At 38.9% G+C, this 288,358-nt stretch overlaps 3 protein-coding genes and 2 long non-coding RNA genes across 5 annotated transcripts; 3 read left to right on the forward strand and 2 right to left on the reverse strand.

Moving 5' to 3' along the window:
- The first annotated feature begins 59,924 nt into the window (after positions 1–59,924).
- On the forward strand, positions 59,925–60,901 carry LOC127654636 (uncharacterized). The gene is made up of 4 exons (XR_007971955.1): positions 59,925–60,281; positions 60,413–60,489; positions 60,589–60,643; positions 60,778–60,901. It is a non-coding gene; the product is annotated as an uncharacterized LOC127654636 (long non-coding RNA).
- A 12,080-nt stretch (positions 60,902–72,981) lies between these two features.
- Positions 72,982–91,901, forward strand: LOC127654880 (insulin-like growth factor-binding protein 5). The gene is made up of 4 exons (XM_052142413.1): positions 72,982–73,650; positions 83,378–83,589; positions 83,682–83,801; positions 84,998–91,901. The coding sequence occupies exons 1-4, from the start codon at positions 73,323–73,325 to the stop codon at positions 85,130–85,132; spliced, it is 795 nt and encodes a 264-aa protein (XP_051998373.1). The 5' UTR covers positions 72,982–73,322; the 3' UTR covers positions 85,133–91,901.
- Positions 91,902–99,360: 7,459 nt separating this feature from the next.
- Positions 99,361–138,569, reverse strand: LOC127654722 (insulin-like growth factor-binding protein 2-B). Its single transcript, XM_052142020.1, has 4 exons — positions 138,067–138,569; positions 116,280–116,437; positions 107,304–107,444; positions 99,361–104,684 (listed from the first exon to the last, which is right to left on the reverse strand). The coding sequence occupies exons 1-4, from the start codon at positions 138,413–138,415 to the stop codon at positions 104,526–104,528; spliced, it is 807 nt and encodes a 268-aa protein (XP_051997980.1). The 5' UTR covers positions 138,416–138,569; the 3' UTR covers positions 99,361–104,525.
- A 34,732-nt stretch (positions 138,570–173,301) lies between these two features.
- LOC127654720 (anion exchange protein 3-like) lies at positions 173,302–222,997 on the reverse strand. The gene is made up of 21 exons (XM_052142019.1): positions 222,871–222,997; positions 221,356–221,603; positions 220,962–221,140; positions 216,753–216,973; positions 202,715–202,857; positions 200,810–200,990; positions 198,626–198,761; positions 195,422–195,587; positions 191,435–191,537; positions 190,468–190,652; positions 189,493–189,715; positions 188,834–189,052; positions 188,596–188,744; positions 187,590–187,784; positions 185,853–186,068; positions 184,974–185,063; positions 183,854–184,020; positions 179,868–180,121; positions 178,322–178,491; positions 177,531–177,704; positions 173,302–175,879 (listed from the first exon to the last, which is right to left on the reverse strand). Exons 1-21 carry the CDS (start codon positions 222,932–222,934, stop codon positions 175,802–175,804), a joined length of 3,561 nt encoding a protein of 1,186 aa, XP_051997979.1. The 5' UTR covers positions 222,935–222,997; the 3' UTR covers positions 173,302–175,801.
- Positions 222,998–266,466: 43,469 nt separating this feature from the next.
- LOC127654788 (uncharacterized) lies at positions 266,467–266,895 on the forward strand. The gene is made up of 3 exons (XR_007971969.1): positions 266,467–266,537; positions 266,659–266,775; positions 266,870–266,895. It is a non-coding gene; the product is annotated as an uncharacterized LOC127654788 (long non-coding RNA).
- Positions 266,896–288,358: the final 21,463 nt, after the last annotated feature.

Genomic DNA, 288,358 nt, shown 5'->3' on the forward strand with positions numbered 1-288,358 from the left:
AGGGAGAGAGAGAGAGAGAGGGAGAAAGAGGAGAGAGAGAGAGAGAGAGAGAGAGAGAGAGATCTAGTAATACGTATAATATGGAGAATCAAACACAGATGAAGAATGGAAAGCAATAAATTTATCTATGTGCCTCTGTCAAAGAAAAAGGCCAACAATAAAGGCCCACTGTTTAAACAACAAATCCAAATTAAATTAATATTTGCAGCAGTTCATACTCCAAGTTGGGTTGTCTGTCGAAATGACTCCGGTTTGTCTTTCCTAATGGTTTCTATGAGTGAATATACTAATGCAGTATTGAAATAACATAAGGTAATTACATATACAGTATGTTGTTGTTTTTTTGTTTTTTTTTCAGTCAAGAAATGCCAAATACTCATGTTAATGTATACGCTAATCATTTCTTTAATATTTAAATTAATTAATATTTTAAATGTGCTTATATAGGTGTTTAAATCCTCACCCCATATTTTTAAGTACATTTTTCTGTAAATTCAAGCACAGTTTAACTCCTTTTAAAACAGACATGCAGTCCTGTTTCCCACAACACAGTGCTCAAGATAAACACTGTAAATGTCAAGTTTAATGGGGTGACAATGCTAAAAACACACATTAACGGTTAAAACAGACAACACAATTACATTGGTGTACTCATTCATGCATTGTATTCCTTTTTATTGGGAAAATTAAGTTTCAGATTCAGATGCTCCACATTGCACATGGGCATATTCTTAAATTTTATACTAGCCAATTACATAACACTCAAACTAAAGCAGTTGCAGTGCTATATTGTAAGTCAGTGAGGAAATCTCAATTAATATATTGTCTGTTATTTGCATCTATCCATCTACAAAAGGTACTACAAAGTTTGCAGTACAAATACGGACCGTTTTCGTTGTTGCTCTTGGTGTTTGATGGGGTGAAACAATAATTAATGAAGTAGGCTTACTTTGATTCATCGATGTACTTTAACACAACAAACAAACAGAATTTTCTAGTCTTAAACTGAGGAGCTTTGAATCAATTTTTGTGTATGTCTGCGCTATTTTATAATTGTTTTTCAATGTAAATGTTCACTAGACGGATGTATTTGATGGCTTGTTCGTGCTTTTAGACATCATGCCAAGTTAAAAAGAACCTAAACTATTAAAAATGTTTCTCTTTACATGGACCTGCACAAACATTGGAGTGGTTGACATGGGGTGTAGCCTGCACGAACTCATGCCTCACAAAAGCGATCTTGTTAAATACAAAGGAAAGTGGTGTGAGTGGTGGTGGCGTAGTGGCTAAAGCACAGGGCTGGTGGTTCGAACCCCACAGCCACCACCATTATGCCCTTGAGCAAGGCACTTAACTCCAGGTTGTTCCGGGGAGATTGTCCCTGTAATAATTGCACTGTAAGTCGCTTTGGATAAAAGCGTCTGCCAAATGCATAAATGTAAATGTAAATGTAAAACGGTATGATGTTTCTTTCAGCGGAACACACTAGCACAAAGAAAAACATCGGTTTCGAGCGATTTGGACGACATGGGGTGCAAAGTGACATCACACAGCCAAAAAATAAATGTCTAATATCTCAAACACCAAACCAGAACAAACGTTCATTTTTGCTGCAAAAATCAGAACAAACGAATGGCAGCTTATAGTTTTCGTAATGATTTATAGGGGTCAGAAACCTGTAGCAGCTCTGTGATTGGCCAAAATGCTCCACCCTCTACTTTTCCCTGTGGAACCCGGAAGCTTGACCACTGGCCTACTTTCTGCAAGATCTGAATTTCTGTGTTTTGAATTTTAGAATATTGAATTCTACATTGAATTTTGACTACTGAATATCATCTTCAGCTGCAATTTTATAATCTGAATATTTACAGCTAATTTCACATCTAAAAAATTGTAGCTTCATACGAAAAGGGCATAAAAGTATCTGAAATGTAGTCTATAATTTGTATGCGCTATAAGTGTTTTTAAGCCATATGACAGCTTTCTACAAGGAACAGGCCGAAATATAAGTCATTGATAATCTTGCTGCTGTAACTCATTTAATTTGTAGTCATCTTTTTTAACGTATCATGTCACTGTCGGTCACATGAGACACCAACCACTGCCGTTTATCTATAAAGACGTCATATCTGCCATAATTTATCCAAAAGTGCACACATATGATTTGTGCACTCCAGTATAAAGAGGAAAAGTATCAGTGAATAACAACTAAGATTTCGGTCTGTTCCTCAAACAAAGCTATCCATCCATTTAGATTCAGAAGACTTGAAATATAGCACATGAGACTTATGGACTATTTTTAAAGACATTTTATGGTACTTTTCTGATCTTAGCCGTATAAATCACCAACCACTTTCGTTGTATAGTCCTTTTGTGTTTCACGAAAGAAATAAAGAAAATAATATGGATTCGGAATGATATGAGGGTGAGTAAATGATGACAACATGTTCACTTATTCCTTTAACCCAGCCAGCATGGATTTTCATCCTTGAAAATGTATTTTTCAGTTCAGCTTTGCAAGACTGTATTAAATTAAAATTGTGTGTCTATGAGAATTGACTTGAAGCATTCTTGTGTACTGTAATCAATGAATAAATAAAACTGACCTTGACCGCACAGATGGAGGAAAAAACAACCACTGTGATGTTGTAAATCAACTACAGATTACTCAATACATAAATTTGTTGCAAGCCATAAAGTGGTTCACTTTTACAGTACCTGCAGATGGATTAGAGAGTGAAATTCATGGCCACTCCAGGCCCAGCTCTATAAACTCAACTCATAAAACAGACAGCAGACTAAAAATAGAGGTATGAGTGGGGTTTGCCCTCTGCTCTGCACCATTTAAGTCATGTACAACATGTCAAGCATGGACTTAAATCACATCATGTGGAAAGAAAGAGAAAAACGAACTCTCTCTAAAAGCCAGTGGAGTTGACCAATGTTCATTGCTCAACACTCCCATTGTTGTTTTATAATGTAATCCGAATATTGTAATCTAGCAACATATACAGTGGGATCCAGTCTGAGGCCACATTGAAAATCAGGGATTTTTTTTATTTATTTATTTTTATTCTTAACCTGAGAACAAACAAAGTTGCAGGATTTTTAAAACAAAGAAATACACAAACAAATAAATAAAATGTTAAGTCATGATGTAAAACGAAAAATAAATATGTAAAATGTCTGTTCTATTTCTAGGTCACTAATCAAATGTATGCAAATGTGTTACACTTGACCATGTCAACTCCTTTGTACAAAAGCTCAGATTTGCTTGCTTCTACTGAAGCAAACCAGATGAACTTTGGAAAATTCTCAAATCATGCTGGATTACATGGATCATCAGGTTTTGCACAAACTTATGGAATGCATGCCAGCTCAGAACACATACAAATATTTGTAGAAAAATATCTCCGCTCTGTTGGTCATTACAATGCAAGTGAATGGTGACCAGACCTTTGGAACTCCAAAGTTCACATAAAGGCCACGTAAAAGTAATCCATAACAGTCCAGTAGTTAAATCCATACCTTCAGAAGTGATATGACAGGTGTGGGTGAGTTATGATAGGTGTGGGTGAGAAACAGATCAATATTGAAATAGTCTTTTTAAGACTTTTGCACTATGAGAGTGAAAATTATAAGGATTTTGTTAGAACCAACATAGCTAAGATATTCTTCTAAAAATACGTGTTTGTGTTCTGCAGAAGAAAGAAAGTCATACATATCTGGGATGACATGAGGGTGAGTAAATGATGAGATAATTTTCATTTTTAGATGAACTATTCCTTTAAGAAATGCATTGTATGCAGAGCAGCCTAACTCAACCCATAAGATATGAGGAATTGCATTTGTTATAAAATAATAAAATAATTTAAAAGCAATTAATATAAAATTTTAAGACTATACTTGCTTTATGAAAGGGCAGACAGACAGAATAACTTGTTCACATGACTTGTGATGACATATTTTTGATTTTGGGTAAACTGTTCCTTGAGTGTGCCTTCACACTTGCACTTCAGGTGCACACCCGGGTTCGAATGACGTCAAAGTTCAGCTCATTTGGTTCAGTGAATTCTGTTTTCCAAAATTGGGTGCACATCCAGAACTGCACACGGGTACTCTTTAAAAGGGGGACTGGGGTACATTTAATGTGAAATCCAATATGTTTTGCTGCTAAAATAACGCAATTGTACCAAATCACGGAAGTGGACCACTTGTGATGACATAATTAGCGTCTTTGCAGGCTCCCGATCGCAATTATTATGGTATAATGCATTTCGCATACCTGTTTGTCTCTAAATAAATCGCCTTTAGAGAGCAGCTCACATTCTTCACTCTTGCAACACATAATCGGGCTCGCGGCAGACAAACGCTAAAATCTATCACATAATTTTACATTCTATGCATCTGTAGCAGACAAACACATGTGTCGTTTTGCTCATGTAAAACATAGCACAGCATTTTAATAACACAGCAAAGCTGATGTATTCTCGAGCTGTTAGTTACAGTGGTAAACGGTTGGCGCTTGTACTCACGTTGATGATGCAATCAGACCGTGTTTAGGACCCAAATAATATGAACTGAAAAGAGACCAGCGGGAGCAGGGGAGGAAGAGGAAATGAACTTGGGTTCAGACCAAGCAATCGAACCAAGTGTGAAAGCACCTTGAAATGTATTTATAGGCGCATATAATATAAAAATATTCAAAAGCCCTGGTTTTTAGTGAGAGCCCTTGTGTTTCACTGGAAGTATTTGCATTTGGAATTAAGGGAAGAAAAGGACAGGGCTAGGTTAATGCATGCAAACTATGTTGTGGAGAAAAACTCTTGACTACAGCCAAAAATACCACTTTGAATAAATACAAAAAAATACAAAAAACACCTGTAAGCTGTTCCAGCATTACTATTCAAAAAGAAAGAGAGCACAATTTTTTGCAAAATTTACTTTCTATAAAAAGAAACAGTGTAGCATAATTATTCACTTTACAGCAATAATCTATGGTGCTAAAAGAAATGTTCCCCGCCATCATGTGTGAGCCACATGGTTTCAATGGGTCATCAGAAATCAACAGGTCATGCCACTGTGCATATGACGATCAGTGAGTATTGATCTAATCCCTGCAGCTGTGTGGTTTAATCAATAAACTGCATCTGCGATACATCAAATTCAATACAACCCTCTGTCATATTAACACAACCCAATGCTGTATTACAGCTTTGAAGCCATGCAAATCAGTGGTGTGCTTCATTTGGGAAATCTGTTTGAGAACAGTCATTATTTTCACAATCCCATTAGGTGTCACTAATGGTACAGAAATTGCATGCTTTATCTGATCAACCTTGTCAATCATATGTACACTGAAGCCCTGTCAATAAAATCCTTCAGGCTTTATTCTTGACTTTTTATGCTGCACCTATTCAGTCTACAAGTGGTGCCATTTCCCAGTGGCCAATTTGTGAAAGGAAAAAGTGACTGCATTCAAATTATAAAACAAAGATCTAATCGACATTACCTCACGAAAATGATATTGGGGGAAATGGCTGGTGAAATAAAGCCCCACCAACACATCGAAGAGGGACAGGGTGTCGTTTATGAGAAATCAAAGCGACCCATTAAAATTCCATTCTAGTGATGTATTCTATGTATAAATTGTTTGTTATCTGCCAATTCAAGCGAGAGAGAAAAACTGGTGAGAAAAATATAATACTTCATAGATCAAACATGCAAAATATGGAAAAAGATAACATCTTTCTTACCAATAGTTGACCAAGGAAAACAAACCTTAAGTTGCTGTGGAACAAGTTAAAGTCAACTTTTCAAGTGTAAAAGTGATTGGAACATGTTTTAACATGTTTAGATATTCATGGCTCTATTCAATGGTGTGAGTTTCTACTTTGTCTCTGATGTTTCTCTAAAAAATTTTGAATAAAATAACAATAGATACAAATTAAACAATATTGCCTTACATTAAGAATCTAGAGCTTTAAAATTAATGTGAATAGCATAGATCTGGTCATTTGTTCTTGGAAGATCTTTGGTATCTTCACAATTATCTTAGCAAATCCGACAAAGTCTTGCAGAGAAATCATATGAACTCGTACGAGTTGGATCATACAAATTTTACAACAGCCAGTTCAGGTGATTCTCTCTCATCTCCTTCTAAAATGTGACAATTTCTTCTGTCTTGCATAACATAATCTTTTCTGCTTCAACTCATGCTTTGGGACTCTCCTCTATGGTTTGGTTTAAATATGGGGTTTGGGTGAGGGTGTAAAATTAAGACGCATGTACACGTCTGACACGAGGTGAACTTTTACTTAATTCCACATTGCATATATGGGGATTACACGACTACTATTGTACAATTTCATACTGATTAGCCATCTTGTATGAATTTTTACTATTTCTCAGTTTTGCCATGTGGGGCATTTTACTATTTCTCAGATTGGGTTGGCATATCCATGCACAGTTTGAGACATTATTGAGATCTCTTCTGAAATTAGAGGAGACACATGAGATAAAGGGGTCTTTATCGACAGATAGATCTTAAAAGCAGGAAATTTAAGCAAAAGTCTCCATTCGCTCTCCATGTAATCTCAGAGAAAAAAAACTGAGATATTACATAATCTCATTTGTGATTTTCTGTCTTTTTGTTGTGTGTATTTTTTCAAAAACAGGCCTATTCATTACTGTATGAATATGGACGCCTTCAAGCAATATCTGCTTATAGAACAAATAAGTGCCTCAGATAAGACTCACAAAAGTTATTGAGCTGGTGTGTTTTTAGCTGTTTGTATTCCCAAGGATTCCTTATTCAGAATGCACTGTCTGGTATTTGTTTTGACTCGCCTCTCAGAGACGCTACATATTCTCTCCCAATATCTAAAGTCTACATGATAATAACTGAGGTGCACTGGTGGTGTAGAGCCTTGAGTCAAGGACAGTTCTGATTAACGCTGTGTCAGATAGGTGTTACGCACTTTTAAACAATGTACTGCTTTTCCTTCACTGTCTAGTCAAGTTATCAATTTAAAATGTACATTTTGTAAAAGAAAAAAAAATCATACATACAGTAGGGATGATTTATGTGTGTTAACAAAACTAATTTTGAGCATTCAAGCATAAGCCTTTAGAGCAATGTGTTTTTAAGATAATAAGAAACATACATTTCATTGATCGGTATTGTGCTTTCAAACAATAATCTTTAAGAAAGTGTTTAGCTAAGACAGACTACTTAAAAATGTATTTTAATTAATGGGAGGAATTGGAACGCCCAACATAGCGGGTGTAGAAAAGGAAGTCCCACCTTTCAGGTAAGAGAGGCAGTTAACTTGAGAATGTGCATGCATTTTAGTTGGACCAGTCTGATGTGTTATTTTATTTTTGGCATGATCTGAGCTAAAGAATCATAATGATACCATTGTCAGATTTTAAAGCTGATTTGAAATATTTGAAAAAAAAAAAAGAAAAAATTATCACAATCTTGACAGACCATTTAAGATTTCTGTCTTTCCCCATTCAAGGAAGGTATACATGTATGCAGCTTGTATCCATAGAAAATAGGGGCATGGGAGTGTTCCAAAGATGGCCGCCGTGTCGACTAGCTTGCCTTGAAAGGGAGTTTGAATCTTTGCAAACCCTCCAACCGTCTACCATTGGTTGCTCAAACAGGTAGTCTCGCCCCAATTCAAGCCACTGAGTCATATGTTTCTATTTGGAACCACTAAGCAAACGCTGAAAGATGCTGAAGGTGCTGGAATGATTTATGGCTTAATAAAAATGGTCTCGGCAGAATAACATGGGATTGGAGAATAATTACTTTAAGTAACCCGAACCCAAACATTTTTTTTTACTTTTGGAAGATGCTGGTTGTGATAAAACCTACAAGGTTGGCAAGTTGATTTAAACACTTGAAACAGGGAATAAATAAGCTACAGTACATAAGGAAGTAATCAACAGTTATTTTGTATAATGACTTGACCTGACTTTGACCTACAATACGTAATTCTATTTAGAAATAGTGCATGCTCAGTCCACCAATCTAACTATAAATAGTAAAAACAAATAAAACCGGTATTGTTACAATTTTTTCCTCTTCAGAACATTCTACAATAATTCCCTCACAGGGACTTTCCGTTGTTGTTCACTTCCTGCAGTTAACCGGCAGAGTCTGCATTACAGTACAGCTCACCTTTTCACAAATTAAGAAACTGGTTAGACTTATAGTCAATTTAAGGAAAGTTGATGGCCTGCAGCAATTATCTGATTCTTCATTCATCACATTGGAGAATTCCCCTCCTGGTCAGTGGTTTTTCCTTTTCAAGTTTTGGCTAGGCAGCAGTGATTCAGACGACACCCGGGAAGGATGGGGAATTTTCCAGCTCAGTGCACCCTTATGAAAAGAGCAGCCACCCTGAGCTTATCAGACAAACACCCAACCTGAAGGACATGGTACAATAACATGGAACTTGGCAGAAAAACCAAACCAAGCACTGAGAATCGTATTCCATACTCTTTCTCTTAGCACTGGCATGAACTTTGTATTTCATTTTATTCCATGTTGTTTCATTCTTATTCATAAAGATGCATTAAAGCTATACACAAGCATAAGTATCATACGTGGTTACAGATGGGGCCAATCACAGTCTACATTTCGTTAAGGATAATTCAATGGGGCAAAGGTAAACAGAGAGACAATTTTAAAACCACCCCAGGTAGGGTTCAAGAACAAAACTCAAGAAGTACAAGCTTCATCCGCTGTGATACACAACCTAAAAATAAGACAGAGATAGCAATCAGGTTCAGAGTAAGTACACAAAAGCATTGCTAAGAGGGTATTTACACTTGGTCACTTCATGCGCGTTTTCTGATCGGATTACTATCCGATTGAATAAGCACAATCCATTTGCACTTGGCCACATCAATGTGTCTCCACTGTAACTTTGTGATGGGAACTGAACAAAATTAGTTGGAGTTGCACAAAAAACCCAAAAATGGGATCTTCTGTGGTTGCGCAATGTTGAATATTGTATGTGGCCAGAACACATTCACGCAACAGATCGATAAATGCACACAGGAATCCACAGGTAACCAATCCACACATGGATGCAACAGATCCACAATCGCTCAATTCACAAATTCATGCACCAGAAGGATCCACATATATACAGGCTCCTTTTCTCAGTATACTATCCACAAGTACATAAGTGTATGTGTAATTTAATGCACAAATAAATGCCGAGCCGCTCCATGATAGCAAAGCCCCATTTTCAGCTGCCATTACTCCAATCTACTAAGAAAATAAAGTGTCACATAATCCTTATGAAATCATGTATTGTTAATTTAGTACTAAAATAACAATTCTTTTTGTTAGAGTGGTTAAAATGGTTGTGCTACTTAATGAAGTGTGGACATCGTAATAGTGTCTTTTTCCAGCTGAGGTATTGCATTTTTTTGTTACTTTATAGTAAAATTTCAGTTTTAAAAATAACCAAAAAGAGACATATTTATCCTCAAATTCACCAATCTATTGTTCTTTTGAGAGATGAAGTCTATTCCATGCAATTCTAACCGAGACAGAGAGAGAAGTGGACAAACCAGATGCACAACAAAAAGAATAAAAGTACATCAGTGTCGCATTTGAGAAATAAACTCTTAAACTATGTTCTAAACTAGCATCTTTAATTAACAGTATATGCAGAACAGTTGCATTTCTGCAAGTAGAGGATTCTTGGATGAACAAAAAATTTGAAGAATTCATGATTTATTTTAAAAGAAATTGTCAATTGTTACATTATAAATGCTGTTACTGTAATATTTCAATTATTTTCAATCAATTTAATGCATCCTCGGTGAACGTGCATCATCTATGTTTCTTAAACTTTGGAAAGGCTTTAACATATATAGTAGTTTACATTAATTAATTATGGCAATAGGCCAATTAAGATTTGTTAGGGCAAATTTCAATCACAGTTGTGGGAATCAAAAATCCATCCAATATTTTTTGTGAGGAGTGGTATGATGATCGTGTGAGCACATTGCTGTGAAAAGTGAACAAGATTTGTAGGAGTAGCAAAAAAAAAAAAATTTTTACAATTTTGTATAGTCAAGTATGTAGAAAAAAATGCGATCGCAGGATGAGGACAGAAAGCAGAAAAGGAAAGATTTAATAAGTGCAATTAAATTGCAATCTACATTGCTCATGTAAACGCCTTAAACGTTCAGGGAATGTCATTAACGGTTTAAGCAAAAATCGATCAGTACATGTATAATTTGCCTATTAACCCAATTTCTCATTGAATGTAAACACCTTTACTGGCATTATACCGGCGTATTCAATGTTTGTAAATGTTGTGCCCATTGCATTTTATGTTATGAAGTCGAATAATCCGCAGATTTCAAATCACATGTAAAAGTTGGTTTCTTAAGTTTATTTTATTTTTTTCTCGAGTTGTCCGACAATATCTAAGTAGAAGAAAAGTCACATTTTGAGGTGATGGTTCATCACATTTTGAGGAGACTTCCGAATGGGACATTGGACTATTCAGACCAACCCTAATTAGTGAGCCAAATTTCAATATTTTCTCCAAACAGTTGCTCCAAACAGTTTTGTTTCAAAGTTTCTTCAAACAGGCACTGCCATTGACTCATGCCATATAAGACTAAGCAGGAAAAATCTACCCTGCACAATAGCGGCTTTGCACCTTCAAAGCTTTCCCACTAAAGAACCTTTCTGTTTCCAGGAACCAAATAAACATTTTTGAGTACAGAATCAGCGTTGTTTTTCCCAAATTCCACAAATCAACGGACAACAATTAATATTCAAGGCGTTACCAGACCTGTTACACATGGCCACACCATTACACTGGTACAATAGAGAGAAACATTCCTCACTCTGGGTCAAAGTGTTGACAAGCGCAGTGTGGGAAGTCTAACTGGATCACCCATGGCTTCTTTAAATGAATTTGCTCATTCCATGTGTCATTACCCCATTCTTCTGACCCCCTTGGATAAAGAGACACCAGAGACGGTTGCATTCATTGCTTTGTCTTAGACAATTGGGCTTGCATTTAGTTACTGTTTGTCCTTCGCTTTATTCAGGGCTGCGCCTTTACACTACACTAGGTCAACTGTAAATGAGCAATCCTAAAACTGCCAAAACGTTCCCTTGATTTGTTACATTCACTTGTGCAAATACCAGACTAAAGCCATGTCAGCTTAGAGAGGTTCGAGAGAATTCCATATCCTATACTGCATCTTTAAATTGAGCTATTTTCTATAATGCATTATTGTGCACAATTCTTCAGTAATCACTGGAAGCTGTCCGGATGACATAAAAGATTAACTCCTGCATGACGTGGTCTGATCTAAGTGACTTATTTTGACTCTGTGTGGTTTGGCCCTGAGTGACTAAGACCTTTAAAATTCCATTACTGATCGCAGTTGGACCGTAGCTCTACTCCTCCTTGTAAAAATCTATTTTGTATACTTCTCTCATCCAGGAACAAAGAGTGATGTCACAGGCCTGGTCAGAATGAGGCTTCTCTGTCTAAGGAGCATCATTAGCAATACTGCCAGATACAGAGACACATGGAAGCCCACCATGGTCATCCCATCATCCCTTCCATACATTTGTTGATCGTATGTCATCAACAACTGAAAGCTTAAAATGACTGAGCACTTCTCCTAGACCTGCTAATTTGTTCCACACATTATTTTGTTGACAGGAAGGTTTCTCTTTATTACAAAACTGTGGCTATGTTCAGAATATCATTCTACTCTTACCATTGCTGCGGAATGTAGTATTTAGACGTTGCATAGCATGCATATTTTCTGGGGCATGGGTTTTGTTCATAATAGCATACTACCATACTAATCTTACTATTGCAGAAGTATACTGTACATAGTATGAACATTTTCTGTGGCATGGGCTGTGTTCGGAATAGCATATTAGCTTAGCACTCTTACTATTGTTTAAGTATAAAGTTTACATTCTGTGCACAGTATGCACATTTTATGTTGCATGGGCTGTTCAGAATAGCATACTACTCATCCTGTTTCTGCAGTACATAGTATGCATACTGTTCATAGTATGTCAATTTTCTGTGGCATGGGCTATGTTCAGGACAACATACTGCCATTTTACTTACTATTTCTGCAGTATACACTATATATACTGTGCATAGTATGCATATTGAGGCAGGGCTATGTTTGGAATAGCATACTAGCTTAGTACTCATAATATTTCTGCAGTACATAGTATGTATACTGTGCAAATTTGTTATGGCATTGGGCTATTTTAGAACAGCATACTAGCTTAGTAATCTTACTATTGTTGCAGTATAAAGTATACACTACATACCCTTACCACACAGTACATACACCCTTCTGTGGCATGGGCTTTGTTCGGAAAATCATACTAGCATACTTCTATTGATATTGCTGCTGGATATAGTGTGTGCTTAATACACATTTCTGCTTCCATCCATGCTGTTTTTCAGTTGTTATCCTAAGTAAACATGCCGTGTCTCACTGTTTTTAAGCATCTTGAGCATGAGTGCCATGTTTTTAGACACTGACATGTTCAGTGTGAACAGCACCTTATGCGTTCAATTAACAATATTAATAACATTTTTTTTTTATTTGGTAGTATACATACAACACAGCATTCAGTAGTAAGCTAGAATTCTGTCCCAAGCATAGCCAAGCCAGTCTCTTTTTGCATGAAAGAGTGCATCATGCAGGTGGTTTTTTTAGGTTGTTGGACTTGTTGTATCATCTTTTGTAACCCTAGGGTGAGAACATTTCTAAATACTGTTGTTATACCCTTAGGCTCTGAACTTACAGTAACTAACAACGGTGGATAGTCACTAACCAAACTAAAAGTGTGAACATGGGGAATTTCATGGTTGGAAACAAATAAACTGACTTCCAAATAAGGAGTTCCTATCTGTGGAGGTAGTACACCACACCCAATTACAAATTCTTGTTCTGACGAAAGCTAGCTGTATTTGTTGTATACAGGCACCTTGAAATAGTATCAAGGTGTTGTATAGGAATGATCTCAGAGGAATGTACATCCAAATAAGGAGATCCTGTCTGTAGGTGGGTAATATATCATAAGTGATTCCAATCTCACACCCTGACCAAGACAAGGCTATAGAAACATAAAAAAAAAAAAAAACATGTATAGGGATGCAGGCAGGCTCAACAGTTATGAGGATAACTTCGAATAAGATACACTATCAACACATCTGAAGTTGAATGGCTGCTGATTATTTCAAAACTTTTTTTATGATTGGAAACCATCATACTGCCTTTTGAGAAAATGTTTACGGTCCTGAAGTCAATGTGTAGCTCAACATAGCACAAGCAACTACAAGGTCATAGGTTTGATTCCAAGCGATTACACGTACTGATAAAACGCATACGTACATTGTGTAGAAAAACATCGCATGTCTTCTTTAATTAAAGTGTCTGTCAGATGCTTAAATACAAGGTAAATATTCCAAAGGAGAACCGTACTATGAAAAAAAGGCATTCAGAAATGGCATATTTCATGGGAATGTATAAATAGGTAACCGGAATATGCTAAATTCATATGTTCATTTCACATGAATTTATGAATATGCAAATTGAATACTCAGCTGTTTGACAGAATGATACCATTAGAGATGCTGTAAACAACTTCAGATATTTTGCCAAGTTCTGTTATTTTGTAAAGTTCTGCCATTTTGCTAACTACAACCAAACCCACTTTCTCCAAAACCCCTCCCTACAATGCCGATCTGATGTCAGCAAATCTGAATATGCTAAATGTTTCACAGGGTAAGAGTGCTGCTGATCCGCTAATGTTGTTATTAGCTAAATACAAAAAAATTAGGCCATTCTCCTGACCTTTTTTCTGCCATTTTGGAATGCCCAATTTCCAATTTAGAAGTCCTTAATCTGGGTGGCGGAGGACAAATCTCAGTTGCCTCCACATCTGAGACTGTCAATCTGCGCATCTTATCACATGGCTTGTTGAGCGCGTTACCGCGGAGACATAGCGCGTGTGGAGGCTTCACTCTATTCTCCGCGGCATCCACGCACAACTCGCCACATGCCCCACTAAGAGCGAGAACCACATTATAGTGACCATGAGGAGGTTACCCCATGTGACTCTATGCTCCCTAGCAACCAGGCTAATTTGGTCTGTCACTCAGCACACCCTGAATTCGAACTCGCGACTCCAGGTGTGGTAGTCAGCATCTTTACTCGCTGAGCTACCCAGGCCCCAATCTTATAATATCTTAATATATTAAATATATTATATAAACTCTTAATATATAAATCTAAATCTATTCAATATTTATATTTCCCTGTGAAGCATGCTTTAATTTGGAGCGAGAAAGGAGAGTGACTTCATTGCGTCTGAGATGTAATTGTACTCACAGCTGATTGGTTCAGCGTCCATTTTAGTTTCCCAGAGTACAAACTGCTCCCGGGGAGTCGGATGGCACCATGCAAGGGTTGGGTGTCTGAGTTTTTTTAATTTTTTTTGCTTTTTGTGTCATAAAACGGTGAGATTCTATGGTGGGGGTCATTGCAGACTCAGAGGATCTTCCTGTGGTGCATCGGTCAGTCGCTGCCATGGAGACGGAAGTCTCTGAGTTGGTTGCAGGAGTGTCAGACCTCAAGAGATGGATCAATTGTCTGGAGTCATTTGGGGGACAGAATTGGCTGCTGACACGCTGGTGACCAGGATGGACGTGGAGCGCATTTGGGGGGAGTTGGGGGACTTAAAATCATGGCTGGCGAAACAGTGTCTGAGTTGTTGGAGTTCCTGGGGGCGGGGAGTGCCAGAATGTGGTGGGGTTCCTTGACGGGCTCTTCCCAGGTCTGCTTGATATGGTAGGGCATGGGCGGGCTCACGGGGTCCCAGTTCGGGAATCCGCTGAGGGGGACGGGCCCCGATTGGTTCTGGCCAGGTTTCTGGGATCATCCGGTGGGGATCTTGTGTTGCGGAGGGTGGGGGAGGGCTTTCTTGGAGGAGTCAAAGCATTTTCTTGTTCCCAGACTTTGCGAGTTTGACGGGAGAGGGGTGTGGTCGATTCGGGGAGTGTGGGAGGCTCTTGCATTGGGTGGGGGTCGCTTTTCCACTGGTGTTACCAGCCGGGTTGGGAATGGATACTAGGGATGGCTGCGGGGTATTTGCATGCTCACAGCGGCGGTGTCCTTCGTGGAATCGGTGGAGTGAATAGGTTGTTGTGTGATGATGCCTGTGCAGCCAAGTGGACCTAACTCACTGAACATTCACTTGACTGTCCGAGGAAACTCCGCCTAGTGGCTGGAGTTTGTTTTGTGTAGCAGCACTCCTTCGGAACATTTTGTGGATGAATCTGCACTTTTTTTGTGCTTACGCCTCCTATTTGTTGGAGTTTGTTCTGTGGAATATTTATTGCAAAACATTGGAGTGATTATGGCATTTTTTTGCACTCATGTAACAGCTTGCTGAACTTGGCTGTCCGAGAAAGCTGGGCACCTTTTTGTTTCTTTTTGGTTCCCCCTAGCAGCTGGAGTTTGTTTTGTGGAAGAACACACCTTCGGAAACAGTTATGTGTAAGAATCTACATGTCTTTGAGTACATCCCGCCGCTTGGCTGGAGTTTGTTTTACAGATTATTTTCTGTTGTGAAATTCTCTCTCACAAAATGTGTATAGAAGCACCGGACTTGAGCAATCTGATGGCAAAGTTGTCACGGGGGCTCTCAAAGGTGTACATGAACTGTTTGAGTTTAGAGGGATGGACACCAGTTGGCGCTGCTGCGCACAGGGTTAATGCGCATGCTTTTCTTTTTCTGTTTGTTTGGTTTGGGGGGAAGTATTTATAATCAGTTTTTGACACACAATATATTTTTTCTAATATGTCAAAATGTCAAATGTTAATATGAGTGGATTGTCTCTTTCCATGTGGAATGTGAAAGGGTTGGGGCACCCCATAAAAAGAACGAAGGTTCTTGCTCTGCTCTGTACTGTTTTTGGGAGTAGTTTACACCTACCTTAAAGCAGCTCCCCTTCGATACTCTGGGAGTGGTGATTACTGCTTTTAGAAAAGGTCAAGAGGCATCAGTGCATTACTCGCTGCTAATTCAGATTCTGGGGGATGAAGCTTTAACTTCTATCAAGAGAAATATTTAAACTTGGTATTGGAAGAGGGAGTGTGGGCTAAGATTAATAGATGACTCAATAAAACATTTTAATCAAAGAAAACTGCCTCTTTCTTTTGCAGAACACAAACCAATTTTTTTTAAGAATATCTCAGCTCTGTAGATCTATACAATGTAAGTGAATGGTGGCCAGACATTTGAAGCTCCAAAAAGCATATAAAGGCAGAAAAAAGTAATCCATTCAACTCCAGTATTTTAATCAATATCTTCTGAAGTGATCCACTTGGTTTTGGGTGAGAACACACCAAAATGTAACTACTGTACAGCTTGCCATTGTAGTCTCTATGCACAATAATTATTTGTAACTCAATTACACTTAATAGTGCTTGATGCATGCACAGAGCGCTAGATGGTGCTAGGAAGTGTAATCGGACTTGAAATCATGATTGCATATGAGGCTGCTGATATCATGATTTATAATGAAAAATGTGTTATATTTTGGTCTGTTCTCACCCAAAACCGATTGGATTGCTTCAGAGGACACTGATTAAACCACTCTAGTCTTATGGATTAATATTATGCTACTATTAAGTGCTTTTTGGAGCTTAAAAATGTTGGTCACTTGCATTGTATGGACCTACAGAGCTGAGATATTCTTCTAAAAATCTTTGTTTGTGTTCTGCAGATGAAAGAAGGTCATACACATCTGGAATGGCATGAGGGTGAGTAAATGATCAGAGAATAAAAAAATTTTTGGTGAACTATCCAGGTCAAATAAAAATTTCGATATTATTGTAAGCATATTGTAACTAAGGGTTGGCATGCTATTGGGAATAATCTCACATTTTTCTCTCAGTTTAGACATCCAGGTTAAGAACACAAATGGACCATTGTGAGTAAACAAACATACAAATACAGATCTAAATCAAAACCAATGAAGTTTCTGTACAGCGTTCCTCCTACTCAGTTGTAAACCGCGCTGCTCTTCCGAGTGTACAGTGCTGCTCTTCCGCGTGTCACGCGTGCATCTGTTTTCGCATGAACACGCCAACGTGATTACGTTACATGTGCATAGTGATGCTTTATAGTTAAAAAGTATTTAAATATTGATCTTTTTCGCACCAAAAGGGAACGTGTTGCTTCAGAAGACATCCATTTAACCGCTGGAGTCGTGTGGATGACGTTTATGCAGACTGTCTATTCTTTTTGGAGCTTCAAAAGTCGAATGGCCATCCACTTGCATTTTAAGGACCTACTTAGCTAAGATTTTTTTCTATTTCTCTTCAAATGTGTTCTGCTGAAGAAAGAAATTAAAACACATCTGGGGTGCTTGAGGGTGAGAAAATGAGGAATTTTCATTTTTGGGTGAACTTACCCTTTATTATTGCTCCCTCGCAATAAATTATCCATGGTTTAGTAAAAGTTGAGAAAACATGACTTTAATAACCATGTTAAATGTTGTAGTAATGATTTAAATACCATGGTTAAACAATGGTTTCTATAGTAAAACAAGGTTACATTTTCATAATGTTTTTTTCTAACAATAGATTAATCACGGTAGTAAAATCAGAGGAACCACAAAATTCCACCACAATATCACCATAATTTTCATTGTCCTGTGTTATTATACAATGGTTTCACTACAAGTCTCATGGTTAAAATATGGTTAATACTAAAACCATGTTAAGTTTTGTGGTTATGTTTTTACTACAAATACCATTGTTCAACTATGGTTACTGTACTAAAACCACTGTAATTTTTTGCAAGGAATGCAAAACTATTTCAAAGGAATCTCTCTCTGTCCTCTTATGGGGCTCCATAGGTTCCAAACCATATGTTATTTTTTGTGAAACACAAAATATATTCCAACGTTGAATTTGAGTCAACAACTCACTTTTATAGAAAAGAAAGGTGCAATGAAAGAAAATGGTGACTGTTAATGTCAGTCCCTAATATTCTACCTTAGCTACTTTTGTGTTCCAAAGAATAAAAACGTCAAAGGTTCAGAACAGCATTAGGGTGAGTATATGATGACAGAATAAACATTTTATGAATGAATTCTTAAAATCTGTCAAATTTAAACTACCTTTAAATTATGCTAAAAAAAAAAAAGATGGCTGCTTCAGTATGGAGTAGTGTTGGGATTGAGGTCACCTTAGTCGAGTCCGAGTCCATTCCAAGTCTTTAAACAATCGAGTTCGAGTCAAGTCAGAGTCCAAAATAGGCCAAGTTAGACTCAAGGCCGTGTCCATAAAAGGCCAAGTCCGAGTCCGAATCTGTTCATGAACCTGAATTAAAAAATGTAACCATAAACTCAACATCAATATTTTAAGCTTATTTTAACCATCACAACTATGAAAAATATTTTGTCAAAATAGATGACACTTTCTAAAAATGCCAAATGTAAACATAACGTACTATGAAATAGTGTTCTATGGACATAGCAGTTATTGATGTAGCAGCCAGGTATAAAGTGACAAAGAATTAAAGTGCAACTCTGGACATGCCCAAAAGTTGGATGGTGTACTCGGATTGAGGCAAGCCATTATGCTACCTTGAGGACTTGGTTGGGTATTCCAAATTTGTGGAGAAAAAGGTGAGAAAACAAAAAAGAGGAAAATCCCAAGTCTGAAAGGCTTGAGTCCCAAAGTAGTCAGAGTAAAAATGCATCCGAGTCTGTGACAAGTCAAGTCCATTCAGATTGGACTTGTGACTCAGCTTGAGTCCGAGTCCGAACTCGAGTGCCCCAACTCTAATGTGGAGCTCTCTAGCTTTTTTGTTACTTTTGTTTGTTTGTCGTGTTTTTGTCACTCTTTCCTGATCAGTTTCACCAGGTTTTTATTACCAGTGTTTGATTATTTTGACGTTTTATTAGCATCTTTGTTGGAGGTACAGCGGTGCTCTACAAGTGATCAAAAACAGCGGTGTGGTGGCGTAGTGGCTAAAGCACAGGGCTGTTAATCAGAAGGTCACAGGTTCTAACCCAGCCACCACCAATGTGTCCTTGAGCAAGGCACTTAACTCCAGGTTGTTCCGGGGGGATTGTCCCTGAAATAATTGCACTGTAAGTTGCTTTGTATAAAAGCGTCTGCCAAATGCATAAATGTAAATGTAGATGCATGTGAGGGAAGCGAGCTGGCACACTTGTGAAGCTTCATCTACATGGCTTTAGGACTCCACTTCCAAGTATTCATCAGCTGAATGTCCGCTCCCTCACCAACAAAACGTACAAGCGTCTTCTGCTCACTCAAACAAATAAGCACTTTTCATCCCTACTAGGACATTTGTATCATTCAATAACGATAAACCATGGTTTTCAGAAGTGGGAAAGATAAAACATTATACAACCAGGCCAGGAACACACTTACTAAGGAAATCAGGATGCTTAAAGACGCTATTCTGAAAAGCTGAATAAAAAATTTTCAGCCAATGGCCCTGCATCTGTGTGAAAAGGCCAAGAGACCTCCCCCTTGCTCTGTAGAGGGTCAACTAATGGCTGATGAACTGAATGTGTTTTATTACAGTTTTTAAAAGCCCAGTCTCACATCCCTCCCCATCTCTAACCTTTATTTCACACATGCACTAACACCTCTTGGAACCCCCTCCTCCTGCCTCCATGCTACTCAGTCTGCACTTATGATCTGTGAAGAGGATGTGTGCCGGTATTTTGGAAACAAAATTCTAGAAAACCTTCAGACCCAGACTGTGTTTCACCAGCCTGTCTGAAAGTCTGCTCTGACCAACTGGCCCCCATCTTCACACACATCTTCAGTAGATAACTGGAGCTTCCCTGCTGCTTCAAACCCTCCACCATCATTCCGGTCCCCAGAAAACCCAAAATCTCATGTCTGTTATATTTACATTTACATTTATGCATTTGGCAGACGCTTTTATCCAAAGCGACTTACAGTGCACTTATTACAGGGACAATCCCCCCGGAACAACCAGGAGTTAAGTGCCTTGCTCACGGACACAATGGTGGTGGCTGTGGGGCTTGAACCAGCATCCTTCTGATTACCAGATTACCAGTTATGTGCTTAGACCACTACACCACCACCACTCCACTGTTATCATGAAGTCATTTGAGAGACTGGTTTTGGCCTACTTGAAGGACATCACTGGACCCCGGCTGGAACCTCTTCAGTTTGCTTACCGAACAATCAGATTTGTGGATATTGCTGTCAACATGGGACTGCATTATATCCTGCAACACCTCGACAAACCTGGGACTTATGCAAGGATCCTATTTGTGGACTTCATTTCAGCCTACAATACCATCATGCCCAATCTCCTCTCAACCAAATATAAATATAAGTTAACAGTGTTTTAATGATTTGACTTGACTTTTTACCCTCAGGCCATTTTCCTCATGATTAAATAAACTGCCTCAGGACTCCCCCATAGTGCAATAATGCAAATAATGCAATAATGCAAATACATATCTCATGTAAATTCAAATATTTAATTAAATAACTGTACATACTCTTACCTTGCACATACATAACCACTTGCACATGTGTCCTATTATTTGTGTATCTATTTATTCTCTTACCTTGTTATATTCTGTGCTCACTGTAATGTTCTGTGAAGAAGAAAATATGTTGACATCGTTTCACCTAACTGAAATCAGCATAATTTCAATGTCAGGTAAGCAAACCAATTAGATCAAGTTTATGTTAGTTTTCAATGGTGTGAACGACGTGGATTCAACATGACATCGATGAGCAAAAAGATGTGGAATCAATGTCGGAGATCAGTGTTGTTTCGATGCCGTGAGAGATATCGATTCTACGTTAATTCTAGTTTGCTATCTGGGCCACTAGTAGTGAACCTCCAGCAAACTTTTGGCATCAATTGACAATTTGCCACAAGTTTACTTCAAAGCTCATTTGCACATGAAAATTATCTGTAGCGAATTTGTGGCAAGTTTGCCATGAACTCTCGATTTTTGTAAGGTTACCCTGCTACCCTTACAAAAAATTTAAACTAGCCGCAAACTTGTCGCAAATTTGCCACTCACTATTTTCACATGCAAATTAGCTTTTGATTCACCACAAATGTTTGCCAGACGTTTGCAGCTCTTCGCCGGTAGTGGTAATCCTTCGGCAAACCTTTGGCTACAATGGAGAAGTTTGCGGCAAAGCTTATTTGCATGTGAATATTTTCAGTGGCGAATTTGCGGCACATTTGCCACAAACTCTCGATTTCCGTAAAGGTAAATAGAAAACAAATGGCTAGTTTGATAGCTTCATGACTGAAAAGACCAGCTTGGACCAGCAATTCCTCTGAACTCCTCTGCTGGTCCAAGCTGGTTTATGCTGTTATGATGCTGACCTAGTTGTTGTGCCAACATATCTATTTACTATTCGAAATACCCTGGAAATGTTGGCCGATTTCTTTTCTTTTTATGCTGGTTGACCAAGGATGTCTTGCTTCTTGTCTGAATCACTCAATATCTGCTGAGAGCAATGTCAGTAAAGGCAAACATTGTTTTTAAATGAATAATTTGTGATTACAAATTGCTAAACATTTACCGATTGATATGAACAAGAGTTGGCTTACTGTTTGGAATCAGATTGAAACCCTTTTGAAAAAGACTGGCATAACTAGGGCATGCTTGTAGAAAGCAAACGATGCAGCGGTTAGTAAAGTATTTGAAATCTGCGTGTAACATTTTTATTTTCTTTAACAGTAACCCAGTCAACTTATTGCCTCTAATTAGTTAAAAGATCTGACCCACAAGACTAAAAGGTTAGTCTGTCTGTATCATTCAAGGTTAGCTCGAGATTGAAGAGTACAATGTTTTGAAGCTGTTTTGATGCTAGGCAAATTTTTAAATGCTGGCCCCTAGACTCCAATTCTCATTTGTCATATTTGGGGAGGCGATGAGTGGACCCTTGATATGATCATGTTTAAACAACACCATTAAAAGCTTTGAATCATCACTGTGAACACACTCCCTCTTCTTAAACATTAACAATGAAGAGACATCATTTACACACTGAAAAAATATTTTTCTTAATTAGTATTTTTGTCTTGTTTTCTAGTAAAAATATCTAAACATGATAACTTACTTGACAAGCAAAATGGTGTAAGATTGTGTCTTAATTTTCAAAGAAATCTAACTAAATTTAGTGAGGTTTATGCGTAAAAGAAGAAAAAAAGGAATAAACTCAATTCAAAAGGGAGAACAAGTTTATTTTTTCTTACCCCATTGGCAAATTTTAAGAATTTTAAGTTTGTTTTAAGCATCAATTTTACTCAATTTCTATGCCATTTTGCTTGTCAATGAAATATATCTTGTTTTAAGTATATTTCAGTATTTTACTGGAAAACAAGACAAAAATACAAATATATTATATATAATATTTATTTTTCAGCACATTTAAAGACTAAAATATTGAGTTCTCTTACGAGAGGTTCTCTCGTATTGCGTAAGCTAGCTTACGCTACGGGAAAGATTCATCTTTTCTGAGATATTGAAGCCAAAAAATTATCCTTAATTTTGTATCCATTGTCAATGCAGTGCGGCAGCTGCAGACCTTGAGCGGGCTAGCTAGCGAGCTCATTGGTTGCTCTGCGGCAACTGCTGCAGCCTATAGACGAGCTTGGGCGAACTCGCGATCCAATGAGAGGCGTCCGCGCTCACTGCATCAAAGCCCGCCAAAAGGGCATGACTAGAGTGCATATAAGCGTAGTTCGTAGGCTGGAACCCTGATTTTCATCTCTTCAGCGAAGCTCTTCGCATCACTGAACCGGAAGCTGCGTCGCCGTTCGAGGGGCATCAAGCAAGCGTGGACAGCGTTCGAAGAAGCCGGCCATCTTCGCCACCTTCAGCCGTCCTGCGAGCTACGCCATCCGGCGACGTATCCTTTTTAAAAGCAAGCTAGTTCTTAAAGAACTTCACAAAAGAGTACGCCGTCTTTTTAAGATGCCTCGCTCCACCTGCGCCTCATGCCACGCTCCTCTCAGCACCGGAGACCGCCACATCATCTGCGCTCTCTGCCTGGGACTGGGGCATGCAGAGCTCGCCCTCGCCAAAGGCGGATGCGATCTCTGCGAGGAGCTGCCGATGTCGATCCTGCAGGCTCGACTCGAAGCGCTCAGGACCGAAGCCGCCGCGCCGCCTTCCGTTCAGCCGCGCAGAAAAAAGCGCCGCTCTCAAAGGCTGCCGGAAACAGTGGTAGAAGCGATTGCCTCGCCGGAGCCCATCCCTCGAGCATCGCTTTCACCCTCCCCGCCCACCCGGGACGCGCAGTTGCCGCCGAGCGGCTGCTCTGCTGCCATCTCCGACGAAGAAGCAGAGGATAAGGGCTGTTCCATCATGGCTTCGGACAGCGAGGAGTGGTCAGGCTCACACGCCTCCTCCTCGCCCAGGAATCCAGCAGGACCCGCGCCGAGTCGAAGGGGAACTAACACGCCTCCTCACACAGGCTGTCGACCGCCTCGGGCTCGAGTGGTCACCGCCCTTGAGCAGGCACCCAACAGACTTGACGGCTGCTTTCTACAGAGCCGCCGCCACGCAGCACCCGCTACCGGGCCGCTCCCTTCCTGCTGGAACTCCACGCCGAGCTTTCCAAATCATGGAGCAGCGCCTTTCTCGGCCAGAGTCCGATCCCACGTCTCCACCTCTCTTGCTTCGGTGGACGGCGCCACTGAGAAGGGCTACGCTTCCATCCCTCCGGTCGAGGATGTGGTAGCAGCACACCTTTGCCCGCCCTCCGCGAGATGGCGGTCTAAACCAGTGCTCCCGTCTAAGGCCTGCAGAACAACTTCCGCCTGTGTTGGCAGCGCCTATTCCGCCGCCGGCCAAGCTGCATCTGCTCTGCACTCTATGGCCGTCCTACAGATCCTCCAAGCGGACCTTCTGCGGGAGTGGGATGAGGAAAGCAGGCATCCAGAGGCGGTTGCAGACATACGGAGTGCTACGGACCTCGCCCTCCGGCTACCAAAGCTGCAGCCCAAGCTATAGGGAAGTGCATGGCGCGCTGACTGTGACCGAGAGACATCTGTGGCTAACGCTAGCCGACATGGGAGAAGCAGAGCGCTCTACGTTCCTCAACGCACCGCTCTCTCCATCCGGTCTCTTCGGCTCCGCGGTGAGTGGTATCATTGACCGGTTTTCAGAGGTCCAAAAAGCCAAACAAGCCATGAATCTCTTTCTGCCTCGTTGCGCTAGCTCCTCTGCAGGCCGCCCACGTGAGCCTCCTGCACGAGCCTCTTCACAGCGCCCAGCTCAACAAAGCCAGACTTCTCAGCGTCGACAGGGCCGCAGACCGCCGCCCCCCCGCAGGCCTCGGACTAGAATTGCGCTGAAACCTGAACAACCGAAGTCCTCCTAGCTTTGTTGACAAAACGACGGATCAGTCCCGCTGTGGCCGGACCACCGTCAAAGCTTCACCCCCTGTCAGTCCCCTTCCTTCAGGCTACTACAGTGGTAGATTCAGCAGCCAACAAGCCGGTGTTAACGCCCGCTTGCCTGCGCTCAAACGCCGTTTTCACGGCGACCCAAATAAATCTGGTAAAGAGCAAGCATGCCATATGTGTAGAAAATGTGCCCACAACCCAGTGTTCACCTCTACACACAAGCATTACACATCCCGTGTCCATACCAGAGAGCAAACATGTCTTATGTGTAGAAAATGTGCCCACAATCCAGTGTTCACCCCTACACACAAGCATTACACATCCCGTGGCCCTATCACGGCACACTCACATAAAGCGGTTATGAACCGCTCGAGTTTTAGGGTTAATAAACGCACCCACGAATCCGTCGCGACGCCCATTCTCTGGCCGCTCTGTCACACGACCAGCCTTATGTGTAGAAAATGTGCCCACAATCCAGTGTTCACCTCTACACACAAGCATTACACGTTCCGTGTCCCCATCAGAGCACACTCAAAAGCGGTTACTGAACCACTCGAGTGTTAGAGTCAATAAATGCGCTCACGAATACGTCGCGTGCCCATTCTCTGCCCGCTCTGTCACACGGCCAGCAAACACTTCTCTGTATGTAAGTCCCGTGCCCGTGACTATGCTTGCGTATCACTTAACAGACGTGACTCTTTCCCCATTCACCTCAATCGGAAGTCACTCACAGAATAGCCTGTCCATGCTGTCTGCGAGCAGTCCAGCATAAGCACAGTAAGCGCTCACACATTCTGTTCAGCTGCTGTGCGGCAATCAGAGTGATTTGGCCACTCACCCTCTAACATTACGCTTCAAAGCGTGGGAAGATATTCCAGGGATATCCGAATGGGTGTTAAGCACAATAAAACAGGGCTATTTGCTACAGTTCGATCGCTGTCCTCCTCGCTTCAGAGCGGCTCGAAACTACTGTGAACACGGAAGCAGCATGCATGCTTCGTTCAGAAATAGCAAACCTTCTGTGCAAAAGGGCCATAGAGAGAGCGCCTCCCTGAGCTGAGTCGGGGTTTTACAGCCGTTATTTTCTTGTCCCCAAGAAAGACGGCGGCCTCAGACCAATATTAGATCTCAGGGTTCTGAACAAAGCGCTTGCAAAAAGACCATTCAAAATGCTTACAACCAGCAAACTCCTCGCGCATGTGTGCCAGGGGGACTGGTTTATTTCTCTCGATCTGAAAGATGCATACTTTCAGATTCAGATAAATCCCCGTCACAGGCCATTCTTGAGATTCGCCTTCGACGGCCAGGTTTATCAATACACCGTCCTTCCGTTCGGCCTGTCCTTAGCACCCCGTACTTTCACGAAGCTATCTGTCAGCGCTGCGTGTCTTGAGTTTGGACCAAGTGACTCCAAGGTCATTTTAAAGCCTAGACACGGCTACGTCCCCAAGGTGGTCGGTACTCCTTTCAGAGCACAGATAATTTCCTTGTCGGCGCTACCAGCATCTGATAGCGAACGCGACGCCAATCTCCTTTGCCCAGTCAGAGCACTGAGATTGTATACTGCGCGCTCCGCATCTTTCAGAAGCTCAGAGCAGCTTTTCGTTTCGTTCGGAGGGCGCACCAAAGGTCTCGCCGCCTCGAAACAGACACTGTCCAGATGGATAGTGGACGCTATTGCTGCCGCGTATGCGTCAAAAGACCTACCATGCCCGCTAGGCATTAAGGCTCACTCCACTAGAGGCATGGCCTCCTCGTGGGCATGGTCCAGCGGGATTTCCATTCACGACATATGTGTGGCAGCGGGCTGGGCTTCCCCCTCCACCTTTGTCAGATTTTACAATCTGGAAGTACCCGTTCTGCAGGCTAAACTGCTAGTGGTTTAATACGCTACAGCTTCCCTGGTGAGCTGCATTAATGGGACACAGTCCACACAGACTGGCACCGCCGCTCTGTCTATGTGCTTATGTACTACACACACACTGGCCCGCACTCTTGCCGGCCAAATATTAATTCCCCACTCACAAGGGCTCCCCGGGTCCCCTTAATTCCCTGGGGCTCATGCAGTGGATGCTTGGCGCGACGGCGTTGACAAAGGGTTCCCGTAGCGTAAGCTAGCTTACGCAATACGAGAGAACCTCTCGTAAGAGAACGAATCGGTTACTAACGTAACCTCGGTTCTCTCTAGATGAGGGAACGAGTATTGCGTAACCGGCCATGCTCGCGCCACGAGCGATTTTTAGCTTCATTCAATGAAAACCAGGGTTCCAGCCTATGAACTACGCTTATATGCCCTTTTTGGCGGGCTTTGATGCAGTGAGTGCGCGGACGCCTCTCATTGGATGCAAGTTCACCCAAGCTCGTCTATAGGCTGCAGCAGTTGCCGCAGAGCAACCAATGAGCTCGCTAGCTAGCCCGCTCAAGGTCTGCAGCTGCCGCACTGCGTTGACAATGGATACAAAATTAAGGATGATTTTTTGGCTTCAATATCTCAGAAAAGATTAATCTTTCCCGTAGCGTAAGCTAGCTTACGCAATACTCGTTCCCTCATCTAGAGAGAACCGAGGTTACGTTAGTAACCGATTCGTTTTTTTACAAGACAAGTTACACGATCAAGACATGCCAACTCTGTCATCATGACCCTGGCATTGGTACTAATAACTAAAATGACTATCATGGTCATGCTTTTTTAGCTTGCATTAATTTACTTTATAGGGCATAGTGAATGAGTAAACAAGTTAAACTCTTTTAATAAGAAATAAATTGTTTGGTGGAATTCAAGCCATTTATTTCTAATTTTGTTAGTTTAGCTATTGCTTACATGCAACAAGAAAAGAAATGCTTTCAGTAATTGTATCATTCAAAGATTTACGTTTTCACGCTCTAGCATCATGCTGAACATTGTCACGGACATTGTCGTGCTTGTGCTGGGGTGTATGGAAAATACACATGAAATTACTGTATACACTGTGTACAAACATACTATTGTACCATGTAAAACAGCCTCTGCTCAAAAAGTGATGCAACAGACTACATTTTAAATGTTTGCAATCAGATTACAGTTACACCCTGTCTGCACCAGACCCAAGTCCAGCAACACATCAGAAAAAATCAATCCCAAAAGAATCAATGATGCTATCTACACTGGATGCAACCATCGCACCTCATCGACAGTTTAGGGACACACCATTCTATTTCTGTTGTGCTGCACATGCTTGCTGCTACAGCTTACAGCTGATTGTTAATGCACATTAACTTTATAGACTGTTCTCTTCTATGCATCCATTGAAGACACCTGAAGCCATTGCAATGCGACATGGGTCACGTCCGGTGTAGACAGTGTGTAACTGACTTCATTACTTGAAATACATATTTTTCTAATGGGTTACACATAAAGGGGCCACATCTCGCCATTGGGTCAAGCAGAGCTGGTAACTGAATCTGCACTTTGGCAGAGTACATAACAGGTTTAACATCACTAGGTCTGGCTTACTGATCAAAAGTAGTCCCATATCCATTACTCTAAAATGGACCAAACTGGAGCTCTTCAGTCTGCAGTCATAAACAATAGCTTGTCAAACATCTTTAGTATTTACTCAACTTTCTCCAGAGGTTTCAGATTGGAGGAGTTGATCAAAAATTGCTTATTAGTATATTTCTAAAAAAAGAATTATATTTGAGGTTCTTCGGTTTCAAGCGCAACAGTGTACAAAGATAAATATAGATGTAAATCGGCACCTCTCAACTATCACCTCGAAACCTCCTCTGACACAAAAGGATTTATGTTCTCTGCATTCATAGTGTGTTTGTGATCAATCATTGACAACGATCTGTCGGTTTGGCCATCTCTGCAGTAATACCTGGAAACCGAATACTGAGGCTTCCAAGTTCAGGAAGAAAGAAAATAACTGAAAAATATCCCATTGCATGTCAAAGCAGCATTTGCCAAGAACAACATATAAATGCTCAGATGATTTCACTGACTGACATATACATCCAGATGCCAAAATAAACTGAATTGCAGCTCCTATCACTTTAGGATTGCCAACTCTGCTGAATTTATATGCTGGTCCAGGTTATACTAGTTAGTTGGCTTGATGCTAGTCTAGCTGGTGGACTAGCATATCCAGAGAAAAAGCTGGTCAGCCAGCAAAAAATAGCTCACAGACAGAATGATGCATTAATAAGACTAAAGGGTGCATATCCTGTCACTCTCCTACACCCTTTCTAGCTAGTGGCATGTCTGAACCCAACAAGCTTATCTAAAACATGATTGCAATCCTATCAGCGTTCAAGTTTCACGTGCTGTAGGCCCAACATACGGAAATCGCCAACCGTGATGGAGGTGGAAAAAAGTACACTTGGACAGTGTTGTAACTGACGTATCTGTTTATCTTTATGGTTTCTCGCGATGTCCTGCCAATGGAAGAGATTATATCCCAACAGGTTTTAACTTGCAGCTTGCCTAGATTGAGGAGAGTGCACACACATACCCAGCGCTTTCAATGAAGGCCTTGGTGCAGGCCTGTCCACCTCTGTCTCTCTTTTTATTTATTTGCTTACCCCAAAGTGTATGGATGTTTCTACCCACAAAGTGTATCAGATAACCACTCTGTACAATTGTGGTGAGAAGAATAGCATCTCAGCAATATTAGGCAGGTGGTTTTAATGTTGTGGCTGATCGATGTATAATATATATATATATATATATATATATATATATATATAAAACTGTATATACACTCACCTAAAGGATTATTAGGAACACCTGTTCAATTTCTCATTAATGCAATTATCTAATCAACCAATCACATGGCAGTTGCTTCAATGCATTTAGGAGTGTGGTCCTGGTCAAGACAATCTCCTGAACTCCAAACTGAATGTCAGAATGGGAAAGAAAGGTGATTTAAGCAATTTTGAGCGTGGCATGGTTGTTGGTGCCAGACGGGCCGGTCTGAGTATTTCACAATCTGCTCAGTTACTGGGATTTTCGCGCACAACCATTTCTAGGGTTTACAAAGAATGGTGTGAAAAGGGAAAAACATCCAGAATGCGGCAGTCCTGTGGGCTGAAAATGCCTTGTTGATGCTAGAGGTCAGAGGAGAATGGGCTGACTGATTCAAGCTGATAGAAGAGCAACTTTGCCTGAAATAACCACTCGTTACAACCGAGGTATGCAGCAAAGCATTTGTGAAGCCACAACACGCACAACCTTGAGGCGGATGGGCTACAACAGCAGAAGACCCCACCGGGTACCACTCATCTCCACTACAAATAGGAAAAAGAGGCTACAATTTGCAAGAGCTCACCAAAATTGGACAGTTGAAGACTGGAAAAATGTTGCCTGGTCTGATGAGTCTCGATTTCTGTTGAGACATTCAGATGGTAGAGTCAGAATTTGGTGTAAACAGAATGAGAACATGGATCCATCATGCCTTGTTACCACTGTGCAGGCTGGTGGTGGTGGTGTAATGGTGTGGGGATGTTTTCTTGGCACACTTTAGGCCCCTTAGTGCCAATTGGGCATCGTTTAAATGCCACGGCCTACCTGAGCATTGTTTCTGACCATGTCCGTCCCTTTATGGCCACCATGTACCCATCCTCTGATGGCTACTTCCAGCAGGATAATGCACCATGTCACAAAGCTCGAATCATTTCAAATTGGTTTCTTGAACATGACAATGAGTTCACTGTACTAAAATGGCCCCCACAGTCACCAGATCTCAACCCAGTAGAGCATCTTTTGGATGTGGTGGAACAGGAGCTTCATGCCCTGGATGTGCATCCCACAAATCTCCATCAACTGCAAGATGCTATCCTATCAATATGGGCCAACATTTCTAAAGAATGCTTTCAGCACCTTGTTGAATCAATGCCACGTAGAATTAAGGCAGTTCTGAAGGCGAAAGGGGGTCAAACACAGTATTAGTATGGTGTTCCTAATAATCCTTTAGGTGAGTGTATATAAACTTTTAGTTCTGTATTTCTTCTGCTCTAACTTCTAAACTACTCCAGCTGCAAATAGAACTTAGCAGTGCAATACTGCGGATATCGTTGGCTTTTGTATGACGAATTGCTTATGAAAGACGCTTTGGAAAATAGCATCTACTACATGACTAATGTAAATGTAAATATTTCATAATACTTATGGCATAACTTTGTTTTACATAAAAAAAATAAATACAACTTTTGGGAGTAGGTTATGCTAGCTTATAAAGGGCTTTAAATCTAGTAAACATGGACTAATACCCACAAAACAGAAATTGTGTTTTATGGGGTCTTGGAGGCATCTGAGGGCTGCATCTAAGAATTTCACAGTTATTCAATTAAATACCGTTCCCTTATTAGGAGGATTCACCTGATGAGAAGCATATGACATGCCACTGTTACAAACAATGTTAGATATTTATTTTAAAATATCACCCCAGAATCATTAACCACCAATTATTTTCCTCACATCAAAACACGAATGGTCAGATACAGCACTGAGGTGGCCAAACAAACTTCCCCCTTTGCTCTTAGTCATTATGGCCGAGATGTTTAAGAGCTGTCAGAAACTGAATATGCTTTTTTTCTCTTTCCAATACTCAGAGCCAAGCTTTGCCTTATCTCTATGGGCAACAGGTACTTGATATTGTATTGGCCACTGTGTTTATTTCCATGGACACTTTCTGTATTCATAAGGAAGAAGCTAAGCAATTCATGGCATGGAAACCCTCTGTTATAGAGAGCCTGTACAAGTAAGTACCTTTTTATTTATGCACAGTTCATTTCATTCAAGTTCTGCTCACAAATTTACCTAAGCTACTTTGAAACAATGCATTTTAAAGGAACAGTTCACCAAAAAAGAACAGAACATTCTGTCATACACACCCTCATGTTGTTCCAAACACATATTACTTTCCCACGCAGAACACAAATGGAGTGTGAGTGTGTTAATGTACGTGACGTGTAATTAAAATTGAAGTCAATGTGACGTGCATTATATTCCAAGTCTTTTGAAAGCATGCTATAGGTTTAGTTCCCCTTCTGTTACTCACTCGACGTTGTGCCGATGTAGTGACACTAGGGGTCTCTCTTGAGAGCCTCACCTCTTATCTTTGAGAAAAGGCCAATGAAAATTGGTGGACAGAATTTGCATGCCCCTCCCCAGGCGATTTCGGGAGATTAACAGGCATGGTTTTGTCGGGTAAATCCCCATGGACCACCCGTTCCACCCGTCCGGTTCCGAGATGAGACAGGCACACCTTACGTCCAGTCTGATGTCTCTTATCTTTGAGAAAAGGCCAATGAAAATTGGTGGACAGAATTTGCATGCCCCTCCCCAGATATACGGGTACAAAAGGAGGGAAGAGTGCATCTGTTCAGACAGATTTTTTCTTCGGAGCTGAGTGGTTGTGTTTCAGCGGGCTGAGTAAACCCACTACTATTCCACTTACCTCTATAGAGCATACGATGTTGTAGATAAGGCGCATTTTCAGCGGCTTTTCTCTTCTTCTACATGCTAGTGCAGACTATGCCCCTGGGCGCTTCGATAGCCCTTCTAAAAGAGTATATAGTATATAAGTATATAAGAGTATATTTCTCTAAAAGAGTACACAAATTGACGTTGAAGGTCTTTTTAAAGATGCATCTTTCTCCCTGTCTTTGTGTCATTCCTGGATACGGCCGTTACCTCTCCGCTTCTGACCGCCATGAGCGCTGCCTCACATGTCTGGGTAGCGATCATATTGAGGCAGCGTTTGTGGATGGTTCATGTTCTCACTGCGAGAACATGACCATGGCAAAGTTATGGTCATGGCTTTCCTTCTTCCCGTTCCACCCGTCCGGTTCCGAGATGAGACAGGCACGCCTTACGTCCAGTCTGATGTCTCGTTCGGAGTCCCCGAGCTGGATGAGAGTTGGCATTGAGTTGAAGAGCGTCTCAGCAGACTCCGACGCTGAGGACTCGACTGGGCTAGCGCCTTCGGGTGTGCCGGCCCAGTCTGAGGCGACAGCCGAAAGAATAGGATAGGAAAAGAACACCTTCCCCGAGGCATGTTATAGCGTTAGATGGCCCCAGCCACATCTAACACTCTATGGAGAGAAAACATATAGAGAGAAAAGGCTGCGGCTGGCGTGGCCTGCTCCCATGCTAGTTACGTTGCCCCCAGGGATGTGGGGAACATACTGTCTGATGCACCTGCTGTTTTGCACGCAGCAGCTTGCTTGCACCTGCATCAGAAGTCCACGTAACATGGTTTAGTGTTGTGGAGTTTTTAGATAGGGACCCCTAGTGTCACTACATCGAAACAACATTGAGTGAGTGAGAGAAGGGGAACATCTTGGTTACTGTCGTAAACTCCGTTCCCTGATGGAGGGAACGAGTTGTTGTGTCTCTTACCACATCACTGTACTAGCTGCTGAAATGGCCAGGAACACCTCAGCTCAAAACCTGTCTGAACAGACGCACGCTTCTCTCCTTTTACACCCGTATGACCGGGGAGAGGTATGCAAATTCTGTTCTCCAATTCTCATTGGCCTTTTCTCAAATATAAGAGGTAACAGAGGCTCTCATGAGAGACCCCTAGTGTCACTACATCAACAGAATGTCTCATTCCCTCCATCAGGGAACGGAGGTTACAACAGTAACCAAGACGTTAAGAAACAACCCAAAATGTGTAATTGTTTGGGTGTTCCCCCCTTTTTGTGCATCTAGTTAAACTGTATAACTCGTTTTGGGGACACAATTGTACCCTAAGGACATGTTGTGTACCTTTTAAGGTAAATTTATATGTTTTGTTCCTCCAGGAAAAAAATAAACGTACCTTTTGTCTCCTGAAAGAGGCGCAACACTAGCAGACTCGTAATTACTCGATTTGGATGGGGGGTGTAACACTTAGCGATTGTCCTCAGTCGGTGGGCCTGTTGCACTAAACAGCTGCCTTAGACTGCGTATTAATGAGAGGGTGGAGTTCACATGGTCTTGTGTGATATATTCACGTTGGCATGATATGGATGTAATCTCAGGTTTTTCTCTTTTGGTTGAGACATCCAGGATGAGCACACAAATGCCACATTGTGAGTAAATAAACAGATACAAATACAGATCTGTACAGAGTTCCACCAATTCAGTTGTGCTACTCTTCTAGGTGTGTGGCACATACTGCTGTTGACCAGAAGCAATGATTATACTGTAGTTAAAAAGTACTTAAATATTTTTCTTTTTCACAGCAAAGTGATATTTTCACATTAGAAGACATCAATTTAAACAGTGGAGTCGTATGGATGACGTTTATGCTGACTGTCGGTTATTTTTTAAGCTTCAAAGATTGGATCACCATCCACTTGCATTTTAAGGACCTTCTGAGCAAGATATTTTTCTATTTGTCTTCAAATGTGTTCAGTAGAAGAAAGAAATTAATATACACCTGAGATGGCATGAGGGTGAGTAAATGATGAGAGAATTTTCATTTGTGGTTGAACTAACACTTTCAACAGTTGCTTTTTGTGTCACACAGTGGCACCCGTGTTCACGATAGAACTTGCATTTTTTTTAATCAATTAAACAACGCAAGCTCTTGTATGAAAATGCGAGCCACATCCAGCTGGAAGTTGAGTAAATTATCATTTTTGGGTGAACTATTCCTTTAAGCTCAGATAGGTGAAAGTATTTTAACATGGATTTAGATTACAGCAGTACAGCAGCTTTTATATAAATATTTTGATACCCAAAAGGAGGCCAATTATGTAGTGCAAAGACTGCTGTGAACTATTTATTTACATAAACTTCCAAACAAACTGACTCTGTGATTACAATGCATGTTGCTTCCCAACTCAGCATATAACACAGCATAATAAAGTGCATTTGATTATTGCCTCAATTCACTTGGTTGTAAAGCTGCATGGGAAATAGAGCACAACAGTCTGGTTCCAGAATTTTTTCCATAGAAAAATGTATTTTCAATGATGAATTACAAACCTATAAAGACAGACCTACCTTGAGCTCCGAGGTTGTTCATCGATGGTATATGCTTCTGTTGAAGCCATCAGTCTGCATTATTTCAACATCATCATTTAAAATGTGTGTTTGATAGCAGAATTCATGGTAAACAACTACATTTGCCATGATCCAGCAGAGAAAGCTTCACCACTCAGAGAACTGTGGTCAACCAAGACCCCGAAACGTGCATCGATGCGAACGCCCTCTCCCATGACGCACTTTGAATGGCATAATTGAGTCAAAGTCTCTTCACCCTTAAACTACTTAACAATTTGTACATATTTTGCAAAAGAATATATATAATAAAATATATTCTTTCTATACTTAAAATCAACTACCTGAAATCAATAGTATATATTCCCCTCATTTTTTTTATTCAATTACATAATTCGCAATGCTTCGTGAGATTGCAGTACGTGCCCTCATGAAAGATAGTAAGTACAACGAGGATACAACCGAGAGCATCAATGAGCTGCGTCTATGTATGGCATGCAAAGTCACTGGAAGCAATGCTCAGAAGGACCTGGGAGGTATTTCTACTACCGATGACATCATGGTTGAGGGGCGTTCTGTTGAGCGCCTCATCCAATAGGAGTGGAGAGTTCGACCCTTTGGAATTTCACACAGTTGTAAAATGAGCAAGGCTTCTTGGGATTTGTAGTCTGTTTTGTACTCCCTTTGTTTGATTTTGGCACAGTTTTTATCAGTAAGATTTATGACTTTGTGTTTGTGGTCCTCAGTCAGGTTTTATGACTTTGTTAGGCCTGCCTTTGTCTTGTATCTGAATACATGAGGCCCAACACCAGACAGGCAGCGGCATAAGCAGATTGTGGTTTGAGGACTCGGTCCATAAGGCACTGAAATGTAGCCGGGTCCCCGAACAAAATGAACAGAAGTGTCACGAATTGGCCAAACGGTGTGGAGAATACTGTTTTTTAATGGGACACCGGCATTAAGGGGATCTGCCAATAACCCTTTGTCAAACCCAGTGTAGAGTAAAAGCGAGCTGTGCCCAACCGATCAAGCAACTCATTGATATGACGTATTGGATATGCATCAAATTAAGACACCGCATTAACTTTTCTATAATCTACACAGAATCATACTGACCCTTAGGGACTAGAATGACCGGGCTGGACCAATCACTTAGGGATTCTTCTATTACTCCCATATCAAGCATTGTGTCTAATTGTTCCCAAACCACTTTTTTCTTGTGTTCAGAAAGTCGGTAGGGTACCACTACCCCAGGTGTCATCTTGATGTGGTGTTATATGAGATTTGTGCGCCCAGGCAGAGGTGAGAACATGTCTGCAAATCACCTCCCTATCCGGAACCACCATTGCCAATGTCACAGAGAACGCCTCAGTCCATACGTTCAGGAGGTTGAGATTGTACATTTGACGTGCGTTTGTATACTGTATGTCGTGTGACCTCGAAGGGCCCTTGCCACTTGGCGAGCAATTTAGAGCTCGATGTTGGGATTAATACAAGCTTTTGTTGTAGTAATACAAGCACGTTGGTTATGAAAGCATCTTGTAAAACTGAACTGTTTTCTTTATATACCTGTCTGAAAAATGTCAGAGCCTACTGTGGTCAAATTTGCATTTGAAAACTTTAAAGAAGATTTTTCAAATATAAATTCATCATCTTGGTTCATTACAATTTACTGCCTGGTTCTTGAACCATCAGGTCTTGGTCTGGGTCTTGGGAATAGGGCTTGATCTGGATCTGAGTCTTGGATGGTCTAGTCTTGACTACACCTCTGTAACTGTCACACTACTGCAAAAATGTAAGTTAATAATCTAACTACATTTAGTCAGTTATTCCCCAACACTACTCCTCACAATGCACAATCAATGCATTTAGATATGTTAATGAATTCCAACAGCCTCTTAAAATCTACAATACTCAAACAATCAGCAAACTTTAGAAGTTACCAGCTGCACGGGCCCTACTGTTTATTACAAGACTGAGCAAGTGTCTTGCAAGGTGTGGGGTCAGGAGTGGCAAATGGCATTAGGGGCCCCCTGTCATGACCTTTTAAATAACTGAAAGGTTATGTGACTTAGGGGTTAATGGTCACATGTTGAGGTCAGGCATAAGGCTTCACCACTGCTGTCTGATGAGTGCTGACATGTGGGTACACTGACAGCAATTTAATACAAAAAGACAAATGGCTGGTACACGGACCAAGATAATAAGGAGAACTTGGGCAAGAGCCTGGAATAGCAAAGCACACTGGTAATATTAGAGTGGCTTTATGAAAGCCAGATCTTTGCGTAATGTTTGTGATAGACAAATTCCCTTCTCTGGGCCAAAATGTATTTGTCAATTCAAAGTGCCCTGGGAGAGCTCAGGCAACTGCAACTAGGTTTTTCTCTAAACAAATTAGGAGAGACTGTTCAGAAAGAATATACTGTTGGTCAATAGAAATATTTTGCTGGTTAGCTTCAGGGGTGTGCATAGTGAATTAGTTACAAAGCTCTAACAAATCCCTAACCCTAATTATTCAACTTGTCCTATACCGTTTGTGTTACTGAATGAATGATACCTCAAATCATGCAGCTTGTTGAGGAGAGGGGTGCTGTTACTTTTATAAGCAATCAAACGAACAAATTTTTTTACCTGGTAAAAAAAAAAAACACAGGCGGAAAAATTAAATACTGTAGACCAATATTAAAGGATTGACTTGAGCTATATTATGGCTTTGTTCATACAGCACACAGTTCATATGTTTTTCAAATCCGATATTTAGGACTGACTGTCATTTTGTTAGTAATGAAATCTGATTTGCTCAGGCAGTGTAGTCAGTTTCTAGTGTATCTACATCGGTTACAATATTAATGATTTGTGTATTAGTTATGTCTAAAACCATTCACCCATTCACTCATTTACAATTTACCACATACTGTTTGTCACATAGTTCGCTACATGACCAAAGAGTGATTAAAATGAGCAGAAAACCGGACTAGAAATTCAAACTAATTATTCATTCCAAAAGATATCTGATTTTAAAGGAAAAGTTCATCCAAAAATGATAATTCTCTTTAATTTACATTTACATTTATGCATTTGGCAGATGCTTTTATCCAAAGCAAATTCCAGAGCCCTTATTACAGGGACAATCCCCCTGGAGCAACCTGGAGTTAAGTGCCTTGCTCAAGGACACAATGGTGGTGGCTGTGTTTCAAACTCATATTACTTTCTTTCTTCGGCAAAACACAAACACAACTTTTTTGATATGATGTGTTTATTTTCATACGATGGGTGGGCAATATGACCAAAATGTAATTTCATGATACGAGTAATTTTATATCCGGATAACGATATATGCAGTGTATAAACGAGATGCTTCATCTCAAGGGTTAATCCTCGTAATAAAGATATGTTTATAAATAAATAAATATATACGTATATCTCATGATATAGTTTTTTGTTTGTTTTTAAATAATACAAATTGGTTTAGGTATATATATATATATATATATATATATATATATATATATATATATATATATATATATATTAAATAACCATATTGTAAAACATAGTCATGGTAAAAAAATGAAAATAAAACTCAGTTTGGTTTTAAATCAAGTTTACCATTATCATCTCTAGCGAATATACAGCTGTGGCCAAAAGTATTGGCAGTGACATACATTTTGTGTTTTGCAAAGTTTGCTGCTTCAGTATTTGTAGATAATGTATTCACATGTTTCTATGGTATACTGGAAAACAATGATAAGCATTTCATGAGTTTTAAAGGCTTTTATTGGCAAAAACATTCAATATATGCAAAGAGTCAATATTTACAGTGTTGACCCTTGTTCTTCATAACTTCTGCAATTCGCTCAGGCATAATGGATATCAGCTTCTGGGCCAAATCCTGACTGATGGCAATCCATTCTTGCCTTATTAGTGCTCAGAGTTTATCACAATTTGTGGGCTTCTGCTTGTCTACTCGCCATTTGAGAATTGACCACAGGTTCTCTATGGGATTAAGATCCGGGGAGTTGCCTGGCCACGGATCCAAAATTTCAATGTAAGGAACTCGGGGGAGGAGTGTGACGCGGAGGAGGGCGTGGCCGGTACTGAATCAGCTGAACAGCGGGGGAGTGAGATAAAGGGGAGCTGGAGGTGCAGTTCGAGGGAGAGAGAGAGACACATGTGACTGCCCTGCATATGGTTAATGTTTATTTTATGTTGAGTTTTACCATTAAAAGTTTATGTTGACTAATATGCCGGTTCCCGCCTCCTCCTTGCCCATCCAAATAACATTCTGGACAACTTAGCAACCATATATCGATGCCTGGAATGGCAAGCCACAATAATAATATTAGAGAGGCTTAATAAAAGACAGATCTTTGAGTAAAGTTTCTGATAGACAAATTCTTCTCTCTGGTCCAAAATGTATTTGTCAATTCAAAGTGCCCCAGGAGAGCTCAGGCAACTGCAAAAAGCCTTGTCTATAAACTATGAAGGAGAGACTGTCCAAAGGTTTAACCATCCATGAAGAATATAGGTCATTAGAAGTTAGGTTTTGGTTATCCTTAGGGGTGTCCATAATTAATTAGTTAAAGATCTGACCATCATTGCAATTAGTGTACTTTGGAAGGAAATATCCCAATAAATGGCAAGCAATATTGTTTCAAGTTCTTAAACATTGTTATTAGCGTTCTTACTTCTACTATATAGTGTGCTTCAATGACTGGACAAGACTAACATAGAAATAACCATTTAGCAACCACACATGTGCTAAATACTAGAGCTGGAAATTGCCACAGGCCTTCTGATTCAATATTACAACTATATTTCCTAGCCAATTCGATATGTATTGTGATACTGTATGTATTGAGATTTGATGTTTTGATATAAAAAAAAAGAAAACTAACTCCTTTTTCTCAGAAAGAAATGTCTATTGAAGAACAGTTGTGTCTGAAATTACAATTGTTTTCACTATGTAATGTATAATTTGCACATAATGGGTGGAGATGTGCAAAACTACCAATTTAAACCACCAATCAACCGGTCAGTATCTTGTCTGAGCTAGGCGACTTAGAGCAAAGGAACCCATGTATAAGGCTGCATTATTTCCATTTGTATTCAACAAATAAATACACACAGGGGCAGATCTAAGGGGGTGGCAAATGCCACCCTAAGAAAAAGCATTGCCACCCCATCTGCCACCCCAGCATAAGTATCCAAATGTATTAAATATAAATGTAAGTATATTATCATTGTATAAGGGTTTATTCATGTCAAACTGCCTAAACTCTCACTGAATGCACAAATGACTACAGACCCATTGATTGATTACAGCAGCAACCAATCACAGCATCGACCAATTGCCTACCTACTATTGCAGCATGTGTACATTTGTTCAGGCTCTATCGGGTTGATGAGCTTCCTCAACAATAATGACCATATGGAAAGATGAATTTCTCATTTGTTTCCAAGTATTCACTGAATTGTTATTAGATGCATTGAGACGAGTGAGATGTGTCCTTTTTGAAATAGCTTTTGTCAGGTACAATATTTGTATAATCCACATGAAACTTCTACAGTTCTTGAGTTGGAGATTCTATTTCATCTCTGCATGTTTTGATTGCCGATCTGACGCTGGAATGTTTTATTTTGAATGTTATAAATGTTTGTTGCGGCTGTTATCAGTGTCGTTAAATGTCAGCAGTTTTGCCACAGCTTGTGTTAAAAAAAAAAACTGAAGTAATGTCTGGCTAGCACTGGCTGTAGTTTGTCATCATATCTCAGCAACACTTGGCATTGGAGTCTGACACCAAACAGGAACGAAGCTGGATCTGACCAGCTCTGGTAACCTCGGAATATAAATCCTGAGGTTGAGACATGGGAACAAATAGAATAATATTAACGTAGATGCCATTGACATTTTTTTAATATATCATGATGGGTGTTTCTGGTTCCGGCAGACCTAACTAAAGCAGCCTAATTGTGAGTTGAAGGATAAATTAGGTGTATGCCTGGCTAAATAGGAGTATTTAGTCTAGACTTAAACTGAGTGAGTGTGTCTGCATCCCGAACAGTGTTAGGGAGACTATTCCATAGTTTAGGAGCCAAGTATGAAAAGGCTCTAACTCCTTTTGTGGATTTTGATATTCTTGGAATGACTAACAAGCCAGAATTTTTTGATCATAATGAACAAACTTAATACTGAAAAACAAATTACAAACCAGACAGAGCAACAAAACAATCCGACAATTTTAAGAGGAAAAGGAGCACAATAAATACATGTAGGGCACATGAGGAACAGGTGAAGGCAATTAACATAACAAGGAATAAACAAGAGAGAGTGATGAGGGTAATGAGGAGACTGAGTCAGGGAAGCACATGGCAGACAATCACAAAGCCATGTGCTAACACATGAGACTAAAACAGACACGAGTGCACATGGTGATGAAGGACCAAAAACCATGTGCAAACAGCCATGTGCACTCACACAACACACAAGACTGACAGACGAGCGCATGGCAAGAGAACTGAACCCATGCACACTTAAAGGACAAGACACGGAGCATGAAAATCCAGGTCCTAAACCAGAAGAATAATCGAACAAGGCTGAGTCACAACCCAGAAACCATGCTCAGAACATGAAAACACAAACACTGTCACCATTAGAATCCTGACACTAGATCAATCAGTCATGTTCTTAACAAAGTGCTGATCTATGTATTCATCTACTGATTAACAAAATCCCAAGACTGATAGTTGCAGATGTAGAAATTAAATTACCATATTACGTGAAATATTTATTTGGTTGCTTGAATCAGTCACTAAGTATAAATGTTGTGTTAATCTTCGCTTTCAAATTGATTATTCCAGCTGTTACAAAGGTGAAAGACCTACATGACTTTATTAACAGATTAACATCGGATATGCATTTCCATCCATGGGTACACTTAAATGTGGTGATGCTTAGTCCAGATTGCCGGTTCTATGAAGCACAGGAACATTTAGAATTTGTTGAAGTGTTTAATAGAAAATATCTTGGTGCTCTGGAGATAGACATTTTGTTACTTGTTTTTATTGTGCAAAAATATGAATGTTGGCAAATCCGTAGCCATAGGTTATTACTATTATCATAATGATAATTTTGCAACATACATATGGAGGTTAAAGAGTAAACTTCTTCAAGAACCATTTCTGGGGCTGTACTGAATTATGGCACACATAAAAATTCACCTGTAGTCCCAATGTCGTTGAATGTTATTTGCATATGCATCCTGAGATCCTATGCAGCGTAGACAACACTATTCTTACATAGTGCTCCCAGATAACTGACAGAGCAAAAGTGAGAACTCAAAATGTGGGCGTTTTCCGTGAGACACTATCGCTCTGTGCAAATTAACTTCTGAACAGAAAAAGCAAATCAGACACGCGCATCGCCACATGTCTTTCGTCTGGTCTACAAAATATAATCAGGGTATGTTTCCTCAAGCACGTGTTCCTCATTTCTTACCTCATTTCTTCATCCAACAGTTTGTTAAGCCTTTTTACAGCTAAACTATTTATTAAAGCAGTGTCAGACAGAATCTGTAGAATGACTCCTGACAAAGACTCTCCACAACACCTCTCAAATAAACTTTTGGATTATGCATAATATCAGGAACATTGATCACAGTAGAGGATTTTGACGTCCGACAGTGAACAAAGGGCACTTTAATGGCTGTAGCAGTGTTGCATTAAAGGACTAAATTTAAAGAATTAAAGAGACAAAACATCTCTTTTTTTTTTTTAAATAGGTTATGTGGAACTCAATTAGCACAATTACAGCTTCCTAAATATCTATCTATTAATCATAGTAGCATTAAGATAAATGTGTTTTTTTTAATTATTATATACAAATCAGGTATTATTTGGATCAAGAATTTTTCCCCCAGCCCTACTAAATATCACTTAGAACACCTCAGCAACTACATAGAAAAGCCCTCTCAACCACCCACAACACCTTAGTATCGTGACAGTGAATTTTGCCAACAACATGTTTTCGGAAAATGTCAAAATGTGGGGGAAAAAAAGCTTTACTGTCAACAAGCTAACTGAGAAATATATATCATGGTGTGACTGATGTCTAAAAAAAATGTATTGAACCTGATGTTGTCCATGTTTCCTGTTCTTTCTGACAACCAAGCACTTGAACGCAACTTACATATAATTACCACTTCAGAAGTTGAAGTACGATAATTCTGATAGCAGCATAAGTTTAGCATTTTAAATGTAACTGACACAGATGATGTCATTGTAATATTTGACTACTGAACTGTGATCAGACTTTTTACTTCTACATTTACAGCATTTATCCATCTACAAGGATATTAGTGTTACCCCCCACCCCCCTCCCTCAGTATTTGGCTTGACAACTTCAAACTTTAACACTATTTTGCTGCCACGCAAGCACTGGTATTTCATTCAGGGAATAATGCAGATCTGCTTTAGCGATTCCTCTACTTAAAGTCAGTGTGAATTTTAAGGCTACTTCAATGCACTGCAGTGAGAAAATAAGTGAAAGAGACAGAAGGGAATAGGAAGATAAATTGCTCTTGATTTTGGCTCTGCCATGCGTTATGCTGATATCATCGTTGCATGCATACAATTATATGCAATGGACACATTTATTCTCAGCCTAGCTTTTTAAGAATGTAGTAATACTTGGACGGAAAACTTGCCGCTGTAGTGATTTCAATGTGGACATGATCCATTATCTTACTATATCTGAGGCAAGATGATGTGTAACCACTAATTGGAATCTCCATGGCAACTCATCACAAGTTTAGCTCATGTCAGATCTGCAACATAAATCTTTCACAACAGCTCAGCTCTGAGAGGGACCAGATATGCTGTAAACAATCCAAGACAACCCAACCATACTGCTCCAGTCCTGACTCCGTAGCATCAACACAAGGGTTGTGGCCACATGCACCATATTTATTTGGTGGGATGTTTTGATTGCACCCAGTTGCAAATTGATCCATCATAGGCGATAGTGTTTGGGAATTGTAAAGTTGGATTTACAAGGCCTTGGCGATGCTTGCACAGTAGGGATGGATCTTTGTGTCTTTTAGTCAATGTCTGCCAGCTTTAAAGACATAGTTCAACCAAAAATGAACATTGTCTTTATTCCCCCACTTGTTGTTCTAAACCTGTATGACTGTCTTTCCTCAGTGATTCAAATCCTATTTGCTTTTATGAATGACAAATAAATGGTTGAATGGTTACTCAGGCTAACAATCTCATTTTTCATTGTATGGAAAAGAAGATTCAATGAATGTTAATGGTGACTGAGACCATGTGACTGGTGACTCATTTTTTTTTTTTGGACACTATAGGTTAGCTATAGATGTTGGTTAAGGGTAAGAATGTATGTTTTGTTCACCTCTCATTTGCATTTAGAACATTATTGCTTAGGTTTAGGTTAAAGTTTAAGGTTAGTGAGGTATGTTTTACTCATTAACACCTCCATCTAACATTCACCTTAAAAAACTTGTCTGATTATGACACCATTTTACTCACTTTAGGTGCCCCCCGCTGGACATTTCACTGGGAAACTGCGGCAAAACTTGTAATAAGGCACATCACTTCATTTTGCAAACATGTTGCCACAGTCACGTACTGTTTATGAGACCAGGCTGGGTTTGGAACAACCCAGTTTTGGGTGAACTATCTCTTTAATAGAGGCATCTGTAACAATATCAGTGCTATTGGCTTTAATGTTGAATCTAAAAAACTTGTATCACCCATTCCTGAATAATACGGAGTTCTGCAAAGATATGCATGCAAGCTAGTTACATTTTTATCCCAAGTGAGAGATTCATTTGAAACCATTCATCTTAAATTGATGTCCTAGCCTTTCTTATACGTTCCAAAATACTCATTCATAATTTATGTTCCAAGACAGTGTAACTAATATGAATATAATGTTGGGATGACTTAAGTTATTGCATGTAGCTAATCGTCAATTACTCGTTTTATCAAGTTTTTTCTACCATGGTAGAACTGACAGACAAATGTTGCTTCCCCAGTCACAAGAATGCAGATTTTTTTGTCAGATTTTCCAGCAGAGCATGCCAATCCGATCTCATTTCTTATGAGGTGATCTTCATTTCAAATTCAGATTTCAGTAGGACAGCATAATGTGAAAGTCCAGTAAACTGAGATGGTGGATTATCCTTCATGTGCAATAAATCATGCAGAATATGCTGCTGATAAGTGCTGTGCTAATTTCAGTAGCAGATCAAAAGCTTTCATAAACCTAAAACAATGTAATCTTAAAGTGATAGTACACCCAAAAATACATTTAAAAAAATTGCATCATTTACTCACCCTTATGTTTTTCAAAACCCAATACATATGTCTTCCGTGAAAAGCAAAACATTTTAAGAACTGAGCCACAGTCACCATTAACCCTTATGCCTTGTTCATTACTGAATCACATTACAGTTGTTCCTGATCAAAAGTGTTCAGAAACATTGAGTGTAATTTTTTTATTGCTATGAAAGAAATGTAACAACTCTAACTTCATGTAAAAGGACAAAAATTGTGAAATGTTTGTGGGTTTTTAGACCTTTTTAGACTTTTATGACTATTTTCTCAAATGATGAACCAATTCTCATAAATCATAACATTCTTGCCACGTTAAGTTTTCAAACGGTATGTCTAAATGTTTAGAAATTGAAAAATGTATGAAAACCAGATCAAATTCCAAGTATAAGTGAAAGGGGCGAGGAGCCTACCCCAAAAGAGAGAAGAACCAGTCAGGTAAAAAAACAGGGGCCTGATGTATAAATGTTGGGTATGCACAAAATGGGCATTGAAACTCCACGAACATATTGGGATTTAAAAAACATAAACCTGCAGTAAATATTTGCGCACCATCTGGACACTCGTCTGTGCGTACGCACTCTTTAACTGGTGTGTGTGTGTGTGTGTGTGTGTGTGTGTGTGTGTGTGTGTGTGTGTGTGTGTGGCGTGTTTTTGTGATTTACGAGGACAATTTTGTAAGTTACAAATTAGTAATTACAAGGGTATTATGCTATAAATGTGATTTATGAGGACATTTCTAGTGTCCCCATAATTCAAATCGCTTAAAAATCATACTAAACAATGTTTTATTGAAAATGTAAAAATGCAGAAAGTTTTCTGTGAGGGTTAGGTTTAGGGGTTGTGTTAGGTTTAGGGGATAGAATCTATAGTTTGTACAGTATAAAAGTCATTATGTCTATGGAAAGTCCTCATAATGATAGGTAGACCAACGTGTGTGTGTGTGTGTGTGTGTGTGTGTGTGTGTGTGTGTGTGTGTGTGTGTGTGTGTGTGTGTGTGTGAGCGTGTATTTATCACTTTGTAGGTACCAAATGTCCCCATAAGGATAGTAAAACCCGAAATTTTTGACCTTGTGGGGACATTTTGTCGGTCCCCATGAGGAAAACAGCTTATAAATCATACTAAATTTTGTTTTTTGAAAATGTAAAAATGCAGAATGTTTTCTGTGAGGGTTAGGTTTAGGGGTAGGGTTAGGTTTAGGGGATAGAATATAAAGTTTGTACAGTATAAAAACCATTATGTCTATGGAAAGTCCCCATAAAACATGGAAACACAACGTGTGTGTGTGTGTGTGTGTGTGTGTGTGTGTGTGTGTGTGTGTGTGTGTGTGTGTGTGTGTATTGGTGACTCCAGCTGCACAAATAATGAACTGAACAGACTGATTATAAACTCTGATTTTCATTTAATTTACATTTAGAATAAAAAAGTATGTAGTTAAGCACATGAAACAGAAGTAATCGTTATCAAGCCAATAGTAGCCTATATCATTTTTTTGTAGATAATTGAAAAGGCATTCAAATATAAGCTGTAAAAGGGACATATTGGTTTGGGATGCGCTGCGTTTGGAGAACTTTCCCATGTCTTCATAGAGAAGGAGCATACAGAGTAGGCCTAACTAAAAATGACAGCGAAGATTTCTTAATTTGACATATTTTCTGTTCTATTACAATCATGTACCGAGATAAGTACAGCCTTTGAATAAATATCATCTGTAATGCGATGCACGCTTGTCTCTGACTGACATTAAATGGCCCGGTAAAACGGACAGTAGCTATAAGACTGCTGGCTACATTCAGTAGTCGAACAGATCATTGGAGAGACATGTCACATCAGAAACAGTATTGTACAGCTGCAAACAGGTACAGCAGTGCACATAAAATGTGCATCAAATGTGCTGCCTGCTTCACTTCATCCCGACCCTCATCGCAATGAAACCCTGATCTAGTGTAATAAAAACATTATGAAGTACGTTTGCTATTCAGCTGTTTTTTGAATACAAAATTCCAGTCAAATATATAATCCTAATAATGCGATGAGATCAGACAATGCTGCACTAAGAGTTTAATCATTTTCATTTTGTTTCCAGTAATAAATATTGAACTACAATAACAACACCCTTACAACGATTTAAAAGGTTTTCTGAGAAGAAAAATTGCTTAGGTTAGATTTATGTTTGCAAAGATAAAAACATTTTACCAAGGGATATTCAAGATATATTCTTTGAAAACAAGTTCATATCTTAATAGATGAGGTTTCTTCACTGTGTCTAACCTTTTGTGGCATTTCAGTCTTTGTTATAATACAGTTTCTCGTACAGTTAAATGCAGTAATCACGTGTCTGAATGGTGAAATGCATTTGGCAATTGTATGCAGAGGAGGATATGCATAGTAAAAACAGGTATTGTACACTCCATATATGGCTATTTTGGGGAGGAGACAGGGTGGGGAATGAATCACGTGCACGTACGCACAATCTTCCACTTGACGGGATTTATTAAGGAACTATCCGCAGGTTATGGCTTAAATACGATTTAATAAATCAGTTTTTTTTTTGTGCATATGCAAAATCTGACTTATGTACTTACGCACACTTTTAGGAAGAAATCTAAGCAGAGTTTTATACATGAGGCCCCAGGTCTCCTGTTTGATGTTCATTCTGGAGAAGAGAAAAAGGAAATGTGAACATCTAGAACTGACACGCATGCAATACACAATATCCATGGCATGGTTGTGCAATACCTTTGCAATAGGATAAGCTGTGCAAGCTTGCATTGACTTATGGCTAATGATAGAGGCCTTTTTTTTAAGTTAGACCCCCCCCCTCCCCCCTTTGTCCAAGAGTTTGATTTGGGCCATCCGTCGAGGAGCCTGTGGTTGTGCAGAATATTTGCTAAAGATGAAAAATGTGATATGAGGCCCTATGGTAAGCCTGCATGTGCAGTATCTTTGTTGAAAAAAATAAACAACATTTGATTATGAACCCTCCGACGAGGGCAGCATTGTTTGGACTATCTTTGCATATGATAATGGCGACATTGCACCCAATACCCTTCTTTGAAAGATTACAAGAAGCTTTTAGCTCAGTTGGTGCTCTGCCATATCAAATGTCTCAGTAGGGGCTAAGGAGACTGGAGGACCTGCCTTTGATCAAGACGGCAGTGTTGCAAAAAAACGACATGTTTGCATCCCCAGGGGTGGATTTCGAAGAAGCGGATGAAGTGGAGCTGGCGTGAGTGAAAAGTTAGTCTGGCCATTCCCCTGCGAATCATGTTCCAATACAGTAGCCTTAAGACCTTCAGAGGGGCACGGGTCTGAGGTTTCTGGGTTTTGTTATAGAAAAGGGAAAATCAGTTCCGGTGATTAGCAATGGGGACCAAATATGAGGTCCAATCGGCAGTGGACTTCATATAGATAGATATGTTGGCAGTGTGTTATCAACGAAATGGCTAGCATGAGTTGAGCGATGGAGCGGCCTTGATGAATGATGCAAATGGTGAAATGAGGTGACCCAAAGGGACAGGAGATTGAACATAGAAACTGAAACTGCACGGGGAGAAGGAAATGTGAACTAATGGTCTAATTAATAAAGAGGCGGTGGAAGCTTGCATCTGGGGGAAATAGAGCATGATGCCACAAATTGAGAAACGTCCAGGTGGAGTTGAGAGTGACACGGGAATAGAGGAGCAGAGAATAGAAGCGGGTGCATATGGGCGGGAGCTTAAAACATTAGAATGATCCGGCATGAGCCTTCAGATGGAGATTTAAATGTGCAGACTACTACTACAGTAATTTGTGAGCTGAAAAGTGGAGTACAATTTGCAACTTGATGTCGAAATAAGCAGCAGGTGAATGGGTATGACCTTTGGAAGCGTCTTTATGTATGCTTTGGAGAGGAGGGTGCCAAACCCAGCCTTAAATGGGGTTGAAGTATGTAGATGCAAAAGATGCAATGATTGAAGTTTGAGCTCCTGATAAAGCCTGTAAAACCAGCAGCACGACGCATGGTACATGAGATGTAAAACTTCAGTCGACTGAATTTTGGTATCTGCTTTGCAAGAACACTAATCCGGCATGGTTTTATCCAAGAGTGAACGAATCTTACTTACCTGCTGCTAAAGTGTAAGCTGCCCTTACACCATTATATGTAAGGGAATTTAGGGTCTTGAAATATGTGAGCTATGAACTAAATTAAACTGTCCTTATATTACATTATTATGTTATATTCGCATTCGACTAATACAATTCTCCACCATTAAATTCGTAATACTACATCTCGTATCCGCTCAATTTCTACTGTAAGAAATTAGCTTTAATAAGTGAATTATGATTAATTAACTTATTGGAGTGATATTATTCTCATGGCTTATTGAAAATAATATCACACGTATTTAGGTACAGCTTTGAAGCTAAATCTTTTAGAAACAGGGATGAGATTATATCTCAAAATATACCACAGTCATTCATCTTTGAATACAGACAAACTTTATTGCTATTCTTAACATAAATCTAATCTAAGACATATATACATAAGACAGGTTGGTGAGAAGAGTGACAGAATGTGAAATAAATGATCAATACAGTGAACATAATCTTTATGGAGTCTGTTGACAATGCCTTAAGAACCATTTAACCTTATTTCAGTCTACATCGATTTGCTATCGGATTACCTCAAATATTTAACAAATACACCAGCACTTTGAGCACAATATTGGAGATGTACTTGCGTGTAGTGGTGTTTCCTTGCATTCTATGTGTTGCTTGGTTCTTGGTCGAAAGTTCATTCCATCGATGTTTTGGACTTCTGTATGATCGGATAGTTATTGTCCGTATTAATGATGAGGTTGGATTTGAATCGAGGTCTTCTCATGGGTTTGTGAACTGTAGAGAGTGACGAGCTTCCTCAGGACTTCGAGTCCTGAGCTTCCTTTGACCTCACATGGCATGAATCTGGTTCCGACGAGATCCAGAGAAGATCACGAGGGAAGAGTCAGAGCGAAATCTGAGCAGTAGAAGAGCCAAGCAGAGAGGGAAGACGACAAGAAAGGAGCGTGTTCTTCCTGTTTGGAAACATTTGAACTGAAATTGGCCACATCCCCAAAGGTGTCCTGCGCCAATCAGAAATTACTTTTCAGAGTCACATGGTCAACTGGGTTGTCTTTTCCGACAGCTGATTTTATGGTCCTTTGTTTCAAATTCTTTTGCAAAATTCCCGATCAACATAATGCATGTTTAATCATTAACTTTATATTTTGCAAATGTACAAGAGACATGATATTCATTGTCATCAGCTTTCTCTATGTAACCAAGCAAACTGTTGCATACAAAGCATGACATTCTTTCATGGATATTATACGGGTAGGTAACAAAACATGAAAATCCCAGGTTACAATGAATACCGGTTAATTCATTGGTTACAGTATACAACATAGATAAAACATTACACACATTTTAAAAAGGTATATCAGGATTTAATCATTAATTTGCCAGTTATACAAGTTACCACAGTTCAAAGCAATTTTCAGAATTACCTAGCAAGACTAGGTATTTTATGTGGGTCCATGCAGTCTTGTATATTTGATAGGATTGATTCAGCAAAGTACTGTGACATTATGTGAGATGTTTCTTGATTAAGGAATGTCATTTTTAAGAAGCTGTTTGCTGAACAATGATCACGATGTCACGTGATCTGATGAGTCTAAGTGTAGCAAACTGGTTTATATCGGAGGACAGAATCTTGTGTGTCCCGTGTCTCTTGAGCAAGATTTTTGACAGGTTCTCGAAAGGGGAACCACATTACTCCAATTTTGTTTTCTTTACATTGGATGACAATCCATTATAGTATTGATTTTAAGATTTTATTGTTTGTTTTTAAATCTTTAAATGGTATGGCGCCACCCTATCTCTCAGATTTGTTACAGTTATACTTACCGTCAAGATCACTTAGGTCCTATGACCAGAAATTACTGATTGTCCCGAGGTCTAGACGAAAACTTTGGGGTGATCGTTCTTTTTCAGTGTTGGCTCCAAAGCTGTAGAATAGTCTACCTTTGCATATTAGAACTGCCTCCACATTGGTATCTTTAAATCTCTTTTAAAAACTCATCTTTTTTCTCTGGCTTTCCTGTCTAACTCTACTTCTTGACGTGTTAGTAGCTTGTTGTTTTATGTGAGAAGTTAAATGTATGTGTTGTATAATAATAGTGTTTTATGTATTCTGCTCTTTGCATATGTTTACAAATTGTAAAGCACATTGGTCAACTATCTGTTGTTTTTAATTTTGCTATATAAATAAATTATCTTACCTTCTCTGGTCCTTTGTAACTTGATTTGTCAGAAACATATAATTCCTGTTTGTTATTGCCATAGAAACAAAAACTTCTCGGCATGGACATGGCTAAATTAATTTAAAAAAAAACATGCATGCAAAATACATTGGCACATAGACCTCTAACAAACATCTGTGACTATTGGCTACAGTCAGGCGTGTTCCAATCGTGCCCTTTGAAGTGGACATCACATGGTTTTAAGCCATCTTAAGTGAGATTCCAACGGCACTCCAAATGGAAGTTAAAGAGATGCAAATGAGATGCAAACGTTACATGCATTATCATGACAATTGGTATGTGTTTTTACACAAGTATATTATATCATCTTACTTGAAACCTGTAATCAGTGAGACTTAAGCGTTGTTTGAAGACATTGCAGGGTATTCCAAATTAATGTTTTTGTCCATTGAATTGAACTACAACAGATATCCCATTCTAAGTGAGTAGAGAGCAGTGAACACTGGGTAGGGACCCTGCGAATTGGAACGCAGCTAGTGAGTAGAAAAGCTCCCTTTCTGGGCCGTGCCCCTGTAGGAACTCAGTGGATTCTGATTGCTTCACATAGCTCACACATTTCCCTGATAGGAGTCAGGAGCCAAATCTAACTAGCAGACATCATCAGGCAAACCAGATAAATGATATGCCTAAAAAGCCCAAACTGAAGCCGAACTCAACCCTGGGCTTCTGAATCATTCTGTTAGCTAAACTTGGAAGCGTCTCAAGAAGAGACAGTACTACAGTGTGTGTTCAGATTGATTAAAACTGATATCTGTGAATTTTTCCAGGCACTCAAGGTCTGCAAGCCTTACACCAAAACTACTGATAATATCAACACATGCAAAAGTGAGTTAAAGGAATATTCCAGGTTCAATACAAGTTAAGTTCAATCGATAGCCTTTGTCGGATAATGTTGATTAACACAAAAATTATTCTGACTCGTTCCAACTTTTCCTGACTAGATTTTATTTATTTCATTGAATTTATTTGAACTATGAAAAGTTGCCGTTAAGTACCAGAATGGAACCAGGTTGCTGGAGTGGAGGGTTTGAAAAGTAAGAGAGATTTGTGACATCAACCAAACATAAATGTTGTTTAAGAGGTGGAGCAAGTTAGTAAATTTTTATAAAATATAATTTAAGACAAACAATGCAATGATTCACACATTAATAAAGTAAATAGGATGCATTTTATTTCAGGTTGACTTTAAATTCTCTAAAATCTACGTGTGTTGTGTGGGTTATTAGTTCAAAATCTGGATGGTCGGGTTGATATATCGCTCATGTTGCTAAACTAACAAACAACTTTGACAGAAGGGCTGAGACATCTTGTCTGTGAACCTCTCTTGGAGCCAAAATCTCTCATTCACCGAGCTGAAATTGCACATAAATTACCTTGAAGTGCTTCATGATCTCCTTGACTGTTTCTCCGGTTCCACCCTGGCTGGCAACTCTTGCAGCATTCTAAAATCGGGAAAAAAATGAGAATGAGAGTAACAGTATTTTCTTCCAAATAAAGTCCCTTGCTAAGTAAACTTTCTCCAAGGCTGAGCTAGAACCATTGTGAAAATATAGGGTTCGACACAAGTATCCTTAATGTTTACGTGTAGCATTTGTGCTGTCATCGTAAGGTTTGTTTTTAGAATTACACTGAAGTGTTGCGATAAGATAAGCCAAGGGAAGAAACAGGTTACTGCCAGGTTTATAGCTGACAATGTTTGCTCATGAATTTGCCTTCCATTGCAGAGAATGGAGCCTCTCGTTTGCGGGTTTGAAAATGAGGGCCTTCATTAACATCCTTCTCACCACAGGAAAATTAGCATCATAATTATATACTCCATGAAGCCTTAATGTAGGTTGGCCAGACATCCCTTTTTTCCCAGGACTGTCCCGTATTTAAGCTCTTTTCTAATGTCACAACTTGAAAAAATGAAAAAATCTTGTTTTGTCCCATATTTCTATCACCTATGCAGCTTTCTCAGTCATGTGAGCATTTTAATCAAAGTTCGCCAAGGATACGGCTTGTAAAACCAATAAAATCACATGTGTTATTTGAAGTAAATGATTGGATTAAACTATAGAATCACAATAACCTATCAATATACAGTTGCTTATCATTCTGTTGTGAATGGCCATAGCTTTGCACATTCATGACCTGAGAAAAGTCTTGCAGGCCAGGCTGGAGGAATCATTCATACCCTCTGACATTAAAAAGCAGTTGGATGCCCTGGCTGAAGCTAGTGACCTGGGTGTGGATGATTTCTTTTGTACAGTAAGAAACTTTTATTCAGCATTGGTGGATTACCTCCTCCAAAACTGGAGACGCTCATTGGGGAACACAGGAAAACTTGAGGGGGCCCTACTGAGAGACATCCCAGAGTGGAAAAACATTCAGAGCAGCCTCAAACCCTTCAACTCCAGAATCCCCGCTCTCAGTTTGATTGACAAAACAACGCTCATTGATTAGTGGGCTTGCGTGAAAAACATTGTCACTCGTCACATCACTGAGTGGAACTTGAACAAGACGGCCATGTCTAAGAGATGGGCAGACATTTTTCGTGAGCTGGAGAGCAAGACGGTGTCAGAGTCCTAGTCAAGGTCGTGGAATTTGTTTTATGCCTGCCTGGAACATCTGCATCTGTGAAGCATGTGTTCTCATTAATGAACGCAGCATGGACATCGGATACATTTCAACTCAATGTAACAGTCATGAAGGCAATGCTTTTTGTACATCTTAATTTTGGACTGGACAAGCACACATTGAGAAAAATTGCTGCCAGCGAAAAGTACAAGGTGACAACAGTTACAGATGCGTATGCACCCTCTACTTCACATTGATCTGTGCCTAGTTAAGGATACATCAATTTCATTTTTACAGGGAGGGGGCAGTCTCCTTTTCCTGGTTACCTACCTTCATGTACTCTCTGGAACTATTTGAGAATCTCTGCAAAACAGTAGAGCAATAAGATCAGAGACCAAATAACTATTCATTCCCACCAACTGGTCGTAAACTAGAAACCTACAACCAGTCAGTTCTGGGTCCACTCCTGAAATTCCAAATGGTCTACATGTTCATTTTGAATTAGGACTACCAATATCTGTTGTACTGTAACTTACATGTGCTGGCTAGTAATGGACTACATCAGGGCTGGACTGGCCATCGGGCATTTCGGGCATTTGCCCGGTGGGCCGACGTGCTTTGTGGGCCGGTAGCCTACATACTTACAATTTATTTTTTTTATTTTTTTTTTTGTCTGAACGGCCTATAAAACTCACAAATCGTGCATACCGATGGTGATTTTTCTTCTTTTGTGGGCCGGTGTTTTTTGTTTTTTTTGCAACAGTATAAACTATTAAAGGTGGTGGATTGGCCAATTGGTCATTATCGACTCTGGGCTGGACCAATTACAGCCGAGGAGGTCAGATGCACCCTCCCCCTTCAACGGATCAGCAATCACATATCATTGCTGCTGAACAAAAATGGAGAACAAAAAACGTAAAGGAGGAGCCGAAAAAAATGAGGGCAAAAAAGAAACTTTCCCTTCAGGCAGATGCTGCCAAATGTGCTAAAATATCACAGTTGTTTGGTGGTGGCTATAGTGGAGCTTCCACTTCAGTAAAATTAGCAAGTGATGGAGGCCAGCAGCAGGTTGAAGAGGGAAAGGGGAGGCAGGAGGAGGAGAGACCCAAGGCGGCCGCCGGTCCAAGTGGCAGAACTGAACTTGAGGTAAGTTGACACACTTTTTTTAATGACGATAACACGACGATGACTAGCTAAAATGGCTGGCTGGCTCTAAGGTGACTAAAACATGACGAGAGGTTTTCGAGTTTTCGTTGACGAGACGAGGGACGAGGCGGAACGAAAATGATTATAACTAAGCAAGGGCGGAGTGGCAATCGGGAGAGTCGGGCCATGACTCGAGGCCAGGTCTGATAATAGTTATACATTGCAAGTCTTAGCAACACCATCCGGCAGCCTGGTGTGCGCCCGCTGCCCTCTGGTCAAACTGTGCAGCCTCTCTCAACCCGTAAATAAATGCATCCATCGATGATCCGAAAGTTTTGTCTGACTTCTTAAATGGTCTAGTGGTAGATATTTTGGTAACACTTTATAATAACTGCACGCTATTAATCATTAAGTAAGCAAACCGTTAATTCATCATTTATAAAAGCATTTATAGACATTAATAAGCAGTTTGTAAATACAGCTATAAATGATTTTTCTTGATTTATAAGCATATCTATAATGTGTTTAATAATTGTATTTTCATACTTTGTTAATGATTAATTAATCATTTCTAAATGAAGTATAGCATTATTTACAAACCAGTTATTTAAGAGTTGTCAGTGGTTCATAAGATCACTTAGAAAGTGTAAGTAAATGGAGTAAATTCAGGTAGTTATAAAGCATTTAGTAGTGGTCAGTTAACTATTTTTGTGAGCTCATCTAAAGTGAGGACTACTCATGCCTTGTAAAGCATTTATAAAGGAGATTTTAAGACTCAGTTATCTTCTAAACAGAAAAATGAAACAAACACAACACAGTGATACAGAACAGAGAAATTATTAACAGCATTTAAATCTCCTTTGTAAATGCTTTACAAGGCATAAATAGTCCTCACCAGGGTGGAAAATTAGCAATTAAAACATATTTTTATTGGTTACTACTTAAAACATTCCTTGTAACTGATTGGACAGCTTTTGTCAAAGAATGCTGTTGCTAAGTAACAATAATGCACTTTTGTCGAGTAACTAAATTGATTGTTTTTCAGCGCTGTGCCTCACGGACATAGCGCACGGACACGGCGCTGAACGGACCGTGACACATATAGCTGAGCTGAGGTAGGCCTAAATACAGTACAGACGAAAGGAAAATTAAAAAAATGTGGCGACATATACCCGGTGTTAAGAGGCCCGCCGCGGAGTCAGCAGTAGCTGTACAAACTGTTGAGGGCGAAGTAAATAAAAAGAGAAGGTACTTTTCAAACAAGTGGCGCATTGATGACGAAGGGAAAACGAGGGAATGGTTAGCCTACCTTCCCGTCGAACAGTCCATGCACTATACTTACTGTCGAACCTATGCGTCGTCCGAAAATGCAAACAATTCGTTCGTTAGAGGAACAACTAACCTTAAAATAGAGTCAATAAAAGAGCACGAGTCATCCAAGTCTCATATCAAGTGCACTGCCATACAGCTGGCGAAGACGGGACCCCAGGACCAAAGTGTGGCAATAAAGGCTATCTGCTCTATGCAAGCCGCGCAGTTGGACCGAATGAGAATTCTATTCAGAAACGTCCATGCGATCGGCAAAAAGGGCAGACCTTTTCGGGACTACGTTTGGATGTGCAAGTAAGTAACGTTAAATTACTAACTTGAAGTTGTGTGTTTTGTGATGGCTAGATAGCTATCGTTTTTTTAGTTTAGCGATAGTTTTAGCAGCCGCGAGGATAGGAGCCGATAGCCTACCGTGGGTGCTCCGGAGCTCGATTGCGTGTCAGTTAAACTTTTCATCTCCAACCCTATCTGTATTTGCTTTATTATCGAGCTTTATTATAGAGTTAACCCTCGTCGGCAAACGCGCTGGCGCGTTTTGCTGGATTTTTTTCAAATAGCAGCAAAATACACTTAAATACTCCATCATTTATGGTCATACAGACTTAACTAATATTAAAAAATAAACTGTAAAATAACCATGCATAAAAAAAAAGTGGCTAGTAAAAAATATAAGTGGCTGGTAAAATTGGGCATCTACCAGCTGGTGGGCAAAAAAGTAAATTTCCCACCCTGATCCTCACTTTAGATGAGCTCACAAAAATAGTTAACTGACCACTACTGCACTGTTGTGTGCCGCCATGTTATTATTTAGTGTCTGCGTTTTTCCAAACAATTTTAAATATTTTTGGACCTTGATGTTATAACTATGGTATGGTATGGGGCCACCCTACTTGTAACCTTTAATAATTAAAGGTTAAAAATAAACATATTGCATTTGGTACATTATTGTTAAATTGAAAATAATAATTATATTTCATTTATGTTTGATATTATTAAACAGTAATTAGGCAATTTTATCACTGATTATTGTAGTCTTTGGTCACCTTGTTATTGAGGAACTCCCCAAAATCTCAACAAATTGTGCCAATCCTTACATGTTACACCAGGTTGATCCATCATCACAAGCAGGGCAGGAGAGAGAGATGGAGCAGGAGAGAGAGATGCAAGAGGAGGAGAGAGAGATGGAGCAGGAGAGAGAAATGCAAGAGCAGGAGAGAGAGATGGTGCAGGAGAGAGAGATGCAAGAGCAGGAGAGAGAAATGCAAGAGCAGGAGAAAGAAATGCAAGAGCAGGAGAGAGAGATGGAGCAAGAGAAAGAGATTGAGCAAGAGAGAGAGTTGGAAGACCGGGAGAGTGAGAGCCAGGGCATAGATTACTTTGCTCGCCCTGAACCCGCCATATTACAGGCATTCTTAGATTACCACCCACAGCAGAACACCAGCAATGCAGTTGTGATGAGGGTGTTCAGCCGTAAAGATGGCACCAGCAAAAAGTGGCTTACTTATTGCAAAGAACGCCATTTATTGTTCTGCTTTGTGTGTCTGGCATTTACAAGGCGGACTGACACCAGCGCATTTATAACAGGCATGAGTGACTGGCGACATGTACATCTGCGCACAGAGGAGCATGAAAAGAACACTACACACCAGACCTGTGCTGAAGCTTTTTTCTTAAGGTGCTCAAAAGGCAACATCAGCAGCTTGTTTGCTGGCAGTCAGTTGTCAGCTCACAGAGCACAAGTGAAAAAGAGAAGGCAAGTTTTGGAGCGTATAGTGGAGGTGGTCAAAGTACTAGGGAAGAGGGGACTCAGCTATAGGCATGTGGAGAATGAGGCTGCATACACTTTGGGTGATAACACTATCGATCATGGTAACTTTCTGGAATTGATTGTGTTATTAGACAAGTATGATATGTGCCTTAGAGAACATTTGAATGACTGCATTGAGAAAAGCAAGAAGTTGCATCAGTCCAGTGGATCAAGAGGTAGAGGGTCTCTCGTCACCCTACTCTCCAAAACAACTGTCAACTCAGTGATTGATGCAATTGGCCATTTCATTCAAGAGAGCATCACCAGTGATGTCCAGAGAGCTGGGATGTTCTCTGTTCAGCTGGACACAACCCAAGACATCACAGGTTATGATCAGTGTTCAGTAATTATCAGGTATGTTACTGAGGCTGTGCAGGAGAGGCTTGTCTCCATAGTGAGGTGCTGAAGCATCCACGGGCAGTACTTTGTAAACTTGCTTTCTGGAGTTTTAGAGCATCTGAATCTGGACAAGGCCATGTGCATTGGGAATGCAACAGATGGTGCTTCAAATATGCAGGGCCAGTACAAAGGCTTTTCAGCACTTATGACTGCCCAGTCTCCAACTCATGTGCATGTGTGGTGCTATGCACACATACTTAATCTTGTGCTTGCTGACACAACACAAAGTGTCATTGAAAGTGGATCACTCTTTAATTTACTTAATGACATAGCTGTGTTCATCAAGGAGTCCTATCACAGGGTTAATCTGTGGGAGAAACAAACCCAAGAAGAGACAAGACACAGACGCCTCAGTCCAATAGGTGAGACACGGTGGTGGGCCAAGCATGATGTCCTCCAAAAATCTTTGGACATTTTGGAAAACCAGATGATGGCCTCTTCACTGATGTAGTGCTCACGCTGGAAGCCATTGAAAAGAGGGAAAAAGAAAAGCCAGCTGTTCGTGCCAAAGCACAAGGCTTTAAAGAGTGTCTCTTGAAGCATAAAACTGTCTTAACAGCACAGATATTTCTTAGAGTGTTTGAGCAAACAACTCCTCTGTCGAAGTACCTCCAGTCAACGGGGATGGACATTGTCTCTGCCCATCATATGGTGACTGCCACACAAGATAGCCTCAAAAGTATCGCCAGGGACTTCCCAACTGTGAAGGCAGCTGCAGACACATTTGTGAAACAGACAAATCAGAAACCCGAGGAGAGGGAGGACAACACAGACATGGAAGCGGAGGCTGCACTACCTGAAAAGAGAGCCAAGAAGAGAAAACGCATGGCCGGAGAGATGACTGAAGATGAGTTGCAAATCAATGCTGAGAAAACATATGAGGTGAAAGTGCACAACACCATCCTGGACACAGTTATTGAAGCAATCCACAGACGATTTGTCACAAATGGCCCTCTTGTTGCGGATTTGGCATGGTTGGACCCCAGGAAGTTTAGCCAGGTCAGAACAGTTTCTCTTCCTAGTAATGCACTTCAAAACCTCAGCACATGTCTCCTGAAATTTGACAGCAGGGCTACAGTAAATAACCTTCAGTCAGAACTGAAAAGTTTTGCTGGACAGTGGGAAAGGCTTAAGACATAACATGTAGATGACTACAGGACCAGAACAGCAAAGGATAGATCTGAAGAATGGGACCGAAGAAAGTGAAATTGTGACCAAAAGCTGTGATTCTTGCAAAAATTGCCCACTGTGCTGCTATCAAATTCTCAGGCGGTTCAACATGCTGTCTGATGCCTACTGTCTCCTTGGGCTGGCATACAAGTACCTGCTGACCCTCTCTCTCACTCAGGTTGCCTGTGAAAGAACATTCTCTACACTCAAATTCATTAAAAGCAGACTCGAAGCAGCCTGTCTGGAAACAGGCTTGAGATGTTTATGCTGATGGCCACTGAAAAGGACATTCTTATGTCATTGGACTCCGACATGGTCATTGACAGGGTAGCTGAGAAGAGTGACCTGCTGAGAAAGCTGCTTTTGTAACCTGGTGGGGTGAAATAAAATTATCAAAACATTCCTAATTATGTTTCAGTTAAGATTAAATTCAACTTTATTGTTATTGCCTAAAAGTACAGTCAAATGAATAGGTTTTGTATCTATCTTCACTTCAAACAAGTCACGTGCTCAGAAAATGCTTAGAATGTGTCCATTTTAATAGGTTTTAATGCATAAGACAGTAGATAGAATAAATATTAGATAATATAAATATGAGAGTTTTCTTACAGCCTTAATCTGTCATTGTTTCGTTTCAGACTGTCAGTCAATTTTGGAAGCCTGAAGTGGGTTCATTTTAAGTAAGTACTATATAGAATATGATTCAACCATTTCTCTAGAGTAAACATACCAGTAGTGTCATCGTCTGAAAAAATCCATTAAGTGCAAGTCTTTCTCACCCTTCAGCTGTCTGTCCTTTCACTTCTTAAAGGTTTCCATATTCCATATGTTAAGATATGTTCAGTGTTGCTGCTGTGGAAGTGTTGTGGGTGACTTTTTATTGATGCAGTGAGTAAATAGTCTTTGGTGATACAATTCAATCACAATCTGTCCTTAATAGATTTTATTATTTATCTAATCGTTGTTCCTCTCTGTCCTGTTTTTCAGGGTCTAATCATACTTTAAGAGGTTCTCTAGACCATGCAACTTTTTAAGTTCCTACGTAAGTACTACTGTATATGATTCAGCTATTTTTGTGGAATAAAGATACAAGTAGTGTGATCATATGAGCAAGTCCAACAAATGCCATTCTTTCTCACCCTTCTCTGTCCTTTTTACTTGTGTCCTGATTTTCAGGGTCCCATCATAATTTCTTAAGAAGTACTGTATATGATGTCAGTATTTTCCAACATTTTCTAAATACTGTACCAGTACTGTGTAAAATGCCATCAAAAAGTCAATTAAGTGTTATTCTTTCTCACCTTTCTTTCTCTGTCTCCTTTCACTTTTTAAAGGCTGCCATGTTATATTTTGTGCTGCCATGCTGTTTGTTGATGTGGTAAATAAATAGTTTATGAAAATACCACTAAATCTGTCATTTATTAATTTTAATATTCATTAAATTAAATATTCATCTTCTCTGTCTTAATTTCAAGTTTCCACCATGTGTTGTAGATAGACAGTTCAGGAGGAGGTTAACTTAACCAAGCAGTCTTTTGTTTTCCGCTAATTACTGTTTAGAATACCAGAATAGGGAGGATGGTGTAGGTTTAAGTTTATTAGATTGATACATATATACCAACAAGACAGTGTACATCGCTGTCAGAACAGCGTTTGTTTTCATTCAAAGGCTTTGTGGCTTTGCCAATAATACCTGGTGGGCCGGTCTCTAGTCAAAATGCCCGGGCTGATTTTTTGTCCTAGTCCAGCCCTGGACTACATGTAATTTGGATTAAATAATCAGGTTGCAAAAATCACGTTTTTGTAACTAGAGTGCATTACATTTTAAAACAAACAAAATCAAATAAAAATTATTTTTGATTAATTACATGATCACAATCTTGGCAAAATCTTAACATCCGTCGCACATTCATAAGCGCGAGAGAAACTTGTTCACAGTGGCACGCATGTTCACACGAGAACTTGTGTTGTTTATTCCTGTAGACTATGCAAGTTCTTATAAACACTTGTGCTACTGTAAACCAGCTTTTCTCAAATATCAATCATATCAAACTCACATTAAAAGGAAAGTTAGGGTGTGTACATTATGACAGAATTTCCATTTTTGGATAAAATATTCCATTAAAATATAAATCAAACATAGTTAACTCTGTAAATAATAACCCACATTTTTTTTTTTTGCCCTCTTTAATTTTGGTTAACCAGTTTAATTGTTGTCAACTTTACTTGATAAGTTCAATCGATAAGGTCCCATTTTCTAATGTAATTTGGATTGCATAGTCAGATTAAAAATATCTAGTTCTTGTAATTAGAGTTCATTACATTTTAAAATAAACACAAGATAAACATCTGATTACGGTTACCTCTCAAGACAACGGCATATACAGTATATAATGTTTTAATTTTTACAAGTAATTTTAAAAGAGCTGCCTAAAATGTATGGTCACATTTACCTTTGCACGGCAAAATTCTGCGTTGAACTGGTGAGAAAGCTGAAAAAACTCTTTTTTTTTGTTTTTGCCAAGCCTCTGTGAGACTGATGTTTTAAAGCAAAGCCTAAAATGTGTGATTTCCCTGCCTTCATGTGATTTCTGAAGAAAGCCGGTTATATCCATCTCTAAAGATTATAATTTACTTGTTAACTAGTTTACTAAAATTAAAAGAAAGGAATGTTAATTGGTGCATAGTGCACTCACAATTTGTAATTAGTTTGTCATAAGAACACATGCTCTGTCAGGACATGTACATGTACTTGTAATGAAACACTATGTAAGGCTCTTGTAAAACTGTATGACTTTATTTCTACTGTGGAACACTAAAGGAGATATTATGCACATTGTTAGCCTCAGTCACCATTCACTTTCATTATTTGTAAAAAAAATACAATAAAAATATATATATAAAAATAAATAAATAAATATAATAATAATAATAATAATAATAATAATAATAATAATAATAATAATAATAATAATAATGATGACTGAGGCTAACATTATGCATAAAACCTCCTTTTGTGTTCCACGGCCGAAAGTAATTCATACAGGTTTGGAACAACATGAGGGTCAGTAAAAGATAACTAAAAAAAATTCATTTTGGTGTGAACTACTGTAGGGCTGGTCGATATGGCCAAAAATATTATCACAATATTGTTTTTTCATATCGTACAATATTAATTTACACAATTTACAATGTACATTTCATACCATTAATGGAGGAGAAAATGCATTTCTCATGTTTGTTAGAACTCAAGAATGAATGCAAATATAACTTGTTTGTTTACAAGTAAACCACAGAGGTTGAGCTACTTTTAAAGTATACACAGTATAAGATTTAATCCTACATAAGGTTTGTTTTACCTCTCTCGATGAAATTCTTCTTTAGCTGACGTTTGTCTCCATTGAAGGACTTTCTTGTGATGCTTAACACTCCGGCTCATTAGGTGGCAGTTATGCACCATAAACTGGATTGCCAACCACCAATAAACAGCCTAACAAGAACACTTTCTTACCTGTGACAGTACTATGGATCGTGAAAAAAACATTTATCTACATAGTACATAAATAAAAAGCAATGGTGTTGATGTCGGAGTTGCTGTTGTGTTCAGTCGATAGCGTTATTGCACTGCCAGTGCTGTTTTGTTTGGTACACAATGTTATCATATTAGCCAGATAGCTAGCTAGTGGCTACCGTGCTTCATTGCTGGTTTCTATGACAGCAGAGCTATGTAGCCGCTAGCCTGCTAATACTTCCTAACAGGCTGATGTCATGACTGTAATTCAGTTAGCTAGTTTTGTGTACAACTATGCCAAACTGCTTGCATTTTAAACAACACGTACCTGATTTGTTCTACTAGATGTAGAATATAGGCTAAATTATAATTTTTTTTTAAATATTTTATATATTTTGTATTTATATGATCTGTTTTTGCTATAATGTGAAGCTCTTTGGTCAACATGTGTTGTTTTAAATGTGCTATAGAAATCAAATTGATTGATTGATTGATTGATTGATTGATTGATTGATTGATTGATAAATATCGAAAATTACTCAAATAGTTTGTAATCGATATTGAAAATATGTTTTCAGTTAAAAATCAATATAATTTTATCACCCAAACCTAGGGTGAACTATCCCTTTATAATATGTTCCTCTTTGCCCCTTTTTGTGTAATTGTCAAAAAATTATTCTTCTGAAAAAATTTAAACTAGCTGCAAACTTGAACATGAAAATTAGTTTGTGATTCACCGCAAATGTTTGCCAGAAGTTTGCATTTCTTCACCGGTAGTGATGAACCTCGGGCAAACCTTTGGAAACAATGGATCATTTGCAGCAAGTTTGCTGCAAGCTCATTTGCATATGAAAATTATCTGTATCAAATTTGCATACATTTCATAAATCATCAATTTTCATAAATAGAGACGCCAAATAATTTAAAGCTAGATTAAAGTGCAATCTAATAGATTAAGCTACTGATTACAGTTTTAGTCATGCCATTTTTAATCATTACCAGATTACACTTCAGAAGTAATCTACCTAATACCACTTGTGTGACACAATTTCCAGTATTTCTAGGGGTAATGAAAGAGAAAGCAGAGCATATCACTGGAGAGGCTTCATTGTGGTCAAAGCACAACTACTTTTTTGAATAGGCAAACACAAACCCAAACAATATGTCCATTGTATTGTGTACACAGTGCATATTTCTGGTGGGGTACTGTCAGAGAAGACAGATTGCTGGAAGATGTAAAAGCAATTGCACTTAAATAGTGACAACATTATGAAGGACAGACGAGCATGTCAAACATTGGTTTGTGTGGGCCACGAGCCTAACAAGGAAAGAACTGAGGAGGTTTGCAGGCCACAGTCATCTTGTTTGTTCCTTGTGAATAAAAAATGCAGAATCAAGTTGGATAGAGTTTGTGATAAAGTGATTTCTGGTCTTTTATAAGAGACAGGACAGTCTTTGTTCAGGAATGTTTTTAGTCAACCATGTTCTGTTTTTTAAGGTCAGGAGATTTGGGTTAGCTGAGAACAAATTTTACATGAAATGTCTGGCAGAATTCTTTGTACCAGCAAAGAATGTGCTCATGATCAGGCCCACACAGAATCTGAGCACAATTTTCTGTTCTGATTTTGAGGGAAAATCTGTGGAATTCTGGTAAAATAAATATGTTGAAGAGGTTAGGGTAGGTTCTGTTCTTGGGGCTCAAGTAGAGCACAGCACTAGTATCATGGGTTTAATTCCCCGAGAAAACATATACTGATAAAATGTATACTTTGAATGCCAAGTCATTTATATAAAAAATATATGCCATATTCATAAATGTAATGTAAACTGAGCGGAGTGTGCTACATTTTAATTTGTATTTGAAAGCATATTTTTCCAAAATATTTTTGTGCACTACTAGCCTCAACAAACAGGTTTCCAGAACAATACCCCTGCCTGCCATTGGTTGGGTAAACAGATAATCCCACCCCAAAAACACATAATCACACAGGAAACTGACATGAATAATTTTTTAATTCATGTACCCCAAAACCAACCCGATTCATCTGAATTACTGGCAAACGACATCAGACGTTTTTGCATCAATTCATGCATGAACACATTTCCCTCTAGTGCTACTGAGACACAGGTTCTAGTCCAATGTAAACCAGGAAGTTTCCCACCCCCCAAAGCACAAGTGAATCAAAGGCTTGAATTGTATCATCATGTAGCTAACACAAGCGAAATGTGATGGCACATTCAGCGAATTTGGGTTAGAGCATATGGTTAATAAAATTAGTATTTCTGTTGACTGTATTACATCATTTAAAACTAAAAATACAACTCACTTTTGGCACCACTCTGTAAATATTTCACCTGGAAACTGGAGCACATACCTGCCCAAACATTCACCAACACTTCCAGCTTTGGCCACTGGGGGCAGTGATTTAAATTTCAGTAAGCACAGATACATTTCAGTAGCAAAACTTTCAACCTAATGTCGCCTGAATTCACATGCCAATGTTGCTGCGTTTTGACATTCAATGGGTGCAGATTCTGTCAAGAATGTGAATGTACCCTCTTAAATAGTGCAAATGCAGGCCAAATTTCCCTATAGACTTCAGCAATGTAAATGAAAGATGAACAATATATTATTGATTTTGCATTCAATTAAAGACCTCTTTCGTATGGCACCTTGTGGCTCTTCTGTTTATTCTGATATTGTAAGATGTGGGTGAAGAGAGAGAGAGAGAGAGAGAGAGAGACAGACTGAACATGAGGGAAAGGTTTGAAAGGAATTAGCTTTGTGAGTTTAAGGCATCAAACAGCCTCATTGTCTCCCTGATGCCTGCTTTCATTTAAAAGGCAAGCCAGTTAATCCCAGGAATTAGGCCTAGATGAAGTACGAAAAGATGGACCCCCTGGGACCAGCACCCCTGGCCAATCCTGAAACATCTGGACACAAACACAAGTCTACAAACAAATTTTGCCGTAGAAACAAAAATATTCACTAATATTGGCAATGATTTTGATGGCAATATGAATATAAGCAACAATGTGAACACAACCAGCAGGTGGTGGCAAAAGATAATTTTTACGTGTAATATGAGCCGGCGTGAAGTTAATTTTGCGTCAGCCAGTGTTTACATAAAGCACTCCATCATCACTCGTATTACTACTAAAGCTAGGAAATAGCTTTAAACAGCTTTAAAAGAACAACTTCAACATTACGGCTCATCACAGCTGAGAGACACAACAGACTGATTAATTACACAAACTGAAGGCACTTACGTCTTATCAGACTTTCCACATTGGAGTGGGGACACTGTTTAAAATGGTGGAGAACATTGCGGTTTCTATAGTGAAAGACTCTTGCTCACCAGTTACTGTGAAATACCATCGCTTGGATGGCTAATTTTCTACTGAGAAAGCTGTTCTTCAGAAAGCTGACAGCATCTCTGCTTGGGTGTGGCAACAGGTGATCGCACATGCTCTGTCTCTCTCTCTCTCTCTCTCTCTCTCTCTCTCTCTCACACACACACACACACACACACATATCCATCCTTGTTTATCCAATAACTTGTTAGAAACAGCACAAGCCTTGATACCATTTTGGAAGTGACATTTTGGAATTAACAACGAATGCTTGGATGCATCATTTGGTTTGAACCAGCAACGGCAGGATATATATATATATTTATTTATATAGAAATTCTCTTTGCCATTTCCAGAAGACATAGAATGAGGTAGCCTTATTCATTATATTACAAATTTTGTAGTACAAAGTATTTTGTCCATTATGTGGTGCTGTCTCCAAACTGCATATGATTTTCATTCAAATTGGACAAAACGCTTAAAATATACCTTACTTTTTCATAAAATTAAAAATGGCGGAGAGGTTATATAGCCGATGTTGTTTCAAAATTTGTGGGCCAAAATTTTTACATTTCTTGACCCATACGTGGTGCTGTCACCAAACTGTGCATATTCCCTCAGATCATGGTCCTGATGAAGCATACCAAATTTTGTTTTCGATAGGACAAAGCGTTGCTGAGATATAGTCTCACTTCCTGTTTTACGTCAACCTCAAATTTCTGAATGGTAGCACATATTAGTTTCTGGTCAGTTCTGTGCGGCACAGTCTGAAGATTATTTTGAGCTATTGTTTGGGAAAAATCAGATTAAGTTTGAAAGTTGTGAAAATGAAACTGTAAATGAAATAATCCAAGTAGGCAGCCACTGTAATAAGGCAGAGTTTAAATGTAAGTGGACCGTTGGAATCATAAGGAGGAGAGTATTTTGTTCCTAGGACAAATGGTTCAAAAGATACACACAAAAGAAAAGTGAATTTCTGACATGGTGGCACTATAGAATAAGTCCTCTAGACCCCAAATTTGGTATGGTATTCATGCCCACCCAATCAGTGTGCCAAATGTAATCATTTTTCTATGCACAGCTCATAGACAGAATAATAACACTAACAAAAACAATAGGGGCTAGCCCATTCTGGGCTTGTCTTTGATTTCCAAACTATTTTTATGTTTGTCTTGTCAAGACCAATTTGCAATAGAAACAACACACCGTTACACACCCATCGGCAATCTGTCACACTGCTGGCATGCACTAATGCTAAAGTGACCTTTAGTATGGCACTAGGTTTATGGTCAGACTGATTTCTTCCCCAATGCATCTCAATGATGGCTCATTGCAGCACCATATTTGACCACATATTTCCATTGAAAAAATTAGAGGTGCTGTGGAGTTCGGGATGGCAGCAAATTCTTTGCCCCACATGCTAGTTTTACAATAAATCAAACACAATGTAACAGGTTTCGGAAACATTCCAAATAAAAAATAGCATAAAAACTTATATTATGCCTGCTTTAAATACATATGTCAGCATTTTGAATACATTTACAGGTTAACAATTTACCTTATTAGCAGTTTATATAATAGATCTATGTTTTCAAGGGGATGAACATTTAGGTGGGGCTCTGCCCTACCTGCCCATATAGACAAGCTGCTTTGTACAAAAGGTAAAATTTCCTTGCATACAAAGAAGTGCACAAGATGCTCTTTGAAACATTCTCAAATCATGCTGGATAACATGGATAATAGGTTTTACACAGACTTGTGGAGTCCATGCCAACTCGAGAGTATGCTGTCATTACAGGAAAAGACTAAAGCCCCACTAACTCCGCCTGCGACATTAAGCGACAAAGCAGCACGATGCCATTCATTTTCAATGAAAACAGAGAGACTTCCGGCGACACAAGCAACAGTGACTGTTGCCGATAGATGACGTCGAGGTGAACGACAAGACAAAGTTGAGAAAAGTTTTATCCTATGCAAATGACGAGTGACATTTGGGAGCGACTACATTTACATTCATGCATTTGGCAGACACTTTTATCCAAAGCGACTTACAGTGCACCTATTACAGGGACAATCCCCCTGGAGCAACCTGGAGTTAAGTGCCTTGCTCAGGACACATGGTGGTGGCTGTGGGGATCGAACCAGAAACCTTCTGCTTACCAGATCAGTGCTTTAGCCCACTACGCCACCATCACTCCCCCCAATGAGAGTGAAGACAGTAGATCTCACTTAATCAGTCTCCAGGCAGTGAGTGTACTAGAGACTGGAGTCGAATGCAGGCAAGATGGAGAAGTTAACTTAAAAGTTTCTGTGACAAATTTCAATGTTCTATATAATTTGTCTGTAGCCACATACATGATTATAGCCTGATTTATGCGTGGAAATACGTGTCAGTATTCTGTGTGAGTCTGATTCATAAATGAATAGATTGTTCATCTTGTTCATGATATGATGCACTGAGCACTGTTGCAGGTTATATAAAAACACTCTCCTCTGCAAAATGTTCATTTTTAGAAGCAATAGAAAATTTGACCTTGTCAAATTAGAAAGATCTGACCTTGTCAAATTAGAATGATATCCTTGTTTTACTGGCATTATAATCTGTAATCTGAATTTTCAAAGCTACTACGGCTAGATCTAGGTGCAATCCACCGATAACAGAACACTAGCGAGACAGATCACAGACTCTAGCGTCACCACGCGAAAATGTCGTTTGCGGTGTGAATGGGACTTAAGAACACTTCAAAGATAAAAGCATGAAATTAAAGTGAATGGGGCTAATATTCTGCCCAATATCTACTTTTGTGTTCCACAGAAGAAAGAAATTAATGATGTAAATTGTAATTTTTAACGTATGTCGTTAGATTACTCAAGGTCAGTAACGTATTCTATATACTTTGTATTACTTCTTCAGCACTGGTTTTGACTATAAAAACTCTGCCAGTACAGTTAGACAAAATACACATGTTAAAAATACTTTCTCTGAAAAACCTAAATATCTTATGCAGTGTTGTTTCTAAAACAAGATGAATCTACCTTATCTCTATTTTTTCAATGATTTTTAGATATTTTTACAGGAAAACAATACAATAATTATTACCAAGAATGTGATTTCTGCCCTAATATCAAATGTCTTACTAGAAAAAAAGAAATTATGATCCAATGTGAATTTTCTTGATAAAAAATATGATTGTGTCTGGTAACGTGCGTGTAAAATGGCTAGAAATAGCATTTTAGCTTAGCGTAAAGCTAAAAATGTACACAACTTTCACCACTGTTCAAATGCACTTTGGATCATATCATTTATGTATAAATGTTTGCCATCTGAAAGGACTAAATAGTAAATGAAACCAATGACAATAAAATGCAAAGTAATCTCATCAGTAATGAAAATACTTTTTTAATGTAACTATTCTAATTACCAACTATTTAAATTGTAACTGTAGTGGAATACAGTTACTTACATTTTGTATTTTAAATACGTAATCCCGTTACATGTATTCCGTTACTCCCCAAACCTGCATGTGGGTTTTGGCTGAACAACATGGGGGTAAATGATGACACAATTAAAAAAAAAAATGTTTTTTTATTCACTCAAATTGTTAAGCGGAAGTAATTTGTTACTTCGTAATGAAAAAAATATCTATATAAAATTTTAAATTCTCTCACCATTTACACACCCTCATGCTATCCCAGATGTGTATGAATTTCTTTCTTCTGCAGAACACAAATGAAGATTTTAAGAGGAATATTTCAGCTCTGTAGGTCCATAATGTCACGGATCCATCTGACCCTCCTGCCATTTGCACTCAACCCTCTCTCTCCTGAATACTGATCACCCACACCTGCCTCCGATCACCACATCAATCAGCTCCTCTATTTAAATCTCATTCTCCATTCATTTAGTGTCTGGTCTCAACTTTGTATACAGACTCACAAACCTGTGTCTCCATACGTCTCCATACGTCTCCATACGTCTCCTCCACAATTCCTCTCCACCTCTACTCCAGCAATCCTTCTCATCAACGTGAGCTGCTTATGGGGCTTTTCCACTGCACAGTACAACTCGACTCTGCTCGCTTTTTGGTGCTTTTCTACTGTGGATAGTAAATGTGACCTCAAAACCCTGCAGATCACTGATTGGTCAGAGAGAATCGTCACTACCAGCATCATAGGATTTGCGACAAGGGACATCAACCCGCTAGTTTGAAAGTTAGCAACAGCGATAGTAGTATCATTTGTTCACGCAATTTTCGAATTGTAAAAAGAAATAACTGTGCACAAAACCGCACGTGGTCAATAAACAAGGTGCAGATGTTCCTCTCGTTAGCGATGAACCAAATGACGTGAAATTATAAAGTCTTTCAGGAAGTGTCTCACGTCTACCACCGGACCTACCAGCAGTGTAGGGAAAAGTAAAAAAAAAAATTAAGTCCATGAGAGACATCAGGATCCCACCCCCCACCCAATATCGCATTCACCCTACCTTACACGTCTCCCTTCTAAAACCTTACCACCCGTCTCTCTCTCTCTCTCTCTCTCTCTCTCTCTCTCTCTCTCTCTCTCTCTCTCTCTCTCCTCACTCCTCAGAACCTGATACAGATGACAAAAATGTGGGTGAGAAACAGATCATAATGTATGTACTTTTTCTATAAATATCCACTTTCACTTTTTCACTCACACATTCTAAAAGTGAAAGTAGAGATTTATAGTAAAGAATGATTGCAATGTTGATCTGTTTCTCAACCAAAGCAAATGCGTCACTTCAGAAGCCATATGGAGTCATATGGATTAATTTTATGATGCTTTTAAATTTTGGAGCTTCAAAGTTCTGTCCACCATTCACATCTTTGTTTGTGTTCATAGGAAAGAAAGTTATACACATCTGGGATGGCGTAAATTATGAGAAAATGTTCATTTGTGGGTGAACAATCCCTTCATATATAAAAACAAACCAACAAATAAATGAAGACTGTTATACCCCATTGTATATATTGTAATAAAGGCCTTAAGTAATCCTAAAAAATAATAATAAAGAGACTATAAGCATGTCTGTTCACAGTGCACTGTGACAATATTTAAAAATAGTTTCCTAGTATCTTATCTAAACAAGATGTACATTATTGACGCCTGATGTCTTTCATTTAGACTCCTGACTGTGATAAAACAGCACTGTGTAAATCTCTGCTAATGAAACTTTCAGCATTTGTGGGTCAGCATTCATTCCACAGCAAGTGTTTTATCATTGCTCGTAGCTCCTTCTAGTGGCCAGAAAACCTCTTATGCTGAACTGAATTCAGCACACTCACACTTGTACAGCTGGATAAGGCAAGAAACAGCCCTAATGAAAAACACAGCATGCTACCTATGAAAAGATTATCTTGTTCAGTTCTTTAAACGTGGTAAGGCACAGCTGACAAAACCATTGTCAAGGAAATCACAGCACTGGTACCTACAACTCATGTTTTGCCATAGTGATGAACTTTACAAATGGGACATGTGCAAATGTCATTGTGGAGCACTCAATAGGGCTAATTATGAACATGTAAACACTTGTATGTGTACATTAAATTAACAGCATTTTATATAAATCCTATTAGTTAAATCTCATCATTTTCCAAATATATATCCAGTTTAGACCTTGACATCACTTGCATATACATAATGGTTTAAAGTTTAGTATAGAGCAAGTTGATAGACTGCCTTCTTAAATACAACTAAACCACTGTTTTTAAACATCTATCTATCTATCTATCTATTTATCTATCTATCTATCTATCTATCTATCTATCTATCTATCTATCTATCTATCTATCTATCTATCTATCTATCTATCTATCTATCTATCTATCTATCTATCTATCTATCTATCTATCTATCTATCTATCTATCATCTAGTTTCACTGGCGCAGTGCAATGAGCTTTCACACTTCTCAATGCAGTAGCCAATGTCCCCATGTGTGCACATTGCTTATTCATATCTAACTTCTCGACTCATTCATACAGTTCGCAGTAATGTGGTGTGATGTAGGCTATATTAACTTCACAACCTATAGGGAATATCACTATCATGTAGGCTACCATTGTCATGTGACGTGCGTTGCCTTAAATATTTTGGAGATCCTCTAAAAAAAAAAAATAATAAATAAAAATAAAATAAAAAAAACCTTCACACATGAATCTGACGCAGCTATACAGTATCAGACAGAACATAACTAAACAAAGTGCACAGATGATGTCAGTGGAGGAGGATATGCGCGATTTGTTTATGGAAATAAATATGCGTCCCCAACTGTTTTCGTAAGGATTATTATTTTTTCATTCGTTGTGATCTTGGCATCACCGTAGCCCCATCGACGTGAAAGACTGATCCCTATTGCCGAGGGGGGTGGGGGGAGGAAAGCGCTGGCTCTGCGCCATGATCTGGCAAGTGCGCCTCCCTTCACCGCTGTTTGGCTTATTCATAGTTAGGGGTTTGGGTTTGGCTGTTTTTAAAAAGGCAAGCACTGCACTGAAGTTGATCAGTCTGCTTAGAAAACTTCTCCAGAGGGGAGAGTGTTGTTTAGAATCGGAAAGTCCAGAATTTCAGTGCAACCGAATTGCGCACAGACTTGACACTTGGAGACATTTGGCAAACGGACTAATCTAAAACATTAACTACCCTTAAAATTAAACGGATTTTTAATTCTATTTTTTTTTAAGAATATTTGTATTTATTCTCTTTTTTAAAAAATTTAGACCTGTGCTTTATTTTTGCATCAAGACTTATCGAAGTTCCCATCGTTTGCATTAAAATCCGAAGACCTGAGGCTGTTTTTCATTAGAGATCAATAGTTTGAAAACGAGAAAGAGAAATATGCTGGGTTTTATGATGGTTACATTATTTGCGGCTCTGACCCTCAGCGTTGGCTCTTATGTGCCGTGCGAGCCGTGCGATCAGAAGGCGCAGTCCATGTGTCCTCCGGTCCCGTTGGGCTGTCCGCCTGTGAAGGAGCCCGGCTGCGGCTGCTGCTTTACTTGCGCTCTGGCTGAGGGTCAGGCGTGCGGTGTCTACACCGGTACATGCGCGCTTGGGCTGCGCTGCCTGCCGCGGAACGGCGAAGAGAAGCCGCTGCACGCCCTGCTGCACGGCAAGGGAGTGTGTACGAACGAGAAAGGATACAAACCACCGCATCAGCCTATTGGTAAGTTGGCTGGAAATAGGAATTGATGCCAATTTCGGAGGCGACGCTGTTTTAGTAACAGCGAAGGTTTGATAATATACACACGCGCTGTATTAAGACATCGCTGTAGATCGATATATCGCCGTTGGCTGTTTTGATATTGTCGGCATCAGCCGATAACCGCGTTCGCTTGGCTGAAAGTCAGATTTAAAGTGCACTTTTTTTTTTTTGTGCTAATTTTGTGTAAAATAATTTGTGTATGTGCAATTATTATCAAGTAATATATATAAGTTATAATATATATATATATATATATATATATATATATATATATATATATATATATATATATATATAGATAGATATATAGATATATATATATATTTAAGTGATTTTGGAGTAAATAGCAAATATTACAAATTTGAGAAATGTAATGCATGTTGTATAGCCTACAATATGTGCAGTAGTTAAGAACTATGTGAAATCATATGGCCTAATAAATCGGCATTGTTGTCGATCATTGGTCATTGTGCTCCTTAGATATCGGCATGGATATGTGCGCCATTGAAAAACCTATATCGGTTGACCATTATCATATTGAAACCATCACATTGAGATCTAAATTCTATGGAGAAAATACAACTTTGCAGGTTTTGCTTAGTCATAGTAAATATTTCTGTCCTTGATGGTGAATCATATTCCCACATGTGTGCTGAGCACAGTTATATTTGTGTGCGAATGTTTCTCAAGCTGATGTCGCTCTGTCGCTGCGACCAATTCTGCATTGCTGCACTGCTGTGTTCCATCATTTTGCGCTGCAGATTATTTGAAAAGGTGAAGATCCCGACATTTATTGTTATCCGAGGTCAATTGTTATCGACAGATTTCCCTTTTGTGTCCAAGATACATAAGTGCAGTTTTGCTTTTGTGTTAGCCTATAACTTGCTTTTGTGTATAATTAGATTGTTTGATTTGGCAATGGCTTTTGTTTGACGTTCTATTGACATTAGTGACTCGTCATTTTCATGATCACACGTCTACATCATTCTAAAGTGTGTATGGCACAGGTGTACCCACAACCGTATGATACTCTCCAGCGAAGAGATTTGAGGTTGGTCTGAATTTAGGTCTGTGTCTGTGGGTGGTGTTGAAGGGTCAGATTACTGCTCAAAGATTAAACCCAAGGGGAGGAGGGTAGCTGTGGTGTGTATAGCCTACCTATGTGGTAAAATCGAGGAGTGCTCTATGAATAAACACTTCTTTTTTTTTTTTCATTTAACTGTAGTTATGAAGAGTAACTGTGCACTGCAAGTATATCATTTAGTTACATTTATGCATATTGCAGACGTTTTTATCCAAAGCAGCTGCATTCAATACATTTCATCAATTTAAGTGTGCCCTGGGATCTCAACCCACAATCTTGGGATTGTCAGTACAGTGTTCTTCCAGTTGAGCTACTGAAACAAAAATATACTGCATTAGGTTTCAGAACCCTCTTTCAATAGCTTTATGGGGTGATTCTACCCACCCCCATCTTCCTTCAGGCAACATCAATGCATGAAACAGCAAGCGAGTGGCATTTTCTGCACTGTGTTCTACATGCATTGTTCCAAATATAGGGAAGATTGACTGCGCATATCCTTAAAACGCTGGCGGACAGAAGAGGTAGAAATGCAGCATGTGTGCTTTCACCATGACTGTGTGTACACAAATACAACCCCCTCATGCACAGGTGCACATCAAAAACCTGTTTGTCCCAGAATCTGATGTGCTCCGATGAGTGTTATTGCTGGTTTAGCTTTGCTCTGATTTGCTGGTGATTCAGCATTCATTCAGTCTTTGGACTCGTTCTATGAAGAGCTGTTCAGCAAGCATTGGGATGAATTTAGAGGAGCGCTTTAGCCTCCCGTCATATTTAGTTTCAGTCTGGTTTTACTAGCTGGTAAGGACAGACAGGCAGAGATAGAGAGGGATAGAGGTTAAGTGCTTTTGCCCGCATTAGAATTCAGAGCTGTTGACCCCTGTGTCATTCTGAATCATTTGAATGCACTATTATGCCCTAGTTTCACAGTCATGTAAATGTAAAATTTAAATATACGGAGTAAAATGGAAAATGAAAGGGACAGTAAATAATTTCTTGTACTGAAAAGTAGTAAACACAAGCTTGGTCAAATTTCACAACAATTTGAATGCAGTGTCATATCTTTATGGTCTTTAAAGGGATAGTTCACCCGTAAAATAAAAAATTGGATGTTGGTTGTAACTCCAGAATGTCATTCAGCTTCACTTAAATTAGGATTGACAGATACTGCAAATTTGCCAACTACTGCAAGGGAGACATTCTGTTCGGACATGCCGAACGTGTGCGACGAGGAACGTGGATACTTTTGATATGACTACATGAGTACAGGCTTCCTGCCCTTCAAGGTGGAATTTAATGCTGCATTCACAAAGATTGTTGTCTACCTGCATGAACGATTGTTAAAGGTGATGATATGTGCCTTTTTCATTGTTAACTCCTTACTTTCTCCTATCCCGATTTATTCCAACTATAAGTAAGCCATTGGTTCATTGGTTGATTCCCCCAAAAATGGTGTTAGTTTGGGGAGGTACCTCCTGTTTGTCCAACTAATGGACTATTGGGGGTGAGTGTTCAGGAAAAAACTGTTGGGTATCTCCTGTTTATCCAACCAATGGACGATTGGGGGTGAGTGTTCATGAAAAACTGTTGGGTACCTCCTGTTTATCCAACTAATGGACGATTGGGGGGTTGTGTTCAGGAAAACCTGTTATAAACAGTTGTTATTTTCACAATTTTGTTTGATGAAGCTAGTGGTAGAGAAATCACAAATTTCACCTTTAAAAATGGTCCAGATTTAAAAAGTTTGACTCATAAACAAATAAAAAAACATACCGTGTTCATAAGAGAACTTCATCAGAATCTTGGCTGCTGCATTTGGTTTGTTTTACTACTTCAGAATTGCTGATTTATGCATTTTATTTAATAACTAGAGACTAAACAATGATTAAAAGGCAATGGAAGGCAGTTTCTCTATTGCTTGTCTGTCATCTCAAATTTATTTTGTGCCACAGGCCAAACTCACAGAAATTTATGCTTGCACCATCTGACTGACACTCAAAGATATATGACTAGTTCTCTCGCAAGTGGGTATTTTTTGAATATGTTCTGTATTTTGAAAATGATGCCCAGCTTTTACTGTACAATAAAATTTTGATGCTATTTCAAAACCTTTATGATCTATATACATTGGTGACAAAAAAAAAATTCTTTACCAGAATCCAAGTCAACAGGGATCATTTATCAAGTGCTCAGTCATCCTTTGCAGAGGTATGCAAGCAGGGAACCTATTTTGCATGCTTGAATGATTTCTTCCAGTAAAGTTTAACAGCAATCTGTGCAGTGTGTATTTGTCGCTGGCACCTGGAAGGCTAGTGAGCAACAGCTGGGAAGAAAATCAGCGCACACAGTAGTCTCGTCTCTGTCAGAAACGTGATTCCTGGGCTGCGACATCCTCATGCTGTGCCATGCTTAAGTAGGAACATGTGTTTGGCTGACCAAAACAGTAAGGACCCAGAAACCCGGTGTTCTCGCACAAAAACAATCCAGTTAATCTGTACGTTTACAGCTCACATTTAGAAAATTAAACATACAAGAAGCAGGGCTGCCATGTGGTTTAGCTGAAGAAGGTGACCTGTTAAAAAAGCATATTGTTCAGGCTCTAAATTCTGATTGGAAGCCGTAACACAACTAAACAAAATTCTACTTTGTGTTAAACAGCTTAATAATAAGTTCCTCCTCATCTTGACTTGCTTGGACACTGTATTTTCGCATTACTCTGTGTTTCTGCATCAATTCAATAATGTAACAAAGTCCTGTCTACTAAAAGCTACACAAATACATCTTTTGTGGTATAAATGGTATAGCAATCTTTACCACACTATACATACAGTCACAACTACTTCATACAATCTACTTCATACGCTTGCGTTTTAAGCTTGAAGAATCCACAGCATCTGCTAAATATCCAACAATGTCACTTGACGATATTATTTAATCTATAGGTTTATAGCTCACATTAACAAAGTTAAACATACAGAAAAGAAGCATAAAGCAGGGCTGCACCATGTGGTTGAGCTGGAAAAGGCGACCTGTTGAAAACTCCTGTCATGTGATTTGGGGTGGTGGAGGGGAAACCGCAGTGTCATGTTTCTTTAGGGAAGGAGAACAAAAGGTGCCTAATTTCTTGCCTGCAGCACAGGTTCAGATGTGGTTCCAAATTGCTGCCTCAGATTTGGTACTTTGCAAGCTTCTCGAGGGGACACTACAGCACAAGCCAAAATGGTTACCTTTATACAGTAGACATAAGCGTGTCACACCCAGACAGGGGCGTAGATTCCGGTGGGGATGTAAGTAAGCATGTACAACCCCCCCAATATTTATACCATGATGAATGGAAACTTAAAATCTTCATACTTTTACCGCCCAATATTCAAGCCAAATCTACACCCTTGCACCCAGCTGTTGTCTCGAGGTGGTTGTTGTCCTGGAAGTGTAGTTACAGATTATGTGAACTCCGATTTGAAACGAAACCGAAGATTAGGCTTGTTTATATATATAATATACATATTTTCTTATTGTTTTTCAAAGTATGTGGTAATGGAGAGTTTTTTCAATACGCTACATTTTCGGTGGAGGAAAATGACATTCTTTTGTGAAAGAGAGGCAAAATGTATGTGTTTTCAAACTGAAAACATACTAGGGGTTGGCAGTATCGTCAAGGTATGAGTCATTTTATATCACAGTAACAGTATCCATCCCAATATAGTTATTTTCCATGGGCATTCAAGTATTTCAGTTAATGTTCATAGCAACCATTGATTGTTGGTGCCAGATGGGCTGGTTTGGGTATTTCTGTAACTGCTGATCTCCTGGGATTTTCATGCACCACAGTCTCTATAATTTAATCAGAATGATGCCAATACTATGGTAAGTCTATGGTAACTCCGATAAACGGTCTAATTTTTCTTTTCATTCCCTCGCTTCAATTTAGAACACTTGATTCATCTAATCAAAATAACCAAATTTGCATTGTAGTGATGATAAAAATATGGATGAATATTGTCAGTCAGTTATTGTATTTATTTTGTATTTAATAATACAAAAATAAAAATAAATATTGCCATAGATTTGTGCCGATAATTCATAGTTTCAAAAAGTGCAAAATCGGTAAAACCGATATATCAGTCTTTATACAATATACGTGCATTCTGTGGCGGTAACAAACCTAAGTAATAAAGAGGGTGACAGAGTTACCTTCAAAAGTCTGTTCACACTTATGTCTGTTATAGTGGCCCTTGCGGCAATGCTGAAAATGCAACATGCACTTGCGTTTTGTCGTCTGACACATTTTGGAATGCAACAACACATGAAACCAAGATTGCGCTAGCTAGTCAATTGCATTGAATATGTTTCTGCCTTCACATGTAAATAGTGTAAATCATTCCTCCCCAATGATAGCCATGAATGCATAGTATATGGCATCACACCAGTCAGCCTATTCTCCCTACCACAAATGTTTAAAACATCCTCAATAGACCCATATTCCACAATGTCACTTCTCTAAGGTGCCTTAAGCTAAAAAAATAATGGATATATAATGAGATTCATTATGAACTAGCAGTGGCTCTTATCGTTTTGGAAGATGTTTAGAAGAGGAAAGATTGTACTTGTATCCTGTTGTGTAAATATCACAGACAGTATCGCTCCTTTGCCATAGTCTGAGCTAATTGAAATCACAGACTGGGACTGATCCTTTGATGTCCTGAAGAAGCACCTACAGAGTTCATGTTTCAGAGTGTTGATGACACGACTAGGCGCTGAGGAGGCGCACATGATCTTTCCGCCTGAAGGGCATCGACAAGTGTCATCACTTTGCTTTTTCCTGATTTATGGGGGACTTTTTGAATAGTAAGCTATGTGACCGCTTTCTTGGTTGTAACTGTTTCCACATTACAACATTGAGGATTGTTCTCTAGCTCTTAATGTAACTTTGTAGTTTGAAACACTTCTGTTTTATCTAACACTGAAGGTGAAGTATGTAATTTCTGAGCCACGTACTGCACCAAATGGAATTGCTATCTGCCGTTTTACTGGGACAGACATAACAACATTGGCTTGATCAATGGCATGAGTTAATGCGAGAACTATCTGTTTGCATGAAAACGGGAGACATTTTGAAAAGGGATTAAAGTAGTCATGATTTTTGCTAATCCATTTGGTACCGGAGAAATGACGTGGACAAGTTATTTATTTTATCCTGGTCTTTTTCTGGCAATATACCTAGTTTGTCTAACATGCTGCTCTGATGCAGTGGCCCAAACACATTGTGGACACGGTCCAAGCTTTAAATATTTAGCAGTGGAATCTAGCCAGAGATGCCAGGGTTGGTCGGTGACATGAACAAAGAAATTGAGGTCAAGACTAAGACCTGCCCAGTAGAATTGTCTACTAATTAAAGGAATATTGCAAGTTCAATACAAGCTAAGCTCAATCGACAGCATTTGTGTCATAATGTTGATTACCACCAAAAAAAATTTTACTCGTCAGACGTTCCCTTACCATACCATCCACAGTTTTGGCACAATGGTCCATCGTAGGCAATATCAAGGTTAAATTAATGATCTCGAAATCATGACACCAACGGACCAGCTTAAATGTCAAATTGTGTCCTGTATTTATTCATATTGTACAATCCGGGTGGCAACCCTTGCCTCACTGTTACCCAGATTTGTGCTTTTTTTTTTTTTAAGAAAAGGAGGGACAAGTCAAAATATGTTTTTGTGGTAATGTCACAAATGCTGTTGATTGAGCTTAACTTGTATTGAACCTGGAATATTCCTTTAAAGAGCAGCTAAGAGCTAGTCTGAATTTCCAACAATAATAGATACATTAGTAAGAACCTAACAGTGCATACTAATACCTTGATAAGGAAATAAAAGCTAATAGAATTTTTTAAATATGCAGTTTTGCACATCCCTAAAGTCAACACAACTTAAAGCGGGATTGGCTTTCATCATTAGCCCCCAAGCTGTAAGAAACCATGGATGTTCATGAAGTATAATTTCCCAGCGCACATGTAAATTATTAAACAGAGCCCTATCAGATGCATCTCCTTTGGCCAAGCATCTCCTTTGGCCAAGCTCAGTTCCCTTTATCTTAATGAATAGTTTTGCAAGACCAAGAGGAAAAACACAAATACCTCTCCAGCTTTCTTTCCAAGGCTCATTTGAATAGACAGGGCTCCACGTGATACGCCTGGTTTGGCCAGGCTCCAGGATCTTGGCTGCGTGTCAGATGTTAAACACAGACCCGCTAAACATTTACAAGCTGGGGACCACGAGCATGGAAAAAGTGATTTTGGTCCTCACTCTGAAAAGTCTTCCACAGAGAAAGACGGCTTCAGTACATTGATTGTCTGCAAACGGCTTAAGGGTATGCTCTGGGCATTGTTGCTTTCATAAACAAGTGTATTTAGGCCTTGTGTACAATGAACAACAATGATGACAACCTTAAAGAAGTGTTTTGTTTATGCCATCCCATTAAGATGGTATAGAGCCATCTTGGCTCCTCCCACTTGAGCTTACTGACTTTAATCACAACCCCACAGTTTAAAACCATATAAATCTTGCTCTAGGCAAACATCCTTATTATATTTCACTGAGCTTCCCTACAAAGACAAAACAACGGTAACACTGAAACCGAGAAAAATGGCTTCACAGTTTTTTGACCGTCTCAAGACACGTCTTTAAAATTGACAAGCAGTCTAAAAATGCAGCTATCCTGTATGAGACGTTGAAAAACAGCGAGACGAGGTGCAATGGTCAAATATGTCATTCTAGAGCATATTTACATAGAAAACAGGTTTAAAAATCTACCGACAGGCCCAAAAATGCATTTGGTGTTAGATACCTAATCTAGACCTAACTAAGTTTTGACAAAATATATAGTTACTGTGTTTTGGCTTTGAAGAGTAGTTAAGGCTATTAAGTTATCTCAAATTCTGTTGCTTAATGGGCTATTTAATTGATGGCCTATGTGGAGTGTAGAACATCAAGATTTTTAGGGGTACTTGCTAAGGCAAACATAACTTTTACTACTGCTCGTTTTTATTTTAACAAAACCCTAACAAACTTTAGTGTGAAACTCATCCCACACCATTTCTGCTACATACATGAATGATGTCTCAAACTTTGTGGCTTGTTGGAGAAAGGTGTAAATCTTGCTGTAGTCCAAGGCTTCCTAATCTTGGTCCTGGAGTACCCCCAAAACTGCATATTTTATATGTCTTCCTTTTTCGCCACACCCAATTAGGGTCATAGAGCCTCTACTAATGAGCTGATGAGTTGAATTAGCTGTGTTGGATAAGGGACACATTAAAAATGTGCAGTGTTGGGGCACTCCAAGATCAAGATGGAAAACACTGCAACATTTCAATAAGCACTCATCTATATTTCGGGTTGCATCAGGAGCCCAAACCTGGAGGGAACAGAAATCTGTACAGTAATTTCAGTCTGCCAAGTCATGAGTTGCAGGATTAATTTCAAAGAGACAGCCCATGCTCTCTGATTGTAACTTCAGAAGCCAGGAAACCAATTCCTGTAATGAGCAGGCACCCGCCCCATGCTTCTCCAGGTCAGACAGACTCTTTCAGCACCAGGCAGCTCAGGAATCCCTGCCCAAGTCCAAAGCAATGTGAAGCACTGGAACTCAGGGGAGCTATGAGGGCAGTTATCTCAATAATTTCTGCTGGCCGCTGCAGCTGTCTGATAATGCCCCCATGGCTGTATCCACAAGAAAACATGGCGCCCATCCTGACTCAATGTTTAGGCCCGACTCTGTATGTTCATTACATTCTAATTTTGTAATAAAGCCATAAGTCAATCAAGGCTGTATGTACGGCTGGGCGATGTGGCAAAAAAATACAATATTTTTATCACACTTGTGGATGATTCCACTAAAAGGCTTTATTTAGCATGACACAAAGTGAACCCTCCAAAGCTTTAAAAATGGTGACAGTGTCTGGAAGTAAAAACTCTCTTCATTTTTCCATAGGTGAACAGTTTTTTAACAATAACATATAAACCATTAAGGACAGACCTACCATGAGCTACGAGGTTGTTAATCAATAGTATATTATTATATTGAAGCCATCAGTCGCGTTAATATCAACTTCATGGTTATTTAAAACAAATGCATTTAATACTGGAATCTGTGGTGAATAACTACATTACCCATGATTTGCTGAGAAAGATCCAGCATCAATAGAATCGTGGCAAACAAAGTACACCAACAGAGCTCTGCGGTGACCGCCCATTCCCATTTAAAAAAGTGTTTGTGTTGAAGCCAATTGTGGGATATCAAGATCATTAGTTGTTTGCTAAGGCAGGCACACATTGTACTATGCTTATACTTAGGGTTAGCTACAATGAAGGAGGGATCCGAGTCATATCTAGAGACTAGTAAATCATGGAGACTAGGGGCGGGCTCTTTCTAGGGCCAGTAAGCAACCACCCATAACACATTAGCAACCACTTAGAATACCATAGCAACTGAATAGCAACTTGTTAAAAACGACTCTTGGCATGGGCAATTACTTCTCACATTTTTTTTCAGAAAACATAAAAATCTAGTTAATGCATAATGTTTGATTCTCTTTGTATTATCTAGATCGTGAGTCTATAGAGAATGATGAGACAGTGAATGCAGACACGACCGAAGACCAGCCTCCTAAAATTCCTCTTTACCCCAAACCAGACGTGATCAACAGCCGGAAGCATGCTGCCGTGCGCAAAGACAAGAAGAAACAGCAGGAGAAGCTGCGGTTACTGGGGTCGATGGACTACTCCCCCATTCCCATCGACAAGCACGAGCCGGAATTCGTAAGTAGTGTGACGCAGCAGCTGCAGGAAAATGATAGCTAGTCGTTAACAACTTAGATGATGCAACGTGCCATGTGTTTGTTTGACAACAGGGTCCTTGCAGAAGGAGGCTGGATGGAATCATTCAAAGTATGAAAGACACCTCTCGCATCATGGCTCTGTCCCTGTACCTTCCTAACTGTGACAGGAAGGGCTTCTATAAGCGCAAACAGGTATGTTTATTTATTTTTACCAATTTTTCTGTGGTTAAGGCAAGGGGTGGGCATCATATATATATATATATATATATATATATATATATATATATATATATATATATATATATATATATATATATATATATTTTTATTTTTTAGGAAAAATAACTATAATGTTATATATATTGTTACTGTGATTTAAAATTATTTATATATATATATATATATATATATATATATATATATATATATATATATATATATAAGATTTTGGTCATACCGTCCATCGCTAGTGCAATACACTATATGGCCAAAAGTTTGTGGACACCAGATATGCTTGATGAGCATTTAATTTAAAAACCTTAGGCATCAGTTTCCCCCTTTGCTGTAATAACAGCTTCCACTCTTTTGGGAAGGCTTTCCACTATACTGTATGTAGTAAAATGACTGCTGGGATTTGCTCTCATTCAGACACAAGGCTATCAGTGAGGTCAGGAACTGATGTTGGTCGATGGGGCCTGACTTACAGTTGCTGTTCCAGTTCACCCCAAAAGTGATCAGTGGGGTCATTGGGGTCTGGGCTTTGTGCAGGCCAGTCAATTTCTTCCACGCCAGACACAGTATATCTTTATGGACCTCACTTTTTCACAGGGGTATTGTCATGCTGGAACAGAAAAGGGCTATCCCCAAACATATGCTACAAATTTGGAAGCACACAAATCCCAAGCCATTACATAAAGAAACATTAAAATGTTTCTTTATTGGATTTAACAGAGTAACCAAATTTGTTAATTAGAAGAGGGTGTCCACATACTTTTGGCAATATAGTGTAAATATTAGACATTTATATTATGTTACTGTGATTTAAAATGATATATTTATATGCAGTAAGGGGATTTAAGAGTTTCAATTCGCTTCAGTGTGGATGAGCAACTTTTGGAAAACGCTTGAAAACAACTTTGTGGACAGAGAGCCTTTCGAAAATGAAAACTTTGTTTTCAAATGTATCCGGATTAATGTGGACATAGCCTAAAAGTTATTATTTTCTGCTTGGTGTCAGGTTTTTTTAATTTTTTTATTATTGCTTTCAAATATACTGTGGAATAATGTTATAGTGGAATCCTTTTAGTCATCATAATGCCCAGTGAGTTGGTTGTTGAGCAGTGTTTGTAATGGATATATGACCCTTTTGTCCCTTATTCACCCTGTAGTGCAAGCCCTCCCGTGGCCGGAAACGAGGCATCTGCTGGTGTGTGGACAAATACGGCGTGCAGCTGCCCGGCACCGACTACAGTGGCGGTAACATACAGTGCAAGGATTTGGAAAACACCAACAACAACGAGTGAGAATCGACCCACCCTGATCACCAGACCTAGGGCCCACCTCCCTTTCCTGTCCCACCAGTCCACCCGCCAGTCACTTTGAGATTTTGTTGCGAAGCAAAAACTATTAAATATACAAACAATCAGACAAAAAAAAAAATCGTACAGAAATCGTTTTGACTGAGCGATCATCTCTAACTCACTGGACTCAGCCAATGAGAGGAGCCCACTGCTAGTGCTGAGTCCCAGAAAAATTGTTAAAAAAAAATTAAAAATATATACATACAATTATATATTTTTATAGAAGCTGGGGTTTGAGCACCATACTGTTTTGTTTAATGTTAACATAAAACAAAAAACTAAAAAAAAAAAAGAATATATGGCATGTTGAATATTAACAGGGCTATCTTGGTCTTTTACAACTTTTTGCTGTCAAGGTATCAAAGGAGATAGCAACTTCTATTATTGAAAAAAAAACACTATTTTTTTTCGTTTGTTTTTAAAACGAAAAAAAAAAATAAAAGTCACATGGTAGAGATCCGCTGATACAGTTATCTCTATCTTTTTATTTTTGGTCCCATCAAAGCACTTATTCATTAAGGAACCTGCTTGGAAATGTGTAACTTCACCAAGTTCATTGTATGCGTGTGTGAGCATGTGCGTATGAGTGTGTGTTTGAGCATGAACGTGTGAAATGCAGCGAAAGCTTCCAAAAAGTTTTTTCATGGCATTTCCCTTCCAGAACATAGTAAAAACCAGGATACCATTAGACAAATCTATTTCAGTGGCTCCATGACTGTGTAGCTTACCTAACATGCCGACCGTGCCTATGTAAACAGACGCTGCCATGCAGAGTTACACGGGTGAGCCGACCGGTTTCAACCGAGGTTCCGTCACAGGTTGCTTTTGATGTAGGAGATGAGTGGAAATCTCTTCAAACAGAATCAATTGGTGCCCATGTCTAGCTAGAAGAAAAGGCCACTATGGCATTTTCAGTATCAGATATTGTGGCATCTGGTGCAAGTTAAAATTGAGACAGATGCTAAAACCCTTAAACGCTCCCAGCATTTGCGTTTGAACTTTGACAAACGTTCAACTTGCAGAGTGGTATTTTTTATTTTTTTGTCTGAAATGTTACTTTTATGTTTGCTGTTTTCATTGACTTCATTGAGATAATGACAGTCCATTCATGAGCCATGTTCCTTGACCATGTGATTTCACTGAAATAGGTGTAACCTTGGTATGTTACCTTTAACATTTCTAGATTATTGAATGTGGGTTTTTTTTCTCTCTCTCATATTTTATGTTTCTTGACATCCTTAACAAACAACCACAAAGATCTGGTGCTTAGGAGAGGACTTGTGTATTTTAGCATAATATCAATTTGCATTGTTCCACAACTTGCTCGTTTGAATGCAGGTCTGACCACTTTCGAAGCTCCGCCCTCTTTTGACTGTTCACCAATCAGAAATCGTTCTTTTGGTTATCCAGTCCAGCACAATGACTGGATGTTTCATTTGTTCTGTTTGTGTATTTCTGTACTTCATTCTGTCAATGTTGTGAGGCATGGAAGAATCAAGCTACATTTACTACAGTGTCGATTAGTGCGAGTTTCTGTGTGCGAGTCTCAGTGCCTTTCTACATGCAAATACATTTGAATGGTGACGTGAATGTTACACAATAGCCAAGGGGACTAAAACAGGCAAACCATTTTATATTGACGAAGGACCTCAATTGTGTTCAAATAGTAGATATCAGATATGGAAATCCATTACACCACTTTGTATGTCAAGCAGCTATTAAAAAGCTCTCCCTAAGATAGGGGAGGACTTATGGCTTGAATAGCTCCAGCTAGTGCTAGATCATTTACTGTTATTTCTCTTTATGAATAAGCTGAAGATTGATTTGACAGAGACTGCAAAAGTGTGTAATCGTGACGAGAGTATTTTCAATCACTTTTATTGCAATCAAGCTATAGATCTGACATGGATACTTAAAAAGGACTCACCGGTCCGCTCTTGTGTCACAATGGGTCAATTCGGATCTGATTTCAGGGCCAGAATGATCATAGCAGGGAGGGGGCCGTCAAATACAGGGTTCGTACAGAGTCTTGAAAGTTTGGAAAATGCTTGATTTTTCTTTAGTTTGACTGTTATAAAATAACCTAAATTATTTTAATTCGAAATAGATATTATACAGTTGTTATGTTTGTGGTGTCTTGTGAGCGCACATGCGCCGCTCCACGTCCGCATCTCGTGAGCGCAAGCACGCAAAAGTAGCCAACTGCACGTCTACTGTGGTAGATTGGCGACCAAGAAATTATACCTGCATCTGCTGCTTCCATCAACATGCAGGGTGTCATTTCAATGACAGCTGGCTGGAAGGAGACATAAAATATGGATATGCTGAGCTGAGATCAACAACAATGAATTAATTAATGCATGCAATAAAAAAAAGTGTAGGGTTGTACGGCTAATCAAAAAAATAGCGAAATCACGATATGACCCACTATGAATTTTTAACCCCCCCAAAATGCTGCAATTTTAGGTAAACATTGTTGATCTGTTGGTATATTTACCTATTTTAATATGATTAACACAGATTTATATTTATGATGAATATTATTCTTCCATGAATTCATGTAGTGGAAAACATGCCGAAACTAGGATTGCAGTGTTACATGTTCTAAGGCCTTGTTGAATGTGTGCCCCAGGCTGGCTGGCCAATTATACCTTATATGTTTTAGCTGATACAACAGATGAAATCCCTCATAATATTCAATATATTCTTCAAATCAGTCTGATAATTGCAGTCACATCTTATACTTGTGTTGGGGAAAACAATCTCATCACACTGAATTTATTTCTGCTGCAGATGTGTATGTTTAGAGTTGAGATTCCACATGCATCTCATATCTTGTCACTTGAATTTTCAAAGCACTCTTCTTTTAGCCTTTATTGAAATGGCTGGTGAAATAATTTTTGCTTATATTTGAAAAAAAAAAAAAAATACAAATAGTCAATTTCAGAAACACTTTACAATAAGATTCCTTTTGTTAACATTAGTTAACAATATAAATGTACATGAACTAACAATGAACATTAACTAAGATTAATATGTTCTTTAAAAACTATATTGTTCATTGTTATTTCATGAATCCTAATGCATTAAATAATGTTAACGAATTGAACTTTAATATAAAGTGTTATCAATATTTCTTTTCATTGTTCACATAGAAATGAATAAGTACATTAACCGGGATTTGTTTTCCCCCACGATAAACCACACTATAGATAACCGGTGTTTCCAACCGTATCTATGTGTTAATCCAAGACTTTGGTTGTAATCATATTAAAGGGATAGTTCACCCAAAAATGAAAATTCCTTCATTGTTTACTCACCCCTTGTGTAAACCTGTATGTCTTTCTTCTTTTACACAAAGGGAGAAATTGTGAAAAAAAAATGTTGTGCTCAGTGATATCATACAATGGCAGTTTATGGTGACTACCTCTTCAAGCTTCAAAAGGACTAGAGTATAATTCAGAAGTCTGTTTGATTTCCGAGTACTCCATTCCAAAAAATAAGGCTGGGCATAAAAATGCATCATTTCTTCTAATACAAAATCTTTAGACATATTTGTGAGTTATTTTCTCTGTTTTGTGTGCAGCCGTGTTGTGTTCTGTTGTCGCTATAGCTGTGGAGGACCTGTTTTTAGATAAAAAAAGTTTTCACTTGAACGCCCCAATGTTGAGAGGGGGCTGCATGAACTGCTCTCTTGCCCTATCATGAACACGCACAGGAGATCAATGGTCAGTGAACATTTTCAGTAAATAATACATTATATTTAGGTATGTTTCTCACCACACCTTATTGTATGTTTTCATAACAATCATGAGTCTCATGGAATATTTAATTGACTTCTGAATTATACTTTTGCAAGCTTGAAGAGGTAGGCACCATACACTGCCATTCTATGACATCAATTGTTTTTCACAATTTCTCCTTTTGTAAGTCATATAGGGTTATAAACAACACAGGGGTGAGTGAAAAATTACAGAATTTTAATTTTTTGGAATAAAATTCTTTAAAGATTCCTGTCTTCGCAGTGGATGTATAGGAATTCTTGAAACTAAAATTTGTATCGATTAACAATGTTTGAAATCACAGATGAGGTTTTCTTTATCATTACATTTTTGTCAAGTAACATTTTTAGAGTTGTATAATATTTAAAGCTTTGAGGTGCTTGAAAAAGATGTTTTGGGTAGCTTGAAAGTGCTGGAAAAGTGCTTGATTTTCAATCTTAAAAACCTGTACGAACCCTGAAAATATTCGATTTTTAGAAGCTTGAGAGCCGTAGTCCCACAGACCAGAGCTTTATCGTGTAAATGCCCACAACCAGGCCCAGACGGAATCTGTGAATTTTTTTTTTTTTTACATTTTCTTTGTTTGCTAATTTTGGATGAATATCTGCGGAATGTAACATGTTAAACGGAGGTGGGAGTACTGCACTTTTATTGGTTGCTTGAAAGCAAAATCCAATTGGCCAGCAAGAATTGCGCAGAGTTTGTGAATGTCTGGCATTCCAATTCTGCGGAAATCTGCGGAGGACAAATTCCATCTGGGCCTGTCTGTAACTGTTTTCTCGCAGCGGGTCCGCAGAACGTAACCATAGCATGTAAAAAAAAAAAAAAAAGAATTGTGAATGATGATTGGCTCTCTGACGGAAGATGGCGAGAGAAAGATGTGAGGACCTGCGGGTTAACCAGAATTTTGCAGGTGTGTAGAGTACGTCGAGGAGGCATAGTTGCCTCTGTTATTGCACAATTAGCTTTGTAGGTGTCGCTCACCACAGGGCAAAATCAGTACATTGCGAAAATAATTTTCTTAAACTTTTTTTTTTGTTGTCTCTTTTTCCTAAATAACAAATGTAATCTAAACATCCTTAAAGCAAGATGCATTTACTTGAGAAGCAAAACCTTTTTTTCTCCATTGTTTTACAGATAAATCTAACAAAATATCGATTTAGGTTTATAAATGCAATTTTGCTTATGTAGTAACTTCATCTTGTTTTGAGGACATTTACATGTTTTTACTGTGAGACAAGACTAAAAAACTAAGGAAATAATTTTTTGCATTGTCATGAGGATTATCCAGGTCCTGATCCATGCTGAATGCCCCCTCCCCCATTAAAAAGCAGCTTGCACTTAATTATTTACCCTGCCACGCATTTATTGCCGACTCTTTAAAAACAAAGTGAATCTCAGTTCAGGTATAGGAGGAGGAGCAGGCCTCGGACAGAAATCCTGCCTGAGTACCTTTGACAGGGGCTTTGCGGCCCAAGCCTGAAACCCACATCATCATTCAGTGGGTAAACTAGTTATACAACTCAACCAATCACAGTCTAGTCTCCATCTACACTTAACAGACTTTGCATCTCAGTGATATCCAGGAAGAAGGAGAGAGAGTGAGGGCCTAAAGAGGGTGATCTTGTGCTGGGCCTCACTTCCCCAACAGGGGACACAATATAAAACACTACACATCACAGTAGTACATTTAGACAGACAACAGGAGTTTTCGGAATCTGATAAGCAGTCACATAACAGTGTGCATTGACCAACAGCTTTTCTTTTGGACACAAAACATGTAAACCAACTAAATTTGATTCAGTTGACTCTTCGCTAAGCTCCGCCCCTCCTTTGTTTCTGCTGCTCGCCAAGAAAAGCTTTGCAAGCGTCCCATTGGAATGAATGGGAGATTGACGAATGTGTGCATAAATTGGATAGTATTCTTACGTGGGCTGAAATGACATCGCAAAGCATTTACATCTGCCTGAATTAATGTGTAAATTATTTTAACATTGTTATTAACACCTATTTACCTAGGGGCAAAATGTTCATTTGGGAATGTGGGCTGAGGCAGTTTAATCCACAGCATCCACATCTCAAGATTTATTTATTTAAAAACTATCCAAACATACAGGAATTCCATAGACATACATTTTAATAGAGCAAAAGCTGCCAATAATATGGCAGATAACAACAGTTGCTAAGGTAGGATTGGTCAGTAATGTTTTTATTATTTCAAAGGTGGGGCTTAACAAAGGGTCAATTGTGTCCCCAAATTGTCTTCACAAAAATGCTTTTCAGAAAATCTCTGGGGCGTTTTCTCAAGTTGGCGTACTAAAACGTCACATTATGGCAGACATTTTATTTTTTTTGCCCTGTTTTCCCAGGTCATAGAATCCATCTGGATATCAGTGGGAAATAAAAAAAAAAAAATTAAAAAATGTTAAATGTGATTTTGATCCATTCTGATTTGTAATTAGATGACTGTAATATACTTTGGATTGCTAGGATGCAAACATGTTTGCTTTTTGTTCTGCTTGCATCAGATTCCAAATCTCCTACTTGGGTAGACAGTGTTCATAACTCTGCATTATGCTACAGTAGTAATGACAGGTTTTCTTGTTTCTCTGAATGCATAACAGTTGTTTTCTTTATTTCTTTGTTTTTATGTGGATGAGAAAAGACTTGATGATTGACCACTTAAATGTGGCTTCAACCGGCATGTGAAAAAGACCCATTTGTGGCTGGAGGACTCTAAACATGTTCAGCATTTGGAACTCTTATTAAAAAACAATAAAACAGAGAAAAAAAACACAAATTATTAAGAAAGTGAATATCACTGTGTAATATTTATTCAACTTGTAATTTATGTACTCTTTTAACCTTTGTCTCTCTTTTTTTTTGTTATGACAAAGCATTTATTTAAATAAAGTTATGTATTCATTTAAGCTTGTGCAATACATTTATTCATACATGACTGGTATTTGTTCTTGTTTATGAGAAAAATGTCAATACATTGTCATCACTAGCCATGGCAGTAACCACAGGATGATTTCCTACTATGTCAAATTATTATCACATTCTGCATGCAAAACAAAGTGAGTAGACACTGATATTTAAATAGCCCAGTAGAAAATCAAATGTTGATACTGGATGTCAGTATTAACACTTACCGTTAAAGGAATAGTTCACCTAAAAATTACAATTCTCTTATCATTTACTTATGCTGCCTCAAAATCATCTGACAAGATATTTTCAACGCATGTGTGTTTATATTTACTGTAAACAATCCAAGTCAATGGGGTCCAACACATTCAAGCTCCAAAAAGCACAGAAAGGCAGCATAAAGGTAATTCTTACAGCTCGTGCAGTTAATCCATGTTCCCCTTCTGTCACTCTCTCGACATTGTCTCGATTGTAGTGAAACAAGGGGTCTCTTCTGATAGCCTCGCATACCTCTAAACTTGAGAAAAGGCCAATGTCAAATTAGCAGACAGAATTTGCATGCCCCGCCCTCGGACATACAGGTATAAAGGGGAGCGGGCGAACATCTGTCAGACAGGTTTTCACTGAGGAGCCGAAAATGAGGTTACAGTGCATTACAGTGATAGGGGTAGTTACGTGGCAAGGGGAACACAACGTCTCGTTACTTCCATCGGGGAACGGAAGTTACAACAGTAACCATGACGTTAGCTTGAGGAAGTATAATCGAACTTCAAAACATGATTGCACCAAGGAGACTGCAGATGTGAAGATTTATAGTGAAAATTAGTTACATTTTGGTCTGTTTCTCACCCAAAAACAATCTCTTATCTCTTCAGAAGACATGGTTTAAACCACTTGAGCCATTTGGATTACTTACTTGTGTCCTTTTTAGAGTTGTGTTGTACGCCATTGTCTTGCATTGTATAGATTTTTAAAAAATGCATAAATGTAAACACACCATATCTCCATTTAAAAAAATCTTCATTTGTGTTTCGCAGAAGATTAAAGAATTATAATTTTTGGGTGAACTATTCCATTAAGAATTAATTAATTATTAATCATTTACTGAAATCATTCATGAATGCATTGCTTATAAACAGATCAGCCACAACATTAAAACCATATCGTGTAGGTCCCCCTCGTGCTGCCGAAACAGCTCTGACCTGTCGAGGCATGGACTCCACAAGGCCTCTGAAGGTGTCCTGTGGTATCTGGCACCAAGACGTTAGCAGCAGATCCTTTAAGTCCTGTAAGTTGCAAGGTGGGTACTCTCAATCAATCGGATTGAGATCTGGGGAATTTAGAGGCCAAGTAAACACCTTGGACTCTTTGTCATGTTCCTCAAACCATTCCTAAACAATTTTTGCAGTGCGTCAGGGTGCATTATCCAGCTGAAAGAGACCACGGCCATCAGGGAATACCATTGCCATGAAGGGGTGTACGTGGTCTGTAACAATCTTTAGGTGGTATGTGTCACAGTTACATCCACATGAATGCCAGGACCCAAGGTTTCCCAGCAGAACATTACCCAGAGCATCAAACTGCCTCCGCCTTGTTCCCCATAGTGCCTCCTGCTGCCATTTCTTCCCCAGGTATATGATGCACATGCACCCGGCCATCCAAATGATCTAAGAGAAAATGTGATTCATCAGACCAGCTTCTTCCATTGTTCCATGGTCCAGTTCTGATGTGCATGTGCCCATTGTAGGCGTTTTCATGGTGGACAGAGGTCAGCATGAGCAATCTGACTGGTCTGCAGCTTCGCGGCCCAATATGCAGGAAGTATGTTGCACTGTGTGTTCTGACACCTTTCTATCATTGCCAGCATTAAGTTTTTCAGCAATTTGTGCTACAGTAGCTCTTCTTTGGGATCGAACCAGATGGGCTAGCCTTTACTCCCCGGTCACATCAATGAGCCTTGGACACCCTTGACCCGGTCACCGGTTGTCCTTCCTTGGAACACTTTTGGTAGGTACTAACCACTGCATACTAGGAACACCCCACAAGACTTGCCGTTTTGGAGATGCTCTGACCCAGTCGTCTAGCCATCACAATTTGGCCCTTGTCAAAGTCAATCAGATCCTTATGCTTCCCCATTTTTCCTGCTTCCAACACATGAAATTCAAGAACCGACTGTTCACTTGCTGCCTAATATATCCCACCCATTGACAGGTGCCATTGTAACGAGATAATAAATGTTATTCACTTCACCTGTCAGTGGTTTTAATGTTGTGGATGATCAATGTATATCCATCAGGTTGGCATGCATTTAAGTAATGTTCCAGGTTCAACACAAGTTAAGCTCTATCAACAGTATTTATGGCATTAAGATGATTACTATTAGATGAAATAATGTATTTTCTGGCAATGCATAACCAGAAGTTCATCCACCAAGAAAAATAGTCCCATCTCAAGATTTATGATTTTTGATTTTTACTTAACAGCTTAAATAATAACAGTTTTTACTGCATGCAAGTGCAGTACAAAAAAAATCAAGCTTTACATTTTTGCTTTTAAGACCTCCAGAACACTGGCCCGGTTTCCTTCCATTGTAAGTGCATAACTGTAAAAGCATTTGTTTAACAGAATAACAGAGGGAAGTGTCTTAAATATTTTTACATTCCTTTTTCGATTGCACTACACACATCCATTAATGTGCCAGAAAGATGTGACACATGCACACACACATTGGTCATCTGCTTGCTAATTCAATTGTCTTTATTGATATATCAGGATAAACAGAGAAGCCCAAGGGAACTGAACATTACAGGATACATTTTGGGTGAAGACTTACTGCGTTTAAACTCTAACCAGAGGCAAGGCACCTGGTTTTCAACAGAAGTCAAAGAGATTGCTCAGGAACAAGAAAGTCATTTACCAAGAGCCCCAACTTCAAGGGGGATCTCTGACTGGCACAAGGGACCAACTCTCCATTCAAATAAGCGAGGAAATCAATGGTACAGATAGATTAAATGGAGCCATGTGGTGGAAATCTCCACTTTTATCACTTAAAGCTCCAGGGCAAGTTAGTTGAACATTGCATGACCAAGCTGCTGGGACTCAACTTGTGCACAAGCCAAAGAGGCAAAAGTTGTTAAAATAAGTGCATAAGGCTCGTGCATAACTGCAACACAAAAGTACAAACTTAATTATCATGAAATCTAATCTACATGAGGAGGGAAAAACACATTTCCTATCAAATGGTAATTCATTTATCCGGAACAGATCCCGAACCCCAAATTGCTGACTTTGAACTGTTTATATTCACCATCATGTTGTTTCAAACCCATATAACTTTTTTTCTAACGCCGAACACAGAAGATGTTTTAATGAATTTAGCAGATGTCTTTTCAATACAATGGCAGTGGATAGTGCTTCATTTGAAAGCTTAACCAATTACAAACAACCATTTTGTTTGGGTAAAAAAAAAAAAAAGACCCAGTAGAGTACAGTAGATATACAGCAACTTCCTTTTGATTATAAATATAAACATTGACATAGCTTGTGTGTGCAAAACAAGCCTTTTTACAATGGAAAGAGTGACACATCGTGCTACCAAGCATCCACATGTGTGGACGCTGTATAATGGTCTCATTTTATGCAACACATAGTTTAAATTAATTTAAACCAACTAAATACTATTCATAAGATTCTAGACTGTCATTTAAGGGTTAAACTTCTGGCACATCGAGTCACGTGACACAACAACATGACGCTGATTTCCGTGAAGTGCTTCTACAGGCACAAAGCCAACAAAAGTGCCTCTGGTAAGAAACCTCTATGTTTTCCATTGAAACCTGTTTGGATGTAAAGAGTAGCATCTCTAATTTAGTTTGATATGCCACTTTAAAAAATTCATTCATTTTTCACATGTCAGTGTGCTGAGTGATAAACAATGTCCACATCTGTGGATTTTGGAACATTATTCCCTCAAAAGTTGACAAAGCATGTTAGTTACTTAGTAGGCTAACTTTCAACATTGACACATCTGTGGGTCATTTTGCTTCATTTTAATACACATTTTGTTATGTTGTATTTTATTTTCACTCTACAATACGGTTCTATTTATTAACATTAGTAAACACATATCCCATATTTATTGTGCATTATCACACTGAGAATCAGGGCATTCAAACAAAAGCTGAAAAATGTTGCTTTCAGAGGCTTTATATTGAGTTAGTCTGAAGATAAGGTGCATTTCGAACTGGTCTGAGACCGGTGCAGACAGACAGCACACTGGAGGTTAAACTGTTCACTAAATAGGGAGCATCCAATAGGTCTCTATGCAGCATTCACTCCCAAAATCTGAGCAAAAGTTCAGTTTCAGGCTGCAGATGATGTCTGGACCACTCAACATGTTTGGCAGACATGGGACCATGATAATCAGTAGATTCAGAATTTATAATGTATAATTATATTTTAACATGGTTAGTAGTGATTGGATGATGCTGACCATCACTTTGAATCAGAATTAATTACGGTAATTACTGATTAAATGTCTATAACACCTCAAAAACATGAATAATTAACACTCCCGGAAACGAACAACTGTCCTCAACAAAATCAGAATTTTTATAGCTTGGTATTATTTAAAATTGCACAACTTAGTTCCACTGTCCACATAAGTGGACATCAATTATATATGTATATTTTATTATACTGTAAACAATCCAAATCAATGGGCTTTTTTATTAGGTGCTAAAGCTAAGTTAAAAAAATCAAAAAGGGAAATGGAAAATGCTCTGGTCTCGGGAGTATTTTATGATTTTCCTTTAACAAATATTTTTTTTTCTTCAAATTTTAAAAAACATTTTTATTACAGAATATATTCTAAATGTCTACCTACATATCTAGTTGTCAGGGGCCGGTTGCAACACCAGTGCGTAAATTAAAACTTAGCCTAGTTGTGGCAAAAAATGGGCAGTAAGTTACAGTTTCTGCACTAAGAATTTGAGCGTTGCACCATTAAACTTAGGTGAAACATAACCCTACGTGTAAACTAAATATTTACGGAAACCTCTGATCAGTAGTAGCAGTTGGAATAGTCAGATATAGTAGCTGAATATTATTTACATATTTATTTATAGGCCTCTATTTAATATATTTAATTATTTTAAACTTATCATATTTCAATTGAAACTTAATTTATTGCTGTTAACAGTTATGAAAGTTAAAATGCGTTGAACATTAACCTTGACAAGCTCAAACTGAAATGCATGGCTTTTCAACAGTTCTATTAACAAATTCGAAGGCTGCTAATTGGATTAATAAAGGTAAACACCACATTATGTGACGACACATTGCTTAACAGAGTGTTTAAAAACTACTAGCTAAGTCTTGCATTAAGAACAGGTGGTGCAATGAATGAAGCAACTACTTAGATACAAACTAACTAGTAGTTACTAAGCCCTTAGTTTAAATTTACACCCAAACTTAAGCTATACCTTAAGCTGGTGCAACCATACCCAGGAGCTCAGAGACATGGGGGTGGTCTCTTTTGACCTGGGCCACTAAGCAACCATTTAGTAGTGCCCTAATATCCACATAGCAACACCCTAGCGACACTATAGTAATCACCCAAAACACTCTGACATTGCATAAATACAAACAAGTATCATAAAATGTAAAAACAAAATATTAAAAACATATTTTACTCATTTATTAATTGTTGTGAAGAATGCAAAGGCATTTCGACCAAGATTAAGATGAGTTTTTCACTGATTTTAACTCTTAAATGAGTCAAAAATGACCGAAGCATAACAAGAGGGTTAAAAATGGACCTCAAATGATCATAAAAGCAGTCTAAATTATTGACGTTCGTTGCGCATTCATAAGCGTTATGTGAGAAGCCCATGCGTTTACAGTTTAGCTTACAGTTTTAAGTTCTCTGTGAACATATAAGCCACAATGAACAAGCTTATCTCGTAGCGCTTATGTACGCACAATGGATGTCAAGACTTTAAACCTAAAAAAGTCTTACATTTCGGGTTGTTTCTATCGCAACTATCGTATGTCTTCAGGCGACTTGGAATATGTCATATCGGTTGTACAGACTACATTTATGATACTATTGGGGCCTTTTTTAAGCTTTAAAGTGAGCTATAAATTGTATGTTGCTCACTAAAAGCCCATAAAACAAGAGATTGTGTTGATAAATCAATTTATAGTTTTGTTCTCAGTAATGCACAAATATCTCAAGAAGGCAGTGTGAAGGTTTGGGAGCCTAAAAAATATTTATCGCTTGCGCATACTATGTGAAAGTTGAGGCTTAAGTTTTAAATAGATGCATACTCAGAGAACTAGAGGGTTGTTGGGGTAATGCATCACGAGTCCCTTGCTATAAAGCTGGGCATAGAGGTGGGGGTTTGACGAGACTTAAGTAGTTGTCCATAGCCTCAAGGCTATCACTAAGGCGGACAGATAGGTGAAGTTCTTCCTGGGATAACCAAGATTTACGAAATCCAGATGTGATGGATCAGGACGGTCCTACTTTGTCTGTGGCTGGGCAGTGAGCATTTGGATGGGGAGGTGAGCAGACCCAGAGAGGAACACATGTTGGGGATTTGATTTGTGGGGCAGTGAACATTACAATTACTATTGCCTTCAAAGAAACTGACAACTGCGTTTTAGACTTCAAAGCACTCATGTCCCTTTTATCGTGTAATTAGTTGAACAACTATAGAAGGCAGCGTCTTATCACAACATGTGGCTCTCCACACCACTCTTTTGCCTGAGAACACAATGATTAAGAGTTTAGAGTTCCATCCCCTGCTGGTCTCTGCATGAGGCGTGACATTGTTCTCTGCTATGAGAGAATAATATTCTTGAGATTCGCTCACATTCTGATTTCATTTTAGGAAAGATTGCCAACACAGATGTAATTAAAGCAGATAAACACCACCAGGGGAAGCTAAAGGTGGATCACTTACATATAAACTCTTCTGTAGACAGAACAGAACAGGAACTATGTGCTTTGCCAAGGTACATTTTCTCAATAAGAAAAGGCCCAAAATGTATTCAGACAAAATAATAAAAAAAATGGTGTAGAGACAATGATCTTGATTCTACTGCCAGCCATCCCCTATTTGTTGGAATGCCCAGGCGTTCTTTTAAAGTTTGCATTGGGATAATCTGGCCAGATGGTGCCAAAGGTGGCAAATTATGCATTTATGGTCTTATCTAAGACTTTCCTACACCTTTAACCAATGATTTCCATGACTTTCCAAGTTGCTCATGTTTACTGGATAAGAATTATTAAGACCCAATTAATAGAAATTGCACTCAGAAAGAGCATTTCTATCCAAAGAAATAAGGTACAGCTGAGTTTAACTAGTAAAGCATATATTCACTATAAAAACTTTACAAGATTTTTCCAGGTTTTCCATGAACGTGGAACTCTGAAAAGAGGACATCCATTTAATAACTACTTATAAAAATTCTCCGGATGATCTTGGGATTAATGGAAAACATTAATGAGACAACATATAACCAAACATATAAAAAAACAAATCATAAAATTCCCAAAAAATTAGTCACAGGTTTGAAAGGCAATACATTTAATCATGCTGGATTTTATTACAAGGATTTAAAACCAATGTCTATTTTCACATGCATTTTTGGCTTTTTCCATTGCAGTTGTACAGAAAATTCAGTCCATGACCCATTCGCATGACAGAGGACACAAGGAGCATGCTGTGTTTAGAATTGTTTGAGAAATGTACGTTATTTAATACTGCCGCACCTCCTGACACACTGGACACGCAATGAATTACGGGGGAAAACAGGCATGTGAGACGTTGGCATGGCACATGGTGTTTGGATTTGCTCAAGAAATTCCCCGTCATTTGTTTGAGACTCTCCAAACGCGGAGACCGACTCTGACAGTTTTACACGGCACCAGATGGTGAGCAATCCTTCCCACTGTCCCTCTGGCTTCAGGCATGGCACAGCAATGAAACACTCACACATATACACACAAACACACACTCATACGTGAACACTTCCATCGCATTAGAACCACTCTGGCAAATCAATATGCCCGAAAACCACAGGGATTGGTTTCGCACTGTTTTCAAACTAGGCCAAACTTGAGCTACTGTAAAATTTACTGTACCACCGGAGGGCAGGCAGCAATCTATTTTGGAAACAAAACATAAAACTTGCAGGCTGTGTCTCAGAAAATCCATCCATGAGGCACCAGAATCACACACATTATGCTGTGTGATTGTGGAAAGCCTGTCTGTAGCAGTAGTTAACATGACATGCTAACTAAATAACGAAAATACATGAAAGCTATGTGGTAATACTGTGAGAGTTACTGAAGGTTAATATGTTAATAATATATCTTAAAGAGTAACCCATAAAAGCAAACACTGGGATGGAGGGCTGGAGCTGAACACTGTCAAACACATTAGGATCAATGCTAAAGCTTAATCAACTTCTATTTCGGTATTGAGCTGTTTAATTCAATGCATACAGGGGGAGAGCGAGAGAGAGAGAGAGAGAGATAGGAATATTATGTTAAAGGCTGAATGAAAAGTATGGCCAAGGAATGTTATGGCTGCCATTCATAATGACACCTTCCATGAATAGGGTACAGGGTTGTTTTTGTGTTTTGTTTTTTTTTACAACAAAGGGTCATTGACAGGAGATTCTTAACCTTTAGAAAATGCTGATGGTCCACCTCATGAGGTTAAAGTAAATATTATATGAGCTGCTTTAATTTCCATTCAATCCTGTTACCAAATATATATATAGTATGTCCATTCATTAATTCGTTGCTGTGTTGGGATTTTGAGGAAAGCTTTGTATGATTTTGTGAGGACATACATCTTAACTATATCAGTGTGTTACTGAACTATAATAAACTGCAAAAAAGTTATCAAGAAAAAGAAAGTGCGAACAAAACTGGCTCACTGTTTCTCCCAGATTTCAGTTGAGATATAATCAAAGCACAAATTCAACATTTTTAGCAAAATGATTGGTTGTTTTAGTGGAGTACCTGTGTTAGTTCAGCGTTAGATGTGTGTGCTTGTCATCTTGTCACACTGCATGTTCAAATCAAAGAGACACACTGAGGAAGAGCCGTGAAGTTCTCTTCAAAGGCTATATAATCGCTTTTTCAGGTTTTCTGATCGGACGGTTATTTCCTTTTAAATACACACACAACTTTTAACATTTGTTTACCTTTTTGTTGACTGGTGAGATGTGGTGCTTCGCTGCCATCCAGGATGCATCAGGATAGCATTTTAAACCTCAAATGTAATGTGGTTTTTGACTACATCTGTATGTGTTTTTGTGATCCAATCACAAAACATTTTGCACCCCGTTTACAACTATATTTAGCACTGACCATTTGTGATCGAATCATCCGAAACGTATCTTATTACCGGCTGTAAACAGGATCTAAAATGACTGCAGCCAGAGATAAGGAATGCTATAGAATAACTTCCGACGGAAGTCCCACCCACATTCGTTTCCCCAGTAAGACCCCCAGGAAAAAGGTGGATATACAGTATATATAACTATAAGACATCAGAATTGGTTACAGTGCTGCAAGTAACAGGGTTGTTTATTTAGCCTAAATGATGCCATCACTCAGAAGAGGCTTGCTAGTTTGGGACCAAATGTTGGTTTATAGTTAATGATAAATGTTTATTTCGATAATTTATTTCCTACTTCTCCAACCATCATGTTGTAGAAAGGAACCAAATGATGTTACTTCCTGGGTGTCTGAATTTTATGGAATGTTCCATTTTTATTAAGAGTGAAGAATCATGCGGTTACAGGGTTGTGCACAAAATGTGCGACACAATACACATTTGGTTATTAAAATTAGTTAATTAAAAATATTTGAACAGATTATGTCAAAATTATGACACAGTTGTAGGATTTTAATTGTTAGAAACTGCCTTTATTGCTTAAAAAAACCTACAACAATGTGTACCCTATTACAGGAAAGAGCCTTATTCCTGCTGAACAACCCTTTGCATATATTTGCTGTCGAAGTTAAACAAGCACACTAAACCTATGTACTACTTGGCATTCCTTGACAGGGCTCTTCATCCTACCCCATTCAACCCTTCCGTCAGGTAAAATCCCCCTCACCAACCCCCAACACCCCCGGGAAATCTGAAGCAGCAAAGTGAGGCAAAGCCCACTGGCACTGCAGGCAAACTTGTGTTTATTTATAGGCTCTTAACCCACTTTATATCACATTTGTCAATGTCAGCCCTATGTCCTAATCTAGCCCTCTGTCAGCACGTCATTAGTAAACGCTGATCCCCACTCTACACACACACACACACACGCACACACACGCACCATCTTTATTCTATCACATGGTTTAGAGGCAAAGAGAGATAGCAGAGGTGAACTGCTAACAACCAAGAAGAACATTTTATTGCTCAAAATGTTGGTTGTTCTGTTAGGAGAATAATTTAGCCCGCAAAAATGACAATTCACCATTATTTAAACACCCTCATGTTGTACCAAACCAGACTTTATTTCTTCCATTGAGCACAAATGGAGAGGTTAATCCTAATGTTAGGGATTAACATTGTCAGTCACCATTCGCTTTCATTGCATCTTTTTTTTTTCCATACAATGAATGTGAATGGTGAGTGAGGCTGTCAGTCCCTAACATGTTGCTAACATCTCCTTTTGTGCTCTACAAAGGAACGAAAGTCAAACAGGTTTGAAACATCATGTATTGAAATTTTTTCCTAGTCAATCCACTATTCCTTTGAAGTATCAACTTTGTCTGAGATGTTTCTCCTAAATGCCTTTGGAATAAAATGTATTCAAATGAGACAATTGTTGACCGAGTGAGAGTATCGAGCTATGCAATTAATGTGTTAGCATGGCTCAGATCATTCATGGTTTAGAAAAATTTGATGAGAAATATTTGAGTTCATATTGAAATCCCGGTCTCATTTAATTATAGACGGTTTCTTGGCAAATCTGAGCACAGTCTAAAACACTTTTGAGATCCTTCTGAAGCTCTACATAGAGGAGACACATTACTTGGGTCTTTTCACATTAGACAAATCTGAAAAGCTGGAGAATTTAGCAAGCATCTCACTTTGTTCTCCCTTTAATCTCATTAGCTGGGATTCCATCCACATATTTGTATGCACATTTTGGGATATCGTACAAAACAGCTGGATGGAAACACCAAGATGCGAATAAAGTCTCCAAAGTGCGCATAAAAACGTATACACTTGCTTGAGGTGGATAAATGTTTCATTCAATAAGAAGAAATGCGCATAAACTATGATGTAAACACGTTTTCTGAATAAACTACTACTGAATCTATTAGGAATATGAGATGCGTATCAAAAAAAGTCATGTGACTGAATAACTCATTCATAACTGGACTACCCAGTGGACCAATCATTGCATCTGAAATGTTCCTCTGGTCATCCTGAAATAACGGTGTCCTAAAAATCCAAAGCCTGCAAATAATTTGCAGAGTATTTAAGTTGAATACAAACTTGAACTTTGCCAAATAGCAGGTTTATTGAAACTTTTGACAAATATATTATAGAATAACATGGCAAAGCCATGAGGAAGGAGCAAAGCACACACATAGTGCTCCCAGAACTGTGTGATGCACTGTCGTTCCCAGATATGAGACACAATCTTCTAGAGTGTTTTGTCAACGTGCTCTAAACCGTATTTTTAGGAATAGGAGTCACAGTGGCTACCATTTCTACAGAAGTGACTATTTTCTTCTTTTGAACACATGGGATGGAAACGGAGCTTTATTCGCACATTGTTTTTGCAATATAATGTTTTTTTCGCATATATTAAATTCACAACTTGGATGGAAACATAGCTAATGACGTCTAGGAGAAATAAAGAAATAACTGAGATATTGAAGAGATGTCCTTTGTGATTTTTTCCCCTATGGGTAACGTCCTCCCTCCTTTGCATAAATACTCTCATATTTCTTGCCACTGAGAAACAGCTCCACTTTCTCCATCAACACATCAGAATTAATTTTTTTGGGCCAAAGAAAATCATTCCAGAATTTGGAAATCAAGTGTAAATCAATGTCAAGTTGCTTCTGTTTGTGCGTCTCTACTTGGTGTTGTTTTGTTTCTGGCGACAAGAGACTGAGTACCATTTTTATGGGGTCTCCATAAACAAAAGGGAGACTAAATGGATAATGGAAACGTCATCTCAACGAACAGCTGCGCACGCTGTATAAGAGACACCCTGAAATATCATTACTACCAGATTCAGTCACAAGAAGGAAAGGCACGGAGCCTAAATATAGGCAGAAAAAAAACAATTGCTCAAAGTTAAATTTAGTGCAAAGTTATCTGGATTTAAGAGCTGGGAGCTTAAACAACCTGTCCTTGACTTGTCTTTGCTGGCATGTGACTCGTTCCACACTGCTATTGACAATACAGATGATACTATTTGGAAAACACACACACACACACACACACACACACACACACACACACACACACACACACACACACACACACACACACACAATAACACACATGCACACTGCTCTTCCACTCGCTCTCTTCGTTTGCGACCCGGGCGTATCCTCTGATGCGAGGGTGCGTCTATTTCTGCTGGGTGGTCGGCGGCTCCAGCTCTGGACCACTGAAGTACTGGCTGCAGTTGGGGTCCCCCCTCACTTTAGGGGATGAGGCTATCTGTTTACCAGTGTAAGGGTTGACACACCAACACTCGCCCCTCTGTCCATGGGTGGACATGTGGCACTGGAACACAAGAGAAGGATTTCCTTTTTGATGCTATGTGTGAACAAAGTCATAAGATTAACAGTTTGAACATATACAAGGTCTGGACAGGTAAAATAAGAACAAAGTTCTGACGGAAATGACACAATTACTTAATGCAAACATTACGTAAACATGACTTTTTAGTTGCAGATAGCATCTCTGCCAAATGATGCTAGCAATAGCAGGTCAGGGTGTCTTTGGCAACTGCATAAATGTAAACATTAGTCAGAAAAAATAAAACAACAACATTACAGACTGTATATGTTCAGATACAAGTCGTACCTCGCCATGTTTTCAAACTAAACAATGTCGGTAATAGAATGTAAAAATGCTACAGGATAAAACATGAATTGGTTAATGGGTAGTTACCTTAAAAGGAATATTCCAGGTTCAATAAAAGTTAAGCTAAATCTATAGCATTTGTGGCATAATATTTATTGCCACAAAAGCTTTTCTTTAAAAAAAACAAAAATCAAAAGTATAACCACAAGACAAAAAATATGATCATTAAAATCACATAACATGATTTTAGTGTGATAAAATCACTTGCTAGCCTTTTCTGTGTGAAGTTATAGCTAATGTTACACCTTCACTGCCATTACGAAGAAATGTCAACAAACCCTTTCATTTTAAGTGCCTCACTGTAACCCCGATTTTTTGCTTGGACAAGGATGGACGAGTAGAAATGAATTTTTTTTAGTTATCACCATTATGCCACAAATGCTGTTGATTGAGCTTAACTTGTATTGAACCCGGAATATTCTTATAACATAGCAAAACATTTTTTTATAAAACAATATTAATATTTTTAACAAGACAATACTTGCAATTTTACAGTGAAATATTTTTTTCTATATGTAAAATGTATGATTTCACCATTTAAATAATGGTAAAAATAAATATGTTTCTTCTTATTTTTAATATAAGTTATGTACATTGGGGTGTTCAATGTTATATTTTATAATATACAGGAACAGTTATTTCCCTCAGGCTATCCATCTCATAAACAGTTAAAGCCGCCCCATTGAGCAATAATTATTTTTTGTGAAGAAAAAAATTAAATAATAATTATGTATATATAATATAAACAGAAGTGACTCGTAAAAAATACAGGCATCATAATTACATCCCGTAAAGCCAAAAATCTGGTCACTGTATTTTTTACTGTAAATGTCTGGCAACCATAGCTACCGGTATTTTACCGTAAATATAACATATATATATATATATATATTTATTATTATTATTATTATTATCATTTTTAGTTTACATTTCCAGCACAGCTGTTTAAAGGTAATTTCCAGCCAATTACATCAGAGTTTAACAGCATTTTGGTGCAGATGTGTGAATGGTAACAAAACTGAAAAAGTGTGGAATGTAAGAACTGCAGTTGTGGTACATTTACCATAAAAGGCAAACTGGCAATTTTACTGCAATTTAACAGGTTTCATGTGTATATTGGCCATATAGGCACATGTAGAACAATACATGTTTTAAAGTGTAACTACATGCTGTTCTGCAAAATTCTCACAATATTCACATCTACTGAGGATGATGTGCAGGTAGGTTTAGGGGTAGAGTTAGGGTTAGGGTTAACAGTGTAACTACAGATGTTAAAATCTAAGTACATCATGTACATAATAAGTACACTGTGTTAGATGCTTAAGTACATAGTAGTTAAAGATACCTAATATAAAGTGGGCCCAATGCTGCTGACTGTGTTACGTGAATAGTACACTGTATAGTTCATTAGTTTTTAGTATTTTTGCCAAAATATATGGCTCTGATTTAATTAAAAATATCATCAGATAGTTACATATTTAAAAAATATATTGCCTTCTTAATTAGCTTCAATGTACTTAGCTACTTTTTGTTCAAAGCGTACTACTACTTTTTCAAAAGAGTAATATGTCTGTTTAACTACTTAAGATAATGAGTAACTTGTAGCTTGGCAAGCTACAGTTTCAAAGTAGCTTCCCCAGTTTCGGCTCTTGGCCGAGGATAGCTGCCTCAAAACAGCCCTCCCGCATCATTGGGATGCCTCATTGACCCCTACTGAGCACTCCCAAAATGCAGTCATAATTGAACTGGACAATGCGCTGACGCGGAGACCCAAAATAGGCAAAAAACAGATTTTCAATTTTGTCCCCCAATGAGAAAGAACAAAAACTGACAGTTAGAGTAATTATAAGAGGAACACGATGATTACAACACAATTAAGTGTGCTGAGTTACAGTGTTTTAAGCCCTGGGAACAGGGTTTTTCAAAACAACATACTGTTTTTCTTCTCCAGGACAAATTTTCCCAGTTTTGCCTTGTCTCAGATGCCAAGATCTCAGGACACAGAAATGTTATTTCATTATTGTGAAACCTGGGGAAATCTTTATTTGTCAGAGGTTGCTCTTTTACTGCCAAGGAGAATTAATGGAGTTCTCAGTTTTGTTTATTTTAACGGTGATGTGTGTATTTATTCTGATGATAGAGGGTTTGTTAAAAAAAAAAAATCACACATTTTAGCTTATAATGTGTGCGTTCAATAGCATTTTGTTTTTTGCTTTGGAGACCCAAGAGGTAAGTATTGGCTGTTTAGTCATTCACCTGCTTCAGGTTGTACTGTCCCATCTTGTCACAGTTAGGAAACTTCAGGTCATAAAGATTCTCCAGTGGTCCCTTGTTGTCATGGAAACTCATTCTGGAGATCTCCTCTAAGACGCGATCCAGTTCTTGCTGACACTGGCTCTGGAAGACCACACACACGAACACACGCACACGCACACGAACAAGAGAGAGTTTGAATTGATGTGCATACCTGGTCTGTAAAAATGAATATTCCTTCCATTGTTTTACAAGATATCCTTTTTCAAGAGCACTTTGAATCCCTTAATCTGTGATATTGTTAACCTGATAATTATACAGGGTAAATATTGTATCCATAAATGTAAATGAAAAAAGAAAAAAGCATACGGTAGTAAATTGATACATTTATAATCTGTTTTACTCAATTTACAATCATTTTAAACAACATTTTACTTATTTATTCATAATTATCATGAATGCAGTTTAATGACCTCACATTAACTTAGAGACTACACAAATTATTTGTACTTTTAAAAATGCATTTGTCACACAGTGGAACAACTTGTACCAAAGGCTAAAAGATTATTAATAATGGCAAAAATAAATTATAAAAGAAATAAAAATATGACAAGCTAAAAGACTTGACAAATATACTTAATCAATCTTATAAAGTTTACATTACATTGATTTTAAAATCCTACTTTATGATTTTAAAGCCTTGAATGGACTGGCACTGGATTATCTCTCTGACCTTCTGAGAGCAAATACATCTGTTAGACGTCTAAGGTCATCTGATCAGAGATTATTGATGGTTCCTAGGTCTAGATTGAAGTCGGCTTTTGCCATTGCCTGCCCTAAACTGTGGAATAGTTTCCTAAAATCCCTTAGAGAATTTTTTAAGTTAAAAACTCCAAAGGTGTAAACTTATATATGTGCTTTGAAGTACCTCTTTATCTTACATTAAGGTTTGTACAACATAGCTGTATTGATGTATTTTGGAAATGTATTTATGTGATGTATTTTTGTGATATTTCTTTTATTATGTTTGTACAGCACAGTGGTCAACTATTGATGTTTTTATTGTGCTCCATAAATAAATTGATGAACATTAAATCTTAATTAAAAAACTACATGGACATTAGGCATGTAACGATACACACATTTTAAGATACGATGCAGAAGCCTCACGAAACGATACAACATATCGTTTCGTGATTAGACGAGAGACGTTCCATGAGCACTGATGGTCTCACACCATCAGCACAACGACGCTTCACTATGTGTGTCTCACTCCGCTTGTGTTCTTGTCATTCTAAACTAAAGTTTAAGGGCAGTGCAGATGTGTTAAGTGCTATGGTTTGTCTTTTGTTTTTGACATTACATAAGTTAGCCAGCAGGTGGTGGCAAAAGATAATTTATATGTGTTATATGAGCCAGTTAGTTGACGTGAAGTAAATCCGAGTAAGCCAGTGTTTATAAAACAGCTCTTCTTGATTTCTTGTCTAAACTACACTACTACAGCTAGGAAATAGATTTAAACGAACAACTTCAGCATTACGGCTCATCACAGCTGTGTGACACAACAGACTGATTAACTACACAATGGGTGCAGTTTAAAATGGCGGAGGACATTGTGGTTTCTATAGTGATCGACCTTTGCGCACTGGCTACCGTGAAATAGGGAGAAATACAACCGCTTGGACGGCTACTTTTCCACTGAGAAAGCTGACCTTCAGCAAGCTGACAGCATCTCTGTTTAGGTGTGGCAACAGGTGATCGCACACACTCCGTCTCTCTCTCTCTCACAATCTTTCGTACTAAGTTTTTCCTTTTTTTTACTTGTGCATTGAACTGTTGTATACAAGCAATATCACACTCGCAATCGTGCTATATGGCCCTAAATCAGCACTGCTGCGATTACCTACGGCACTCAGCCTGTGGCCACATGCCTGCGGCCGAATCACAGCAGTGCTGTAGGGCCATATTGCACTCTTGCTCATGTGATATTGCTTAAATACGATCATTAAAAAAACAATTTAAAACGCAGGCCACAAATTTTTCCCCTTTAACTTATTCAAGTATTCAAGTATTCAACATAAATGTATATTAAATCTTAAGGTGACACAACAGTGTCTGACATTGGCAACATAATGCAGAGCTCTATAATAAAGTAACTTAAACAGCAGCACTTCATTTATCAGCAGATTGTTTTGAGAAAAATTCACAAAACAATCAATTTATCTATCATATTAATTTGACAATTCATTTTTTTTTAATTTGGCACTTTTCACAATGCACATAGTTTCAAAGCAGCTTTGAGGAAATCGTGCCTTAAAGGGTTAGTTCACCCAAAAATTATCCCATAATTATCCCACGCACTGTTGCAACAGATCTCGCTCAGTGGAGAGTGGAGGCTCCACCCCCAGTTGGTCCAGCTGATTTGGGGCTGGTTCGGCATGGCACAGATAAATCTCTTTGCCTCCCAAGACAATTCCCACTGCCCACTCTGGTACTCCCTAACAGAGGCCCCACTTGGGACAGACACGCTGGCACACAGCTGGCCCCGGGGGCTGCGCAAGTACACATTTCCCCCAGTGAGCCTTCTTGCACTGGTGCTGTGAAAAGTCAGGGAGGATGAGGAACAAGTCACCTTTAGTGGCTCCTTACTGGCCCACTCAGACTTGGTTCTCGGATCTCACGCTCCTCGCGACAGCACCTGCCTGATCTTCTACCTGCGGTCGTAGATAAGCCAGAGCTCCCTCTATCAGGCAGCTTTATGCCCTAAAGTGGCGCTTGTTGGCAAATTGGTGTTGGGCTTCATGCCTAAGGTTCCTATGACCCCCTTCAGGGACCAGGTCATGAACCTGCAAGCACTGCCTCCGGAAGAGACAGACCCAGCCTTTTTGTTGCGGTGTCCGGTACGTGCTTTGCGTATCTATTTGGACCACATGCAGAGCTTTAAATGTTCTGAGCAGCTCTTTGTCTGCTTCGGTGGATGGCGGAAAGGGAACGGCATCGCCAAACAGAGGTTAGCTCACTGGGTCGTTGGCGCTATCTCCCTGGCCTACCAGACCCAGGCCGTGCCCGCCCCCTTGTGGGTTCGAGCACACTTGACGAGAAGTGTGGCATCCTCGTGGGCACTGGCCAACGGCACCTCCCTAGCAGACATCTGCAGAGCAGCGGGCTGGGCAACACCCAATACCTTTGCGAGATTCTACATTCTCATGGTTGAGTCAGTTTCGTCCAGTGTTTTTTCAGGTTCGAGCCGGTAGAACTCTGTAATACGGAACAGCCGACCACTTGCACCTAGTGCCCTTCATAAAAAAGTGATCCAGTGCGCTCTCTCTCCCAGGTTTGCCACTAAGCTCTCGCTTCCTGGATGTTCTTCATCCCTAGCCTTCTGGTCTGCGAATTCAGCTGAGGAATTTGCGGCCAGACCCACTATAAGCCTCAAGTGCTCTGTACTGAGGTAGGGCTCCACAGGCCTAATTCCCTCTTCAGGCAACTCCCTGTGATATAGTTTCCCCTGTCGGCAGACCCGCTTCTCCCTTGGGCAGTCTCTCTTCCCCCGGTCGCTGTTTTTGTAGAGATCCTCCCTCACCAGGTAGGACCTACCACCGCGCCACTTCCACGTGTGGCTTGACAACACATGTGATATATTGGCCACATTTTACCTCCCCCCAGTCTGGGCAGGATGTGGTCTCCTCCTGAAAGAATAGGAATGGAAAACATTGCCGTCCCCGACGCATTTCATAGCTTTAAGATAGCCCCATCCGCTTTTTGCTCTATGATGAGAAACATATAGAGAGAAAAGATGATGCTGGTCGGAATGCTCCCATGATAGTCATGTTGCCTGTTTCCCCCCTTAGGGGTGCTGGGAACCTAAGGTCTGTATATGACACCTTTTTCTGGGGGCGTTGGGGAGGGTTACGTGCGGCCAATACCGCACGTAACCCTCCCCAATTTGTTGTAATTTGTTTTTAGCACGCAGTAGCTAGCTTGCTTGTCAGCAGTTCATGTAACACGGTCTAGTGCATGCCGTTTTTAAATGGGATCCCTTGTGTCACTACATTCGACACAACATTTAGTGAGTGACAGAAGGGGAATGTCATGGTTACTGTTGTTTCCCTGATGAAGGGAACAAGACGTTGTGTCCCCCTTGCCACGAAACTAGACCTACCACTGTAAACGGCTGTACCTTATTCTCGGCTACTCAGTGCAAAAAAACCTGACTGATTGAGGAACACCCGCTTCCCATTATCCCCGTATGTCTGGGGACGGGACATGCAAATTCTGTCTGCCAATTTCTTATTGGCCTTTTCTCAAGTTCAGAGGTACGTGAGGCTCTCAAGAAAGACCCAATGTGTCACTACATTTGACACACCGTCTCGTTCCCTCCATCTACTATAATCAGTGGCTTCCGATAATGGCCATCTGTGCGTTCACAAGAGAGTCGAGTTCCGGCGTATGTCGTAGGTGTAGAGTATGCTCCAGTGAGAAATGACTAATGCGGAAGCACAGATGATAGAGCAAAATAAAACGCCGGTCACGAATTAGAAGACAACAAGAGGATTTTTTTTGTCTGAGGATTTTGATATAAGGGAAGAGGAGATTGAGTTTTTTTGCATCGTATCGTACCATCGATGCAATATGATTTTTTTACACTCCTAATGGACATTATGGACAGTAGTATATCAATTACCCAGATTCTCTTTAATTTTTTGTGATTCTGTTAAAACTTTTCCCAGTTTTATGTCTGTTCATAAACAAAGTAGAAGGAACAAAGCTTTATGGTCATCTATGACAGAACATCTATTATTTTAGTGAGTCTCCAATCATATCCTATCTTCAGGTATATTTACTTTTTGTCTTTATGCTTTAGTTTTCTATCACATTTAGTCTTTTTTTTTGTGTGTGTGTGGATGCGTTTTGCAATGTTGGAATGTTCCCTGCTTTTTATTGTAAATGTGCATTACCAAAAAAATAAATCAAGAACGAGAATGAGATAAACGCCAGGCTGGCTGGCGGCTTCATGAAAACATTTGCACGGCTGATATTAATCTCACACTAAAGCTAATTTTCTAGCTCAGTTCTACCTTCCTACCTCCACAAGGACAAATATCAGCATCAAAGCCCATTCCTGTCTCCCTTTTCTTCTCTTTTTCACTATATCTCTCTCATGATGGCTGCTCCCCGCTTGGCCCGGGATGAGAGGGCACTGGGGAAATAGGGCCTGCCAGGGATCTTATCCGAAACATGTGGATGAAAAATGCTCCGTCACAAAGCAATGAACAGCCCCCTGCTGCCATCGGGCATGCGGTCACCCTGACATTCTCCTTCATTGTCTACTTTTCATGGGAAACGTGACGTTATGCAACTGATTTATGACTGCCACAAGTCTTTTATTTAGTTTGGCTTTTTATTAACCTACTATGATCTTTGGTTGGAATCTTTACTGCATTATCTTTTTATTTATTACCTTGTCATTTTTTTTAGTAGGCCTATTTTCAAACCATTTGTTTTATCATTTAGCTGTTTTATATGTAGTTAATTTTAGGGCTGGGTGATATATTGCATGTTCTCAATATTATATAGAAATACAGATTAAATTAATTTTTTTTATTATTCTGCACAATGTATTTATTTTCTTGCGACACGCAGGTACAAAACAAATTGCCGATTGGCGAATTAGATTCAATCAGTTCAAACTGTACATTGCAATAAATCGATTCACGACTCTGATTTGATGATTAGTTTGCAGCATTACTCAAATGTTCATGGAACATCCATTTTTAATGTATTCAAAAGTGATAGTAAAATATATGTAGGTAAATATTGCTGTTTTTCTACAATGTATTGGTTCATATATATGAAAGTCATGAAATATTCTTCCTTGTGTTCATTTTGTGAGAAACATACCTTGATTAATTTCTGTATTTACCTTATTGCATTAAAAACTTTGAATCTACTTGGCCCTTTAAGGCCATTTCAGAGCAAACACAATATCTAAAAATATTAAATATTATAAATATGCTGAAAATATTGAGACACAATGCCCAGCCTTACTTTCAGGCTCGGAAAACCAGACCCTTGTGTGCTTCACAGTACTGCTATTGTTGTCTCTGCTGTTGTTTGTTACGTAGTGGCCATAGAATAAGTGAAATGAGCAGGAAAATCTGAGCGGCTATAGGTTTGTTTCCCAGATCAATGTGCAAATAGCATGTTTTAATGGCGAGGATATGCTAATATGAGAACAAAGCTAGTGACCTTAAATCTGCATGAAATATTGTTTTGACAAATTGCTGGGAAAAATAAGCAAAAGTGCTCTACATCTCTGCTAGTAAGAAAACTACCAGACCCACTCTTAAAAAGAAACTCAATTTGCCAAGTATAGTTAATTAGCAAGACAATTTGTCTATTGGCTCAGAACGGCAGATGATGCCTGATAGAGAATGCTGATTGGGGTGAGGTCTTGTTACAGTGGTCATTTGGCCATGGATTTGAGGATCCAGGTAAAGCATGGTATGTGTCCAAGAAAAGTTAATTAACTCGCGGTGGGTTTGTGCGATGGCCAAATTCGACAAGCGCTTTCTCGTTCCATGTTTCAACAGTAGAGAGCAGCTGTTTTTCTTCCATGACAATCCAAATACGACTGACTGCTCATTGTTAATTATGTAACTAAAGAAGTTATCAGTTGTTTTTAAATGAAAACTTTTAAAAAATAAAAAAAGCCTTAAAATGAACAACACCCAGAAAAACGCTGGCAGAAGTTTTGTAAGACTCCAATCATGAAAATAACATACCAAAGTGATAAATTATACACTGACAAACAACCTCAGACCACAGAATTACAGCAATAACAAATAAAGTGGTTGTACAAAGAACATACTCTAATTATAAACCCCAGAAGACTGTGTTAGGTTTATCTGATATGGAAAAGAGATTATATAAGCTGTACACCGTTGAACTAGGGGTTCACATGCCTCAGGTACTGTTAACCCAAAAATTAAAAATCTGTAATCATTTCTATATAATGAAAGTGAATGTGACTGAGGCTAATATTATACCTAACATCTTTAATGTCTCAGTTGGACAGAAAGCCATAAAGGTTCGGAACACCACAAGGATGAGTCAATTATGACATAATTCTCATTTTTGGGTGAACTCTCACTTTAAACGGGTTCCAGGGGGTACTAGTGAAGATTTTGATTTTGCTTTGCTGTGAGTGTCTGTGCTATGTGTATGTGGTGTGTAAGTCTGATAACCAGAAGAGGGCACTACTGTACTGAACACCATGACAACCAAGGTAAATACAGGTCTTTTAAAGGTCTGTCTTTCTTTGTGACACTCTAAAGGCTCGTGTCAGTGTTCCCCAAAGCATTGAACTCTACAGAGGGAGGTTTCAGTTACAGTGTTTCTCCGGTTAAGCGTTATAATACAGTGCTCAAAGTTCAAACTTCAAAGTCAAACTTGGGCAATGTTTGCCACTGACCTTTCAAGCCAGCACAGTCAATGTTTACCGAACAATTTGTATCACATCCAACTCCAACTCTTCACCTGAGTGTGATTTGGCCTGACTAATTATCTTCTTCAAAATACATACAGTTGAAGTCAGAAGTTTGCATACACGTCGTTTAGGACATCATCTTTGTGCATGTCACAGGCAAATTTTCCAACAATTGTTTACAGACAGATTGTTTCACTTTTAATGTACTATATCACAATTCCCATGGGTCAAAAGTGTACTTACACTAATTTAACTGTGCCTTCAAGCAGCTTGGAAAATTTTCAGAAAATGATGTCAAGACTTTAGAGAATTAGCTTATGATAGGAGGTGTACTGAATTGGAGGTGTACCTGTGGAAGTATTTTAAGGCCTACCTTCAAACTTAGTGCCTCTTTGCTTGACATCATGGGAAAATCAAAAGAAATCAGCCAAGACCTCAGAAATGTTTTGGACCTCCACAAGTCTGGTTCATCCTTGGGAGCAATTTCCAAATGCCTGAAGGTACAATGTTCGTCTGTATAAACAATAGTATGCAAGCATAAACACCATGGGACCATGCAGCCATCATACCACTCAGGAAGGAGACACATTCTGTCTACTCGAGAGGAATGTAGTTTGTTGGGAAAAGAGCAAATCAATCCAAAAACAACAGCAAAGGACCTTGTGAAGATGCTGGAGGAAACAGGTAGACAAGTATCTATATCCACAGTAAAACGAGTCCTATATCGACATAAACTGAAAGGCTACTCAGCAAGGAAGAAGCCACTGCTCCAAAAACTGCCATAAAAAAGCCAGACTACAGTTTGCATGTGCACATGGGGACAAAGATTTTTGGGAGAAATTTCCTCTGGTCTGAAGAAACAAAATGTTTACTTTTTGGCCATAATGACCATTGTTATGTTTGGAGGAAAAAGGGTGAGGCTTGCAACACCAAGAACACTATCCCAACCGTGAAGCATGGGGGTGGCAGCATTATGTCATGGGGGTGCTTTGCTGCATGAGAGACTGGTGCACTTCACAAAATAGATGGCATCATGAGGAAGGAAAATTATGTGGATATATTGAAGAAACATCAAGACATCAGCCATTAAGTTAAAGATTGGTCACAAATACGTCTTCCAAATGGACAATGACCTCAAGCATACCCCTAAAGTTGTGGCAAAATGGCTTAAGGATAACAAAGTCAAGATATTGGAGTGTCCATCACAAAGCCCTGACCTCAATCTGATAGAAAATTTGTGGGCAGAACTGAAAAGGCATGTGCAAGCAAGAAGAACTAATGACTTTTAGCAACTAATAACACATAGACTTGGTGACCGCTGTCAATGTGAACACATCTTATTCTGCAACACTTTTATCTGGACGTCAAAGTAGCACATGACACTTACATTGAGCAGCCCTGACTCAATTCACGAGAAAGGACATCAAGCTAAATTTGACTGCTGTTAAAACAAGAGAGCAGAAACTGAATTCTTCTCAGAGGGCACTCACCTGTCTGGGATAAGGCGTTTTTGGGTCTTCATGAGGGCTGAACATCTTGGTCCTCTGCTTGTTTAGATGCTGCTTCACAGCTATTTCCTTTATGTGCTGGTAGTTGTTTTCTTTGCCTGGCTTCTTCTGAGGAGGAGAACGTGTGCCATTGACCTCTCCTGAAGGATGGATATACAAGATTGGGAAAAATTAAGGATCTAAGATTCCATGAGTTGTGCAGGATGTTCAGTTGGTATGAAAAAAAGAGGAATACACTGAATTACAATTCAAAGAAATTCAACACAATCATTAAATTAATTTAATGAAATCCCACATGGAGTTTAATGTGCAACCAAACTATCAATAACAACCAGAATTTTTTTTTTTTTGACGTATAAAAAGGGAATTTTATCTAGAAACAAGCCATAAAAACAACATCTTTAAATGATAATTAAAACTTTAAACCATTTTGTAGGGACGGATCAATCCGATACCTAGATCGGTATCTGCTCCGATACTGACGTTTTTAGACATATCGGGTATTGGTCCAACAAGCCCGATCAAAATCCGATACTGTGTGTTAGTCATGTTCGTTACAGTGAAGCTCCAAAAATGATATAAATGAACCATAAAAACACCATAAAAGAGTTCATATGACTCATGCATTTTATTCAAAGCCAATTGAAGACGTGCGATAGCTCTGTGAATCACAAAAGGCTGTGTTTAATAACTAAATATATAAAATGCCCATGCAGCACCAGTGCGTAAGTGAATGGACCTGAACACACACTCATTTTTAGCCTTCACGTGGTTCACAACATTTGAGGGCTACTCACGAACAACATCAAAGATATACTGTAGATGCTCAATAGTTCGGTTCACTTATAATATGCATTTAGAATGGCACCGGATATGCATTTTTACCAGAATTAGAATAAGGAGCGAAATAAACTACTGTGAACTTGTCTACAAACAGACACAAACAGGACTTCCTGAAGAGTTCAGAACGTCAATATAAAAGCCACAGGATATAAAAGTTAAAGGTGGATGATTGAGAGATATTACTGTTGTACTTAAAAAAGTCAATAATACACTAGTATTACAACACTATCGGTATCGGCAGATACTGAGATTTCAGATACCGGCATCAGATCAGATGAAAAAATAAGTGGTCTCGGTGCATCCCTACCATTTTGATAGTGGCGCGAACCCTGTACTTTATTAAATTCAAGTTACAATTACAATTTTGCATCCTGTTTGCCACCTCAATTCAAATAAAAATTAAGGAAATGGCTTGTAAAAAGCATTTTCAATTAAATTATGAATGGCTTACACAATAATTCTGAATAGTTGCACAAGAATTATACAGTTCAAATGGAAATTCACAGGAATTTAGATTATTGCTCTGATGCTCTCAGTTCAAAGACCACAACCAATCAGATTTTTTTAAATGACAACAAACCCAGGATCAGTGTTCTGGCAGTGCCTCAAAGCTAGGCTGAGAGAAAGTTGAAAGCAGTGATTAATTACAGCTCTTGATTCAGATAGTCTGTGAAGAGATACGTGCCTTCTAAGTCAAAACATGCCTGGCAAATCAAAGGTAAACTACAAAGAGACTTTTAACAATCTTATTTAAGTAAATCACAAAAAGCATGGCAGAATTCACAATGGTTCATGTCAAAAGCAGTCATGAATATCAAAGACACTGTAAACAAAATTTATTCCAAAATGTATGTTGTTGAAAAGGAGCTTGTATTCATGGCATTAGCTGGTTGCGTGTCATGATAAAGGTAAGAAATTAGAGGTAGACCAATATATATATATTTTTTTTCAATTAACATTTTTTTATTGATTCATAGACATATTACAAAGAAAAAAACACAACAAATACACATTGACCCCTGACCCCCAACGAACACCCCTGTGGTCACAAATAAGAATACACACACAAAAATTATATATATCTTTTTCATAAAAATTCTCTATCAGTCGACCTCTAAAATAAATGTTATTTTTCAGGTTGTCAAGCTGAAAAAAGCAGCTTCATCATAAAACATATTCCATGTAGGGCTAGGTATTAATACAGATTTTGATTCACAAATTCTCTATTAAATTCCAAATTCTAATCTATTCGACATCGATTCGTATTGGTATATTTCAGTTATAATGTCCATTTTGCTTACATATGAAAGAATGATCATCTTTATTTGTCAACTGGAATCATGTGGAATATTTTGATGCACCCTAAATATGCATTTTGGACCGTCAAAAAATGGAGTACATTCACTTGCACTGTGTAAAGGAGGAGTCCTGATATGATATCCTAAAAATCTTAAATTCTGTTTTGATGATGAAAGAAACTCTTGGATGGCCTGAGGGTGAGTAAATTATCAGCACATTTTCATTTCTGGGTGAACTATCCCTTTAAGAAAACCTGCAGTCCCTTAGAGAGTTTCTGTAAAGTAGCGCAAATTATCGAGAGGACTCGAATGGCTTATTTACCTCATCTTTGCTATTTGTGATAAGAATTAAATGTTCATATTTTGTTGTTTTTGATTAACAATTGACTGTAAAGAATAAAGGATTTTAAGTGACATAATTCAATGACAAATGGACTGTGTGGATTTCGTCTTTAGACACACATTACACAGAATGTGTCAAACCAAACTTTACCTCTCAAGAAGGTGTGAAAGAATGCTGAACTTATTTGCCAATATATATTTACGAGCCAGTGGCTAATCATAGACATTTTTAGGCACATAGCATGAAATTGGGTCTCATATTCGAGTGATTTACTCACCTTGTAGAAAGTTGAGCATAAAGTAAAAGATCTATTTTGGGATTTAAGAATCAATATCGAGATTGTTCATCTATCAAATGAAGATTGCGATCCATCGGAAAATCTATATTTATACCCAGTCCTGAATCTGTCTTCAGAAGACATAGGATATCTTAGGAACAGAAATAAAAGTAAATCATTGTTCACTCATTATCTTTCCCTCCGCTGAAGCACTGAATTGTCATTTTGCATATATTGACTGCCTTCAGAAGACTTGCCAGTAGTCATATGGACTACTTTTTGGCTTTTAAAATGTTTTCATCCACTTTGGACCACCTCGTCAATTTCGAAAAAAGTTGGGTGAAGATCTCCTTTTCTATTTCAAAGCAAAAATAACAGCATATGGGTTTGGAACTACATGAGGGTGAGTTAATGATAAGACTTTTTAATTTTGGTACTGAACCATTCCTTTAAGTAAAATCATCCAGCCCCCTTGAATTGCAGGAAGTATCAAAGCACGAACCTCTACGCATCTGTTCTGGAATGTACCAGCAGATATGTAATTTGTCTTCCAGGGGCACATAGTTACATGTCTCTTTTGGTAATGTCACTTTCACAGAGCGGGTCACTCGGAATCTAGATGCCCCTTTGAAACCCTTGATCGTGTTAAGGTCAGTGATCTCACCACTGTCTGTTCTGTGTCTGGCCCACTAATACTAAAAAGCACTGTTCTGAGAACAGATCCCTCAGGCCACATGCCCAGACCCGGTTCTCAAATTAATGATGTCAGAGTTGGGTGAGCAGGGTAGGCCAGGGATCTGAAACAGTGGGGATATGATTGCTCTGAGCATTGTCCAGCCTTGAATAATGGGGTTTAACATTTCAAGCCCAATTTTGAAGAGCGGACCTAAGAATAGTGTCTGAAATGGCGGCCAACTTTGCCAGAGTTTGCCTTATTGAAAAAATTAATGGCGGGTGTGCTTCACAGCAGACACCTGCCATTACGTATCCTCGCAAGCATCCCTGTTCCACACTCTCATCTCTGGGCCTACAACAGCAACACTTCCCACTCACAGTTCCTCTCGCTTTCCAAAGGCTTAGTGTGTGGGCTGTGTGGTTGGAGAGTAGAGAGGAACTCTTTTCAGGGCTTGAGTCGGTTTCTGTGTTGCTTCTCTCGGGGAAGCATGACATGCTGTTAAAAAGTCAAGTTCCACTTTTAAAGCCACATACTAACTACTGAGCTACCTATGTGGGTAGCCTTTTTAGACATCAAAAAATTCCAAATGGTAGGAAAGGTATTTAAGATAGACATTTTTGGCCAAATTATAATGCATGTATCCTTCACGGTAATTACTTGAAGCTGAAGTAAAATTATTTTTTCAATGTTAAAATATGCTCTCCTATACCAGTTTCATATGTAGAGACAACTATATGCAAGTAATTCGTAGGTTGACACCAGACACAACAACACTGGCTTAACCAATGGGGTATTTGGGAAAGCAGTTTGAAAACAATCTTCATTTTTCCAATTGTATTTGTTAAAGCTCATTTCTGCAGCTATAGCGCTAATGCATTGTGACAAGCTCAGTGAAATAATCCATCCAAGATGGCGGACGACGCAAGATAAATGTTGCTGCCTATGTAAAGTGTTCCAAACTGGTCACTTATGTGGTTCCAATTCTGTTAGGATGCATCCTTATGGCCTATTCTTACACTAAAAAGCTCTGCCCGGTTCAGAGCATCTCTTTCTCAACATTAAGTTAGACTCTGTCTCAATGACAGCGCGCCTCACAAGCGAGCGCACACAGTCCGTGCTGAACTGCCTGAAGTCATTCAGGCTGAGGACAGCGGTTCCACTGAAACACTTTCAGAGGCTCCATATGGCTTCCTTGGCGGCCGTCACGCTGCTCAGGTTAATACATACGAGACCGCTTCAGCACTGGCTTCAGACTTGAGTCCAGAGATGGGCATGGTGCCACGGCACACATCGCATAGCCATCAAGCCGCTCTGCTGCCACTTATTCAGTCCTTGGACAGACCTCATGTTTTTGCGAGTAGGAGTTCCCCTACAGCAGGTGTCCAGTTGCGTCGTGTTCACCACAGATGCCTCCAAATTGGGCTGGGGCACTGTGTGCAACAGGCACGCAGCTCCCTCTACGAGGTAGCTTTATGCCCAGAAGTGGTGCTTGTTTGTGAATTGGTGTTCTTACTGAGCCGAAGACCCCCAGAGATGCACAGTCAGGTCAGTGCTTTCCTTCCTGTAGGAGTGGTGGCTGTCCCCCTCCAACTTGTAGGTATGCGTTGCCCCTATAGCAGCACACCATGACGCAGTGGACGGTCCCTAGGGAAGCACGACCTGATCATCAGGTTCCTCAGAGGTGCTTGGAGGCTGAATCCTCCCAGGCCACACCTCTTCCCTAATGGGATCTCACCACGGTCCTCCTGGGCCTTCTGGGAGCCCCCTTTGAGCCGTTAGAGTCAGTCGAGCTAAAAGCCCTGTCCTTGAAGGTGGCCCTCCTGATTGCGCTCACCTCCATCAAGAGGGTTGGGGACCTGCAAGTGTTTTCTGTTAGTGACACTTGCGCTTTTACCCCCAGTCGAGTTCACAAAGTCGTGGACCCTGGATGTCCTTCCTCCCTAACCCTGTGGCTCGCAAATTCGGTGGAGGAGTTCACAGCTAGACCCACTATGGGTACTAACATGCCCTGTACTGTGATAGGTGCTAAACAGGTGCAGATTACTCAGGTAACACCCTGTGATGTATTTTCCGCGGTACGGTCTCCCTGTCGGCTGACCCGCGTCTCTCTTAGGCAGAGCCCTCTCTGCCTGGCCGACGTGTTTGTAGAGCTCCTCCCCTTTGAGGCAGGACCTACCACCGTGCCCCTTCCATGTGAGGCTGGTGAGCCCAAGTGTCGTACTGCCACATGATGACCTTCCCTTTTGGGCAGGATGTGTTCTCCGCAAGGTCTTTTCCCCCTCGAAAGAATAGTAACAGAAAAGAACACTTTCCCTGATGCGTATAATAATAGATGGCCCCAGCTGGATCTAATACTCTGAGGAGAGAAAACATAGAGAGAGAAAAGGCAGCGGCTTGCACGGCCTGCTCCCATGCTAGCTACGTCGCTCAGGGATGTGGGGAACTACATGATGTCTTTTTGGGGCATTGGGAGAGGTAACCAAGTAACCAAAACGTTTTCAGCCAAAATAAATGCTTGATTGTTTAGAACTCTCTGGATAGCTTAGAAATGCCCTGTGCAAGTTAAGATTTCATTACAGAAATAGATTACTTTATAATAATAATAAAAATATATGATATTACAATAATTATAATTTTCAAGTTGACGGTGTTCCAAAATATAATTATGAAAAGTTGGCTGAGAACCTGGCTGTTAAAAAGGTTCTTTTTAAGAGAACTCAACTGTGAACCCTTATAGATTCTTTTCATTGGCAGTATAGAGCATGGCAAAACATTACCTAATTTAGGTCAAAAGATTAAATTATTGTTAGTTTTGTTTGCTTTACAAAATATCACAACATTCGCAAAATTTTTCAAAATAAACCGGAATATGACTTTTTGTCCAATCCGTGCAGCCCTAATTTATGCATACATTTCTAATGAGCTGAAATTAAATGCTGAGGTACAAATGCAGGATTATAATTGGCTAATGTGATCATATGTTTGGAAAATACAGTTTAGAAATATTTACAAAAATACACTGCAATTATATTTGCACAGCTCGTCACGCAATGAAGCTCTTGTAACAAGGAAGCTCTTGTCGGTTTGTGGACAAACTGAGGTCTGTCTGGTTTCCCTATTGAAAAGTCCTACGTTGCTGTTCACCTGCTGTGTTTTGGATGCTGGTGTCCCTACCTGGCTTCTAAACTAGCTTAAAAGCTAGACCTCCCCTTGATCAAGAAAGACAATGTTGATTGACCAACTTTTTTTAAAGGTGTAAAACAAGGCTATCCTTTTCCACCATCTAGACCAACATCAAACCAGCTTGGAAATTCATTAAGCAGGGTTACTCAAATACACCTCTCTCAGGACCAGTGCATGCTGGGAAACCAACGCAAAGACACTGACATTGACTTAAACCTGTCCACAGTTTACCCTTCTGGTTAAACGTTTACAGAGAATGCTCCTTCAACCCTCACGACTATGAAGAGGGAGTTAAACAGCCATGTTGTTTTACCAAATATGCTGCAGAGAGCACCCTGGCGCATAGAATGTGTCAGTTTAAAAAGTAAGCAAGAAAAATATCAACAGCTGCAATGCCAGAGAATCCGGCTTGTATATGGCACTCTTTCTCTGTTACATAACCATGTGGCCTTTTGTGAAGGTCGTAGCTTCAAAGACTATACCACGGAAGCACAAAATAACACCGTAGAATGTAATTTATTTTCCTTTCTTTGGATAACTACACGACTCACAGGAAAACCATGCCACTGTCCAACAAAACAGGACCAGGTGCGAGAGAGTTTATGAATGTTAACTGTTGGTTTTGGTGTGTGCCGAATAGCTTCCCTTGGAGGTTTCGGACATCCACTTTCATACAGAGTGCCTTTGGTCTGGCACACAAGTATGATCACTGCCGAGTTACAACAGTTTAGAAACCATATAGAAGCACAGATAGGCCAAAGATGGCCCTCTAAATTACCTATGATTTGAGTGTGGATAAGATCTCAGGAAAAATATTTGTTACTTTCCATTTCCATATAATTACGTTACATGTGCCATGGTAAATAACCCTCTATCGTTTCAAATGCCTAACCTCCCTTTGCTAAAGGTAAAATGGCCTCTGGCTTCTCAGAGTTTAACAAGGGTTTGTCTAGGCCTGAAAACAAAGCACCAAGCTCTAGGAACCTAGCTAGGACACAAGCAGTTACATTATTTTCTAATGTTTCCAAGTATAAAAAAAAGATGATGCAAAAGTCTTCAACCTCATCTTGTATTATTTGATGATAAAGCATTTATGTTTCAAACAATCTGAACTACCTGTCCTGAACCTCTTCGTAATATAAAATGGATCATTCCAGCACTTTTCTCTCGCTTTCTCTTCCAGTCTATTTCAGTCTTTTACCTTGTCTGTACTTGCATATGCAAAGACTAAATAGCAATGTTATACAGTCATAAATCAGAGGACTACTGAGAGACCTGTGATGATTCAGCTGAACCAACAGTATGGGCTGACAAATGAGATTTTGTCTTTGCATCCATTTAAGAATAAATGTGTGTGCTTCTGCTCATAATGTCATTTCTCCTAAAAGTTGAGAATTTCCTATAGCAAGTTATTGAAACAGTGGCTCATTGTATACATTCCCTAATGGATTTTAGATCTTAAGGCTGTCAAATTAAAGTTCGAAATTCAAATATTAATTGAATTAAAGATATAAATATACATTAAAATGCTAAAATAAGCATTAGAATTTCAAATGTGTGCAAGCAGTGATGATGACTTACAGGCCATTCAGACCAACCGCATTCTTGTGATAAAACAGAGGCAGTGCAATGAATAAAATATAGCGCAGTTGTCTTGAGAAGCATTTTATAGGTTGAAAATCCTTTTAAAATGCAGCGCTATTGCATCAACGCAATAAAAAAAAACTGCAAGACGTGGCGTGACAGTCAAATAAGTTTTTCTGGTGCATGCTTGCATAGAAAAAGTTGCTTTCAGAATGAATAGGTGGTGGTCTTTGGAGGTTGTGTCTTGACTATGTCTTGCTCTCTTATTAGCATGCATTCAGAGTGAACAGCCCCTTAGGTGGAGGTCTTTGGAAGTTGTGTCTTGACTAGTCTTGGTCTCTTATCAGCATCTCACTGTATAAGCATTAGTTACATACATACAACTGTATTTAATGAAAAACACTGTGGTACCATCGGTATTATGACGCTTGTGTCCGTGGAAGTACTATGGCAACAGTATGAACAAATGTGCAACACTAATTTAACATATAACTGTCTACTGAAGTATTTATTTTCTCATTTTACTTTTTTTCTTAAGATTTGAAAATATTAACGAGCTAAATCTTTTGTCTTTATCCTTTTACGCACTTATGTTAAAAGTCATGTTCTTTGCAATAAACAAAAGCTATAACACGGTACTCCTTGGTATATATATTGATCCGTAGCCCCTATTGTAAAGGGAGGCAATGTCAATTTAAAAATCAGATATCTTGTAGCTTTTTTTCCCTACCTGAAATAATGTCTTTAAAATTGAAATACAATTACTAGGCATATAATGTATATAACTGGTCTATCCTCGGTATGTAATTTTAATTTTGGTAATATTTCAGTGAAAAATTCAAATTTTGTTTCTCAGCTATGTTGACAGTAATAGATCTTATTGCATATTGCTTAGAATAAAGAGCTGTTTACACTTACAGCAATCTGCAATGACCAAATGTCCAGAAGTCATTCATTTTCAAAGAGATGTTGCAATTTGAGATAAGATGTTCCACAGTGACAGAGCACAACTTTATGCAGATGCCAAGCGATACAATGCGGCAACTACCAGTGGAAGTGCTGACAGTGAAGCTTATGGAATCCACAATTGAGTAGCTATGCCTACTAAGGGGCCGTTCAGATTAAACTGAAAACAGCTAGATGCAGTTCAATGAACAAAATAGAAAATAGGTGTTTTAATACAGTGCCTAAAAACGCATTGCTCCTGCGCAAGATGCTGAAAAAAGAAAAACGAGATACAGTACAGTGTAGGTTTTCATAAAAAGATGCAAAACATATTTGGTTTAAATGACCCCTTACAGTACAGATACTTGGCAACCTCCCGCAATTTAACCGTTGTCAGTTTGAATGCCCGTTAGGGTTTTAGTATTCCTCAATAGCACAAAATGTGATATTTTGTTAGTATCAGATAAATACCTGTGACCTAGTTTCAGAGTTAAGATTTGAGCCTTTGAGGAAACAGATTGAAGTCAAAGTTTTCCTCAGGAAATGCCTTGTATTCATTTTCTGGAATAGTGTTGATCTACACTTGGCACCATAGTAACTGCCTTCGAAGTGTCAAGAACAGCCTGAGCTCTTGCATTTGATAAGTTGTTGAGCAAAAAACATATAAAACTCAGTGATAACACAGTTGGCACATGCCAAGCGTGGGTTTTAGGAAGATGAATTGCTAAGAACAGCAGTTATTAGTTTACACCAGAAAAAAAAAATGGAAATCATTTTTCAACACTGCAAAGACATAACTTTATCCACAAGCTCTCAATATTATTTCCTTATGGTAAGGTATCTTAGTGGTATCTACAGCTTAGACTACCCCTACCAAATGTTAAGAATTTAACCTTCAGGTTAGCAGACCAAATCATAAACCATTAGGCTACAATCATCATTACCAGATCCAAGTCCAATCAAAAAAGAAAACTCACAAATTAATTTTTCGGCAAATGTGATATACATTTTTTAAAAGTGATATAGCTAAATCAACATACTGTTATTCTATGAACTTAAGATGTATTTTTATAACTTGCAAATGCAAATCTATCAGTCAATCTATCTATCTACCATTCAGGCAAACATTCAAAGTTTTAAACAGGCTTAAAACTGAGCTGAAATTGGCATGACAGCTAAAATGACAGTACTCATCATAATTCAGCAACAGTAACATTATAATTCTTGTCAGGCAAAACAAAATGGGCATAATGACAAGAATGTAGCCGAGTTCTGAGAGGTATTAACATAGCCTCACTGCAGCTAGACTTGTATTCTTTGCAGTAATGTCATATTGAATATACTTGTTGCAGTCAATATTGACATTTTCAACTGTGTATCAGTCAGGCTGGCAGGCAGCCAGCTTTATAGTACGTAGTAAAAGATGGCTGACAAATGACTGTTTTGCTGACGTTCCATCTTCTCTCCAGTTTGTTGGGGGTTGTTGTCTAGGATGGCCAGGGCAAGAAAGGACCAAGCGTTGTTTTGTTATTTAATTGCTTGTCTGACATCTCAGATGCCCAAGAGCAAAGTCATGGCGCCGACGAGGAGACTCTCTTGGGTCGCAGGTTTCAACATGCAACCCAACATCCACTCCAGGCATTGCAAAAGTTGTTGAAGAGAGCGTGTCTCAGCATTTTAGACCCCAGAGGTATCTAGGATTATGGTACACACAATACAAGGAGAAAGATTAAAAGGCAGAGAAACAAATAGTGTGTTTTGGAAAATCAGGTTTGAATCGCTACCTTGGATAAATATGAGAGGAAATGGAAAGAGAAACGAGATGAAAATCAGTAAACGAAAATAGGATGCATATGTAGAGGGGAAACACATTTTTTAGGGCAGTGGAGGCCAGGATTTCTGGAGGAAAATGGTGCCTAATCTAACAGGAGCATATTTATTCAGTACCTGGCTTTGTCTAATTACCCTGCTGGGTTATTCCATGTCAAATCAACCAAATTTCCCCAGCTTAAAAGATATATAAAAATTATGATGAAAGCCAACATATTAAATGACATGGATCAATATTTACGGAGTTATCAATTATTTTGTAAACAGCCCTTTCCCACTGCAGGAACTAAAGCCTGTTTTGGTACTTTTACTCAGAACTACAACTTTTTGGCATTTTCGAACATGAGGAACTATAGTTCATCTTAAGGCTAATTTATACTTAATTTATCCTCCAAGCGGACCTTCTTCGAGAGTGGGATGAGAAAGGCAGGCACCCAGAGGCTGTTTCAGATCTAAGGAGCGCGACGGATCTCGCCCTTCGCGCCACCAAAGCTGCAGCTCAAGCCCTAGGGAAGTGCATGGCCGCGCTGACTGTGACCGAGAGACACCTATGGCTAACGCTAGCCGACATGGGAGAAGCTGAACGCTCCACGTTCCTCAACGCGCCGCTCTCTCCGTCCGGTCTCTTCGGTTCCGCGGTGAGTGGCATTGTTGACCGTTTCTCGGAAGTCCAGAAAGCCACCCAAGCCATGAATCTCTTCCTGCCTCGTCACGCTAGCTCCTCTGCAGGCCGCCCACGTGACCAGCCTCCTGCACGAGCCTCTTCACAGCGCCCAGCTCAGCAAAGCCAGACTTCTCAGCGTCGACAGGGTGGCCGCCCTAGAACGCGCTCAGACAGCCGCCACAGACCGCCGCCCCCCGCGGGCCTCGGCCTAAGATTGCGCTGAAACCTGAGCAACCGAAGTCCTCCTAGCTTTGTTGAGGAAACGACGGCTCAGTCCCGCCGCGGCCGGACTACCGTCAAAGCGTCGCCCCCTGTCAGTCCCCTCCTCTCAGGCTACTGCAGTGGTGGATTCAGCAGCCAACAAGCCGGTGATACTGCCCGCTTGCCTGCACTCAAATGCCGTTTTCACGGCGACCCAAAGAAATCTTGTAAAAAGCAAACATGCCTTATGTGTAGAAAATGTGCCCACAATCCAGTGTTCACCCCTACACACAAGCATTACACTTCCCGTGTCCCTATCAGAGCCCACTCACATAAAGCGGGCACAGCCAGCTCGAGTGTTAGAGTCAATAAGCGCCCACCGAATCCGTGCGTGCGCCCCTTCTCTGCCCGCTCTGTCACACGGCCAGCAAACACCTCTCTGTATGTAAGTCCCATGCCCGTGACTATGCTCGCGCATCACTTCACAGATGTGACTCTTTCCCCATTCACCTCAATCGGGAAGTCACTCACAGAACAGCCTGTCCCTGCTGTCTGCGAGCAGTCATGCATAAGCACAGTAAGCGGCTCACACATTCTGTTCAGCTCGCTGTGTGCGGCAATCAGGGCGACTTGGCCATTCACCCTCTAGCGTTACGCTTCAAAGCGTGGAAAGTTATCCCAGGGATATCCAAATGGGTGTTAAGCACAATAAAACAGGGCTATTTGCTACAGTTCGATCGCCGCCCTCCCCGCTTCAGAGCGCGGCTCGAAACTACTGTGAACACGGAAGCAGCCTGCATGCTTCGTTCAGAAATAGCAAACCTTCTGTGCAAAAGGGCCATAGAGAGAGTGCCACCTTCTCTGAGCGAGTCAGGGTTTTACAGCCGTTATTTTCTTGTCCCCAAGAAAGACGGCGGCCTCAGACCAATATTAGATCTCAGGGTTTTGAACAAGGTGCTCGCAAAAAGACCGTTCAAAATGCTTACAATCAGGAAACTCCTTGCACAGGTAATGCAGAGGATCAGGGAAACGCGTCACTCGGTGCTCCTCATTGCCCCGCGCTGGGAGAATCAGACATGGTTCCCGGAGCTTACGCAGCTGTCACTGACAGCCCCGTGGCCCATTCCAGTGAGAGCAGATCTCCTCTCTCAAGCTCGCGGCACGATCTGGCATCCCCACCCAGAGCGCTGGGCGCTGCACGCGTGGGTGATCAACGACTACCCGTCGCTTTGCCAGAAGGAGTAATAAACACTATCATACACGCTAGAGCCCCTTCCACGAGAAGACTCTATGCGTCCAAATGGTCTGTGTTTTCAAAATGGTGCACCGACAGAGACCTGGACCCACGGACATGTGGGGTGTCGTCGCTGCTCGTGTTTTTACAAGAGCTGCTGGATAAGGGCAGATCCCCATCCACGCTCAAAGTGTATGTGGCGGCCGTCGCGGCGTTCGCTGAACCCCTGCACGGCCAGTCACTGGGAAAAAACGAGCTGGTCATCCGCTTCCTCAGGGGAGCTATAAGGATGAACCCCCCGCGCCCCCCATCGGTTCCTATCTGGGATCTTTCCGTAGTTCTCGAAGCTATGAAAGCCCCCCCTTTCGAACCGCTTCAATCCGTGGATTTGAAATACCTTTTCACTCAAAACCATTTTTCTAACTGCCCTGTCATCAGTTAAACGTGTGGGAGACCTTCACGCGCTGTCTGTCAGCGCTGCGTGTCTTGAGTTTGGACCAAGTGACTCCAAGTTCATTTTAAAGCCTAGACACGGCTATGTCCACAAGGTGATCGGTACTCCTTTCAGAGCACAAATCATTTCCCTATCGGTGCTGCCAGCATCCGATAGCGAACGCGACGCCAATCTCCTTTGCCCAGTCAGAGCACTGAGATTGTATACTGCGCGCTCCGCCTCTTTCAGACGCTCTGAGCAGCTTTTCGTTTCGTTCGGAGGGCGCACCAAAGGTTTCACCGCCTCGAAACAGACACCGTCTAGATGGATAGTGGACGCTATTGCTGCCGCGTACGCGTCAAAAGATGCCCGTTAAGCATTAGGTGCACATGACCAAGAGTGCGATATGGCCCTATGGTACTCGGCCTGCGGCCAAATCACAGCAGTGCTGATTTAGGGCCATATAGCACAATTGCGAGTGTGATATTGCTTATAATATACAACAGTTCAATGAACAAGTACATTTAAAACAATTAGGAAAAACTGAGTTTGGTCATAAAAACGCATTTGTGCATGGAACTACTTTATCACGTGACAGATCAGAATCTGCCATTGTTGGTTCAAAAAAAATTATGCGTCCAAGCATTCGTAAATAATACTTCAGAAATAGTATCACAGCTTGTGCTGTTTCCATTTTAAACAGTGTGCCCACTCCAATGTGGAAAGTCTGATAAGAGGCAAGCGCCTTCAGTTTGTGTAATTAATCAGTCTGTTGTGTTTCTCAGCTGTGATGAGCCGTAATGCTTAAGTTGTTCGTAAAAGCTATTTTCTAGCTGTAATAGTAATATGAGCGATCACGGAGTGCTGTATGTAAACACTGGCTAAAGTGAAATTCACTTCACTTTATATACCAATACCATGCTAAATGGTTACTGAGATTATTTGGCTAGCCATTTGATCCTAATTCCATGTAGAATAAAACTTATAAAATGTATAAGGTTACTGATATGACTTGTGTCTTCATCTCATGTAAGTTGTCATGATTTTAGATGTATGTTTCAAAATTACAATGAATTACGGTTTAAATAAAATATTTTAAATGAGTAAAAATGTGCACCTTTAATGATAATAGTATCATAAAATTAGTCCATATGATTTGTGCACTATATTCCCTTCTGAAGCATTGCAATCTCGGTGTGAAGAACAAACGTTAAACTGTTCACTGATATTCTTACCCCCACCGCAGCTCGTAAAAATCTGAGATTGCATATATTCAAATGTACTGCGATCATTCATGTGACATGCAAGAACAAATTGAGTTTAATGTAAGTTTATGAACTGAACAAGCACGATTGAGATTTTTTTGAGCACTTAATCAGTCCATAAGCATAAGGTACTTGTGCTTTCTACAGTATATTAAAAATAAATCAAACGCATACAAATCTCTCCATGCCTGTTTTTTTCTTATGTGTCTTTCTTCTACTTTAACCTCAATACTCCTCCAGCTACAAATTACGATATTTACATTTTTGCGAACTACTCCTTTAAATACCATGCTTAAGTTCACAGTCAAGATAGAGATGCATAAGAAGATACATAAGAAGATAAGAGTAATAATATTCATACACACCTGATGCTAAATAGTTTGGGGCTACAATGAGACTTCATTGTAATAAATTTCATTCAGTTTTAATAAAACTTGGATATAGAAAAAATTTGTAAGTCTATTCAAAAATAATTGCAGGCAGCTCATCCAAAGGTAAGGCCAATACTCTATACCAATTGGATCAGTATGCAAGCAGGCAACTGTGCACTTTACGAAACATGTTCCTCTCATTAGGTCCTCATGCATGCTAGATCATGTTTGAGGCCACAGTCTGACAGATAAACAAAGCTAACTACAGGTGGTGCAATGCACTCACATTTGGGCCCACACACATACAGTATCAAAGTGACCTTTCCAAATAATTAGGGACACTCAAAACACAGTGCAATGATGCTGCATTATTGCACACAATCTAGTGTATATGCCTCAATGTAGCACATAGGCTTTTGGTTAGAATGCAATGTCACAATGCCAAATCACAACATTCTGTCAAAGCTAAATTGCTGAGTTAACATGCTATAACAACACAAAGGCCAGCAGTGAGCACAAAGAGGTGGATCAGAGGTCCAGGATGTGACACCTTGTAGTGAGTTTTCATAATAACATTCAATCAGTTTTCACTGCATTAATGAGCCATAATAGAGATCCTCCTCTGCATTCATTAGATCAGCTCACTGTTTCACTCATTACTTAATGTAGAGAGAGATGCTACACAACAAGCAGGGTTGGGGAGTAACGGAATATATGTAACAGGATTACATATTTAAAATACAAAATATACATAAGTAACTGTATTCCACTACAGTTACAATTCAACTCATTAGTAATTAGAATAGTTACATTCAAAAAGAATTTTGGTTACTGAAGAGATTACTTTGCATTTTATTATCATTTGTTTAATTCATTAATTATTCCTTTCAGATGGAATATCTATAAATATAAATGCTGCGATCCAAAGTACATTTGAACAGCGGTGAAACACATTCTTAAGATGTGTTACATTCATATGTGCAGACAGAGAAGTAAGTTTGAAGTAAGTTTGGAGCAGAAGAAATAGAAATAATCCTTGTGTAAATGGTTAGCTTTACGCTAAGCTAAAATGCTATTTCTAGCCATTTTACATGCACATGTTACCAGAGACAATCATATTTTTTTTTATCAAGAAATCTCATACTAAAATATCAAAATATCAAAAAAATCCTTAAAACAAGATCAATTTGATTAATCTTGTTTTAGAAACAACACTGCATAAGATATGTTGGTTTTTCAGAGAATGTATTTTGTATTGCTGAACTGGCAGAGTTGTTATAGTCAAAACAAGTGAAAAAAATCTACCAGTGCTGAAGAAGTAATCCAAAGTATATAGATTACATTACTGACCTTGAGTAATCTAACAAAATACGTTACAAATTACATTTTACAGCATGTATTCTTTAATATGTAGTGGAATACATTTCAAAAGTAACCCTCCCAACAAGCATGCAGTACCGGGCCAACATAGATACTGCCGTTGGATAACAATAATTAAAAATGTCCTAATAAAAGACATTCAGTAATCATACTCAATGGGACAATTCACCCTAAATTGTAAACATGTTTTTCAGGTTACCTAAAAAATAATCGAAATTAACTGTTTTCATTCAAGTCAAAAAATATTATTTAAAATGTCAGAATCAACCTGACTACTTTAACCCTTGTGCATCCTTGTGGACATTTTTGGCTTTTCAGTTTTGTTTTTTTGTCTGTGTTAATGCTAACTGCATAAAACTTTCCACAGGTGTGAATTTTTATTGGAATTTTAATATTTCACCCTATTTTCTTTAAAAAAATATTTTTTGCACTAGTTACACAAAATACTCCCTCTTAGCGTCGTTTTGGACAAAAATGGCACATTGAAACCCATTAAAACTGCGATTTTTAATCCCAGTGCCATTTAACAATAAAATTATGCAATCTTGTTTAACATGCTTTCATTATGTTGGCAAGGCTTCAAAATTTACATTTTAAATATTTTTTACCAGATCGTGCCATTTTTTCAGGTTTGGCATATCATCGCTTTTGTTGTTGTTTTCTGCTGTTTTTGGCTTATGCATATTATAGAGCCAATTAGATACATTATGAATATATAATTGTGTGAGTGTGTTGGTATGGATTTCAGAGTGTGGTTTGTATGTGTCGGAGGCTCTAATAATAAAAATAAAAAAAATTCTGTTTAGCATTTATTAAATTGAAAATAATTATAATTATTATATTTTTTATAAAAAAACAACAGTGGCATTATGTAAACAAACTGGCATTTAAAGTGTTAAAATTCTGAAAATAAATGAATGTTTGGTAATTATGATTAGAACTGATGCTGGTTAAAATATAAGTCAGTGAAAGTAGAAAAAATATTATTCTATAATATTTTTATGACACTTTTTTGACATGGCCATTTTTGTCCATTATGGACCTAAGTGGTAGCTTTTTTTTAAATCTGATACTGCATAAAAAATATGAAAGCATCAAAATGAATGTTGTTGTTAATCATTGACATATCCGAGGCTCTAATAATCAAAGAAAAAAAATTCTGCTTAGCATCTATTAAATTGAAAATAATTACTATTTTTCATTTTTTCCTAAAAAAACAACAGTGGCATTATGTAAACAAACCAGCGTTTAAAGGGTTAAAATTCTAAAAATTAATGAATGTTTGGTCATTATGATTAGAGCTGATGCTGGTTAAAAAAATTATGTCAGTGAAAGTGGAAAAAAATATAAATCTATAATATTTTTATGACAGTTTTTGGACATGGCCATTTTTGTCCATAATGAACCTATGTGTAACTTTTTTTAATTGATGCACAAGGGTTAAGTTGCAACAATGGAAGTAAATTGACTGTTGTTCTAAACCCATATGACATTCTTTCTTCCGTGGAACACATAGTTTTAGATGTTCAAATCAATGCATGGGAAAGTTATGCAATGAAAGTGAATGGTGACGAATTCGGTCAGATGTGAACACAAGGTTTTGTGCTTACTAGTGGGTCCACAAGGTTCCAACACTCACAGCTGAGCCGTTGCGGTCACATAAGTGCTAGGAGATTTATTCACTGCTAAACAACAGGAGACGAACTTGGAAACAACAACAGTGGATGGTCACGTCAAGAGCATGTGTGGGAAGAGGTCCGGAGATATCTGCATTTGTATAACTCGAGTCTGAAGGAATATCAAGACATATTTATGGGTCTAAACTCTTGAAGATAAATAGTCCAGTCTCTCATAGCAGTCGTAGCACACGTGTCAACCACCTGTGTATGCACGCACAGTTAAATGAAGTATTCTTCGAAAGGCTAGCGTTCAACTGTATGCAGGCGCTAAGCGTTTGCGCCAAAATAAAAATATACATTGGGCTTGAGGCTCCCTGTTATCGGTCCCTAACAGTCTGCCTAATGTCTCTTTTTGGTGGGAATTCCTTATTGACTGACCAAATGGAATAAAAATGTACACACACTTCACCTTTAAAAATGGTTGTGTTTATAAAAGGGTTTAAGAAGAGTAGATTAATCGCCACTGTTGGGTTTGGGCAACTATTGTTTAGCGTTTATTGGTATCCCAAAATACACCATTCAGACGGTGCTCAGACAGCATGGTGAGGGAGATTCACAAGGGTGACTGGATGGGCATTAAAGTCCACTGTGCAAAAGTCCAATTTGTGCCAAGCGACACTGGCTTAACAACATGATAAAAGCCAATTTGTTTCAAAGCAGAGGCCTTTGGCACAGTTTAGTCATCACTCATGCTCATCCTGAACTCTAGAGCTAAAGGGAAGATCTCATAATCATCATGATGCATGACACATCATCAGGGCAAGTGGCAGCATATTATCCAATTAAAATCAACATGAAATGCTGTTTGCAACCATAAACAGGGCTGGGCGAAACGAGAGAAATATGTTCACAATATTTTTATAAACAAATATTGCGATATTCATTTACATTGTCAACCCCCTGTCTGAGAGACCGTGAATATTCTTGCTTTATTGATTTTGCTGTAAAGTTAAATTTGTTTATTGAAACACGAAAAGTTATTTCTAAATTAAAATTGCACTTCAAACGAATAGAAAGAGAAATTAAAACAATAAAGTGGTCAAAAATGAATGTAAAACCACCCTTCCATTTACCATCACGCACGAGATGGAAAATTACTAATACAAATTAAGATCTAAAGACAATTCTAAATTTAAACATAATAATAATGATGATAATTATAATTTAAATATATATATATATATCAGTTTTCGGTCTGTCAATGAGTGTGGCAATTGGCATCGTTATATTTGTCAGATATCGCTGATATCCGATTATTACATCGTCCAATCGCCCAGCCCTAACCATAATGTGACTTATTTCAGAGTGAAATGGGATATTCAAAAAGAAAAAAGAAAAACTTTTTGTCTAATGTGCACTAATGAATAGTGCGCAATGAAAAAAGTAGGGATGCACCGAACCGCTTCGATACGGAAGCTTTTAGACGGATCGGGTCACAGTGCGACGAACCCGATTCAAATCTGATACTGTGTGTTAGTCATGTTAGTTACTGTCAAGCTCCAAAAATGACACAAAAGAACCATTAAAACACTAATAAAGTAGTTCATATGACTCGTGCATTTTATTCAAACCACTTAAAGACATGTGATAGCTCTGTGAATCACAAAAGACTGTTTAATATGCAAATATATAAATGCATGCTCAGCTCTAATGCATCAGTGAATGGTGCTAATCTGTTTACACTTACACACTCACTATTTTCAGCCTTCACACGTTGCGCAATATTTGAGCGCTACTAACGAACAAAGTTTGATTCACTTATAATGGCACCGATAGAGCATTTTACCAGAATTTGAATAAGAAGCAAATTAAACTACTGTAAACTTGCCTACAAACAGACACATACAGGAATTCCTGGAGATTTCAGAATGTCAAAATAAAAGCGTGAGGGTTTAAAAGTTAAAGGTGCACGATTGAGATATATTACTATATATTAATATTATAATATATTATTATTTGTTTACAACTATATCTTACAACTAAATTGAACAAAAAGTTTAGATACAAGTTGAAATTTCGGGCAAAAAATAAATAAATAAAACGTCTTCTTTTCTACTGATGACTTGTCCTGGAATTACTGTTAATTTTGCTGCTACCTTATCCAGTATACTAGTTAATAATAAATTCTTAATAAGCTATACATTTATATTGAAATAATGTGTAGGTAGAGGTTTGTATTTCTTTATATATTAAAGAGCACACCCAATTAGTTCCACAAAATAATGTAAAGATATTCTAAACCGATTATGCAAAAAAACAACACTGGTATTGGATCGGGATCGGTATCGGCCGATACTGAGATTTCCGATATCGGAAGAGAAAAAGTGGTATCGGTGCATCCTTAGAAACAAGGAACATGCATCAAGAGAGTAAAAGGGTCAAAACTGATTTCTTGTTGACTTTAAAGATATGCTCTTTAGTAACAATTTAAATATGGTACTTTAATTTCTAAATCTATAAACTTTTAAATTTTAAACAACAAATTGAAATGCAAAACACAGAGAACTGTAAATGACATTGTGAAAACTCTGGCAAGACTTATGTTCCAGGACATTTCAAACATTATAAAAAAATATAGTTGGCCTATATTTTTCCTATTGTTTGAAACGACCTAGAGTTTGACTTAATTCCAATTTCCAATACAAAAGTCGAGTTATAATTTATGGTAATCAGAGCACATATTGGCACATAAAAAGTGCAGAGTCAACGAAGAGGAAAGAGGCTGATGCAAATCTGAAAGGCAAACGTCACAGTATCGACAGTTTAACAGGTGATAAGCTTGTTTGCTTACTGTTGGGAGCAATGGTCTCATGGTCAGCTGATCAATCACAATTAGATTTCAACACCAGCCATTCTAATGCACCTAGAAGCCTTGGTTTCATGTTATTAAAGATCTCCAACTGCTTCTTAAGCAGGTAAAAAGCAGCTGACCTCAAAGGTGTCATGCTGCTTAATAATCTAGTTTGAATGCTAATTGATCAAAATAATAAAACTATGGAAAAAGCACTATTTAAACCACATAAAAGTGCATATTTTCCATGCCTTTTGACCAATGAATTTTCCAGTCAATAGTGATTAATGAATAAGGATAAAAATCATTTAATAGAGATTGCACTCACAAAAAGCAATATCTTGACAGCAAAATATTTTAGAGCTCAGCACAACTAGAAAAACATGATATTGCAACAGAAATGTCTCATGACTTACACAAGCCTGAAAATCACAATATAAAAATTCCCATATATTTTCAGGGTTTTCATGACTGAGGGAACCCTGCTATAAACAAAATCAAGGATGAGTGACCATATGTACCAGAAGCACATCAGGTAGAAGTTGATCATCAAACAAAGGGCTGTATAAACAATCAAACAAGATGGTGGAGAAAAGAGTGCCAGAACAAAGACCCTGCTCTGATCCGGACTAAAATGTTTATTTCCCAACTACAGGGACATTGAGATGAGAGAAGACATGATCAAAGCTGCATTGCAACATCATCCCTTTGATATGCATGCATTTTGGCAACAGTTGCGCATCAGTTTAAGTTTCGAGACACTGTAACTCACCACTGTATCCTGGGTCCGGGATGGGCATGGTGGGCTCCAGGTCCACTTTGTTGTCGCATCGTCCGAGTCCCTGTATCAGCTGTTCTAGTGGTAACTCGGAATTAGCGCTCGGGTAACACCTCAAACCGCTCCCGCATCTCGGCGTGTAGACGCCGCATAGCTCGCCCTTCTGCCTGGCGCAAACCGGACAGCAACCGCAACCCGGTTCCCTGACTATCTCTGCGCAAGATGAGGTGGTGAGCTTGGGACACGCCGCCTGGCGATCCGCGGTGCAGCTCGGGCAGCGGAACACGATCTCCCCGAGCGAGCCGTGCAGAAGCAGCAAACTGCAGAACAATGCAGAAAACATTCCGTTATCTTTAAAGACTGATATATGTCAGGATTCTGCAAGCGACTTCAGGTAGAAAAGTACAAGTGCGTTTGGGGACAGGTGAGCTTTGCCGGAGATCTCTGCAGGGTCCTATTTGCGGTCATGTTCCTCCGAAATGACATCACGTCAAACGCCAGTCAAATCACAAGACTATCAATTGTTGGCTGTTTCATCTACTGGTTTCTCGAGATATTAAGCTTTTGTAGTAATATTTGTTAGAATGTGTATGCTTGAGGATTTGTTTTGGTTTGAACAGCTGTTTTGTTTCTTGAGTTGGTTCTTAAAAAAAGATTACCATAGTAACTTATAGTATGTGTAACCAACACTGTGGTGACTCGGTTTTATGAAATGTACGTCAGGGAAAAAATTACAAATAGGCTACATTACGAGATGACATATTATTTTTTTACACACTTTAAGATCACATATTCACTTATTATATATAATTTTACAAACAAAAAAGGTAACCATTGTTAAGGAGGTCACAAACCGTCGTCTGGCGGACGACATGGTGCGTTCTAGAATTCGAAACGGCTGTTTTCAATGAAGGTTCGCACACCGCCGACGCCATTCAGCATTTATCGGCGGTGTAACGACTCAGGAGCCTGCTAAAATTTCTGCTGTGACACGGAAAGCAACTCGCATATTTTCCATTAAATTAAACCCAAATCATTGTCAAAGGACATGATTATTTAATTTAGCGTTCTTGAACAATGGAAAACCTTGGTAACTTTTGTGTGTACTCTCTGCAACCAGAACCGCATCAACGTGCCACGTGTTTAATACCTGTGCCGTCTCCTAGCCGCAAAGCAGCGTGGCGCTTCTCATCTGGTGTGCCACCGCCTTTAGGTTAGCTGTTTGAAAATAGCTACCAAAAATGTAGCCCTAAGCTAATCTTAATGCTATCCTTTTAGAGTAGTTAGTTACATACCATGGTATTTATTTACATGGTACTTCAAATAATGCCATGGTATGGCCAAAAAAAATTACAATTTAATGGTATTTTCACTGTTTAGATACAGAGCCATTCAAAAGCTTTACTGTTTACTTTACACTCAGCCCATTTATAGAATAGTACCTTTTCAAAAGAGTGATTCATTCAGGAATCAGTCATCGGTAGTTCTGATTCTAAACAGCCAAAAGAAAACGCAGAACTGCTAAAATATCGTCAGGAAAAATACAATCTAAATACAATTCTAGCATTTTAAATGCGCTACCCCAATACTTAATAATACAAATAAATACTGGGAGCCTGGGTAGCTCAGCGAGTATTGATGCTGACTACCACACCTGGAGTCGCAAGTTTGAATCCAGGGCATGCTGAGTAAATCCAGCCAGGTCTCCTAAGCAACCAAATTGGCCCAGTTGCTAGGGAGGGTAGAGTAACATGGGGTAACCTCCACGTGGTCGCTTTAATGTGGTTCTCGCTCTCTGTGATGCGCGTGGTGAGTTGTGCATAGATGCCGTGGAGAAAAGCATTTTTCATGCCTTTTAAAATACTAAAATACGCAAAATAAGCAACAACATAAAATCAATAGTTTTTTATATATATATTTTGCATCGTTTATTCTGGATTCGGATCCACTGAAACCAGGAAGGAATAGGGTTTGCATAGTCAGTGACGATCGCAATTTGGGGGTTGCATTTTCCCCTCTAACATAACATTTTGCATTTTGCTGATGGTTAGATTTATAAAATAATGCTTACTCTTCACTGTTTTACATCCTGTACAGCTAAAAAAAAAAAAATGATTACAACTCGCTTTTGGCCCCCCTTCCTTGATCAATGGAGCTCACAAGTGCCTATATGGCCAACAACACTTATTGCTTTGCCCACTGGGGGCAGTGTTTCGAATTCGGTAAACAGATTGATTTTAGCTAAAGAAAAGTCAATCTACTGTTTCGGATTTCATTGTTAGATCAGTTTGGGTGGAATGAGCTTCCAACCTCCACCCAGTCTGCTGAAACCATCTCAACATTCAAGAAACAGCTGAAAACACATCTCTTCTGTAAGCACTTTTCCAGTCCACACAAATGTAGTAGCTTTTATACTAAAACTTGGCAGTGCTATACTGCAGATATTATATAATTTTGTGTGACAAATTGCTTGTTATGTTCCTTATGTGTAAATTGCTTTAGAATAAAGCATCTGCTAGATTACTAAATGTTATTGGTAGTTATTGGCTACTGTTATTTTTGTAGACATATTGCCGGAAATGCCAGTCTTGACAACAACAGCTTTTGCTAATTTAGAATTTAGTTTGTTTGTTTCTTTTACCAAATCATGTAAGCCTATATCTCTGTATGAATCCTGTGAGTTATGAACCGTGCTGTTTAACAGGCTTCTGTCACCCCATGGGTCTGTCTCTCATGGTTGCCGTAGAGACTGAATGTTGTTGATCACTGTTGATTTATGACCACAGAAACAGCCGCTGACTGAGTAACTCCAAGCTGTCAGGCATAAGGATTATTTGTTTAATGGATTGTCTATGATTCTATGGGGTATTCACGCTTGTGTGGCCTGTAGCTTTTGAGAGAGACTTTGGAGACTTTAGGCTGAAGTCTTGATTAGTGCTAAACATACAGATCCCTGTATGTCATCAGCAAAAATACACATTCCATCAAATTTGCTTAACAAACCCTCTGTCAGAAGGAGCTTTGGGTTTTCTCTCTGATGGAAAAAAAGAATTGATGGATTATGATGGTTATTTTCAGACTAGTAGGACTACTAGTTGTATTAAAGGTATAGAAGTCCAATAAATAAATAAATACTAATTATTTAATTATGTACTCACTCTCATGTTGTTCCAAACTTTATTGTTATTATTATTTCCCTAAAAAAACACAAAAGGACAAATTCTGAAGAATCTTCATGGCTGTCAAGATCCAAAAAGGACCAAAAACATGAGAAAAAACCCCCCACCATAAACGCTGTCCATGTGACATTATTATATTTTCTGTATTGCAAGTCTAACTGAAGGCACATGATAGCTTTGTGTGAGAAACAGACTGAAATTCAAGTTGTTATTCACTGATAATCTTCCCTTACTTATAAGCTTTAAAATCTAATTCTTGACAATATACAGATTAAAAAATGCTGTCAAAAATGTTGCACTAGGTTGGTTCTTGGGTGTGTTACAATCAAACACTTGCCAGGCTAAATATGAGAATGAAGAGTGGAAGATTTAAATGGTTCAGAAGTCTCTGAAAATAGTGCATGAGTCATATAGACATAATGTTGTGGATCTTTTATTGTGTTTTTGTCCTTTTTTAGAGCTTAAGGGATGTATTCACTACAGTATGAACTGCCGGTGTATGGAAAAGAGCCTGAAGATTCTTCAAAAACATTCCTTTTGTGTTCCACAGAAAACAAAAATCACAGTATACAGGTTTGGAATAATATGAGGGTGGGTAAATAATACCAAAAGTTACCTATTCGTTTGCAAGAAGAGAAAATAAAAACAAAGAGAGGTAAAGGTGGAAATGGCACAAACCTGCAAAGCTGACATATTACACAATGTCTTTCAAAGGTCACCTACCGGAATATCAAAGAATTCCCACCACACAGCTGACGAAACTGTATAAACAACCTCAGTATGCTTGTGCCACACTCAATATGGCATTTATTCAGACTAAAAATAGACATAAGTGTGTGAGAAACAGGCTCCCTGTTTAGTCTTAACCAAAACTTTCCATAATTAGACATTTCCTTACCCAAACTTTGGGCATTATGATCCAGGAAGACAGCTAAGTGTTGAGCAAACTGGCATCGAAGCAAAGGGACACCTGTTCCATGCTACAAATGCACAAGGCAAGAGAGCATCAGGAAAGAATGCTTTTCCACTTTTCCACTGTTAACAAACCTTCCTGCATTTGACCCATGGGTAAATTCTGGGTTTTCCAGGCAGAGGTTGTTCAACTTAGCAAAGGATGAAGTTTTAGCCACCTTGGATTGGTCTGTGAGGTAACGTCTGACAAGTTTGTCCCTCAACACCATCTCTGAACTTCCTTTCTCTCAACACATCAGAATCCACTTACATTGGCATTGTTATTTCTGGCAGTGCCATTTCCACAAGGAAGTTTATATTCTGTATCTATGGTGAACAAGCATTACTGATTTTATTTCACACCACCATTTGGGCCAACACTTCTTGTCCTGTTTTACTGTGGATTGGGTTAGTTATACACTGCAGCCAAGGATGGATTATGGACACTGCCAAAAAGGTCAGTTCCCTGGGGCCTTTGACTGCCAGGGGCCTCGAGCTGAGAGCCAGACACCCAGAAACTAGGCACTTTAAATGTTTGTTTGAGCTTGTTATAAATGCTGATGTCACTGTTGCAATGCACTAAACACATATAATCGTGACTTTATTTTTCACATTTGCTACTTATTTTTGCCATGTCATTTGGACACTGCATTTCACATTTAACCCTTCAGTTTTGTGAGAAGATTCCCAAAAACATTACTGTTTGGTTCAAAAAGAATAGGTAGATACTGTAGTACAGAAGATAGCAAACCTCCCTTCTCCCTTTTGACTATACACATAAGCACTGCCATACGTGTGGGCTTGTTTTTCCACACTGAACACAAGCTTTTATAGTAGCATGTCATCTGGAAAGAGGTGGTGTTACTTTTCTTGTACAGTAGATATGCAGGTAAACCCTCCTGTAAAGGGATTAATGGAAAGGAGGAGGCGAGAACCGGCATGATGATATACACAATATTTTAATAAGGAACTTAAACAAAACAACATATACACACAAAGGTGTCTGACAGCTGCCTGTAAATCTCTCTCTCGCACTGCAGCTTCCAGTCGGCTTGTTTAGCCTGATTAGGGGCCGGGTGTGAGGCATCACAACCCGGCCCCGCCCTCCGCCCTGTCACACCTTCATTTAATGTGAAAATAAAAAACTGATAATTGGAATACTTAGACACTGGATCGGTTTGAAAAAGTGCCAAATCATTGTTTATATTTCAAAAGATTTATATTTCAGAATCTAAAAAAAATTCTAAACTTCCACAGAAAGGGTCCCATACATATCTAGGGATCAGGATACCATAGAGATTTTGGGATGGTCTCTTTTGAATTGGGCCAGTAAGTAACCATCTAGTAACACCCTAGTAACCTCCAAAAACACCCTAATGTTGCATAAATATAAGCGAGTATAAAAACATTTTTACATTATTTTTATTAATTGTTCTTCAAGTGAAGATTGTTCTTATTAATATTTTACAGTTTTTAACTGCAAAATGACCCAAACATAATAGGATAGATAAAAAAACTGGATTCTTACATTAGTTAGACACTTGACTAGTTGCATATGCAACATATAAATTAAACATTAAATTATGAGAAGTTTAAATTTGTAGCTTTTCTACTTGGTAGATATGTGAGATATGAAGTAGCAATTATGTGAAATAAAGAAAAAATTCTGTGATTTTAAAGGGATAGTTCACCCAAAAATTTTAATTCTCTCATCATTTACTCACCCTCATGTCATCCCAGATGTGCATGAATCTTTCTTCTGCTGAACACAAAGATTTTTAGAAGAATATCTCAGCTCTTTAGGTCCCGACAATGCAAGTGAAGAGTGGCCAGAACTTCGAAGCTCCAAAAATTACATAAAAGAAATGTATAAGTAACCCATTCATCTATTTTAAATCTGTATCTTCAGAAGTGATATGATAGGTGTGGGTGAGAAACAGATAAAAACGTTTTTAAAACAAATTCTAAATCTCTACTTTCACTTTTACATCTAAAAGTCACATGTGGTGCCTGTTTAGTTTCACTTTCACATTTGAAAGTGAAAGTGGAGATTTAGGGTTAAAAAAAGTCTTCTCATCTGGGATGGCATGAGGGTGAGTAAATGGTGAGAGAATTTTCATTTTTTGATAAACTATCCCTTTAAGACGCAAATGCAAAATGTAAAGTCACAATTATAAGAGAACATAAGATTTTGCGTTTCTTTTTTTAACTCCTGAAAGTGCCTTCAAAGAGGCTGGTGCTCAAGGTCATGCAGGACCACAATCCATCCTTGACTGCAGAACATTGTAAAATGTTATAGGTGAAACAATAAATAACAGTGCCTGGATTTTTCTATTTTAGGGGATTTGGATAAGAAACTGGCAGATTTAATTTTACACTTCATTTATTCTCTGCAGTTTTACGCCCAGATCATGACCCATCAGGTAAGATAAACAGGTTGATGTGGACATCATGCACTCCCACCACACTGCAATTTATTTGGCACTCGTGAACCAGTCAACTGAAAGGGCTGAACTCTATGCTATGCCAAGATACACATTTTCCTCTTTGTGTCGAGATATAAATACTTGCACTGAGTGTGGAGAATTGCCTGGACATCTTTCCTTTGGATTTCTAGAAAGAGTGGCAGTAGAGACTCCCCGGAGTTTCTAAGGGTTACTTAAGTATTTGGTCTTTGAGGGCCACCTGGAGGATTATGTCCTGGAAATAGATAGAGGGCTCTGCAGTTTTTTTTGTAAGGCGAGGGTAGTGTCATGCAAACTGATGTTTGATATTCTGCATACATTTCCGTATTGTAGCATAGTCTGACCAAGAAACATGACAAAAATGTTGTTTTTACATTAAGTTTAGGTGTCATTTTATACAAAATATATGATACCACAATAAAAGACTTTGGAAATTAATCATGCAAATAATGGTGTGGTGCCCTCCTTGTATGTTTGTATGAAAAAATATATATGGAGGAATATACACTCACTGAGCACTTTATTAGGAACACTTTGGTCCTAATTAAGTTCCTGATGTGGTCTTCTGCTGTTAGCCCATCTGCTACAAGGTTCGTGTTGTGCATTCTGAGATGCTATTCTGCTCACTACAATTGTACAGAGTGGTTATCTGAGTTACTGAAGCCTTTCTGCCAGCTCGAACCAGTCTGGCCATTCTTTGTTGACCTGTCTCATCAACAGAGCGTTTCCTTCCACAGAACTGCTGCTCACTGGATGTTTTTAGTTTTTGGCACCATTCTAGAGACTGTTGTGTGTAAAAATCCCAGGAGATCAGGTTTTACAGAAATAATCAAATTAGCCCGTCCGGCACTAACAATCATGCCACAGTCGAAATCACTGAGATCACATTTTTCCCCAATCTGATGGTTGATGTGAACATTAACTAAAGCCCCTGACCCGTATCTGAATGACTTTTATTTAATTTGGCAGATCCAGAGATTAGTTATTCCCCAAAAGTGCACATTGTATATTAGCCCAGTAAACCTTTTTAAGCCTTTATTTACAGGTGGACTGAAAAAAACCTGAGCCCCAGGAACCAATCAAAATATATATTTTTTGTTTTGTATGCAAAATACAGGACATTTTGAGAGGCCTTTTTGATGGAGCCACAGATTCCACTGATTGACCTTAATGGCTTTAAACCCAGAACAAATTTCATAAGACTTTTCCTTACTGTTCACTCTTTTTGTGTTTTCTTATCTGTTGTGTTCAGTTGGATCTGAAATCCAAAGTCCCCTCTCCAACCAAGTAACTCTGCTCTTGAAACCCTAATGTCTGCAAAATCTACAAAATCCCTTGTACTTTACTCAATTACTTTCCAAATACCTGTTTTATTCCACTACTTTTTTATAAGTTTTATCAGAATTGAAGCTATTTCGCGTTGCCAATGAAAGCATCAGCTACTGTTTTCTTATCTTTGTACTTCGCACTTTTGATTACATTTGGCAGAGTTGAGTGGTGAATGGTTGAGTTCATTTAGGTAGCAGTCAATAGGATGCATACCCTTTTCTGAGGAGGATACCCTTATCAATTCACCATTAAAACTCTGCCCACTGGTTCCTGTTTACCCTTGGGCCAGACTGATAGCTCATCTTTGACTCCCTTGGTATTTACAGTATACAAGATTGAAGACATCTGAGCTTAGTTGAAGTCAACATGAAACACAGTTTAAAAACTATTCTGCTGCCGTAATGTGATGTACATCAGAGTGAAAATGGATATTCATTGAGGAAACATGTAGGGTGGGAATTAGAGCACAACAGCGCACCTACTTTTTCTGCCATCTTGGTTCCAGTGTTGTTTTTCCATTAATTTCTTCCAAAGGGATTTCATGAAATCCCCCATAAAAGAGTTCTAAGCTATGAACCAAACCAACCAGCTCCAAGGTATAACACAACATTACCAAACTTTGATTTGAAGGAAAAAGTATACAGTACGATGAGTGTGCACTTACCGACTTAAATGAGGGAATGAACTATAAACCCATGAAGCACTGTGAATGACGTAATCATATTAAAAACAATGGAAAAATATCAAATTATTTATTTAAAGCTGTTGATTATAAATATAGAATCAATATACGTGTTTTGATATTATTACAAAATATTCAAATATTTGCAAAGATACTAGTAGTTTGAGAGTGTAGGGAAACAGACTGGATCGCAACATCAGCAGTGTGGCTGGTCACCGCAGAGCTCTTTTGGCAAGATTTGTTAGGACGAAATTCTCTGATTGGTGGATCTTTCTCTTCAGTATCATGGGTAGCACAGTCCTTCACCAGGGAATCTGCTATTAAACACAATAAAACAATTATTGTTAAAAAAAAAAGTTGAAATGATGCAAACTGAAGTTTTCAACAGAAGCATAAACCATCGAATTACAAACTTAGAGCTTACGATACGTTTATATGTTAATGTTAAAAAGTATATTTGCCTATGTAAAAAATGTATGGGATTTTTCTTCCGGAACACGACTGTTGTGCGCTGTTGATTGTATTATATAAAGTGCATACATTTAGACTTTTTTTGTAGTTGTTGTTGTTTGTTTGTTTGTTATGAATAATGGGCAGTTGGGTAAATCTTGCAAAAATATGTACAGGTCTCTATTCAACCCAAAGTCAAAAGAAAAAAGTTATATTTACATTTATGCAACCGGCAGACACTTTTATCCAAAGTGACTTGCAGTGGATATCAAGGTATATCTTTTTTATCAGTATATGTATACAGTATATAAATACTGTATGTATGTGTATATATTTAAGAATATTAATATTTTTCCATTGTAATTCCTTTACTCACCCTCATGTTGTTGCAAACCCCTATGACTTTCTCTCTTCTGTGGACCATAAAAGGAGATGTTAGGCGGCATGTTAGTCACTATTTCCTTTCATTGCATTTTTGTTTATACAGTACAATGAAAGTGAATGTTGACTGAAGCTGTCATTCAGCATAACATCTCCTTATGTCTACAGAAGAAAGGCACATGGGGTGGAATTACAAGAGAATAATTAAGTCATTAGACATTTAGCAGATTCTTGTATCTGAACCAACAATAATAACAGAATCCTGCATTATTGTACAATATTTTGTTTTTTTACTGTAGGCCTATTACAATATATACATATACTGGCAGCCAAAAATTTGGAATAATGTACATATTTTGCTGTTTCGGAAGGAAATTGGTACTTTAATTCACCAAAGTGGCATTCAACTGATCACAAAATATAGTCAGGACATTACTGATGTAAAAAAAACAGCACCGTCACTATTTGAAAAAAGTCATTTTTGATCAAATCTAGACAGGCCACATTACTAGCAGCCATCGCTCCAACACCTTATCCTTGAGTAAACATTATAAATCGCTAATTAGGTACTAGAAAATTACTTACCATAATATCAAATACAGTTGAAAGCTATTTGATTCATTAAATGAAGCTTTACATTGTCTTTGTTTTGAGTTGCCAAAGTATGCAATAAACTGGCATGTCTTAAGGGCAATATTAGGTAAAAAAAAGAAACAGTTTTCACTAAAAACTCATCAGTCAATCATTGTTTTGAGGAATGAAGGCTATACAATGCTTGAAATTAAAAAGTACACTACAGTCTTCAAAGACAAAGGACAACTGGCTCTAACAAGGACAGAAAGAGATGTGGAAGGCCAGATGTACAACTAAACAAGAGGATAAGTACATCAGAGTCTCTAGTTTGAGAAATAGACGCCTCACATGTCCTCAGCTGACAGCTTCATTGAATTCTACCTGCTCAACACCAGTTTCATGTACAGCAGTAAAGAAAAGACTCAGGGATGCAGGCCTTAGGGGACGAATTGCAAAGAAAAAGCCACTTTTGAAACAGAAAAGCAAAAAGTTTAGAGTGGGAAAAGAAAATGTTTCATGTTATTAATGTCCTGATTATACATTGTGATCAGTTGAATGGCCTCTTTCCATAAGAGCAAAATCTGTACATTACTCCAAACTTTTGGCCACCAGTGTATATGTATATATATATATATATATATATATATATATATATATATATATATATATATATATATACATATATATATATATACTGTAATACAATGGATTTTTAATATATATGAGCATAATTTTCAGCCAGTAAAACAGTATACATACAGTACCTGCTCCTTGTGTTCCTTTAGAAATTAAACAGTAATTTGCTTTTGGTACAAAGCTTCTAAGTAAAAAAAAAAAAAATTATAAAAAAAAGCTTAGTAAAGAACAGAACATCAAACACATTGAACAAACAAGCTGTCTGGATCCGCATTAGGGCCTTTTGAGATGCTGAACGTACAGTTTGTACAGAGGCTAACAGGATTACGCCTGCATCTCACTAAAATGGAAATTTTTCCCATGAATTGTGATTGTGTATGTTGCCTAGCAACTCCAGATGGATGTGCATTAGGTAAATAATTTTACTCTTCAAGAAAATACAGAATGCTGCAGAAAGGTATTTTCACAGCATTTAAAGGTGTCCATCTTTCAAGCGCTTGTCTCATCAAAGCAAATTCAACACACGTTCTGTTGTGCAAAGGGAGAATGTTTCCATTGCTCTCGCTTGAGTGTAATTGAAGCGAACAGAGAAAAGGATGATCTGGAGCTGCTAACACCCAGGACAAAAACTTGGATTGATGAGATGAAAGGACTGAGCAATGTTTTCCAGTTCCACTTTAATTGCTGTTTAAAATTAAAAGAAACAATATGGGCCTGCTCTGTTGTGCACTCCAAGGAAAACACTGAGCGTGGAGTAAACGTGGTCACCTCGGATCAGTGCACATGGAATGGATGGAGTCTCCTCTCAGCCGAGTTGGTTGCACATCACAACATTTTGGCAGAAATGACAAGGTTTGCTTCAATAACATCGGCTGATGTTACTTTTCACTCCTAAAGATTCCAGAATATGTTCCAGTACCTAAACAACCGACTTGAGTGAGTCAAATCCAGATTAGGCGAAGACGATTGTTGACAAAGTTTTTTTATTGAGTTATTAAAATAACAGAATAAGATTTAACCTTCAATTAAATCAATACTGCTTTATAAACCTTGTGTGGGGGGTGTTCGCTGTCCTTTTCTGCATATCGCGGCACCATTTTGTGGTCCGTTCTGCATAATTCAGCCCATTCGCCACATTTCGTGGCCGAAAATGAACAGTATGCCAGATTACCAGTCCAGCCCTGATTGCGAGGGAACGCAAACAATTGAATGCAGAACTTATTGCGAAAAAAACGCAAACTATTGCAAGGTGACGCAAAACTATTTCAGAAAAAAATCCCTGCCGTGTTGTCTAAAGCGCTTCTTAAATTTTAGCTAACCTCTTATACAACACTTTTTTTTTAAGAAAGGAAAGGTCATTGAATAAATTTGGTTACTCATTCCATATTTATGCAATGAAAAAGACTGAGTATGTATGTTGTATGTATCTCATTCCTCTTTCTTGTTCTTTCCTTCAATTTTTCTTCAGTGGTACACAAAAGTAATTTTCCTTTTAAAATCATGGTTAGGTTTAGATTAGGGGTTAAACTAAATGAAAAATTGTAATTGAAATTGTTATGCATCACACCCTAAAAATGTAGTATTTCACTATGCATATTTCATGTTGTGATCTCATTGGTTATCAAAGTCAACTCAAATAGGAAATTAAGAAATCTTGATGCAAAAGTTTTGTCATACATTTAACTAACAGTCCTAAGCATTAAAACTGAGCATTTATGTTTCACAATGTTGTCTAAGTCATGGATTTGTCTCTTATATTTATTCTACACAATGGGAGCCCTTTTACAGTTTCCAATGTTGTCAAACCAGTATGTTTGAAAACTGCATGTCCTTTAGACTGATGGCTTTTAACATTGATCTAGGGTCTCTGAAGCTAATGTTTATAAAGTACACATATGGTATATAGTGTATGTATTTTTGGGACTAGTGAGAACCTGAGACCCACTACGAAGGGGTAAATCCATTGTCATGGCCATTAAAAATGTATGCAACAAATGTACCCAATGTATATTGTAGTATTTCATGAACAAAAAAGGTATTATAAGACTAAGCAAGCAAGTATAATAATATAATAATTATTTCAGTTGCTCTCTTAAGCTCTATTATAGACAGCATTATTGGCATAATATCAATTACCAAAGAAATCCCTCCATGTTTTTTTTAAAGCAAGTTACAGCAATACAATTGAAGCAAACAGCGCCAGAGTTCCAGAGGGTGTAAAAGCAGAAATGTGACTCTCGCATTTACGTGAAGCACTTACAGTACATGAATTATTCAGTGAAAACACATTTATTATTTGAGCTGTAAAGTTGTCTAAATTGTCAATTTTGAGGTGGGACTATTTTTTTAGGTGGATATACTTCTGGTATGCATTAATAATGTAAATCCTGTGACTGGAGTTTGCTCAGTATAAACAGTCCCTTTCTGGTATCCTTGCTCTTTTCAGGTAGATGTTACCGGATTTGCCGCTGTAACGTGATCAGGACATTGAAATTGAGATTAGATAAGCATGCAACCTTACACAGACAAGGTTAGTAAGCAATGCAATCACACTAGTCCCATTTTAAGACAGAAAATGTCTTTAGAACATTAGCACATCTAAGATGTTTTGTGGCTATACTTTTGAAAAAGTGTGTATTTTCAGACTGAGCTCACTGGGAATTACAGTGACAGTAGGTTGAAATTTCTTCAGCTGAACTATTGCCTCCAATGCCCTAAGCTGGAAGTGTTGTTGAACATATAGGCACGTGTGAGCTCCTGTTTCCAGGTGCAACGTGAACAGAGTGGTGCTAAAATCTAATTGTTTTAGTTGTTACTGATGTAATACAGTCACTAGCAATGCATAACCACACCCCAAAACCTAACAATCAGTAGAGTAAAAACGCAATGATTTTGTATTGTGAACCTGTAGAGTTAGTATTGTGAACCTGTAGAGTTAGTATTGTGAACCTGTAGAGGTAGTATTGTGAACCTGTAGAGTTAGTATTGTGAACCTGTAGAGTTAGAGTTAGTATTGTGAACCTGTAGAGGTAGTATTGTGAACCTGTAGAGTTAGTATTGTGAACCTGTAGAGGTAGTATTGTGAACCTGTAGAGTTAGTATTGTGAACCTGTAGAGTTAGTATTGTGAACCTGTAGAGGTAGTATTGTGAACCTGTAGAGTTAGTATTGTGAACCTGTAGAGGTAGTATTGTGAACCTGTAGAGTAAGTATTGTGAACCTGTAGAGTTAGTATTGTGAACCTGTAGAGGTAGTATTGTGAACCTGTAGAGTTAGTATTGTGAACCTGTAGAGGTAGTATTGTGAACCTGTAGAGTTAGTATTGTGAACCTGTAGAGTTAGTATTGTGAACCTGAAGAGGTAGTATTGTGAACTGTAGAGGTGGTATTGTGAACCTGTAGAGTTGGTATAGTGAACCTGAAGTGTTATTATTGTGAACCTGAAGAGCTATTATTGTACAGCCGTAAGCAATGCAGTGTGTTCATTCAAAATCCTTAACTTTGAGTGGAGCAACTCACCTTCCGTGTCCTCCTTATCAAGCAACCGTCACACCATGTCTTGGAGGGAAGTTCATTACTGTAACTGCAATTTTTGCTTTAAAATAAAACTTAGGGATGAGTCGATAATTATTGAATAATTTTCTGTGGTAATTGCCATTATGCCACAGATGCTGATGATGGAAAGTAACTTGTTTTAAACTGAGAAAATGGCTTAAAAAATTCTGCCCTTTTTTGAAAGTTTTAGCAGTTTATTTTGTTTATTAAATACAATAGACTGCCAAGCTCTACTCTCGTTCTGTTGTGTGAACCCAAGCTTTGACTTCAGAAAAGCAATAAGACTCAAAATACAGGAGTTATTAATGCTTTTTGGCCTAGCTTCAGACACCCCTCATGTTTTATGGTTAGAATTCGGGGAAATTATTTAATGGATAAGGTTCAAGGCACTACCCTGGCTGACTCAGCTTTCCTTTCCCCCTGCAATTTCACTTGCATACCTAATTCATGTTTACAAATGTTTCCCCTCTACAAGTGTGTGTGAGTGTGCAATCGCACACACACACACACACACACACACACAAATTTATTCTCACTTTCCTTTTAGAGGTCATAGAAAGGTCTGCCCTGCAGGAACTGATTTATGAAATGCTAATATGCAATGTAATGGCATGAATGGGAACATTACTATTATGAATCTATTGGAATCCCTGACATTTTTCTTTGCTTGGCACTATCGTCATCTCTGTTAGCATTATGTTGACCAACAGCATGCACCAGACAGTGCTCATAAATTTGAGTTAAACATCTGCACTATTGTACATTAAAATACCTTACATCATGGTGCATGTGAGCAATAGGAAGGGGGACATGTGCATTATACACACACAGCTTTTAGGGTCAACATGGAATCAAAATAGTGCACATTATTTCAAAGAAATAAAATGTTTGTCTTCATAATCTTTCATCAGATTGTAAAAACTTGCTCCACCTCTGAAACAACTTTTTTTTACCCGGCTGACATCATCAAGCTCTCTTTTCAACAGGTGGGTTTTGACCCAAAAAATGGGTCACAGGTCTTTTCTGACACCATGATCACACGGCAGCTCGATATTTTGCCCCTGAATGTTCCAGTACCCTGACATCAACCCCATTCTGATGAGTTACTAACAAGCGCCATCTCCCATGAGACATTTTTTGCATGAATTCAAATGTGTTTACATTTTCCTGTGGAAATAGAGTGTTCTGCAAACAATCTCAAAAACATGGGTTTTGATCCCTCGGATACCAGCAAGTAATCACGTTTACATAATGATGAGTGTGATCAGAGGTTTAGTGTCGGGGGTTTTGGATTAGGGCATATGGTTAATAAAATATACATTCCTCTTGACTGTATAACATAATTTACAACTAAAAAACAAGTCACTTTACAACTCACTTTTGGCACCACTCTGTAGAAGTTTCACCAAGAAGCTGGAGCTTACACGTGCCCATATGTTAAACAACACTTGTATCTTCACCACTGGGGACAACACTTCAATTTTCGGTAAGCACAGACCGATTTCACTGATGAACTGACAATATTCTGTTGCCAGATTCACAAAGAGAGCAGTGTAGTTCTAAAATAGTCACGGCCAGCAGGGAAAACACAATGCTAAATGCCAAAAAAATGCAACTAGCCTACATGCAACTATTTAATCGTGTATAGTAAGGATAGCAAAAAACTTTTAAAATGGAGGTAAAACAATATATCTAATCAAACTCTACAGTATTTTGGCACAGATTCATCACTAGGTAAAAGCCACACTGTGAATTTGGTGAAAGTAGGTTGGAATTTTTGTTAGCTGAAATCATTTTGTGCTTACTACAATTCAAACCACTGCCCCCAGTGGCCGAAGCTTGAAGTGTGGAACAAATGGGCACATGTGAGCTCCAGATTTCAGAGAGGGGTCTGTCTATGTCCTGCAAGATTACAAAAAGATATGCCCCATCAAGATAAATTGCAAAATCCCGAAGTCTTGGAACAGTTGGATGCCACATTCATACATAAATATACAGCAAATGAAAGGTTCTTTTGAATTCAGTCACACCGCCATATCACTAGGTGGCAACCGTGAGAAGAAGTTTAATGAAAGTGACGAAGAGAAGAAACTAGCAGTATGCAAACCAAGATAGCACATGTATATCTCCAAGATGTCTGTTTTAGATCTTTTGATCAGGAAAGCATCACAATCTAATAAACTTTTGCTAAGCATCTTAAAAATATCCAATGAATGAATATTCCAAATCACAACGTCTCAAAGACATCTGCTGAATGTCTAATAGACATCTGAGAGGAAACAGATATATGGTTAGAATTCGGGGAAATGCATCTAATAGATGAATAGCAGTTGTGTAAACAATGGTAAATAGATGTCTTCCAGATCTAAACACATACATCTAATAGACGTCTGGGAGATGAACGTGTGCTATCCTATCAGGGAAGTTAATAGGCTAACCGATTAGCTTGTAAGCTAACTGGAGAAAACACAACAGATAAATGTTTATCTTACCACTTATATCAGACACATTCAAGTCAAGAGCACTTCCACAAAATTTCACATTAAACAATTTCAGTGTACATTTATATGTTACGTTTAATAATATGATATGTGACATAATATGAAATGTATTCTTTGTCATATTTAAAGAGTTAATAAAAAATTAATAATACAGCGATTGCATAGAATCATGGGTGTGTCTTGAAGTAGGTGTTCCTTCTAGGCTGTGTTCCATTTCAAATTTGAATCCCTTTCCCTCGCTAACTTCCCTCCATCTCTTGGACTCAGATGTACGTCACTGCTTACATTGCGCGAGTGTCCACTACTGGCGGAAGACGTGCAATGGGTTTAACTGAAACACCCTTAACCCTTGAAGGTTGATGTCAATTTGTGGAATTATTTAGTGATTTTTGCAACTGGGAAAACAATGTCTTGTAATTGTTTTTTTCATTAGAATTCATTGTTAGAAAGGATTAATCAAGATTTACACAAACGAAAATGTTAACATAATAACGAACACATAGGCTACATCTGTGTGATAAACAGTTTAAGGTAGCTACAAGTATTATGTTGTTTAATCTCAATATACATTTTTAACCTGCTTAATTGACCTAATTTCACTTTCATTAGGTAGTGTAGATGTAAAAGGTGCAGCATGCAATTTTATTTATATTAATTTTGTTTATATTATATTAATAATATTCACCTGTTTTTTGCTAGTAACTTGTAACGCAACTTAAAATTTAAAAAAGTTGCGTTACAATTTAATTTAAGTTTGGTAAAATTTTTAATTTTACCGAACTTCCTAGGTTGCCTATTAAAGCCTGTAGACTGATTTTCATGCGAAGGGAGCAGGTTTTGCCGGGAAAATCCAAAGTACGTGACGTTAATAAGCACTCCCGAAAGCCTTGCCTCAGTGCGTCTCTTCCGCTATTCAACAGCGACAACAAATCGCAACACTAAGTAACGTTATCTTAGAGATGGAATCCAGCAAGCGTGCGGCACAACACCAACTCCTGCACAAACTCAGAGGAAGCCATAAAACCTAAACAAAACAAAAAAAAAAACATTTATCTAATGAATCCCGTCTGGCTAAGCGGGAACGTGATCATGATCGAGTGAAAATTAGAGTGAACATCGGCAGGGCATTTGATTCCTGGAGGGACCTTCATTCGGTTTTGGGGATCAACATTGGTGACCCTGAATTGGCGTTCTTCTTATTGGACATGTAAACTTGCATAACTGCAAAACATGTGAAAAATAGTGCCATAAGAATTGATCTGTGTAATTTTAGCTAAATTGATCTTGCCTGCTAACGATGACGAATTGCAAGCTACCTTGCTTCGTAACTTTCAAATAATTTCAACGATCAACACTTTATACTAAAAGTCAGGTATACAGAATCAATTTAAGCAAATACGCTTTCTTGATCGTAGTATAACATATGACATACAAAACATACAATAGTAAAACAGTGCAGTGCTGCAGTAATATGTCTGGTATAGTTCGGTAGTATGTAGCTGTATGTGTGTATCAGTGTGCTATGTTAGCTGATAAGTAGTTTTAGTTTAGTCTCAAAGTTTGTTGTAAAACAATCATAGCTGTGTAATTTTAATTATGCTACATCATCTGTCAGCATGATGCTGGTGAATCACGTTCAGTCACTTTGTACGTTACATCGTTTTTTTGGCCGATGCTCGCATGCTCACATCCCTATGGAGAGTGTGCATTGGTAATAGGTAGCTGGCTGCAGTTCACTTAACGGCCACAGATGTCATTAATAACAAGGGTTTCTGAATCTTACATACTGCACCTTTAAAAGGGAAGTGAAATGCAGCCCTAGTCTTGCGGGATGCAGACAAATACACTTGGGTTTTCGAGTGAAAAGTCAACAAAAAGGCGCCAAAAGCACCTTGGTATTATTAGTAAATTATGCAATGCAGTAAACAAGACAGCCTAACCGTCAGTGATGTAAAAATGTAACCTCTAAATCCCGCTTAGTAACTTGGCAGAATGGGGTCAATGTCTGGGTACCATAACAGCAGGCACGTGCACACACAGACATCAATGGGGTCTCATCAATATCAGGACGGGAGATGAGACTTTGTCGAGTTGATGCCCGCCCGCCCTCCCACTCTCTCTATCTCTCTCTATCTCTCTCTCTCTCTCTCTCTCTCTCTCTCTCTCTCCCTCTGCGTCTCCGTGCAGCACACATCGGCACATCAGACTCACAGTCCGGCAGGCAGGCAGCAGCCCCTCCCAGCTCCTATCCCAGTTGTGTTTTTCTTGGCTTGTGTAGGTGAGTGGTGATGAACAAAAGACTAAGCTACCAGTGCCTCGACTTTACAGCTAATTACCCAAAAGACAAATATAGTTAACTTGTGTCTTGCTAACATGCATGACTCATGAGCTACTAGCTAATGTAATAAGTTAGCTAAAGTTTAGCTAAGGCAATATATCATGGCATACAAAATAACAACATTATTTCAAAGTTCAAAGACCTTTTTTTTTTTTTTATAAAAAAATTATTTATTTTTGTATTATTTTTGCAGTGTTTTTTCCTGTAAAATGATTAAAATAGCAGCAACAGCATTTTTCAGATTAGTGTGAAGATTTTTGTTGATTTTGAAGTGTTATGTATACCAATAACACCAAAAGAATTACAAATATGTATTGCCTTGTGCAAAATAAACAAATTATTAGTGAAAATATGTCCCTCTCCTTGGTGCAGTCATTTATTCTAAATATATACTTGAAACTAGTAGCATAGAAAACATGCACATTGTGGCATAGTTTCCTGTGCTGTTGCCTGCTTTTGTGACAAACCTAGTGAATACTAAAGAAGACCATGTTCTCTGTGAACTGGTTATTTTGTAGAAATCTTTTGAGGATGAAACAATTGCGTGAGTGTGAGGAAGTCAGAGTTGTGTTAATATATTTAAAGCTTTGTTAAAAAAAGTTTTTTTAAATAAATAATTGCCCTGTTTTTCCTCTTGAGCCCCTGCCCCCCAAAATGTCTGTGGACGTCCCTACATAACAGTAACATGTTCCCATGTGATCATGTTGGTTAATCATTTTACATATCTGCAGAAAAATACGATGAGATCCTCTGCACTGCCGTGCCGGAAAGCAATATTGAATTTGAATTTACTGGTCGATCTTTGTGTGAATGTTTGATTTGAACTGGTATTGCCATTTCACTCCTTACTCAGGAATAGGACATACTGGAACATGGAAAACATGCCTGAGAACAAAAGGGCAGGACACAGATCACAAGGAAACAGACGTCCATGGGTCACTGAGAAAGCAAATTCCAACTCTCACTAAAATTGAGAGTAGCATTGACTGCATGAGGGTGGATCACTGCACAGACTCTAAAGATCCTATATGAATTTATCCTCTAGCATATAAAGGTAAGTGCAAAATATGGTTTGATAATAATACTAATAATATGGATAATAATAAAACTGTGCAATGCAATGTGTTTTCAATGCATGTTTTGACTTGGCAAATGAACAGGGGTTTTTCATAATTTAACTTATGTAGTGCCTCTGTCTATTTTTGGTGTAATATTGTATATATTGCTGTATGGTCTGTACAGACAGCTGTACCCCCTAAGAAAGAGATATCTCAAACACGATCTCTTTAATATCTCAATTGAGGCTATTTTCCCATGTGTCTCCTCTAGAATATCTTTAAAATATCTTTTTCCAAGATAAAGTCTGCAACAGTGTCAAATATCAGAAATATCAACATGATCTCCCAATAATCATCTGAGATAGGCAATTCATTAGTTTTATATCTCTATACAATTGTTAATCATTGTCTCATTTGTGTCCATTTTTATTCCTCCCAACCAATACGGTTTAGGAGAAACAAAATTAAAAAGAGCAACCTCTGAGCAATCAAATTTTCCTCTGGGTAGGGACCAGCTTTCCAAAAGGCATTTGAAATGTATCAATGTACGCACTTGTTTTTTTTCTGTTCAGTAATTTGAACCCTTATTTTTGTAAATACAAGGACTTTCACACATGTTTCATAGTGAAAGATGGTGGGTGTAAAGAATTACAAAAGCTTACAAATGCTTGCGGGAATAATGTGTCTTTTTGTAATATTTTGTCACTGCATGAGCCCAGCTGAGAAACATGTTGGTAGAATTTTTTTTTTCCATTAAATCAGAGCCAAAAGAAAATGTGCATCTTGCCCATGTCATTAAAAGTCAGGCAAACGTAGAAGATATAAATAATGAAATGTGGGAGACTCATCTAAACAAGCGCTCTGGAAACATGATGAAGTGAGCAAATGGACTTCAGCCATCACGCTGTCAGGCGAACAAAGAGACCACTTAAAAATCGTGCATTATGAGACCACCTCCTCACCCTGCTGAGGCTTATGTTTCTCTTTAAGATAAAGAATTTCCCTTAGGCCAGTTTCACAGATCTGTTTGAAAGATATAACAACATCACTACAAGCGTTGTTTGGAATATTAACAAACTTACAGGTGCTCTGATTTACTGAATTCTTTAGGGATGGACAGAAGAGAGGCTTTGGTGATTTCTGCAAGTTTCATCATGTGTTTAGCATTTACAGGTAATCAAAACCAGTCTGAGATAGGCAATTCATTAGTTTTATATCTCTATACAATTGTTAATCATTGTCTATTTGTGTCCATTTTTATTCCTCCCAACCAATACGGTTTAGGAGAAACATCCGAGACAAAATTAAAAAAACCAGGTAATCAAAACCAGTCTGTATGCCCATATTGTGAGAGATGCAACCAGAGTTGGGGAGTAACTTACTAAAATTAGTGATCCTATAGTCTTAAAGCTGAAGTGTGTGATTTCTTCACTACCAAACAGAAAGCTCAAACAAACAGCAATGTTTTGAAAGCGTCAGAGTCACAGTGTTTAGACTTTTTGGGGAAATCAACCTACGAATGGCTTATGAGAAAGTATTTTATAGAGCATTAATGCTCAAATTCAAGCAATTATTTTAAATGTTTAAAATGTAAATTTTTTTATGCGATTAATGCATTTACCAATTTGATGGATTCTGAAATTGTATGCAATATTTCATTCCTATACACCACAAACAAACAAAACAGAGATTCCCTGTGTTTGTCAACCATGATCAAGTGATGGAGAAAGGACATCTTTTCTGCGACAAACAATTTCTGCGCCAGTAGCATCACCAAAAGAATCTGGTTTTTTTTTTCAAACACATTTCCAAATGCACTCTTATCATTGGATGAAAAAAACAGATAGTCCCGCCCCAATCTAACACCATAGGTTGAGCTGAAGTTACTGCGTCAAGCTGGACGGATTGCTCAAAACAATTAGAGCTATTTTTGAAAGCGCTACAGAGCCACAGTGTTTAATTTTTGAGGAAATCAACCTCTGAATATCTTACCTTTATTTGTCTCTTATGTAGAAAAGCTGGGATTGGAAAAAGTACAGTATTTTAACATAACAAATTGCACACATCATCTTCAACTATAGATTACTATAGATTACGAGTAGCTTGTAGCACAACAAACTAGTTTCAAAGTAGTTTCCCCTACACTGAATGCAACAGAATCTCCCCACGTCTCTTTATTGCAAAATAATGTAATTAGTTTAAAGAGGAAATTGCCAATTACAGACGTGAAATAATCTTTTACATTAATTATTCTTCTCTAATGGCTGTAATGACTAATGCACCATTTCTAATGTATCTAATGCATTTGCATCTTCTGTAACATCATTTTACCTCAGGCTTGGTGGAGGGCGCAGCCAAGTGTAAGACAGTACCATGTGACAAAGCAACCTTTGATGTTTGCGTTGATAAATACTGTGTTCTTCCGTTTAATCAAACCATGGCAGCGATTGACTACCAACTCAAATGTCCCTGGCCGAACGCTAGAGAGTAAGTTCTATCTATCTATCTATCTATCTATCTATCTATCTATCTATCTATCTATCTATCTGTCTGTCTGTCTGTCTGTCTGTCTGTCTGTCTGTCTGTGACAGGGCTGAGGGCGGGGCCGGGATGTGATTCTACACACCTCTGAGATGGATAAAGGCCGACTGCGGACGGTGATGCGAGAGAGAATGTTTATGGGCAGCTGACCGTCATGTGTGTGTTTGTGTCTTTTGTTAACGTTTTTCGTGAAACTATAATTTATATTGTCAAGCCGGTTCTCGCCTCCTCCTTTCCATTGAACCCCTTGGTGCCGAAGACCTGGAAAGGAGGAGGGATACGCCGTAGCGGAGTTCTCGTCACTACCATCCACCCCAAAGGAGCAGCCGTGGCCGTCTTCAGAGGGATGGAGGAGCTCGGCCGCCTGGAAGTGGAGGAATTGGTAGCCGGCCACAAGGGGAGAGGGGGCTCCTAGCCAACCACCTGGAGCGGTCAGGGCCACTGCCAGGGGCGGAGGAGACACCTACCATCCGCTGAAATGCGGCAGGGTCTGAGACCGCCAACCACGAGCGGGGAGGGGCTCACTGCCGACCGCCTGGAGCGGGAGAACCGCTGCCAGGGGCGGGGGAGACCCCTTCTGTTCCCTTAGAACACGGTGGGGCATTCCATCTGCCAGGGGCTGGAGGACTGCCTCCGATCTGCCTGGGGAGGCACGGCTGTCATCCACTAGAGGGTGGAGGAGTGGCCAAGGACCAAGCTACGGCGTATCTGTGGACAGTGGTGCAAGAGAGAGAGAATGTTTACGGACAACTGTTCGTCCCATGTGTGTTTGTGTCTTTTGGTTTATTTCTTCTAGAACTGTTGTTCTATCTATCTGTCTGTCTGTTATTCTATCTGTCTGTCTGTTGTTCTATCTATCTGTCGGTTGGTCTGTCTTTCTTTCAGTAGTTATATCTGTCTGTCTGTCGTTTTATCTATCTCTGTCTGTCTGTCAGTCAGTCAGTCAGTCAGTCGTTTTATCTGTCTGTCTTTCCTTTAATGTCATATAAATCTTAAAATATTTAAGGAACATAAGGCCTATTCAACTTTTCAACTTTTCTAAGACTTTTTCTTAACCTTTACTTTTCTAGTTAAAGATGTGCTCTTCCACTGCCTGTATGTAATTAAACTTGCAGAAATTAAATCTGCCATGTTAATATTCCTTGAGGCTCATTCTCATTAATCAAAGAAATTGTGCGCTCATCTCCAGGTTTAATGCGTGACAGCTCAAGACAGGCTAAAAATAACAGGATTCCACAGTACTGATTGGAATGATTGCTCATAGAGTATCTGGATTCTGGAGTCATGGGAAAGTCAAGTCATTCTGCTTCCCTGGGGTACTTTTTGTAACATCAGATTTTCATGAAGTACAGCCATGCCAAAACATAGAACATGACTACAGAATGTTTGGACACTCATCTTCACGACAGCTAGCCCATGTGGATTGTCCAAAACCAAAATATTTAGCAAGTAATTATCCCGGTGAGCTAGCTAACAAATTGAAATGTCTCTTAAAGGGATAAGTTACCCAAAAAGGAATATTCTGTCATAATTTACTCAACCTCATATTGTTCCAAACCCATATGACTTTCTTCTTTGGAACACAAATGTTTATTTTTTAGCAATATCCTGTCCACTCTTCCATACAGTGAAAGTGAATGGTGATTGAAACTAACAGTCCCTGACAGTCTGATTCATGAACAAATCATTCACACCCATTTTGTCAACAGGTTAAAATGATTCATTGAAAAGATCTGACTCAAAAGAACGGTTCTTTCATACATCAGATATTACTACTATGAACTTTCATGAACTTGCAAAGGTGGATGTCACAATTTTCAATGAAAAACAACTTACATTTTTGTCAGTTCCTGATATAAATATTCTTCAAAAATCCCCATTTTGTGTTCCACCGAAGAAAGAAAGTCATATAGGATTGGAACGACATGAGGGTGAGTAACTGATGACAGCATTTTGATTTTTGAGAAAACTATCCCTTTAAACCTTAAAAGTATACCTCAGGTCTTTAGAGACCCGGGACCTCATTCCACATTTTATATTCCTATACACATACATATACATGTTATTTCTTACTCAAAGTTGCACTAATGTTTCAGGGGTTGATTTGCATTTGACATTGCTATTTGACAAAAAATTACATCGATGTAAACTTATAGCAAGTACAACACATGAAAAGTATTATATGACTATTGTCATTTGGTTGTACTACTGAAATAATGTAAGTTGTGCATCTGTTTAGAATCAGCAAGTGCCTGAGTAAATACACATAAGATACACATAAGCTACACATAAGTTACACATACATTACCCATGTGTAGATTATGTGTTATGTGTAGCCTATCATGAAATTTCAGTGTGAATATAATGAATCCTGTTCTTGATTTGTCCTGATTTGTTGAATTATCTCTTTCCTTTATGAAAAATAAAGCATCAATATATATATTAGAGCTGTGGATGTAACGCGTTAATTCAGTGCGATTGATTTGTTTAAAAATAACGCGTTAAAAAATGTAACGCCATTAATCGCAATGACCATAATATGGAAGATTCCTGAGAAATGCAAGCTTGTAGTACCACCTGTTTACTCCAGAGGGCAGTAAGTGAATTTCAGCTGTGTGGCAATGCACAGTTTATATAGTGAAGAAAAATACAAACATGCCTTACGTTCTTGCGTTCAAAACACTTGATGGAGTGCAGATCCGAACTAAGGGATCTCAATATGTGTTCTAAGTATTAAACTATATTTAACTTGACACAGTGACCTAAAAAATTTATGTTTATGACGCAACGCATCCAAGACGCAACACAAGCATGTTTGATGCAGCTGTTCATTGACGGGTCCTTAAACAAGGACTCATAATAAATCTCAAACTGATTGAAAAAATTCACTTGTGTAATGGATTGCTGTGAACTGTGCGCCAATGATTGACTTATGATACAATAATATGGTAGTACACAAAACATTGTATTCAAAAGCCGCTTTTTGTATTGTCTTATCAATGATTAACTCTTCTGCTACAAGAATGTAATGCATTTTAATTATCTGAATATTTAGTTATTTTATTTTATATATATATATATATATATATATATATATATATATATATATATATATATATATATATATATATATAGTCTTAATATTTGTTATATATAGTTATAATATTTATATATATATATATATATATATATATATGGTATTGTCTTAATATTTGTTATTTGTTTAAAACTTTATATTTGTCAAATGTTACATTTACATTGCATTTAAGGGTTAATCAGGCAGTGCTTAAGGACAAACAATCCAGCCATATGGGGGATTTTGCACATCCTTAAGTGCGTGTTTGTGAAAGAGAAATGACTGTGATTACGTTCTTTGCATGCGAAAGTGATGTTTAATTAGCCTGCTGTTTCCTTTGGGCTTGTAGATACTACATCAACCTGATGATGTGCATCGAGAGTTTTGCAAACTTCACATGCTGCAAGCATGTTTCCAGAGATAAGATCTTCATGGAAATCCACCAGGTCTATTTCTCCATGTGCAATTATATCAAGGATCCAGGTTTGCACATCCTACTACTGCTCATTGCGCCCTGCGCCATCGTCCCATTTATGATAGCGTTCCTCTGCCAGTACTTCAACTGAGTCTAAACTGCCAATGGAGGACCATTGACTGCCTAGTGCATTACAGCAAAGTGTCTGAATAAAATTACTAGTATTCTCAGGTGTTTTGCCAGTGTTGGGTGATTATTCACAATACATTCGCAATGATTTTGTTTGATTATATAAATTAAGCGACAATGTTAATATCATATAGTGATTTTTATGCATTTTTGCAATTTATATTGGCCATAAAGACCACGTCGTTAGACTTGTTTTGCATTCCCACTTTTTTTTGTGGTTTGCGAGTATAGACTGATGTTTTAATAGGGTCCTATTTAAACTCCAGTAGCAAAAATTGTGTTTGATATATTTCTGTCATTCAGTTCAAACGTTCAACAAAAGAGGCCGGCATTCTCTAATGTTTAGATGGGGTTGGGCAATTATTCATGAAGCCCCAGGCACACTACACTTCGCAATTCACTACCATTCATACGCATCCGAACACGGTAGACCGAAAACGCAAGCTTATGTGAAGAAATTTCGCATTCCGCTGGTTACAAAAGATCACGTTTGGTGACCTATGACCTGGGAATCTGGATGACGAAAAGATGTGTGACCAATAGGTGATTGAAACGTAAAACACTAATCTTGGCTCAGTTCAAAGAAAATTAATTATTTGCTAAAACCAAAAGTCTTCATATCCTGGTTCATTGTGCTGTCTGAAATAATGTCACATGCTCAAATTCTAGTGTGACAGCCCTGGCGCACCCTTAATACATTTGTCTTGATTTTGTTTCATGATAGAAAATTAACCAATAAATATCACAATAATATTAATACACATTTTATCATTTTTTTTATTTGGCCATTAAGTGTCCTAAAGACCAATCATTAGACTAGTTTGACGTTTAATAGCGTTCCGATTAGAAGAGTCGGTTAGAGCTATTTATTTCCGCAATTAGGTCCAAACTGTCCGTTTAGGTATATGGACTCAAACCTGATTCAGTGACCTTGTTTACATGCACTTAAGAAAACAGATTATTCCAGAGTTTTCTGAAACGCGATGTAAATGAGAACGCCGTTTTCCTTACACCGTACACGGCCATTTAAACACATAAGTGGCATTCTAAGAGGTTTTTAAGAAGTGCGCATATGCATGAACAGACCGGAAAACAAACATAGGATGGAGCCATTCACCATATCAACACAGCTGAAAGAATTTAACATTTCTTGGACTACTGTGGGAAAAGCACATAGTATCAGGATCCCGACTCTCTAGTTTAGTTTTGTGTCGGGATCCTGTCTATCTTGTGTATCTAGTGTCAGGATCCTACCACTACGGTTGGTCTTGTTTATAGTTTCTGTGGCTGGATTCTGACACTAATGTTGTGTGAGTGCAATTGGCTTTGTGTTTTCTCATTGCCATGTGCCCTCGTGTCTGTGCTGTCTGATAGTGATACCCCACCCCCTCATTTGCCTTGTTATTTGTTAATTTGCTTCACCTGCCTTCCCTCATTACCCTCCTCATTTCCTTCCCTATTTTAACTCCTCTCATGTTTTGTCCTGTGCCAGATTGTTTTGTGTTCTATCCAGTCAGTTGGTTCCTGTTCTGCTCATTATTTCTTGGTCTGTCTTCCTGTTTGTTTGGTTGGTTCCTTAAGTTTTAAGTCCTGTTTTCAGTTTTTTCTCCCTTGTGAGTGTGTTTTGTTTGCATTTTGTTTATTTTTTAATAAAGCCCATTCGCTTGCTTCTGTGCTTGGGTACTTCCCTGGTATTTCCTGACATATACACTATATAATATAGCCATTTATAAACACCAATCTATAATATCAACGGGCCCTTAAATTTGCATATATGAGCTCGGACATTGAGGAAATCACAGAGTTTCCTGTGAAAGGAAAACCCCTTTCTATCGGGAAGACATGCAGGCTTGAGTGAAGTTTGAGATGCCATTTATTTGATAGATGTAAAACGGGAGGTGATGTCTCTCTCTTTGGCGTAGGCCCCGTCCGGCAGTCCGAGGTAGTTATACCCGGAACTGTCATGTCCTGCCGGAGATAGGAGGCAGGGGCGAGGAGCCTAGTCCCCTGTGGGACAGGGCTCAACTGGTGGTGGTGGGGAGGTGGAGGTTGCAGTGTTAGCACACCGAAACAGCAATGTGATGGATTGTGAGCGGACTTATAAAGCATTGGCTTACGTGCGATTGGCTTGGAGTTACCCAGCTAATGATGTGATGATGTACACACTGCTGGTCTTCCCGCTAGAACTACGCTCCACTTCCATTTATTGCAGTGCAATTCTGCTGCAGGTCGCAATAGAAATTTAAGGAAACATACAGAGCAACTCTGGAATATCTGGAAATAAAGCGAAGCAACAGAGAATACTTTTTTTTGTTTTTAATTCTCACAATGATATATTCATAATTGTCATGATATATAATATTATATATATATATATATATATATATATATATATATATATATATATATACACACACACACACTGATCAGCCACAACATTAAAACCACTGACAGGTGAAGTGAATAACATTTTATCTTATTACAATGGCACCTGTCAAGGGATGGGATATATTAGGCAGCAAGTGAACAGTCAGTTCTTGAATTTCATGTGTTGGCAGCAGGAAAAATGGGCAGCTTTGACAATGGCCAAATTGCGATATCTAGACGACTGGGTCAGAACATGTCCAAAATAGCAGGTCTTGTGGTGTGTTCCCAGTATGCAGTGGTAAGTACCTACCAAAAGTGGACCTAGGAAGGACAACCGGGGAACCAGCGACAGGGTCATGGGCGCCCAAGGCTCATTGATTTGTGTGGGGAGCGAAGGCTAGCCTGTCTGGTCTGATCCCACAGAAGAGCTACTGTAGCACAAATGGATGATAAACTTAATGCTGGCCATGATAGAAAGGTGTCAGAACACAGTGCATCTCAGCTTGCTGCGTGTGGGGTTGTGTGCCCATGATGACCCCTGTCCACCACCGAAAGCAATAACAATGTGCATGTGAGTGTCAGAAATGGACCATGGAGCAATGGAAGATGGTGGCTTGGTCTGATGAATCACGTTTTCTTTTAGATCATGTGGACGTCCTGGTGAGTGTGCGTCATTTACCTGGAGAAGAGATGGCAGCAGGATGCACCATGGGAAGAAGGCAGGGAGGCGGAGGCAGTATGATGCTCTGGGTAATGTTCTGCTCAGAAACCTTGGATCCTGGCATTCATGTGGATGTAACTGTGACACATACCACCTAATGATTGTTGCAGACCACATACACCCCTTCATGGCAATGGTATTCACCAATGCCAGTGGCCCTGACACACTGCAAAAATTGTTCAGGAATAGTTTGAGGAACATGACAAAGAGTTCAAGGTGTTGACTTGGCCTCCATATTATCCAAATCTCAATCCGACTGAGCATCTATGGGATGTGCTGGACCAACAAGTTTGATCAATGGAGGCCTCACATCGCAACTCACAGGACTTAAAGGATCTGCTGCTAACGTCTTGGTGCCAGATACAACAGGACACCTTCAGAGGTCGTGTGGAGTCCATGTCTCAACAGGTTAGAGCTGTTTTGAAAGCACGAGGGGGACCTACACGATATTAGGCAGATGGTTTAAATGTTGTGGCTGATCGGTATGTATATATATATATATATATATAAAATATCATCATTCTAATGCTGAAAATATGTTTTGTTTTTGCTTTGCTTTATTGCCCAGCCCTATGTTTTTACTAGCCTCTTGGCATGTTAATTTACTCTACAAAACAGTCAACGCAAAGACATTTGAAACACAATAAATATTTATTCTGAGACAACAACAACAACAACAAAAAAATAAACAATTTGTTTTACAGTTCTCTGAAAACTTTCTTTTTACAGAATAGCAATGGGTACTGCTATTAAGATATCCACATAACATCATCATATTTTCAGTATTGCTAATGCTAAAGTAAAAAAAAAAAATTCCATATGAACTCAAAATGTTTGTCTTATTTTCTGAAAGACAAACGAAACTTTGTAATTACGACCAGGCAACACTCGGGTATCTACTTATTTTTTTGTTATTTTTTAAATGGTCTAAAATCAAAACTACATTAAAGTAAAACTCAAGGAGTTATAATGTTTTGTTTCCTTTCTTCAATAATTTTTTTTCTGCAAGATCTAAAAGAGCTATCTAGGGGTCATTACATTGTATTAGTATGTAACAGTGGTACGTGTTTTCCTTTGTACAATGAATCGCTCAGTATCTTTAGCTTGTACTCTTTAAAGCAGCACATATTTCCACCTAATGCACTAGAACTGAGCAAACAGCTCTGTTAGAACCAAAACACTGGCTTTTGTATTGTCTCTCCATGTGTCTAGACTGCTGAATGTAAAATGTATTGTTTATGAATGAGATTAATATAATCCGTCTGCAAACATTTCTGATTGTCGTCTACTTCATCACAATGGCAGAGAGAATGGCATCCAACATTCACAGCATTAAAACGAAAATGAAAGGAAATGTAAGGAATCACAGTTCAGACATAAAATTATACAGTAAAACATCTTTCGCATGATCGAGTGGGTGGTCTGCACAACTAGGGTGGCATCATCCACCAAAACCCGGCTCATTTAGGCACTCATTTTGCCCTTGCACGATTCATACTATTTCCTTTTTAACTCATGGCTCCAACATCTAAAAACCACCAGCAGGATGTGGCAGTCTGTTCTTTTTATCCAAATTCACCAAAAACATTTTTTTCAACTTTTTATATGACTCTAATATGACAGAGGTGCCAACAAGTCTTTGAGCTCCCAGAACACCTACACAAGTGTGTGCTTAAACTACAAAGAGTTTGTTAGATTTCCACACCACACCAAAGTCTTTCAGATTCTTGATTAGTTGGATAGGCAACTTGTCTGCTGCCATGGTAACAGCCAGGAACTGCCTATAACAGTTACTGTACTGTATAACAACATTTGTCAGTTGGCTGTATAGGCAGCATCCTAACTGAAATGAAACCTCAAAGATGACTGATCTTGGTCGGAGTTGTTGCTTTGTGGTCAGTGGGTGGCTTTGACATTTTGAGCAATGTTGCTCATCTGGGAGACCCAAGTTCCAGTCTGGACTGGGTCATGTTTCCTGTTCTCTCTCTCAACTATGTATGTCAACGAAAAATGGCAGAAAGCTCCTACGCTCTGCATAGGCAGCAACTCTATGTGTCAAACAAATAGCGCTCCTTATGTGAAGCGCACATGAGACTCGACACCCAAATAATTTCAATTGAATTTGGTGTAGCCTGTTGCTAAGCTAACAGCATGATACTCTAGGAAGCATAAAAACACAAATATTCAACTTAATCTAATAAAAATTACATGACTGCGGCGACATTTTGACAAAATATATTCGTTGTTCATCACACATATTGCAGCAGTATTCATTGTGTGGTGCTAAAAGTAAAATTCTCCCAAACAGATAATGGTTTTAAGGTTAATGCTCTGTCGACATTCTCTAAATCAACAAACTGACCTCCCAACCCTAAACCTAACCAACAGTGTCCAAAAAGAAACAATAGTGACATATTGCCATATCATTTTGTGGTGTTTCTGTGACACATTTGGCTCACTTAAAGTAAATTGTGAGGCAATGCAAACGTTAAAAAAGTACTCCCTTACAAGCAGGGCTTGGCCGACTCAGCATTTTCACAAGCCTAAATCCCCCGCCCCACAAAAAGTAATAAAGGTAAACTGGAAACTTTAACTGCATCCATTTGTTTGGACATTTTATTTGAACAAGAATGATATGCATTTAGTAGGGCACAGGGCTAATTATTTCAGTAATTTCCTGGAATATCTGAAGGCAAACATGGACATTTAGAACAGGAGTAGGATAGAACATGAAGAAAAGGAATAGTCTAAATACACATAGAAACTTAAAATACAACTTTTAAAATTGCAATAGCAACTGTAAGTGTAATAGCTTCACCCTAGGTTTAATATAAATCTTCACCAGTTACCAGTTAGTGTTACTGCGCACTCTAGCCACTTCATCTATATAGCACTTTCCCAGAATTCAAATGGGTCACATACGTTTTGTGGTATCCGTGGCAATATCAAGTGAATTGGTGATTTGGTAAAAGTAAATAAAAGTAATTGTTGTTGTAGCGCATCCATTGTTAATTTCACCAGGAAACTGTCATGATACGTACAATGAGCCACATAGAAATCCTTTTGCAAAAATGTAGGTACAGTACATGTTTCTATGAGACCAGGTTGCAAATATTGGGTAAAATAACCAAAAAAATAAAACAAAAACAATCATTGCTAAATATATACTGCAATATTTACTCTTGAACATGAAACCTCTAAAAAAGTGGGCGTTTGTTAACTATATGGATTAAATATTGTAACACTTCAACTCAGGGTTTCTGGTTGTAGTAATATTTCGGTGTGGGAGACAAAGGTGGACAAATTCAACACAGGGAGACTCTGAAACACATGTCACTCTTTCTCTTTCTTCTGCTGTTTGGATTGTGTTTAGTCAGAAAAACTAAAGCAAACAGAGCCGGTAGTGATAAGAGTTTGACGGCAGTGTGAGTATCAGCGGCAGTGCAATAAACTCCAAACTGCAAGTCCATAAAGCAACCAAATATATTATCCATCCTCAATTACTAATAACCCCAATAAGCTGCAGCTATAAGAGCAACCAAAATGCTTTATCTCAACCTCATAGGAAAGACAAATCACAAACAAGACCTTTAATATAAAACATTTTTCTCATGGAATGCAATGAGATATATATTTATGAAGAGCATAAGGGACACCTGCATCTCAGATGTTTCAACTAAAAAAAGACCCTAGTCATTTCAAATATTTCCCCACTAGAGTTTCAGTAGAGTATTTATTACCAATAAATGCCAAAGTTTGCAATAAAAAGTCAGATATTTCATTATGAATTCAAATATTTCTCATTAAATTCTTCCAAAACCAAATTATCTGAGCTATGCTATCCACATTAATTTTATAGCACAATACTCTTACTGTCATTATGTGTCTCATGTGGGACTATTTAAGGACAAGCATCTGAGATAAAGTTGATATTTAAGTAAACATAACTGAAAAGTCTCCTGAGCAATCCTCTGGGAACCAAACATCTGTTGGTTGATATCCGAAGAACCTGGCCAGCACTTCACAAGCCGTGTATCCAATTTTGCAGAAATGAAAGCAAACATGTCTTCATCTTATTTCATCTCTCAGATATAGTGCATCCCTAATAATACATGCTGAAGGAAAATCTAAAATATTCTGTCATCAATTTACCCTTTGGCATTTGTACAGTGCCACTGAATTGGCTAATCTCCTTACAACCTGGCAGCACTGAGAGCAGTACTTCGTTTTGGGCTTTCCAAGAAACTACGAGTTTATTCTGAGAAGTGTAGCATAACAGATATTCCTATATTGTGCAATTTCCTTGTTTTTACACTAAACTGAGGGAGAAAAGAACAAACCAAATGCATGTGGACTATGTGATAAAACGAGCGATCTCTAGCATGACTAGCCCCATTAGTTTGTATTATGCACAAACAAATTCAATACACACATGGACAGCATGTTATTTACAGTCCAAAGGTCAGCCTTCTCTAATGACAATCCTCAGGATCGATTTAATGCTCAAGCCTGTTATCTAGTCAGCCTGATTAATAATACTCTAATACACACAACTCTGAGTGTCACGCTTAGACATTTGTAATGTGAGAGGAAATTCCTTTCTATGAAAACACAAAGAGAAAGGTGAAAATCATGGCCAGGTCTAAGGGGGGCCATTGCCCCCCTAGATTTTCCTTGAACCCCACTAACCTAACCCTAACCCCCACTGACAGCAAAACAATCAATGTTGCCCACCCCCAAAACATACAAGTGCCCCACCAAATATTGCATCCTAGTGCCAGTCCTGGTGTAAAAGTTAATGTGTAGTCTGTAATTTCTGCTCCACCAGCGTCACCTAACGGAACTGCAAAAAAATGTATATATACTGTATATTTTTAAACAGATTTTCCAACACTCCCCCCACCTTCCATTGTCCAGAAAAACAGATAGCCCTCCCCAAACTCATGCCGTAGGTGTCGAACTGGTTGAGATCCTCAAACAAACCTAACAATTTTGAAACCACCACAGATCCACAGTGTTGGGGAAATCAACATACTTAGGCTTACTTAGATTTATCTCTGAATATTAAATTGGATAGAGGTTGGATACATGCTTAGTTGAGCATGCTTGGTGAACATTTGAAAGGTTTGATGCACTCCCTTTTAAAGTAGCTGAAGTTTGACGATTGGGCCCAAGGCCAGATGGCTGTCCTCTGTGACCCTGACCAACAATTTGGCAGCACGTTTCATTGGAGCCAAAGTCTTTTGCCTCCAGTCTAAACTGTAGCGATAAGTGCATCCATATACACTGGCAGCTTGACAGCCTTTGGACAAGCATTGATACAAAAAGGTATAATTTTATGCAATCAATGAAATCCATGTTTCTATGGGTTTAACCTATTTCAGCTGAACTGTTCCCATAAAGACTGCAGTGTAACGGCATAGGCCCTATTTTTAGAGCTCTAGCGCTAAGTGCAGCACTATGTTTTAAGTCATAAGCTTAAAGTCAATGGGCGTGGCCAGGAAGTTTGGGTATTTTTGTACAGTGTGTTTGGCGAATTACCTGAGCAAGGTACTAATGGGCTGGGTCAAGTGCAAATTAATTCCATTCTAGTCCTATTCCTAACACATTGGAAAATATGGTTCTTCTCAAGTACAGAGAAGACAAGTATTATTAATAATTTTAATCTACTGACACACAAGTCATGGCTAGTATTAACAGTGTTTGTTTTGGAATGCACTTCACTTCTACTGGTCGATTTTGATTTTAAAAAATGTATTTATTGAAACAAGAACATATTAAACAAAAAAAATATTTCTGAATTCAAATTACACTTCAAGCAAAACAAAAATAAAATCAAAATAACGAAGTGGCCAAAATAATCATATCACATTCATTCATTTTACTCTCTTCAACTTCTTCCACCGGCCCCTTTTGCAGTGACTTAAAAATCACTCTATGACAACAGGTGGAAAAATACCAATACAAATTAGATTATAAATATAATTGCAAATATAAACATAATAACAATAATTGAAAAATAAACCATGACCTAAAGATAGTTTAACACAAATCTCATAAATATTTGTTTCATAAAACAGCTACAACAGCGATTGCCAGGGGAATAATTTATTGATCCCCTATATTATCAGAGTTTATTACCACTTGCTGGTGGAATCTACGAACTGCAAAGGCAGGAACTGAGTTTGGTCTTTGCGCTACGATAAGGCATGCTTTTGAAACGTCTTAGCACAATGACCAATTTCTCAGGAAAGTAGCAAACTGCACTTTGAGTCACTTCATTAACATACAATTCACCCACAGTTTGTGTGCATACACCCACAGATACCACAAACACTTCCACCCAATCCCACTTGCATTTTGCACTGGCACGAATATTGCACTTCGAATTAGTGCCCTCACGAAAACTGCGTAAGACGTTGCGCAAGGTCGTAGCACGTAACGCTTCACTTTGCGCACTCACAAAAATAGAGCCTATAAATTAATAGTTCTCTGAAAAGATAAATATTAAAAACACACTCACACAAACACACTAATAAATATAACAAAATATTTGGGCATTAAATCCAATAAAAATTCTAATACTACATTTCTATATAGCAAGAAAAATTGTGAGCAGCTCAAACTAAAATAAATATCTTGGAAAAAACTTTAAAATCACTTTAAAGAATCTTTGTTTGCAAGGGAAATGTTATTATTTCCATAAAGGGTGCTGTAAGAGGGGTTCGTGATGTTCGCTAAGCCAATTCAAGTTTAGCAAATTTTGCCAGATAAACCCACTGAATTAGACATCCCCCGTCCAAAACACCACCTTCTGAATACATGTCAGCAAACCAACAATATGAATACATGCTCTTTAATAGACTAAAACAATAATTTGGCTTGTCATGTAAACACTTTAGTCCGATTTTGGATGAACATACCTACATTGTGCGCGATTTTTGCTGAAAGTTGCCAAGCATGTATACACGTTTATCGGATCACAGTTGGCTTCGCCATTGTGCACATGTGCCAAAAGACAGGTGACGCACGATGTGTATATTTAACCAGCTGTACTTGACCTCATTCCTTCAAATATTCGATTACGCACTGTGTCGTGTATATTTGGACAAACAGATGAAAACTGTAGCTTGATTCCACCAAAAAAAAAAAAACACACTGTGGCTCGATTATAACTGCATGCAAATGTACTACAAGTAAGAATAGAACACCTGGAGAGAGCAAAAGTTAGCTTTCCTATTCATCTCAATGGCATATGCAGCCCTCAGGAAGTACGCAAACTGATTCACCATTCAGTGACCATATTTATTGTAGTAGGTGGCAACAGAGTCGTTCACCACCGCAACAATGGAAGTGAACGAGAACGATTCGTTCACTTAAAAGATTTCTTTAAAAACACTGATTGATTTTCAAACTAAACACCACTAATTCAAAACAAAGTACTGAGAGCAGAGAGATGCAGAGAGTGGAGTTGTACTTGATGCGTTGACTTCTTTTGGAGCTATTTTCACTGGAGGAGAGGAAACACACGATTTTGGATGGGATACTGAATACTTAAGTGTCGCTAAGTCTAGTGCACAATGCATGAGACAAATTTTGTGCATCAAGACATGCAGACAGACCACATCGTTTTGAGTCATCTGCACATACTCCTGCCACTGCCACTACTAAAAGAGTATCACAAAGCAGTCATAGTGTGCATGCGGCGATTGCGTCTGTTTGAAAGGCTAGAGTGTTCAACTGTGCGCAAGACATAGCAGCACACAAAAAAGAATACCTTAACCTTACGTGAACTGAGAGGACATGCTACCATAATATTCAGAGCCTGTGGTCAACTCCTACAGTACAGTTATACAGTACAAGGCAACTTAGATCAACAGGCAGTGGGGCTTGTCCAGATGGGCACCCGCTGTGTGCAAAACTACCAGCTGGGATAAATAGGGGTTTTGATCTGCCCTGTAATGCAAGACCAACGTAAACAATCTAGCCTGGCCTTCATTGCACTTAGTGACTTTAAACCTCAATAAAATGTGAGGTCTACGGTGCATGGGTCATATCTAATCATATATCCAAAGGTCATTGGGCACCAGCACATAAGTAGGCCACTTTTTGGGTTGAAAATTAAATAAGTAGTATCCAAAATATGGTCTTTTTTATATATATTGGATGATTACAAAATTTCAAAATACACATGAAACAATCCTGGATGAGGGAGGGTACATCAGAGTTAGTCAGATTTTGTACACCTTTCCCAACAGTCTCCGTTATCCAGAGGTCTGCGTGTGATTGATCAGTGAGGAGGTTTGCCATTATGTGTCCTGTGTCTAGACAAGCATGTGGATCTCGTTATATTCATCGCGACCATCTTCATCAAAATTGGGCGTGTCCTCATCTGCATCCAACTGCAAGGAAAATAATAATTTTCAATTGCATGATTCTTGAAAAGATAGTCCAGTTTCAATACAAGTTAAGCTCAATCGACAGCATTTGTGGCATAATGTTGATTTAAAGGGTGCCTATTATGCCCCTTTTCACAAGATGTAATTTAAAACTTTGGTGTCTCCAGAATGTGTCTGTGAAGTTTCAGCTCAAAATACCCTACAGATAATTTACTATACCATTTTGAAAATGCCAATTTTTAGGTGGGAATCAAAAGGAGCTGTTTTTGTGTGTGTGTGTGTGTGTGTGTGTGTGTGTGTGTTTTAAAGCAAATGAGCTGGTGCTCCCCGCCCCGAGTTTTGACATCTCTGCTTTGGATAACTAGACATCATAAGCAATATGACTGACAGCGAAAATAGTGGTGTTCAGCCCTATATATTTGAACCGGAGTCAGACACTAATGAGGGAGAGACTCCGTCAGAAGTAACAACATTGAGAATGAACCAGGACGTTTCCGAATGGTTTTTTGATAAATCTATATATTTGTTGTAGAGTTTTTTCACAGATTTGCAACGATGGATGAGCAACACACACACACAAATACTGTTACAACGTTCGCTATGCGCTATAATGAAACAACATACATGTCCGTCGGCAGTGTCCGTCAATAGGCGTGGGTGGGGCCTGTACAAAGTGATGTCACTTTGTACAGAATCTGCGAACGGCTTGTTCTGAGACAGTGCTTATGATTAACGGGGATTGAAAAAAAGGACTGGGTGGATTTTTATCATTATAGGGTGGTTGTGTACACACACTGCCAACACACATTTATGTTCAAACACCATGTAAAAGTGAATTTTGCATAATAGGTCCCCTTTAAGCAATAAGGTACGAGAGGCCAAGCTATATTGTGAATATCGTCACGGTTGAAGGGTGATGTTAGGCATGACACAAAGCCGTGACTATATTAACAATATGGCACAGCTTTTAGTGCCTTATTTCACATATAAAGTGGTTATTACATAATACAAATATTAAATGTTCATTAAAACTTAATTTTTCCAATTGAAAATATAGTCCCTGACAGTAAAGAGTAAACTGAATGTTGCTAGGCAACAAGAATAACTGTCAGTTATGCAATTCCGTTGTGATTTATCATAAATAAAGCACGGCTGTTGACCAATCAGCATTGAGGACGGAACCATCTGTTTTATAATACCAAATAAAAATCTCAGTCATTTTCCAAAAAGGTTAAGGTGAGACACTAACAATGGAAGTAACAATTTTGTATGTGTATAATAATACCTAATGTGTATTATATGAGCTGTAAAGTCATTTAAATCGTCGTTTTTATGCCCGTTTAAGGGCTTAAAGTGTTAGGCCGTTATGGAAACGAAGTTGTACAATTAAATATAACTTTAGACAAAAATGGTTAGTAATTGATTTAATCACACAATCATGTTAACACGCATATCGTTTACCTCTTGTGGCTATCCTTTTGAACAGTGAGTATTTTAATTATTTAAAAATGTATTTATTTAAAAAAAAAAAAAAAAACTTTGTGGTAATCAACATTAATTGAGCTTAATTTGTTTTGAACCTGGAACATTCCTTTATACCAGGTGCAAACAGCACCATAGACAAACCAATGCAACGTGAATAAGCAGAACCCACCGCTGCAAGCTCTCTCTCCTCAAAGATCCTGGTGAGGATGAGTCTCCGCAGAGGTACAGTCATGATTAGGATGAAGGGAAAGGCTAGAGAGGCTACAGTCGACTTTACCACCCACAGAAGGACGATACACAACAACTGAATGATGGTGAACATGTTCATACGCCACGTCTTAACCTGTATAAGACACAAACCATGCCTAGAGTTACAGAGTCCAAAAGTCTGAGACCACGAGAGAAAATACTTCTGTATTTCATGTAAAAATCTATTCTATTAAATCTGTCAATATCAAAAAATTTAAGAGAAATACTGAATTTCTTAATATACTTGGTTTGTCCCCCTTTTGCTTTAATGACAGAATGCTCTCAAGCTGGCATGAACTTTAAACCTATCATCTAAACCGGATCATCCATGTTATCCGGCATGATTTGAGAATGTTCCAAAGAGCATCTTGTGTGCTTCAATTGGCGCAAGGAAATCTCACCTTTTGTACAAAGGAGTACACATGGTCAAGTGTCACACTTGCTAACATATGAATATTTGTATAGTGACCAAGACATGACCTAGAGAGAGTTTCAAAATCCGACAACTTTTGTTCATTTCCAGGTTTAAATTACATTTTTCAATCCCAGATTTTCAATGTGATCTCAAAAGGCAAGGTTTATAGAGTGCCAAATAAAATGGTCATATTTGCGCCACCTTGTGGGGGCTTCAAAAGCTTAATCACAGATAATGATTTTTGCATTTGTGAATGCCATCATTACTACCTGAAACACATGGGAAGAAGTGGTTACCTTGGTTACATAGATGTGGTCAGGGTGATGTTTGGCAGGTGTAACCATGAGTGTAATTCGCTCATACAGCTGGATACCAGTGAGAGACGTGATGCCCATGTACAGAAATATCCCAAACAGCACGGCCACAGGAATATGTCGCAGTAAATCTGTCATTACTATAGACATACCTGCCGCGACAAAGACGAAACAAGATAAAAGTGATGGCATTTTTAAATATAGTTATTTCCATCTGGTGCCACAAGTGATGCAAAAATTACACACTAAACCAATAAACTTATAAAAGTTAATAATCGGCATGAACAATTCTTCAGTACTAAAGATCATTAGCCTAACTGTAGGCCGTTTATAGTAGCTGAGCAACAGAGTAACATTAAAGGGCCTTTCACTGCACCAAATTGGTGTAAATTAATTGTTTTTCTAATTAAACATGCGCTAGACGTACGTCTTTGACCATTATGCTGCATCTGGCTGTTTTTTCAGCATCTCTGTCAGGAGCACTAAGCTTTGTTTACATGCCGTGTCAAGTTAAAATAAACTTCACCTTTTAAAAAGACACCTGCTTGTGTTCTGCTGCGCTGCATCTAGCTTTATTAATGCAAGAACGCGTTCGGTCTGAACTGACACTTAAAGGGATAGTTCACTGAAATATTACAATTCTCTCATCCTACCATACCAGATGTGTATGACTTTTCTTCTACAGAACATAAAACATTTTTAGAAGAATATCTCAGCTCTGTAGGTCTATACAATGCAAGTGAATGGGTACACAATTATGAAGCTAAAAACACATAAAGGCAGCATAAAAGTAATCCAAAAGACTCCAGTGGTTAAATCTATATCTTAAGAAGTTATATGATAGCAGTGGGTGAGAAACCCACTTTTTTCCTATAAATTCTCCTCCCTGCCCAGTAGGTGGCGATATGCAGTAAGAATGTGAATCGCCGAAAACAAAAGGAGAATGTGAAAATTTAACTTAAAAAAGGACTTAAATATTGATCTGTTTCTCACACAAACTTATCATATTGCTTCAGAAGATATGGATTTAAACACTGGAGTCTTTATGTTGCCTTATATACTTTTGGATCTTCAAAGTTTTGGTACCCATTCACTTGCATTATAAAGACAAACAGCTGAGAAATTCTTCTAAAAATCTAAATTTTTGTTAGCAGAAGAAAGAAAGTCATAAACATATGGGATTTCATGAGTGTGAGTAAATGATGAGATAATTTTTATTTTTGGGTGAACTATTGCTTTAATATTCAATGTGCAGTCACAGGTGTGTTTATCTAAATTTTTACAACCTCTCAGAACATAGCTCATCCAAACATATTAAAGTCAAATTTAGGGCACATCCACAAATAATATGTTTTAATTTGAAATTGAACTTTTTTTGCTAGGTTCACGCCACTCACAGACTTATGAAAGCACTTTCTATTACAGCATACTTTGGAAAACGATGATGTTAGGAAACTGAAAACAGAGTATTCAAACGAAAACATATTTGTGTGGACATGGCCTTAGAAACAAATGTAGTGTTTCTTACCCACTAGGATAGCCACACACATCCCAGTCAGTCTCTGTTCTTTCACTTCCTGTATCATGGGTTTCTCTCCGGGCGCAGTGGCTTTGCTCATGACAGTGAGTGCATTTACGTGAGTCACTGAACGCACAGTGGCTGCAGTCAGCCAAGGTAGACCAAAGAGTGGGCAGAAAGCTCCCAATGTCACTATCAGGAGCAGATCCAGATGAAAGCCAGAACCCTTCACCAAATGTCGCTCCTTCTTGCTCACTATCAAGCTGTAAAAGGAACGAGATAGATGTAAAACAAACCAAAAAATACAGTGGCCCCCAAAAAGAATTTAGACACTTAAATGAGACTTAAAAATGTCTTAATGTAATTGCATTAAATAACAAAATATCAAACCAAGTGGCATCAGTGCACAAATGATGCTGTAGCATAAATTTGCTGTGCCATTTTTGGTGGCGTAGTGCCTAGCCTCAATCTGGGTGGCGGAGGACGAATCTCAGCTGCCTCCACGTCGAGACGTCAACCCGCGCGCATCTTACCACGTGGCTCGTTAAGCGAGTTACCACGGAGACATAGCGCATGTGGAGGCTTCACGCCATCTCACCACACACCCCACCAAGAGCAAACCACATTATAGCGATCACAAGGAGGTTACCACGTGTGACTCTACCCTTCCTAGTAACAGGGCCAATTTGGTTGCTTAGGAGACCCGGCTGGAGTCACCTAGCACGCCCTGGGATTCAAAATCCCGAACTCCAGGGGTGGTAGCCAGCGTCTTCACCACTGAGCTACCTAAGCCCCCCCTTTTGCACTGACTTTTAAGCAACTGGTGTCGAGGTGATTTTTAGTGAATGTATGAAGTCATAACATTAAGTATGGACATGATCCACTGAGTTTGTCAACCAGAACATGTCTAAATACTAACACTGAAGGGAGAAATCACTAACCCGGTGTCTCAATCAGCTCCTAGCTCCTATGTCGTGAATCAGTATATCATGAATCAGCACCGTTACTGTATAAATGACACTATAGTTCATTGTCGTTGAAGATATTCAAGCGTATAGTGTTATTATAACAGATAAATAGAATAAAGAAATAAAAATATACAGGAGTGTATTTTAAACGTCTTTTTTAACAAGATTGTTTCACTTTCATGGTAATTATGAATGAAAGACATTAAAAACAACAGGCTTGGACTTCCGTGTTTTACACTTGTGCTAGTCAACTTACGTCCTGAGAGACTTTAGAAGACATAACGATATTTCCGGTAAGGGTACATAGTGAGCAACGATACTCTCTTGTTTATACAGTGCTGGAACGAGACAGCCCTTAAAATGGCCAACTCTCTGATCAGCGCCCTGACTTCTGAACTAGGGAGCTGATTGAGATGCACCCTAAGAATGAATTGAGCCTGCTGATAGCTTTGTTTATTTGTTTGTGCTGTCTGCACTTGTTTAGCGTCTTGTTCTTTAAGGGAGTTTTGTAAATCAAGCAACCATGTGATCATCATTTGATGAATTACTGCTGCTGTAACGATTGAGGACTGAGGCTGACAAAGGTTGAGGATCCAAGTGCAGTTAACTTTATTTAAACGAATGGAAACAAACAGAGATGAACAAACAAAACTACCACGATGGGCAAAAATGAAAACAAAACACAGGCATTGGAACGAACATCACCTCCATACAACCACTTTCACAAACAATCAACGAAAGACAGGGACTGAACCAAAAACCAGGGTATATATACATGAACATAGAACTAAGGGGCCAATGAACAAACAGAACACCAAACAAGATAACAAGATGACAAACAGAAGCAAATGGCAAACTTAACGAGGGCAGGTGAAAACAATGAACAGTGAACACGAGGGCTGACAGGAAGACTATGGAGGTACAAGGGTGACAAAAGTGAAAACTAAGGAATAACAAAAGTGACAAAATTACAAACAAAGTGCAACAGTGAGACAATACAGGGTAACCGTTACAGCTGCCATACACATTTACAATTACATTTAGTCATTTAGCGGACACTTTTATTCAAAGCAAAACCAGAGCATACTGTATCTTTAGCTCAATGGCAGGCAAAAGCACTGAGTTTTGTGAAAAAGACACAATCTATAATAAGCCTTTTAAAAAAATAAATAAATAAAAAGAATGAGTGTTAGAGGTCGAACGATAGTGGGTTTTGCCAATACGATAACTAAGGTGTGAAAACAGGCCGATAGCCGAATAATCAGCCGATAGTTTTTAAAATGAACAATATGAATGAAAACTTTCCGCTCAGTGTAAAATAGTGCTGACTTTTAGTAAGAATCACTTTCAATGGAAATACTTTATACATTTTACCCACACAGGTACCTTCTTCAAAGCCTTTGCCATCTGAAATTAAAATATGAATTAAAATATTACAGGTCAAATGAGTTTGTTGTTCAGCAGTATCATAAAACACTGCCTTGCAAAGCCAAATAACGACTGTATGCTTCATCACTACTGACAATATTAAATAATAATAGTAATAAATTGTCATATTAAATATATGAATGATGTACAAGAAAGGAGAGAGGAAAAAGGGGTAGAAATAAAATCAACTCAAGTCTTGTCTTTTTAAAGATAATTTTAGAATGACATTAGAAATATTCAGTGGCGGAGCTAGGGGGTGGCCAGGGGTGGACCAAAGCTTGGCCACCCCATTGGCCACCCCACTCGCAATTGCTGTTTTGGTCATTTTTTTTGGGGTCATTTTACATCTCTGTACAAATGCACAAACTTAACATGTGCGCACACCAAGGTCGCCACTCCTCTCTGTCCCGGGTGTCATTGTTCCATGCCAATGGAATTTGCTAGAGCTTGATCTTCTGAAGCAAGCGAATGGCAGAGCAAAAGCAAAAGCTCAAGAAGCATATTCATATAAGGTTGGCATTAATGGTTGAGTTACAACTGATGCTTAACTTAATTTATTTTGAAGCGCTCATGTTTATAACCTGATTGGAAAATATAGGACGCCCCTCAACCCAGTAAAAAAAACTCAACAGATCTGCACGAATTCAAAAGTGTTTTTTTTTTTTTCATTCAAAACAGTCTATTAAGAGGAAAGGTATGCAGTTTCCATCCTTGACTTTGTTCTTACCATTCGAACAGCTAATGTTAGCGTCCTCTCCACCTTGTCGGCAATGCAATTCTCCTGTGCAGCGAGTAGTTATAAACAAATTAATTATCAAACCACCTTTGGTTGTCTTAAACGACTGATTTATTGTACCATAACAATAATAATAACATGTATTGGTGTAACAAGGTAAAAGGGAATGGAGGAGGCGAGAACCGGCTTGACAAAATAAATGATAATTTAATAATGAACTTAACTAAAGAGACAAACACACACAGGTGTCGGACAGCTGCCCGTAACTCTCTCTCTGTCGCACTGCCATCTCCAGTCGTCCCATATCCCTCTCTGAAGCTTTATTAGCCTGATTATGGGCCGGGTGTGCGAAATAACGACCCGGCCCCGCCCTCCGCCCTGCCACAATTGTATACACTACCTTGGCTTTTACCATTCATTTTTAAGCTTCTTCTTTTTCCACCATGAAAGTGAAAATGTAATTATGGCATACATCCCCTTTTGTGTTCCAAGGAAGAAAGAAAGTCATGTGGGTTTGAAACAACATGAGGGTGAATAAGTGATGACAGAAATGTCATTTTTGAGTAAACCTTTAATTTAAATAGAGCACATACTAAAATGGCACAAGCTATTGAATTAACTCCTATATCTTTTGTTTTATCATTTCAAATCTAAAAAACATATTTTTGTGAATTATTGTGCTTAAAAAATGATCTTGTTCTAACTTTCTTTTAAATAAATACAACTTGGTTGGATACTTTATCTATTGCAATGAAAATACTTTTTCCAAATACTTTTGTGGGCCACTGTGCATCTATAATGGGATAGATGATCTGTTGAGAAGGGCTGTTAATATAATGTTATCATACACAAGCTATACTCACGTGGTGATCTGAGTCTCCATGAAAATGAGGATGAAAACCAGCAGGGCTGGAACAACAGAGGCCCCCATCATCCAGAATGGGAAAGGCTGTTTATCTCCAAATGGACTGATAAACCAGCCTCGTTTGTCCGGAGATGTGACCGAGAAACCAGAGGGGACGTTCAGCTTCTGCAACCACAAATAATCACAAGCGCTCAGATCCCCGAGATCCCAGGCTTCGTTTGTTGTAGCGCTTTGCCAAGCCAACCACACTGTAATACAAGCTTGGAAGAAAGCTGGCTCCAATTACAGGCAAGTAGTTAATAAGAAGGGTAAGTTGGAAGAGCACTTTCTTCATGGTTACAGTATATATATACTTCAGTGGTTTTCAACTGGTGGGTCATGACCCAAAAATAGGTCCATATATGTTCTGATCTAGTTGCGGACAGCAGGACAAAACAAAGCTGAATGCAAATAATACAATGCAACTAACCATACAATTAGAGGTAGACTGATATATCAGTTTCACTGATTAATTGATGCTGATATGAACTATCAGTTATTGGCAAAAATCTATGGCAATATTGTCCAATAGTAAATTTTTGCGTTCTTAATTTTTTTTATCCCTCAACAACCCACACCCTCACCCCCCCACAAACACAAAACTCACCTGGTGAAATATATATTCATAATAAATATATGACAAATAAATTATTTACTTATATGTATCAAGGTGTTGCTCATGATGACGTACAGTTATGTTTACAAAAAGTATTAGAAGTACGACAAAAATCGTTCAAACACCTTTTTTTTGATTGCTTCAAATATATGCAATCAAACATGGGGGGACACCCTGTGTATTCATAATAAGGTAAGACAAAGAAACTTTTGATAATTGTATTAATTGATTTCATATATATATATATATACATATACATATATCGGGCAATTAATCAGTTATTGGCCCAGAGCTTGAAATCATCTAAATTCAAGAGACATTTAACAACAAAATCGTTGTTTTATTTTCTGAACGATGTCCAATGTAAAATCTGAGTCCCAACGCGAAACCAGCTGAAACCAGTTGTGAACCACTGATATACTGCACATGAAAGATATGAAGCCGGTTAAACAGTGCAGTTTACCTGTGTGTATGTATCAGGGATGGAAAAGTCCACCAGCACAGAGATCAGGATAGAGATAGGAATCCCAAAGTCTCCAATGATTCTTCTGGCCTTTGAAGAGACCAGATGTGAAGAAAAAAAAGCAGTTTACATTACATTCATTCATTAAGCAGACCTTTTTTTATCCAAAGTGACTTACAAATGAAGAACACAGCAAAAGCTGTACTTTTGCTCACAAAGACTCTTAATGGAAAAAAAAAAAAAAAAAAAAAACAATTTAGTGAATTTAATTTATAAAACAATAAAAAAAAAAACTTAAAAAGTAAAATGCTGTCATTATTTACTCCCTCATGTTGTTCCAAACCTGTATGAATTTGTCTATTGAACACAAAAAAGACATTAAAAAAAAAATCATGTCATGTCCCCAGAATGTAAAAAGTAATATACCTTCCATCTGAGCAATTCAAGCATGGAGTAACTGTTTTCTCTAGGAGACAGTAAGCGAAACTTACTGTATAGGCAATGTGCAGCTTATACAGTCAAAGAACAAACCACACTTACCAAGAGCAGACAACACAAGGTTCTTGCATTCAAACACAGCTTGATGGAGCACAAATCTGAACGCAAGTATCTCAAGAAGTGTTTTTCCAAGTTTCAAACTTGGCACAGTGATCTGAAACGGTATGTTTATAACGCAACTCAACGGAGACGCTCCAAAATGTGATGAATTAATCGCCATATCATGTGATTAATTAAATCAAACTTTTTAATCGATTGACAGCACTAAATTTTTTCTTGTTTTAAGGATGTTTAGATATTTTGACTGGAAAACGAGACAAACATACTTAATAAGAAAATAATTTTTTGCAGTTTTTACAAAAAAAATCATTTGTACTGTACCTTTCCACCGAGGAATCTGCTATTACGGAATTTCCGGAGGAAGAAGGCCACAAAGAAGGTTCCCATCATGACCACTAGGGAGAGAAGGGCTGTGTTGGGCTGGTTGAGAATGGGTTCCTCTATCACACTGACACCTTGAAATGAGTCTATTGTTGAGAAAGCTGGCAGTACAGGAGCCGCAGGGTAGATTTTCATTAGAGGGTGCTCTTGAAACACCTGGTTGAAAAATAACCCAATGTTTTAACTCTATCTTAGCATTCTGTATCTGCCAAATACATGAATGTACAAATGCTTTCTAGGTAGTCACTAGGGCTGAACGATTTGGATAAATCGAATCGCAATTATTTTGTGATTTGAACTGTGATATTATTATTAACTAGAGCTATCAGAATTAACACATTAACGCATGTGATTAAAAAAGTTTAACACATTAATTTTTCTTAATCGTTATTAACACATTTACCATTAATACAGCATTATCCAGCATAAACACTTGTTGGGATTCATTACACTGATGCACATAACTCAAACACACACAACTGCGCTTTGTGTCAGTGATAACAAATTATGGGGAAAGGAGCTCTTAACACTATTTGATGTACAAAACAAGCCCAGATGGGACTTGTGATAGAAATAAAGTATTTTCAGTCTATGTAAAGCACATTTTAATTACCACAGAAGCATGTCAAGTCCTAACTGTCCCCAAAACACAGAATGAGACATTTTTGTCTGCTACCGCTTTTCAAGTGGAGTTCAAAGCACTGCTTAATGCTTGTGTTGACGCCCTGACGCCACAGTCTACCGGCAGATTAATATTGTGGAGAATGAGAGTTTAAGAGATTTAATGCCCATTGCAATGCAAATTCAACCTAAGGAGAAACCAGTTCTCACTTAGACTTTGAGAAACGTTTGTTACTATTGCTATTTTAGGTCATTTCTATCTTTCTACGTGGAAGGCTTTGTTTGAAAAATGTTAATAAAGCATTATATTGTTACATATTGTTTTCTTTTCTAAGATGGAAATAAATGCATTTTTGACATGGAAATAATTACTGTATATATAGTGTCAAATTTCAGCACTTTCAAAATCTGCAATTAATCATGATTAACTATTATGTGATTAATCACGATTAAATCAATTATCGATTGACAACACTAATATGAACATAAAAAAACTAGTAAGCGTTTACTTTTGACCAAAATTAAATCATGAGCAAACATGCTCTATTGCCAATGAGAAAGGGTGTTCACACTTGAGTCTTTTTAAAAAGAACCAGACTAAAAAACTTTTTTTAAAATACATTGAAAACAGAGAAAAATAAATGATTTTGGTGAAAGCGTTTATTTTGGCAGAACATTGAAGACAGACATTTCTGTTCATGGTTGAGTTGAGTCCTTGTAATGCAGATAAATGCTCTCATCCAGTCTTCTGTCCACAAAAACCCGGTGTTGTGAGGTTACTTGATATCTGGATAGTAACTTTTACGCAAAGGTGCAATTAGTGAATCTAGAGCACTGTAAACATAACGCTCAAAGCTTTGAGTTTGTGTAACACTACAGAGAACAGTGCTTGCAGACTATTTATTTATTTAATTATATCACAGCCTTTACCATGTGATAATCGCAATACGTCATATAACGATTTTTATTTTGATTCATTGTTCAGCCCTAGAAGGCAGCTCACTAGATTTTGGAGCAGAGCAAATAAATGCTGGCATTAGTGACATTTAATTGTACCTTAATTAGCTTTGAGAAGGTTTCATAGATGAAAATGAGGGAGATTAGAAATGCAAAGATCTCCTGGGTGAAAGGGGAGATGTAGCGCACGAGGAAGCTCCCCTCAGCCGCCACAATCACCAGGACAATGAAAATGAGCCAGAACCCGATCCACACTCGCCCCGTGAGATACTCAAAGCCCTGCGCCTGGCAGAACTGATAATGAGAAAGAACAAAAAAAATGGTGACAGGAAAGATAGGAAAGAAAAGAGAGAAACAGGAAAATAGAAAGTTGAGTAAATCTTATCGTAATGATACTGCCACCAATACCTTGTAATGGCTGAACCATAATGAGAAATAAGCAGTAAACCACTTGAGGCCATGCGTTCAAGTGATTTTATCATTGGTAATGGTTGTTCGTAGCTACAAAGTGAAGCTAAATCTCTTAACCGTGGAAAACCACAGTAACTCACAGCCTCAAGTGGCTTATTGCTTTTATCAAAGAGCAGTAACAGCATTTTAACAAAATAGAGGTTCATAAATAATTACATTCAATTCTTCCGTAAAGTAATATAGTTCTTAAGCCTAACTGTAAAAAAGTTGCTAAGCAATGTAGAAACTTAATATAATAATTTTGAAATTCTCTGATAATTCAGTGGCTTCAAACACAGCCCATCAGGGAAGGAATAGTTCACCTAAAACTTAAATTCTGTCATAATTTACTCTGAACAAACTGCTCTCCTAGCACAAATGAACACACAATGGACATCTTTTAAGATTTTAACAGAAAAATTACGTAGATTTTGGGATGTTTCTATGCAAAACCTATTGTGTGTCAGAACACTCTAGAATATGACAAAGGAGATACATTGCCTACTTTAATGATACTTTTGGGTTCCTTTTATTGAATAGATGGCCTGCAATATTCATTAAAACATCTCCTTTTGTGTTCAGCACAAGAAAGAAATACATACGGCTTTGGAACAACATAGGGTGAGAAAAACTATCCCTTTAAGAGTAAAAGTACCTTATAAAACGCCTCCTCAAAAACCAAAAGTGGTCCAGAGAAGCCAATAATGAGCAAGGGTTGTCCAGCAAGCAGCGAGAACAGCACTCCCACCATTGCCGTGGAGATGATAAGCTCAGAGACTCCCATCATGCCTTGTGTCTTCTCACCTAAATAAATGGGAACATACAGTATGAAGTTCCTCAGATTGTTCAATTATTAAAGTTGATTGATGAGTCAAGAGACTTTTCTCACTTGCCTAATAAACCTCCAAAGGTGATCGTGGGCGACAGAGCAGCAAAATAAATGAAAATCACAGCAGCAATACATTGTGTGTCCATGGCATCCTTTAGGTCGCTTATGTAGCGCGGATAACGGCGGCGAATATCGTGGATCAGACCTCCAAATGGAATCCCAGAGCGTTTGAGAGGGTCAACATTAAACTGGTCCTCCTCTTCCTGTTCATCAGTACTCACGTCTACATAACAGAGAATGGGCGGACAGGTCAACATCCACAGTAGAATCATCATTTTGGAGTCAAAAGGATAAAAAAAATACACATTGATACACATGAACGTTTTCTGTTTTTCTCTTTTTTCTGTTATACTGGTGGATATGCATAAGTAGATACAATTGTATCACTTTTACACAATAAATATGATTTATTAATGCATGGTATCTAACAAATAATGCAATTATTTGCTTAAAAGCAAACCACAAAGTGTGAGTGATTAACTCTACATGATCTGACTAAAAGATCTGTCATATAAAATAATTCATCTAAAACTTTGAGAGTTTGTCATTGGTAAATATGACTACAGCTTGATCATTCATATGCTTGTAACTCGTAATTATGATATTTCGCTGATGCACCCGAAAAACAGGTACAAATGTAATCAAAGAGTAGAAGTTCCTCACCTTTTGCCTCCTGCTCAGCTCCTGTCACAGTACTGCCACATTTTTTGTGCTCTCTTTCTTTGCGTTTACGTAACATCTGTTTCTGGAAGGAGGCCACGGTCTTCAGCAGGTCTTTCCCTTCAACATCTGATGGTGGAATTACAATACTGCAGTCTAAGAACTCATTGATGCCATTTAGTAGATCCTGCCGGTCATCAGCAAAGTATGCTACTTCATGGAAGTTCTGAAAGGCAGTGATACTGAATGTAATTACTAAAATATAGCTGCAAGCAACAATTACAGGGCCAAGTACACATGCATGCATAACTTTTGATCAATAAGTAACGCTAAAACGTTTCAATCATCGTCAGACCTTGGTCCAAATGAGACATACAAAGTTCAGCTTGAATATTTGATGGCAATGCCAAGTTACAGCCTCACTTTCTGTTTGTCGGCTTTGCCAGAACCGAAAGGTGAAAAAAAAGAATGCTTTACAGGGGTTTGTGAGCTAGCAAGAAAATAAATAGTCATGCGTTGACTAGAAGAGGAAAAAAAAAACATTCTGAAAAAAAAAAACATTTGAGACTTTTTTTGGTTTTGTTTTGTAGGACATAGGCTCAGGAAGGCACTAAGACACCAAAAATCGTGAAGTGAATTCGTTTCTTAACCTTGTGGTTCAAGGCTTCCGTACATTTGAGATATCTTCGAGAATGGCATCATAAATCAATAATCCCTTTGGCCATATTAGTGAGGCTTGGTCTGAAGATCAACTGAGATCAACTTTGACAGAAATACATAAATAGGGTATTGTTTTACTCTGCACAACCCCAAAAATATGAGCAGACCAAAAGTATAACTTCAGGCCAAGGCATTCTGACATTCTAGCAATTTGAGCCCTTTATTCTTACTTTTTTTTAACTCGAGGCAAGATAGCACTGATCCCCCAAAGTTTCATTTCACCATACGATACCACTGTGTATTAATCTGAAGATGAACCTTATCGGACATGAGGGTGGAGAAGGAGCGTCCAATCTCATGGTAGTCCATGTTGGTCTGGGTGGGGCCTAACAGCACAAAGATGAATCGAACTGGGACAGGGACTTCCAGAACTGACTCCAACAGCACCGCCTCATTCAGCCGGACAAAGGCCATCGCAGGCTGCTCTAGGAACTCCACACATCCTGTTATATTATTGAAAACCACACAAATAATGGTCCATTGACATATACATGCACACAAATTTCTCATTTTACAGCACATGTAACTGTTACACCGTAAATCAAACAAAAGAAACCATTAATCATAAGCCTGATGCAGACTGAGTGATATTTTCAGTCCTTTAGGATTGTTGCTGGTAAGACTGTGACACTACAGCCAATGAGATTTTGGGTAAAAGCCAAAGAGACTGCGCAACATCAACAGACCTTTATGAATATCATGTAGAAACTAAAATAAAAAAATTTAACTAAACGTCTTTCTCACACACACGGTCACACAAGTCATCAGCTGTTTTGCTCCTATTGTTTCTTCATTAGAAGAGTCGTAAAAGCTCTCAAAATGTTCTGACGTTATTAAAAAAAGTGTGTACAATTTTGTACAATGTGCACATGGCTTTAGCTTAGCTAATTGTGTCTCAAATAAAGGGTTATTCCCACTAAATGAATCTTTGTGTCTGTCTGCGCTCTTTTTCAATTGCTTATAAATTTGAACATGCGCTATTTAATCATGACAGACGGAGCATCTTGTGCATGTCAAGTTAAAAAGAACTCAAACTTTTGAAAATGTGTCTCAAGACAACCACATTTTATTCTATTTGTTGCATCACATCTAGCTTTTTTAGTGCAAGAATTCACTCAGTCTTAAAGACCCCTACGGCACCAATTGAAAGATCTGGTGCGATTACTGAACATAATCTCTGGACCTGAAAGCAACATACACTGGAATGAAATGGTCCTTAGCTTACCCACTAAGACCACAGTGGCCTCTGCATCCTTGGGAATCTTCGCCAGGAGTTTCATTGATCTGGCGGCAGCATGTCCCTCAACTGGGACCGGGTGGAGGCTTTTCTTTTGTTGACAGAAGAAAATGGTTAGTGCCATTTAACGTCGCACATCAGCCTGAAGCTGTGGCAGAAAAGCTTTGGCAGAAAGCACATGCATAGTTCCCCTCACTCCTCACACACATTATTGAATTGGTTATTGAATATGACTATATGTTTTGTTCATGTGTTTGGAGGGGTGTAATTTCATGAATTTTAATGAACCATTGTGCCTGTTTTGTATCACACAGAACAAATCTAAACTTACAGATCCAGGTGACTTTCAAGTCGAAAACCAAATGGCAGATCACTTTAAATCAATTTAACACAATACGTCTTCACGTTTTATATGGGCTGTTTCAAATTTGCCAACATTGTTAGCCATGGGGTACATTCAAAATTTCACAGTTTATGTATCAAGAGTTTAATTGGCTGCACCTGTAGGCTCACCATTAAGCTTAATCCTGCACATGTGGCAGAGCAGCTTACATGATCCAAGCATTAGCAATTCTTCAAACCAGGCCAAGACAGAATCTGCAGACGTTTTCTCATATTTTATGCACTCTTATTGGGGGAAAATGGATTTAAACATGGTAAAAATTTGCTAAATTGAGCTGGGAGTACTATACACTTGTTAATGGCTGAAAACATAATCCAATTATCTTACAAAAATGTATAAACAGAATTGCAAGTGGCTGGTATAGCAGAATGTATAGAACTTTGTGAATGACAGCCATATCAATTCTGCGAAAATCTACAAAGCTTTCTACGGAGTTCTGAGCAAGCAGATTCCATCTTTGCCTTCCAGCTGAGAAAACAGTTTACACCAGTGTATGATGGTCCCTAGGATCTTTCAAGCTGGTTTAGCTGGTCTCACAGCCTGACAAGTGCTCAAATCCCCTCTAAAACCATTAAACTAGAACAGCCTTACCAGCTTGGTGACCAGCCAAGATCAGCAAACCAACTTAAACTTTTTAGGATAGTTTAAAATGCTATAGCTGGCAGATTTCAGCTGATTTAGCTAGTCAGTTAGTAGCAGGTCTCCTAGGCTGATTTGTTGACAATTGCCTGAAACCCCCTATAAAACCATCAAACTAAACAAGTTTGACCAGATTAGTGACAAGCCAAAACCAGAAAACCACCTTAAGCTGGTTTAGGCTGGTTTAAGATAGTTTAGCTGGTCTCCTTCCATGGCCAAGCTGGTTTTCAGCTGGTTTAGCTGTGAGCTAGCTGGTCTCCTAGGCTGATCTGCTGACCAGTGCCTGAAACCTCCTATAAAATCATCAAACTACACCAGCTTCACCAGTTTAGCGAACAGTCAAGACTAGCAAACCACCTTAAGCTGGTTAAGGCTGGTTTAAGATGGTTTAGCTGGTCTCCTACTGTGGCGAAGGTGGTTTTGAGCTGGTTTAGCTAGTTAGTTAGATGGTATCCTAAGCTGATCTGCTGACTAGTGCCTGGAACCCCTTATAAAACCATCAAACTAGACCAGTTTGACCAGCTTAGTAACCAGCCAAGACCAGAAAACTACCTTAATCTGGTTTATGATGGTTTAAGATGATTTAGCTGGTCCCATACCGTGGCTAAGCTGGTTTTCAGCTGGTTAGTTAGCTTATCTCCTAGGCTGATCTGCTGACTAGTGCCTGGAACCCCTTATAAAACCATCAAACTAGACCAGTTTGAACGGCTTAGTTACCAGGCAAAAACAGAAAGCCACCTTAAGTGAGTTCAGGCTGGTTTAAGTTGGTTTAAATGTTCTCCTTCTGTGGCAAGGCTGGTTTTAAGCTGGTTTAGATGGTCAGCTAGCTTATCTTCTAAGATGATCTGCTGGGCACTGCCTGAAAACCCCCTAAGACCATCAAATTGGACTAGCTTGATCAGATTAGTGACCAGCCAAGACTAGCAAACCACCTTAGGCTGGTTTAAGCTAGTTTAGCTGGTCTCAAAGCATGGCCGAGCTGTTATTCAATTGGTTAATCTGGTCAGCCAGCTAACCCCTAACCCTAAACCTAACTAGCTGACAAGTGCCAAAAGCCCCCCTAAAACCATCAAACTAGACCAGTCTGACTACCGTAATTTCCGGACTATAAGCCGCAACTTTTTTCCCACGCTTTGAACCTCGCGGCTTATACAATGACGCGGCTAATATATGGATTTTTCCCGCTTTCAAATTTTATAAAAAAAAATAAAAACATTCTGTGACGTGCTCAGTTTTTTGGCGGCGTGAAGCTTTCATTAGACCAATGAAATTGCCGAACGGGTTAAGGTCAAAACAACTTTTTTTGTTTACTGTTTAGATTAAATCGAGCGCGCTCAAACTTCCCATCATTCTGATTACGGTAGTAATTTTGTCACCCTCACCATGGCAAAGACATGGAGAAACGCATATGATGCTGCTTTCAAGTTGAAGGCGAGTGATCTGGCTGTTGGAAAAGGAAATAGAGCTTGGTCTTAATGAGTCGATGATAAGACGCTGGAAACAGCAGCGTGAGGAATTGACTCAGTGCAAAAAGACAACTAAATCTGAGGCTATTCAACTCAGACACCGAAGGAGATGACTTCAGTGGTTTCAGTGCACAGGACGAGGAAGATAGTGACCAATGACTTTCTTGGTAGGCTACTGTTTACTGCAAATGTTTTATTACAAGCCGTGTGTGGCAGCGGGGGCGTGGTCAAGCGCCCATCCGGAGAGAAAAGCTGTAAGGCGCTTATACCTGCGCTTAAATTATGTCTAACACCGGTGTCTAATTTCAAGTGCCCTGCTTCACGTGTCCTTCTTGGGAAAACTGTCACACGGGCACCAGTGTGACAGTTTTCAGCAGGGCACTTGACGTTCCAGGTAAGGCTTTTAAATTGCCACAGCAATGTTTACAATCAATTTTATAAAGTTTCTCAATTCTTCTATGCGCCAACACTAGACTGACGTGTGTCACTCTCTCAGCTCTGTGGCTGCTGCCTTTTATACCGCTCTCCCCATGCTTACTGAAATTAGACACCGGTGTTAGACATAATTTAGCTCAGGTGTAAGCGCCCTTACCGCTTTTCTCTCCCGGACGGCGCTTGACCACGCCCCGCTGCCACACCGTGTTTCGTTAAAGCCTATTTATTTTTGTTACAAGCCTGAGTAAAGTTCATTTGTTTCAATGTACCGGTAGGCACCTGCGGCTTATAGACAGGTGCGGCTTATTTATGTTCAAAATAATATTTTATTTAAAAATCAGTGGGTGCGGCTTATATTCAGGTGCGCTCAATAGTCCGGAAATTACGGTAACTTGGTTAGAAAACCACCTTAGGCTGGTTTAGCTATTCTCCAAGTGTGGCTAAGTTGGTCTTCATCTGATAAAGTTGATCAGCCAGCTGGTCTCCTAACCTGAACAGCTGATAAATGCCCGAAAATCCCTCTGAAACCATCATGCCAGACCAGCATCACCAGCATGGCCACTTAAAACCAGCAAACCACTTGCAGTTCTTTTTATGCAGCCCAGTAAACATTCACATCACATACAGTAGCATAGGTACAGTTCAGTGGTTTTGCAAGAAGGTCACAGTCTTATTCATTTCAAGTAAATTATTGTAATTGATATTCCTTTTCTAGGATGAATAAATCTTAAACAAGCCTAAGGTGGTTTGCTGGTCTCTCTTCTTTTGTTTTGGGCACTTGTCAACTGGACAGACCAGCTGGCCGACCAATTTGGCTTAACTGGGAGACAAGCTCAAACCAGCTAAGACCAGCCAAAAACCTTGGGCTTGTTTTAGATGTTTTTTTTCCACCATGACAAGAATCATAACAGGATGGTGTCCCTCAGGCATCTACCACTGACCCGTTCCCAATAAAACTTGGCAGCCTTTCTTGAAGCCTAAGTCCCCTATACACAATGCACACATGGCAAGAAGCAAGCAACTCACAAACACCTCTTTGTCATGTTCTGCTGCTTTGGTGTCATGCATCTCCCCGTGGTCCTGGGATACGAGGGGCAGGCTGGTGTCATGAACATGATTATGGTTGTACCGTAAGCTGCCCAGACTGTTAACAGAGTGGTTCCGATGGAAAAGGCCTTCTTTTTCATCATTGGGGTGACTGGACAAAAAGAAAAAAAGGAGAATATTTGTTAATGTTAAAATTTTGAATGCATCCATCCTATGATGAGGTAAAAAATTAAACAATTCCAGTTCCTACTGGGTTGATAAGAGTTCTAGAATTTCTTTGGGGAGTAGCGCTGTAGATTCAAAATACCAATAAGAGTTACTTGTTTGGGAAACTGGTCGAGGTCCTTTTAGGAGTATACTAGCATTTAGATAGCCTAAAGGCTAATAGACATGGACTAAAAGCTACTAAATTTCGATTTTGATTTCATGAGGTCTTTAAGAGTTAAGATGTTATGACTTGTTTAATCTGTCAGACCACTTGAATCCATTTGAATCCATTTGTTCTGTTCTGCAAGACAAATATCCTTGCTCTTGTTGATTTAGCTCCACTGGTACATCAATTTCCTTGCTTATCCCTTTCCAAAAAAGGTAACACTCCATCTTCGCTTTAAATATTTGCAAAGCAAACACAATATCCAGCATGTCAAGATATCAAAATCCAAACAGCAAACCAAACCACAATCCCTCTCCACTCCAAGGAAACGTGCCAAAGCAATCAGTAAAAAATGCTCAAGACGACAGAAAAGCTTGATAACATCAAGCAATATTTAAACAGAATATGAGCCTGCAGTCTGAAAATCATCAGCAAGGGCAGTCAAATGAATTTATAAAATCCTATATTGTTTTTAAACCAGATTTATTACTGTAATTTATGGCATTCATTTGGTGATCTCTGGGAGCTCTGTGCATTCTAAAAATAAAACTGACTAAAGATTTCCTACCCAACTGTTACACATGGGCCATTATTTTGTCACCGTGACCGTATCCAGCGGTTGATATTGGTCTGCTCATTAGGCCTCATTTGAGGCACAATTCAGCCAAACTGCTCACTGAAATGTTCACAAACACATGAGGAAAACAGAGAGACACAAGCTGTGACATTGAGAAAGGATTTCATTTGAGAACATTACCAAAAACAATAAAAAATGATTGTGTAACAAACTGCTTAACTTAGAGCACCTTGTTGTGTTTTTTCCATATTAAAAAGACATTTTTGTGACTAATTTGACACATTTTCTCATGGAAAGCAGCATTTAAGGTGATGGGAAAAGATGAAGATTTAATCACCAATGAGTAGTGTATCCTGCAACTACTTTTAAGTAAACTTATCATCATGTGTGTGTGTGTATGTGTGTGTGTGTGTGTGTGTGTGTGTGTGTGTGTGTGTGTATGTGTGTGTGTGTGTGTGCATGTTTATGTGATTTACTAGGACAATTTGTTAGGTTATAAACTGGTAATTACAAGGTTATTATGCTATAAATGTGATTTAGTGTCCCCATAATTTAAATCATACTAAACAATGTTTTATTGAATATGTAAAAGTGCAGAAAGTTTTCTGTGATGATTAGGGTTAGGGGTGGTGTTAGGTTTAGGGGATAGAATCTATAGTTTGTACAGTATAAAAGTCATTATGGCTATGGAAAGTTCTCATAATGATAGGTAGACCAACATTGTGTGCGTGTGTGTGTGTGTGTGTGTGTGTGTGTGTGTGTGTGTGTGTGTGTGTGTGTGTGTTTTAGGCAGTAAGCTCCTCTAGTTGACCAACATTCTGCATCTCTGAGCAGATCAAATGTCCCTTGACCGATATTAAGGAGCCACAAGAGAGAACAACTGGTTTTTAAAGGAAAAGTTCATCCAAAAATGGATTTTTACTCAACCTTCTTCTGTGAAACACAAAATGAGTGTATGCAAAACAATCTCCTTTTGTGATTCAAACAAGAAAGAAAATTACACAGTTTAGAATGACTTTAAATTATTATTATTTTTGGATGAACTATTATGTCAACCTTTTAAAAGACGATGAAGAAAGAGCATGCTTGTTCTACATCACTTTATGGTCTTCTTTTGATCCAAATTTTGTACTTTTAATAAAAATATATGAACACGTCATCTGTCATATTTCTACCCTTTTTACGGTATTCATTTAAAAGAAACATTCACTTTAAAAAGGCACTGCTTCATTCACAAACAGTAAGGGTTGGGAATCCAGAGCCAGTTCTTATTAAGAACTGATGCTATTTCTTTAAATATTGAAACTGAATGATTTTCATTATGATTGATTCTGTTAATGGTTCTGGAGCTACTGCATGACAATCAGTGCATGTCTTATTTTCTGACACCTGTGTATGTGAAACAACATCCAACATTTTAGCATGTTATTTAATTTTGTTCTTGCAATTATGAAGACACCTTTTCTCGGCATATACGCAACTTTGCACCTATGCACATGACATCCACAAACAAAACTGAAATCCAAATGATAGGTTAAATCATTTAATTTCATATGATTCCCAACCCTACAAACTGTTAATGCAGTCTACTTTTCGGAGAAGGCCTTGCAATGTTAATTGTGTTAGCAGCACTCATGTAGAGTACTGTTCTGACATCAGAGCGTGAGCCAGTGAAGGAGCAGAACACTTTACAAACCTTTACAAAAGACAAGTAGGCCCAAGCCCCCCTCTGAGCCATGCTAAATGCAAATACGACTACCTTAAAATAGCTTAAATAACTTAAAATGGCTCTAACTTCAAACAACATAAAGAAAAACACAATTTAGTGAATCAGTTAAAGGAATAGTTCACCCAAAATGAAAATCGTCATCACTTATCCTCAGTTTGTACATTCTGCCTAACATCTTATTTTGTTGCATGGAAGAAATACATTTATATGGGTTTGGGAGTGAGTAAATGTTGATAACAATGTTCATTTTTGGGTAAACTATTCTTTTAAACACCCATTTGAGAGTCCATTCAATGGCTATGCAGCTGCGATAGCACATTGCCATTTAAAAATCCAGCATGCATGGTGCTCTGTCATAAAAAAAGCCTATTTGTTACGTAATCACAGCCCTTCAATTAGCAGTAAACCAATAGAGGCAGCTGTTGTGACAAAAGACATTGGCATCAACTCCCACAGCAGAGAGAATCAATATGAGCCTTGTTTGGAGTATAGATGTGCGACCTCACAAACCTGTGTTTGACCAGCAGGGCTCGCAGTACGTTGGCTCGATCTTCAGCTCTGATCTGGTCCGAGATTATCATGGTTTCGACCAGCAAGTGGGCGATACCAGGCAGTGTGGTTTGATCCAGGTCAAGCATTATGGCACCTGCATAGCAGAGCACAAACTTTCGTCATGAAGAGAATCATGTTGGCAAATATGCAGCATATATTAATATAGACTCACTTAGCACTTTATTAGGAACACCATGGACCTAATAAAGTGCCAGATGTGGTCTTCTGCTGTTGTAGCCCAGCAGCCACAAGGTTCAATATGTTGTGCATTCTGCTCACTACAATTGTACAGAGTGGTTATCTGAGTTACCATAATCTTTCTGTCAGCTCGTACCAGTCTGGCCATTTCTCTGTTGACCTCTCTCATCAACAAGGCATTTCCGTCCGCAGAACTGGCGCTCACTGGATGTTTTGGTTTTTTTGTGTTCGTTTGGTTATATTTCATCCCTGAAAATCTTGACCTAGCAGAACTCTCCTAGTTGAAGAGTGTTGATAAATGTTTAAAACTATGGCCATATCCACACTGATCTGTATTTGTTTGAAAACCCATTTTCAAATTCCTAACATCATCGTTTTTCTAAGTATGTGGTTATAGGGAGGGTTTTCGAAATGGAAGTAAATGGGGCTAGTCCATAAATGTTGAAATACGCACTCTTTTAAAAGTATAGCCCCAAGATATAAACACTATTCATATTAACATGGTTGTAGGGAGATAAAATAAGCCAATTATTAAAGGGTTTACCTGCGACAACAAATATATAATATTGGATATAACTTTACACAGATATGGTTAGTAAGCTATTTTATTACACTAAAATAATGTTAAGACGTACAGTGTTCACATCTTGTGGCTATACTTTTGAAACACTGTATTTTAATGTTAATGGACTGGCCCATTCACTTCCATTGTGAGTGCCTTACAGTAACTCAGATTTGTGCTTTTTAAACATACCACAAATTCTGTCGATTGAGCTTAGGTTGTACTGAACCTGAACCCTTTCTTTAAGGCTTCTGCAGAATAATGCAGAAGGGACCTAATTCTAAATTGTGGGACATTTCAAAATATATGTTCTATGCCACAATTTAAATGATATCATATGTGCACAAATAAATGTGGTTCCGATTGGGCTATTTAATAACAAAACTATTACCATAGGATTAGCATGATTTCCTAGCATAGTAGCAATATAATTTTCATTTATGCAGTAAGCAGATGCTTATCCAAAGCGACTCATAAGTACAAATTTGATCAGTATATGTGTTCACTTGGAATCGAACCCATGACCTTAGGGTTGATAGTGCCGTGTAGCACCAATGCAGCTGCAGAAACATGAACATTCTGGAACATATCGTGGTATTCTGAAATGCATTGATGAATCTTAAGAGTTGCAGGTAAAAACCATAAAGGAAAATATTTAACTCAAAATGCTATATATATTAAAGTACCAGTGGTATTAGGGCTGGGAAGTATAATGGTATATGCCATGTGACAGTATAAATGTGTTAACTGGTAAACATTTTGCTATACTGTTTTTACCATGGTAGATGTATCCGGATAGTGTGTACACCAGGCAGTCAAATAATCAAAGCATGTTAAAAAAAATCATTGCATTTATTCATGTTTTATATCTGGGGTCAGATCTTCGATCTCAAAGTCCCCAAACATTAGTAATGTAATAACCATTTAGTAGTAATGAAACCAAGATGGTTGGAGTGTGTTATGTTTAAATTGGGTTTATAATCCATTCTCAAAAGATTAGAAAAATGGATGAATTATCAACCAGATACTTCAAAGTTTAAGTGATAATATTTTGCTCAAAAAGTCCTTTTGTGTACCACTGAAGAAAAAATATGGGTTTGAAACAAAATAAGGGTGAGTAAATAATGAGAGATTTCTTTTTTATTAACTTACAAGCTACATTATATTTTTCTCTCAGACCCCAAACAGAATAAGGGGCTGAAATCCATTCCGCAAAATATGTGCAGTGCAAAATCTAGCACTAGAGATTTATGTCATACAGACATTTAGTCATCAATGTCTGAACTAGAAATATGTGTGGATTTGATCATTGGACAGGGATTTCAGGCACTCAACACTTTCTAAGTGCCCATCAGTGGGTTGGCAGAGCTGTTGGCTCTCACCATGTGTGATGGTTCTGCGGAGCTCCAAGAGACTACGGAAGGACAGCGAGGCCACATGCGGTTTACCCCAGCGATCCGTCTCCTCCTCAACATCCTCCTCAAACTTGATCCAACGCGCCATCTCCTTCCAGCGCATCTCTTGGTTCTTATCCATGATCAGCTCATTGAGCTCCACAAACACCTAAAGAGAGAGAGAGAGAGAGAGAGAGAGCTTTTTCAGATGCACATCATAAAACACTTTAATGAATCGCAACCAAAGTCACTTTAAGGCAAGTCAGCCAAATCAGCGGCCATCTTGGCAATGTCAACGGGCAGCTATGTTTTATTTAGGCAATACAGAGGAATTTAGCTCAGAAGTTGCTTTTTTGTAGCTCATGAGACTTAAAGGAATAGTTCACCCAAAAATTTGAATTCTCATAATTTACTCACCCTCATGCCATCCCAGATATATATGACTTTCTTCCTTCTACAAATCTTCATTTATGTTCAGCAGATTTCAGCTCTGTAGGTCCAAAAAATGCAAGTCAATGGGTACCAAAAATTTTAAGCTCCAAAAGCACATAAAGGCATCATAAAAGTAATCCATACGACTCCAATGGTTAAATCCGTGTCTTCAGAAGGGATATGATAGGTGTGAGTGAGAATCAATATTTATTGTAAGACATAGAACTTAATTTATCCCAATATTTAAGTCTTTTACCATAAATCTCCAATTTCACTTCCTTAGAAATGTATTTTGTTTTTGGCAATTCACATTCTTTGAGCATATCCCTTTCTCTTACTGTAGCTTCTATAAGTTTGACTACTATGGGGTCTAGATATTTTAGTTATACTGCTCCTTGTCTTTGGAATTCTCTACCACAAGATGTACGAAATAGCCCTACTCTGCTAACTTTTAAATCACGTCTCAAAACCCATTATTTTTAAGGATTGCATTTGTTGTTTTTAGTGTATTTGTTTCTTTTATCATGTTAGATAATGTAATGCAATTATTTTTTGTGTATTTTAATGTACATGTAAGGTGTCCTTGAGTGTCCTGAAAGGCTCCCACAAATAAAATGTATTATTATTATTATTATTATTATTATTATTATTATTATATACGCCACCTACTGATCAGGTGGGGAAATTTCTAGTAAAAAACACTTAAATATTGATCTGTTCTCACCCACACCAATTGCATCGCTTCTAAAAACATGGATTTAAACACTAGAATTGTAGGCATTACTTTTATGCTGCCTTTATGTGCTTTTTTTGGAACCTGTTGACTTGCACTGTATGTATGACCTACAGAGCTGAGATATTCAAATAGAAATCACAGGACATGGGTTTGTAGTAGTATGAATAACTTTATGCTCCCTTAAATGTGCGTTTTGAAGCTTGATATGTCTGGCCACCATTCACTTGCATTGAATTGACCTATAGAGCTGACATATTCTACTAAAAATCTGTGTATGTGTTCAGCAGACGAAAGAAAGTCATACACATCTGTAATGGAATGAGGGTGAGTAAATGATGAGTGAATTTTCATTTCTTGGTAAACTTTCCTTTAACTGAGTATTGTTTCATTTAAGCATCAGTAAGGAATGGGGAATACAAATAGACACAAATGAGTTTTGGCTGTTATGTTTAAGCAAAGTTCATGAGTTTGATGCTGTTTTTTGACACTGACACTGCTGTGCAATTATTTGAAGGTGTTATTCCGTGCTGGTTTATTCTTGTGGAATTATATATTTTAAATAATCCCACCCCTAAATGACATAAAAACCAAACAAACTGTGATTGGTCACTTTACATGTCAGTTAGATGGTCTGTTCCTGTCTAAGTGGGTGGTTCTAGTCCAGAATATGTGGACCAGAATTTATGATGATAGTCTGGCTAGGTCTATAGTCTCTCGGCTCTCACCTCATGGTTTTTCTTCTCCAACCTCTTTCTCCTCTTCAGACTGGACAGAGGTGGAGAGCTATTGCTGGTTTGTGGAACTTGACAATGTGACGATTTCTTGACCAAGTGACGTCTAACCCCGGGATTGTCCTCAAAACGGTGACCTTGAAAAGTAAAAGATAAGAGAAAAGGTGAGGTAAACAAACTGAAAAGAACAGTGAATTTTCTAAAAGTGAAATGAAATATATGACGTATGAAGAAAACCTGAAGATCAAGGTAAACTTGTGAGCAGAATTTTTTATTGGGCATCATTTCCAATCAACCCGCAATTTAGCAAATTATGCAAAAGTGAATAAATAGTATAGGTTTAATTGTGTGTATTTTGGAAGTTGTGAAATTTGCATGACAAAAGAGTCAGCTATTTTATTACAAAAATGCTAAAATTTGCATTTCCATCTGCGTCATTCCAACCACATAATTATATTGAGCACAATACAGAATTTTAGATGTGCTAGAAAAGACACTGTGGTGGGAATTTTCATGACGATCAAAGAAAAAAAAACATAAATCTTCTGTGATGCATCTACATTCTCCTTTAGAAACAAATTAAATAAATTAGTGTGTGTGTGTGTGAAATTTTTTTTAACAAGAATTTAAATTAAGTTGAAAAAATTCCCTAAACAGCTTGAAATTAAATCAAACACATTTATCTGGTAGAGGTTTGAGCAAAAATCAGGCCCAAAAAAGAAAAAACTATTCTGAAACAATCTCAGCTTAGTGCAAATAAGAGGCAAAAATATGTAGTTTGAATGCTAAAGGCCACAGGCCATTCTAAAAAACATGGCTATGATTTAATATTGTATCATTTCAGCATACAACCCGAGGTTTTTATTGAATTTGGAATAATTGAAGGGGTATTTTATGAAAAGCCCTCTCTCTCCAGCTGTTTTGAGAGCCAAGCAAAAGGCCAGGACTCTCCCAAGGGTTGGGGGCTGCCAGGACGCTGTAGGCCTCAGCTGGTTTGTGTTGTCCCAGTAGTCCTGGGATGCTCAGTAAACAAAGTAAATTTTTCTTTGCGTTCTCCCCAAGCTACACTCTCTCCTCATGCCTCAAAATCCCCCCTCATAAAAAAACAAGGCTCTGCATAATTTTTAAGTCCACACACTCAAATATTGGGCCTTTCTTCCTGGGGTTTGGAGTTAACAATATTGCTGGCCATGTCTTTTGGCTGTACTATGGTGGTGCTTTTCATGGCAGGAAAGCAAAACTCCTGGTGAACAACAAAACAGCCAAGGTTTCATCAAAACACCACAAACTCAGGCCACAAGTGTGTGTTTGACTCATAAAAGTGTTGATTTTGAATCTCAAGTGAAACATTTGATCTGTTCTCCATTATTGTTTAGAGAATTACCTCTAGACACACTCTGAAAATGATCCATTCAGTCATTCAACGAATACACCTCTTCTGTTTTCAGTTTCTGAATTAAAATGAATTGAGATTGTATTTATTTTTATATATATACAGTATACATTTCTTACAGTCACAATAGTAAGAGTGTAAAGAAAAAATAAAATAAAAAGGCATACATTTCTGGAAGAATATCTAAACAGTTTGGCAAATTAAGTTTAATCTTCTTAACCTATTGGGATTTGAGGTCACAAATGGGTTGACATTTGTATGATGTGTTGATTGTGTGAGTAGGATACCTGTCATTCAAGATTTGGCAACTGGACAACCTTTGAATAATATATTGATTTGATTATTCATTTAACGAGGTTTGGGCCATACAAATTACGGGAGTTTCCCGGAGAAATAACAAAACGGGAGGGGGCGGGAGATCGGTGTGAAATACGGGAGACTCCCAGGAAAAACGGGAGTGTTGACAGGTATGCATAGCGCATGTGGAGGCTTCACGTCATCCACGCTCAACTCACCACACACCCCACTGAGAACTAACCACATTATAGTGACCACGAGGAGGTTACCACATGTGACTCTACCTTCCCTAGCAACCGGGCCAAATTGGTTGCTTGGGAGACCTGGCTGGAGTCACTCAGCATGCCCTTGGATTTGAACTAGTGAACAGCGTCTTTACCACGGAGCTGCCAAGGCCCCGATAATCTTGGTTAATGTTAATTTCAACATACATGATTACATTTTTTAAAATAAAAGTTTTCTAACCCAAGTTATCTAGTAGTAAAAGGTAACATTAGTTAATGCATTATGAACTAACATTAACTAACCACATCTGCACTAGACTGTCTGTCTGCTCCTCACAGTTTTCCCTGAGGGATAGCAGAGACTAGGGCTGGGTATCGAGTTCGAAACATTTTAGGCACCGACCGCATTGCCTCTAAACAATCGAGTATCGAAAAATGTCTTGTCGTTCGGTACCAAATTTCGATACCTAAGGGGTTAATCTCATCAACATCAGTGATAAGCATGTAGCATGCTAGATGTGCCCAAATCTAAAAGTGCCGGTGATTGGATGTGTTTAGGCATCAAGGAAAATCGCTAGTACCAGAAAATGGTTTGAGTGCCAGGGCTGAGAAAGAATGTTATCAGTAACATTGCTAACACTGTTCTACATTACAGAGAAATACTAAACCGTAATAACGATTAATAAGCCTTTAAAATATCATTTTTACAAGCGCACGCACGAAGCGAGCCACAGCGACACAGGGAAAAGCGGTAATGATTCTGAATGTGTCGGACAAACCAGCAAGAGACTTTCTGAATATTTTGTTAATTTATAGAGAGAAATGCACATTCGGGTTAAGCAAACAGACGATGATCTCGGGATCAATGATGGTCAGAGTGATCACCTTTGACCATGTCATGACGATATTTGGCTTGTTTTCCTATTAATCTATTAAATTATTATTATTATTATTATTATTAGACTATTATTATTATTATCAAATTAATATAACAAATAATTTGCCCGTAGACACAAAGACACACGTTTGAAGAAACTCTCTTTATTATATTATTAAGTACAGATGACAGAAAAGCCGTATATGTGCATGTATGACGCGCTGATATGGAGTCGTGCAGTCTCGTTGAACACACGCATCTAAGGATCTCACTCTTTGTGTCTGCGTTCCGATTTAAATTTTTTACGAGTGCTGCAAATGACCTCAGACATCTCAGTTCAGGAGGTGCTTTGAGTTCAGTTCACTTTATTTCCACAAAGCACTTTATTGTGAACACAACTCTGCAGCCTTTAAAATAATACAAACTATTTAAAATAATACAAACTATATCAAATAATACAAAATGTATAAAATAATACAAAAACACGTTCACCTCGAACCATGATTTATATTTCAGTGATTACATTTATAATTGTTTTTATGTCTTCATTTGTGTAAGTAATTTTCCGCCTGCATGTTTAGACGGATACTTGCCTGACGGTAAATGGAAAGGTGGTTACGTTTATATATATATATATATATAATTTTATCACTTTATTATTTATTTATTTATTTGCTTTTTCGTTTCGTTTGGAGTGCAATTTGAATTGAAATAAAAATAGAAATGTATTTGATTTAAGTTTTTCATTTTTTAAATAAATTATTTAATTTTCAATGCAAAATCACTAAAGCAAGAATATTCACTAATCCCTCAGCCACGAGGTTTCAGATGTAATTGGATATATATATATATATATATCATGGAGGGAACTAAACAAATTTATTGACACACATGATATATTTTCCTAGATAACGAAATACCCGACAAGTAGATAATGCACAGATGGAGCTTCTTTGCCAGAGAGATGACGATAACTGTTGCAAAGCCATTTTAAATGCCCTAACAAAATTTTGTTAAAATAAATTAAAACATTAAGTTCAAAGTTTTAAATCAAGGTGTGTTGCATTATTGTGTAAGCTTAACCCTAACCATGTTTACCAAAAATTATCCCATAGTAACACCTAGCGTCCAACCAGCAGTTCGTTGTTTTCCTGCTGAGTTTTTTTTTTTTTTCCTTTCCTCGAGCAAATTATCGAAAAAAGTATAATTTAGGAACCAGTATTGAAGTCAAGGTATCAGTATCGAAAATTTGTAACAATACCAGCCCTAGCAGAGACAGAGAAAAGTCTTGGGGGAAACTGATAAACTGATAAACAGTCTACACAAAGGCAAAAGCATCAAGCCCCAGGAACTGACTGCTTAGCAAAACACAAGTAGGCCTTTGCCAAATCCACTAAATTGTCTGAACTCTCTCTTTGATTACTGGAATTGCAAAAAGAACCACATCTACGGTAATCTTTTTACGTTAAATGTTAGCTATTTTGTGCCTGTCCAAGACAATGTTTGTGAGAAATGCACTAGTCGGTGAATGGTCCCGTTTACACCTGGTATTAACACCCATCTCAGGTAATCCACTCATAAATTTACCATTTACGGTAATTCGTAGTATTGATAAACTGCTGAGCTGTTATAGAGGAAAAGAAATGGCAAACGGATAAAAATTATGAATACAAATCCGTGAATATAAATCTGATTATAAGCCACTTTATATAACATGAGTGTGGGGTCAGTCTGCACTCACACGTTGATAATAGTTGGTGCGCAAACTGAGTCACTTTAATCATGCATGCGCGGAGTCCCTCTTACACACCTGCTCGACACTTCCGTAGCACGAATTGAGAACTCGGTGATATATGCTTATCACAAACAGTAATAACAGAAAAAAAGGCTAATCATGCAATAATGGAGTTGAGACATCTTCTCCCAAATGCTTAATTCTTTGTGATTTGCTTTACCTAAAATAACTCTGAAAAGAGGGTATTAGATAATGATGTCTCATTGAAGTGCTTTTGCAGCTAGTACTGGATATAAATGTCTTTTTTTGAGGGCACTGTATCTCTGGTGTGTGTGTGTGGTTTACGAAGACATTTTTTTAGGTTACAAATTCAAATCACTTAAACTATTTTTTTTTTTAACATATTTTTGAACTTTTTTTTTATATTTAAAGATAAATTATATATTGATATAAATATGTATAATCTTTATATATTAAATTATTGTTATATGAGGGGCTTTCTCAGCAAATATTTGTATATGTGATTAAATCGCTATTAATCAATAGGGACACAATTTGATAAAAAATGTATCGATTGTCAGCCCTATTTACAATATTGAAAAACAACCTTGCGATACCTTTTTTTAAAGGTCAATGTCAACATTATAATATTTATAATATTATAATATTAAAATACATCGACTCAATTGTGATTCAGATGATACATTCTTAAATGGTCAAAGTCATAAATATATTCTAATATATATTTTTTTAATGTGGATTGATGACAGCAGCCATGCTTTTGGATCAAGTCACTCTTAAGGATTTAGAAGTCTCCCGGACGACTTATAAGCTGTTGTGTGTTTAGGAGCTAATTTTAGCGTTAAAAAGCTTCGTAAATTACTCTTAGATAAAAATTTTACCAAAGTCCTAAAATAATAATTTATTTTTAAGAGTTGCTCCTAAATTTCCACGTTAGGAGCAACTATTAGCCAAAAGATGTTTTGTGAATATGGGCCCTCATTTATATTTTTCGGTTTGTGTGTTCCCTGGATAAAGAACCCATGCCCTTGGCATTTCTAGTGCCATGCTCTACCAGTTGAGCTCCAGAAATACATATTGACAATACCAATGCAATTCTGACTACCTCCAGATTACATCACAAAACATTTGAGGCTCTATTTATTGTGGTCTATTTGTGATTGGATCACCAGAGACGGATAATACCAGGTCAAAACAAGGCCTATGTGGAAGTAACACATAATAATGGTATGCCTGAATGAAGATAAGTGTGTTTGTGTAGGTGTCAAAGGGAGGAAATAGGAACTTTAAAAGCCAAGGACTTAGTTTGACATTAATTAGCTTGTACGTCCCAACAGGATCAATAAAAACAGCTCCATTTAAAATTCCCAGCAATCAATTTCCAATGCAAGCAAGATCTAATGTGGGTGGAGTGCACTTTTACAATGTCATAACCACAGTCATGTAAATGGAAAAATGTATTATATTTTATCATGTGCTGCCTGTTGCAAACTCTAGTTTAAAGGTGCAGAAAAGTTGAGGCTTTTTGCTATTAAGTTCCTTAAACTAAATGGCACATAATTCTCAAAGACAGACAATGGGAAAATTCTGTTGAAAATGATGTAAGTGTGAAGAAAAATGTTCCTGTGAAACATTTTGTGATCTACACAACTAAGGTGGCTGGAAAATATTACAGTTGATCTCACTTCCAACTTTCTACAGTAAGTACACTTACAAATGGGTTCGATTGGGGAGCCAAGGTGTGAGTGGATGGACTCCAGAAGATCATAATCATCAAAATCCAGCACAAAATCTTCAAAGTCCTCAAAGCCATCCATGGCAAAGCCATCCATGCCAAAGCTCCCCATTGGGTTCTCCTGATCCCCATAATCCCCTTTTCCAGTGTCCGCATCGAGGTATCCATCCCCTGAGGGGTTCCTCTTTTTCTCCTTCCTTACTTCTGTCATCTCCACACCTGATACCTTCGGACCATCCAGGATGTCAACCTCTTCCACGCCGCAATTTTGTACCTTCTTCTGTTAACCCAGCACAACTCAAACAACACACATGCAGAGTGAGCAAAATGAGTTTGTCTGTGTCTCAACCCAGACAGGTTACAGACCAGTCTTCTGTGTTTTAGAAGTGGGTCCAGGAAGAAAAGTTTTCCAGAACAATTGAACAAGGAGGAATCTTGCAAACAATCGAGTTTGCAATCAAATCCTGCTAAAGAATGATTTGCTAAAAAGAAAATTCTCTGTAGTTTGGTTCTCAAACAGTGTGTTGTAAGATCCACCTGAACAACTGATGAGAAAACAGTTTTGCCTCAGGGTTTCCGAGTGGATTTGAGTCCTACAAGATGTGTCCTTCCATATGAAAGCAAACAGCAGGGAACACTGGCATTGGAAATGTTGATACATCTGATCTACTTTTTAGGTCTCGCATTAATCTATTGGCTGCCTCTCTGGTTTCCATGACGTCGTCGATTGATCCTGCTGCATGAGGGACAGCGACGCAGTATTGTGGTCTGGGATAAATCACAGGCTCAGAGCTTGTTACACCACCTTATCAGACAGCACAGGTGAAACCTTCATCCGAAACAACAGCAATGCTGGCACACATTGCACATTGCCCTGTCTCCACATGACTGATCTCCATGGAAACCACGGCTGCTTCTAGAACTCTACCCTGTCTCGTTTGCAGCGGTTACCTGCCCAGTGCTAAGCCACTTACTATCCTGATTGCATTATGGAAGAATGATATTTATCCAGTGGACTGGAATTTTGTAAATGTTTTTTTATTAAATGAATGTCTTATTGCTCAGAGGTCACTGTTTCATAGCACAGAAGACTAAATTATGCTCTCAGATATGTTTTATTTAGGCATCAACCGTGTCTGATATGTTTCTCTCAAAACTAATTAGAAGAAATAAAATTAGGCTAACAAGCGAAAGTCTTAATTTGCTCTCCATTTAATCACATTTATGTCTACAGGTAGGAGAATCGATTGAGACATTGTTGAGATCACCACTAAAACACTAGAGGACACACTCTGTGAATTACTTGGGTCTTTTTCAGAGAGGAAAAAAACGTGGATGCACAACTTCAGCAAACGTCTCAGTTTGCTCTCCATTTAATCTAATTTCTGTCAAGGAGAAACGATTGAGACATTGTAAGAGATCACTTCTAAAACTCGAGAGGAGTCTAAGGGGAAGAGGGGAAAAAAGACTCAGAAGCAGATGACTTCAGCAAAAGTCTCAATTTGCTCGCCATTTAATCTCATTGCTATCTAGGAGAAACAATTGAGACATTTTTGCGATCACTTCTGGAATTCTAGAGGAGACATTTGAGATTACTAGGGACTATCTAGGGACAAAAATTGGCAAAGAAAGTCTAAAGCATACTGTACGTCTCAACTTGCTCTCGATTTAATCTCACTGTGGTCTAGGAGAAACAATCGAGACACTGTTGAGATCTATTCTAAAACTTTAGAGGAGATGGGAGATTACTAGGATCTTTACCTCAAACCTGCAAAGAAAGAGACAGAAGCATAAGTCTCCATTTGCACTACATGTTTTCTCAATGATGTCTTCGAGAAACAATTGAGACATTAAAGCGATCTAATTTGTGTTTTTTCTTCCCTATGTGATTTCTTATTGGAATGTCAGCAATTATAAACCTTTAATTTGCAAGTCATTCAGTTTAACAAAACAACTATTCAATCAATTATATAGATTACAAAAGAGAGTATTTTGACATATGTACCAACGAACTGCCCTGCTAAGTTATCACACATATGGAATCACTGGTGTAGTGAAGTGGACCAGACATGAGCAGCACCACATTTGTCAGCTATACGCTATCTAGGACTTCAATTCAATGGCCTGCTGTTCCGAGTGTGGAGGCCTGATTTGTAATTTGCAGCAGTACAACAGTCAGTCAATGCTGCTTCTATTCTAAAAGCAGGAAAGTCTGCAGGCAGAGACTTCGGGAAGGATAATCAATTGGCACAGTGAAGTTAATTACAGCTAGAGGGGATTCATCTACATATCCCTCACCTAAATGCACTCTGCTGTACTCTGCTAGCCTTCATTCATCTGGACTATTTAGTCATTACATTATTAGCTGCCCAGTATGCCATGTAGTGTAAACAGCAGGATCATTCATGAAATCAGTTTGTATCTCGCCACTAAAATTGAACTGGTTGGAACATTTTAACCCCTAGTGAGTCTACAACAAGGGTGTCAAACACAGGCTAATTTATTTATTTAGTTATTATATTTTTGTTTGGTTAAAGAGGTAGTTCACCCAAAATGTAAATTCTGTAATTATTTACTCATCCTCATTTAAAAAAATATTAAAAAAAAAATATATATATATATATATATATATATATATATATATATATATATATATATATATATATATATATATATTTATGATTTTCTTTCTTCAGTGAAACACAAAAGGCGATATTACGCAGAATGACAGCATCAGTCCCCATTCACTACTTTCATTAGTAAAAAAGATGCAATGAAAGTAAATGGTGACTGAGGCTGTCATTCTGCCTTATAGTATATGGTGACACAATTTTCATTTTTGGGTGAACTAACCATTTAACAAGTCATCTGACACTAAACGTAACACAAAGTTCCAAAAAAAAAAAAAAAAAAATCTATATAACAAAAATAGAAAAGAAATTAGATCTCAAATTTATTGGGGGCTCAGGGCAAAAACACAACCAAAAATGACTTATATGTCCCTGAATTTCAATATGTGAAAAAAGTATTTGTAACATCTGCATTTTTCTAAGCCTAGGTATGCAAATGGTTGCATAAAACATTAGATTTAATTATTCCTAATTTATGTAAAATAATAAATTTACATGATAATTATGTTAATACATTTATTACATTTGACATTTTAGAAATCATATGCGCACAATATTGCTCCTTAATGGAAAAGTGAATTTCTGACACTGTACTAATAAATCTGATAAAAAAGGTTTAGTATGATTAAAAATAAAAAAACTCACATTTCTGTAGCTGGTCTGGACTTGGAACAGCCAAAAGAGTCAGGTGATTGGCCTACTAATTTTGGTCAATCAGAAAACTGGCCAGTCAGAAACACATGCCTATGAATAACGCTGCACATTCAGGTTTGCAGACATCAGTTTGCTAAAATTACTTTGGGGGTGGGGTTTTGAAGAGAGGGCGTGTGGTCGAAGTTAGTAAAATGGCAAAACTTCATCAGTCGCTTATATAACTTATATATAATTTAAACTAGTAAAACAGTAGCCTGCAAAGCACAGAAATTAGAATGTTTTCATTCATCACATCATACAGAAAGTTTCAGGTACAGTTATGCCATCGGTTAGCACTGGTCATAAGCAAACACTATGAATCCAAATGTTCTGGACAGGACTTAATGGCTAAAATAAATAAAACACTAAACTTAAGCTCTGGGAAGATCATCTTCCTAAATAGAGATTTCCCATGGCTTGAGAAATCACCACACATGACAGCAGAAGAATAGCTGGAAGGGCAACTGGAGCATGAGAGACCATTTTACCAAAACCATCTACGTCATTGGGAACTTTATAACCTTGCTTCTAGGAAAACACAGACATGTGCAACAGATCATCAGGAAACCTCTAAGATACTGTATGGGAGCTTTGGGAATGACCGTGTTACCAAAATTTGGAATATGTCAAAATTAAGACCATGATTTGTCTTGAATTGTTTTTATTTTAGTTGTGTGTGTGTGTGTGTGTGTGTGTGTGTGTGTGTGTGTGTGTGTGTGTGTGTGTGTGTGTGTGTGTGTGTGTGTCTATTAAACAATTAACAAATAAATATTTTGTACATAATTTGTAACATTTAAAATTACTTATCATAATAAAACACTATTTTGTTTTACATTTAACAACGTATAAATTAATTCAAAAATATTTTTAATTCATATTTTTATAAAAATAAAGAAGATTGTTTCACTTTTAGTTAACTATCACAATTCCAGTGGGTCAGAAGTTTACATACACTAAGTTAACTGTGCCTTTAAGCAGCTTGGAAAATTCCAGAAAATGATGTCAAGCCTTTAGACAATTAGCCAGTTAGATTCTGATAGGAGGTGTACTGAATTGGAAGTCTACCTGTGGATGAATTTTAAGGCCTACCTTCAAACTCAGTGTCTCTTTGCTTGACATCATGGGAAAAATCGAAAGAAATCAGCAAAGACCTCAGAAAAAGAACTGTGGACCTCCACAAGTCTGATTCATCCTTGGGAGCAATTTACAAATGCCTGAAGTTACCATGTTCATCTGTACAAAAAATAGTATGCAAGTATAAACACCATGGGACCAAGCAGCCATCATACCACTCAGGAAGGAGACGCAATCTTTCTCCTAGAAATTAACGTAGTTTGGTGCGAAAAGTGCAAATCAATCCTAGAACAACAGCAAAGGACCTTGTCAAGATTCTGGAGGAAACAGGTAGACAAGTATCTATATCCACAGTAAAATGAGTCCTATATCGACATAACCTGAAAGGCTGCTCAGCAAGGAAGAAGCCACTGCTCCAAAATGCCATAAAGCCAGACTACAGTTTGCAAGTGCACATGGGGACAAAGATCTTACTTTTTGGAGAAATTTCCTCTGGTCTAATGTAACAAAAATTGAACTGATTGGTCATAATGACCATCGTTATGTTTGGAGGAAAAAGGGTGAGGCTTGCAAGCCTAAGAACACCATCCCAACCGTGAAGCATGGGGGTGGCAGCATCATATTGTGGGGGTGCTTTGCTGCAGGAGGGACTGATGCACTTCACAAAATAGATGGCATCATGAGAAAGGAAAATTATGTGGATATATTAAAGCAATATCTCAAGACATCAGCTAGGAAGTTAAAGCTTGGTCGCAAATGGGTCTTCCAAATGGACAATGACCCCAAGCATACCTCCAAAGTTGTGGCAAAATAGCTTAAGGACAACAAAGTCAAGGTATTGGAGTGGCCATCACAAAGGCCTCACGACCTCAATCTGATAGAACATTTCTGGGCAGAACTGAAAAAGCATATGAGAGCAAGGAGGCCTTCAAACCTGACTCAGTTACACCAGTTCTGTCTGGAGGAATGAGCCAAAACTCCAGCAACTTATTGTGAGAAGTTTGTGGAAGTTAAACAATTTAAAGGCAATGCTACCAAATACTAACAAAGTGTATGTAAACTTCTGACCATCTTGAAATGTGAAAAAAATCATTTTCTCTACTATTATTCTGACATTTCACATTCTTAAAATATAGTTATCCTATCTGACCAAAAACAGGGAATGTTTTATAAGATTAAATGTCAGGAATTGTTTAAATGTATTTGGCTAAGGTGTATGTAAACTTCTGACTTCAACTTAAAACCACCTGCCTAATATTGTGTTGGTCCCCCACATGCCGCCAAACAGCGCCAATTGTACCACAGTTGTACAGAGCGGTTATCTGAGTTACCACTTACCAGAGGTGTATAGTAAGAAAGTATACATACTTTGTTACTGTACTTACATTATATTTTATGATGTGAATGGTCTTTGCCTAAGCAAAACTAGGTTTCTGGTGGATGCTGAAGTGTTATATTTGCTTTGTAGCACATTTATGCTACAGTATGTGGTAACTAGGGTTTTCTGGATGGTTGCTAGGGCACGCTATGCAGTTGTGAAGGTGGTCTCAGCTGTATGTTTTGGCACATTGCTACAGTATGTGGCTGCCAGGTTGATCTGTTGCCAAGTTTTCTGTGTTTTTTGCACATTCCTCTGCAGTTGACAGGGTTTTCTAGGTAGTTGTCAGGTTGTTGCTATGCTGTTGTTAAATTGTGTTAACTGTGTTGCTGCACATTGCTATGCAGTTGCCAGAGTGTTCTGAGTGGTTGCTTATTGGCCCAAATGAAAAGAGCCCACCCCTACAAGTCTTTGTACTGGACTTTGGACATATTTTTATGGAATGTGGTGTTCATTTACACTCATCCCATAAATATGATAATAGTGATGTGACTTGAATGCGCCATTAAATGTATAGTTAATTTAAAAATTAACAGATTTTCAGAAGAATATCGCTGTTATATAGGTCAATTCAATGCAAATGTATAGTGGCCAGACCTTTTAAGCTCCAAAATGCACATAAATGCAACATAAGAGTAATCCATAAGACCCCAGTGGTTTCAACAATGTCTTCTGAATGGATCCAATTGGATTTGGGTGAGAATAGACCAAAATAGAACTCCTTTTTCGACTATAAACCTTGACATTAGTAGTCTCCTTGGCGATCAGGATTTCAAGCTTGATTACACTTCCTATAGTGCCATCTAGGGCTCTGTGCATGCATAAAGCACTAGAAAGTGAAATCAAGCTTGTGCCTAGAGATTGCAATGGCAAGATATACAGTGAAAATGAGTTAAAATTTGGTCTGCTCTCACCTAAAAGCACTGTATATGGGTCAGGAGCTTCAGTTAATGTTCACATCAACCATCAGAATGGGTAAATAAATATATGCATTATATATATATATATATATATATATATATATATATATATATATATATATATATATATATATATATATATATATATATATATACATACAAATTGTATATGGAACAATCAATACTAATAATCATCTGACCACATCTCTAAGGCTTGTTTACAACTGCTGGAAAAGGAGGAGACCATGTGCCTGGCCAATAATCCCACTGCTCTGCTTTACACCAAAAAACACATTTATAGGTATGGACACAAATACCCCAGCGTCCCCCTAATTTACCAGAAAACTTGCCAATGTAGGCCTCTCAAGTCCACTAAACAAACAGCTCAAGGGCCAGTGCTGTCATCACTCCCTTCCTCTAGGGTGAGAGTTTAATGAGAATTTGGAGGGGCAACAGACTTTGGCTTGTCAAAAGCAAGATAAAACAGGGGCCAGAGACACAGATGTTGGTGTGGCTCCAATGACATATGCAATCAAACATGCCTATTTAATTTTGTTTGAGTTACCGCACTGATTTCAATTAAGATCAGATGACCACAACAACATGCCAGTTGTCCGTTTTAATCATAAGTCATCATGGTTACAGTGACACTGTGAAAACTCAGCACTTTAGCAGGAGATATAGAGGTTAGGCGAGAAGTATTTTTAAAGGAATAAGTATATAACTAATGAGTCTTCTGACGCCATATACCGTAATAGCTTAAATAATAGCTTTGAGTGAGAAACAGACTGAAATTTAATTTGTTATTCGCTGGTTCTCTTCCCCTTGAACCCCATGGTCAGGCCCTGTTCAATATGAACTGTCCTTGCATGGAAAATAGCTCTATGAAAATCTTAAAAAATTATCCTTTAGTGTTCCACATAAAACAACAGAACATGAATTTGGACTGACACGAGGGTGACTAAATAATGATAGAATTTTCATTCTTTAGTGATCCATTCATTTAACTTCCTCTTATTAATTACATCTGCATCAGAATTTGAAGCATTGCTTACTCTTCATGTCATCCAGGTCAGCACTGGCCAGCATCTGTGCCTCAGCCTCATCTGTAGGCACTTTCTGGTACACGGCGGTCTCCATGGCTGTCATACTGCCTATGCAGATGCGTTCTCGTAGGTCATAGCTGGTCCGCTGGGCTCCGGCCAGCCGGTGGACAGGCTTCCTACGAAACCAGCCCCGTGTTGTTATACTGGCAGGCTCAGGAGATGGGCTAAATCTGCAAAAACATAACTACAACTTTTAAAAAACAAATGTTTTTTTTTTCTGGACAAATTGATATTGTTAAAGGGATAGTTTGCCTGGAAATTAACTCACCCTCATGTTGTTCCAAACCTGTATTACGTTCTTTCTTCCGTGGAACACTATTGGGGAGGTTAAGCAGAATGTTGGCCTCAGTCACCATTCACTTTCATTGTGCTGATAAAAAAAGTTCCAATGAAAGTGAATGGTGACTGAGGCTAACATTCTGCTTATCATTTCCTTTTGTGCTCCACTGAAGAAAGAAAGTCACATGGGTTTAGAACAACAACAAGAGGGTGCATAAATGATGAAAATATATTCAATTTTGGGCGAACTATCCCTTTAATAGCTGGATAACATGAGCAAATAGTGTAATAACTACATAAGCCAAGCCATGCTATGAATGCTTTTATGTTATATGAATGCATATCATGCAATGATTGATTTTTTTTTATTTGTACACTTGCCTTCACAAAATGTCCATAAACATAATCTCACTAAATGGTTTCAGTATACTGCCAGTGCTGTGTAGAGAGGATTAACCAGCAGAGGGCAATAGAGTACAACTTTTCCAATTCACTACGCAAGCAGTCATCAACTATTTTTACAATATTGCATTGCTTTACAATGTTGAATAGCATATTTGCCATTGACTGCAAATGTAATAGATTAGCTGCTGTAAATTGACCACTTCAATCATTGAAATGGAAATGGAACCAGGACTGTCAAGCTCTAAAAATAAAAAAAGCATAATCCAAAAAGCAGTCCATACAACTAAGTCCATCCAATTCTAAGTTGTCTGAAAACCATTCAAAAGCATTGAGAAAGGAAGAGATGAAAATTAAAATTGTTATTCAAACATTTCCTTTGTTGTTGCTCTCAAGGATCACATGTCGGCACAGCCCTATTCCCCATTAGCCCAAACTAAAATTGGGGAGAAAAGCCATTCTGCAAAATATCTCCTTTTGTTTTTCAACAGAAAAAGTCATATGTGTTTGCAGGCATGAGGCTGATTAAATTGTGACCAATTTTGTTTTATATTTGGGTAAACTATTCCTTTAAACAGCCCATTTCAAGGAATAGTTCATGCAAAAATGACAATTCTCTCATAATTTATACACCCTCATGCCATCTCAGATGTGTATGACTTTCTATCTTCTACAGAACACAAAAAAGATTTTTAGGAGATTATCTCAGCTCTGTAGGTCCATACAATGCAAGTCAACAGGGTCCAAAACTTTCAAGCTAAAAAAAAAAAAAGCACATAAAGGCAGAATCAAATGTTATCCATACAACTCCAGTGGTTAAAACATGTCTTCAGAAACTATATGATAGGTGTGGGTGAGAAAAAGATCAATATTAAGGTCCTTTTTTACTATAAATTCTCTTCCCTGTGCAGTAGGTGGCGATATGCAAGAAGAATCGCCAAAAACAAAAGAAGAACTCTTAGGAGGGTTGTTAGAAAGTGAAGATTTATAGTAAAAAAAGGACTTAAGACGGAGTCGCGTGGTGCCATGCGAGGGTCAGACGCATGAATGGAAAGCTCTGTGCACTTTTCTAGTTTTTTTGTGTCATAAATCGGTGAGATACAGCCTGTTCCATAACTGTTCTATGAAGACAATGTCAAAGAATTCAAAATACTTGGACTCTGGAGACATTAAAAGACTCAAGTCTCCTGACTGGACCGCAGACCGAGATCTCAGTTTGGTCGGTGCGGTGGGAGAGTTTCAGCATCAATTACTGAACATGTCGGCAATGCTGGCTGTAATACGTCGATCGATCACTGCCATAGAGACAACATTTTCTGAGATGGTTACAAGAGTGGCGGATGTCAAGAAATGGATCAATTATCTGTAGTCATCAGAGTGGGAATTAGCTGCTAACCCACTAGTGACCAAGACAGACTTGGAGTGCGTTTGGGAAAAGTTGGAAGCCATTGAGAATCGTAACCGATGAAACAACGTCCGAATTGTTGGAATTCCTGAGGACAAAGGCAGAGATATGGTGAAATTCCAAGACAAGCTCTTCCCGAGTCTGCCCGACAAAACAGGCCATAAGCTGGAAAGAGTTCCGGCTCAGACAGTCCCCGGTCAATTCTAGCCAACTTTCTGAGATCATCCGATAAAGCAAAAGTGTGCAAGCCCCCTAGAGCAACAGTGACGCTTACAGATATTTGGAGACTTTTGATCCCATCTGGTAGGGACTATTAATTTTTTTCATCAGTCCATAAGATTTATTCTAGAATAGATTTTTTTTTAATATCCAAGTCCCTCATTTCATCGGTTGTGGACTGCTCAATTGGAAACATCTTTGTCTCAGATCACGTCCTGGTGAGTTTAGAGGTGTTGCCACATACAGAGAAAAATAAATCAGTTGGCACTTTAATGTATCCCATTTGCAAAATCCTGAATTCCATCAAATGTTAAAGGCTGAAATCAATGTTTATATGGAGACCAATTGGTCCTCAATATTCACTGTCGGCATGGCTTGGGAGGCACTTAAGGCAGTTCTTATGGGCCTGATCATAGAGTATGCCTTATTAATCAAAAAATCAAAAGCACAAGAACTCGTGAAGTTGGAAGGGAATATTAAAAGTGCAGAGGCAGATCTGAAGCGCCGAATGTCGTCTGATCGCCTCAGAGACTTAACCCGATTGAAATACATACATAACACTATTTTGTCACGGAAGGTGGAGTTTTGGCTATTCAGGGCAAGACATACTTTGAGTTGGGGGACAAAGCAGGAAAACTTCTGGCAAGATATATAAGCAGAGAGAATCCTTTTCTACCATTCCCTCAGAAATGTTTACCTCAGCCATTGATATTAATAATGCTTTTAAGGAATTCTATCTTGATCTACATAGTTCCACATCTTCGTCTACTGATGAAGATATTAGAAACTTTGTGCAACCATTAGAACTCCCTAAACTGATGACAGAGCAAAAAAATTCTCTAGATTCTGAGATAAGATTGGAGAAGCTTGGCGAGGTATTAAGGCTCCAGAGCCAGAGGGCTTTGCCGCTTAATTTTTTAGATCTTATGCTACTGAACTAGCTCCACTTTTGTTAGAAGTTTATACGGACTCATTAAAGAATGAAAAGCGTCAACCAAACATGACACAAGCCTGGATCAGTTTAATTCTTAAAAAGGACAAAGATCCAAGCGAGTGTTAGAGTTACCGTCCAATTTCCCTGATCCAGCTAGATGTAAAAATATTTTAAAAAATTCTGGCTAGCCGATTAAGATAAGGGGACGGAAGTCGGCTGGAGCACCTCCATTTCAGGAGTGGTGCTCGGAGATGGGGAGAGTGGCAGCATTTGAAGAACGGTCAACGAGAAGACTGGGAAATTTGGACTTGTTTGTGGGAAAGTGGGGCAAATATCTGCTATTTTTGGAGGGCTCTCGGGGAGGGACAGTGGAGAGGGAGGTGTAGTTGTTATGTGTGTGATTATTATATATATTTTTTTTTCTACGTCTTTTTTGTGTGCGTCTATAATCATGTGGGACCACTGGGGTGTTCTTGGGGATGGGGTTGGGGATTGGGGGGGGGGCTGGCTGGGTTAATAGAGGGGGTTAAGTATTGATTCTGTTTGTATATGTTTTGATTTTATTTGTTTAATATATGAATCAATCAATAAAATATTAATCATAATGTTTAGCTATGATATATCTATGATATAGCTTATGAAGACATGAATTTAACAACTGAATGTTGCCTTTGAAAAATGTTTAACTTTTCAAAGTGTAGTTTCCCCGTTGACTTACATTGTATGGAACGGAGCAGAGATATTCTTCTTAAAAACTTTGATTGTGTTCAGCAGAAGAAAGAAAGTCATACACATCCGGGATGGCATGAGGATGAGCAAATTATGAGAACATTTTGATTTTTGGTTGAACTACTCCTTTACTGGTTAAGTGGTTCTTGGCTGTTCATTTCAATTCTTCTTTTCTTTACTTGTCATATACCTGTTGCAAACCTCTTCCTCCTCTTCTACTCTATCTGGTCGCTCATGTGTGCCCAGCTTCTCCTCTGTTCCGGCAGGGCTGGGTGGGGTCTCCTCAACGCTGGGGGGTCTCTCACTCTCCATATGGAAGCAGGTGAGAGCAAGGTTGGCTGCCAGATCCTCCTCACTTCCCAAACTGAACTGTGATATCACAACATCTGTCACCATCTCCCCAATGTCCCATTCCACCTCTCTAACACAGTCCTCCACATATATCATGTAGTAACTTTTGGCAGTCCAATCCAATAAAGATGTTTATTGATTAATAACTCGCACTGTTCCACAAACAATTTCATATAATGCACAGTATGCAGTTAACTAGTATGCCGTTTTGATAGCTAATGACATGAAATTACCTGTGGCAGCTCTTCAGATGGCTCAGTAGGCGTGGCGGATTGGCACTGGCCCTCAGCCTCAGACTCTAAATCTTCCTCATCCACCTCATGAATAGTGGGTGTGACATCTGACGGTGGCATAGACATCTTTTTTTTCTTCCTCTTTTTCTTTCGTCGGCGGTCCATACTAAGTACCCTCTTGCAAAAACGCTGCGGGGGAAGGTGGGTGGACAGGGGGTGGTGGGTGTGGTGGAACGTGTGCCGGTGATCTGTGCAGAGACAATTTAAATGAGGCATAATGCAAACTGCACAGCAAAAGCAAAAAGCAGTAACTACACATTATGTCATGAATGTGAGTAAATGGTGGACGAATCTTCATTTTTGGGTGAACTATTCCTTTAAGAACAGTATCTGCTGCCTTTGAGACTTAATTTATAAGATTATGTTAATGTTCTCCTGTGCAACACGTAATTCTTCTGTAATTCTTCTAAGACACCTTCCTCCAGATGCTACTGAAGATGGAAACTTCTAGCAGCATAAGGAAAGATGCCACTTTTAATTGACAGTGCTTTAGAAAAACAGGGGCATTTATTAGTTGTATTAATTTAAAAGTCAACATGAAAACAAAATTGATTCCTAAAGGGACAGTTCACCCAAAAAGGACATTTTGTCATCATTTACTTGCTTTCAAACCCTTAAGACTTTCTTTCTCAATATAATGGCAGTGGATAGTGGCTCAAGTTTTTAAAAAGACAACTAGTCAAAAGTAGTCCAGGTGCATCATATTCCAAGTCTTCTGAAGACATACGATGAACAACCAAAAATTGAAGTCATATTCAGTAAAAAATATTTACGCCATTGCACGTCTATGAGTGTTACGAGAAGATTATTCACAGTGCCACTCTTTCAAGCAAGAAAAGCTTGCTAAACAAAGCGAGTTCTCACTTTGTGAACAACCCTCTCTCATATCATTGAATGCACAACGACGTCAAGAATTTCATTTATTATGCTAGAATTTTTTTTTGGGTGTGCTATCCCTTTAATTAATGCTGCTGGCTTTACTGTGAATGATTCATTGATGCAGAATATTTAAAAAATATATTTATTTATTTTTTTGGTGTTCATAATTTAATATTTGTACTCTTAATCAAATTATAATGATTGCGCTTTCTCTGAAACAAATTTATTTTTCGACTGTCCAATCAATCTTACTTTTCAACGCCTTATTCAATCCACCGTGATATAGAGACCTTGCCTAGCAAGCTGCTCTGGTCCATTCTGGTATAGAACATCCCATTTACAATCCACTTATTTCCCAATGACTGAAATTAAACCTGTCCTACATGTTTTTCACTGGTTTTGCTCAAAAATATGTCACGTAACAATAGCAAAATGGGTTGTGAATGCCATTTCAAGTTGACTTTAAAAAGCATTTGTTGAACTGCTGTAAATGGCATGAAGACTATCCACCCAGGAATTATATAACTTATATACATACAGTATAGTTCTGGTGAGTTATACATTAACTGTACTTACACTCAAAGTCTTTCTCATTGTAGTTGCGGCCCATTTTGTCTGTGTCAATGATAGCAGATTCCATAATGATGTCCCCAAACCTCTCCACGAACAAGGCCTTCTCCCAGTACTCATCTTGTTCTGCTGTGGAGCCCTTCTCTTCTTCTGACAAAACCTAGACACAAGATTTGAAAACAAAGTACACAGTAAGTGTAAGACACTCCACAAAGTGACAGATGCTAGAGCAAGTGTGAGGATCCCCCCCAAAAAAAAGAGGCTAAAGGGCAAATTATTCTTTCTAGAATATTCTAAAGAGTTTGAGCAGTTGTGGCCAGATGTTCTTCAATGTTTGGGCAGTTTGCACAACAACATTTTTTTATTCTTCTTTCTTCTCTTCTTGTTATTGTATTAATATAAGATGCTTTGTTTTTAGGGTGACTTTTTAACATTCTGTCAAGGGTCTACAGATGAAAAATAGCCATTTGGCTAATCCTGGCACATTTAGAGTTCATGTTTATTAATGAGCATTGCCCCTGTAAGTAAATAAATAAACTGTAAGTCCATTAGCACTCACCTACTAAACTTAACTGTCTATGTGTCATTATTTGGAGCGCACTTATTGTAGTGTCTGGGAGGCATCATTGGCAATTTTAGGATAACTTTTTAAGGTGGGCCACAAAGGGGTCAAAATGCGAAGCCAAAACACAATGTACATGCGTGTGTTCACATGGTCGCACAAGCTTAAGATAAGTTACCCATAATGTCTTCTTTCTTTTAAAACAGAAAGCTTGAAACACTTGAATCTGTGTTAGTTGAATACATACTTTTGCTATAACTATTTGGCTACTGATTATGCTTTCAGCTGCCTATAAAAGTGTAGTATTCTAAGCTTGAACAAATTTTACAATATTTAAATTAATTACACAGAATTCTATTCAGAATTCCTTGGTTCCTAAAGCTTGTGAGTAGGTTCTGAAGTGAGCTAGGTAGTACTGGAGGGTGGTTGCAGAGCTTGCGGACAGGCTACAAGCCTCACCGATCAGTCAGAGTAAATGTCATCGTGTCAGCAGGAAGCCAACAACAGACCTGCAGCCACCACATGAACAACTGCAGCTGCATTCATCAGCACCTCTGTCATGTCCAACATGCACCGAGACGCTGAATGGACAACTTAACTCGCCTAGAAGAAAGGCCAACTCATCAGTTATTGTCATTGGCACACTGAAGCATAAAAACATTAGCATTTCAAAATAGCCTTATGTGTAGAAAGATGTACCAAGCTGTTTAAACCCTTATGTCGTTTTAAATCTATAAACGTATATAACCTTAGCAAATGATAATTTTGTCGTTTAGGACATCTACTTTGTGCATGACATGAGTAATTTTTCCAACAATTGTTTGCAGACAGACTGTTTCACTTTTAATTGACTATCACAATTCCAATGTGTCAAAAGTTTACATACACCAAGTTAACTGTGCTTTTAAGCAGCTTGGAAAATTCCAGATCATTATGTCAAGACTTTAGGCAATTAGATTCTGATAGACTAATTGACATACTGGAGTCAATTGGAGGTGTACTAGTGGATATATTTTAAGGCCTACTTTCAAACCCAGTACCTCTTTTCTTGATATCATGGGAAAATCAAAAGAAATCAGCCAAAACCTCAGAAAAGAAATTGTGGAGTCTGGTTCATCCTTAGGAGCAATTTCCAAACGCCTGAAAGTACCACGTTCATCTGTACAAACAATAGTATAAACACCATGAGACCACGCAGCCATCATACCGCTCAGGCAGGAGACGCAATCTTTCTCCTAGAGATGAATGTAGTTTCATCTGAAAAGTGCAAATCAATCCCAGAATAACAGCAAAGGACCTTGTGAAGATGCTGGAGGAAACACGTAGACAAGTATCTATATCCACAGTAAAATGTGTCCTATATCGACATAACCTGAAAGGCTGCTCAGCAAGGAAGGAGCCACTGCTCCAAAAACCACCATAAAAAAGTCAAACTACAGCTTGCAAGTGCACATGGGTACAAAGATCTTACTTTTTGGAGAAATTTCCTCTGGTCTGATGAAACATTTTTTTAAACTGTTTGGCCACAATGACCATTAATATGTTCAAAGAACAACATCCCATCTGTGAATCATGGGGATGGCAGCATCATGTTTTGGGGGAGCACTTCACAAAATAGATGGCATCATGAGGAAGGAAAATTGTGTGGATAAATTGAAGCAACAGCTCAAGACATCAGCCAGGAAGTTAAAGCTCAGTTGTAAATGGGTCTTCAAATGGACAATGATCCCAAGCTAGGGTGGCCAGACATCCTGTTTTTCCAGGGACAGTCCCATATTTAAGCACTTTTTCTAGTGTCCAAACCTTTTCTGAAAAAATCGTCCTGTATTTCCCCTCTCCTAAAATTTCTCTATCACCTATGCATCTTTCTCAGTCAAGTTTGAGTATTCTAATCAAAGGTAGCCTAGGATATGGCTTGTAAAACAAACACAAATCACAGAGTTATTTGAAGTACATGATTGGATTAAACTATCCAATCACAATCCCCTATCAATAGACGTCCAGTTAGTGAACTGATTGAAGTGTCATTTTGAAAGCGCACACAGATGAAGTTGTGGCTGGAAAATATCCAAGGAAGCGTGCATGTACATTTAATGAGGATCTTCAAAAAGAGTTTACATTTCAAAAAAAGAGCCACAGACAGAGCCTAGTAAAGTGTGGTGTGAGATTTGTGGAGCTCGCTTTTCCATCACCCACGGAGGCCGCACAGACATCACACAGCATGTTCATACAAAAAAAGCATGTGGATTCGGCAAAAAGAAAGTGTGCCACACCAAGTGGTAGCCATTAAGTTCTGAATCTGACAAGGTACACGCAAGTGAAGGACTTTTTGCTTATCATTCTGTTGTGCATGGCCATAGTTTTTGGTCAGCTGACTGCACTGCAAAACTGATCAAGAAATTGTATGATCCAAAATTTTCTTCTGCCCACACCAAATCTGAAGCCATCATATGCAACGTACTTGCTTATGGTCAGCTGGACTATCTTATTACTGCAGCATGGCAACACGTGTTTCCTCTCTCTTGGTCCAGCTCTTGAAAATATACTACATATTTTCAATGGTCTGCTTGAATACTTTCTCAAGAAAAATGGCCAATGTTTCTAAGAGACATTTTCAGCAATCCTTGCACTAAATTTTGAATTGGCTTCGCACTCAAGCAAACAGCCACTTTTAACCGGGCACAGGAGATAGTAGAGCAAGACCACATATCAGCCACAGAAGTGGTTTGCACATTCATGACCTGAGAAAAGTCTTGCAGGCCAGGTTGGAGGAATCATTCATACCCTCTGACATTAAAAAGCAGTTGGATGCCCTGGTTGAAGCTGGTGACATGTGAGCAGATGATTTCTTTGTTTAGTGAGAAACTTTTATTAAGCATCATTGATGGATTACCTTAAAAATTGGAGCCACTCATTGGAGAACACAGAAACATTTGAGTGGGCACTACTGAGAGACATCCCTGAGTGAAAAGACATTCAGAGCAGCCTCAAACACTTCTACTCCAGAATCCCCGCTCTCAGTTTGATTGACGAAACCATGCTTTTTGATGACTGGGCTTGGGCAAAAAACATTTTCACTCATCACATCACTGAGTGGAACATGAACAGGATGGCCTTGTCTGAGAGATGGGCAGACATTTTCATGAGCTCGAGAGCAAGACGAAGTCAGAGTTTTAGTCAAGGTCGTGGAGTTTGTTTTAAGCCTGCCAAGGACATCTGCATCTGTGGAGCGTGTGTTCTCATTAATGAACGCAGCATGGACATCGGATAAATCTCGACTAAGTGTAACAGTCATGAAAGGCAATGCTTTTTGTACATCTTAATTTTGGACTGGACTGTTCTTCATTTTACGATAAACTCTTGAAAAGGCAAGCGTACACTGAGAAAATTTTCTGCCAGCAAAAAGTACAAGGTGACAACAGTTACAGATGCGGAAGCACCCTCTACTTTGCATTGATCTGCACCTAGTTAAGGATACGTCAATTAAATTTTTGCTGGGAGGGGGCTGTCCCATTTTTCACAAGCAGGAACCTGGTCACCCTACCCCAATCATACCTCCAAAGTTGTGGCAAAATAGTTTAAGGACAATAAAGTCAATGTATTGGAGTGGTCATCACAAAGCCCTGACCTTAATCCGATAGAAAAATGGGGGGGCAGAACCGAAAAACCATGTGCGAGCAAGGAGGCTAGAAAACCTGACTTAGTTACACCAGTTCTGCAACTTATTGTGAGAAGCTTGTGGAAGGCTACCCAAAACCTTTGACCCAAGTTAAACAATTTAAAGACAATGCTACCAAATGCTACTAACAAAGTTTATGTAAACTTCTGACCCGCTGGGAATGTGATGAAATATTTTTTCATATAAAGATTTCAAATATTTTGTACTATAAATTCAAATGTAAAATGTCACATTACTGTAGCGAGAATGTTTTTTGCTTAACTGTCATTTAAATAATGACAAAAATAATGCAAAAAAAAAAATTTATTAAAAAAAATAATTACATTTTCTTTATGCAAAATCTAATTTAAAATTTTTCTTATCTTAATTAGATTTTGGGAGATGAAGCTGAAATAATTTGTTGTGGTAATTAACATTATGCCACAAATCTGTTGATTGAACTTAACTTGTAATAAATTTAAATATCCAAGTCTTCAAGCATTTCTAAATGAAGTAACCTTGCTTCAAGTTTTTCAAAATAATTATCAAAATTTTTTACCAACAAAATTGTACTATAAATATATTGTGTGTTTACTATAAACTCAAAAAGGAAACTTTCAAATACATTAAAGTAATAAGAATATAGGCTACATTTTCTTCATACAATATATATAAAATATCTTAAAATGGTTCTATAGGCCGAATATTCTTTCTCTCTGCCTTTCCATTCATTCACGTTTCTCTCCCTTACTCACTCTCTGTTTCTCATGTAATTGCACCTTCTTAATTACTATAATGTCACAACAAAAGAACAAAACACACAAACAAAGGTTGGCTTTTAAGAAAATTACTTTTTAAAAACAGCAATTCCTACCATTTTTGTACTCACAGTGAGTACAAGAGACCTAAACAGCATTTGTTCTGCAGTCAGAACACTCATTTTTGTGCAAATGTTGATGTTTAAGCGAGACAATGAAGGTTATGGATTGCAGCTCCTTCAGTTCTACTGGGAGGTGAATAGAATGGCATAGGGAATTCAATGAGGGTTGACAAATGTGTTTGCTTATTGCTAGCATGCGCTCTGGGTAAACGCTAGATAAAATTACATAATTTACAGGTGGGCAGCAGGGATAATCTGCTCCTCTTAAATGAGACTAGGGTTTTCACAATTCACTAAAAAGTTAGTGGTCGATACCAAAACCAGTGATAGATCACAATTCTAAACACCAATTTTAATACCACAGCTACTACCAATATGCACTTGGTAAACTTATCCAAAATGACTTGCAGTGCATTTAAGGTATACATTTTAGCCAGTGTTTGAACTTAATCAATGTCCATGGTGTTACTACTGCCATTTTCTACCAGTTGAGCTACATGAACACACAATATGCTATTGAACACACTGTTATTTAAAAAGTTAAATATTGATATGAATGATGAAGTAATGTTCCATGTTGAATACAAGTTAAGCTCAGTCAACAGCATTTTTTGATTAGACATAATATGTTGGTTAGGCATAATGTCGATAATCCAAAAAAATATTTTGATTTGTCCTTAATTTTTTTTAAATAAATAAAAGAAAATGCAGAAAACGCAGTTACAGTGAGGCACTTACAATGGAAGTGAATGAAGCCAATCCATCCATCCATCCATCCATCTTCAACCGCTTATCCGAAGTCGGGTCGCGGGGGCAGCTGCTCCAGCAGGGGGCCCCAAACTTCCCTATCCCGAGCCACATTAATCAACTCTGACTGAGGGACCCCGAGGCGTTCCCAGGCCAGTGTGGAGATGTAATCTCTCCACCTAGTCCTGGGTCTTCCCCGAGGCCTCCTCCCAGCTGGACGTGCCTCAAACACCTCCCTAGGGAGGCGGCCAGGGGGCATCCTTACCAGATGCCCAAACCACCTCAACTGACTCCTTTCAACACAAAGGAGCAGCGGCTCTACTCCGAGCTCCTCACGGATGACTGAGCTCCTCACCCTATCTCTAAGGGAGAAGCCCGCCACCCTTCTGAGGAAGCCCATTTCGGCCGCTTGTACTCACGACCTAGTTCTTTCGGTCATGACCCAACCTTCATGACCATAGGTGAGGGTAGGAACAAAAATTGACCGGTAGATCGAGAGCTTTGCCTTTCGGCTCAGCTCTCTTTTCGTGACAACGGTGCGATAGAGCGAGTGCAATACCGCCCCCGCTGCCCGATTCTCCGGCCAACCTCCCGCTCCATTGTCCCCTCACTCGTGAACAAGACCCCGAGGTACTTGAACTCCTTCACTTGGGGCAAAACCTCATTCCCTACCTGGAGTACGCACTCCATCGGTTTCCTGCTGAGAAACATGGCCTCAGATTTAGAGGTGCTAATCCTCATCCCAGCTGCTTCACACTCGACTGCCAAGCGATCCAGTGAGAGCTGAAGATCACCTAGGCCGAAGGTCGATGATCGATTTTGTAATCGTGTCGTCGGATCTGAGGCCATATGTTTTGGACACACGGGTAAAGAGAGGGGCAGAGCTGTCAACCGATCACCATCTGGTGGTGAGTCGGGTCAGGGGGTGGGGAAAAACTCTGGACAGACCTGGGAAGCCCAAGCGAGTAGTGCGGGTGAACTGGGAACGTTTGGAGGAGGTCCCTGTCCGCGAGATCTTCAACTCACACCTCCGGCAGAGCTTTTCAGGCATCCCTGCGGAGGTTGGGGACATTGAACCGGAGTGGGCAATGTTCAAAGCTTCCATTTCCGAAGCCACGGTGGAGAGCTGCAGCCTCAAGGTTTTAGGTGCCGCAAGGGGTGGTAACCCTCGAACACCGTGGTGGACACTGGTGGTCAGGGAAGCCGTCCGACTGAAGAAAGAGGCCTTCCGGGATTTGTTGTCCCGGAGGTCTCCGGAGGCAGTTGCAAGGTACCGACAGGCCCGAAGGGCTACGGCCTCGGCCGTGAGGGAGGCAAAGCAGTGGGTGTGGGAAAAGTTCGGAGAAGCCATGGAGAAGGACTTTCGGTCCGCACCAAAGTGCTTCTGGAAAACCGTCCGCCACCTTAGGAGGGGAAACGGGGAACCATTCAAGCTGTATACAGCAAAGATGGGACGCTGTTGACCTCAACCGAGGAGGTTATTGGGCGGTGGAAGGAACACTTTGAAGAACTCCTAAATCCCAACACGCCCTCTATGGTAGAGGCAGAGCCGGAGGATGATAAGGGATCAGATTCTATTTCCCTGGGGGAGGTCACTGAGGTAGTCAAACAACTCCGCAGTGGCAAAGCCCCGGGGATTGATGAGATCCGACCAGAAATGCTGAAAGCTCTGGATGTGGAGGGGGTGTCATGGATGACACGCCTCTTCAACATTGCGTGGAAATCTGGGACAGTGCCTAAGGAGTGGCAGAACGGGGTGGTGGTTCCCCTCTTCAAAAAGGGGATCAGAGAGTGTGTGCCAACTACAGGGGTATCACACTTCTCAGCCTCCCTGGTAAAGTTTACTCCAAGGTGCTGGAGAGAAGGGTTCGGCCGATTGTCGAACCTCGGATTGAAGAGGAACAATGCGGTTTTCGTCCTGGCCGTGGAACGACGGACCAGATCTTTACTCTCGCAAGGATCCTGGAGGGGGCCTGGGAGTATGCCCATCCGGTCTACATGTGTTTTGTGGATCTGGAGAAGGCGTATGACCGGGTCCCCGGAGAGACTGTGGGAGGTGCTGCGGGAGTACGGGGTGGGGGTCCCTTCTTAGGGCTGATCCAATCCCTGTACGTCCAAAGCGAGAGCTGTGTCCGGGTCCTCGGCACGAAGTCGAGTTCATTCCATGTGGGGGTTGGTCTCCGCCAAGGCTGCGCTTTGACACCAATCCTGTTTGTGATATTCATGGACAGGATATCGAGGCGTAGTCGGGGTGGGGAAGGTGTGCGGTTCAGTGGGCTGGGGATCTCATCGCTGCTTTTTGCAGATGATGTTGTCTTCATGTCATCATTGGTCCGTGACCTTCAGCTCTCACTGGATCGCTTGGCAGTCGAGTGTGAAGCACTCGAGGCCAATCCATAAATGCTAAAATACACACTGTTTCAGAAGCATAGCCACAAGATGTAAACATTATATGTGCTAAAATGATAAAATCAGGGATTAACAGACATTATAGAAAGCATTCCTTCACTTCCATTTTGGTGAATGGTGTAACTTGAATTTTGCATAAAAAAAGCATAAATAAAAAAGGGTTGAGTTTCATTTTTGTGGTACTCAAATGCTTTCGATTGAGCTCAAATTGTTTTGAACTCAGAACATTACAATTCAAGCCTTCGAGTATTTCTAAATAAAATAAACCTTGCTTCAAGTTTTTGCAATGAATTATTCACATAAACAGACAAAATCAAGAAAAGAGTGAGCAAATGTCTCGTTTTCTTGTCAGTATTGTAGTTTGATTAATATTAATAACATAATAGACAGCGAAAGGTCTATTGGTCTGACCAATAGACAGACCAATAGATTTACTCTGAGCTGTGAATGTGAAAGGCAGCAGACAGGGACAAATAAAAGTCTATTTCACTCTTTTCAGAGCCTTCAAAAAACAAAAACTTCTGCTATAATATAATGAATTTGTGTTTGGAGATTTTGCTAGATGAGATATTGCTTGCAAAACACACACACACTGTCTCTCTCTCTCTCTCTCTCTCTCTCTCTCTCTCTCTCATATATATATATATATATATATATATATATATACACATACATACACACACACACGTCAATGCAAAATGGCTTGTTTGTGCTGAAAGAAAGGCTATGGTAACTCAGATAACACCTCTGTACAGCTGTAGTGAGCAGAACCATAGTGATCCTGATAAAGAAAGACTGGTACAGTATCACTACAATTAAATGACTTCTTTCCAAAGTACTCATAATTTTGACATCTCTAGTTTTGACTCCTCTATGACGTTTCTTTGTCCGGACTCTCCTGGAGGTTGCTGATAAAAGTCGAGTTTTCAAGGAGCTATTTTACATCTTTAAGTGTAGTCTAAAAGCACAGGGGTGTCTGCTACAACTGGCATGGATATCAGATTACGTGTGAAGTGACCACCTGATCTCTTTGTCTACTGACTATAAGTACTGTCCCATTATTTTCCCAAAAGCATTGACCTTTCCCAACAACCCAGCACTAAGAGAGATGATCCCTGACTGATACTTCTCATTGCTTCCCTCATTGAGAGCAAAGTACAGCACACACACTCTGCCAAAACTTAACTCAAATTATGGTGTAACAAAGCCACTGATTCGAAAGCCTAATAGCTGATTTACTGTATCATTCATCTACAATCCCTTCAAATCTGTGCAGACTTGAGGGACTTTTAAAGAAAAAGAGAGTTGCCCCACCAAAGCTTGATGAGAGAGCCTAGAAAGCAATGAAACTCACAGATGCTGCCAATGAGTGATGCAAGATGAGAATGATGTAAATTAAATGCTTAGTTTATGCTTGTTATCGTGAGTCATTAGATTATTAATTATTATTAAAGGGCTGCAGGCAGAGGCAGCTTCTTCTCTATATAAAACAGCAGCTCACTGCTGGCATTTCACAAGCACACTAAGTCTGAAGATTCACAGGATCTGCCCTTTAAGACAAAACCACTGATAACTCATCACTATGGGAAAATATTTATTATAGGTTCTCAAAAAAAAGAGCCAACTTCCATGAGAAAAGGTCTGTTCTTCCTTTTCTGTAGGATTTCAAATCTGGGTCAATAGTAGATCAAATATATGTGTCAGGTAAAGACAAAGACATCTAGTCTTAGAGAATCAAGGACTGGTTCTTATTCAGTACTGATTCAATTAAATAAAAATACCTGAAATTAATGATTTTCATGTAATTTGCTTTTGTTAACAGTTCTTGAATGTCAGCATTCTTCCACCATAGTGTATATACATATACATATATATATACATATACATAAAGTAATGTTACAAAAAATATGTTACCGAAAAAATTTTTTTTTTTGGGCCGGCTGTGGCTCAGGTGGTAGAGCAGGTTGTCCACTAATCGCAGGGTTGGTGGTTCAATTCCCGGCCCACACGACTCCTTGGGCAACACACTGAACCCCAGGTTGCTCCCAATGGCAGGCTAGTGAGTTGCATGCAGCTCTGCCACCATTAGCGTATGAATGGGTGAATGAGACACAGTGTAAATCGCTTTGAATACCGCTAAGGTTAAAAAGGCGCTATAAGTGCAGACCATTTACCATATATAAAATTCAGATAATAAAATTGAATAAAATAAAACATTTAATACATTATTTGAATACATAATTATTGTTAAATATTTTTATGTAGCATACAATTATGACCAATTTATTGATGGGTGGGAAAATTCCTTCCTCAAAAGGAATTCAAGAATCCCGTAAGAAATCAATAAGGAGCCTGAGTCAATCTGAAACTGAATTTTAGATTCCTTACAAGTCCAATTCCTAAGTGGAGCTAAAAAGTATATTATGAGCAAGTATATTATAGGCATTGTATTTAATTTTCCAGTTTGCATCAGTTCATATAAGCATGCAAGTCTGTTTACAAGTCATCTTATTTCTAGCAGACAACACATTGTGTAAGTAGTCAAGTGGTGCATAATTTTCTGTACAATAAAACATATGCTGTAAATTTTTTAGACCAAAGATAATGACAAGAACAATGTTGCCCCCTCAACCTGTACAGGTGGCATTACAGGGAGGGGGGTAGATTGAGGGGCGGTGGTTACCCCAGCTGTATACACCACTATGAGATCATTGTAACCATGACAACCATGAGCTCAGACCACTGAGAATAGTGTGATCTATCTAGCCATGACCCTGTACAGTGTAAACACTGATAACGCAACGTCTAGCAAGGACCTCAGGGGAGCGATTAGGACCAGAAATCTATTCCAAGGACAGTCGACCCAAAGCTAGGGTTTTATCCATCATGCACATAAGAAACAAACACACAAAAGCTTGGAAAATGGGCATGTAAGAGCAGAAAACAAAACCAAATGAGTTTTAACTATTAATCTGCCATGTAGAAAAAAATAACTTCCCATTGATTGGACGTCCCAAGAGACTTTTACAAATAATCTGATAATTGAGCTCCCCATAAAATGACATTATGAGATCACTTGACATTTAACTGTAATTCTAAAATACTGTTACATCATAGTAAATATATGTTCATACCAAAATCTAATTCAGGTTTACAATATGTAATTTTGCTAGTGATTTAAAATTGACATTCAGTATATTGTGAAGATTTGAATGCACTTTTTTAAAGAGTTGCTTAAAGAGTAAAAGATCGATCCATGGCTTTTGAGAATCAAAATCAACAGGCATAGGCATAGATTGTGTACACAAGTTGATTGGCTACCTGATTACACGTCAAAGGACCTACATGATTACACCATGCTAGCCAATTGGTTTGACATAACATATGTGAGAGAGCAAATTGGCTAACAGATAACCAGTTCTAAGAGCCTTACAGCTTCTGCCATTCAGAGTTTCATGCCTGAATCTCTAAACGCTGTGTAAATGCATTTATGCCACCTCTGAGCAACATTAAACAATCTGTGTAAATAATTAAGCCATCTTTACATTGCAGCTACATCTGATGTGGCATATACCAAGAAATTGTTTAGAGTAAACACTGACAAAAACTAAATTGGAATGAAAAACATTGAATTACAAAATAGAAATAAACCAAACATCCAAAGCCATTAAAGCCCTGGCCACAAGTTTTACGATCATACCTAGTGTCGCGTCTTGAGAGCATGATGTATTTAAATGACAAAAAGTATATTTTGAAAGTGGCCGAGATTGGAGTTGAAAATTTCATTTTCAATGTTATTTTTGCAGTTCACCCAGCCATCCAAAAACAGATGTTAACCAGATTTGGGCCTTTTCAGTTGCAGTGTGAATGTAGCCCAAGTGTCCCTGCCGCCCAATGGATTTTGTAGTAAGCATAAATATCATTCGGGCAAATATTTCCATGTGGGAAATCAGTGTACATTTCTGAGCTGCTCTGAGACATCAATGCATCATTCACTGAGTACTTGGTTTACTCCGTATGGTCAAATCCTCTTGTTTACTGCTATTGATTTCTCCTTTCGGTGTTGATTTCTGTCATTTTAAAGGGGAGTCACTGCTAGCAAGGAGGTTTGCTCTAAGTCTTTTCCAATATGAAAACCATGCATCCATATAAGGAATGCTGATTATTCGTTATGAAAACACTTTTGTTCAGTCACAAATATATCAAATGAACATATTTTGTTTGTCTAGGTTGTACGACAATTTCTGCTGCATACCGATATCAGCCGGAACCGATAGCTGACATTTTAACATTGTAATTGGGCAATAAATATCTATTTGTCAATATTCATTTTCAAAAGAGCCTGTATAACTACACTTCCACAAGGATCAATCCATATACTGCAGCAACCACACCGTAAAATTACAGACTTGTCATCCTAACATTATTGGAATATACTGTTGTGACAGGGCAGAGGGCGGGGCCGGGTCGTGATTCTACACACCTGGCCCCTTATCAGGCTAATCAAGCCTACGAGAGGGATGGTCTGCGGACGGTGGTGCGACAGAGAGAGCGTTTATGGGCAGCTGAGAAAATAATCTTGTTCCCTTAACATAATATTTGGCCACTACTTTTTTTACATTGATGTAAAGGGCTAAATAAAGGCCTACTATATCTGACCACAAAATGGAGATGATAAACGGAATAACATTTTATTTTGAATTATGAATGGCATACAAAGACCTGTGGTCTCTGTCATTTAGCCATCTGAAACACATTCTAAAAGTTATGGAAAACACAAGCGAGTGAGAATGTCGGATTTGTCCCGGATGCCTCCACACAAAGGATACTGCTGGATCCACACAAAATGTCTGGAAAATGGTATAAAGCAAAAAAAAAGATGTTGTCTATGATTGAGTCGACTTCGCTGCACTAACATAATGCCATGGCATAGTTGGCACCAGCAGAAAACCGGCACTTTTCCGACAGTGGTCTGGGCCACTGGTTTAAAATAGTGGATGTGGTGGTGGCACACATCCACATTCGGTCATATGTCGGTCCTCCAGTATTTTTGGGGTGGCACACGCTGCCAGCGGCAGGACCCCATCAGCAGAGTCGGACCACCAGCAAGCCGATCAATATTCACCATCCATAATAATGTCTTCCCAAGCAATAATGAATAAACAAATGTACACCTGTCTCAACCATTACAAATGTATTTAAATTCAGTGAATAAATTAAAGCCAAAATACAATACGAAATACAATATGAAATACAAACCAAAATATCGTTACAAATATAGGCATTTATACAATAAATATATGATACAAATAGATGGATTTAGATACATTTGGGATAGAATACATAGCCTATTATTGAACTGTCTGGGTCAAGATCTTTTAAATTTATTCCAACATCTGTTCTTGCATGTACTGCATTTTCAAAAAATGTTGTGCATCCAGCATTATCCGTAGGCGTCCGTGACCATTTAAATGATACGTGATAAATCCGACAATTTTATTCAAACTTGAGCATTTTTGTCTGCAAAGTCCATAATGGATGTGTTTTAGATGACTTTCACTTAAACACGTCTTAACGCCAGCGACCACACTATGTCTGTGTAGGCTATGACATTCATAATTCAAAATATTTTTTTTTTATTGATCATCATGTCTTTGTATGTAATTTATATTTCAAAATATAATGTTATTTAATTAATCATTTCCATTTTTTGCTGTTTGTCCATAATGTGGTCATAGGTCTTTATTTAGCTCTTTACATCAATGTAAAAAAGTCGTGGCCATGAGAAAAGGATGAAGTTCCCTCAAAATAATATCTAGTGGCCACAACATATCACGTTCCAATGAGTTAATATGACGTGACCAAGACAAAACTAAGTGAACCGAACCCGTTCATTCCCATGTACTGTACAAGTGCGCAACGTTGGAGCGATCTAATTTTGCCACCTTTGATATGGTGGCACTCCATCATAAAAATACAGCACAAACAAAAGTAGAAATAGCTAAATGCTTTATGTGCAACCAGAACTGCTCAGCTGCAGGGTGAAAGAAACACTTAAACAGCTATTGGGCTACATCTCATCTCCCCAAAGCAGTTTTAATAAATATGTAATATACATAAAACAATAATGATAGTAATTTTGATACTATAATATTAATAATATACATAAAATTTAATTATTATGATCAATCTATCTTTAACAAATGATATAAGCAAGGTTCTCAAAGGATTGCATTTGTTATAATTTTATGTAACTGTTGAGTATTGACTGTCACGTATGTAAGGCAACGAAGGCAGACGAAGGTTGAGGATCCAAATGCAGTTATCTTTATTAGTAAACAAACACAAAGGAACACCCTCAATGGGGAAATAAACAGAAAACTAGAAAACACAGGCAGGGGAAACATTCCAGGCTAACAACATACATAAACATTCAACGATCGACAAGGACAGAACCAAAACCCAAGGTATAAATACATGAACATAGAACAAAAGAGGCCAATGAACAAACAGAACTCCAACAAGATAACGAGGGAATAAACAGAAACCAATGGTAAACTAATGAGGACAGGTGAAAACAATGACAGAGAACACGAACGCTAACAGGGAGACTGTGGAGCTAAACAAGGGACAAAAGTGAAAACTACGGAATACAAAAGGGACAAAAATGGTAAACAAAGGGGCAACGGTAAAACAAGACAAGGTATATGTAACAATTGACATTCCTTTGAAATGTTAGTTTCAGTCACCATTCACTTTTATTGTCTGGAAAGTAAGATACAGGTACAGTAAATGGTGACTGAGACATACTGCCCAACATCTCCTTTTGTGCTCTATGAAAGAGGCAAATTCATAGAAACGTCAGTGAATCTACCCTTTACCCTTTAACTACCTTTAAAAGTATTTGTTTAAGGTATCTGCCAAGAACAATCTCAACATAAATGTAAGTCAGCACATGATTGCATTACGTTTTGCTGGGAAACAAGTGACTGAAGAAAAGGGCCATAATGTAGACATACTAAAAATAATCATTCTATCTGAAAAAAAGTAGAGGTAAGCATTTTGAAAAGTAGCCCCCTGTGAAATTTAGGTGAGATTGCTATAAAATGTCAGATATTTTTATATTCCTAAGAGATATATACACTCACCTAAAGGATTATTAGGAACACCTGTTCAATTTCTCATTAATGCAATTATCTAATCAACCAATCACATGGCAGTTGCTTCAATGCATTTAGGGGTGTGGTCCTGGTCAAGACAATCTCCTGAACTCCAAACTGAATGTCAGAATGGGAAAGAAAGGTGATTTAAGCAATTTTGAGTGTGGCATGGTTGTTGGTGCCAGACGGGCTGGTCTGAGTATTTCACAATCTGCTCAGTTACTGGGATTTTCACGCACAACCATTTCTAGGGTTTACAAAGAATGGTGTGAAAAGGGAAAAACATCCAGTATGCGGCAGTCCTGTGGGCGAAAATGCCTTGTTGATGCTAGAGGTCAGAGGAGAATGGGCCGACTGATTCAAGCTGATAGAAGAGCAACTTTGCCTGAAATAACCACTCATTACAACCGAGGTATGCAGCAAAGCATTTGTGAAGCCACAACACACACAACATTGAGGCGGATGGTCTAAAACAGCAGAAGACCCCACCGGGTACCACTCATCTCCACTACAAATAGGAAAAAGAGGCTACAATTTGCAAGAGCTCACCAAAATTGGACTGGATTTCTGTTGAGACATTCAGATGGTGGAGTCAGAATTTGGCATAAACAGAATGAGAACATGGATCCATCATGCCTTGTTACCACTGTGCAGGCTGGTGGTGGTGGTGTAATAGTGTAGGGGATGTTTTCTTGGCACACTTTAGGCCCCTTAGTGCCAATTGGGCATCGTTTAAATGCCACAGCCAACCTGAGCATTGTTTCTGACCATGTCCATCCCTTTATGGCCACCATGTACCCATCCTCTGATGGCTACTTCCAGCAGGATAATGCACCATGTCACAAAGCTTGAATCATTTCAAATTGGTTTCTTGAACATGACAATGAGTTCACTGTACTAAAATGGCCCCCACAGTCACCAGATCTCAACCCAATAGAGCATCTTTGGGATGTGGTGGAACGGGAGCTTCGTGCCCTGGATGTGCATCCCACAAATCTCCATCAACTGCAAGATGCTATCCTATCAATATGGGCCAACATTTCTAAAGAATGCTTTCAGCACCTTGTTGAATCAATGCCACGTAGAATTAAGGCAGTTCTGAAGGCGAAAGGGGGTCAAACACAGTATTAGTATGGTGTTCCTAATAATCCTTTAGGTGAGTGTATATATATATAAAATAAATAATAAACTATACAAATTAATATAATATAATTACCAATTTACTATAAAATCTGCAGATATCAAATTATAATAGGTTCGCCAGAAAGCTGTTTAATGCGTGAAAGCTACTGAATATATGAAAGCTGCGAACACTATGTAAATGTGATAGATACATTGCGCTGCAATAGTGGGTTTCCCTTTACATAAGACTTTGTGGTTCCCTTGATGCCTAGAGTACATGCACATTTTCAAAATCATATAAATGGCACTTCTGCGTTAACGTAAACACATACAGTAAAAGCCGTGTCCTCCGACAGGATGTGTCTGATAAAGCGCTTATCATAACAGTCTTTAATCCCTTAAATGGCTGCATTCATGTTTATAATGTTTCATAATGTCGCTTTCTGCAAAATATTTTTATATGGAATAAATATATAGAAGCCTCAAAGTCAAATGATGTCCACACAGCAAACTAACAAGGATCTATGCTTCTAATCACAGGTGGAGAGCTGTGATCTTTCGATGCTGTTTATGAATGTTTGTTGGAACTAGGGTTTTGGGAAACTATGGAACTTGCGACCATAGGTGGCTAGGACGATTGAGACCAACTTAATGGCTACTATGTGTATCGTACAGTCGGACTTAATTTTGCACAGTGTGCCGTGGATTTTTAACAAACTTCTTCACTGGAATCATGTTGTACAGTCTGACCCTGTACAAAATCCATGCAGTGTGCACCTGGCTTTAAGCAGATAATATCAGGGGCTGTGTCCTTCCTCTACATCAGGAGTTGTCAGCAAAACACTGATGCGCCCCTGATATTCACGAGCAACCCTTTGAAAGACTGACATCAATAAGTGAGGAGTCACCACTGCCTGAGCTGACAGCAACCCCAGACTGGAGATGAACATCAACCAAATACCACCTCCCCAAACACCTTTGATGAAGCTGCTCTTTCAAAACACCAGCCCTGATCATTTATTCACACATCTAAGGACAGGTATATGATCAGTAATTGCTCTAGCCTGACTGCAGGTGGTCCCAAGACTACACCCTAACACCACCCTGTCATCATTGCCCTTGAGAAGGACACTTAACACCTATTTGCTTCGCTGTTATTATGGGGATATTCAGTAGTTGAGTATTTCAAGAAAGGAGCATCAAAAATATAAATGCAATTTGTCTGTATAACCACATGCAATTAAGCAGCCTCGTGAATGGGATGTCATCGCTATGCCCTCAGGCATTACCATGAATCAAAAATTGAGAATTGATTTAACACTAAAATAACAGATTTTCTCAGTTACAGTCAGCATTCATTTAAAATTGTAAATACTCTGAGTATTATAGGTTGCATAATTATAAGTAACAGGAATGCAATAAACATTGACATCTTAATATTTTTCAGCCTTTTTCAGCCAATTATTAACATCTCAATATGTATGTATTTCCTTTGAAATGGCCTAAAAGGGTGATTTATCTTCAATCAGAGAAACCATAATTCAACCGAACAGCTGCGGTCAAGTAGATTGTAAAATGATTAATGTAACAACTAAAACAGAATTTTTTTTGATTGAAATAATCAAGTTTTAACTAATCTCCAAAGGCATGCTCAAAATTAAAGGCTTATAACACTTCAAAAACCCTAAGAGGGTCAATTCTTTGGTATAATTTTAAAGAAAACTCACATTGTTAAATTATATAGATTGATAACTTATTAAACTGCAGGAAAAAAAAAGTGAAAATGTACTTTTAGATTTTTTCTTATTTTTCTGATTTGAGATTATATCTTATGTGCTAATTTGTGTTGATATGCCAAAGCAATAAAAAGATAATGCATTACAAATATTATTTATCCTACAGTCAAAACCTCTCTAAACAAATAAGACTGTAATAACTAATAACTAATTACACATGCAATTACAACGACTAAAGGTCGTCAGGCAGACGTCAGGTGGTTAGAATGGGCAGCAACATCTCCTCATCACTGACCCTCAACACTGGAGCCCCGCAGGGCTGTGTTCTCAGCCCACTCTTGTATTCCCAATAAACACATGACTGTGTGGAAACACATAGCTCCAATGCCATCATTAAGTTTATTTTAAGATACGACGGTGGTAGGTCTGATCACTGACGATGATGAAAGAGAGGAGGTGCACACTCTGACGCGCTGGTGTCAGGAGCACAACCTCTCCATCAACGTCAGTAAAACCAAGGAGCTTGTGGTGGATTTCAGGAGGAAAGACGGAGAACACAGCCCCATCACCATTAATGGAGCACCGGTAGAGAGAGTCAGCAGTTTCAAGTTCCTCGGTGTCCACATCACTGAAGAACTCACATGGTCCGTCCACACTGAGGCCGTTATGAAGAAGGCTCACCAGCGCCTCTTCTTCCTGAGACGGCTGAGGAAGTTTGGAATGAACCAACACATCCTCACACGGTTCTACACTAGTACTGTAGAGAGCATCCTGACTGGCTGCATCACTGCCTGGTACGGCAATAGCACCGGCCACAACTGCAAAGCCCTGCAAAGGGTGGTGCGTACTGCCAGAAACGTCATCGGAGGTGAGCTTCCCTCCCTCCAGGACATATACACTAGGCGGTGTGTGAAAAAAGCTCGGAGGATCATCAGAGACTCCAGCCACCCGAGTCATGGGCTGTTCTCACTGCTACCATCAGGCAGGCGGTATCGCAGCATCAGGACCCGCACCAGCCGACTACATGACAGCTTCTTTCCCCAAGCAGTCAGACTTCTGAACACTTGATCTATCACGATCAATAATTAGCACTGCACTTTATTCATCTACAATCTCACACTGGACTGTCAACATATTCTCCTCAATATACTGCTTCATATATATATATATATATTATATATATATTTCATACACTCCTTACTTATTGTATTGTATATTGTGTATTGTATATTGTGTGTATTGTTTACTGTACATTGTATATAATTATTGTGCTGTGTAAGTATGTGTACATTTGATATGTAAATTGTTTTGTGTAAGTATGTTGTTTACTGTAATTGGTATATGTCTCGTCACTGTCATGACTGCTATGTTGCTCGGAACTGCACACAAGAATTTCACCTACTGTTGCACTTGTGTACATGGTAGTGTGACAATAAAGTGATTTGATTTGATTTGATTTGATTTGAAACATGCAGGCATGAGTAACGAGATCTCATTCAGTTCAATTCTGTGTCATTTGAGCCATCGATTCGGTGTCATCACAGTCCTCTCTGTTCATATTTGGATGACTTCCACCTCTGGTTGCAGCGATCTGAATCCTAATATGATTGGTTGAGGATTCCATGATGCTGGACAATGTACTACATAATTTCCAATGAAGTCATCTGATTATATGATATTTATGTTCTGTTTATTTTTGGTGATGTTATAAGCGAAAACGCACTTTATTAGGAATAAATTTAATAAATGTACTATGGGGCCCATCCGCCTCAGGTTTCTACATGTTGTGCATTCTGAGATGCTATTCAGATCACTACAATTGTACAGAGCGGTTATCCTAGTTACTGTAATCTTTCTGTCAGCTCAAACCAGTCTGGCCATTCTCGGATGACCTCTCTGATCAACAAGGCATTTCCGTCCACAGAAATGTAAGCGCACCGTAGTTCAAGAGGGAAGAATAGTATCTGTATATCATCTCACCATTAGCTAGGTAACTCCTAGCCAACCACATGTAAGCCATTGCTTTATATGTCTGCTCACAATCTATCACACTGCTGTTTCAGTGTGCTAACACTGCAACCTCCACCACCCCACCGCCACCACTTGAGTCCCGTCAAGCACGAGGGTAGGCTCCTCACCTCTGCCTCCTATATCTGGCAGGATCTGATGGTTCAGCGTACAACATCTTCAGGCCGCCAGACGGGGCTTACACCAAAGAAAGGATTACATTACTGTTTTACATTCATCAAATAAATGTAATCTAAAACTTTACTCAAATCTGTCTTAATGATAGAACTGGATGTTTTTGGCACAATTCTGAGCAAACTCTAGAGACTGTTGTGCATTAAAATCCCAGGAGATCAGCAGTTACAGAAATACTAAAACCAGCCCATCTGGCGGCGGGAAAACATTTATTTTTACAAAAATATAAAAACTATGAAATATAAATATAGGTATGATATATGAATCAGTTTTAAACTGATTCTCATAACACTGTTTTTGCTTCTTTAGGAACTTTAATTGTATAATAAAAAGTGCATGAAAATCAACACAATTCTCACAATGTTGCTTAATTTTATATTGTAAAATCATTGCTCACACACTGTGAATATACAAAACATATCACAAAGCTCTTTGCACTTTATCCAAACGTGAAGTTTTGACATTGGTTCAGAGATACAAAACCTTATGTTCTACCCTACAGACAAGAGAAAACCGTGTCAAATATGAGAGCGCACAAGCTAAGCCATTAGACTGAGGGTCTTTGCATAAGGGACAAATGCAAGCTTGTATATAGTTTCTGGCATGTCTGACCTTACAACAGCTACCCAGCTTGAGAGTCCATTGTGATCAGGTTTCAGCAAGTCTAAGAAACACTTTGTCTTTCACACAATACACAAATGCAAGCATATACAAAAAGGGTTATTCAGATCTACACACAGGAATACTGGCTGGGATTTGTGCATCCCAAGTGTCAAATGAGACGGAGTTCAGGACTGAAGCTATTGTCCTCTGTACGGCCAGTGTGCCCAGCCATCGCATGTAACCAAGCACCTGCACCTCCCTGCCTGGCACTGCGCCACCAGGTCCTACCTTGCCATTGCCCAGGAAACAGCATAGCAACCGTCTCTCATTCAAAATTCGCTCTATATTTAATGTAAATGCACTGTATAACTCTCTTATTTTGAAATGTTAACATGTACAGTTTCCAATTATCATCACAATATAAGCAGTGAATTTTCTCTCTAAATTATTGGGGGGGGGGGGGCAGGCTAAATACATACAAATTGTGCCATTGTGATTTAATGAGGTGAGTAACGTAATTTTTCTTACCATGTCCGATATTAAAAATCACACTTTGGAAACAAGACGTGTTCATATTGTCGATATGGCTTTGAGGTATGAAATTAAATTCTTCCGTCCAGCTGTTGTTAAATTTGCTGGAGCATGGAGCATTATCTGAGTATTCTCCTCCCATCTACCAGTGATGCTTCATTCAACTTCCCGCATCTACTACCTGCCCAGATATCAACAGCAAAACAGGGTTGTAGGTTGCCAGGTTGATGTCACAAACAGGTTGAAATTTGTATGATGTGTCGATTGTGTGAGTAGGATGCGTTTCATACAAGATCTGGCAACTGGACAACCTTGGAATAATATATTGATGTGATTATTCATATAACGATGTTTGGGCCATACAAATTACGGGAGTTTCCCGGGAGAAATAACAATATGGGAGGGGGTGGGAGATGGGTGTGAAATACAGGAGACTCCCGGGAAAAACGGGAGTGTTGACAGGTATTTTTCTTATGTGCTAATCTAATGTGTGCAATTATTGTGCATATGCCTGTTTACTGTTGATGTAAAAAAGCAGAGAATGTAAAAGTGTAGCTATCCGTGTATTGGATTAGCCAACATGAAAACACATTCACTCGCTGAATAAGTCATGAGTTATCGGTCAGCAGTTATTTAAATTAAGGAAACACATTCACAACAATTATATTTTAATAAATGCTACTTAAAAAAAAACAATTATATAACCAATATAAAACTTTTTAAACAAATATTATATATGGTATAATGTTGTTTGGATTAATTATTTGGTGCTTCCTCAGAAGTACAAATTAAACAATACAAGAATTGTTAAGGAACCAGAATTTTAAGTTAAATCAGAGTTGAATCGGAACAAGAATCATTCAATTCCTTATGATTCCCCTTCCTATATCAAATTTTTTAGTTCCTTAACTAAAACAAAATACAGCAGTATGAATGAAATTCAAGGAGAAGCACTGAAAACAATGGCAAAGGTCTTCACATCTCTCACCTGAGGCAGGTTGATCAACACATTTGTCTCAGGAGCATGTCCTCCTGTCGCCATGGGGACAGGGAGAGGCACCACAGCGGGAACACGGGGGGATCTGGGATCAGCCCTTCTCTTTCACGGCTGGATTTCCAGTCAGCCTGTGGGGTGGCATAACCTGAAATGAAGAGGACAGAGGGCAGACAGAGCAGGATCATGACAGTACAACCCCCCCCCCCCATACAAGGCAGGAGCGATGGACTTGACCAAAGAGTGGGCAGGGGACCAGGAGGGCAGAAGACAGATCGAGGAGGGGGTGGGTGGGAGAAACCAGCCGAATGGAATGGACCCAATCAAAGGGCAGACTACGGACCATGGAGAGTGTGTGGGGTTCCCCAGCAATTTGGTCTGGGCAGTGTTGGAGGACCAGAGAAGCCAGGCAGACCAGAGGACCAGGACAAAACTAGAGAACCCAGAGGCCAGGATGGACCGGGAGGCCAGGGCAGAGCCAGAGGGGAACCCAGTGACCAGGGCAATGCACAAGATAATCCTCAGCCACTGGGAAGATGTGGTCAGCGGCAGCTGCTGGGCAGAGGTCAGATGGGTTAGTGGGAGCCGCTGGGCAGCGGGTGAGGTCAGAGATAGCACAGGGCAGGTCAGACCGGGCAGGGGCCGGGTCAGGTTTGATGGCGGCCGCTGGACACTGGGCAGCCTTGGGATTGACTGCAGAGAGCTGGACACGGTTAGACAGTACAGCTGCTGCTGGGGAGGGGTCAGAGCGGGCGATGGCTGCTGACCACTGGGGGGGCCACAGGGGACTGGTCAGGCTCATTGATGGCCAAGGGGGAAGAGACATTACTGGCTGCCCAGGGGCAATGCAGCTGATTCTGATGCAGGAACCCCTCTCCTCTTCCTTTTCTTGTGGATAGAAAGAGTGGCTCCCCTGCCTCCTGGCGGTCAGCTATAAGCTTGGCCGCAGCAGCCGGTCTCTTCTTCCTCTGAGAGATAGGACGAGTGGCCACAGGGTCCACTGCTGGTGAGGGAATATCGCTGTCCTCGGGCTAAGATTAAGGAAGGAAGTCTTCTGAGGCACATGCTGAGATAAACTCATCCCACTTCATGGCACGCTTGATTGTATCAGCATGACTTCCATCTTCACCATTCTCTGGGACAAAATATATGATGGGTTTATTCAGACCAGCCCTAAAGAGTTTTATAAGGCTGGCCTGATTGTAACCCAGATCCAAGGACAGCACCAGAAACTATAACGCATACACCCTCACGACTTGTCCTCCTGTCGAAGACCAAACAGCTTCCCGGACTGCTTGGCTTGATCTCTAGAGGAAGGACGTGAACAAAAAGAAATCATTCCTGCTGGGTCCTGTGTGGTTCGGATCGTTATGTCACAAGTTTTGCAGGAAATGGGACCCAAACAAAACAAACATAAGAGGAAAAGGACTGAACACATGAGGAACAGGTGCAGACAGTCAACGTAACGAGGACTAGGTTAGGGGTGAGGCCAGAGGAAATGAGGGGGCGGAGTTGGGAGGACAACCAGGAAACAAACACAGATTGAACATTGTGCACATAGAACACACAACAAACACACACAGACAGAAAACTGATAGGGACCAGAGGGCAGATAGATCATTACAGTGACTTTTTTTATATCAGTGAAAACCATATAAAAACATATATTTCAAATATGTATTTTACATATATAGCCATACACTGTATCAGCAAATACATACATATCAATATATTTATTGTATATCATCAAAAGTTTGAAAAATATAAAATATATTTATGTCTAGTAATATGGCACAACCCTAATTATGATAGAAAACTCGCACACACACACACAAACAGATGGAATAATCAGGAAAAGGTCAAGTGACAAAAAAATCCAGTTGAGCACATGTGTGATTACCTCTAATCCAAGACCAACACTTACACACACACACACACACACACACACTGATATTACAAACACACAACCTTATACTCACATTAAAACATCCAGTCTTCACCTATCATTGTTCGTATGCTTATAGAAATAGTTCACCCAAATATGCAATAATCAACTTACCCTCATTTACATTTACATTTTACATTTATGCATTTGGCAGACGCTTTTATCCAAAGCGACTTACAGTGCACTTATTACAGGGACAATCCCCCCGGAGCAACCTGGAGTTAAGTGCCTTGCTCAAGGACACAATGGTGGTGGCTGTGGGAATCGAACCAACAGCCTTCTGCTTAACAGTTTAGTGCTTTAGACCACTACACCACCACCACTCCACACTCCACACCACTCATTTCATTCCAAACCCATAATCATCATAGGCCCTATGACAAAGCAATTCCATATTCATAAGGGTTTGGAACAACACAAGGGTGAGTAAATGAGGACACAATTTGTATTTTTGGGTGAAATATTCCTTCATGTCAACCTTTGACTGGAAATTGTGTACAGTATGTGTGTGAGCATATGTGTCTGTATTTGTTTTTCTGTGATGGAGTGAGTTCAAAATCTACTGCAGGTAATTTATGCCCCTTCTCTTCTAAATAATTGTGTACTGGACTCGTTGTGTCTGCATTTGAGCATTTCCACTGTCTACGTGATAAACAGCTCAAATGGGGAGCTGGCGCTGTTGATGACTCATTTCTTGAGGTTGAGTCGTCACTGTAGCAGTCACTGCAGAAGCCACAGACATTTGCTGCATGTTATCAGCAAGAAATGAGCACTCCAAAGCATCCCATTTATGCAATATAAACCGCTCACTGTTAGATATTGTTCTAATATCATCCTTCTGGAATCAGTTTCATGATGGCCTATTAAATGTCAGTAGCATTTCACTTCAAGTGCAGTAGAGGATCTAGACTCTTTTGTCTTTCCCCTGAAAGATCACAATTCTGCTGCCTTGGAAATAATATAACTGTATCGATACAAACCTCAGCATTAATGCCTATATATATGGCCCAAAACATTTTTAATGGGATAGTTCACCCAAAAATGAAAATTATCTCACCATTTACTCAACCTCATGCCATCCGTGATGTGTATGACTTTCTTTCTTCTGCTGAACACAAACAAAGATTTTTAGAAGTATACCTCAAATCTGTAGGTCCATACAATGCAATGAATGGTGATCAGGTCTTTGAAGCTCCAAAAATGAGACTCCAGTGGTTTAATAGATGTCTTCAGAACCAATCCAGTTGTTTTTGGGTGAGAACAATCAAGCTTGAAATCATGATCATGCCTAGAGACTGCAATGGCAAGATGTACAATGAAAAATTAGTTATATTTTGGTCTACTAAACCAACGTAGTCTGATAGAATATATTTATGTTGAGTTTATGTGATTTTTGGAGCTTCAAAGGCCTGATCACCATTCACTTGCTTTGCATGGACCTACAGAGCTGAGATATTCTTCTAAACAATTTGTTTGTGTTCTGCAGAAGAAAGAAAGTCATACACTTCTTAGATGGCATGAGGGTGAGTAAATTATGACAGAATTTTTTGGGAGAACTAACCCTTTAAATAAACCAGGATTCATTTGTTTGATAGAACACAACTAAATAAAAGTTTACAAACAACTGTGTGGTGATGTGGAGAGTGAGTCCAGGAGAGAAAGAGCTGTAAGGATTGACACATGTGTGAAATCACCTCTAACAGCTGTTTTGTGTTGCAGTGAGAGCTGGAGGGGGTTAAAAGGGCAGTCCAAACAGCCGGAGTAGAGAGAGAGAGAGAGAGAGAGAGAGAGAGAGAGAGAGAGAGAGAGAGACGCATGCAGAAGTGATCGTGTGCGCATTTAATGTTATGCTGAAAAGCAGATCTTTGTGTGTGTAACACTGAAAAGTGTGATAATAAAACTTACATTGGATTGTTTATCCAGCTCCTGTTTCTTCCTTAACAAGTGAACTATCACAAACTGTTAAAGAGGCATTATTTCCCAATTTGTTTCACTTTCAATGCTAAATCAATTCATTTGGGGATTTTCATCCCCTCACACACACTTCATCAGCATAAGAGCACAGCACGTAGTAGCCAATCTGACATATTTATAGAGCAGCAGCAGACTATTTAATTGAATGATTCACTTGACTTCTGCAAATAACCCAAGTGGAAAACAGCTATTAATATACCAGTGCATGCTCAGGGCATCATGGGAAATATAGTAGTCGATGCTCACCTTGGAAAGCAACATGACCTTCATACTTGTAAACACTTGTGGAATTTCTGACCCATAATTGCCCATGCCAGTGTGTGAGAGAAGAAGACCTTGAACAATATTTCTCAGTGCTCAACAATAAGGATGACAGATGGCCCAAGGCCAGTTGACTGAACTGTGGCTGTGGCCAAAACTACATCTTACATTCACAGATCATGTACATGTATTTTCATGCTTTACAGACTTAAACATTTAACTTTGTGTCATGTATTGAACGTTTTTGCCCGTTCCACAAACAACATTTTGAGGCATTGGAGCTTTTTATTTTCCCACCAAATGCAGATTATCACATTACCACACTCTGTTTTCACTGAATCTGAACATAGTTAACCAAACCTGTCTGTTACATGACAAGAAAAGAGAGTTTTTTTGGTCATAATGCAAATTTGACAAAAAAGTGTAGTAAAATGTTGTAGTTTTGTCTTTCCAATAAAGTATTATAATGGTGGCTTGACAAAGCCAAAATAGTATTATTCTACAGATTTGGTAAGGTTTTTTTTAATCCCTATACCAAGACCAAAAGTTTTGACTATAAGCTACATCTACTTGGCACAGACCTTCAGGCTGTTCTGGCTCAGAATATGGATTTTCGCACAGTGGAAGATCAAAACATCCCCAAAACCCCATAGACTTACATTTACAGATTGATCAAATGGGCCGAAACTATTCAAATTTCAACTGTTGAAAAAATCGATCTATCTTTTAAACTTAAATTTTTAAAAAACATTTTTAGATAAGGCTTTGTCAAGCCAACATTAAAGTTTGTCTTGACAAACGTTATCTATCTAGCTGCAAATTAAAAACCTTCTAAATTATTTGTAGTCAACAGATGTTCAGGTTGTTGTCCTACAACCAAGAAGACAATTAGCATTTACAAGCCATGGGTTCCCATTGCAATTTCCTATGGGTTTTTATAAAGCAGTTTAGGATTTATGAGTAAAATAAGGCCTGTGGTTCAAATTACTTGAAGAGACTGTAAGGATTGGGTTTTACAACATAAATTGCACACAGTCATACCACAAACATGACTTTTGAATAAACAGGCCTTATTTAGCAACTTTTTACAAAACAAAGGCAGCTTCACAATTCACATTTGAGTTATGACTGTGTAATTTATGTTGCAGAACAAAACAGGACATTATTTTCATGTAATTTTAACTACATACCTTTTTAAGTAAATCATAATTTATTTTCCAGTTATCCAGAAATTTCTTTGGAATTATCCTTCTGGGTTGACCTATAAATTGCTATGAATTACAGCTAAGCATCTCTATTGTAAAGAAAAATTAACACTATATAAAAAAATATACATATATATATTCTTTCACACTTTTGACATTTTTCTAAACTTGTTTTTTTTTCTTTGTGGTGGGGCAACAAAAAATAATGAACTACTGGCCCCACTGGGCCAGCAGAAAAACTCCTTATTGTTGAGCCCAAGTCTTGCCTGAGGGACATTTTCCTCACATATCTTTAGTCACTGTTGTCCCCCAGCCTCAAGTTAAGTTAACTCACAGCCTCAATTCAAGATGAAATTAACAGACACATGCATCTTTTCAATAGCTGACCCTTTCTCTGACGAGCACTCACCATTCACTTCCTCTTCCTATTACAGAGACATCAAAGAACCACAAATGATTTATGAGCTGTACTTGCACATTTGTAAGCAGAGATGGTCACTTCATATACCCTGAAGCTTGGCCTGTTGTTTGAGTACGTAGCGTGATCGTTTATTTATAGCTAGCCTATTATTTGAAATAACCGCAATGATTGTACACTAAATACCAATCACATACTGCCATTAAAATAAGGGAATTTTTAAGCAAATATAGACATGCAACACATAAATTGTTAGGGTAAATGTTAGACTCCCGTTAGACTTCATAGTATGGAGAGAAAAAAGATGAATGGTGAATGATGTGAAACAACATGAAGGTGAGTAAATCATGATAGAATTTAAATTTGAACTAAAGGTGAACTAGGCAATGTCTTTGAGATGGGACAGAAAAGACATTTTAACATCAACGTTTTTTAGACAATCTAACCAAGATGACACCATCATGTTGTGACATCCACTTGTAAAGGCTCAACAAACAGGATTTAAATAAATGCACACTTGTGTTAAAATCTAGATTCACCTATTAAAGGGGCCATCACTGTAGCTCCATGAATCCATTAATGGATTCACAAATGGAAATATGCTTTCTCTATACCAGAGAATGTATTGCTCACTTTAGGATCTTTACTAATAAGTGCATTTCAGGGGCAGTAGGTAAATTATTAACTGTAATAGCCTCTTATATGTAACAACTAGATACACAAAGCATTTGTTGATAAAGCTAATGACTTCTGGGGCCTTGTATTTTATAGCAACTAACTGCATCTAGCTTTGTTACCATGAATGCCTCCACCTTTTACATCTCCTTCATAATTCAGGTTTGCATCCAAGAAACAAAATTAGAATATGACAAAAACACATTAGCGAATAAAACAGTGTTTCCATCCCATATGTTCAAGAGAACAAAATCACTTCTTCAGAAATTGTCGAAAAATTAATGGGTGTTTCATAATGTTTGTGACATACAGTTCATAAAGTTGCAAATTTAATGGATGCGAAAAATGGAAATATTACAAAACTTTTCAAATATAGCAGCGTTTTCATCAAATGTTTTAAAGAGAACAAAATTGTCACTTCCACATCAACTGGCACAAAATAATGCTGCAAAATAATTTGTATGGCATATATATTCTTTTGCAAATGTTATGGATGTAAACAAATTTTATATTGCAAATACAATTTGAGAATAAAGCAGATTTTCCATCCCATGTGTTCAAGAAAGAAAAATGTAACTTTTGTGGAAATTAGCACAAAATAAATGGAAATAGAAGTTGTAGCCAATAGGGAAGCCACTTTGGCTCTTTAATTAAATGTAATAGATTACTTGCCGTTTAGAGCATGGAGACAAAGGAGATGGTGGCAGATGCCTTATTTCTGTGAGCACCAATGTGTCAGACAGTTCTGGAAGTTAATTGTAGCCAATTATTATGATGACAGGCTTTGGCTCCGGCATTTAAAAATGACCATAGAGACAGGGATATGCTATTATATTAGCTGGTTATTCCAGTTATGAGCGAATTATTTTGATGCACGTCCAGGAATCTACTCAGAATTCTTACCGAATGAAAAATATATTCACATAAAGGGAGCATATTTTGGAAATTTTATTTGCATCTTGGTTTCCATTCAGCATTTTTTAAAGAATCCCAAATTTCACATAGAAATACAAGGATGGTCTTAGTAACAGTTTTGGGACATTGAGCTCAAAATGTAGAAATGTGTGGCGAGTTCAGACCCTTAATGCAAAGGCAATTCTGCTTGTTATCCTGCCTTCAGCTGTCTCTGGGCCTGGATTTTACTACAGTGTTGTTCCACAGAGAGCTTTGGTTGTCTAAATAGTGCTCATCCAAAGGCTAATCACAGGCATCCCTCAGCTCCAATGTGCTCTAAATAAAGACATCCCAATGCACACAGCATAGACTCTCTGGAGCCCCAACCTTGACGTTCAGAAACTACTTTGGAAATTAAAAACTATGTTGTAACTATCCATTATCTTCTAGCTCACTGTTATGTATGTTTTTTAAAACAAAATGTCTATGTTAAAATACGTTCCGCTATCCCAGCTTAAAGAAATATTCTGGGTTCAATACAAGTTAAGGTCAGTTCACAGCATTTGTGGTGTATTGTTGATTAGTGTAAAATTTAGACTAGTTCCTTATTTTCTTAAACAAAAACAAAAAACACTGAGGCACTTACACTAAATGAATTACTGTATATCTAAAGTATACGTAAATACTGTAAATGGCTGTTTACTTTGTTAGCTCTGCAACTGTACTATTATTTCTATAAATAATTGGGTCTGTAAGGAGGAACTTGGATCTAGTAGGCTAACATGCTTAAAGGGAAATTCTCCATTAATGAAAATTATGTCACTTTAAGAGGTCCATCCTGGAGTGCTTTTTAAAACGTTCTGAAGGAATTCCCATGCATGCTGTCAACCTGTTGGCAACTTTTCCTTAAAGATCCATTTCTACTCATCCATTTATAATTTGTGTGTAAAATCGTAGTTTTGTAAAGAAATTCATTCTTTATTTACTTTCTAGCTTATGTGCTTTATTTTCATGAGCACGCAAAGCACAGCACTCTCTAAGATCATATGCAACGTCTTCTCCAATTTTCTTGAGAGCACTAATTCTAAGCAAAATTTTCATGCCAGTGCAAAGAGCAAGTGGGAATGGGTGGAAATGTTTGCGATATCTGTGGGTGTAGGCATGCAAACTGTGGGTGTATTGTATGTAATTAATTAGTGCAAAGTGAAAATAGCTATTTTCCTGAGAAATAGGTCATTGTACTAAGACATTTAAAAGCAGGTCTTATCTCAGAGCAAAATCTAAAGTTATTTCCTGCATTTGCAATTTGATGATTCTACCAGCAGAAGGTAATAAAATGAAAGTCCAAACTCTGAACATATGGCACTTTTCCACAGCATGTTGCGGTTCGACTTGCCTCATTAGGGCTGTCAATCGATAAAAAAATGTAATCAAATGAATTACATGGTGTCCCGATTAATTAATCGCGATTAATCGCATTTAATCGCATATACAAATATTTGCTGAGAAAGCCCTCATATAACAAAAATTGCTTGCACGAAATCACCAAAGCTTCATGGCCATGCCCACTGACTTTGCGCTTTCGTATGACTTAAAGCATAGTGCTGCGCTTAGCGATAGCACTCTTAAAATAAGGCCCTATATTTGGCTACAAAACTTATTTCAAGTACATTTCTAATCAAATGGTTAAAGACATAAATTCAGTGAAGAGTGCCCAAACTTTTGACTGGTAATGTACATGAACACAATCTGCATGAAGCAACATGTAGCTGATCCTGAATCCAAACGCATTGCACTACTCTTCCCCTGATAGTGCCTCGAAGAGTTTAAGAGCCTGTTTATATTGAAGTGTCGTGTTCTCAGCCTGTCGGAGCCGCTGCTAACAGATGTGATCCCAGCACAGCACCCTCACATCATAGATTATTGTGACCCATCTCCACCTGTCAGCGATCAACTTAACACATGCCACAGCCTGAGCACTTCTTCTACTGAGACCAGCCGTGCAGGAGGGCACATCATCATGTGACTTGTGACAAAGGATGAAAATGTAAAGGAATTTAATGATTCTGGTTCTGAAGCCAAGACCATATTAGGTTGAGCATAGGGTTGCAACGGTATGAGATTTTCACGGTATGATAACCGTCTCAGAAAATATCACGGTTTCACGGTATACGGTATTACACAATTACTAATATTAGTGAAAACAGAAGGGTTATTTTATTTCTTTATTTTTGAGCGAACACTTTATTATAATTGAAACTTGAAACCATTTATTTTATTGAAGTATGTGTTACACTTTTAAGAATGATGCGGCATCCACTCTTGGTACATATGTGTAAAAAAAGTGTCCCTTTTGAAAATAAATAAATATAAAAAATAAGAAAGCTAACAGAATTATAATAAACAGAAATATAAACATGATAAAAAAATATCATGTAACTATAACATGTTATATAACTAAAGCATGTTAGTTTACATGTTAGCATAGCATGTTAAATGAACTACTAAATGAAAAATAACATCAGCTGTGTGAGCTTTTAAAGTAATGTCCTATGATTATTAACAGTTAATATATACTGTAGGTGTGTGACAGTGAGGTCAGACTGCTCGTGTCTGTACCTTTAACAGATTTTACATTGGAAATCAAGTGTCGACCTGCCATAGATTAAACATAACCTGTATTTAATGTATCCTGGGTTGCATTTCCTTTTATGTTGCATAGTTTTTTTCATGATTTTCCAGTACAAGGACATCCATCAAGTGACATTATTTTTGTTGTTGATGTCAACAACGAAATCTACAGGAAGTTTTCTCTCCCCCTTTTAAAAATTGAAGAGCATATTTACTTATATGAAGTATCAATTTTCTGAAGTGTATCTGTGACTAATGAGACTATTCTGCAATTGCCTAAAGTATTGTATTGCTCTACAAAGATAGATACTTTTCTATCAGGCATTAAAAAACTGAATAAAGGCGGAGATTATAAATGTATTTTGCCATCTCTACTTCCCTGTTAATTTATTATTCAGTTTTAATAATATAATAATAATAAAAAAAAGAAATTTATAGAACTTTTAATGTTTGTCACAAAGCGGGCGAGTTTACTTATTTTTTTCTAAAACTTTACCCGTTTACATGCTAAAAGGGTCATGATGCGGGTCTCCTCGATGGTTTCAGCACACAACTGAATAACACAGATTGAATGAATATGATAAATGATTACTGCAAAGTTAGATTAACATACAGGTGCGAAGGGACTTCAACGTTTCTAAATTGCACAAATAAAAAATACATTTACATATTTGTATCTGGCTTGCTTTTGCTCGCATGTCAATGATGCCGAGATCTACTTTTATATTTAATTTAATCACTGAGAAGGTTTACCTGCAAAATTGGTAGCAGCAAACATCACAAGCAGCCTCAAGAATGGACACAGAGTAGCCGTATAACACTTTTCCTTGAGCAGAATATTGCACTACAGATCGCTAAGTTTGTTCAAAGGGGAAAGCTGGGGGTGTTTCGTCTCTTATCTGGTAACCCTGAGCATGTTAAATGCTTGTGGAGCCGCGTTAGGTCCCAATGCAAGTTAAATAAAAATGCTTTTACGATAAATGAGCCACGGGCCACATTAAACCATGTGGAGGGCCTGATCCAGCACGCGGGCCGTATGTTGCCCATGTCTGCTTTAGCTGTTTGCGAGATTATCATTAAATCTGCCTCGGCAGTCCTAAATAGTCTATCACTTGGGCGGCCGCCGAAATATCTTCAATGGGAGAACCATGGCATTGCTGACCCAGTCCAAATAGACCAATTGAGAAACACTGCTTTAACTCACACACACACTCATGTCAGACCCCCTCACCTCGCTTCTCTCAGACATTTTCTCAGACATTTTTTCACGTGCGTGCGTGTGTATGTGTTGCAAGTTGATGAGTCTGACAGGCAGACAAGGAATAAAGGAGATGCGCATGTGAGATTCTCCATCCGGTTGCATTTTTTTCTCAATACTGTAGATAAGCAAATGTACATGGTATGATAACCGTCAATTTTCAAACCGTGGTATAACGTGAAACCGGTATACCGCTGCAACCCTAGATGAGCATGTAAAATTATTTTTGTCAGGATATAATGTCACTCTCGATAATATTGAGATAATATGATAAATCAATAATAAATCACATATAAAAAATAATATTAATCAAAATGTTAAAATATACCATCAACTGACTTTTCTGCAACAATCAAAACATGCAGCTTTCACATGTGTATTCCTTGTATTGAGCCAATAGTGTGTGATCTTTCCATCTTCTATCCATTGGTCACACGTCTTCTTGTCATACAAATTCGAAGGTCAGAGATTGATAAACTTTCATGCACAGCGGCATGCAAAATCTGCGGCGCTCCTGCATGTGACGCTAACAAAACAACTGGACAAAGCGCAGCAGTAAACAACGTCCGTCTTGTGCATGTTTACATCAAAAAACTATTAAAAAACTGTGCAGATTGATGCAAAAAACACGTACGGTGTGAACGGTCACTTAGGATGTACAAACAAATACAGGAACAGCTTACAGCACTGTTTTAAAAAAAAGACAGACCTTATAAGATAAACACACCACTAACTGGAGAGCTGGAAGAATTTGCTCAAGCAACAATTGAACCTCAAAGAGTGTCTGCTGGGAAACTACTGTAGATAAGCATTTATGTGTATAATGTTGGAAGTGTAACGTGATTTGGCGAAAACAGAAGCAATTTTCTCTAAATGTGCCTGTAAGTGCTGTCAGTGCATCTGATTCTCCCTGTTACCAACACAACACCCAACACAAACACTTACTCTCTTTTTTATAAATGTTAACAAAGTCTTTGTTATTTGCACTTACATACATTTTTAATGGGCTAGTTCACCCAAAAATAAGTTATTTCGTTATTTTCTCACCTCTGAACACCTCTAAGGGTGGGTAAATGATGACAGAAGTAGTCTAAGACTAGGTAGACAACTTTGCGTTATACCTACCAGATCCCTGTAATCATGTTAAAGTTCTTCCTCATACTGTATACTCTTTCGTTAATACAGGAATAACGTAAAGCAGTCCCACACAATGATAGCTGCACTAACATATAGTGATATATTGTAAACATTACTGCAAAATCTCTACAGTTTGATACATTTCTACCGTCACACAGTATGTACATTATACCGACCAACGTTACTGACAGGTTGTCTTGCCTACAGTCAAGCATGGTGGTGGGAGTGTCATGGTTTGGGGCTGCATGAGTGCTGCCGGCACTGAGGATCTACAGTTCATTGAGGGAACCATGAATGCCAACATGTACTGTGACATACTAAAGCAGAGCATGATCCCCTCCCTTCGGAGACTGGGCCGCAGAGCAGTATTCCAGCATGATTACGACCCCAAACACACCTCCAAGATGACCACTGCCTTGCTAAAGAAGCTAATGAGGGTGAAAGTGATGGACTGGCCAAGCATGTCTCCAGACCTAAACCCTATTGAGCATCTGTGGGCATCCTCAAACGGAAGGTGGAGGAGCACAACGTCTCTAACATCCACCAGCTCCGTGATGTCTTCATGGAGGAGTGGAAGAGTACTCCAGTGGGAACCTGTGAAGCTCTGGTGAACTCCATGCCCAAGAGGGTTAATGGTGGCCATACAAAATATTGACACTTTGGGCCCAATTTGGATATTTTCTCTTAGGGGTGTACTCACTTTTGTTGCCAGCGGTTTAGACATTAATGGCTGTGTGTTGAGTTATTTTGAGGGGACAGCAAATTTACACTGTTATACAAGCTGTACACTAACTACTTTACATTGCAGCAAAGTGTAATTTCTTCAGTGTTGTCACATGAAAAGATATAATCAAATATTTTACAAAATGTAGGGGTGTACTCACTTTTGTGAGATACTGAATATAACTATATATAACTATGTATATATATATATATATATATATATATATATATATATATATATATATATATATATATATATATATATATACACACAGTGATGTGGAAAAGTATTTGCCCCATCATTTGCCCCCTTCCTCTTCTATTTTTGTGTAAAACACAAACTGCCCCTTAAACTTAATAGCTGTTTGTGCCACCTTTAGCAGCAACAACTGTAACCAAATGCTTCATAACTGGAGTTTGGGTTCAAGTCAGGACTTCCTATGCTATGGATCATTGTCTTGCTGCAAAATCCAGTCGCGCTTGAGCTTCAACTCACAAACTAATGACTGGACGTTCTGGTAGATAGCAGAATTCCATCAATTATTTCAAGTCACCCTGGCCCTGAAGCAGGAAAACATCCCCACACCATCACACTGCCACCACCATGCTTGACCGTAGGTATGACGTTCTTTCTGCAGTTCCTTGGAAGTTGTCCTTGGCTTTTTTGTGACCTTCTGGATGAGTCGTTGCTGTGCTCTTGAAGGAATTTTGGAAGGTCAGCCACTTCTGGGAAGGTTCACTACTGTTCCAAGTTTTCTGCATTTGGAGTAATGGCACTCATTGGCCACTCACAGTGGTTCTTTGGAGTCCCAGAGGCTTTGAAATAGCTTCACTTTTTCACATAGGCCCAGTAGGTATTGGATAACCTTTTTGCTTCAATAAATAACATAATATTTTAAAAAGTGTATTTTGTGTTTACTCAGATTGCCTTTGTTTAATGTTAGATTTTGTTTTGAATTTCTGAAACAATTTAGTATGAGATATACACAAAAACAGAAGAAATCAGGATGGGGCAAATAATTTTTCACAGTAGGCCTACTGTATATACTTTCTGATTGCAGAATTAAATAATATCACCTGGAAGTTATATATGTATGATATATGTAATTAGGGTGACATTCCATTACAAAAATGAACCATGGTTTTACCACAGTAACCATAGTTACAAATACCATGGTATTTGGAGTAAAACCACAGTTAACTACAAAATGTATCATGATAACTAAAGTCATGGTTTCTACAATATTACTATAGAAACAATGGTTTCTCCCAAAAATGAAACATGATTACTACATTGTAATTGTACAATGAGATCTGTCTGGTCTGCTACCCTATCAGCAAAACCTGTGACCCTAAAAGTTATAGTTTATAAACGTTTTGGGTAGTGACCCTAAAGATATAACCACTGACATACTCCACATACTACATCTTATGAATCCATAATACCATACTAGCACATATAGACAGCAGTATGTTGTCCCACAAAGGCTCTTGTGGGCTCCACCTCTTTAGAGAGTATCTATAATTTTCAGCCTACTTAGCATGATCCACAAGGTCCTGTCCGTCAATGTATGGATCTATAATTGTATATGTGTGTGGGCAGCAGAAACAATGTAGTGGGCACATTTGCACAGATCTAACACTTCCAAGGAGACTGGAGAAATATTAACACTTGATGTTCCCAACAGGCTGTATTGCATGGGTACCACTCATTAGAAGTGGTTGAAATTATAGTTCGAAACACACTGAAGAAAGGGTTTATCAGAATACGGCTGTGGCAGTTTCTTGCCACACCAGTACCTCTTGATTATTATGTCATTGGTTTATATTGAAGAATAAACTCTAAAATTACAGTACATTGAGTCTGCGATTTATGCAATAATATCAGGTTCCTTATTTTCTTTTGTTTCTTCTTTACTTCTCAGACAAGCATGTCTTGTTCTCTAGGTAAGCTACAATACATCTATGTTACCTGTGTTACATTCATGTTCACTTAAGAAAGCATCTAAAAACGTAGATTGGAATTAATCATCTTGTTTTTTAGCAGTGATTTGTAGTTTTGTCATCAAACAGTATAAATTTCAAACTTAAATTCCAGTTTCATCATAATTTTGTAATGGTGAATACAATAAAACCACAATGGTTCAGACAATTCTCAACTATGTAATGAAGGTAGATTATAAACCAATGTTTGAATGGTATTTTTCATTAATGTCAAGTTGGGGCAGGTTGTCACATGTAATTTAAATGTTGCAATTTTGAATTGATTCATTTCAGTATATGCTGGTCAGAACAATGGTTTCATATTTTGTTTATTATCTTGAATATTTTGCTGTTTAATAAATTAATGTTATTAATGGTTTTTAATGGCATGTTTAAGTCCATTTAACAACTTATCCCATCTAGTGTAACAACATGCAGACTATTGTGGCATGTTGTCACAAAAGGTCAACATGTGTTAAACGAACTGGATCTTTCTATATGTGAACTTGACTTTGAAAAATAAACCCTTCAAATTATTCTCTGAAGTAAAAAGTGTGACAACTAGTCCTGGGCTCCCCATAATTAAAGATCCCTTAAAGACTTTAAAGGAGACTTGACATCTTAGGAAGGAGATTTGGAATTCTATTGAAAATAAAATCTAAGTATTGATGCCTTTAAAATGAATGTATTGTCATTTAGCTTCTCTTATAATGCTTTCGTAGTATTTAGTACTCAATGAATAAGGTTGCGTTAATAACTTCAAGCATGCTCAGGATGACTGGCTCCAATAACCTACTTCAGCATCGTTTACGCGTTAACCCTTTCCAGTGCACACTCGCCAAACGCGCTGCCCTTTGTAAATAGACTACTCGCTATTCTGCATCTGAATCTCTATTGTTCTTATAAACACAGATCTCCAGAACGTTTTTGCACACATAGAGGATCTAAACCGCTATTGATCCATCTTAATTATGCAACCATTTACATGCATCTTCCAAATGCTTCACCTCCCTACACGCATCTAAACATCTTCCCCGCAATATCCAATTGTCTCTGTTTTTCGCACACATGTCGGCTTTGTTATTCACCACGCCACCCCTGCTATCATCATATCCATTGGGAAATTGATTTGTGCCATATGCTCTGGAGGAAGGAGCGCCTACACGAATCCACTGTAGTCAAGTTGTACCCGCAGCTTTCCCTCATTGTGAAACATGTCGAACATGTGTGACGCGCCTGCATGGACACCCTCATCAGCACCTGGACAGAGTCGCAATGGCCTACCTGTGTGTTCGGAGAGGTGTCCAAGCGGAATGACAGTGAACCAGAGCGGTTAGAGCGCGCGGCGGCCGTGCAGATCCATAGTGAAGGCTCTCCAGCTGCTCTCTCTCTCTCTCTCTCTCTCTCTCTCTCTCTCTCTCTCTCTCTTCTCTTTCTCGGTCTCTCTCTCATCCGCGAGTGATGCTCGCAACAGCCACTAGATGATGCTGAGGGGTGGGCGCGTTATGGATGCACTACACGATCCCCAGTTCACTCATTAGTGGTGTTTACAAAACAAAGAACCACTACTGCTAGACTGTAAAAAGTTGTAACCTCCCATATTTACATTAAGGAGCTATTTTAACTAATCTAACCTATATATATATATATATATATATATATATATATATATATATATATATATATATATATTTTTTTTTTTTTTTTTTTTATTATTTTTTTTTAATATAGGGCAATCGCTCAGCGGTTAAAGCTCTGGATAACTGACCAGAAGGTCAGGGGTTCAAGCCCCAACACCACCAAGAAACCACTGTTGGGCCCTTGAGCAAGGCCCTTGAACCTATCTGCTCCAGGGGTGCCGTATCATGGCTGACCCTGCACTCTGACCCCAGCTTAGCTGGGATATTTGAAAAATAAATAATTTCACCATGTATATGCAGAAATGTACCTGTATGTATAATGTGTGACAATTGATCAATTTATTTTTATTATATATATTACTCTCTAAAGAGGTGGAGCCCACCAGAACCTTTGTGGGACAACATACTGCTGTCTAGATATGTGTTAGTAAGGTATTATAGATTCATAAGGTGTAGTATTTACAGTTTGTCAGTATATACTGTCGTTAATGTAATGTATTCAGGTTGATTCAGTAATGTTAAATAATATTTTTTGAGTTCAATGAAAAAAGTTTATTTAAATGTTAGAGTACAACAGGGCAAATATAATTTTTTATTTTATTTTGTTCCAAAACATTAAACAACAATCTACTTAAAAATGACTTAATAAAATAAAAAAATACTTTCCTTAACACCTGTATGCAACTGTACACAGCAAAATATTTATGATCCATGAGATTATTGTGTGCAATGTCTAAAGTTTGATTTAAAGGTAATTTGGTCTAAAAATGTGCTCAAAATAAGAAGACTGTATACAATAAACATACACTGTACCCCCCACCCCCACCCCCACCCCCACCTTACCTCTAACCTCAACCTAACCTTAAACCAACCCTTACTCTAAAACTTAACTCTAACTATAACCCCAAACCAAAACCCTAACTCTACTCCTAAACCTGTACCTCAACCTCAGTAGCAGCAAATGTGAACCTTGTGAGACTTTTGCAGAACAACATGTAGTTACACAGTAAATACACTGCATTGTATGTATTTTAATATTAGTACATAGTAGTTAAAGACATCATATAAAGTGTGACCATATCATAAAAAATTATTAGCACACTGAAACAGCAATGTGATAGATTGTGAGCTGACTTATAAAAGCAATGGCTTACATGTGATTGGCTAGGAATTACCCAGCTAATGGTGCGATGATGTACAGCTGCTAGTCTTCCCGCTAGAACTACGCTGCGATTACATTTCCTGTCAAATAATAATAATAAAAATATGACTCGCTTACCTTTTAGTGCCTTGCAGCAAAATTAAACGAACATATTTCAGAAAATCTGTAATGAAATCAGACTCGGACTGATGAATTCATGGACTGTTTCCAAACTTACAAATTGCTCATTTTCTTGTTCCTAATCTAATTGATTTCTCTCATTATGTCTTTGTTTATAATTGAAAGAAGCTCTTCCCATGCTGTATTTTTATTTGTATGTATTCATGTACACAACAGCTGGCTTATAAAATTATTGAGAGGAGCTAAAACTGACACATAGAAATGGATTGTTTACCATGGATAAACCTGATGTTGTCTTTTTGCTGAAAAGGTACACTTTTGTTTTTAGAACGAAGTAGATTATTTATATAGGTTTTATTTAATTATAAATAAGTTATGAGAGGTTACTTGAATGGCTCTAGTATAAAAAGATGGAGATACTGACCCAAATCTTATTGCTTTATTTTTGAGAGCTTTTGTTGTTCCAGGCCAACTGTGGTGATGCTTTATTGATGACTTTTTCCACTACACTAACAAAACTTTACTAATGGGCTTTTCACACATCAAATTGTTAACAGGGTAATTTTCAACCCTATGGACAAATCCTGGGTACAAGACACTATTGACTAAGTTGTGTAAATTACACATGCCACAGACAATGCTCAGATGCGTTTGACATCTTTTCAGAAAGCAGATTTGTTTCACTTTGCCATGTTTTTACAATGTGGCAGTAGGAAATGACAAAAACAGGGTTCACCGAAGCACTGAGGTTTATTAAGTGTGTTTGCTAAGGCACCACTAATACTATAGCTCTAACTTAGGGTAAAGGATTTCTCAAGACTTATATTGTAGTAGAAACCTGAAACCTGAGCATATCTATGGACTACAATATCATAGAGTCTTTGTTGTGGGCTCTTTTAACTTGCAATTTCCCAGAACACAATACAGTAGAAACAGCTAAGCAACATACTAAAACCCACACAGAACACCTTAGTAACTGCATAGCAATGCCCTGGCAACCACCCAAAACACCCTAGCACAATGATAAATGCAAGCACCACTCACATTTTCTCAAAAAAAAAATCAAAAGCTAGTTGACATTAGCTCCCCGATGATGAATTCCCTGTGTCAGCAGAATGTTTAAAATATTCATGAGCTTTTTAATGGTTTTCATTCCCATCCCAGAGTTTTTTTAAGATGAGCTTAAAAAGGCAAAGCCTGATACAGCTGATATAGCTATATATCAACATACCTCTGAGCACTACAAAAACCAAATGAATAGTGTGAACTGTGTTATGATGCTAACATTGATCCATCTCTAATGTAGACTGAAAATACACTGATCAGCCACAACATTCAAACCACTGACAGGCAGTGGTTAAATTGGCTTTTGTAGGGAGGGGGAGCCCTTATTTACAGTGAATGGTCATCATTCAAAATCCTGCCGTAAAATGACTTAAAGGGGATCTTTTTCCAGTATTAATGTGTAAGGTAGGGTTGAGTAGTTATTCAAACAAAGACAAATAATTTACAATTCACTTACTTTATTATTATTTTTTACCTTGAAAGTTAACAGGCAGGAAACAGATTTCACCCTCGGAAAATGTATGAAATGAACATGTTTGAAAATATTGGTTGGCAAATATGTAAACATCTTTTTATACAAAAAATTTATGTTGATTTAAAGTGCTCATATTATGCTTTTTGGCTTTTTCCCTTTCCTTCATTGTGTTATATATCTTTTTTGTGCATGTTATAGGTTTACAAAGTCCAGCCCAAAGGGACTTACTATCTCCAACAGAAAACACTGTTCGCAAACTGCTCCAAACAGCTCTCTTATAGTCCAGCCTTTACTTCCGTGACCAACGTGAGTCACTTTGTAACACACGTTATAATGCTCATCTAGCATGGCATGCTCTCATACTCTGCAACTGACTAGCTAGCAGTGCTTACCTAGCTACTGAGCATGTGCGACTCCCAACAAAGATGGAACAAAAGTGTTTCAGTCTCATATGCCATGTATTTGCCAGCAGTCAGGAGATTAAAAATAATTCAAGTGGAATAACAATATTTGGTGCTGAAGGAGACGGAGCTGAGCTCCGGCAGGGTGTGTTGTGGACCTGAGGAGGCTCCGGCCCAATTTAACCTCTGCTGACAGGTGAAGTGAATAACATGTATTATTTAATTACAATGACACCTGTCAAGGGGTGGGATATATTAGGCAGCAAGTGAACAGTCAGTTCTTGAATTTCATGTGTTGGAAGCAGGAAAAATGGGCAAGCATAAGGATCTGAGTGACTTTGTCGTGTAGCCATCACAATTTAAATTTTTTCATTCGAAATTTACTTGAGTGAGAGTAAAAAGTACCCACATTTAAACCTACTCTAAAAGTAAATTATTTTCCAACAAGTTACTCAAGTTTAACATTTCGATATAATTTTTTATTCATAAAAGCATAATAAGCAATACAAGCATCAACAACCCTATCAGAAAACATTTCCAATCAATATAGTAGTGTGATGAGGAGGAGGGCATGGCTGGGCCGTGCGGGTGCACGGCCAGCGCTGAGTCTCGTAATCAGTGGGTGAACGTGTCATAATCATAATTTGTGTTCTGCAGAAGAAAGGTGTGGAGGTGTGTATGAGGGTGATTAAATTATGAGAGAATATTCATTTTTGGGTGAACTATCCCTTTAAAGTGATAGCTCAGCCTTAATTTATTATTCTGTCATAATTTCCATACCCTCATGTTGTTCCAAACCCATGTGACCTTCTGAATTCTGTGGAACACAAAATATGCTAGAAAGAATGTTAGGGACTGATAGTCTCAGTCAACATTCACTTTCAAAAAATAAAAAATAAATATATATATATATATATATATATATATATATATATATATATATATATATATATATATATATATATATATATTTTTACATGACTGGCTCTTATATATATACATGACTGGCTCTTACACATCTCTTTTATTGTAGGATTTTTCACAACCTGCCCCAGAAACTGAAGCCTCTACCTCAATGGGCTTCAGAAGGAATGTGAACAAGGTAATGCTTTAAACCCTTAATTACAGTCAGTCCTATGTTTGTAGAAAGTCATGCCACGTTTTGTGATTTGATCAACCTCCAGAAAACGTGTAATGATTGTTTGTGGTGGAATTGTTTCAAGTGGAAACAGACTCAGTCAGGGCCCTGTGTTCACTGAAGGAGCTGGACTGTGAGCTGAGGAGGCTCCAAATTAAAAAAATTAAATTGGAGATCAAACAGCTGGAAAAAACAGATCTCAGTATGTGAACTTTTCTTTTTTTTAACCAAGTTACCCTGTATGAACACTATGAATGTTTATTAATGTCATTTTTCTTTCTCTCTTTCCTCCCTAGCCACATGACCAATAAAACAGTTTGAGACCTATCATCAGTGTCAGTGTGCTTTTATTAAGTAAAATATTGTGTTGTGATTGCATCTCTGACAGCTGCGCCAGCTGGGTGGTCAATTGTGATGGGGTCAATTTCATCAGGGAGAAGCTGGTTTTGTGGTGGTACTCGCTCCTTTCTGATAGTGGCTATATTGTGCAGAATGGCACATGCAGCCACTATCTGTGATGCCCGCTCTGGTGACACTCTTAAGCGCCTAAGGCAGTTGAAGCGTGCCTTTAGGATGCCAAAGGTCATCTCGATCTTGACCCTGGTTTTACTGAGGGCCACATCGAAGCGGTTTTGTGGCCCTGTCTGAGGGTCAGGATAGGGGTTAGCAAAAACCTCTGGCATGCATAACCTCGATCTCCTACCAACAGGCCATCAAAAAGCCCTGTCATAGAACAGAAAAGGGAAAAATTGTGTAAGCTTTTCAAATTAAAACTTTAAAGTGTACTGTACCAATTTTAACTTGCCTTCCTCAAAGCGCTGACACAAAATAGACTCACGGAAAATTCGTGAGTCATGCACTGAGCCAGGCCATTTGGCATCCAAACTTGTGATCATGCATTCATGATCACAAGTCATCTGCAGATGAAATGTACAGTAAATAATTGTCCTATCTGTTAGTTACTTATTTAAAGATTGATCTCAATGCAAATAAAAATAACTTCAAATACCTGAACATTAAGGCTGTGAAAGGACTTTCTGTTCACATAATCTGCCTCATGTTCTCCTAGAGCTGTGGAGATTGCAACATGTGTGCAGTCTATTGCTCCTATGACTCTAGGGAATCCTATCATAGGAATTAAAAATATATATTTAAAATAATTCTTAACAGCTACTGTAGACTATTGCATTATATATTTCTAAGTATGAAATGTGCTTTTTTGCAGAAGAAAAAAAACGAACGTGAAAGGTTAAATTTGTTCATATGATGTCACCCAATCAAGATATCTTACCGGCAATTTTATAAAATCCCTCTTTTATGGACATGGTCGATAAATGTCCTGGGAACACAATGAAGCTATTTATGTACCCCTGCAGAGCGAGGACCACCTTGCGAATGGTCCGACAGACCGTGTTTTTCCCTAGATTCTCTGCATCACCGACCGCATACAAGTATGTACCACTTGCCAAAAAACGCAACGCAATACATACCATTTGCGGTACAGTAAGGGCATGGCTTCGACGAGTCACCGTTTGGGTAGTCACCTACCCATTTGTTATGTGTGGCTCAAGAAGTTCACAAAGATAAGACATTCCTTCCGCGGAAAATCTGTATCTTTCATACAAGTAAGTATCGGGAAAGTCAAATGGATTTTGTCTGTCCCTAAAAACTCTTTCTCTACGAAGTGCTCGTCTAACAATTTGCGCGGAGATGTCCACAGGATTTGGGAGAAAAGGTGAAGCCATTGCAGCAGAGAACAGACGCTGGGAATTAGTTGCGTCACCTATATGTTTCTTTGCTCACAGCTGATTGGTCAAACTTCAGTCTGAGATCTTGAATCCAGAACATAACCTGCCCCGGAGCAGGTTAGCCGTGCAGCGTAAGATACCATGGCAACGAACACCGATTAAAGCCGAGCTACTTTCATAGTACCTAAAACCCAGGGTTGGCGGAAGCTAAACTGGAACATAGCTGGCTAGCCACCTAAACCGGCTTCATGGTACAGGCCCCTGGTCCCTCAACACCAGCTCTACATTTACATTTATGCATTTGGCAGATGCTTTTATCCAAAGCGACTTTCAGAGCCCTTATTACAGGGAAAATCCCCCCAGAGCAAACTGGAGTTAAGTGCCTTGCTCAAGGACACAATGGTGGTGACTGTGGGGATCGAACCAGCGACCTTCTGATTACCAGATTACCAGTTATGTGCTTTAGACCACTACATCACCACCACTCTATTACCAAGATAGTTCTGTTCCTTTTAGTAATTTATTGTATTGTCCCGTATGTTTTTGCACACGTTTGAACGTGCACTTTATGTAGAAATATTATTTAGTCTGTGTAGTCTCATGTGGTTCTGTGTTTGTCCCATGTTGTTTTATGTAGCACCATGGTCCTGGAGGAAAGCTGTGTACTGTACTAACTATATATGACTGAACGGCAATAAAAATCACTTGACTTGACTTGGCACACCCAGACCTCTTACCTAGATTCACAGCAGGCCAGCACAGGTCAGATGCCTAAGGCAGGTAGTCAGAGATGTTATAACAAGCAAACCGTGGTCAGGCAACCTAAACACAGAGCAGGTAATATGTTAGGGCAGACAGCCAGATGATGAAATGTCTTGGTCTTTGTGCCTTATTTGTTTAATGGTAGGTGTTGTGAAGCAACAGTTGCTCCAGGTTTGAAGTGTTTGAGGTCTCATATTCATTTACCAATAGCTATTGCCTGACACCAGTCCAGTCGTAAAGCTTTTTCTGAGATTCCTTCTAGTTCTGTAATTTCTACCATTGTTTCCTGGTATGTTTTCCATGGAAAACAAAAGGAGACATTTTGGAGAATCTTATAGTGTTTTTGTCCTTTTTGGAGCTGTCAAATTCTGTCATTATATGGAAAAGTTGCATAAAGATTCTTTCAAATGTCTTATTTTGTGTTGCGTGTAAATATTAACAACATATGAGTTTGGAATGACATGAAGAGTGTGAGTAAATAATGACAGATTTTTTTTAAATAATAACCACAGTTATATCTACTATCTTGATCTGATGACCATGAATACGCCAAGTAGCACATGTTCCTGGATCAATATCCTTGCTGGCCTTGGCCCTAACAACTTTTTGATTAACCAATCATAATTTAGGGTTAGGTTTAGGCCTAGGGATAAGGGCTTGTTCACCATTCCTATTGCACCATCCACCATTCCTATCGTTTCTATTCATTTATTTTAGGGGTAGGAATAGGTGTAGGACAATGTTTCTTTGACAGGAATGTTGCACACCCAAGAACTGGTCCTACTTGGCAAAATTGCACTCATCATCTTTATCCACTAGGGGGCAGAATTGACCCCAGATATGAACTTGTCTAACCTACACTTTGTTTTGTCAAATACGAAGATGACTTAATTTAAGTCATGCAGAAATGAACTGGCATCTTTTATTACTAGACTTCCACATAGATTGTGCTTTCTTCAGCACTGTTGTGGTTCTGGTTTCCTAAAAGCAGACTGGTTGTGTTTCAAGTCTTATTTCAAAAGACAGTCATACTGAGTAAACAGTTTGTAGGACAATGTCACTTGATTTCTCAGAGGGATTGGCAATTAGCTTAATAAAGTTCTTTGGCTGGGCTTCACCACCAAAACAAAATAGTTTAAGAAGGGTTCTTGGCACTTGTCAGCTGGCCGACCAGCTAATAACAGCATCACCCAGCTTAAACCAGCTAAGAACAGCAAATGAGCTTATAGGCAGGTTCAAGATTTTTTTAGCAGGGTTAAAATTTGGAAAATGTAATATTTTTATCAAGTGATTTACACAGGTTTTTTTTAAACTTTAGAAAATATTAAAAATTATTTTTTTATTGTGTGTTGTAAAAATGTGTTTCGTAAGCTCTGTGGATACATCACGTCTCATCTGATGTGATAATCTTGTAGAAGTATATCTATCACACTAGATCTGAAAATAAGCTGATGGATGTGGGGAGAAAAAAAATGTGTAACCTGTTCAGACGTGACCACACATCCTAGTGAACACGTACACCGTTTTTACAGACATGGGGTTATCCCTTTGAATATATGGTATATATATCATATTACTGTAATATTAGTTTAGACCTATTGTGTTTCAACTCTCTTCCTTGGCACCTCCATCCTGTTTTATTCAGTTTCAAAGCAGATCAAAAGCAAATATCATAAAATAAATAATTTGTTGATTTTGAAATTTCAATGTGAAGTTAAAGGGATAGTGCACCCAAAAAATGAAAATGCTGCCATCATTTACTCGCTCTAATGTTGTTCCAAGCCTGTATGGCATTCTTTTTTCTGTGGAACACAAAAGGAGATGTTAGGCATTGACAGCCTTAGTCACTATTCACTTTCATTACACCTTTTATCAATATAATGAAAGTAAATAGTGACTGTCAATGCCTAACATCTCCTTTTGTGTTCCATGGACGAAAGAAAGTCATACAGGTTTGGAATTTAGATTTTGGGTGAACTATTCCTTAAAATATAATGACTATTTTGTGAAATGTGGAGGAGTTGAGGATACTGTCTACACCCTGCCTAAATGTCAAGTCAGTGGTCTGGCACATCTAAGGGCCTATTTTATTTTATCCTGAGTTTACACAGATGTTATGCAATGTTTTTCACAGATAAGTGTCAGTTTACCCAGCCTTTGATGGCTCTCTCCCTTTCTTTTTTCTTCAAGCCTTACTTTACACTCTATCCTATGTCTCTGTGTCTTTATCTCTGTTCAAATCCACACAGTCTGGCAAGTGTTCAAGGTGGGGATCAAGAGGCAACAACAGGAAATTAAACTACTTTACAGTGCTGCTTTTGTTTGCAGGGGCCCTTTATGGCTCCTTAAATTAGGCCCTGTCTAGAGGAACAGGGTCAGAGGTTATAATAAGAAGGGCTTTGTGGTGCCTCTAATTATTTGCTGCAACCCTGCTATTAAATACAGTGGTAAGAAAAAGTATTTGGACCTTTTGGATTTAGCTGGTTTTCTGCATTATTTTTGTAATAAAATGTGATCTTGTCTTCATCGAAGTTACAAGTATAAACAAACACAATGTGATTAAGCAGCACAAACAATTATATGCCGTTTCATGCCGTTATTGAACACGTCCTATTAAACATTCACAGTGCTGTGAAAAAAGTAAGTAGGTCCTTGGATTTAATAACTGGTCAATCCTCCATTGGCAGAAATAACCTCAACCAAGCATTTCCGGTAGATGCGGAAGCCGGTTTTTAAACCCATATTTGTTCAATTTGAGGCCATCTATAAGCTAATAAACACATGCCAAATTTACAATCTCTCTTTTGGAAAAACACTAAAGTTGACATACTGCACAACAGAGCATTTGATTGTTTTTGTTCAGTTAAAGACTCTCTAGAATGAGAATGTCCCTCCCCTGCACCCGACAAGCAAGCAGCAAATCATAATTCATGACTTCTGACATTCTGTTCAAAAGCAGGTTATTATTATGTGATTTGTGGCGTTATACTGGCACAGAAACTACACATGTCTCCATTTATCACCATTTAATTCACTTTATTTACTATTTCCTGTGAATAAATGCAATTTATTTCCCATTTCCACAAGCAAACAACAAGTCAACATAAAAATCATAATGTGATATTGTACCCATGTCGTACCATACTGACGTACAATTATTCACAGATGTGTGACAAGTCAGCTGCGCAAAGATTGTGATTAAAGACCTTCCATGAACTCCAAAGTTGTAAAGCCACTGTATTTTCTTCTGTGGAAGCCACATGTCAATGTGATTTAAACTTGATTTTTAAAACGTTGTTCGATTTCCAAATTCCTGATGAAGAACTACGCTGCTCATAATCCAAAAGAGAGATGTTTGTCAATGTTAACATGGAAACACGAATCACAACAAAAGTACTAATCACTGCTGGCCCACTCCCGTAAAGCATTGCAAATTATGTAGCCTAATTTATAGATACTTGTGGCAGCGGGGTTGTTATACTGGTGCCGTAACCCGGGATCAATCGAAGTACATCCCATGGAGTCCCCCTGGCAGAAATCCTCAAAACTCTCGCTGGCCTACACCAGTCCCACCAACAAACACTGCTGGCACACGATCTGGAGCCTCCTCAGCCAGGAGAAAGCCCCGGCCGCAACCCCAGACTCCACATCCCCCATGCCCCCACCCACGCTCCTGAAGATGGGGGCAGCAGATGATCCAGAGGTGTTCTTTGAACTCTTTGAGCGCAGCGGCGAGATCTGGGGCTGGCCACGCGGCCAGTGGGCGGCCATGCTCATCCCATTGCTGTCCAGGGAATCTCCAGCCCTTTAAATTCAAGTTGGTCCACAGACCTGGGGTGCAGATGGCTTTCGCTAACTTCCTTTCCAGAAATGGAGGGGGAGTGGTAGACAGGCTGGATGGTCCCTGGCCTGGGTCAGACAGTGGGGATATGTGGCAGCGGGGGCGTGGTCGAGCATCTTTCCAGAAGTTGGACCATGAAGGTAATCAGTTGTTTGTAAAGCTGAGTTGCTATTGTGAACCTGATGAACTTCGTGAATCTGTAAACCAGGAAGTTGCTATGTAAAGAGCCATACCTGTGTCTGGTGAAACCTGCTTCCCTGTGTCCTCCTTCCCTCTTTCTGTGAAGTTCATTTCAATACTTTTTTTACTAATAATAACTTGATTAAATGTACTGTTGTTTTTGATTCCATTACATCATATGCAAAGATTCATGGGATGAGAAGTTCATTGTCTCATAAGATTTTAAAAGGCATTAATCTTTGCTTTTTTCAGATTTTCAAATACTTTAGATTTCTAATCAAAGATTATAATGTTGTAATTCATCCTGGAGCTCATTGGGAAAGAAGCTTAGAACTCTTTTCTGAAGATGTTTTTAAATTCCTATCGAGAAAATAAATAGGAGAAATACTTGAGCAATTACTGTGGTGACCATTCAAGTTAACTGAAAATCTGCTAAACTAATTGGAGGTTTTAGTATATTGAGTCTGAGCCATTTTGTGTGCAATTAATCTCACTGAATCAGAGTTCATTTAACACACACCCTGATTTGTTGTGGCATGCTAAGGTGCTGCAAAATGCTGCTTCATGCTAGAACAACCAATATTATTGCGTTATCACCCTTACAAGACATATTCCAGTAACTGTACACGTGAGTGAAAGTTCCGAATAGCATTACCTATAAAAAGCACAGTACAGAAAGAGTATAAACTATGTCAATGTGTGTAATCAAAATCTGAAAAACCAATCAGTATAAAATACACTAACATTTATTCTGACTTTGCCCTCATTGGATTTATTAATTCACCCACTGCCAGGCTTGGGGATTTTTCTGTTACAGTTACATTAAAAAAGATTTAACATTTTGTGTATGGGGATCACAGCAGTGCTGATGTAGGGCCATATCGCACTCTTGCTCGTGTGATAAAGCTTATATATAAGCAATATCACACGAGCAAGAGTGCGATATGGCCCTACATCAGCACTGCTGTGATTCGGTCACAGGCAGAAGGCTGCAGGCCGAGTGCGTAGGTAATCACAGTAAACACAAGTACATTTGAAAAAATTTGGAAAAACTGAGTACGGTCATAATAACGGCGCCGCTCAAAGCCATGCCCCAGTTCCTGTCTTCCCGGAAGTGCACGAGTAGCTGATAAGATCGTGGACGCCACCTTTTACTGCCCAGTCCCGATCTTTTGGCTCCACCGCCCTCACTACCCTCAATGGTGGGGTGGAAGAGAGCTACTCTGCGATGCCCCCAGTGGATAAGACGCTCGTTGTGCACCTATGCCCCCAGAGCTCCGCCACCTGGCGCGGGTGCCCGAAGCTTCCGTCTAGCACCTGTAGGTTTACGTCGTCCCTGGCGACTTCTGCAAGTACACCAAGCCAAGGCGCTGAAAGAGCTGCACAAGGGTTGTTCCACCCTGGAATTGATGCAGGAACTGCGCTCGGCAACCAACCTCGCCCTCCGGGCAACGAAGGTCCTGCCACGGTCTCTCGGGTGGGCGATGTCCACCTTGTTGGTCCAGGAGCACCACCTTTGGCTCAATCTGGTTGATAAGAGAGAGGCCAACAAGGCACGGTTCCTTAACTCCCCCATTTCTCAGGCTGGCCCATTCGGCACTTTGCCCAGCAGTTCTCGGCAGTAAAATAGCAGACGGAGACCACCAATACATCTTGCCATGAAAGTGTCACGGCTCAAGACCCTGCACCCAGTCTGCTCTTCCCCATGCACCGGCTCCGCTGCGGACCGCCCTGGTGGCCCCAGCTCGGGGTTGAGCCCCGCTCTTTTGTTACCCCTCGTTATAGATGCGCTGGCACACAGTTGGCCCCCAGCACTTCGCAAAAATAAATTTTCCCCAGTGAGCCTACATGCACAGACACTGTGTAAGGTCAGGGAGGATGAGGAGCAGGCCATCCTAGTAGCACCCTACTGGCCCACCCAGACTTGGTTCTCTGACCTCACACTCCTCGCATCAGCCCCCGGCGAATTCGCCTGGCACCAGTGACCAGACCTCTGGAATCTCCATGTCTGACCTTAAGACCTTAAGATACTTAGGTGACCTGCAAGCATTCTCTGTCAGCGAAACGTGCCTGGAGTTCAGTCCGGGCTACTCTCATGTGATCCTGAGACCCCAACCGGGCTATATGCCCAAGGTTCCCACGACCCCATTCAGGGATCAGGTGGTGAACCTGCAAGCGCCCCCCATGAGGAGGCAGACCCAGCCTTGATGTTGCTGTGTCTGGTGCGCGCTTTACGCATCTATTTAGATCACACGCAGAGCTTCAGAGTCTTGGAGCAGCTCTTTGTCTGCTTTGGTGAACAACAGAAAGGAAGCGCTGTCTCCAAGCAGATCACCCACTGGATCACCCACTGGATCACTGACGCCATAGCTATGGCATACCATGCCCAGCACGTGCCGCCTACCGCAGGGCTACGAGCCCATTCTACCAGGAGTGTGGCAGCCTCCTAGGCCCTGACCAGTGGTGCCTCTTTAACAGACATTTTCAGAGCAGCAGGCTGGGCAACACCCAACAGCTTTGCGAGGTGCTACAGTCAGGTCCATAAATATTGGGACATCAACACAATTCTAATCTTTTTGGCTCTATACACCACCACAATGGATTTGAAATGAAAGATGTGCTTTAACTGCAGACTTTCAGCTTTAATTTGAGGGTATTTACATCCAAATCAGGTGAACGGTGTAGGAATTATAACAGTTTGTATATGTGCCTCCCACTTTTTAAGGGACCAAAAGTAATGGGACAATTGGCTGCTCAGCTGTTCCATGGCCAGGTGTGTGTTATTCCCTCATTATCCCATTTACAAGGAGCAGATAAAAGGTCCAGAGTTAATTTCAAGTGTGCTATTTGCATTTGGAATCTGTTGCTGTCAACTCTCAAAATGAGATCCAAAGAGCTGTCACTATCAGTGAAGCAAGCCATCATTAGGATGAAAAATCAAAACAAACCCATCAGAGAGAGAGCAAAAACATTAGGTGTGGCCAAATCAACTGTTTGGAACATTCTTAAAAAGAAAGAACGCACCAGTGAGCTCAGCAACATCAAAAGACCCGGAAGACCATGGAAAACAACTGTGGTGGATGACCGAAGAATTCTTTCCCTGGTGAAGAAAACACCCTTCACAACAGTTGGCAAGATCAAGAACACTCTCCATTAGGTAGGTGTATGTGTGTCAATGTAAACAATGTAAATTCATTTCAAATCCATTGTGGTGGTGTATAGAGCCAAAAAGACTAGAATTGTGTCGATGTCCCAATATTTATGGACCTGACTGTACAATCTCCGGGTTGAGTCGGTTTCGTCCCGTGTCTTAGCAGGAACGAACAGGTAAGTCCGGGACAGTTTGCAGAGTGTATCATTTGCGCATACCGCCTTTCACTTCCACTGAGCTGAAGATGTGTGCTGTTGACTCCCAGTAGTGTTCACAAGATGGGTTCCTTGGATGACTTCCTCCTAGCCCTAGTACATGTGCTAACTAAGCCCTGTACTGGAGTAGATGCTCCGCATGTGCTGGTTCCCTGTAGGTAACCCCATGTGAAGGATATCTTCCACTAAATCGTTTCCCTGTTTGTAAACTGCGTCTTCCTTGGGAAGAGGGCCCTCTGCCCCAGTCACCATGTTTGTAGAAACTCCTCCTACATTGGTTAGGACCTACCATGGGACATCTCCACATGAATCACTTCCGACGAAAAAGAGTCTGCAAGACCATGCAACGTATTTCCACTCAAAATACTGCTATGTGGGTGTTTTGCAGCTGCAGGAAATGGCTATCCTGACTATGTGACTGACACCATGGATTCTTTCAGGTATCAGGCCATTTTGGCATGAAAAGTTTGATGCCTTCAGTGTGTAAAATTGAAGCTCGGTGATCACTGGACTTTCCAGCAAGATAATAACACCAAGGATACATCCAAGTTATCCCAAATATGGTTCAGGGTTAGGTTGTGGAATGTCCTTAAATGGCCCTTTCAGTACATCATTAAAATCCCATTGCAAACCTTTGTTGGGATTTCAAGGAAGCAGTGGCAGTGCAGAAACCAAAGAATGTCAATGAGCTGGAAGCTTTTGCTCATGATAAAGGTGTAAAAATTCTAATAGAGAGGTGTCAAAAGCCTGAGAACACTTACCTGAAACATTTATTTGCTGATATTAAGGATAAAAGATGCTCCACAAATGATTGACTTCGGGGGTTGAATATTTTTGACATGACATTTTTGGAAAGAATTTGTTATTTTTGTAGTTAAAAATGTGGGAAAACTGAACTCTTTGTTCTCAAAATCACTCAAATGTGAATGAAAAACTTACTTTGGCTGTTTACTGAGGTTTTAGTTGATGTTTTAATTCACATCACCAGAATGTATTGCTGGTCAGGGGGTTGGAGAAAAAATAAAAAAAATAAAACAAAAAAACAAATATATATATATATATATATATATATATATATATATATATATATATATATATATATATATTATGAGTGCAGGTTAAGTGCTCATTGAAAAGTTGTTTTTTCAAGACACAGAGTGAGTCTGCTTCACGGATGGAGTTGCACCAACTAGGTCCAGTTGGTGCCATTTGGTGTTGGTACAACAAGGCATCGCTCATTAGCTGAACAGAGGCTTCTGGTGGGAATGTAGCAGACCCAGTGACCGTTCTGTGTGCCAGCATCAAAGCCTTGAATTTGTTACATGCATCTACATGCAGTCAGTCTTTGGTTCATTGAAGACCAGATATGCTGCTGCATTCTGGATCATTTGCAGGGGCCTAATTGTGCATACAGGGAGGCCTGCTATGAGAGTGTTATAGCAGCCCGGTCTAGTAATGAAAAGTGACTGATCAAGAAGTTGTACGGCATGTTCAGAGAGGAAGGGTCTTATTTTCCTGATATTGTAGTGTAAATCTACATGCTGTCTTTGAGATGTGGTGTGTGAAATTGAGTTTTTATCAATGGTTACCCCTAGATTTCTGACTTTTGGAAGGCGTTACTGAGCTGTGTGTCATCGACATAGCAGTGGTAATAGAACCCATGTGCTTGAATGATGGGCCCCAGTGATGTTGCAATGCTTTTTCCCAAGGGCCAGGAATTTAAAAGAGTAGCAGAATAGAAGCTCTGAAATTTTCTTAGTGTAATGTTGCACAAGATAAAGCTTTACATTAAGGTTCCATTCATTAAAATTTTTGCATTAGGTATCATGATCTGACTATGAACTTTATATTTAACAGCTAATGTCCAAGAGAAATCTTTATGGCTTCAGTTTGGGAAGCTCTGGTTTGATTTGACAGCATATCTGAGTTTTCTCAATGACACGCTTAGAGTTGTTTGCTCTTCTTGAGCTCAGTCAATCAGATAAGATAAGCTTGTGGACACACTTTTTAAAACAACAATCGATGGCCGTTCATGCTGTGGCTGAGGAAAAATGGTACTTCTCAGTTTTCTTTGTACAGAGAAAACATTTAATGTTTTCCACTCCCTAACCAAACATCTAGTCATCAAACAAGCATAAAAGGATAATTTAAATGAATTAATATTGATTTGTACAATTTACCATTTATGAAGGTGCATATAATGATCTAATTTCCAGTCATCGACTATTATAGGCTTATTCCAAGGGCTGGGTCTCATTTGTTTGGTCATGTTTATCATATTAAGCAGAAATGTATAATGGATATTAAAATTAAAACATTTAAATGTGCAGATGTATTACAGCAATGAGAATTTGGTGGGGAAATGTGCTTAACTTTCATTAAAATAAGTTCCCAAAAAAATATGAATGATCCCAAAATTATACTTAATCCTAAAATTATATGATTTCTTTAGCAAATTAGATATTTTTTTTTTTTTAATTTATTTTGGGTTAAAATATGGACATGTTTTTTTTTTTTTTTTTTTTTGTGAGATTCACTATAATGGTTGTTTCTTTCATGAATGAATGACACAATGAATTCAAGATTTTAAGATGTGGTTAAAGTGAATGAGGCCAAAAGCACACAGAGACTAATTCTGACACTTCTAGTCTGAAAGTCCTCATCTTTTACGTTTTGAAGGAAGATGGGGATTTTTGAGAATATTTCAAACAGCATCAGAGGCTCTAGAGTTGGATTGACCTGATACAGTTCTTCCCCTTGGCGTAAACCAAAAGATACAATGGCTTTGAATATCATGCTACCATACAAATCTAACTATTGCTACAATTAATAGCATGTACAGTATATTGTGAACATTATGCAGATTTTCTGTATCCATAGAATAAATGGATTATCTTATATATACACATACAGTATAATACTCAAGTTAGATATAGATAAACAGATTTTGCCTGCTGTGCAACGAAAATCATGCTGGTCTAAGCTGTTCTTTTTAGCAGGGTTGAGATTTGATTGACAGGATTAGATGAACAAGCTCCACCTCAACATACATTTAGAAATTAAAATTGTGTTAATTTAGAATGCATTGATGAATAGTATTTTCAGAATGCTAATCGTATTAAAGTGTAGCTGTTACAATATTTGTGTATCAGGAGTGTAACAAAACGCCTGCTTTGTAAGATCCTTTGCAGATGTTGCCTGCTGCAAAGTTTTCAGGGCAAAAGTGAAGTGTTAGTTATTTTTTGGTCTGTTTTCAGGAAAATGCCTCTGCTGACAAGGAACTATGAAGGAATATTTCGATTATGTGGCACAGGGCATGGTGGCTCAGCACCCACCTGGCGTATCATGTGTTTAAATGGAGACAGGCCTCTCTCGCGTTTCCTCCCATGGCTTTTAGTGTCAGTCAAACAGCTGTACACAGAGGAAACTAATCTGAAGATGGCGGAGCTGGATCTCTTTGTTGCCAAGAATTAAAAAAGATCCATAGTTCTGCTCGATGAGTCAGAACAGTCTAGTGGTTTTACTTGTAGAGGGTTTGCTCAAGCCAAATAAAATCTATTTGTCATATTTTATTTATTATGAGTATTATTACTCAAAGTAATACAAGGGTATTAAATTGGGACCATAAATTAGTCTGAGATTTCTCCCTGAAGAGTGAGGAATCTTTGTGTCTTTAGTATACTCCCCAGAGTTATTATGATCCAAGTATGCTATTTGGCTGAACATATGATGGATGGGAAGGAGTTTATATTCTTGACTATGAGGAAACAAGTTTATTTGTGGTTTTCCCCTTTGCTGGCATTCCTAATTCAGCTCTTTTTTTTACAACATTAATGTTTCCGTATAAAAACGCAAATTTGTGTGGGAACTTTTTCTGCATATGTACATATACAAATTGCACACAATGTTTAGTAAATGAGAGCCATTGGTTTGCAATACTCTGAAAGAGGTTATCAGGAGTGTAACAAAACGCCTGCTTTGTAAGATCCTTTGCTGATGTTGCCTGCTGCAAAGTTTTCAGGGTCAAAGTGAAGTGTTAGTTATTTTTTGGTCTGTTTTCAGGAAAATGCCTCTGCTGACAAGGAACTATGAAGGAATATTTCGATTATGTGGCGCAGGGCATGGTGGCTCAGCACCCACCTGGCGTATCATGTGTTTAAATGGAGACAGGCCTCTCTCGCGTTTCCTCCCATGCCTTTTAGTGTCAGTCAAACAGCTGTACACAGAGGAAACTAATCAGAAGATGGCGGAGCTGGATCTCTTTGTTGCCAAGAATTAAAAAAGATCCATAGTTCTGCTCGATGAGTCAGAACAGTCTAGTGGTTTTACTTGTAGAGGGTTTGCGCAAGCCAAATAAAATCTATTTGTCATATTTTATTTATTATGAGTATTATTACTCAAAGTAATACAAGGGTATTAAATTGGGACCATAAATTAGTCTGAGATTTCTCCCTGAAGAGTGAGGAATCTTTGTGTCTTTAGTATACTCCCCAGAGTTATTATGATCCAAGTATGCTATTTGGCTGAACATATGATGGATGGGAAGGAGTTTATATTCTTGACTATGAGGAAACAAGTTTATTTGTGGTTTTCCCCTTTGCTGGCATTCCTAATTCAGCTCTTTTTTTACAACATTAATGTTTCCGTATAAAAACGCAAATTTGTGTGGGAACTTTTTCTGCATATGTACATATACAAATTGCACACAATGTTTAGTGAATGAGAGCCATTGGTTTGCAATACTCTGAAAGAGGTTCTTGCTTTCTAACTCTAAGATTTATTTTAAGATTTTAACCAGTTTTAGGCTGGCTTTTTTATTTTTGAGAACTGGACTTCCCATTTGGCAGCTGAAAGCAAACTAGTGCTTTTTTAAATGAAATTTAATTGGATCAATTATGCTTGGCTAATTATTTCCCTCTCTATCCCACGCTTGCTACTTTCCTCTGGTCCAGCTAGAAAATAGGCCGGGATGTAACCTGGTTTGAATAATATCACCCACGTTGCACTCCACTCTTCTGAGAATCAGTTTTTATTATTTTACCCTCATTTGTGGACTCCAGTGCATATCTGTTTTCATCAAGAGTGAATAGTGTTGGCCAAGGCTGACTGGAATTTTTTTATGTGTTTATTGTCCTGTGTCTCCAGACAGATAATTACTTGTGAATACAGTATGCTTGAGTATAAAAAGAGGAAAGACAAAAAGTTAATATAAATGTTAGATGTAAAAGCCTCATGGGCAGAGGATCTTGAGGTTTTTGTTGTACGTTTTATTGGCTTTTACATAACCATATTGAAAATCTCTGCTCTGTTATTCTCTGTATTAAAGGAGAATGGTTCACCCAAAAATGACATAATTCAAGCACCATAAAAGTAGTCTGCACAACTTGCGCACAATATTCGAAATCTTCTGAAGCCATTCAATAGATCTGTATGAGAAGCAGGCCAAAATCTCTCCGCTGGACCTCACAAATCTTATTTATGCATGAGTTCAATTAAAAAATTGTGCCTTGTGATTTTCTTAGTTTGGACATTCTGACTAACATCTCCTATTGTGTTTCTAGGAAGAAAGACAAAAATACTGCGTCGGAACAACATAAGAATAAGTAAGCAATGGCAGAATTTTCATTTCTGGGCAAACTATTCTTTTAAGACTCCTTTTATAAATGTCTTATTATCAGTTTCCATGAACTGGAACAAAGCAAGGAAGAAATGAAGAGGGTGGGTTTTCTTAGTCAAGAGCATTGTGTAAATGTTTTAGTTTCATTTTTGGGCTCCAGGTAAATGCATGTGCATATTATGCACTTCTGTCTTTTTTCTCTGGACCACAAATGAATTGTTTTGGGGAATTTATCTCACCTTTGTCACCACGTTATTGTAACGAACTCTGATCCTCATGTTCACCCCGCCCCCTCTAGCTCTCACGCTCGCTCCCATCACTAGGTTATTAGTTTCACCTGCAATGTTCGTTTTACCCTATATATACGCTGCCCTTTCTCTCCACCCTGGTTGGTTATTGTTTAGTTTACCCCTTCGCTTTGCCAGCTCTAGTGTTCCCCTAGCTTCCCCTGTCTTTTCAACTCGCTTGTTACGTCTAACTCTATTCTGATTCCCCGGCTTCGACCTTACGCTCCCCCTGACTACTCTTCTGTGGATTTGCCCCTTTGCCATACTCTGATTCCCCGGCTTCGACCTTACGCACCCCTTGACTACTCTTCTCTGGATTTGCCCTTTTGCCTTCTCTGCAATAAAAGAAGTTTTACTCGACATTGTGACTGTCTCTTCTTGTGCAGGTTACATAATAACCAACCATACTGAAGACAGTCACAATGGATCCCACGGAGGACTTCCGCAGATCACTAGAGCGGATCTGTACGGCACTTTCTGCCCTAGGAGCTACGGTTGGGAAACACGACCAAGCGCTCATGGCCCAGGGACAGCAGATACAGGAGATACTACAAACGGTACATGCTATTTCAGATCAATTTCACCCTGTTCCACCTGTGTCTGTCCCTGTACCCGTTGATGTTCCCACAGCATTTCCTAGCGCCGCTAGCTTTCAACCCCCCAAGAGGTTTGACGGTTCGACGGAAGCTTGTCAGGGGTTTTTGATGCAATATAGCGTGTACATGAGGTATCACCCCCTTTTACACACTGACAGTGAGAGAGTACACTTTTTAATCTCACTGCTCACAGGTAAAGCACGGCAATGTGCCACCGCATTATGGACTGCTGATAGCCCCCTTCTTACGTCGTATGATCAGTTTTGCCACCAGATTGCCGTGGTTTTTAATCACCCGGCAGCTGGTAGGGATGTGGGCAGTCGCCTCGTATTTCTGAAACAGGCGTCACGCACAGCCGCAGCCTACGCACTTGATTTCCACACCCTTGCCGCGGGTAGCGGGTGAAGTGGCCCCGCTTAGTTGACAGTCTACCGCCTGGGTTTGAACAACCAGCTACAGATGGAACTAGCATGTCGAGGAGAGTCACTGTCGCTGGAGAATTATATTCAGCTCTCCATCACAGTAGATAATCTGCTTCGTGACCGCGCTTTTCGCAGCCCCTCAGTCGTCCAAGAGCTTTCAGTGGGCTCTAACTCATCTAAACTCCTTACTCCCGAATGCCCCTCCAAATCTGAACCCATGCAACTTGGTTGCGCTCCATTGACACCGGCAGAACGAACCAGATGTTTGACGCAGAGCCTCTGTCTGTACTGTGGCACACCGGGTCACCGTATTGCCTCGTGCCCGGCCTGTCCCCAGCCTTCCCTCTCCAAAAGCCAGGTGAGAACGTCCGTCATTCTCAGCATTACCCAGAAACAAGTCTGCCTCCCTGTGGTTTTGAGTTTTAACTATGTCTCCTTTTCTACCCCAGCCCTAGTTGATTCCGGGGCAGCGGGGAATTTTTTAGACGATGGCTTGGTCCAAAAACTGGCTATCCCACTCAGTCCGGTCGTGCCACCTCTCAGGGTTAATTCTCTGGATGGGGCACCCCTCGGATCGGGTTTTATTTCCTCTCAAACCATGCCATTGTCCCTCCAAGTGGGCTTATTCCACACAGAACTCATTCAGTTTTTTATTGTTCAGTCCCCCAGGGACCCAGTGGTTTTGGGTCACCCACGGTTAGCGCTTCACGACCCCCACATTTCCTGGTGCACAGGGGAGCTGTTGCGCTGGACCGACCACTGTTTGTCTCACTGTATTTCCCTTCCGGTGTTCTCCACCTCCGTAGAGAGCCCCGAAGTGAAATCTCCGGTCTCCATCCCTCCTGAGTACTCTTCCTACACTGATGTGTTCGAGAAGACCCAGGTTAGTCTTCCTCCACATCGTAGTGTGGACTGCGCCATCGATCTCCTGCCGGGGTCCCCACTCCCTAAGAGCAGGGTGTACCCCTTAACGCTACCTGAAACCAAAGCCATGGAGGACTATATCGACGAGGCGCTCAGTCTGGGCATAATTCGGCCATCCACCTCCCCTGTAGCATCCGGCTTCTTTTTTGTGGGCAAGAAGGATGGCGGGCTTCGCCCCTGCATCGATTACCGTGCCTTAAATAAGGCAACGGTGAAGTTCGCCTATCCCCTGCCTCTCATCCAGCCGTCCCTCGAGCAGGTCAGTAAGGCCCAGATCTTCACGAAGCTCGACCTCAGGAGCACGTACAACCTCGTACGCATTCGCAAGGGAGACGAGTGGAAGACTGCGTTCATCACCACCAGGGGGCACTACGAGTACTTGGTGATGCCCGCCAACTCCCCCTCAGTGTTCCAGTCGTTTATGAACGACATCTTCCGGGACATGCTGGATCTCTTCCTCGTCATCTACATAGACAACCTTTTAATTTACTCCCCCACGCTCTCTGAACACACCAATCACGTCTCGAGAGTGTTACAGAGACTGAGAGAACACAACCTGTTCGTAAAGGCAGAGAAGTGTGCCTTCCACCGTCCCTCCGTCTCCTTTCTGGGCTATGTCCTGTCTGCTGGAACGATGGAGATGGAGACCGACAAGGTTGCCGCAGTCCTGTCCTGGCCGGAACCTAGGACGCTCAAGGAGCTCCAACGGTTCCTGGGTTTCGCCAACTACTACAGGCGCTTTATCAGAGACTTTGGTAAAATCGCCGCACCTCTCATGTCTCTGACACGATGCAACCCGAAGTTCCTCACATGGAACGCACCTGCCCAGCAGGCCTTCCAGGCCCTAAAGAACGCCTTCACGACCTCCCCAGTTCTCCAACAACCCGACCCCACTCTCCTGTTCATGGTAGAGGTGGATGCCTCTGAGGTGGGGGTGGGAGCAGTACTCTCCCAACCACATGGGACTCCCGCTAAGCTTTACCCTTGTGCTTTCTACTCCCATAAACTGTCCTCCCCGAACAAAACTACGACGTCGGGAATAGAGAGCTGCTGGCCATTAAGCTTGCCCTGGAGGAGTGGCGCCATTGGTTGGAGGGCTCTAGGTTCCCCTTCGTCGTTTTCACCGACCATAAGAACCTGGAGTACCTTCGCTCAGCCAAGAGGCTGAACCCCCGACAAGCCAGGTGGGCGATGTTTTTCACTCGTTTTAATTTCTCTGTTACTTTTCGCCCGGGCTCCCAGAACATCAAGGCTGACTCTTCAGCCATGGCTCTGAACCCCCGGGGCCGGAGACTATTCTCCCCACGTCGTGCGTCATCGCACCCGTTAGGTGGGAATTGACGGAGGCCATCCTGCAGGCTCAAGGCAACGAGCCCGCGCCTCCTCAAACCCCCCCAACAAGACGTACGTACCCACCATTATTCGCCCTCAGCTGATGCAGTGGGTCCATACTTCCCTTTGTTCTGGCCACCCGGGGATTACCCGTTCTACCGAGCTACTCGCTAAGAGATTTTGGTGGCCCTCGCTCAAGGACGACGTCCACGACTATGTCCTCTCGTGTCCGGTCTGCGCCCAGTCCAAAACGCCTCGTCACCTTCCCGCAGGACTCCTCCAACCGTTACCTATACCCGACCGACCGTGGGCCCACATCGCCATGGACTTCATTACCGACTTGCCCCCCTCTGACGGTCGGACTGAGATCCTGGTTGTGATAGACCGGTTTTCTAAGATGTGCCGCCTGATTCCCCTACCCGGATTACCCAACGCTACCCAACTGGCCGACCACATGATCAACCACGTCTTTAGGAACTCCCGAGGAGATTACTTCAGATCGGGGTACCCAATTCACGTCTCGCTTCTGGCAAGCCTTCAGTGACAGACTGGGTATCCAACTCAACTTCTCCTCGGGATACCACCCCCAGACCAATGGCCAGACTGAGCGCCTCAACCAAGAAATTGGCAAATACCTGAGAGCCTACTGCGCCCAGAACCAAGACAGCTGGCACACCTACCTCCCCTGGGCCGAATACGCCCAGAACAGCCTGGTCAGCTCCTCGACTCGTCTTACCCCTTTCCAATGCGTCCTGGGCTATCAACCACCCCTTTTCCCGTGGGAGGCAGAGCCCAGTGACGTTCCGGCAGTGGATGCCTGAGCCCAGAGGTGTGCCCAGGTCTGGAGAGCCACCCATGACCGGATACAACGCTCCACCCAGACCCAGAATTCTAAGGCAGACCGCCGACGCTGACCTGCCCCCATATTCCATCCGGGCCAGCGGGTATGGCTCTCGACCCAAGACATCCGTCTCCGTCTCCCGTCCAAGAAACTAAGCCCTAAGTATGTCGGCCCTTTTAAAATTATTAAAAGAGTTAACCCAGTTACCTATAAATTGCTTTTGCCACCCCGCTACAAAATTTGTCCTGTGTTTCATGTTTCCCTTCTGAAGCCCGTGTTTTATAGCCCCATGTTCCCGCCCACGGCATCCCAAACACCCCCTCCACCACTCGATGTCGGAGGTCAACCCGCCTATACGGTTCCGGCCTTGCTAGACTCCCGACGTCGGGGTGGCGAGTTGCAGTATCTGGTAGACTGGGAGGGCTACGGACCTGAGGAACAGTCATGGGTAAGGTCGAGGGATGTCCTGGACCAAGCCCTCAAGCTGGATTACCATCGCCAGCATCCCGATCGCCCCGCACCACTTCCCAGAGGTCGCGCTCCTCGCAACCGAGCGCGGCCGTCCGGAGCCCTCCGTAGCAGAGGGGGGAGTACTGTAACGAACTCTGATCCTCAAGTTCACCCCGCCCCCTCTAGCTCTCACGCTCGCTCCCAATCACCAGAGTATTAGTTTCACCCGCACTCGCTCCCATCACTAGATTATTAGTTTCACCTGCACTGTTCGTTTTCCCCTATATATACGCTGCACTTTCTCTCCACACTGGTTGGTTATTGTTTAGTTTACCCCTTCGCTTTGCCAGCTCTAGTGTTCCCCTAGCTTCCCCTGTCTTTTCAACTCGCTTGTTACGTCTAACTCTATTCTGATTCCCCGGCTTCGACCTTACGCTCCCCCTGACTACTCTTCTGTGGATTTGCCCCTTTGCCATACTCTGATTCCCCGGCTTCGACCTTACGCTCCCCTTGACTACTCTTCTCTGGATTTGCCCTTTTGTACTTTTGCCTTCTCTGCAATAAAAGCAGTTTTACTCGACATTGTGACTGTCTCTTCTTGTGCAGGTTACAGTTATGCTCACCTACACCACACAAAAAAGGCTTTATTGTTACTGCTGTTAACTTTAGATTCGTGATAAAATGAATGTGAGCTCTTGCATTCAATACCATTGACGCCATTGCTAATGCTACTCAATTTCCATGAGCAATTGTAGTTTTATATCATATTGTCAACATATTAGCTGTATTTGTGTTGATTTAATTTTAAACACCGCTCCACATCTTATTCAAATGGACCGAACTTGTGAAAGGCATTCAATCTGAAATGTTTATTCAGCATCATGCCGTGTTGCATAACACTCAAACATTGCAATGTAATCCAAGCGTTTCAGCACTTTGTGACATTTGAAACCGAATGGGTATACTGAGGAATATGTCACAAGCCCTTTAGTGGCCTTGTTGTGACCCACAAAAGGTAAATTGACTTTTGTAGTATCAATCAAAACATATCACTTATAAACCCTGCTACCATTAAATTAGTTAAAATATCTTTACGAAGCAAGCACAAAACAACTTGATTATTCTAACGTCCCCGCTGCAAATGATGAATCATTAAGTGGCCGTTCTGTTTACCGTAAGTACTACACTGTTTTTGCATTGTGGCAGCTCAGATAAATCAAATTGAATGGGCTGTTACAAAGCCAGATTGTTTTTAACAGCAAAAAATCTTGTCTACTTTGCAGTTTATTTTGACCATGAACCACCATACAAGAGAGGAAAAGGTTGTTTTACCAACATGTAAAGTGACCAACCAGTTAATTTTATTATTATATGCTGTTTATGGTAGGGTTTCTTTGAAATAGTTGATACTACTATAAT

The sequence above is a fragment of the Xyrauchen texanus genome, chromosome 14 (assembly GCF_025860055.1).
Source record: "Xyrauchen texanus isolate HMW12.3.18 chromosome 14, RBS_HiC_50CHRs, whole genome shotgun sequence".
In the NCBI taxonomy this organism is placed as follows: domain Eukaryota; kingdom Metazoa; phylum Chordata; class Actinopteri; order Cypriniformes; family Catostomidae; genus Xyrauchen; species Xyrauchen texanus.

What these genes read in the sequence shown, in the direction of transcription:
- LOC127654880 (XM_052142413.1), top strand. Translation starts at nt 73,323, where the DNA reads ATGCTGGGTTTTATGATGGTTACATTATTTGCGGCTCTGACCCTCAGC. An exon ending in ACCACCGCATCAGCCTATTG is followed by an intron (nt 73,651 to 83,377) that starts GTAAGTTGGCTG and finishes TGTATTATCTAG; the next exon opens with ATCGTGAGTCTATAGAGAAT. An exon ending in GCTTCTATAAGCGCAAACAG is followed by an intron (nt 83,802 to 84,997) that starts GTATGTTTATTT and finishes TTCACCCTGTAG; the next exon opens with TGCAAGCCCTCCCGTGGCCG.
- LOC127654722 (XM_052142020.1), bottom strand. Translation starts at nt 138,415, where the DNA reads ATGTTTTCTGCATTGTTCTGCAGTTTGCTGCTTCTGCACGGCTCGCTC. An exon ending in AAACGCCTTATCCCAGACAG is followed by an intron (nt 107,445 to 116,279) that starts GTGAGTGCCCTC and finishes GTGGTCTTCCAG; the next exon opens with AGCCAGTGTCAGCAAGAACT. An exon ending in GACAGTACAACCTGAAGCAG is followed by an intron (nt 104,685 to 107,303) that starts GTGAATGACTAA and finishes CTTGTGTTCCAG; the next exon opens with TGCCACATGTCCACCCATGG.
- LOC127654720 (XM_052142019.1), bottom strand. Translation starts at nt 222,934, where the DNA reads ATGGAATCTGCTATCATTGACACAGACAAAATGGGCCGCAACTACAAT. An exon ending in CCTTCTCAAAGCTAATTAAG is followed by an intron (nt 186,069 to 187,589) that starts GTACAATTAAAT and finishes TTTTTCAACCAG; the next exon opens with GTGTTTCAAGAGCACCCTCT. An exon ending in AGGAGAGAGAGCTTGCAGCG is followed by an intron (nt 175,880 to 177,530) that starts GTGGGTTCTGCT and finishes TTTTCCTTGCAG; the next exon opens with TTGGATGCAGATGAGGACAC.